Here is a 251,531-nt window from a genome sequence, read left to right as displayed (position 1 = left end):
AGGTAATAGTGCCAATACTGATTTCTTTATTGTGACAGATATACCATGGTATTATAAGATATTAATGGTAGGGGAAATTGGATGAAGGATGTGTGGGGACTCCATTTTTGCAAATTTTCTGTAAATGTAAAACAAAGTTTAACTTAAAAAAGCAATTATACCCTTACAGTCTATTATACTTTTATTTTAAGACAAAGTAGTAATTTAGTAGTGGTTTCTATCTAGTGTGAAATTTGTGGCTGAGATGACAGTATTTCTAAGTTTGATTTGAGATCAAACCCAATGAATTTAGCTGTATTCAAACCAAGGCTTTGAGCCTTAGGATATTCAGGAGAGACAATGTGGTAACAAATAGAAGAATTAAAAATTGGTTGGTAAATGAAGATTGGCTTAAGGATTTTATTTTATGTATTTATTTATTCAGAAACATTCTTGCTCTGTTGCCTAGCCTGGAGTGAAGTGGCATGATCTTGGCTCAGTGCAACCTCCACCTCCTAGGCTCAAGCGAGCCTCCTGCTAGGCGTGTGCCACCACTTGGCTAATTTTTTTTTAAGGTTTTTTTTTTCTTTTTCTTTTTGAAAGACAAGCCCTCACTATATTGCCCCCAGGCTGATCTCCTGTGCTCCTGGGCTCAAGTAATCCTCTTTTCTCAGCCTCCCAAAGTGCTAGGATTGCAGGTGCAAGCCACTGTGCCCAGCCTAAGGATTTTAAAGATACAATGCAAGGTGAACCTGTTAGAACTGATCAAATGATGACTAGGTAACATTTCAGTTCTGCTTTTGATACATGGAGTGAACAGTTCATTATAGAATATTTATTCTTCAACAGTGCTTTTCCCTGCACTATATCTTTTTTCCTTTTGTGGTTTAGTGCTGAAACTGGTAGTCATCAGAAAAATTTAACATAGAATGGCACATCTGTCATATGAATGCTGAGATGAATAGGAGAAAATATAGTGAGGAAATAACCTGTGGACTTATTTCCATCTTAAAACACTTAGGAAATCTAAACTTCCAGTGTATACTAGCAGCATGATACTTCTGCTGTAAAAATTGGTTTTGCTGCAGTAATAAAAGTATAGTGTATTGCAGTATGATGTAGTGTTAAAAAAGAGCATAGTGTCCAAAAGAGAGGAGATGGACGTTCCCTCCTATCTATATTAAAATATTCTTGTCAGTTATGAACATCTTGTTCAGTTGTTAAACATTTACTAGACTCCAGCAAATGTTTATTGAGCAGACATGGCCTTTGCCTCAAGACTTGAGAATATGAGTAACTTATAGTTAGTGCCGTTACAATGTTTTCCAAATCATTCAAAGTTCAAAGCAAAGAAATTAGTTCTTATTTTTCCCTATCCTCTATTTTCAGTATTTGATATATTTTTGTATCAAAATATTTTGTATCAACCAATGTATTAGTTATCGATTGCTGTATATCAAATTAGCCTAAAGCCTAGTAGCTTAAAAAAAATTAGCACTTACTATCTCAAATAGTTTTTGTTGGTCAGGAATCTAAGAGCAGCTTAACTGGCTCAGTGTCTCTTGTGAGGTTGCAGTCAGGATGTTGACTGGGGTTGCAGCCATCTGAAGGCTTGACTGGGGCTGGTGCGGCAGGATTCTCATTCACAGACCCAACAAGTTAATGCTCATTGTTGGCAGGAAGCCTCAATTCCTCAGCATGTGAATCTCTCCATAGGGCTGCTTGACTGTCCTCATGATTCTCATGACAGCTGGCTTTCCTCAGAATGAGTGACTCAAGACAGGAAGCTCCAGCACTTTTTATTATGGCCTACACACCATCACTTGTTAGAAGTTAGTTATGAATGCCAGCTCACATTCAAGGGGTGGGAAATTAGCCCATCTTGAGGGGAGTATAAAATTTTGTTGACATATTCTAAAAGTGTCACAGTCAGGATGGATGAAGTTGTGTTGCAGTTACAAAAGATCCAAAATCTCTGTGGCTTAAAACAACAGAGGTTTGTTTCTTGTCATGCTTATGTTCATGTTAGAGACCAGGCTAATGAGGCCTTCACCATTTGTAATGGTTGTAGGCAACTTAAAGGGAGAAGGGAAAATAGTCATTATGTTCTTAAAGGATTCCATTCTGATGTGACATATGTTACTTTGACTCATATTTATGGACTAAAGCAAGTTCCATGGCCACACCTAACTCCAAAAGCCTGGGGAAATGGAATCCTGCTGTGTGATTAGAAGGAAGATAATCAGAAGTATTTCAATATATTATTATAGCACTAATGATTTCTACAGTGGCCAAGTTACAACTGTTTACATTATTTTTATAGTTATCTTTTCTCTATTGTTACATTGTGTATTAGTCTGATCTCACATTGCTATAACGAACTACCTGAGACTGGGTAATCTGTAAAGAAAAGAAGTTTAATTGTCTCATGGTTCCACAGTCTGTACAGGAAGCATGGCTGGGGAGGCCTCAGGAAACATTCAGTCATGGCGGAAGGGGAAGCAGGCACATCCTACATGGGCAGAGAAGGAGGAAGAGAGAGCAGAGGGAGGTGCTACACGCTTTTAAATAACCAGATCTCGTGAAAACTCACTATCACAAGAACACCAAGGGGGAATCAATGATCCAATCACTTCCCACCAGGTCTCTCCTCCAGCACTGGGGATTACAGTTGGACATTGGGCAGGGACACAAATCCAAATCCAAACCATATCACACTGCTAATCTAAGATAATATGTCTGAGCTGTCTCCCTACATTTCTAATTCTCTCTTCCAATCAACTAAGTATATTAATGAAAGATTAAATTTCCAGAAATATTTTCTACATGTCAAGCACTTGTTATAGAAAGTGTAATGACTTTCCTACTGATTATCAGGTAAAATTCCTCATCCCAGGCCAACATACAATGTATGTTACACTTACCATGCTCATTCCTATTTTTGTTCATGCTATTTCATAGAATAGAATATTCTACCTATTCTTCCTACCCGTCCTTTAAGATGCATCTCAGTTCTTATTATTTTTTATAGTAATCTTTCTTTTAGAACATTAGAAAATATTGGTCTCATCTCATTTTTGCCATCCTTAATACTTATTCTTTGTACTGTACATTAAAAAAAAATTCTCATCACTAAATAGTGAGTTTCTACTATATGCCAGGTCCTGTCATAGATGCTGTGGCTAGAAAGAATGAACAAAATAGAATTTAAAAAAATTTCATGGAGCTTACATTTTAGTGGCAGAAAACAGATGCAAATAAGAGTATTAGAGTTCTATCAGAATCAGAACTACTAGGAAATACGTATGATTAAAATCATATATGTAGAATCTGACCTTACACAATTGTACAGTGGAGGGACCAAGGAAAATTGGCATCTACAAGAATGAGCTGTAATCCTTGAGAATGAACTAGAATCAGGACCAATCTCTTCCTGGTTTCAAGGGTTTAGCTTTGATGATGGAGGTGATCTGCAAGAGAAGCTGATGCCCTTTGTCACAGACTTAGGGATTGTTGAAGTTGAAACAGAAGATCTGGGATGACTGAAGAAGCTATAGATCTGGCTACTGCCCCACACTTACAAGATGGTTAGTAGATAAGTGATAACTTGCATGATCTGCAACATTGCCTCATGCCCCACACTGACCTTCCAAGTGTAAAAAGTGTATGCTGCTTTACTTTCATTTGCCAAGTCTCATACAAAATGTCTCTTGTGGTCTTTTTGAACCTGGAATTATTCAGGGAAGGGAAGGGAAATGTAGGACTAGCTTAGCTAAACTAAAGTAGAAGCCAATCACAATATGTAAATTATATGGTATGTTAAAGTCAATAAGTGCCATGGAGAAAAACAGAGCACAGAAGATGAGAAGTGTTTGGAAGTTAGGAATTATAATTTTAAAAAGGTGTTCAGGGGAAATGTCATTCAGAAAGTGACACAAGGTCAACAATTTGAAGAACATGAGGGAGGAAAACATGCAGACATTTGGAAGAGGAATATTCGAAGCAACCAATGCTTTCTCAGTGGGGCCATACTTGATACAGTAGGCAAAGTTCCCAGTGACCCCACCTCATGTTATTCCTTCCTTTATGTAATCTCTTGAATGGCAAAGTGGTGAAATGTGAGACCAGGTATAAAAACCTGACTTGTGTTTTGCTACCACTTCCTCTTGTGCCTTTCTGTATTGCTTGCTTTGATCTAGCAAGCTGCTATGTTGGAGAGGCCCATGTGGCAAGGAACAGAGAGTTGCCTCTGGCCAACATCCCACAAGGAACTGAGGCTATCAGACCAGTAGTCCATGAGGAATTGAATTCTGTCAACAACCATGTGAATGAGCTTGGAAGTGGATCCCTACCCAGTTGAGCCCTGAGATGACTATAGCCCCAGCTGTTGATGGCAGCCTGGGAGGGACACTGTAGCAGAAGATCCAGCTAAGCCACACATGGATTCTTGACCTACAGAAAGTGTGTGAGATAATAAATTCTGTTGTAAGCTACTACATTTTGGGATAATTTGTTATGAAAGAATAGACAACTCAGCTTGGCATGTTTGAAGAATAAAATTTGGACCAGTTTGGCTGGAATGAGGTAAGCAAGTAGGAAGTGAAGTTAGAAAGGTAATGATAGGCTACTTACGGCCTTATAGGTCATTATACGGTTTTTAGTTTTTTGGAATAAGTTGGATAGCCTTTGGAGAGTTTTGAGTAGAATGACATGATCTAACTTAGGATTTACATGTTCTCTCTCAAAGCTCTGTTTAAAAAAATTCTACGGTAGCGATGGAGATAGTGGTGGAGCAGGGAAAACAGTTAGGGTAGTGCAATAATAAGATGAGAGAATGGTGTTGGGTTAGTGGTAGCAGTGAAAGAAATAAATGATTCAATTCTGGAAATATTTTTATTGTAGAGCTGACAGTATTTGCTGACAGATTGGATATAGTAAAGTATATAAGATAAAGGGATTATAGGGTATGAGAAAAATGACTAAGGTTTTTGGTGATTTGCTGAGATGGAGACTGCAGGAAGAGCAGGTTTTCGGGGAGAAGTATTTAGGAGCACAGTTTTATATGTTATGTTTGAGATGCTTTTTAGGCATCCAAGTGGAAATGTTGAGTACAGAGTTCAATAAATGAATATGGAGGTCTGGGGAGAGGTTTAGGCTGAAGAAAGAAATATGTGAATTGTCAAACTATAGATGGTATGTAAAGCCATGAGATCAGATAATTGTACCAAGGAAGGAAGGATAGATAAAAAGTAGGATAAGAAGCCAGGTGCAGTGGCTCACACCTCTAATCCCATCACTTTAGGAGGTTGAGAGAGAAGACTCTTGAACCTATGAATTTGAGACCAGCTTGGGCAAATGGTGAACTCCGTCTCTACAAAAAATTTTTTTAAAAAATTAGCCAGGTGTGGTGGCACCCACCTGTAGTCCCAGCTACTCGGGAGGCTGAGGCAGGAGGATCGCTTGAGCCCACGAATTCGGGGCTGCAGTGAGCTATGCTCATGTCACTGCACTCCAGCCTGAGGATGAAACCGAGACCCCATCTCTTAAAACAAAAAAAAGAAAGAAAAAAAGAAAATAGGATAAGAAACTGAGCCTTGGAGCCTGTCAATATTAATCTACCAGGAAAAACAGTAGGAACCTGCAAAGGATGTTGAGAAGTAATTTAAGGAGAAAAGCCAGCAGAGTGTGATACCTTAAAAGTCAAAAAAGTTTTTCAAAAGAAAGTGGTCAATTGTTTATGATACAAGTAGGATGGAAGTTGAGAAATGACCGTTGGATTTAGCAATATGAGGGTCACTTGGGACCTTGTTAAGAGTAATTTCAGAGAGAACAGGAGAAGTATTGGAAATCATGGATTCGGAACAACTATTTTGAAGAGTTACACTGTAAAGAGGAAGAAAAATGCAGCAATATCTGGAAAGGGATGTGGGATCAAGAATGGGTCATTTTTAAAGGATAGGAGAACTTAAAGTATGTTTGTATTCTGATGGGAAAGATCCAGTAGAAATGGAAAAATTAATGATGCAGCAGAGATTTGATGAACTGCTTAGGAAATGAGATGGGATCTAGTGCACAAAAGTAGGGATTACCCTAAGATAATAGTTTAGGCAGTTCATCTATAGAAATAGGAGTACATGGATACAGGTGCTTGTGGATGAGTGGGTGGTGTGAACTTTGAATGTTCTCATCTACTAATGTTTTTTTCCGGGGTAATAGGAAACCAGGCCATCAACCGAGAGTGAGGATCGGGGAGAGAGTGTTGGAAACTTGAGGAGAGAGGAAAAAATATAATTAGGAGATAGCATCAATAGACTTGGAAAAGTAGTGGGTTTCCCCGGTCACATTAGGAGCTCACTTGAGTTCTTGTAATGAATTCAAAGTCAAAATCTCTAGCATGATTGTGTATTTTCTCTTCATCATGCTCAGCTGCATAGGTGCTGGTATGGAGCTGACAGGGAGTTGGAGTTAACCAAGTTGTAGTTTGCCAAGAGAGTGAGCAAAGTGATGGAAGGGAAAAGGAATGCATGCAAGGGACTGGTTGTATTGATTTACCATGGCATTTAAGTTAGACAAGAAGAGATGCTAATACTTGAGAACAGTGAGGGACATTGAAAATGTGGTTTAAGTTGGATCCATGAATGTTGAGGTGATGGTGATCCAAGAATTTTGGAGCTGGGATTTTAGAGTGTTTGCCATTGTGAAGCATTTATAATATAAATTTATTGAAAAGTTTGGCAAGCAACATGGTGAACCTTTTATGGTTTAGCCTGAAAAATTGGATTGCCTATGTGTTCTATGATCTCAAACTGGCCTCCAGCACTTTAAGAGTGAATGCCTGACTTGGTTGTAGAAGCTTGCACGTCAGTGAGATTCTGCACTTATTTTTCATTAAATATTTAACATCTCAAAAGCTTGACTTTTTCTTTCTTTCTTTCGAAGATGGCTTGTGGTCCTTGCTTTAGTCTATTTCCTAGTGAGGCTTTTTTTTTTTTTTTTTTTTTTTTTTTTGCTTACTTGCCTTTATGCAAAATAAGAGTGTTATTTATTTTAACATTTAATATGGCATATTAAAAAAGAAGATCTTGTTTTGGAGTATTTGTAAACTAACAATTTAAAAACATCTAATGCTTTCATCCCATATCTATTAAGATAATTTGAAAATTTAATGATCACTTGTTAAAATTCTCCTTTTTCTACACACAATATAGATTATAGATGTCTTAGGATGTCAAACATTTACTCTAGTACCCCAGCTCCAAATTACTTTGGCCCATTATCCATAAGCATTATAAATATCTGTATTAGTGGGAAGATAAACTTACGTTTATGTAAAACTTGATGGAATGAAACAAAATCACATGAAACAAGTTTTTATGTGGCCACTAGATGGCTCTGTTACACTATTATTTAGGTATATGTTTAAACCCCTTTGAATTTGTTACCTTATTATTTAGGTATGTGTTTAAAGCCCTTTGAATTAAATACATTTGTTCATTGTGCATGAATGTATTAATGTATATGTGGATAATAACCTGAAAATGTCAGCATATCTAGTATCTCTAAAAGCCTATCCTCTGGACTCTAGTTTTATATGATGAATGTCTACAGTGAATATTGAAAACTTCAGGTTCTACCAGAAAGGAACAATTTTCTCCAGATGCATATTCTAAACATACCATTGGAATACACCAGACCTTTTTAATATGTGAACTTGATATACAGATTTTTAACATACTGAATTAATCAATTAGAGATTTAATTCATTTCCTACTGTCTGAAGTAGTTAATACACTGTTAATGTGCTATATATCAAACTAGACAATGATTCTGTTGGAGAAATAAAATATTTCTGCCCAGTCTACTGGAGGGCAAGAATGTAGTCATATTCATCTTACCTGCAGTAGTACTTTGGAACATACTCAATGAAACGTTTGTTGAATGAGGAAGCCAGGATGATAAAAGTGAAAAAGAATTCTGGGAAATTATACATAATGTACAGAAGGAAAAATGAATGCAGGGTAGTACCTTTAAGCAAAACTGACAAACTTTTTTGAATGTAGCTTAGTATATTAAGGCAAAGTTGACTAACTCTTTTGGCCTCAGGCACATCTTACCTCTGTCTTTGCCAAAAGGTTTAAATTAAGTCTCCCCCCTGCAGTAGGACTATATTTCAAATTTTATAATGGAAATCATTTCAGAGAGAAAATTCTATGGCAAACTTTGAAACTAATTCCTATTAGTTAGTATTTATAACTGGAATAGGTCTTCACTGTCTCTACCAAAAAATACAAAAATTAGCCAGGCATGGTGGCAGGTGCCTGTAATCCCAGCTACTCAGGAGGCTGAGTCACAAGAATCACTTGAACCTGGGAGGTGGAGGTTGCAGTGAGCCGAGATTGTGCCATTGCACTGCAGCCTGGGTGACAGAGTGAGACTGCATCTCCAAAAAAATAAAAAATAAAAAACGTAAAATAAAAGACTTCCGATGCTATATAAGAATAAATCCAATTTAAGTTAAATGATAAGAGCACATGGACACATAGAGGGGAACGGTACACACTGGGCCTACCTGAGGGCGGAAGGTGGGAGGAGGCGGAGGGTGGGAGTAGGCTTAGTACCTGGGTGATGAAATAATCTGTACAACAAACTCCTATGAAACACGTTTACCTTTGTAACAAACCTGCACATCTTGCACATATACCCCTGAATTTAACATAAAAGTTTTTTTTAAAAAACATGCTATGGCTGATACATGCTATAGATGAAACTCAGAACCATGTCACTAAGTGAAAAGAGGCCAGACACAAAAGACTACATACTGTATGAATCTATTGATATGAAATGTTCAGAAAAGGCAAATTTATAGTGACAGAAAACAGATCAATGGTTGACTGGGGGTGGGTTGGGGGCAGGGCTTATCTTCAAATGGGCATGAGGAACCCCGTCTATCAGCCTTCTATCTGGGTGTCAGAGATCTTCTGACATCAGATCGCCATGATGGCTATTCAATTCCATTAATGACTCAGCAGTTATGAGATGTACACTTCACCTGGGTCAGTTTTACAGTAGCTAATCATACACCCTCAAAAGGTCTATTTAAAAAGTCATAAATGAATAGATTAATTTCTGCCTTCCTGGGACAGTGCTCAAGCAGCCTTTCCATATTCACTCTTTAAAGTTCACTCTGTCACCGTGTATTCTACCTGTAACCTGTTTCTGGATTCTGCATGCTAACATTGCGTTGAGAATTGTGCCTCTTTATTCAGGAATATGATTGGTCTATAGACTTGTTTTCTGCCATCTTTGTAAAGTTTCAAACAAAAAGTTTAAAATAAATGTCATACTTACACTATAGAGAGAAAAATAAATATATTTTAGCTCCAAATGAACAATCATTAAAAAAACCTTCAACTTAATATGTAAGACGTGTTAGTAGTTATTTCTTAATTATATAAGTAAAACTATAGAAAACTAAGTAGAATAGAACCAGATAAGTGACTTTTGTATTTCTCTAGTTTAAAACCCTTTTATCAGGATGATAATTTATGTAAATGGGCAGTATTTCTTAGAAAACAGAAGGTCCAGAAAGAAATCTCTGGAATTGAGGACTTAAATTTGATAAAAGCCATACGAATTTTGAAATACCCACCATTCTTTATAGCACTGAACAGAACTTACTGAAAAGGACTAAGAAGGTAAATTATATAAAATAACACAAAAGAGTTCTGAAAATAATTATTTACAGTATCTTTTTTTTTTTTTTGAGAAAGAGTCTTGTTCTGTCGCTCAGGCTGGAGTGCAGTGGCAGATTTCGGCTTACTGCAACCTCCGTCTCCAGGGTTCAAGTGATTCTCCTGCCTCAGCCTCCTGAGTAGCTGGGATTACAAGCGTACGCCACCATGCCTGGCTAATTTTTGTATTTTTAGTAGAGACGGGGTTTCGCCATGTTGGACAGGCTGGTCTCCAACTCCTGACTTCAGGTGATCTGCTCACCTCAGCCTCCCAAAGTGCTGAGATTACAGGTGTGAGCCACTGCACCTGACTACAATTATTTATAGTCTCTAAGGGAGATAGTAGTAATGGTGATAACTAATGTTTATTGAGTACTTACGTGCTCATTAACTCATTTAATCCTAACGATTGTATGAGCACTATACAATTATTGTCTCTAATTTACAGATGAATAGATTGAGGCACAGAGAAATAATGTAATTAACTTAAGGTTTCAAGTGGATTTGAATGTAATCTCACTGGCTCACAGCCCATGCTCTTAACTGGTGTTGTGTGTAAAGGGAGAAAAATGATACTAGGTATAAAATAAGTCTGGGCTTTGCTACTTGTGTGACCTTGGGAAAATTATCTATCCATTCCAAACCTGTTTCCTCATCTGTAGAAGGAAACCAGCAGTAACTTCCTTTTGGTATTATTGTTAGGATAACTTAATAAGAATTATCTGGTAATTATCATTTAAAAGTTAGAGGTTTTTTTTTGTCCTACATTTAATAATTATTTTGCTAATTTTAATTATTATTTAAAATCGAATTTTTTTGTTATTTAGAAGACAGTTTTAAGTCTTTGTATGATTGGGGAAATATATATTTTTATCAAATTTATTGATTTTTATGAAAAGTTATACTTTTTTCTAGCACTTAAATATAAGAACATATATATGTTAAAACTGTCATCTGCCTTTTCCAGTTACTTATTGTTAAATTAATTAATTCAACAAGTATTTATTGAGCACTTATTTCAGAGACTAGACCCATTGATGTGGGGATATATTGATGAAAGAAAACAAATAGTTTGCTTTCGAGAAGCTTATTCAAGTAGGAGAAGACAAAAGATCTAATAAAATTGGTAAATTATACAATTAGTTATAAGATTATAAGTGCTATGGTTCAAAAAAGGTTAGTTTGGAGTAATAGGAATCAGGAGTCAGGGTAGGGAGGAAGGGGTGAAATTTTATGTAAGGTCGTCAGGGTAGGCCTTGTTGAGAAAAATGACACCTGAGGAAAGACTGAACTAAAGCGTACAAGTTAGCCACATTGATATTTGCGGGCATGTTAACATAAATGTCTTAAATAAGATAGTCAGCAAGAGAGCCAGTGCAACTGCTGCAGAATGAGAGACTTTGAAAAAGAGGAGCTGCGGTTAGAAAGGTGATGGATACCAGATCACGTAAGGCCTTCCAGGCCACTATAAAGACCGTAGCATGAAAAGTAGAATTATTGCAAGAATTAAAGTGTTTTGATTTAATTTGTAAAAGGATTGTGTCTGGAATTGGTGGGTTCTTGGTCTCACTGACTTCAAGCACAAAGCCATGGACCCTCCCGGTGAGTGTTACAGTTCTTAAAGGCAGCATGTGCAGAGTTTGTTCCTTCTGATGTTCGCATGTGTTTGGAGTTTCTTCCTGGTCTCACAGCTTGTTTCTTCCTTCTGGTGAGTTGGTAGTCTTGCTGGCTTCAGGAGTGAAGCTCCAGACCTTCATGGTGAGTGTTACAGCTCATAAACACAGTGTGGACCCAAATAGTGAGCAGTAGCAAGATTAATTGCAAACAGCAAAAAAAAAAACAAAACAAAAAACCCTTCCACACCGCAGAACAGGACCCCAACGGGTTGCCACTGCTGGTTAGGGCAGCCTGCTTTTTATTCCCTTATCTGGCTCCCCCCCCCCCCCCCCCCCCCCCCCCCCCCCCGCCGCCTCCCCACTCACATCCTGCTGATTGGTCCATTTTACAGAGAGCTGATTGGTCTGTTTTTCAGAGAGCTGATTGGTCCGTTTTGACAGGGTGCTGATTGGTGCGTTTACAATCCCTTAGCTAGACATAAAGGTTCTCCAAGTCCCCACCAGATTAGCTAGATGCAGAGTGCCCACTGGTGCATTTACAAACCTTGAGCTAAACACAGGGTGCTGATTGGTGTGTTTACAAACCTTGAGCTAGACACAGGGCGCTGACTGGTGTATTTACAATCCCTTAGCTAGACATAAAGGTTCTCCAAGTCCCCACTAGACTCAGGAATCCAGCTGACTTCACCCAGTGGATACTTCACCCAGTGGATCCTGCACCTGGAGCGCAGGTGGAGCTGCCCGCCAGTCCCGGGCAGTGCGCCCGCACTCCTCAGCCCTTGGGCGGTCGATGGGACTGGGCGCGGTGGAGCAGGGGGCGGCGCTCGTTGGGGAGGCTCCCGCCGCGCAGGAGCCCAAGTCGGGGGAGGCGCAGGCATGGCGGGCTCTAGGTCCCGAGCCCTGCCCCGCGGAGAGGCAGCTAAGGCCCAGAAAGAAATCGAGCGCAGCGCCGGTGGGCCGGCACTGCTGGGGGACCTGGCGCACCCTCCGTAGCTGCTGGCCCGGGTGCTAAGCCCCTCACTGCCCCGGGCTGGCGGGGCCGGCTGGCTGGCCAGGCCGCCGCTCCGAGTGCGGTGCCTGCGGAGCCCACGCCCACCCGGAACTCGCGCTGGCGCGCAAGCGCCGCGCGCAGCCCCAGTTCCCGCCCGCGCCTCTCCCTCCACACCTCCCGGCAAGCTGAGGGAGCCGGCTCCGGCATCAGCCAGCCCAGAAAGGGGCTTCCACAGTGCAGCGGCAGGCTGAAGGGCTCCTCAGCGCGGCCAGAATGGGCGCTGAGGCCCACGGGCGCCGAGGCCGAGGAGGCGCCGAGAGCGAGTGAGGGCCGAGGGCTGCTAGCACGCTGTCACCTCTCAGGATTACCCTGGATGTTGGATTGATAGTGGATTGTAGTACAGATACCTGGAAGCAGGGAGGATAACCAGGATAAAGATTATGGCTTTTTTTTTTTTTTTTTGAGACACCGTTTTGCTCTGTCGCCATGTTGGAGTGCAGTGGCGCGATCTTGACTCACTACAACCTCCGCCTCCTGGGTTCAAGTGAGTCCCCTGCCTCAGCCTCCTGAGTAGCTAGGACTACAGATGCGTGTCACCACACTGGGCTAATTTTTTATCTTGAATTTTAGTAGAGACGGCCTTTCACCATGTTGGCTAGGATGGTCTCAATATCCTGACGTTGTGATCCACTCGCCTTGGCCTCCCAAAGAGCTGGGATTACAGGCGTGAGCCACCGCGCCCAGCTGATTATGGCATCTTAGAATGAGGTGGCAGCCCTGGATTTGATGAGAAGTGGTTGGTTTTGGATAGAAGTGAAGATTGAGCCAACAGGATTTCTTGACAGATCAAATGTGGGGTTTGCTAACCAAGGGATTCACTATCCTATGGTATTCACAGTTCATGCCTACACTCAAGGAGATAGGATCATATAAAGGCATCATCACTCTTAGAGTGTGTCTACCACAAGAATGGAATAGGTTTTTTGGAGGAAGATCATAATCCACAGATGTGCCTCACCTGCAGACTCAACCCTAACTACATCACTGTGCGTACACTGGATCATCTTAACTGAGGCAGAGCCTATCACTAGCCTCAAACGCTAGCTGAGTGCTCTTTTTCCCTGAGTATCCATTGTTGCTAATTGGACCTGAAATGTAATGGTTATGTAGTGCGTAAAAATTCCATAATTCACAACCTGTCCAAAATAGAGCTTTCTTTAGTTTTTAATAATTGTCCCCTTCAAGATATGATTTTTAAATATCTTTTAGGAAAAGCCAGTCAAATTCAAGATTCTTCTCTCCATTTCTTCCAAAGGTGGTCATGGCAGTGGACATGAAGTGGTAGGGTAACATCTGTTCTCAGCCATCATCTCTCCTCTGCTGGCATTGGATGAACCTCAACAGGTTCAGTCTTTGTAAAGTGATCTCTAGATTCCACGGTCTAGGCTCCTTTCATGGCCCGTAGTCATCAATCTGTGCAGGTTATTAAATGCCATCTTTGTCCCAGCTGCCAGGTCCCTTTGGATTTAAAAGGCTGTTGTTGGTGATTCCTGCAGCTTATCTGGAGAAATGGAACTTTTATGTGTTCTCCTGTGCCACTGTGGAGCTTGTGCAAACCTAGGTATTTCTACCTAGGATACCACGAGCTATCTCTACCACTTGGAGGGAGGGCCTTTACCATTGGTGGGCAGAGTACATGGAAGAGGTTGCTGCTTTGCAGAGTTTTAAATGGAAAGTAGGGCACAGCTTTCTCTACTGTTTGATCCTCAGACATAAAGATCTCTCATCCGCCATTTTTAGGGCTCAGCTTGGTGTCAAGGAGGAAGGCAGGGGGAGAAGAAACCCAAACTGGTATTTACCTCTCTTTTCCTCTTTGCAGTATTCCTTCATCTCTAGCCAGGCAACTCCATTCTGGGAGTAGAATGGGAAGGTGGTGGAGGGGAGGTGTAGTCTGGTTTCCCACTTATTTTCTTTCTAGCCTATTATTGATGGTGTAAATCTTGGCTTTAGGTACTTAAATTACTTCCAACTCCCATGCCAATGGCTCTCATGTTTTTTAGTCTGGGGATCCTTTTACATTCTTAAACATTGTTGAGAACCCCAAAGGGCTTTTGTTTATAAAACAAAAGCGTTATATTTATCAATATTATAAATTTATCAATGTTATAGATAACTGTATATAGGTAATATAGAGTTATAGTTTTTAATATTTAATCTATTAGACATTAAAATGGAGAAATTAAAAAACATTAAAAAATAACAAGAACAAACCCATAATAAAGCTATAGTTTTAAAGAAAAAATAGCTATGTTTCCCAAAACAAAAGAAAATGAGAAGAGTGGCATTGTGTTACATTTTGGTAAATTTCTTTAATGTTTGGCTTAATAGAGATTGGATTCTCATATCTATTTCTGCATTCAATTTATTTTGATAGGTTGTTTTGTTGAAGTGTATGAAGAAAATCTGGCCTCATACCCATATGTGTATGGGAAAGGAAAGTATATATTTATATACCCATATGTGGGAAAAGAAAGTATATATTTATAGCCTTTTCAGATAATTGTGGATATTTTTCTTTGATACTACATTCAAAATTGACAAGTGCTATTGTCTTAAAGGATATTTTTGCAATGTGGAATCTGAAATAGATCAATGAACTGTTCATACTGTGCTACATTAAAATCTACAGGTTTATCTTACTCTGAGAATAGACCTTTCACTATTATAACGATTATGCTATGTATATGTATACTGTGTATACTATGTATATGTGTTTTGTGACCTCATGCATTGCTTTTTTGGAAAATGGTTTACTGAGTTATGCTGATCTTTCAAACATTGACACCTTTCATTATATAATGTTAGAAAATTACGTTTTTTAATATCACCACCAATCTCATCAGAAAGATCTTTAAATATGAGTATGCTGTGAAGCTCATGGTGGCAATACAAGTTCTACAAAATTCTAATTTTTACTTGAAAGCTGAAATTTTATAATTGGCAAGAAATACTGTCAATTGTTTTTTGTTGAAGTGAGAGGCTCACTTCGTTCAGTTTTAAGAAAACATTTGCCAATTGCTCAAGTCTAAATAACCATAATTCTCTGTCATTCTTTCAGGTAAAAAGGATGTTCTATGAATAAAGTGGCTAGTTCCACTTGCAGCTCAAACAGCTGCTCAAGGGCTTTTTTTTCAAGACAACCACCTACTTCACATGCTTCAGGCACACTTCACATTTTGTCACACGGAAGATTAAAAAGCATATACTGTAGTGTGGAAATGTAATAATATTAATAATTTTACTGCTTTGTCGAGTCATAAGTGACACTGTTTTAAAAAATGAGTGTGTGATGGTGATGAATACAATAGTACAGATTAATTGTACTGGTTTGATTTATGCTAAAGCACCAGCAGTTTTACCCATTATTGTTATCGCACCGTTAGTATCAATATGAACACAATGACGAAGGCATATAATGAATTCACATTATTATAAAAATCGTTTTGACCTTGCAGACCCCCTAAAGAGGACTGAGGTCTGCTCAAGGTCCACAGGATATATTTTAAAACTATTGTACTGTAGTGCTGACACTCTATACCATGGCAGAGGTCCTGTTTATTAGTTAATCTCTTGTATAATATCCAGTATCTAATGCTGCTTGGATTTCTTGCTTCTGTGGTCCTCCTTCTGGACACAGTTTGTCCTGAATATTTACAGTCTTGATCTTTAAAATGACAAATTATTGTTGTTATACAAGTACAGCAATTAATGCATTTGGAAATAAAAATTTAAATACTTTTCCCTGGTCCTGCACTCTAGTCCCACTTATCAAAGGCAACTTGCTTTTACCATTTGTTTAAGCTCTGCTGATTATCTTCATAATTCCAATTACGTTTTTACCTTTATTAATTTGTCAACTTTAAGCAGTATCTGTTGGCTCCCCACAAGAGGGGGAGACATTTAGCTCATTTACATTACTGTTTCTCACATTCTTGCTTATCTTCCTAATTTTTGAGCATGTATTTATGTTTTTATTTTTGTTTTTAGCTCTTCTTTTGGTTTTGTTTGTGGCTTTAAATAAACGTCAGTGTCTGCTAAACTTAACACAGGCCAAGAGGACCAGGGTGGCTGATCTTTGCAGGTAGATCCCAAAGAGAAGTGAGGGAGATAGGTTGAGCTATTCAAGCGGAATTTCTGCTTCCAGTTTTACCACTTAGATAATTCATTGGTTCCTCCTCTGTGGGAGAGTAGATCAGAGACAGAGTCACATGTTACAATAATTGATCTACTGGCACATGGTAAACAAAGCAGGGAGAAAAGCATTCCCCCTCCTTACCAATGATCACATGTGACTTCCATTGACAGATGTGTAAATTGAGATCAGAAAAGTCACCTACCCCATGTTACTTAGTAAAGAACAGATGTTCAATTATAGTCCAATCTATCTTTTTTGCTATTCTGATTGCACTGAGGACATCCCTGTAAGTAACTGGGAATGAAAACAATGTGGTTTTCTCAGGATGATCACAAGTGGGAGGGAGAATTTATCAATATTATCTTTTCATAGCTTTTTATTGTTTTTAAAATTATAATCTTTAAATTATGAAAAATTTGTCAATTTATTCATTTATATGTGAAGCAAGCTTTATTTTTGATAGTATATTTGTTTTGTGGGCTTTTAAAAGTTTTGTTTGCTTTGAAGGATTTACAGTAAGTTCTGAAACGATACACTAAAGCACTAGGAGTATATAGCATGTTGAGCTTCCATTTCTGTTTAATGTGGTTGAAACTGAAAAAAATTTAGATTCAGAATATTATTTATCAAATAGAGAAGGCTCATCTTCTTTGGTCCAACTGTATAAATTATGTATAATATTTAAGAGCAAGGTCTGGTTTCCATTTCAGTTATTGATTTGAAATAGAGCATTTTGGCATCAGAAATGTAGACAGCAGGCATTTCCTACACTTAATGTATTCCCTCAAAACCAAGAAGCAGCTTGATGTAGACAGTTTCACGTAAGATTTGTCACAGATTCTGGGTGCTTTCGAACTATGTCACATTTTATTCAGTGTAATTCACTTTTCTGTATGGTAAAATGTGGGCAAATAACATTCTTTCTAACAATATCTTGGAGACTTTATGCTGTGAGCATTTAATTTGTAAAATTTGCTTTGACTTCCTTGAAAGGGATTGCTTAGTAAATGTGATGACTAATTTTATGTGTCAACTTTGACTGGGTCACAGGGTACCTAGATAGCTGGTGAAACATTATTTCTGGGTGTGGCTATGATGGTGTTTCTGGATGAGATTAACATTTCAATTGGTAGACTGAGTTAAGCAGATTACCCTCCCCAGTGTTGTTGGGCATCATGTGATCCATTAAGGGCATGAATAGAATGAGAAGGTAGAGGAAGGTCTAGTTAACTCTGCCTGGCTACTTGAGCTGAACATTGAACTTCTTCTGTCCTCAGTGCTCCTGGGTTTTAGGCCTTCAAACCCAGAGTGCAACACTATTGGCTCTCTGGCTCTTAAGCTTTTGAACTACACCTCTGGCTTTCCTGGGTCTCCAACTTGCAGATGACAGATCATGGGCCTTAAAATCATTTAAAAAGCCAATACCTTATGAGTCTTTATATATGTATGTATGTGTGTGTATGTGTGTATATATATATATATGCTTATATGTGTATATATATATGCTTATATGTGTGTGTGTGTATATATATGTGTGTGTGTATATATATATATATATATATATGTATCTGCCCCTAGTTCTATTTCTCTGGAGAGCTCTGACTATAGTATAGTAAAAGAGATATTTGACTTGACTCTGGCAAGTGAATGTCTTTTTTAACTTATTGATACTATTCATGATTCCTCTTTCTCTAAGAGATGCTCCAAAGGAAATGGTGAGCATGTAACTAATTCCAACTTCAGTGATTTATTAATTTTTGTATTTATAACTTTTGGAAATAGACTGAGAAGTGATAAAGATGAGGATAGTTACAGGATTAATGGAAGGAGGTTCAACTTATTTATTAGTTTCAGTACTAACAAATAAATGAATAAATTTTACTCTGTAACATTTCTTAAGAGCACTGAGTCTATAGAGAACTCTTATAGACAACCAATTAGGGACAATAAATGGCAAGAACTGGTAGCAGCACTGGTTTGGGGAGAAGTGGCCCTCAAATTTTGTTAGATATCCTTGGCCACAGGTGAAAGGCTTACTCAAAGTAGATTGCAGATTTTTGGGGGGATAGAATCAGAGTGAAACTGTGTGTCTTAGAGTTCTCAAAAAAAGTCGAATTAATAAGGCTGAGAAGTCTCATAATCTGCTGTGCAAGTTGGAGACTGGGTGGTTAACGGTGTAATCCAATCTGAGACTGAAAGCCTGAGGAACAGGGAAGCCAATGCTGTAAATCACAGTCTGAAGGCAGAAGATGAGATGAGATGTCCCAGCTCAATCAGTGAGCTGTGTGTGTGGGAGGCAAGCCTGTGGGGAATTCAGCTGGTGCCCTGAGATAGGGTGGGCTGCAACATGTGAAAAGCTGATGTCTAGAAAAGAAAGGGATTGGAAGAGAGAAAAGAAAATTTGTGGAGAATGAAGATAAATGGCTAACTTTACACTCCCCAAATCCCCCCTCCCTCCTTTTCTTGCAGAGATTGTTTTGCCAGATTTTTAGAAAAGAGAGATGAACACCTTTTAAACTCTGAAGAAAGAAATGGGCTCATTGGTATGGAGCAGAACAGAATACTGGGAGTAAGAAATGCTATAATCATTCCTATTCTGAAGTCCGTTTAGTAACAGCTGTGTGATTCCCTTATTCTCTTATTCTAGAGTCCCATAAATGACCTAGAAACTGCATTATATTTATTAGAACTAAAAAAAAAATCACTACAAGTAACATATAAATTTAGGAGGAGAAGGATCTGTGAAAGGTTTTATAAATATAGGATAGATGTATATCCTACTTGAAAATTTTCTATCTCTTCATTTTGAATTATGTTAGTAGTATCTATGTTCCGTAACCACCTCCTACTCACCCCCAGGCCAAAACAATAAAATACCTACTGATTACCTAAAATCACCAGGTCCAAACTCTTCATTTTCCTATCAGTTTATTGTTGTACATATGAGGTACCATGCTACTATCAGAATTATATCCAGGTTTTTTATTTTAAAAAACTCAGAGAAAAAGATGTTTCCAGTAATTTTCATTCAATGTGAATGAGAAGAATATTACAGCTATAAACATTGAAATAACCATTTCATTTCTTCCTGAGGAAGTTTCATATTTTAAACAATGAAAAAGGGAATTCTATACAAAGCTAGTTTTAAATCAGATTATCTCTTATTATTCTCTCATATGTATTTATGTTACTTTCAGATTAGCATATTAACCAGTTGGAGTATATAATGTGGAAAGTATGCATGTCCTCCAGAATTTAATGCTGTCTTCAAGACACATTGAGTGGTCAAAAATCCTTTCACAGGTTTGCTGCTCTAGCTAGCGTAATACATGTACTTGTGAATGAATAAATTTTGGCAAGATCTCTTCGTTTTTCTCCTGTCTTTATACAAACACGGAGTATGTATTTGACATCTATTTAAAAGGATGAGGTGTTCAGTCAACTGGATTTACCTAAACAAAATATGCCATTAGCAGCTTTGCTTAGCAGTTCAAATGTATATCTTACCATTAAAGCATAAATGTATCAGTTTTTCTTTTCTTTTTTTTTTATTAGAATAAATGTTGTTGCCAAATGAAAACATGACACCGTATATAACTGCTGGGGCCTATTCTCATTATGTTTAACTTTCCTAAGCCAGTTTTGTTAAGTTGGTGGAGATGGAAGACTATAGTAATTTTCCTAGCATGTCTGGCATGTGCTGCTGTAAAAGACAGCAGTAAGCATGAAGACTGTGTTTCCCATATTTGTCCAAATGACTTTGATTTTGCTTTTAGAGTCAAGAGTCTTAAAAATTGGTGATTTTTCCAATTTTTTCTGCTAATAGTATATTTAAAAATTAGCATATTCTTTAAGTACATGACACTTTTAAAAAGTAATTATAATGTACATTTAAAATTTTATAGTAAGTGGATCTCACAATTTGTTTTCTAATTAGTAATTGATAGTTTTACCCATTAAAATGACAATGAAAATATTTTTACTATAGGTTTTCCTCTCTTTTTTTCTAATCATACCTTTGATAATATTTTATAAAAGCTTGTAATCATAGCAGGGAATTAATTTACTACTTAAATTTTATGTATATGTACAGTACATTTAAAAATTAAGTAGTCCGGGCATGGTGGCTCACGCTTGTAATCTCAGCACTTTGAGAGGCCGAGCTGGGTGGATCATGAGGTCAGGAGTTCAAGATTAGCCTAGCCAACATGGTGAAACCCTGTCGCTACTAAAAATACAAAAATTACCCGGGTGTGGTGGTGCATGGTTGTAATCCCAGCTACTCAGGAGGCTGAGGCAGGAGAATCACTTGAACCCAGGAGGCAGAGGTTGCAGTGAGCTGAGATCACACCATTGCATTCCAGCCTGGGTGACATAGTGAGACTCTGTCCCCCCCTCAAAAAAAAATTAAGTAAATATTAACAGGAAAATAAGTATGATGTATTCTTTTCTTTTCTGGAAACTTTATTAACCATATATATTATTTACAATTTAAATGTAAATATATTTCAAGAGCATGACTTGCTCATCTTTGTACTTCCTGCATTTAATATAGTAGCTAATCCTTAATTGTACCTATGATCTGTTATCTTCCACCAGAGTGATGGGTGAAATATTTTCAAAAATGGGCCTCTGCTCTGCTTATGTTTCTTTGCCTTATATCAAAAGTATTGCAAACATTAGATTACAAATAATATATTAATTTGTTTTTTGTTATAAATCTCTACTACATTACATAATTTTAATTCGAACTATCTGGGAAAATGCAATTTTTTAATAACCTAAATGTAAATAGCCTAACCACATCATCTAGGGAAACTGTTTTTAGTTTTAGTTTAATAGGTTTTGTTTTGGGGAGCATTAAAGAAAAGCTATTCACATTTAAAAGTCAACCTGTTTCTGGAGATGACACATACCTCAGACTCTAGGCATGCATTTCTGTAGAACTAGTGAGGACTACTGGGATAGATTCACAGCTTACAGCAAGTGGACACAGAATTCTCGATGATACGTTTTTAGACCCCTACAATTTCTCCCCTTTGGAGGATTCAGTCAGTACACTTTACATTGTTGTTTACTGTTTCGGTGTACTCGGTGTGTTTCTATTTACCATCCAACAGCTTTACAGTATATATTTCAGTATAACAATTACGTTGTGATGGAAGAGTTAGTAATTTTTACATATATTCACTAGACTATGTATATGAAAAAATCACTTTTGCTATAGCACTTATTTTTTTTTGGTGCAGATAACGCTCATATATAACCTTTCCACTCTGATCTAGCACAAATTATAATTTACAATTATTTCTAAATACTTAAGTGGATTTAAATTTTGTCAAGCATTTTTCATGGGTGCTATGCTTTTGACATTTTATGCTACATTGTGATGTTTATTTTGCTTCTTGTTTCATAGGACACTTTATAGAATAAAATAATAAGAAAACATCATACAGGCAAACAGTGGTCTAAAAACCTACAGAGACACAATCTTAGTTGATACATAAAAGTGTAAATATTACTATGAAATGGAACAGTTCTGCATTTGTGTTTGATATTTATGTTGGTTGCAATTGACTTCCACATGAGTGCACAGTAGTCTACAATAATCCCACAGGCTCAGATATGGGTTAAGAGAAAGGCCACAGGCCTCAAGGCTTGTAACACATACTTTTTCTTTTTTTCTAATCATCCATATGCCAGCACATGGAAGAAACTGTTCTTTTTTCTCATTTGAAGAGGTATATTTTTCAACTGCCTTTTGGTAGCTTCTGGAAGCTTTGGAAAAGATGTGTTCTACATGGACGATGAAGTCTCAAGTTTTCGCTCAGTGCTATCTTACTTTCTGCAGCTCCTGTCTCAGCCAGGATGGAAGAGGCTGACCTAGTTTGTGCAGCAGCTTTGAGAGTTCCACATTGTGATCTCGATAGTAGCTTGACAGAAATGTCCTGCTCTAAGTGGAGAGGAGGAAAAGTCCATTTTATTTTGTTTATTACATTTCATACACTTTGACTACACTACATTTCATACACTTTGAAATAAGTATCAAGTATACCAGATCTGGATTAAAATTTCTATTAAGCATGTGGACTATTTATTTAGCACATGCTATGATATTTTACTGACGGTTTTGGGTACTGGCATTTTTCTTACTAGGAAGAGGCAAATGGCGTGGTGACAGTACTGCCCACTCTAATCCCTCCTACACATTTGTATTTTCATTACCTCTGTGAAGACCTCTTTACTCTTACCTGCTTTGTGGACATTATTTTCACAAAATCAGCCACGCCATTAAATAAACCCAATATGGATTACTCAGTAACCTTGTTGAGAAGAAAGCATATCCTGAAAAGTTGTGTTTTTCTTATCTTTCTCTACCACCAAATTTAAAAAGGTCTGTGTTAGACCAGAGTAAAATAAAATGCTAAGAAAGATATTCTGCAGTGTCTCTTAAATATTTTAGCTTTAATAAATTTACAGGGAAATAGCTTTGACATAAATGCATACGATATATTTTATATTACTTTCTTGAAATACTATAGAAATTGTATGTCAATTTCTTTTGGGAAAAGAAGGGTTGTTTTCAAAGTGCTCATAATCAGCCAAAGAAAATTGGAGTTCTGAAAATGCAGTTTGTTTATCAAAACAACAGAAACTCTCTCTCTCTTCTGTATGTGATTTAATTATGAGTTTATTGAGGACAGACCCTGCATCCATCAGGCAAGGCACAAAAAATAGTCCTCAAGCTTTTGTTAAAGTATTCAAATAAGTTTAGCCCACCTTAGGATCCTCAGACCATCTTAGGGTTCTCAGTTAATGTAATGTATTGTGGGGGAAAAATCCCAAATCATATTTTAATTTCTGAGAGCTAAAAAAAATTTACAAATCAAAATCTACTTGCATGCTTATATTGAAGCTACTAACTAGACTAATAATAAATAAAAATATTATTAGCAAATCTTAATATATGTCAAGTAAGCATTAAAGTAAAAATGTGGGGTATAGAAATGGAGAAAACTGTAGCATTAAGTGATCACCATGTCGCCATTCTGAATAGAATAAACAGAAAGTGCTGAATATATACTGCAAAGTGTGTGTCTACATTCCCCAAAGCCTAAATTATCTGCTAGTATGTTAGATGTTGGGAAATACATTGCTTCTTTCATTTTATTAGCATATTAACAGCTAAAAACTTAGTATATTATATCAGTAACTTATATTACTGCCCAGGGCACACTTACTACAACAGAATGACTCAGGCAGTGAAAAAAATAGAATTTTTTTTTTTTGAGTTGGAGTTTCACTCTTGCTGCCCAGGCTAGAGTGCAATGGTGCAATCTGGGCTCATTGTGACCTCTGCCTCTTGTGTTCAAGCGATCCTCCTGCCTCAGCCTCCTGAGTAGTTGAGATTACAGGTGCCTGCCACCATGCCCAGCTAATTTTTTTTTGTATTTTTAGTAGAGATGGGGTTTTATAATGTTGGCCAGGCTGGTCTCGAACTCCTGACCTCAAGTGATCCATCCACCCACCTCGGCCTTCCAAAATGCTGGGATTACAGGCATGAGCCGCCACACTCGGCCAAAAATAGAAATCTTGGTCCTATTTTCACTTTCCAATGGATATATTTCCTGTCTTGGTTTCAGTTAACATTTATACTAAAATTTTTCTGCAGGTATCATTCTTTTTGGAATAAGATATTATCTCTTTGTTCTTATTCAGAACGTCGAATTCTGTTGTTTTCCTTTATTCTCGCATGACAGATAATAATATATTGTGGGTAAAATCAAAACAAGCAACCTACCTGTACTGAAATTGAAATGGCACTTTTAATTTTTAGAAAGGCTGAATTTTGACTTTAACTAGTTTTTTAAGAAAATAGATGATATTATTGGTTACCATTTTGCTGATTTAGTTTGTATTTTTAAGCTCTATGCTTACATCAGAATCCATTGGAGGGTATTTTCTTCCTTTGCTCTTTCCAAGGCATTTTGTTTTACCTTCTTCCAGTAACTGACACCAGAAACCTTTATGAGAGTCAAACCTAAAAAAATAAAAAATACACACAAAAAACCCAGAATATCATTTTCCAACCAATTTATATGATATGGTGACCAATACATATGATATAGTGACCAATACATAAATATTATATTTGGATAACAATCTATAACCAGAGAAACTGAATTATTTTTTACTATATTCCTTTGCATAAAGTCTTTTGGCATACTTCTAAATTCTGAGTTCATCTGTCATATTTGTGAGTTTGCCAGGTTCCTAACAGAAAAATTGTCAGCACATCTCCTATTAATAGAAATTAATAAGGCTACTTCCTTCGTCTGGAAGGAAAAAAATGCATAAATATTCAAATTTTTTTTAGGGTTTAAAAACAAGTCATTCTTTTTCTTTGTAGGGTTTAAAAACAAGTCAGTCTTCTTCCATGTCTATGGATTTAGATGCTGCTTGTATCATACAACTAGAAGGTAATAGAAGAGAAAAGGTTTCAGTGTATCATGGAGTGATTATTTTTAGGATTCTCTAGCTATAATCCATTTAATTTTCTTCAGAGCTACTTTCTTCTTTTGGTATGAGCTCTGTATTAAAGTAATAGCACCTATAAATGAATTTTTTTCTTTTTTTTTTTTTGAGAAGGAGTCTCGGTCTTGTTGCCCAGGCTGGAGTGCAATGGCACAATCTCAGCTCGCCACAACCTCCACCTCCCGGGTTCAAGTGATTCTCCTGCCTCAGCTTCCCAAGTAGCTAGAATTACAGGCATGTGCCACCACGCCCAGCTAATTTTTGTATTTTTAGTAGAGATGGAGTTTCTCCATGTTGGTCAGGCTGGTCTCAAACTCCTGACCTCAGGTGATCTGCCTGTCTCAGCCTCCCAAAGTGCTGGGATTACAGGCGTGAGCCACTGTGCCCAGCCTAAATGAACTTTTTATGCCATAATTATAATAAATAATAATAGCACATTAAAATGTACATTTTATCTTACCAAAATATTTCATATAACTCTTTCTCATTTGAGGTTTCATTTTAACACTAAAGGATATGGTGTGAAGGATTCTTCCCATTTTATAGCATTTAGCATGCTGTTTGGCTTTTGTGAACATTTGCCAAGTATTAGTTGAACACAAAATGAGAAGGGAGAAAATGTTTGTCAAGGTTTATTTACCTTGTACTATACACTTCTTCAATATTCAAGTCATGACTCAAGTCTAGGCCTGCTGATTTTAGGTTCAGGGCCTTTTCTTTTTTACTGGTCTCCAAGTAGGTTTTATATTATTATTCACTGTAAATAAAGCACTAATTTGTATGCTCAGATATAAAAGTGAATGTAATAGCAATGATAATTCCTTTACATAGCTTTTGTTATTCAATAATTATATTGCCATTTTTCTTCTCAATTAGAATTATTTCAGATAACGTTTTTCTTTTGCCTTTAATCTGTTCTACTTCTAGGAATGCTACTTCCAACATTTTGCTTAAAATTATAATGCGAAAACCTGAAATATCTAGGGTGACAGTTTACAAAAAATATGTGCAATGGCTGCACACTTAAGACTACAAAACTTTGTTAAGATAAGTTTTAGAAAAAAAGGGAGCTATACCATGCTCATAAATCAGAAGACTAGATACTTTTAAAATACCAAGTCTCTCCAAATTTATCTATAGATTCAGGATGATTCCTATCAAAACTCCAGTGGACTATATTTTAAGTAGAAACAGAAGATTATTCTAAAGTACATTTAAAAATGTAAAGGAAGTAGACAAGCTAAAACAATTTGAAAACAAAGAGCAAAGTTGGAGATCTCATACTATTTAATTTCAAGATTTACTCTAATTCTACAGTAATGAAGATTGTATGGTGTTGGCATCAGTGGACTGATGGATCAGTGGAACAAAATGAAGAGTTCAGAAATAAATCTTCACATCTACAGTCAACTGATTTTCAAAAAATAGCTGCCAAGGTAAGTCAATGGGAAAGGACTAGTCCTTTAAATTTCACAAGAAAAATTGGGTATCTATATGAAAAAGCTGAACATTGACCCTTACCTCATGTTGTATATAAAAATTAACTTGAAATGTATTATTGAGCTAAACTTAAACTATAAAAATTTAAGCTAAAAACTTAAAAATTTGTAACTAAAATTATAAGGCCGAGGCGGGCAGATCATGAGGTCAGGAGATCAAGACCTTCCTGGCTAACACAGTGAAATCCCATCTCTACTAAAAATACAAAAAATTAGCCAGGCGTGGTGGCAGGTGCCTGTAGTCCCAGCTACTTGGGAAGCTGAGGCAGGAGAATGGCGTGAACCCAGGTGGCGGAGCTTGCAGTGAGCCGAGATTGTGCCACTGCACTCCAGCCTGGGCGACAAAACAAGACTCTGTCTCAAAAAAATAAAATAAAATAAATAAAATAAAGTAAATAAATAAAAAATTTATAGCTAAAATTATAAAAATTCTGAAAGAAAACATAGGGAAAAAACCCAGAAAATTTTGCAAACTTGGGTTAGGCAAAGATTTCTTAGGATGAACCATAAGGGAAAAATAATGATAATTTTGAATTTATCAAAATTTAAAATTTTGCTGTCATAAAGACACTTAAGAAAATGAAAGACTGGGAGAAAACATTTGTAAAAAATACATCTAATACAGAACTTGTATTTGGAATATATAACTCACTATGAAAGATAAAAATATCAATAAAAACTGCATAAAAGATTGGAACAGGCTGGATGCAATGGCTCACGCCTATAATCTCAGCACTTTGGGAGGCTGAGGTGGGCGGATCAGCTGAGGTCGGAAGTTCAAGACCAGCCTGACCAACATGGAGAAACCCTGTCTCTACTAAAGATACAAAATTAGCTGGGCATGGGTGGTGCATGCCTGTAATCCCAGCTACTTAGGAGGCTGAGGCAGGAGAATCACTTGAACCTGGGAGGTGGAGGTTGCGGTGAGCCGAGTTTGTGCCATTGCACTCCAGCCTGGGCAACAAGAGTGAAACTCCATCTCAAAAAAAAAAAAAAAAAGATTGGAACAGACACTTCACCAAAGAACACATATGAATGAATGGTCAATGAACAAATGAAAATTTGCTGAACATCATTCATCCTTAAGGAAATACAAATTAAAATTACAAATGAAATAGCACTGTACACTCAGTAGAATGACTGATTTTAAAAATATCCTGTGTTGGCAAAGACGTGGAACAAATAGAATTGTTGGCAGAAATTAAAAATATTACAGACTCTTTGTAAAGTTTCTTAGAAATTAAAATACATAACTACTATATGACCCACCAACCCCATTTCTAGGTTTTTACTTGAAGGCAATGCAAATGTATGTCCACACAACTGTTCACAGTAGCTTTGTTCCTGATAGCCAAAAAATACAAATTACTCATGTCCATCAACCGGTGAAAGGATAAACAAATTGTGGTACATCCATAAAATGGAGTAATATATAACAATAAAAAAGAATTGACTCCTGATAGATGTAGCAACATAGAGGAAACTCAAAATCATTATGCTAAGTGAAAGAAAGTAGCTTGATGATTCCCAGGGGTCAAGGTGAGTAGAAAGTGTTGACTACAGTGGAGCATGATTAAACTTTTTGGATTATACCTTTTTGTTCTATATCTTGATTCTAGTGGTATATACAACTGTATACATTTGTATTCATTGAACTGCACAATGACAATGGGTGATTATATGTAAATTATATATTAACAAAGCACTTAAAATGGTAGTGTGATCTAATGTGTGTGTGTGTGTGTACGTGAGGCTGTAGTCTATATGTAGTTAATCTTGTAGAATTTATAACTCTAGCCCTAAGAAAAGAATGCAAACCTAGATTTCTGCCTCTGTATGACTTTGTGTATTAGAGAGAATAATCACATTCCATTTATGTAAAGCCTGGTTTCTCATCATTATTAGAACAATTGTGTCAGATCAGGACACAACACTTTATGTTTTCATGCTGTTTATATTCTTGTTTGAATCAGTAAGGCAACTGAATAAATTAGTGCTATATTCAGAATTACAAAGAGATCATTAATAAAGACTGTATTATTTAAATAATCTGTACATGAAAGCCTTTGGGAAACTCTAATGCAACATTTCTGGAAGTCTGTGATTGATGTAATATTTTTCATTAACATTTTGCTATCAGCAATTTTCCAAAATTGAATTCTGACTCATTTTAAGTATTCAAGTGATCAAAATTCAGAATCCAGAGCAGCTATTACTTTTTGCTAATATACCTTTCTGTAGATAACGTAACTGGAACATACATATGCTGTGTATTAAAATGAGTAGTCTTCTGAGAGAAAGTTTTTCTAAGAAACACTGAACTCCACACATGCTAAAATTAATAATCAAAAGAAAAATAGGTTTTTCTTTTATGTCAGTGAATTAATTAGATCTTATGCAGCAGGTGTCATGCTGGGCTTCACTGAGAAAAAAAAATTGTGTGTGTAGCTGGCACCTAGCCTAGGCATCTGTATGCATACCCTCATAGGCAATGGTATAAGTGTGTCAGGATGAAAATGAGAAGGAGAAGCTAGAAGGGAAAGCATGTTTATTTACCCAATGGCCTGAGGGACTGGGTCTGGTCCTTCATAGAGAACCATCATACATGAAGGGACTGCTGTTCATTGAAGGTCTTATGAGTTTGGGACACAAGTAATACTATTTCAGACCCCAAATGAAGAAGTCTAATAGAAGATGGAGAAAATCTCCCCACATCTATTCGAAAGCAGCAGTGTTTCTCTGAAGTCTGGTGGAACATCAAGGAAACTATCTTTTTATGTAAGCACTGGCAACCATTTGTCATGGCTGGGGCCCCCCTTTCGAGGCCTTCAGGTAGGGAACATTTTGGAGGAAGTGTTCATATATTGTTTAGTGTCCACTTCTAGGGCTACCCTAACCTGGAAGTGGGGATACTTTGTTCATCGTTGTGTCTCCAGAGTCATGCACATAATAGTTATTCAATAAAATTTTGTTGATTTAAAGAGTAAAACAAGAATGGGTAAGAATGGTTCTTAAGCTTGTATGGCATATCATCTGGGATGTTTAGAAATAACTGTAAAAGACTTGTGGGCAGGGGCACCAAGATTCTCCAATAATTCAACCTCTAAACAGTGACTTTTTTTTTTCTTTTTTTCGAGATAGAGTTTTGCTCTTTCACCCAGGCTGGAGTGAAGTGGTGTGATCTTGGCTCACTGCAACCTCAACCTGCTGGGTTCAAGCAATTCTCCTGCCTCAGCCTCCCGAGTTGCTGGGGTTACAGGTGTGCGCCACCACGCCCGGCCAATTTTTGTATTTTTAGTAGAGATGGGGTTCCACCATATTGGTTAGGCTGGTCTTGAACTCCTGACCTCAGGTGATCCACCTGCCTCGACCTCTTAAAGTGTTAGGATTACAGGCGTGAGCCACAGTGCCTGGCTGACATTTTTATATTAATGAAAAAATGACTTTATTTCTACCCTCGTGCGGGTTAATCATACAAAACATTCAGATTACACTTAGAAGACTAAAGTATGTCTGAAATGCCTTTACATCGAAAAACCATTTCTATGGGTGAATACTGAAATGAAAATAGCAATTCAGTAAATTTCAAAATCAAAATACCATCATTTAGATATTACTAATATAGGATAGGCATAGCAGTTTTTTAAAATCAGTTCTCTTCTGGCAAACACGTTTATGATTTAAGGAATCATTTTACTGATATGCATTTTATTTTAACAACTTTTTTTAGGTATTATTTACATATTGTTAAATATACAATTCAGCACTATTTAGCGAGTTTATATAGTTGTACAATTATCACCACAATCCGGTTTTAGAACATTTCCACTATCCTTCCAAAACCCCTATTTTTGCAGCCCATTGCAGTCAATCCCTGCTGTCATACCTAGTTCCAGATAAAGTCTTTCTTTCTTTATTTCTTTCATTTTTTTTTAGACAGAGTTTCACTCTTGTCACCCAGGCTGGATTGCAGTGGCGCAATCTTGGCTCACTGCAACCTCCACCTCCTGGGTTCAAGCAATTCTCCTGCCTCAGCCTCCGGAGTAGCTGGGATTAAAAGCGTGCGCCACCACGCCCAGCTAATTTTAGTATTTTTAGTAGAACTGGGGTTTCACCACGTTGGCCAAGCTGGTCTCGAACTCCTGACCTCAGGTGATCTGCCTTCCTCGGCCTCCCAAAGTGCTGGGATTACAGCAATGAGTCACCATGCCCGGCCAGATAAACCTTTTCTAACTCTGCATTTGTGTTTTCTGGACATTCCTTTTTTTTTTTTTTTTTTAACCCCCCTGGTGTGTGGATATAACAAATCCATTCACCAGTTGACGGACATTTGTATTGTTTCTAGTTTTTAGCTATTATGAATAATGCTATCATTCCCTTACTAGCTTTTATGGACTTAGGTTTTCATTTATTCTGGGGTAGATTCCTAGAAGTGAAATTGGATTGTTGAGTGAGATTCTGTTTAGTTTTTAAGAAACTGCAAAATTGCTTTCCAAAGTGGCCATATATTATGCATTACCATTAGCAGTATATGAGGATTCTAGTTTCTCCACATATTTGCCAACATTTGTGATATGGTTTGGCTCTGTATCTGCACCCAAATCTCACCTTGGATTGTAATAATCCCCACGTGTCAAGGGCGGGACCAGGTGGAGGTAACTGAATCATTGGGGCAGTTTCTCTTGTGATAGTGAATAAGTTCTCATAAGATCTGATGGTTTTATAAGCATCTGGCATTTCCGCTGCTGGCACTCATTCTCTCTTCTGCCTCCTTGTGAAGAGTTGGTTTCTGCCATAACTGTAAGTTTCCTGAGGCCTTCCCAGCCATGTAAAACTGTGAGTCAATTAAACTTCTTTTCTTTTTCTTTTTTCTCTCTCTCTTTTTTTTTTTTTTTTTTTTTATGGAGTTTTGCTCTTGTTGCCCAGGTTGGAGTGCAATGGCACAATCTTGGCTCACTGCAACCTCCACCTCCCAGGTTCAAGTGATTCTCCTGCCTCAGCCTCCCAAGTAGCTGGGACTACAGGTGCCTGCCACCATGCCCGGCTAATTTTTTGAGTTTTTAGTAGAGACGAGTTTCTCCATGTTGACCAGGCTGGTCTTGAACTCCTGACCTCAGGTGACCCATCTGCCACGGCCTCGCAAAGTGCTGGGATTACAGGTGTCAGCCACCCCACCCAACCTAAATCTCGTTTCTTTATAAATTACCTAGTCTCGGGCATTTCTTCATAGCAGCGTGAGAATGGACTAATACAGTAAGTTGGTATTGTCTTTTGGATTATAGCCATTTTAATGGGTATGTAGTGGTATTTCAATGTTATTTTAATTTGCATATCTTTATGATTACATATTTATGAAGAAAAGGGACATCCAGTGCACCTGGAAATGGATTTTATTCATAATAAAATCTGAAACAACTTCCATAGCTCATTTTAAGGTTCTAGTTCTTTTTAAGGAAGCACTTCCTGTTAATATGCTATTCACTATTAAAAATTCACAGTGTTGTTTTTCTGTGGTTCTAACATCCTGTGCCAATATGAAGAGCTTAACAGGTTGGCAGTGTAGGTTCCAGAGAAAAATGATTGAGTTTCAGTCCTGCCTCCTCAACTTACTTGCTGAGTGACCTTTGGCTTAACTTTCCTGTGCCCCAGTTTTTTTTTAATCTGAAAAGATGGAGCTAATTGTATGTATCACACTGTGTTTTTATGAAGAGAGAGATATGTATAGGATATATAAATGTATATTTATTTTGAACTGTTACAACCACTTAAAAATTTATAATAAGAAATTAGAATAGACTATTTTTTTCTTTTCTCTACTCAGCGTTTCTAGGTGTTCTTTCATGCCATCCAGAGAACCAGCAGATTTTAGTTACTATGGCTACTATAATTTGCTAATAAGAAAGTTTTAATGTAGTACATTTGTACCAAAATTTATCTACAGTGGGTAGGAAAACAATTCCTGGGCAATATAAATTTGGTTGCCAAGGAAGTTATATTAAAAGGCTATTGAAGTCCTTCTGAATTTTGAAGCAGCTTCAGTCCTTCATGACTTAGCTAACCTTTATCCACAAAACAAACAAACAACTATACTCAACTCTCGGCTTTCAACTTCTCATTGCCCATTTATTGACGTTTTCAAAGTAAATTAGTACTAAAAATTCATATAACATAGTCTGGTTTCATTCATCTTGACAAATAGGTTAACTGACTGAGACATAAAGATGCCAGGTTCAGGTATTTAGCTAACTAGTATTTCTAAACATGAAGACATCTGTCATTGGCATTGATGGCTAGGTATTATTGTGAATAGATGTATTCATGGCAAAACTAAAAGTTCATATTTTTCATTTTAGTGTATACAAATTAGTACAATTCCATGCTAAGCGTTGTTTTTCCTGTCTTATTTCAAATGATTGCTTCAAAACACTATATAACATGTAACACAAAAACTAAAGTAATGTTAATATATTAATCCCATTTAGGATTAAGGGTATGTGGAACAAGAGTTGTAAATTATAATTTACTTGATTGAATGAGAAAGTTCTTATTTATATTTTTAAAGCTTATTTTGCTTATTTCATTCACACAATCACTGAGAAAATCAGATTATTTAACATTAAATATGTCATTTAACACCCATTATAACAGTACTAAGTCATTTTAAGACATCACTGATTCTTCAGTGACTTTGTATATCTTTAGGAGTCTTGAACGCTTTATTTAGCACTGTGGAAAAGAATAAACAAGAATCTTGACATTGGGGACTTATTGTGATTCTTCTTGAAAATAGTTTTGATGCTGAAATTTGCTATATGGAAGATAATAAGTTTAGAGATCTCTTAAATTGGAGTACTCTTTCATGCCAAGATTGCATACTAAAACATTTGTATAGACCTTGCTTCATTCATTTATTCTACTACATGCAAAGCACTAGATTTATGTAGTTAGTTGAGAATTCATATTGGTTTACAGTTTACTATATCCTTAGAGGACTTCCAATGAGAAAAAAAAAATTTTTAAGCACCAATGAGATAGTCGTCATTATCACCAGCAGGAAAACAAGAAGAAAAAATAAGAAGCAATACCAAAGTGTACAAAGTATACAAACTGGTATAAATGGCATTTCTGATGATATATATTTTGTACCTGTAGTCATCCTCAGTATTTCCAAAGCACTACAGAAACAGCTATCAGTATAGTTACTCTAACAGGAGTAGCTAAATTGTGAAGACAGCTTTCAGATAAACAACTACAAAGGGCATAGGGTGAAGGATGATCAATTTAGACCCAAGACAATGACATGAAACTTCCAAATATTCTATAACTAGTGCACTGCCAGGTTTTACAAGGTGTGTCAGGCCAATTGATGATTGACAAGAAAATATAAAAATAAATGGAATGGAAACACAGTATCTCCACCTGCAGGGTGAGAGCCTGGGTGGCACTGCTGGAACAGAAACTGTGGTTTCAGGGACTACACATATCTTATCTTGCTATTTCACCCACTGAGCCCCCAACCAGGTTAGAGAATCATATAATCAGTAATTTTAGCTAGACACAGCCCAGGTGCAAACGGACTACAGTTCTTTGTATATAGTATGTTGCTTTGATATTCTCTTAAGTTCACACTGCCTTTTCTCAGCAGTGAAGATGAATAAAAAGCTTGCTGCTGAGCTGGCTGCAGAGGGGACAAATACACAGCATGCAGGTCAAGGACCATCCCATAAGAAAAAGCAACTCTGTCTTTATGGAATACTGTACTTCTTTTTTTCTGAAATACAATGCTTTGCTACATACTCCATAAAAAAGACCCACAGATAACCTAACTTGAAATAGAAAACTGTTTAGAAAATAAAAGCTTTCTTTTCTAAGAGATGCTTAAAAAGATACAGAACAGAAAATGGTCTTGAATTTTTAAGTGCAAACTGAAATCACTCAGCTTTCTTTAAGGTCAAGTTGAATGTTAAATACCTAAGGCCAGTGTCTGTGTTAGTACTTGAACGAAGCTCTACAAAACTCTGACAGTACTCATAGTATAGAAAACACAGAGGTCAGAAGGTTAATAATAACAGCAAAGTATAAATGACTCTTAGGAAGGAAGCTCAAAACTGCAGAGTTCCACCTACTCCTTTGTCCTCTACACCAAAATGCCTCCCTTACGTGTCTCTATATTTGATTTGTAGGAGATATAAGCAGTATTTGATGTTTTTCTGCTAATCTTTTTTTTTTCCTGCAAAGTTTGTTGAAACGTAAAGGAAACCTGCCTCTCACTTTCTAAATTGATATTAAAGAGTACAAAAAAAAAAAAAAAGGGAAAACTACTTGATCTGTGGAACTACGTTTTATACTGAAAAACACAATGGAAAAATTTCATGATAGTCTTTTTCAGTTTTTTTAAGGCTCAGTCCATGTAATAAAAAAAAAAACAAACCCAACTTATGGTACAAGTCAGGTCCATGACCCAATCCAACTCAGTATCTTCCAGTTGCTCTACACGTGTGGTAGGAACAAATATAATTCTCCTAAATCTGATTGCCAACTATTCTAAATGGACACAGTAAGGTAGAGGTCTTCTTCAAAAATGCTAAGTGAAGTCCGGAGTCAGCACTAGGGTGATGTAAGAGAGGCACCTAGGACACAGCACTGAGTCTCAGGCATGGGCACACCTCCGAGAGTGACTGCCTTCTTCAGCCCTAGTTCCTTACTGGTCCCTGGTCATGGACCTTACAGAGTCAGTTACCTAAGAAAATCAGAGGAAACCAGCAAAAAACCATACAAACAAACAGAAAAATCAAACCAGTGCTTTAACTGCTGAGGACTCTGAAGGAGAGATGACAGGGTCAAATAGTGGATAAAGACAAAGATGCAAAAAATAAAAAATAAAAAAGGATGTTTGTTTAGGTGTGATAATAGTACATCTCTCTCTGCTTATTCAATCACCTATGGACTATTTTTTGCTGTATGACATTGTTTCTGAAAATTACACAAATGAGAGAAGAGTCAGTTCCTAAACTACATAGTTACTCACCTGTTCATACTTCCAAGAGGCCCCATATTGCCTGTTAAATAGGCTCAGGCTTTACGAACTTATTTCAGATAACTTCTTTTAAGGTTTGTGGTTTGTTTTTAAGATTTACCACTGTTTTATTTCTCTACTTTCTTTTCAGGGAAATCTTTGTACAATTAGGAATGAACACAGGATTTAGGACATTTCTGTGTTACACTGTTGAAATGGTTTTTTTTTTTTTTTTTTTTTTTTTTTTTTTTTTTTGGTGGTTAATGTCAAATTGAAAAATAACCAGTATATAAGGAACAAGTAACCTGACAGTTGTATGACCAAACTGCAATTTCTTTGAAATCAATTCTCTGCTGAAATGTCAATAAACTAATTAGAATATAAACTTACGTTAAAGCTTCTGAGTAATTATAATGAGGCAAGACTCCTAGAAACTTCTGTACTTCATCCATCACTGTAGCAGGATCAGTTCTTAGTTGTTGCCCATCAATAATTAGCAACTAAATTATCAAATAAAAAAATGCACATTGAAAAAAGACATGTAAACTGTATAATGAAAAATTTCTGCACTCTGAACTCATTCAGTGAGAGACACTGTCCTGAGTAGAATTGCATGCACTGATGTTACATAGAATCCAGGTCATCCTCATTAATGACCTGGAATAAGAAATAAATCACACCAATTAAGTACACTCAGGTTTGCAGTCTAAGAAGTCACACTATGAAAACAAAAAAGGCAGTTGAAAGACCAAGAGAGCTTAGAAAAGTGACGAGAAAATCACAAATGGAAACCAACTTTCAAAACAGACAAAGCAATGATCCTGTCATTCAAGCTGGAAAGTACAATAGAAAAGAAGAAAGGTTATAATAAACTCAGATGTAATCTGACAGAGAACATGTCATTCCTCACAATTCCTTTCAGGAATAGCACTGTAAGGGCTGAAGAAGTATTTCGATAATCCATATGGAGAATAAGGTTAGACTCTCAGGAAACCTGAACATGGACAAAGTTCCTCAAGAAACTAAGGAGAAGAAGTTGCTTGTTATGCCAAGGAGGGTGGACCCAGCAAGATGAGAGGAGACCAGGATTAAAGGCCACAAAGCCTGCAAAGCAGGTCTTGTCTATCCATACCTCTTCTCTGATATTTCTGTTTAGCCTAGACCAGCACTGTTCAATAGAACTTTCTGTGATGATGAACATGTTCTATAGCTGCTGGGTCTAACATTTAGCTATTGAGCACTTAAAATGTGGCTAAGGCAACTAAGGAACTGAACTTTTCATTTTATTTGATTTTAATATAAATTAAAATTGCCATATGTGGTAGTGGCTGTCATACTGGACAGCATGGCTCTAGACTCACAGGTATATACCATGTCTGATGTGACTGGATTGCTTACATGATCCCATGAGGGGCTGATTTTGCAATCTAGGTTGATGCCAGGCAGAAGAAATTCAAGGGGCTGAGAAAAACATAGGACTTATCAAAAATTCAGCAAGGTGGTTCAAAAAGGAAATAATGGCACTTAATTAAGCAAAACATTATTTGTCTTATTTGGTTAAGAGGTTCTCTTTCAAACTTTATTCTCAGGATAAGAATCGGATCTAAAACTTTCGAAGCTTTTTACAATCAGGAAAGGTATGCACAGCAAATAGAGCAGGGAGAATTATCCTGAAATACTCTTAGAAAATTGAAGTTTTTCTACTTCTGCCTATTTCTCTTTGCCACAGCCTCATTATTTACAACTAAAGAGGAAAAACTAGTAATAGTTTACCAATTGAAAATTTTCTTAACCTTAAGGCAAAGTCATCAACTTAATGAGATTCTAACATGATGTAAATCCTTATTACTCCATACCTGAAATGGGGGGAAATAAACAAGCCATCTCTCGATGTGGCTGGCATACCACCCCGGGACCAAACATCTCTTCTGCAAGGCTCTGAGCTCTGAGGGTGCACGGGGCCCTGCTGAGATCACTTCGTAGAAGCTAAACTTCAGAGCTGCAGGGTCTTCATGTGATCTCTGATGCTATGATGAAAAGGTGGATAATTAAAGTAATCTGAAACATAGGCATAAATAATTAAAAACCAATCTTTGTGACAAGTCTCAAAGCTAAAGAAAGAAGTGCTTCACTGCTGGAGAGTTATCTATTTTGAAATTAGTAAAGGAAGAAAATGTTTGCTTGGAGCATCAGGATTTAAAGTTATGATACTTATGGGAGTAAATTTTTGAGAATTTATCTGGTAGAAGTTGAATTCTTATTGATAGGATTCCTTCACCAGCATTACTGAGTTGTTTCCTTAGTGTACGTATTTTATTGTGAAAGTAAACTTTTGAAAGCTGTGTTAATGCCCTCTTTCCAGCTCATAAGCAAACCATTTATAGTGTCCAGTGAATATCTATAATAGACAAGCACCCTACTATCTCTGCCAAATAGTTTTGCTCCATCTAGTAATGCAGTTTTAGATTAGAAAAGGCCTATCAGCTCTTTTAAATGAAGAAAGTACTAGAAAGTCTGACATGTACATTATCTGAAATCCACAGCTTTTGTCATACATTCCCTGGTATCTAAAAGCCAAGATTATTTTATCTAATGGTAACCTTTGCGGTGAATCAGAATCATTTATTGTGCAGAAAATGCAGAAAGCAGCAATCCAAATAGGAAAGTGTTTCATAATGGCTCAGGCTTAGGCCCATGGGTTTGAGGAAATCACCTTTTCTTTAAATTGGCCAATAAATATTCAGGCTTAGTGGTGAGTTTGTGGATGTTTACCTCATTTAGTTGAATAGCAAATTTTTGGCAATTGAGATTCAAATAACTGGACTACAAACTCTACTAGACTTTGTTAAGGCCTGCATTTTGCCACCGTGATTTATTTGTGATATTTAGGACATTTTGTTAGCTTGCAGCCTTAAAGCCTTCTTTTTTTGTAAATTCTCTATTTTTCAGGGACTAAATGGTTGCCAAGCTCCAACTTTCTTCTTTTTCTTGGAGTCAATTAAGGCTTATTCCTCTTTTCTCCAGATACTTGGTGGAAAAGGTAAAAGTTGCAAAATCAAATCAGGCAATTTGCAGTTTGCTGTATGTTTTGATTTAAAAGATGGCTTCAGGTTTGGCATGAATGATTAGTATAGAATTGTGGATTTTTATGGATCTTAGCTTTCCAGGATGTCTCCACTCGCTATTTTTCAGCTTATTATCAAAATGCCTATCTAAGATTTCATCTGCTTTTATGACCTTTCCCTACTATGTTCCTGCCACAAAACCTTTTCCAACAATCTGTTCTTCCTCTTGTGAACTTCAAAAACTGCTTTTGTTAAGTAGCAAAAGGACTCAGTAATGAGCAACTTTATTCTCTAATATTATGATTGTCAAGAACTTAGCTGTTTTAAATCAAATCAGTAAGAATGGAACATCCCACTCTTGTAGGGAGGATCTAAGCTATGTGGGTCACTTTAACACAGGGAAGCAGTCATATATCCAGCCTACTTGCAGATTTCAGATTAGAGGTTTTTGTACATAGAACGTCCCGCATTTGTCTTAACATTTTCGTTTCCAAGAAAATAGGACCCTCAGTCTGCTTTTCAGCACTGACCTGATGATAACTCCTTTACACAGCTCTGCTTTGCACCTATGATAACACTTCTTCATTTTAATTTTACCTAAATTTATCCCCTTACATATCTTTCCCTTATTTAAGAAAGTGCCCCATGGTTCTGGTATTTGGGCTTCTCTGCGACAGCCATGAATAAATCTATCCTTTCCCAGGTGGTCTTTGTCAGGTGGGCTTTGTCATTCCGAAGGAGTCTGTATGTCAATCGCTTATTACTTTCTAATTTATATGATTGTTTATACATATTTCTCCAATTAGGCTGAAAACAATTTCAAGTATAGCATCACATTTATTTTTCAAATCACACTTAGAACAAAACTTTGCACATGGTAGTCATTAAAATTACTTGATGAACAGATAAACACATGAACAATAGGAAAGCATTTTTTAAGTTACAAAACTGAGAAATGAGAACTAAGGGTCCTAGAGACTAAAGACATTGACTCTATTAATTTTACTATGTTCTTATGTTAATTTTGACTGCTTCATATGAAACCCTTCCAACTGGTGGTTAAACTGTCACCGAAACAAGTTTTAAAAGATTGTTTCCTATTTGCAATGATTTATTAAAAGTGTATTAGATATATATATATTATTACTAGAGTTTGTTAAATTATTTCGAAGTGATCGTTTCTGTGCAAGGTTCTAACCAACATCAGAAAACAATGGCAATGAGTATATAAGAAACATTTAGACATGTTAGGCTCTCAGGGATGTAGAATTTCTCTTTCTTTTTCTTTCTTTCTTTCTTTCTTTCTTTCTTTCTTTCTTTCTTTCTCTCTTTCTTTCTTTCTCTCTCTCTTTCTTTCTTTCTGTCTCTCTCTCTCTTTCTTTCTTTCGACAGAATCTCCCTCTGTCACCTAGGCTACAGTACATGGTGCAATCCCAGCTCACTGCAGCCCCAACCTCCCAGGCTCAGGCAATTCTCCCACTTTAGCCTTCCAAGTAGCTGGGACCACACGTGTGTGCCACCATGCCTGGCTAATTTTCTTTATTTGTAGAGACAGAGTCTCCCTATGTTGCCCAGGCTGGTCTTGAACTCCTGGGCTCAAACAATCTTCCAACCTGAACTCCTGGGCTCAAACAATCTTCCCACCTTCCAAAATGCTTGGATTACAGGCATGAGCCACCATGCCCAGCCTAAAGATTCTTATATATATTAGTTTTGCCACTAAGCTGTTTCTTTAGTACAAGCAGTTATTTAAGCTGTTTTAGAGCCAGGGTCAGCAATCTATGGCCTACTGCCTATTCAGTAAAGTTTTATTGGAACACAGGAATGCTTATGCATTTACATATTGTCTATGGCTACTTTTGAAATACAATGGTAGAGTTGCAATGGAGACTGTATAACCCTCAATGTCTGAAATTGTTGCTATCTGACTATAGAGTACACAAGTATTAGATGAAAAAATAATGATTTTAAATTATTACCTTTAAAATGCAGATATATAGAAGCAGAGATATAAAAAAGTACATAATATTTTGTTATATTTTAATTTAGTTTCTTTTATTGCATTAATACATTTTATTAACTTAATTAAGTTAATAAAATAAGAACAAAAACTTAGTGGAGGAAATTTCTCAATGGAAATCAAGAAAAACTTGTCCATTTTTCTGTAGATATCAAACAACTAGCAAATCTCTTTTGTGAAAACCTGAGGTAGTGGGTATTGCTAAAAACAATGCTCCATTGTCCATACTCCACTTCTCCCTGTTGGATTTTATTTGCATTTTCCTTACCTGGTACCAGGAGTATGCTCGGTCTGAAGGGTCAATGAGAATGGTGATAATCTTGGCTTTGGGAACCAGAGAAGCAGCTCTTTTAGGGGCTTCCTCTGAGTGGAAGTAATTGGCACTCTTCTCAAACAAAAAGTCGGTGGTGACATTAGATGGGACTGGGAAGAAATCCATATACCTAGAAAAGGAATATTTTTCTCAAAATAAGATTCTGGTTTATACTCATATTCTGGTGACCAAAGATGGTAAAAGTGTCCCACAAATTCACGTGTTTCCTAAATAAAAGCCTTTTTCTTTACAGCATTTGTCCTCTATAGTTAGCAAGAGAAAAATATCTAGAACACTAATAATGTGTTTGGAAGATGTTTTTCTAAGTACATTTTCTTTATGTTTTGCTTAATATCAGGAAAAAAAGATAAGCGATAACAAAAATGTAGACACAGAGTGATCAAACTGCAACAGTGATCGACCTAAGTATATCAAATGTGTCTCAATATAGAAACACTGTACAGAGAAAAATTCAAGTACTCAAAAAGAAAATTGTATTAAAACAGATGATATGTTCAGTTCAGACATTTTAAAAGGATTTAGAGAAAATATTTTTTACTTTATTGCAAGTGAAATAATTTCTTTTCCACAAATGTATTGTGCCGGTGTTATGTTTAATCACATAGTGTCAAAGACGCAGAGTATATCTGGTATAAATATTGCTAATTTGCTTAATTTTTCTCATATAGAGCCACTTATGTTCCTCTTTAGAATAATTGTAAGAGAAGTTTAAAAAGTATGTACATTCCAAATAGAAAACTCTAACAAATTTCCCAAGGTTATGTTCTATATCCTCATGGGTAGAGAGAATTCAAATTACCAGCAGGATGAACACAGGGATATCTATAGGTTCAAGCACTGAAATGTAGGATTTCATTTAGTGTTCCACCTGAATAAAAGTTGTCAAATATAACTAATTCAGCATATGATAAGAAATATTTCTGAAGCACTAAGGAACATTCTGTAGAAGAAAAGGGATTTTTTAAAGTGACTAAAAATATAGCTTCTAGGGATTCTCAGCCTCCATTGCTACCCCCTTCAATTCATAAGCCATTATCACACTGGGCTACCAAGACAAGGTAGTTCAATAATTACTGAATAAAAAAGTCATTAATATTCATGCAGTGACCTGTTTTTTTTTACAGTGTCTTGTTTTCTTTTGACCAAAAGATCACATGAGATGTTCATAGATTTTTGACTGAGATCATATCCTCAAACATGATAAAGCTTCTGGTAGGATTCCAGTTGTTAACATATTGCAAAGCTTAGCTGGTGCAACACAGTGATATCTTGAGATTCAGAGCAGTAAAGAAATCCTTTTATGTTGTCTGGAATTGGCTTGTTGGTGACATGTAATTCTGGCACCCTTTTAGGGAGAAAGAGATATACAAAAATTTCTGGAAGGTTTGATGTGCTATTTGTTCTGGTGTACATTCTATTTACAGAGAGTGCCAACTTTCAGGATGCTTCTTATGTAGAAGCTCACACTGGTTCCAGGAGTGCTAAGATTATTTCAAGTGTCTAGTGGTATCTTATTTGGTCCAAGCTTGACTCAAACTTGCTTGTTCTGAAAAAGGCTTCAAAAATCACACAAAAGAGCAGAAATTTTAGCTTCTTAAACCTGCCCTACCTTCCTAGAAGTCTTTTGTATCTGGAACAGTTTAGGCTTTGAAAACCTCCTCAAGCAAGTCTGGGTCTTGGACCTATAATGTATTGATTTTGCCAGGCCCCAGGGGCTCATGGAGAGGGCAGGGTACAGCTCTAGTTTGCCTATATGTCCGCATTTTTCTAGTGTAGTGACTGGCACTTACAGGCACTTGAAAGATGTTCGATGAATAGAGAAGTAAATAAAAGTTCATATTTTTAGTATGGGACCTTGAAGCTCCACAAATAGGCTCACATTTAGAGAATGTAAATTCAGGTTATTCAAAGAATTAGTTAACAAACTGGAGTGTTTTAACAATTCAGGGGTTAAAAGCAAATGCCTGCCTCCCTTAAGTTTTTCTACTTCTATAAAACATAAAACTTCAGCATTTTCTTTTACCTGAAAAATGGGATTTTTTTGCAATACTCCACATTTATTTGTTATTTGGGTCAACCCTGAGTCAGTCCTTCTTTCCTTCCTTCCTTCCTTCCTTTTTTTTCTTTTTTTTTTGATGGAGTCTCCTTCTGTCACCCAGGCTGGAGTACAATGGCACGATCTTGACTCATTGCAACCTCTGCCTCCTAGGTTCAAGTGATTCTGCTGCCTCATCCTCCTGAGTAGCTGGAATTACAGGCACCTGCCAACATGCCCAGCTAATTTTTGTATTTTTAGTAGAGACGGGGTTTTGCCATGTTGGCCAGGCTGGTCTGGAACTCCTGACCTTAGGTGATCTGCCCGCCTCAGCCTCCCAAAGTGCTGGTATTACAGGTGTGAGCCAGTGTGCCCAGCCAGACTTTTTGTTCCTATTAGAGTACCTAGCCACATGATGATCAAAATGTATTTTTGAAAAATTTATGGTAAAAAATTAAGAATAACTGTTGCAATAATTTTTTACCATAAATTTTTCAAAAATATGTTTTTCGAAAAAAAAACCTAGGGAATCCAATTATTGACAGGAATGTAATACTAATACATTCCTGTCCACCTCCAAAGCAGTTTTTATTCAGTCCTTTTAGTCCTGATGTTAACATCATTTTATTCTATAATTATATACTGGCATGTATATTTGAGTCAGTGATCAAATACAGCTGAAGTAGTCGATGGTTTCTTTTCTTTTTTTGAAGCAGGGTCTCACTCTGTCGTTCAGGCTGGAGTGCAGTGGTGCAATCACAGCTCATTGCAGCCTCAGCCTCCATGGGCTCAGGTTATCCTCCCATCTCAGCCTCCCAAATTAGCTGAGACCACAGGTGCACACCACCATGCCTGGCTAATTCTTATATTTTTGGTAGAGATGGGGTCTTGCTATGTTGCCCAGGCTAGTCTTAAACTCTTGACTTCAAGTGATCCACCCACTTTAGCCTCCCAAAATGCTGGGATTACACATGTGAGCCACTGTGCCTGGCCACTGTTGATGGTTTCTTGATTTTCCAGCTGTTATGTAACACCACACAATTAATCAATATGAAACCCTGAACTGAAAAATTGGCAGTGAAATATATAACAATTAGAATATACGTAAATCCTAGTAGGTGCTCAAATTATACTCAATCCATTTCTTTTCCTTTCCATTTGGACTTCTCATAAGCAGCTCCTCAGGGGACTGATAATTATAAAATTGAGATCATGCAATTTGACAACAGAGATATATATGACTATGCTAAAATACACGCAAAATATATTTATGCTGCAGAATTATTATAATTCACTCCTTTATACCACCCTCTGTCCAGCATTATACCTTCATAGCAAGACCTTTAGATACATTTAATGATTAACATGTTAGTTTGTACCATCTATCTCTACTACATGACTGTATTTTGTGTATTCTGACATTTTTAGTTTTTAAATGTTTTCTTCAGATGGTTGATATATTTCTAATTTTGATTCAAAGGCAAGAATTAAATTCTGTATATTGTTGATAGTTTTTTATAGCTTTGATTACTCATGTAATATACAAACATTTCTAGTTTTATTTATTTATTTTTCCTTTTATGTGCCAAAGAAAATAGAAAATTACATTTGTTGGCTATAGCATCACTTCATAAAAAGTGCACAAGAAGAAAAATATATGAAAATTTTTTTTCCTTACGAGTAGAAAGGAATTAAATTTCTGAATATTATGCTATTCTTCTGACTTAATGTCTATAATTACCATCAAAGAAAATTAATGCCAATTGAAATTACATGTGATCCTCTTGGGGAAACAAGTCTCTTTATAAACTGAGAAGAGTTTGTTCTGAAAAATTTCTGAGCCCCTTTATGATATTCAATGAATTTCCAAGTCACAGAGGTTAACTTTTATTTGTGACTACAAACTTAGATGTTTCTAAATATTAGTGCTAAGTTTATACTGTGCACAGTACATATACTTTTAGATTTATACTAATAACCCATCTTACCAATCAATCCCCCTGTGGTAGTTATTTCTATTAAAGAACTGTACCTCCTCAAAGGTTTTTGGGCTGGGGGAGTTACTAAGGATGGAAGGATGCATAACCAGGAACAAATACAAAGCAGTGGTACCTGGAAAGACAATAGAGGTTCAGGAATTAATTAAATGAAAACACAATTTCCTATGATTAACACTTTAAAGTCATTAATAAATATTACAATGATCCAAACAGATTTGTTACAACTACTCCTGGAAATAAATTGAATAGATAATCGGCAGTTTAATAGAAGCAGGTTCTAAAAAATGGAGATAGTGTGGTGTGAAAAGAGGCCTGTTGCAGGGGTTGAGAGAACTGGCTTTCAATCTCAGCTCAATGACTGATTTGTCTGTGACTTTGTCTTTTAGCTTCTGTTTGTCTCAGTTTTCTTTTTATCTTTTCTCTCTTTCTTTCTTTCTCTCTTTCTTCTCTGTCTTTCCTTCTCTCTCTTTCTTTCCTTTCTTTCCTTCCTTCCTTCCCTCCCTCCCTCCCTCCTTTCTTTCTCTCTCTTTCTTTCTTTCTTCCTTTCTTTCTCTCTTTCTTTTCTTTCTTTCTTTCCTTCTTTCTTTCTTTCCTTCTTTTTTCTTTTTCAGCATCTTACTATATTGCCCAGGCTGGATCTGGTGGTGCAATCATGGCTCACTACAACCTCGACACCAGGCTCATGGGATCCTCCTGTCTCAGCCTCCCAAGTAGCTGTGACTACAGAGATGTACCACTGTGCCAGGCTAATTTTTAATTTTTTTTTAATTTTTAGTAGAAATGAGGTCTCACTGTGTTGCTCAGGCTGGTCTTGAACACTTGAGCTCATGCAATCCTTCCACCTCGGCCTCCTAAAGTGCTGGGATTACAGGAGTGAGTCACCTCTCTTGGCCTGTCTCAGCTTTCTTAATGGAAAATCACCTGCCTACTTATTTAATAGATTTTCTCTGAGAATGAAAGGACATGTACTTGAAGACATTTTGACGGTAATAAGGCACTATATAAATGAAATATATTATTATTTAACATATTACATTACCAAAATCAATACTTGGGTTCTCATATTAAGTTCTTCCTGAGGCCTATGAAAGCTAATTAAACTCAAGACAGAATTTAATCTTTCCACAAGTTTGCTTAAGCTTAAATGTACTTAGTAGTGTCAAAAATTGTTTAAATTGCTAAATTTGAAAAAAAAAATGGTGCCCTTTCTTAGCGACATAACTTACAGAATTTGCATTTACTAGGGAAGAGAATGGTGTATCACAGGTACGCATATATATTTGTGACTATTGAGGAGCAAGGGTGTGATTTTTCAAAAAGTGAGCAATGTCATAAACTGTACAATTAGGGTTTTATAAGACTAAATGAGGAGATAAAGGGTGCAGCTTAGTCAGATTGGTACAAGAGAAAGTAACGCAGTTTGGGTTCAGTTTTTCAAAGATTTAGCCATGTATTTAATACTTGTAACTGTGACTGTGTTTAAAAGATCATAATATAAAGATATTTCTATATATTGGCTACTCCTAAAAGAGAAATATACTATTATTTACACTGTTATACAATCTGTGGAGCAGGACTTGATAATTATATTCCAGGTCAATAGCTAGCAATAGTAATAAGACATGGCCTTGTAATATTTCTCTCACTTGGAGAAATTACTCTAATTTTGCTTAGTAATTATGTCATGTTGCCATTTGTACAAAACTTCGAATTTTCTTATTTTTCAGATAAGCTTTATTTAGTATTTATTTACTTAAATGGTATTAATATGCTATTAATAGTACTAATTAAATAGTAGTATAAACAGTATTAATATGATAGTATAGTATTTACTTAAATAGCATTAATGTGCTAGTATTTACTTAAATATTATTATTATTATTATTATTATTTTTTTGAGATGGAGTCTTGCTCTGTTGCCCAGGCTGGAGTGCAGTGGCACAATCTGGGCTCACTGCAACCTCTGCCTCCTGGGCTCAAGCAATTCTCATGCCTCAGCCTCACAAGCAGCTGGGATTACAGGCGCCTGCCACCATGCCCAGCTAATTTTTGTATTTTTAGTAGAGACGGGGTTTCACCATGTTGGCCAGGCTGGTCTCGAACTCCTAACCTCAGGTGATCCGCCCACCTCGGCCTCCCAAAGTGCTGGGATCACAGGCATGAGCCACTACGCCCAGCCCTTAAATAGTATGAATATGGAAGTAAGGTAGTATTTTAGTGTTTATTTACTTAAATGGTACAAATATGGCAATATTTCAGTAAATAAATACTATTTAAGTATTTATAAATTAAGCTTTCTTTAATATTTATTTACTTAAATCTACCATATCTATACAATAGAAAAATTGTTAAAATAACTCTGTCAACAGCAATATTGTCTTAAAAAATGAATTGAAAGAGGTAGTCTTCTTAAATTATATCTGAGCCAAACAATGAACAGTTTGTCTGTAATCATAAATCATTATAGGGAATAAAACAGTAATCTGTGATATACAGAGTAAAAATGTGCTTCACAAGCTTGCCTTAAAACAGTGGTCCTCTAACTAGCATGTATCAGATTCATCTGGGGGGCTTGTTAAAACACAGATAGCACAGTGCTATCCCAGTATCTCTGATTGTTATAACCCAAGAATTTGCACTTCTTTTTTTTTTTTTTTTTTTTTTTTTTTTGAGACGGAGTCTCGCTCTGTCGCCCAGGCTGGAATGCAGTGGCGTGATCTCAGCTCACTGCAAGCTCCGCCTCCTGAGTTCACACCATTCTCCTGCTTCAGCCTCTGGAGTAGCTGGGACTACAGGCACCCACCACCACACCCAGCTAAATTTTTGTATTTTTAGTGGAGACGGGATTTCACCGTGTTAGCCAGGATGGTCTCGATCTCCTGACCTCGTGATCTGCCCGCCTTGGCCTCCCAAAGTGCTGGGATTATAGGCGTGAGCCACAGTGCCTGGCCTGCACTTCTAATAAGTTTTCTGGTAATGCTTATGCTGCTGCTCTGGCAACCACCCTTGAGAATCACTGACTTAGAATAACTATGAAGCAATATCTAAAATTTATTGGAGGAAAAAAGCTCCATTACATGAAATCCATAGTAAAGTAGAAAGAGCATGTTCTTTGAAGTCAGGTAAATTCTGGGATCAAGATTTTTATTCTTGTACTTAGCAGCTGTGTGAATTTGAACAAAAATTATTTAACCTCTCTTAAGTCTTAGTTTTTCTACCTGTGTAGTGGGGAAGAAAATACTTAGCTATCAGTGTTTTATGAGGATTAGCGAGGTAACCTAGGTGAAATCACCTAAAGAGTGCCATATCTGAATATTTAAAAGGCATTTTTCCAGATAAAAACTTTATTGAGATGTAACTTAGAATTATAATAAATAAATACATTAAATACATTTAAATCTCAATTATATATATGAGATATAATCCAGAAAAATGCATGAGGCATTTTTAAAATTAAAAATATCTTTTTGGAAATAAGTATTGCCATTATAATGTGAAAAAAAAAGCAGAGAGATTAATTCCTTTCTTAGATCAAGTGAAAACATTCTTTTCTGAATCTTATTTTTAAGAATTGTATTAAATACATTTGTTCACTTTTAATAGCCTTTCATGACCAGCATTAATTAGACAAACAGAAAAAATGGATGTAATCTAATTATTTTGCATAGTCAGTAAAAGGCATAATGTAATTTATCAGTGTTAAAAAATTGTTAAGTTGTGGTTTCTGAATTCTGTCTTTACCTGTACATATTCTTGGGTCTGAATAAACGGTCCTGCATATATATTTTATCAGTGGTAACTCAACTACATAATCATAGACACACATTTAAATAACCATCTATAAATCTTCAGTTTTATATTTTTGTCAGCCTCAACACTGAAAAATATTTGAATATCCAGGTAACTAGAAATCTGTGCAAAATTATCCAGAAAAATACTTTTTATTTTTTGGGAGGGAGTCTCGCTCTGTTGTCCAGGCTGGAGTGCACTGATGCGATCTTGGCTCACTGCAACATCTGCCTCCCAGGTTCAAGCAATTCTCCTGTCTCAGCCTCCTGAGTACCTGGGACTACAGGTGCACACCACCACGCCTGGCTAGTTTTTGTATTTTTAGTAGTGACAGGGTTTCACCATATTGGTCAGGGTGGTGTCGAACTCCTGACCTCAGGTGATCCACCCGCCTTGGCCTCCCAAAGTGCTGGGATTACAGGCATGAGCCGCCGCGCCTGGCCCAGAAAAATACTTTTGACAAAAGTACAGTTAAAAATGAAGCTATTTAATTCTCATGTAACTGATATGAGAAAATACTTTAATTAAAAAATCAATTTCACAAAACATGGATATATACAGCAACATGAATCTCAAAAGTATTATGCTAAATGAAAGATGTCAGTTACAAAAGACTACACACTATATGCTTCCATTTATGTGAATTTCTAAAAAAGGCAAAACTGTAGTGGTATAAAGTAGTTGCTTGTGGCTGGGGATGTGGTGGGGATCGGGGGGATAGACTGCAAAGCAACAGGGAGAAATTTTTTTAGGCTAACAACTGTTCTGTATTTTGAACGTGGTGCTGGACATAACTGTGCAATGTTCAAAATTCAGCTAATTGTACATTTAAAATGGGTGGATTTTATTGCATGTAAATTATATTCAACAAAACTGGGAAGAATCAATTTCTATAAAAAAGAATCAATTTCTATAAAAGGTCTTTTCCAACGACAAATGCCATATCCAAATTGTAACAAGCATTTGGAAACCCAATTGAGTTTAAGAGGACAAGTAATAATTCTACCATCTAACCATGATATCAAAATGTCTGCATATCCAGCACAACACGAGAGGAAGTGAATCCTGCAGGACTTTCTAAAGCAAAATGCTACCAAGCCTTCAGGATGTTATCAGTTTTGACAAGGTTATGTGATGACTGGGAGTTCACTGAAGAGATTTTAGTTTAAATGTTTTCCTAGTTGCCTTTTGACTTTAGATAGATAAGGACAAGTGAAATAAATAAGGACAAGAAAAATGTAAGTATTTGTCATGTTTATTATTGTTTTCAGATTGATATCTGCAAATGACATTAAGGAAAAAAATGAACATGCTAAACTCCCTGTGTACCTTGCACAGAATTTTCCTCAGTTATTTCTGGATCAATGAGGAGAGGGAATGTATTCTCCTTAGCAAGCAATATGATTGTAAAGGCTGTTTTCTGTGAAGCCGGTAACCAAGGGCCCCAAATAATTTATCACGCAGGATATAGCATGAATGTCTGGTAGTTTAAAGCTTCCATGAGGCTTGATTTTAATACTGATTCTTAGAAACAATAAGTTTATAGGCAGGGTGCGGTGGCTCACTCCTGTAATCCCAGCACTTTGGGAGGCCGAGGCAGGCGGATCACGAGGTCAGGAGATCGAGACCATCCTGGCTAACACAGTGAAACCCCGTCTCTACTAAAATACAAAAAAATTAGCCGGGCGTGGTGGCGGGTGCCTGTAGCCCCAGCTACTTAGGAGGCTGAGGCAGGAGAGTGGCGTGAACCTGGGAGGCGGAGCTTGCAGTGAGCTGAGATCACGCCACTGCATTCCAGCCTGGGTGACAAAGCGAGACTCCGTCTCAAAAAAAAAAAAAAAAAAAAAGTTTATGGTGAAAAAAATTGCACATCAACTTAAGAAAAGGTGCAAAAGATTTCTCCTGGGTATGAATAAACACCTTTCTTAGCACAAAGTTTTGTGTATGTCTAGGAATTCTGCTTGTGAAACATCTTTCAGACTTTTAAAAAATAGTCATCTCTGCAAGAAATAGTTTACAAATAAACAATATTAGGAAAGTGGCAGCCTAAGGGACCATTTTTCTAGAAGGGATTTATTATAAAGAGTTATAGGTACTTATCTGTGTCCCTCTTGACTTTTGGTACAATCCTGCCAGTGATTAGCTTTGATTTTGTAAGTGTTAATTACAATACTTTTCAATTAAAACATGTAGGAAAAAAAAAGAAACAACAACATGTGCCACCAAATTGACTGCTGGATATTTGAACAGTGTGACATCTGTTTTATTCCCTTCACTTAAAAAACACTTTGATAAACATTTAGGTATATTACTGAGCTAAATGAAAATCATGTCAGAGAAAAACATGTTATTCATTCATTAGCAGTTATGGGAAGTTTACGAACTTATTGTGACAAGAACTCATTGTCTAGTCATCAGAAATTTTACACTCGTTAATCATAACATAAAAAGTTCTCACCAGTTTTCTGGGGTCCTATTACCAAGAATTTTGGTAAGCGATCACAAGTTTTTTCTTTAGACCAAATGTCTCTATGGCGTTTGTCATCGCAAGGATTCTAAATGGGAGAAGAACATAGAGATGTATTTTTTTCATGAATGTGTCCATTGTGTGCCAGCTTTTCCAACTTGTGTTCTTTAAAAGTATACCAGGAAACGCTGGGATAAAAAATAGGCTCTTTTAAAAAAATGAAAGCCCTGAAGTGGCATCATGGAAGTTCTGAATAACTCCCTTCTATCTTGAGGTTGAGAGTCTACAGAGGAGGCTGGAGAGGGGCAATATTTCCACTTTGAGTAAACAGTCTCATAGCATGAAGAGTTTAATTGGCTACTAGCAGTTCTATTTTTTTTTTAATAGTTAGCTTACTGGGCAGAGATTATGCTTCCTGCTAACCTAAAAGATGATACACTCAGTATTCAATACATAACTGAAATATAAGTTGTCAGATGTTTATTCTAAGTAACTTTGAGCTTTCCAGCTGTGCTTCAAAGGGATAGGGATCTGGCCAAAATACTACTATCTAAAGAGACAGCAGATACCTCTCAGCTGCCGTCAAAGGTTGATAAATGTATATCTAAAAATGTAACTTTATAGACTATGGTGCTAGAAAGTCCTAAGTTTTAGCAAAAGGGAATAATGAGGGTGAATTACTACCTTAGGGATTCTGCTTTTGGTGTATAATATTTAACACCGACATCCACCGCACCAGTCCTATTTAGAACACCTTTCATTTTAAGAACAAAGTATATCTTATGTAGAAAAGGAGGAAGAATTCCAGTACCCTTTAATATTATTTCAGGAATGGGCAAACAGTACCACTTTTTTATTTCTAGTCAATTAATACCATAGGTATGTGAAGTTAAATAAGACTTCTGCTTATTTTTAATGAGCAACAGATGTTAAGACTAAAGTGAGAGTATTCTTTTTGGCTGTTCTTCTGGAAAAAAAAAAACAGTTTAAAAATTGTCACCTGAAATAATGATTTCAGTTTAAAAGTAAGGTTAAATTAGCAGGAAAATTGCATGTCTTTCCATTGGCTAACATTTGGTGATGTTTCGTGGTGGTTAAAATGAAAAGATGCTTGTTAAAACAACGGAAAAGTAATATGCAGTCATAAGTCCACAACCACCAACTTTAACCTGCTAAATGTGCAGTTATGTCTCTTCTTGGAGTTATCTGTGTGTGCTGAGGAGGTAATTAACTTACGGTTGGAAGATGAATGCATTGACTATAAAGTTCAGAGTTACGACTTCAATCTGTGGTAAAAATTTACTGAGTTCTACTTCTGATGATTGTTATTGTTTTACCATCAGCTCTGTCTGTAACTCTAGTAGTGTTTAGAACAGTGATTAATAAGTACAACTTTTGGAACCAGATGGCCTACAACTGATTCCTGCTCTGCAAAACACTAGCTGTGTGACCTTGCTTAATTGACTCAGCCTTTCTGTGCTTCAGTTTCTTCATCTGTAAAATGCAAATCATAACTGTACCTACCACTTAAGGTAGTTGTGAGGATTAAATGAGTTAACACATGTCAAGTGCCCAGTCTGACATATAATAAGCAATATGTAATTATTTACCAAGATTATTATTTTTCATAGATCATGGAGTGGACAATTTAAATTCAAAGTTGTTCCTGCAATTCTATGATGCATAAGAGTTTATGCTTTGAAATCTAGATTACCCCCAGAGTCATCTGAATATGCTATATTCATGTGGTATTTTATCTTAAGAAGCTCAGTGATTTTCCCATGAAATGCTTTCCCCCATATTAATCCCCAATTAATACTTTTGAAAGCTGTCCACATTTGGTGGCTGTTGGCTGTTGGTGTACTTCGTGGTTCAGAAGGCAGATGTCAGTTCTGAACTCTTCTCAGAGATCCTTTAATATGGTGTAGTCGTTAGAGATATGGGGATGTGTTCAAAGGCTACCTGCCTAACAAACGACCTGTTTACCATCTTCTACTCTTCCAGCCTATTGCAACCTGTAGATTTCTCTCTCACTCCTGATTAAAGACATTATATTCATTGAATCTGTCACTGAACTTTCCGAATCCCATAATTTCCAATGCGTAAGGAAACAGGGAATTGGGTGCAATATGTAGCAATGATACAAGACTACAGTTTAGGAAGGAGTAGTTTCTGAAATTTACTAACATTTCCAAAATGCAGGTTTTTTCAGGTGCCTTCACTTTTCAAATTTGGGATATCTCACAGAATTACGTTCCTGGAATTAACTGGTTATATCAATTATTTAATTAATTTTACCTGCCAGAGAGGGTCTTTCTGATCAGGAAACAGCTCAAAATACTTGTGGGCCAGTTGTACTGGAGGCAGAGTCTGAAGTCGCAGGTTGGTCCAGCTCTTCACAAAGTTGGCCAGATTAACAAATGTATATAATCCCAGTCGGTCATTCCCATAGTTGGACAAATGGGTCATGAAAATGCTGATCTGAAAAAAGCAAATGAACTTCAGTGTAAATAACATTTATTTTGACACTAGAGGGCAGTATAATCACAGACATGCTAGTTTTTTTGCTTAAGTAGTCTGCACAGGGTTTCAATTGATGGCGTGTTTTTGGATTTGGGACATTGTCCCTCAAACCCTCATTATATTAATACATACTGGAGGATGTGTTATCAGCAAGACTTGAGCATTTTTTCCCTGAAATTTTCTTATATTTCATAACAAAAAAATACATTCAACATCAATAGCTGCCGTATACCCATGTTGGTGCAATGAGACTGATGCTGAATAACAACCTGTATATTTCTCAAGCCCTTTTTCACATTCTTTAGTTCCATTATTCCCAATATAAACATCTCCTTTAAGAAAAATCTTTAATGCTTGGCTAGATAAAATTGACTCTTCCTATGGAAGCAGCTGACCTAGATTGAATCCATGCATTGAAAGACAATCACAGCAAGTGCGGGAAACTTTTTATAATAAAATAAATTTGAACTCTGCAGGTTAGACTGCATTGGTCTGGGATGTAGATGTAGAATGGGTATTTGTAAAGCTATTGCTTTAAGTGAATGCGATAATTTTTGCTGGTTAGTGTTGACAAATGAATTCTGCATGAGATTTTTAATGGCAAAGAAAACCATTGTGGCATTTATGCTGCTATAAAAAAGATCATAAAATAATTCATGTGATAATAGTACTTTCCTAAAGTATATAATGTCATGTGAATGAATAGTAGCAGTGGTTTGCTATAATCATAATAATGAATTTAATAGGTCATTCATTAGGAGGCTGAAAGAAATATTCAAAAAAATTCATTGAGGTAATGTGACAGAGATGAGAGAAAAAGTTATATTAAGATTTAACACAATAAATAAGAAAAATGTAATTACTTAACAACTATGAATAAGAGGAAGTAGTAATATCCTATGGAACAAATCCTGCAGGCTTTTACATAAAAAGCTTCATTGTGATCAAGAATATTTGCATTTCTATTCACTCTGCCTTAACATATATTAAATCTTTGAACTTTTGCAAACAAAATATTTTGTGAGTGATTTAAAATAGCTGTCTCTACCAGCAGACCAATGCAGTCATGGAATTGGGAACTAAGCCTTTTACCATTTTGAGTCTTTCTTAAAAAATGAGACTTTAAAAATTAAACCTTCTGGTTATTTTTTAATAGCAACTTCAATTCTGTGACTTAAATTTCCTCTTTTTCTCCTGTAAAATTTATCAGAACATTAGGTGATTGAGAAACTTATGAAAATCATTCTTAAATTTGGAAGTTTTTTTCTAATGTCTGTTGCAGGTGGTCTTTACTCATTTGTTTTACATGCCACATTTTTCAGTGTAGCTTAATAAGGTAGAAAAATGATACTTCTGGTCACCTTTCTCCTAAAAATTTTTTTAAATACAATTTTAAAAATGTATATTTTTAACTTGGTTAGTAAGTTCAAATTTCTTGCTTTATTTTTATGAAAGATTTGTCAGTAAGTCTATATGTGTCATATTTCACTTGAATAATATCTGCATGGGACAGAAAATGGGAAACAGAGATACTAATAACCTCATGATACTAATACATTTGAAATCCCTTTGAATTCACTTTTTAACCTCAGAAAACATTTTATTCTGACAATTAAAGCAAAGAGCTACTCTCTACTTGCATGACTATGGAAAGTAAAAAAATGCTACTCTTTCTGATAAAGACAGATGGAACCCAAAATGAGTTATGAGCTAGTAAAGAACATTGCTTTTCATGAAACTGAACCTGATTTGTAAGAATTAAGGTGATACTTATAAGGTGTTGAACTTACTCCTGTAAAAGAAAACCTACTTAGCCTCCAAGCATGGAACTTTTCCCAAATGTTCAATTCTATTTTTATATTCCCACTTTAATATAATGCAAGGTGCACCATAAGCTAAAGGACAGTTTAATGTTTTTGTAATGCATGTCACCTTATGACCCTTTTAGACTCTGTACTCAAGCCTAAGATTTGTTTTGTGCCCCTAAAGGCCATAAGGGAATATAATTTGTCAGGACATAATACATCTCAATTTCTTTTTGAACTTTTTTTTTCATGAATCACAATATTTTCTATAGACATGGAATATTGCATGTCTTTTGCTGAACATGTAACCTCTCTTTCTTTGTTACTTTTTTGTTAGGAAGGTATGCACATTAAGCAACAGAATCGACAAAAACAGATATATAACAAGAATGTTTTGGTTAAAAAGTTAGCTTGCTTTCTAGACAGCCTTTCTTCCTTGCCTATGTACTGACCTATGACATTTATAATGTCATTTCACTTCTTGGGAATTCCTCACCTGACAACAATTTCTGTACAGCATAGAAAGAAACAAAGAAAAAGCTTGAAAAGGCTGCTAGTTCAGGAGAAGCAGATATTAGTCTTTTCCTAAAGATGATACTTTTACAATTTTAAGAGTACTTCAGGACTGAGGTTTTATTTTTATTTTATTTAAGATGGAATTGATCAAAATAAATTATTTTTATTATACTTGTAGATTCCAATGAGATGGAAAGTGTCAATAGAAGTGACAATTGCATTTATAAAACAATTTTTGCTATAAACACACTATGAGTAATTAGTTGTCACCAAAAGAACTAATTAGCTGCTTAAAACTCACATCATTTGAAACTGCCAAAGGCATAATATTTATTTGATTAACAACTGAAAAAATTCTTTTTAGTCTGTGAGATATAGATGTGTATAGCAAGATGGTTATCTGTGAATTTGTTTTTGTAAAAAGGGAAAAGGTAAATGTCAAATACCACATACATTAGTATTTATGAGAGAGGAAACAGATACTGTTTGTCAAAGTGTAACTAAGAGAAAAGTGTGGGAAGCTTTATCTATACTTCCTAGCAACAACCCTGTGAATCTACTAAGCTCTAGGTATGGAGGATACATGGCTCTCACTACCAAGAATAAAAAGCAAAACATAGGTCCTGGTGCAAACACTGTTGACAATGCAGTAAGCATTCTCTTTCTTTAGAGAAGGCTGGGAAGAGGAGAGGAAAGGTGCATGTGAAAAAAAGTATGTTATTTATTATAAACTATGCCTTTCATGACCACACTGCTCAGTTTAAATCCACAAATATTTTTCTGATTATTCTGCTATTTGCCAGATGCTCTGCTTCATTCTCAGGGTGCAAATATAAATATGCTGCTCATTCTTTTAAGTTTTGTTCATGAAAAGAGTCAGAATTCAGAAGGTAGAAGAGAGTTTACAGCAAACTCTTTCTCTCAGCCAACCAGTTTTGTTTTGCTTTAGTACGCTTCTGGGTGACCATAGATTCAAAAGGTTTATGATATATACAAATCAACTGGGAAGTTTTAAAACATTCTGATCACCAGTCTTTATACTCAGAAATTCTGATTTTTAGGTCTGGAGGAGGCCCTGGTACCTGCATTTTAATAATCCCTACTGGTCTTGATGCAGGGATCATTGGAATACAGTTTGAGAAAGCCTGGCTAGACCCAGTTCTCCCAGAGGAACTTTTATTTTCCATAGAAATATATACTTTATTCATATAGGAAAGATCTAACTCAGGTTATCAAACCCATTGGTTGCTTTGTAGTAGTCCTTTTCAAACACATTTTAAAAGCAAGCATGTTTTATTAAGTCCATAATATATTTCAATGTCCTACACTTAGAGTTGTCTTTAGTACAAAAAACAGCTTGGTAAGTGCCCTTGGCCATGACTTTTGAGGGCTTCTGTACTGCTGACAGATGTGTGGTGATGTTCAGAAGATTGCTAAAAAGAGAACTGGTTCATACAGACATGTGAATTTGGCTCGTAATTCCCTTCAATCCTGTTTATTTTATTTTTTTAATTTTACTTTAAGTTCCGGGATACAAGTGCAGAACGTGTAGGTTTGTTACCTAGGTATATGTTTGCCATGGTGGTTTGCTGCCTATCAACCTGTTATCTAGGTTTTAAGCCCCATATACATTAGCTATTTGCCCTAATGCTCTCCCTCCCCTAGCCACCCATCCCCTAACTGGCCTCGGTGTGTGTTGTTCCCCTCCCTGTGTCCATGTGTTCTCATTGTTCAACTCCCTCTTATGAGTGAGAACATGCAGTGTTTGGTTTTCTCTTCCTGTGTTAGTTTGCTGAAGATGATGGCTTCCAGCTTCATGTCCTTGCAAAGGACATGATCTCATTCCTTTTTATGGCTGTATAGTATTCCATGGTTTATATGTACCACATTTTCTTTATCTAGTCTATCATTGATGGGCATTTGGGTTGGTTCCATGTCTCTGCTATTTTAAATAGTGCTGCAGTAAACATACGTGTTCATTTGTCTTTATAGTAGAATGATTTATATCCCTTTGGGTATATACCCAGCAATCCCATTGGTATTTCTGGTTCTAGATCCTTGAGGAATTGCCACACTGTCTTCCACAATGGTTGAACTAATATACATTCCTATCAACAGCATAAAAGTGTTCCTATTTCTCCAGAACCTCAACAGTGTGAATGGTATCTCATTATGGTTTTGATTTGCATTTCTCTAATGATCAGTGATGTTGAGCTTTTTTTGTATGTTCATTGGCCACATAAAAGTTTTCTTTTGAGAAGTGTCTGTTCATATCCTTTGCCCATTTTTTGATGATGTTGTTTGTTTTTTTCTTGTAAATTTGTTTAAATTCCTTGTAGATGGAGTTACTGCAAAAATTTTCTTGCATTCTGTAGGTTGCCGGTTCACTCTGATGATAGTTTCTTTTGCTGTGCAGAAGCTCTCTAGTTTAATTATAATCCCATTTGTCAATTTTGGCTTTTGTTGCCATTGCTTTTGGTGGTTTAGTCATGAAATCTTTGCTCATGCCTATGTCCTGAGTGGTATTGCCTAGGTTTTCTTCTAGAGTTTTTATGGTTTTGGATTTTACACTTAAGTCTTTAATCCATCTTGAGTTTTGTATAAGGTATAAGGAAGGAGTCCAGTGTCTGTTTTCTGCATATGGCTAGCCAGTTTTTCCAGTACCATTTATTAAATAGAGAACCTTTCCCCATTGCTTGTTTTTGTCAGTTGTGTTGATAATCAGATGGTTGTAGATGTGTGGTATTATTTCTGAGGTCTCTGTTCTGTTCCATTGGTCTATATGTCTGTTTTGGTACTAGTATCATGCTGTTTTGTTACTGTGGCCTTGTAATATAGTTTGCAGTCAGGTAGCATGATGCCTCCAGCATTGTTCTTTTTGCTTAGGATTGCCTTGGCTATATGGGCTCTTTTTTGGTTCCATATGAAATTTTAATTCTTTTTTTTTCTAATTCTGTGAAGAATATCAATAGTAGTTTGAAGGGAATAGCATTGAATCTATAAATTACTTTGGGCAGCATGGCCATTTTAATGATATTGATTCTTCCTATCCATGAGGATGGAATGTTTTTCCATTTGCTTGTGTCCCCTCTGATTTCCTTGAGCAGTGGTTTGTAGTTCTCCTTGAAGAGGTCCTTCACATCCATTGTAAGTTGTATTCCTAGGTATTTTATTCTCTTTGTAGCAATTGTGAATGGGAGTTCATTCATGATTTGGCTCTCTGCTTGTCTATTGTTGATGTGTAGGATTGCTTCTGATTTTTTTGCACATTGATTTTGTATCCTGAGACTTTGCTGAAGTTACTTATCAGCTTAATGAGTTTGGGGCTGAGATGATGGGGTTTTCTAAGTATAGAATCATGCCGTCTGCAAACAGAGACAATTTGACTTCCTCTCTTCCTATCTGAATACTCTTTATTTCTTTCTATTGGCTGATTGCCCTGGCCAGAACTTCCAATACTATGTTGAATAGCAGTGGTGAAAGAGGGCATCCTTGTCTAGAGCCAGTTTTCAAGGGACTGCTTCTAGCTTTTGCCCATTCAGTATGATATTGGCTGTGGGTTTGTCATAAATAGCTCTCATTATTTTGAGGTATATTCCATAAATACCTCATTTATTGAGAGTTTTTAACATGTTGAAATTTTATTGAATTTTATCAAATTTTAATGTTGAATTTTATTGAAGGCCTTTTCTGCATCTATTGAGATAATCATGTAGTTTTTGTCATTGGTTCTGTTTATGTGATGGATTACATTTATTGATTTGCATATGTTGAACCAGCCTCGAATCCCAGGGATGAAGCTGACTTGATTGTGGTGGGTAAGCTTTTTGATGTGCTGCTGGATGTGGTTTGTCAGTATTTTACTGAGGATTTTCACGTTGATGTTCATCAGGGATATTGGCTTGAAGTTTTCTTTTTTTGTTGTGTCTCTGCCAAGTTTTGGTATCAGCATGATGCTGATCTTATAAAATGAGTTAGGGAGGAGTCCCTTCTTTTCAATTGTTTGGAATAGTTTCAGAAGGAAAGATACCAGCTCCTCTTTTTACCTCTGGTAGAATTCGGCTGTGAATTATTCTGGTCTTGGGCTTTTTTTTGGTTGGTAGGCTATTAATTACTGCCTCAATTTCAGAACTTGTTATTGGTCTATTCAGGGATTCGTCTTCTTCCTGGTTTAGTCTTGGGAGGGTGTATGTGTCCAGGAATTTATCCATTTCTTGTAGATTTTCTAGTTTATTTGTGTAGAGGTGTTTGTAGTATTCTCTGATGATAGTTTTTATTTCTGTGGGGTCAGTGGTGATATCCCCTTTATCATTTTTTTATTGTGTCTATTTGTCAATCCTGTTTTTACCAAAGCAAAATTTTTCATTTCTCCATGTACCTCTCAGATGCATGTTAACTTATGAGTTCTCTATTTAAAAGGCTGCCTTTCACATTCACTTTTGCTTTATTTCATGGCATTTTAAGGGCTATGTGGCAAAGGAAGAGTATACTGTAATTTACTTCATGTTCTTCTTTCTCCTTGACTTAGATCCCTAGACCAGAAACACTCTTTATAGAAAAAGTAAGGAAACCAGTTTATTTTTATATAGGGCAATGAACAAACTCCAGAAGTTTCATTTTTATCATCGTGGAAAATGTGTGAGTTCCATCCCTGTCAAGATTGTACTCCATCACATGAGCACGTCTCATTCTGAAAAAAAAGTATAAAATTCTGAGCAGAAAGGATATTCTAATGATGCTCTGGGCCTGAACTTCCTATACTATAATTCCCTGGCTCAGGCCCTCTCATAGTGCCTCATTAGCTTTTGAGTTGAATAAAGTTCAGTGTGTCAACCTAAGGCACTACATGGTCCCAGTTTATCTTTCCAGTCTTCCCTTCTGTACCCCTTCTGTGCTCAGGGCAAACCAGCCAACTTGCCTTGCTTGTTGATCTACAATATTCCTTGGACTTGCCTCTCCACGGCTTCGTTTATACAGTTTCTTCTCTCTGTAAATACGCTGCCTCACTTTGCTACTTAGCTCAATTTTATGTATTCAAGAGTGTCATGTCCACTGTTTCATATCTCTCAAGGCAAATGCAATGTTTTTAAAAATGCAAGCCCTAGAGCCCCTAGTTTGGTCTTTCTGACATTTTCTTATCCTGGCTTGTTTTGTGCTTTTTAAACATACTTGTTTTATTCATCTCTAGATGGTAAGTTCCTTGGGGGCTGGCATGGGCCTTTCAACTTTATTCTCTGAACTGTCTGTAATGTATTGTATGTGCTTTGAGCTGGCTCCAATAATCTTATTTGTAAAGTTGAAAAAGTCTAGGGTCAGTTATTTTTTCAATGCCACTCATTCTGGTAATCTTTTAGCACCATTAAAATTGTGGGCCTCCTCAATGATTTATTCTTGTCTCCTCTAACTTTATCTCCATTCACTGTGTACTCTTCTTTCTGAACTCTGCCTCTCTAGTCTCCACTTATTTTCTTACTATCCATTTCCCTCTGTTTTCTGTGAAACCTTACTCCTTTTTAAATAAACTATATCTTCATGTCTTTGCCTTTGGCCTGTACGGTGATTAAGAAAGAGGGCTCCGCCACCTACTGGCTGTACAGTCTTAGCAAGTTATTTAAACTCTCAGTACTTTAATTTACTTGTTTAAAAGAAAACAAAAAGGATATAATAATAGTAATTACCTCACAGGGTTGTCATTACAATTAAATGTAAAGTTAAAAAAATTTTAATACACTGCCTGCCACATAGTAATTGCTTAATAACAAAGAGCTATTTATTATTGTTGATATATTATTGTTATTTTGGAGAAACATCATTTCTTATTTACAATTTCTTTCTAGCAGCTCACCAGCCTTATCAGGACAGCCTTCCAACCTCTTAACCCTCTTATTTTTTTCCTGCGTCAATCACAGTGCTTCTGATCACTTCTTCTACCAGGCAAGATTCTATCTGCAATGATTTGAACTTCTCTGCTACCACTACCCTCAGATTCCCAAATCATCTTTCTGCTTTCAATGCTCTGCAAATATGAGACTTTGGGCCAGTTCTTCCATTTAATTAGTTCACTTCCACATATGGACTCTTCAGCACAGCTAGAGAACAAACACACAATAGGAGCTATTCATAGCACATAAGCATATGGTCCCCAATCTCAATGGAATCCTTAGTACTACTGGATATTCTTCTTATTTATTCATTGTCACCTTGCTCTTCTGTTCCCTTCAGCAGCTATTTTAAACTTTCTTCCCTCTCTGGAGGCCTTCTGTTCAGTTTCCACTCTCCCTACTTTCCCTAATCATCCCCTAATTAACAGGGAGTGCTGGTCATCAGGCAGGAACTCTTTCAAGTCCTTCTTTCTACACATTTGTCTTTTAAAAATTCCTCCTGACACTTGGAGTGTCAAGCAAAGGTGTTCCATTTTGTACTGAAGACTAATATATCCCCCAGTGCTTTTCATCCCATCTGCTTTCAACTCCCATGTGATCTTAGTCTATCACATATTCCTCTGTTTTCCTCTATTTTCAGTCCTCTCCACTGGTCCTTCCCTCATACCCGAAAACATATTTCAATCTCTCTCATCTTAGGCTCTCTCTTGAGATTTTATCTTTTCTAGCCACTGTCCTACCCAGCCAAGTTCTTCAAAGGAACAGTACTCAGGTGCTGACTTTAATCCTCACCTCCATTCACGTTTCAGTCATTTGTGACTTGGGTTTTGTCCCCACCATCCCATGGAAAATGCCTTCTGAAAGGTAAGCAATAGCCTTGTAGCTACATATGGATACTTGGTAGTCATTGAGTTAACCAATCTACCCCATTGAACATGGTTGACCACACTTAAAATTTTATTCTTCCTTGGCTTTTTTGACACTGTTTTCTCCCAGTTCTCCTATATCTATATTTTTCACTGATTCTTCCTTCTCCACATTACCTTTAGATAGCTAGTGTTTTTCAGGGTTTTATTCTTTACATGCTGCCCGTAGGTGGAATCACCACAGTGATCCCCAAATCTCAAACTACCATTCCTATCTTTCTCCTGAATTTTATACTTAAATGTCTAGTTGACATTTTTATCTGAATGTGCCGTAGCCATCTCACTTTAAGCATGGCTAAATTGAGCTCATTATGTGCTTGTAATAGAGTGTAAGTAAGCTCCAGGAGAGCAGGGACCTCATCTGCTTCATCATTGCTAGTTTCCCAGCACCTAACCAGCTAAATAATAACTAGCACATAGTAGATGCTCAATAAATAATATTTGAATGACTGTATCTTTACAGACAGATCTGGTCTTCCTTTTATATTCCTTATTTTCCCTGAGGTTACTACTGTTCCTATGGTTATCAAGCCAGAAAACTGAGGGCATTCCAGACACTTACCAGATCCTCATTTCTTATTGAACTGGACTTGTTTTGTCAATGCACACTCTTTTATAACCCCAACTGATCCTCTTTATCCCTATTTGCACTTGCCTGGTTTAATCTCTCATTGAATCTTACCTGGGTTCTTTAAAAGCTTTCTAACTGGTCTTCCTCCTTCCAGAACTGTGTTCCTCTAATCTATCCTCTAGAACAATGCTGTCTAATAGATACATACTGTGAGTCATGTGTATAATTTAAAATATACTTTTAGTAGCCACATTATGAAAAATAAAAATAATTGAATAAAATTAATTTAAATAATATACTTAATTTAACCCAATGTACACAAAAATGTCATTTCAGCATGTAATCAACATAAAAATTATTAATGAGTTATTTCTCATTTTTAAATACGAAGTCTTCAAAATCTGGTGTGGTATTTTATATTTACAGTACATCTCAATTAGGATTAGCCACATTTCAAGAATTCAATTCACATGTGGCTGGTGCAGCTGTAGAGTCTGTGCCTTAATGCTTCAAGAGTCCATCATGATAATGCCCCTACCTTCTTCTTCATCTTCATATTATCCCACTTACTTGCTTTTACTTTCCATTCCAGTGTGCATGACTACATACATTGGTAGATGTTTTTTATTCCACCTGGAATACCTTCCTGTCTCTTTACCTACCATGGCTTTTCCAGTTTGAGGTGACTACTTCCTCTTTGTACCTCCACTTCTCTCTCATAACAACTATTAGGATTAGTTGTTTTGACTTGTTATACGTTCCTCTTGCTAAACTGTGAGCTCAAGAGCAGGGACCAGGTTGTACTCTTTATTATATCTACAGTCATGTGTATGGTTCATTAAAGAAATGTTTGTTAAACTTAATTTAATTACATAATAGCCTACTGAAAAGTATTTGTTGAAGTCTATATCATAAGTGATCTTTTTGCTTTTAAAAATTATACAGTCGAGGTAAAAAACAGAAAATGTCAAAAAAAGAGAAAAAAATTCTGAATTGTTTTCATATATAAAAATCTTATATATAGGATTTATATTAAAAAGTATATATTATAAATTATGTATAAATTATTTGTATATAAAATTTTGTATGTGTATGTTAATGTATGGTATAACTTGATACATAGTGTTTGCTGCTTAGCAATATATCTTTAGCATTTTAATACATTGTTAAAAATAGTTTAAAATGTGTATATATATATTTAATGACTAAATAGTAATTTATCTTATTAATTATCACAATATCCTTAGTCAGTTTTCTACTCTTGGTCCTTTAGTTTGCTTATAATTTTTATTGTTGTAAACAACACTGGATTGGTCATCATCATTGATACATCTTAGTTTGTGTCTGACTATATTCCTGGGAAAAATTTTTAGAAGTGGATGAAATTGCAGGTTCCAACCGAATGCATATTTTAAAGGCTAGTATCTTATGTGCCACCTGTCTTGGGTTCAGCACACTGGCTCAGTGCCCTGGGCTTTATTCCTATTCACCTGGGGCATGAATAAGAACAAATCATAAAGGAAGAGCAGTCTACTGGAGTTCATGAATGGTGACAATTTATGTTCGAGCTGTGAGAAAAATTATCCTCTTCATGTCAAATCACTGCTTTACATTTTGCATGATTCTTGCTGGCTGGGAAGCATTATTTGGAAATTGTGTTAGCTTTGACGATTTAGCTTCCAATCAATAATGAACTGCAGATGAAAAAGAAACCAAATGTGAAGAGACTAATAAGGAAGGTAGAAAAATAGTCTTTCATCAGATTATAGGGGAGCAAATGTTAGCTTTAACAGCTCCAGATGAATTACATGTGAGGATTCAATGAGATAATACATGCTAAAAGTTCAATATAGTGTCTAACAACATAGTAAGTACCCAAGAAATCCATGTTACCTGAGATTGGGTAAAATATGATATTTTGACTTGTCTTGAAATTCTTGCACCCAAGGCTAACCTGTTATAATTATTTGATCTATTCTGAGGAAGGCATGTGAGTATACTTATACTTTGGAGCTCATTTGGTTCTTTCCTCTTGTATAGAAAAAATAAGTCAGCCATTCAGAAAACCCTTCATCCTTTTTTAAAAAATGTCCAAATCAGGTAGACTTTAAAGGTGTAGGATTGTTCTGCTGCAAATGGTCATAGCATACTGTTGATGCTATGTTGTATGATATTATCAAACATTATATTGGGTATAATAATTTCTTATTTATTTATAAAAGAATGAATGAAAAACAAGGCCTTGCTTTGTCACCCAGGCTGGAGTGCAACGGCTCCATCACAGCTCACTGCAGCCTCAACCTCCTGGGCTCAATTTACCAATCCATCTTAGCCTCACCAGTAGCTGGGACCACAGGTGCATACCGCCATGCCTGGCTAATTATTGTATTTTTCTGTAGAAATGGGGTTTCGCCATGTTGCTCAGGCTGGTCTCAAACTTCTGGGCTGCTCAAGCTCTCTGCCCACCTTGCCCCCACTAAGTAATGGGATTACAGGCATGAGGCCTGGCCTTTCTCTACTTTTAATCCAGACTGTAGCTGCCTCTATCTGCTGTATTTATAAAAAACAATTAATAAAATGCACATTGTGGCATGTTTTTTCATCAGGTCATCATACAAATTCCAAATGCTTTATTTGCATTGTGAACCCAACTAACTGTATCCCTCTTCTAATTAGATCCAAAAAGATGCCTGCTGCTATTCCAACCCTACCTGTCCTAAGGGGATGTTTGATACAAGGGAAAGTGGAATGGAAAGAAACAGTGGTCCCAAACAAGCTGTGGAAGGGGTCCATAAAAGTGAGGGACTTTGAGTCATTGCCTTCTGAAGTTTCTCACTAAGCCCTATTCTGGGATGTGGGCAAGCCTGAGGGAAGAGAAGGAGTTCCTCAAGGGGACTCCTTGACACAGGCACATTGTACACTTTACTTGCAGTGTATTATTGTACATGGCAGTTTATGAGAGCCTAGTTACACAGATTTACGGATTGTACTTTCTAGCTTTAATTAGCCTAACCATCACAAAAAGCCTAATTGTCTTAAAAAGATTACTAAGAAACCATGGTTCATAGTGAATGCTATTAATAATAATGAAAGCGCAAGTGAAGGAAAGGAAAGTGCCAGAGCCAACCCCTGTGCTCCTTCTAGTCTGAACCCTTGTCAGCCCCTAATGCAATGAAAACAGTGATGATATAATCACATTTAACAATAGTAGGCTCCCAAATTTCAAAAGTTTGAAGAAGATTATTTGAAATATGGATTTACATCTGTTAATCATATGAGGCTATTATGATTAGCAAGACATTTAAAAATCTTTTTATTTCATTCTTAGAAATTTTATACTTCTATGTATATTCATGGTATAAAAATCTGAATATAAAATGAATGAAATAATCTTAAAAATAATTATGTAGCTCATATGTTAAATAATTAGGATTCATGGGATATAATTACTAAAGCAATGTTACTTCTTTTTCCCACTGTCCCCTTAAAATTTGTTCAGTATGGGTAGTTTTCCCTTGCAGAATGGCCTCCCTAATCTCTTAGGTGACAGAAAGTTGCCATATAGCTTTAAGTCTTGATTTAGTAGTTTAAATCTTTTGGTTCAAAAAACAATAACAATTCCAAACTTGCAATATTAAATCTGCTCCTCTCATCCTCCTGGAACCTGGTGCAGGAGAGAATTTGCAAGAGAGGCTGGGAAGAAAGTCTGATCAATGCTCTGTTCTCCAGTGGGTGACTTTACTCTACTTGCTTACTGAGGTTTCTGATCCCTTAGTATCTGGGACATGGAGATGAAGGAGTGAAAAGGATGCAGGGAATTATTACTCAACTGATACTGTCATATGCGTATGTTTAAAATCATCTGAGATCTTTGGAGTCATCACTTCTGGGCCCCATCAGTACAACTTCCTTTGGTAGCCAGTGCCTCCCCTGGTCTTTTATCAGGAACCCTCTTGAGCAGGGTCCCCCCGCTTTTTTTTTTTTTTGAGATGGAGTCTCACTTTGTCACCAGGCTGGAGTGCAGTCGTGCAATCTAGGCTCACTGCAACCTCTGCCTCCCGGGTTCAAGTGATTCTCCTACCTCAGCCTGCTGAGTAGCTGGGACTACAGGCACGTGCCACCACACCCAGCTAATTTTTGTATTTTTAGTAGAGACGGGGTTTCACCATGTTGGCCAGGATGGTCTCAATCTCTTGACCTCGTGATCCGCCTGCCTTGGCCTCCTAAAGTGCTGAGATTACAGGTGTGAAACACTGTGCCCGGCCAAGCAGGGTCCCTTTTAAAAGGATCCTAGGCTAATATTCCTTTTAAGAGTTGCACATTTGGGCCCTGGGATTTGGGAGCCTTTGATCTGTCTTTGGAAAAAAGGGCACATAATTCTCATATGTGGTTCTTTCTTCTTCTGATACCACTTTAGCCAATCTCTCTCTCATACTTTGGATTTATTAGTTGTAAGGCAGACACCAACCCACTGTGTCCCCCTCCTGCAGGGAATACCTCTCAAGCTCTCTGATGGTCTCAGTGACCCTCAAGCCAGAGCTCAGCTGAGCAGCAGAGCAGGCAGTGACCCCTCTGTTCTCCTGTGGGTAGAGGGTGGTGGGATCATGCTCAACACACAGCACAACTCTTTCCAAAAATCCTCCCCACAAATCCTCCTTAATTTCCAGGAACTTGACATTTTTATTCTGGGTGTGGGTAGGTGTTAGAAATTTTGGCATGTTTGTACCTCTCACAGCTCATTTTGGTGTCTATTATTTTTCATGTTTTTGTGTAATTACAATGGTCCTATGCTAAAAATTACTTTCACTTTATCATCTTCTCCAGGGGGAGACAAAAGATGTCACCTTAATTTCTAAGGTTTAAATTCATTGAGTACTGTTTTTCTACCTGGCTCGTGCCTTAATCATCACTTAAGAATCTCAAAGGAAAGCTCAATTGCAGAATACTTTGGCAAAAGGTTCTTAACATTTAGAATTTGGGATCTGATAGGCTTTAAAGGAAAGTTGGAAGGGTGAATCAATTGCTCTCAATTAGGGACAGGTTTCAAAGGTACAGTGATGAGGTCAATGTAATTTAAAGCAATTTAGCTTGGAGCAGTTTGTCTTTTTTATAACATTTATGTCTCTCACATAATTTTTCTGGCTATACTTTCAGAACTGCAAGTTCAGCCCTTTTATTACGAGCTAAAGATTGATGATCAATTAACATTTCTGTTAGGTGTCAAAAGTAATTCTATTGGTTTAATGCATTGCTATTACTTTAGCTGCTGAACAAATATTTACATGTCATGAGAACATCTCCAGTTCTCAGATCACCAATTTTCGATTAATTTTGAATTGTGTATCTTGCTCATGCTGTTCTAATGTTCTTTCTGTATTATTCTGAAAGACCCCATTGCAGTTAGAGGCCAGACAACAGCTGTTCTTGTTCCTTTAGTGTTAGAAAGTGACAGAATAATGAATACAGTTACTTCTTATGATATATTTAAAATGATTAATTAATAGAAATCCTTTTTTAAGCAGCAGCATAGCACAAAGGTTATATTAATTTTGCAATGAAAACGTCTTTATTTTCCAGCAGGAAGCATTTTGCTTCTTTGTTTTAAATCACTACCTCCACAATATAATAGATATAGGAAGAGCATTAAATTAAACACCTCTAAATATGTTTAATTTAACTTCAAAAACTTTTGAGAAAATCGACCTACATGAAAATTTGATTTTGGCTCATATGTGAATGAATTAAATTTAGGTAATCACAAAGATCAGCTTCACTACTAGGAGGTTTCAATTAATTGTATTTGTTCATAAGGCTGAATTCACTCTGGGGGGAGAGGGTTATCAAAATACCAAACAAATATATTTATTTTGTGATTTAAAAAATGCTGGGTTTGAAAAAGCTAGTGATTAATTGTTGTTAAGTTTCTAAATATTCAAACATTTACAGTTTTAAAAAATTTATTTATTTTAAGACAGTCCCTCTAATGAAGGGGTTTGTGAAGTGTTTACAAATTTTGAGGTACTAATTTTGTTCAGAAACCCAGTTCTTTAAGTAGAGAGTAAAGACTCAAAGGACAAAAAGAACAATGCTAAAGAATTAACACTTGCTAGGTATTAACAAAGTCACCCATGAACTGTTCCTTTATTAGAGAAAAAATACTAGGGCTTGACTGGGCCTATGCAAGCCACATCTGTTTTGATTGAAATAAGACATTTTAAGAAGTAAAGTATGGCACAAAGATAACCTAAGTGAAGTAGTTCTCCCAGGGCTTTGCAGGGATGAGAAGACTGACCCAGATACAAGAGTCAGCTAAGGTACTGTATAAAGACTTAATTAAAAGCAAAATACCTAGAAAGGCATCTCTGCAGACATGGGGGAAAGACCAGAAATATAAAAAATTTCAAACCTTTATGAGTCAGCACTAGAGGACACCTACTGTCAAAGCTGCTGGCATCTGGAGGGCTGTTTCAGCTGCAGTGAGAATAATACCCTGATGGAAGTTTCTAACTCTGGGGATAAAAGGTGAGAAGTGCATAAAAGACTGTAACTAAACCAGATATCTATTAAAAATTTTGCAGTGGTAGACTCACATTTGGTTTATTATTTGTTATTCTTGCTTTAAATTATAACTCCTTTAAATATTGATAGATAAATCAATCTATAAGTTAATATTGTTATGTCGTAAAGGGTTATACTTTCTGAAAGTAAATTATCTTAGGAACTAGCTAAATCAGCTTGTTAAAAAGAACTAGGGTTTATAAATGTTTCCTTTCTAAAAATGTCAACCCTTCTACATAATAGTAAGTACCCAGAACTGCACATAAGAGGCACAAGGAGACTTAATGAGGTTATGAAATCTGAACCATAGATTCAATCTTGACTAAATGTCAAAATTTCATACTGACTTAAAGAAAATTTTCTAAAAATCTTTGCATGAATATTATTATCAGAATCAGGCAAGACTCGGATATGTTAGAATTTTGAAAGAATTACATGGATTTTAATAAATGGTTTCATTAAACACTAATGTCTAGGGAACATTTCCTGCTGAATAAGAAAATTCACCTTGTTAGGGAAGGTACATGGGTAACTGGTGAGGGAGGAAGAGGGCACTTCCAGCTGTGAAGGCAATTTTTTATACTTGTCTAAATGTCTATGCCATTGGAGCTTTAGATAAATCTTTGAAAGAAGTTTTTTGTTTTTACTGTGTCATCACTTGTGTGACTTTGGGTGAAACAATAAATCTCCAAGCATTTTGGTGCCTGTTTGGCAAAATTGGGATGACAATTATATTCTACAAACATGATTTCTTAAATTTTCTTTCTGCTCAAAGCATGCAAATCTACACTCATCTGCTTCATGCTATAACATGGCATAATACTATTCAATATTAGGCTTTCTACAAATTTCTGTTCTTCTAAGTCCATATTCTTCCTTTATAAAATTTCCCCCACTGTCAACTTCTAATAAGTTATCTCTCCGATATTATAGGTACCACTTTGACTTTAGGCCTTATTTCTTTTAATATTTATTTTGGATTCAACAAGAAGCCACCGATATAATGTGTGTGTGTGTGTGTGTGTGTGTATTATTCCAGAATTTTTTTTTTATTTTTAAAACACGGATGGAAGCAAATGGTACACAATTTTATACATTAATTTTTAAAAATTTAATACATCTTAGAGATTGTTTTAATCAGTACATAAGGGACTTCCCCATTCTTGTTATATATATATGCTGTAATTCTGTTACTATGAATGTGCTGTAAGTTATTCAAGTTCTTATTAAGGTTTTATGCTATTATGATTAACTTTGTATATGCATCACTTCACTCATTCGAAAATATATCTGAGGATAAATTGTTAGAAGTGGAATGGCTAAGGAAAATGGTATGTGTATTTGTAATGTTGGTAGAGATTGCCAAGTTGCCTGTCATAGAGATTGTACTGACTTACATTACCACTAGTAATGTGTGAGAGTTAGGCTTTGTTACTTTTTGCTTGAACCACTCTAATGACTTTCTAAATGACCGCCTCACTTTTGTTTCTCCCAGCACTAATATATCCCAAATGCTAACACCAGAGAAATCCTCCTAAAACAAAAGTCCTTTGCTTAGGAAATATCAGTAACTCCTATTTTCCATCAAATTAAACTTCTTAACCTGGTGCTCAGAATCCTTGACAAAACAGGCCTATATTCATTCTTGAGTTTTATCTTCTACCACACACACCCTATATTTCAGATAAATTGAATCATTCCTTGTTCTATGCTGTGCTTTAGGCCTGAAACAGTTTCCTCTGTACAGAATGCTGCTCTACATATGTCTTTCAGTCTAAATCCTATCAACTTTCAAGGACCATCTCAAATATTACCTACCTAAAGGTCCAAATAGATTAGCCTTTAGGCTTATGTTCTTTGTTTTGCTAATTAATAGTGTACACTCAGAATAAATAAATACTTCTATTATAATAATTGGGTTTTGGTTTAGATGTAATTCAAATCTTCTTGGTTATGTAGTTGCCCAGTTCACAGATGACAGGAAGGAAAGGATGAGAAGGGGATGAATGTGGGTGGGTGTTGGGTGGTGTGGGTGTTGTAGAGGGTAGTGGCAAGAGACACATATCTATTGAAAGCCCAACTTTGGGAGGCCGAGGTGGGTGGATCACGAGGTCAGGAAATCGAGACCATCCTGGCTAACACGGTGAAACCCTGTCTATACTAAAAATACAAAAAATTAGCTGGGCATCATGGCGGACGCCTGTAGTCCCAGCTACTTGGGAGGCTGAGGTGGGAGAAGGGTGTGAACCTGGGAGGCGGAGCTTGCAGTGAGCCGAGATCGGGGCACTGCACTCCAGCCTGGGCAACAGAGCGAGACTCCGTCTCAAAAAAAAAAAAAAAAAAAACTCAATAGGTGGCCAGTACTGTATATTTGTACTGTCATCACCTATAAGAAGAAACCTTATGGAGGTGGATATTATCATCTCCACTTTACAGTCAGACAAGCCATATAACTAGTAAACAGTTGATCAGGATTTAAACCCAGGTCTATCTGGATGCAAAGCCTAGACTCTCACATTGTACTACATTGACTTATCTGGCAGAGAATAGCAGCAAGAAATGACTAATATCTTGAACTCTATCTCTAAAGTTGAAGAAATAAACATCTATGAAAAGCTGAACAAGAACATTAGCATCACTAACTGGAACCATCTAATGTAGATACAACTGTCCTATACTCTGTGAGTGTCAATGTATTAGAGCACAAGGAGATAAGCAAATTATGGGTGGAATATCCTGATATAGAGGGCAGGGAAAGGTTTACTGTATATAGGAAGATTTCCATTCTATTTTTTAAGTGATATATAAATAGATAAACTCAATGTGTCTAGCATATGAACTCAATGGCAATGTCTATCATTCTGTAAATAGATGATAAATTAGTATGCATATTGTGTATATTCTTGTGTATTTCTCTGTTGTTCTCTTTGAGTATCTATTTGTCTATCTCAAGCCCATCTGCATAAATGAAAATCTTCCCCACTCACAAATGAATTTACTGTCACTATAAAGTGGAAGATAAGGCCTGCTCAACTCTAGAGAAATGTTAAGCACATAGAAAATAGAAGCAATGATAACATTAACAATATTATTATTAAAATGAAAAGAAATTGAACAACATTTAAAAACTCCAGAATTAACAGTTTTTTAGAGTTAACATAAAATGAAGTAAAAAGCAACTTTAATATAATAAGCCAATTACTTGTACACAGGTATGGAGTGAGTGAATACTAAGAAAATCACGGTTTTGTTGACTCTGAGTTCACACTGAATATGATAAACAACTATATTCATCTTAGAATTACCTCTGTTAACTTTCTCTGCTTTCTAAACTAATCAAATTCATTGTTTTTTATCTCCAAATATTATTTAATAACCACTTTATTAGAAGTGCCAATATCTTAGAGAATATATATAGATAGATTTATATTTATATTCACAAAGACACATATGTATATACACATATGCACATGTAATATTGTTAAATCAAGTTTATCCTAAAGTTGCTTCCTTACATACTTCAAGTTTGGCCTAAAGATTTCTCTGTACATAGTGAACAGTAACCTCACTGGAAGTTTAAATAGACAGTAAGCTACTCTTGTGCCAGTCACCAAGTTTTGGCCAGTCAAAGGCAGCCAACTGTTCAACCATGTTCAAATAAGGCAAATGTTGAGCTGTAACCAATCTGGCTGTTTGTGTACCTCACTTCCATTTTCTGTATGTCACTTTCCTTTTTGTGACCATAAATCTTCCACCACGTGGCTGCACTGGAGTCTCTCTGAGCTTACTCTGGCTAAGGAGGCTGCCAGATGCCAGATTCACAAATCATTCTTTGCTCAGTTAAACTCTGTTAAGTTTAATTTGTTTAAGGCTTTTTTTTTTTAACAGATGGTGTCAGAAGTGGGATCCGAATTAGAGCTTCCAGTGACCCCCAGGAGCATCAAGTGACTAAGCGAGGTACCTGCAGGGCCCATTGTGTCCATTGCTCTTTCACAGCAACTGGGGATGATGGTAAGTTCTCTCTCAGAATTCAAAGCTCCACATATTTGTGTTTTGAGCTTTCTGAGTTTGAGCAAATTTCTGATCGAAATTAGGTTTGGAAGTCACAAAAAAACTGAACTGGGTCCGGAATCTGATTGGATCTGATAATTAACTGGCTTGGATCTAGTTACAGGCCTCTTATGTCTGAATGGTTCAGACAGAAACCAGTAGAAAATGGCAATATTTCCAGGGATGCAAACTTTGGTTTTGGAAATTTATAGGGATTTTTGTGTTCTACCTCCTTTGTTTTTCTTGTGTGCTGAGGTAGGAAAAAATTATTGGCTAAGTTGATTAAGAGGATCTGAGAATTAAAGCTAAGATTCAAGATAAAAATGGGATCCTTATTTTCTTAAGAACTGAGTAATCTACCTGCTGACTATGCCCACACTTACATGTGTAAGTATTAGGTTCTGGAAACAGCAAACACTTTTAGAAATAGCAAAATCTTACTAAAGGTAATTAAAATTACAATGGAACATTCCAAAGAAACAACACTACACTTGAAGAAGTGCAGTTGAAAATGAGGGCTCACAACTCTATGCACACAAATTAGAAAATCTAGAGGAAGTGGGTAAATTCCTGGAAGGACACAATCTTCCGAGACTGAATCAGGAAGAGATTGGAAACCTGAATAGACCACTCTCAACTTCTGAAATTGAATCAGTAATTAAGAACCTACTAACCAAAAAAATCCCTGGCTCAGATGGATTCACATCTGAATTCTACCAGACATACAAAGAACTGATACCAATCCTACTGAAATTATTCAAAAAATCAAAGAGGAGGGGTTCCTTTCTAACACATTCTATGAAGCCAGCATCAGTCTGGTACTCAAATCTGGCAGAGACACAATTAAAAAAGGAAACTTTAGACCAATATCTCTCATGAATATAGACATGAAAATCCTCAACAAAATACTGGAAAATCAAATCCAGCAGCATATTGAAAAGTTAATAAAACATGATCAAGTAAGCTTTATTCCTGGAATGCAAGGCTGGTCCAACATATGCAAATGAATAAATGTGATTCACTACATAAGCAGAATCAAAAGCAAAAATGAAATGATCTTCTCAATAGATGCAGAAAAAGCTTTTGATGAAATCCAACATCCCTTCATGTTAAAAACCCTCAACAGACTAGGCAATGAAGGAACATACTTCAAAATAATAAGAGCCATCTATGACAAACCCACAGCCAACATCATACTAAGTGGACAATAGCTTGAAGTATTCCCTTTGAGAATTGGAACAGAACCAAGATGCACACTCTCACCACTCATGTTCAACACAGTACTGGAAGTCATAGCTGGAACAATCATGCAAGAGAAAGAAATAAAAGGCATCCAAATAGGAAAAGAAGTCAAACTGTCCCTGTTTGCTGATGACGTAATTCTATACCTAGAAAATCCTAAAGACTTTGCCAATAGTCTCCTAGAATTGATAAACACCTTTAGTAAAGTTTCAGGTACAAAATCATTGTATAAAATCAGGAGCATTTTCTATATGCCAACAAAGTCCAGGCTGAGAGTGAAATCAAGAACATAATCCCACTTACAATAGCCAAAAGAAAATGAAATACCTAGGAATACAGCTAGCCAAGGAGGTGAAAGATCTCTACAAAGAGAACTACAAAATACTGCAGAAGGAGATCAGTGATGACATAAATGGGGAAACATTCCATGCTGATGAATTGGAAGAATCAGTTTTGTAAAAATGGCCATACTGTCCAAAGCAATTTAAAGATTCAACACTATTCCTATCAAACTACCAAAGCCATTTTTCACAGAATAAATGATTCTAAAATAAATATGGAACTGAAAAAGAGCCCCAATAGCCAAAGCTATCCTAAGCAAAAGAATGAAGCCAGAGGTATCATATTACCCAACTTCAAGGCTACACTATATAAGGCTACACTACTACTCCTCCTCCTACTACACTACTACTATAAGGCTACACTAACCAAAACAACTTAGTACTGGTACAGAAACAGACCAAGACAAATGGAAGAGAATAGAAAACTCAGAAATAAAGATGCACACCTACCACAATCTGATCTTCAACAAGGCTGACAAAAACAAGCCATGGGGAAAGCACTTCCCATTCAATAAATGTTGCTGAGATTACTAGTTAGCCGTATGCAGAAGAGTGAAACCAGACCTCCACCTTTTACCGTATATAAAAATTAACTCAAAATGGATTAAGATTTCAGTGAAGGTCCTCAAACTGTAAAGATCCGGGAAGACAACCTGGGAAATACTTATCTCAAAGTCAGCCTTGGTAAAGAATTTTTGGCTAAGTATGAAAAGCCATTGCAACAACAACAGCAACAAAAAGACAAAAAGGATCTAATTAAGCTAAAAAGCTTCTGCACAAAAAAGAAACTATGAACAAAGCAAACAGACAATCTGCAGAATGAGAGATGATATCTGCAAACTATGCATCCAACAATGACCTAGTATCCAGAATCTATAGGGAGCTTGAACAAATCAACAGGCAAAACACCAAATAACTTCATTAAAAAATGGGCAAAGGACATGAACACATACTTCTCAAAAGAAGACATACAAGTCACCAACAAACATGAAAAAATGCTCAGCATCACTAATCATCAGAGAAATGCAAATCAAACTGACAGTGAGATAAAATCTCACACCAGTCAGAATGGCTATTACTAAAAATCCAAAAAACAACAGATGCTGGTGAAGATGTGGAGAAAAGTGGACACTTATACACTGTTAGTGGGAATTTAAATTAGTTTAGCCACTGTGGAAAGCTATCTGGAGATTTCTCAAAGAACCTAAAACAGGGCTACCATTCATCTCAGCAATACCCTTACTAGGTTTACACCCAAAAGAAAATAAATCATTCTACCAAAAAGACATATGCACTGTCTGTTCATTATTGCACTATTCACAGTAGTAAAGACATGGGATCAACCTAGCTGCCCATCAGTGGTGGATTGAATAAAGAAAATGCGGTACATACACACCATGGAATAGTACGCAGTTATAAAAAAATGAAATCATGGCCTTTGCAGCAACATGGATGGAGCTGGAGGCCATAATCCTCAGCAAATAAATGCAGAAACAGAAAATTCAAAACTGCATGTTCTTCCTTATAACTGGGAGCTAAGCATTGAGAACACATGGACATAAATATTGGAACGACAGACACTGTGGACTACTCGATGTTGGGAGTGGGTGGGTTGAAAAACTACCTATTGAGTACTATATTATGCTTACTACCAGGGTGAGGGAACCTGTACTCCAAACTTCAGCATCATACAATATTCCTATGTAGCAAATCTGCACATGTACCCTGTATTTAAAATAAAAGTTGAAATTTAAAAAAAAAAGAAAAGAAAATGAAGCTTTCCAAATTACTCTCATCTATGGATGCCTACTGATAATGCAGAAGCTTCTAAAGTATTTCAGTATTTTAAATTAAAGACTCCTTATAAAAGGCAAATAAAAATCTTAAATGACTAATAAGAAAAATTAAATCTGCTTACCTTTTTGCTTAGTTACTATACCACCCCAAAGACAAAAAAGAAAGCTATCCTGGATAAAAAGTTTATAAAAGGTAGGCCCTACAGGTGGGTAGAAAACCAAGTAGGCTCTCACGGTACCTGATTTCAGGACTTGGCTTTTAGATGGCATTTCTGGACTTGTCTTAGGCCAGAAGGGAGCTCACTGCTCTAAAGGGTGAGTCCCAGGCCAGGCAGCATTCACCACAAGCTGACTAAAGAGCCCTTGAGCCTTAAGGAAACATGGTGGTAGTCTGGCAGTACTCCCCATGGGCCTGAGGTGGTGGTGGCCATGGGGTGAGGCTCGCTGCATTTGGAAAGGGGAGGGAAGCGTGGGAAGGGCTGCATCTTGTGGTTTGAGTGCCAGCTTAGCCACAGTACAGTAGAACACCAGGTAGACTTCTAAGATTTTTGACTCTAGTTTCTGGCTCCTGAATGGCACCTCTGGACCCTCCTGGGGCTTGGGCTTGGAGAAACTCATCACCCTCAAGGGAAGAACATAGGCCTGGCTGGCTTTGTCACCAGCTAATTGCAGATCCTCAGGGCCTTGAATGAACATAGCCAGTAGCCAGAGAGTGGTTACAGCAGGGCTTGGGCAAGACCCAGTGCTCTGCTGGTTTCAGGTCTGACCCAGCACAGTTCTAGGGGTGGTGGCTACAGGGGTGCTTATGTCATTCCACCTCTAGCTCCGGGTGGCTCAGCAGAGAGAGAGACTGGGACAAAGTAAAGGAAGAGAACCAGAGTATTCAGTAATCCAGATAATTCTTCTGGATCTTACCCAAGACTATCAAGGCAGTACCTCTATGAGTCTGCAAGAATCATAGTGTTACTGGTCTTGGGGTCCTCTCTAAAGCAGATATAGCTTAGATTATAACACCCAAGTCCTTCTGAATATCTGGAAAGCCTTCCCAGGAAGAATGGGTATAAAGAGCCCAGACTGCAAAGACTACAATAAATACCTAACTCTTCAATGGCCAGACACAAATGATCACCTACAGGTATCCAGACGATCCAGGAAAACATGACTTCAATGAATAAACTAAATAAGGCACCAGAAACCAAGCCTGGAGAAACAGGGATATGTGACCTTTCAGACAGAGAACTCAAAATAGCTGTTTGAGGAAACCCAAAGAAATTCAAGATAACACAGAGAAGAAATTCAGGATTCTATCAGATGAATTTGACAAAGAGATGAAAATAATTAAAAAGGATCAGGCAGAAATTCTGGAGTTGAAAAATGCAGCTGGCATACTGAAGAAATCATCAGAGTCGTTCAATAGCAGAGTTGATCAAGCAGAAAAAAGAATCAGCAAGCTTGAAAACAGGCTATTTGAAAATACAGTCAGAGGAGACAAAAGAAAAAAGAATAAAAAACCATGAAGCATGCCTACAGGATCTAGAAAATAGCCTCAAAAGGGCAAATCTAAGTTATTGTCTTTAAAGAGTATGTACAGAAAAAGATATGCATAGAAAGTTTATTCAAAGGGATAATAACAGAGAGCTTCCTAAACCTAGAGAAAGATATCAGTATCCAAGTACAAGAAGGTTACAGAACACCAAGCAGATTTAATGCAAAGAAGACTAACTCAAGGCATCTAGTAATTCAACTCGCAAAGGTCAAGGATAAAAAAAGTTTCCAAAAAGCGGCAAGAGAAAAGAAACAAATAATGGAGCTGCAACACATCTAGTGGCAGCCTTTTCAGTGGAAACCTTACAGGCCAAGAGAGAGTGGAATGACATATTTAAAGTGCTGAAGGGAAGAGAACTTTTATGCTAGAATAGTATATCTGATGAAAATATCCTTCAAGCATGAAGAAAAAATAAAGACTCCTAGACAAACAAAAGTTGAGGGATTTCATCAACATCAGACTTTTCTTTACAAGAAATGCTAAAGGGAGTACTTTAATAAGAAAGAAAAGGACATTAATGAGCAATAAATAATCACTTGAAGGTACAAAATTCACTAGTAATAGTAAGTTTGCAGTAAAACAGAATATTGTAGCCCTGTAAATGTGGTGTGTAAACTACTGTTATTTAAGGAGAAAGACTAAATGACTTACCAATCAAACATAGTAACTACAACAACTTTTCAAGACATATTACAATAAGATATAAATAGTAACAAAAACTTAAAGCAGGGGCACAAAGTTAATGCATGAAGTCTTTGTAAATTTTCTTTTTGTTTGTTTATGCAAACTGTTATTATCAGCTTAAAATAATGGGTTATAATGTAGTATTTGCAAGCTTCATGATACCCTCAAATCAAAAAACATACAATGGAGACACAAAAAATAAAAAGCAACTAACTAAATCATATCACCAATGAAGATTACCTTCACAAAAAGAAAGACATGAAGGAAAGAAAGAAGGAAGAGAAGACCACAAAACAGCCAGAAAACAAATCACAAAATGGCAGGGGTAAGTCCTTACTTATCTATAAATTGAATGTAAATGGACACAGTTCTTCAAAGGACACAGTTCTTCAAAGGACATAGAGTAGCTGAAGGGATAAAAAAACAATGAGGCCAGGTGCGGTTGCTCACGCCTGTAATCCCAGCACTTTGGGAGGCTGAGGCAGGCATATCACTTGGTCAAGGGATCAAGACCATCCTGGCCAACATGGTGAAACCCTGTCTGTACCAAAAATACAAAAATTAGCTGGGCGTGGTGGTGCATGTCTGTAGTCTCAGCTACTCAGGAGGCTGAGGCAGGAGAATTGCTTGAATCCAGGAGGCGGAGGTTGCAGCAAGCCGAGATCATGCCACTGTACTCCAGCCTGGTGACAGAGTGAGACTCCATCTCAAAAAAAAAAAAAACAAAACACAACAAGAAAACCCCCGAAAAACCGAGACCCAATGATCTGTTGCCCACAAGAAACAGACTTCACCTATAAAGCACACATGGAAAATAAAGGGATGGAAAAAGATATTCCAAGTCCATGGAAACCAAAAAAGAGCAGAAGCAGCTATATTCGTATCAGACAAAATAGATTTCAAGACAAAAACTGTAAGAACAGACAAAGAAGGTCACTATATAATGATAACAGGTTCAATTCAGCAAGAGGATGTAACGATTTTAAATATATATGCACTGAATGCTGGAGCACCTAGATGTATAAAGAAAATATTATTAGAGCTAAAGAGAAAAGTAGACCCCAATATAATAATAGCTGGAGATTTCAACATCCCACTTTCAACACTGCATCAATCTTCTACACAGAAAATCAACAAAGAAACATCAGACTTAATCTACACTATAGACCAAATGGATCTAATAGATAGTTACAGAACATTTCCTTCAAAGACTGCAGAATACACATTCTTTTCCCCAGCATATAGATTATTCTGAAGGACAGATCATATGTTAGGTCACAAAACAAGTCTTAAAACATTCAAAAAAATGTTAATCATATCAAGCACACTCTCTGACCACAATGGAATAAAACTAGAAATCAATAACAAGAGGAATTTTGAAAACTATACAAACACATGGAAAGTAAACAATATGCCCCTGAACGACCAGTGGGTAAATGAAGAAATTAAGATGGAAATTGAAAAATTTCTTGGAAAAAATGATAGTGGAAACACAATGTACCATTTTGTTGTATGGAATACAGCAAAAGCAGTACTAATAGGGAAGCTTATAGCTATAAGTGCCTACATTAAAAAAAAAAAACTTCAAATAAACAACCTAATGATGCACCTCAAAGAAGTAGAAAAGGAAGAGCAAACCAAATCCAAAATTAGTAGAAGAAAAGGAATAATAAAGATCAGAGCAGAAGTAAATGAAATTGAAATGAAGAAGACAATACAAAAGATCAATGAATCAAAAAGTTTTTTTAAAGATAAAGAAAATTGACAAACTTTTAGCTTGCCGAAGAAAAAAAAAGAAGATCCAAATATATAAAATCAGAGATGAAAAAGGAGATATTATAACTGATAATGCAGAAATTCATATGAAAATTTCTGGCTACTGTGAGCAACTGTATGCCAAAAAATTGGAAAATCTAGAAGAAATGGGCAAATTCCTAGATGCATACAACCTACCAAGATTGAACCATGAAGAAATCCAAAACTTGAACAGACCAATAACAAGTAACATGATTGAAGTTGTAATTAAAAATCTCCCTGTAAATAAAAGCCCAGGACCCAATGACTTCAATACTGAATTATGCTAAACATTTAAAAAAGAACTAATAGCAATCCTACTGAAACAATTCTGAAAAAATAGAGGAGGAGGGAATACTTCCCAGCACATACTATGAAGCCAGTATTACTCTGATACCAAAACCAGACATGGACACATCAAAAAAAGAAAACTACAGGCCAGTATCTCTGATGAATCTTGATGCAAAAGGCCTCAACAAGGTATTAGCAAACCAAATTCACTAATATGGTAAAAAAGGTCATTCATCATGACCAAGTGGGATTTATCTCTGGCTTGCAAGGATGTTCCAACATACACAAATCAATCAATGTGATTCATCATATCAATAGAATGATGGACAAACCCGTATGATCATGTCAGTGGATGTTGAAAAAGCATTTGATACAATTCAACATCCCTTCATGAAAAACCCTAAAAAAACTGCACATAGAAGGAACATACCTTAACATAATTAAAACCATATGTGACAGACCCATAGCTAAAACCATACTGAATGGGGAAAACCTGAAAACCTTCCTTCTCCCATCTGGAACATGACAAGGATGCCCACTTTCACCACTGTTATTCAACGTAGTACTAGAAGTCCTAGCTACAGCAATCAGACAAGAGGAAGAAATAAAGGGCATTCAACTGGAAAGGAAGAAGTCACGTTATCCTTGTTTGCAGATGGTATCTTATATTTGGGAAAACCCAAAGATGCCACCAAAAAACTATTAGAACTGATAAATTTTGTAAAGTTGCAGGATACAAAATCAACATACAAAAATCAGTAGCATTTGTATATGCTAATAGTGAACAATCTGAAAAAGAAATCAAGAAAGTAATCCTAATTATAATAGCCACAAATAAAATTAGATATGTACCATATTAGTCTGTTCTCATGCAGCTAATAAAGTCATACCCCAGACTGGGTAAATTATAAAGGAAAAAGGTTTAATGGACTTACAGTTCCACAAGGCTGGGAAGGCCTCACAATCATGGCAGAAGGCAAAGAAGAAGCAAAGGCATGTCTTACATGGTGGCAGGCAAGAGAGCTTGTGCAGGGGAACTCCCATTTATAAAACTGTCAGATCCCATGAGACTTACTCACTACCATGAGAACAGTGTGGGGGAACTGCCCCCATTATACAATTATCTCCACCTGGCCCCACCCTTGACAAGTGGAGACTATTACAATTCAACGTGAGATTTGGGTAGGGACACAGCCAAACCATATCACCTAGGATTTAACCAAAGAAATGATCTCTACAATGAAAACTATAAAACACTGATAAAAGAGATTGAAGAGGACACCAAAAAAGAGAAAGATATTCCATGTTCATGGATGGGAAGAATCAGTTTTGTTAAAATGTCAATATCACCCAAAGCAATCTATGTATTCATTGCAATCCCTTTCAAAACACTAATGACATTCTTCACAGAAATATTAATAATAAAAAACTATCCTAAAATTTACATGGTACAACAAAAGACCCAGAATAGTCAAAGCTATCCTGAGCAAAAAGAACAAAACTGGAGAGAATCACATTACCTGACTTCAAATTATACTACAGACTGGCAGAGGTGCTCCAGCCTCCATGTGGTCCGCAGTCAGCACCACAGCACCTGGCCTCCCACACACCCTGAAGGTAGCGCCCCTGCCCTTGGCCCAGAGTATGCTGGTGCCGGTGCCAGCTCCCAGAAAGGGTGCGCTGCATGGAGATGACAGTTGAGGAGATGAAGGAGACCAAGAGTGGGACACAGTCGGCGCCTCTGCCCATGGAGGGAGTGGACATTAGCCCAAACAGGAGGAAGGCATGCTGAAGGTCATCGAGAGAGGGCACAGGTACAGAGATGCCCATGATTGGGGACCGAATCTTTGTCCACTACACTGGCTGGCTGTTAGATGGCACAAACTTTGACCCCAGTCTGGATCACAAGGACAAATTCTCCTTTGACCTGGGGAAAGGGGAGGTCATCAAGGCTTGGGACATTGCTATAGCAGCCATGAAGGCAGGGGAGGTGTGCCATATCACCTGCAAACCAGAATATGCCTTTGGTGCAGCAGGCAGTCCTCCAAAGATCTCCCCAATGCCACACTCATGTTTGAGGTGGAGTTGTTTGAGTTTAAGGGAGAAGATCTGACGGAAGAAGAAGATGACGGAATCATCTACAGAATACAGACTTGTGGTGAAGGCTATCCCAGGCCCAATGAGGGTGCTGTCATGGAGATTGCACTGGAAGGGTGCTACAAGGACTAGCTCTTTAAACATCAGGAGAACCTGGATCTGCCTTATGGTCTGGAGAGGGCCATTCAGTGCATGTAGAAAGGAGAACATTCCCTTGTGTACCTCAAACCCAGCTATGCTTTTGGTAGTGTTGGGAAGGAAGAGTTCCAAATCCCACCAAATGCCTAGCTGAAATATGAATTACACCTCAAGAGTTTTGAAAAGACCAAGGAGTCTTGGGAGATGAATTCAGAAGAGAAGCTGGAACAGAGCACCACAGTGAAAGAGTGGGACACTGTGTACTTCAAGGAAGGCAAATACAAGCAAGCTTTACTATAATATAAGGGGATTGTGTCCTGGCTAAAATATGAGTCTAGTTTTTCCAATGAGGAAACACAGAAGGCACAGTCCCTTCAACTGGCCTCTTACCTCAACCTGGCCATGTGTAATCTGAAACTACAGGCCTTCTCTGCTGCCACTGAAAGCTGTAACAAGGCCCTGGAACTGGACAGCAACAACGAGAAGGGCCTCTTCCATTGGGGAGAGGCCCATCTGGCTGTGAATGACTTTGAACTGGCACAGGCTGACTTCCAGAAGGTCTTGCAGTTCTACCCCAACAAAGAAGCCTCCAAGGCCCAGCTGGCTGTGTGCCAGCAGCAGATCTGCAGGCAGCTTGCCTGGGAGAAGATGCTCTATGCCAACACGTTTGAGAGGCTGGCTGAGGAAGAGAACAAGGCCAAGGCAGAGGCTTCCTCAGGAGACAATCCCACTGACACTGAGATGAAGGAGGAGAAGAAGAGCAACACCACAGAGAGCCAGTCTCAAGTGGAGACAGAAGCATAGCCCGTCTCCACCAGCCCTACTCCTGTGGCTGCCTGCCCCCCCATCTCCCTACTCTGCCCTGTTAGTTTTGTAAAAACTGAAGAATTTTGAGTGAATTAGACCTTTATTTTTCTATCTGGTTGGATGGTGGCTTTAGGGGTAAGGGGGAAAGGAGTAGGCTGGGAGATTGAGGTGGGGAATCATTTTAGGTGGTGTCACCCCCTCTACCCTTCCCCCATTGCACATGAACATATGTCCGTCCATACATGCTCATTAGAATGTTAATTTATTTTGCTGCTTCTGTTTGTTAGGTCCATTTTCCAGGGGTAGAAGACGCAAGTGGTAGGGATGGGGTCTGATATGAATCCAGGGTGGAGAAGGAGACTCCTGGGCAGCTGTTTTCCTCATCCTTTCCCTCTCCCAGTCCATTTCCAAATGTGGCCTCCATGTGGGTGCTAGGGACATGGGAAGAAACACCATTTCTTCTCTGTTCCCTTCCTCACCCCAGATGGCATGGCTGATGCTGTCTTCTGATGTCATGGTGACCAGCCCCGTCCCCTGTTCTGGTACTTCCCCTGTCAGTTTTCCCTCTCAGCCAGGCTGTGTCCCCAAACCCCCTCAGCCTCTTCTTTGCATGTTGATGAAGGTCCAGGCTTGCCTCAAGTTCCATGCTAGAGCAATAAAGTGGAAACAATAAAAACAAAACAAAAAAACCCACAAAAACCAAATTATACTACAGACCTATAGTAACCAGAACAGCATGTTGTTGGCATTAAAACAGACAGATACATCAATGAAACAGAATAGAGAACCCAGAAACAAATTCATACACCTACAGTAAACTCATTTTTGACAAAGGTGTCAAGAACATACACTGGGGAAAAGACGATCTCTTCAATAAATGGTGCTGGAAAAACTGGATATCCATAAGCAGAAGAATGAAACTAGATGCCTATCTCTCACCACATACAAAAATCAAATCAAAATGGATTAAAAACTTAAACCTGAGACCTCATACTATGAAACTACTACAAGAAAACATTGAGGAACTCTCTAAGACATTGATCTGGGCAACATTTCTTGAGTAATACCCCACAAGCACAGGCAACCAACCAAAAATAGACAAATGGGATCACATCAAGCTAAAAAGCTTCTGCACAGTGAAGGAAACAATCAACAAAGTGAAGAGACTACCCACAGAATGAGAGAAAATATTTGTAAACTCCCCATCTGACAAGGGATTAATAAGCAGAATGTATAAGTAGCTCAAACAGCACTGTAGGAAAAAATATAATAATTTGATAAAAATGGGCAAAGGATTTGAAAAGACAATTCTCAAAGGAAGGTATAGAAACAGCAAATAGGCATATGAAAAAGTGCTCAACATCATTGATCATCAGAGAAGTACAAATCAAAACTACAGTGAGTTATTATCTGACACTAGTTAAAATGGCTTATATCCGAAAGACAGTCAATAATAAATGCTGGTGAGGAATTGGAGAAAAGAGAACCCTCATACATTATTGGTGGGAATGTAAATTAGTACAACTACTGTGGAGAACAGTTTGGAGAGTCCTCAGTAAACTTAAAATAGAGCTTACCATATGATTCAGCAATCCTACTGCTGAGTATATACCCAGAGAAAGATAATCAGTATAACAAAGAGATATCTGGACTGCTGTGTTTGTGGCAGCACTGTTCACAATAGCCAAGATTTGGAGGCAACCTAAGTGTCCATCAAAGATGAATGGATAAAGAAAATGTGGGACTTATACACAATGGTGTACTATTCAGCCATAAAAAAGACTGAAATTCAGTCATTTTTAACAGCATGGATAGAACTGGAGGTCATTATTTTTTGTGAAATAAGCCAGACACAGAATGACAAACATCATATGTTCTCACTTAGTTGTGGTATCCAAAACTCAAAGCAATTGAACCCATGCAGATAAAGAGTAGAAGGATGGTTACCAGAGCCTGGGGAGAGTATTGGGGGGTTCTGCGGGGTGGTGGGGATGGTTAATGTGTACAAAAAATATTTAGAATTAATGAATAAGACCTAGTATTTGATAGTACAACAAGGTGACAATAGTCAATAATATTTTAATTGTACATTTTAAAATTACTATAAGAGCATAATTGAATTGTTTTTTACACAAATGCTTGAGGGGATGCAATTCCCATTTTCCATTAAGTAATTATTACACATTGCATTCCTGTTTCAATACATCTCATGTACCCCATTACACCTACTATATACCCACAAAAATTAAGTAGGCCCTTGGGAAAAGTAGGCTTGCTTCTTTTTCAGACCCATCCATGCTGAGTCCAGGCCTAGAGAATGCTTTCTTTGCTCTATTCCTTAATGGACTCCATCCTGAACTCAGTAATTATAGCTAAGAAACAATAGCTAAGTTTGAAAGATCACCACCTATCAAACTGGAATACACCTTTCTGGAATTTAACTGGCTTTCCTGAAACCCTTTTGTAAAAGAAATTAGCACCTATAAAGGAAATCTCCATTTGTAAGATGTCTGCCTATGTACATTAGAAACTCTTCCCGTTGTTTTAAATTTACACAAGTCATATTTCTGTTTAAGGTGCTTTTCTGGCCGTCCTATCTAACTTAACTTTTACTTTCACCACTTTCCCCTTGGTTTGAGCAAATGATACTGTATTTAGGTCTAAAGTGTTAGCTCTGTGCTTTTGAAATAGAAATTTTCTTGTTTCACCTAAGAGTTTTCCCTTTAGAAATGCAAATTTGTTGCCTAGTTAACAATTGCTTAGGGTGACAAAATAGGTAATTGGAAGATCGATAGGCTGAATGGGGAAAAGAAAAACTCTTTAAAAACTGGCAAATGAGAATCCTTTAAGAAAGCTATAAAATCTGCTTCTGTCTGTGTGTTTGTAGGTCTATATGTATTATGCATATGTGATAATATTTGATAAATAAAACTTGTTTTAAAATTGTTGGTAAAATAGGGATGACTTCAAAATACAATTGAATATAATTTGATGCTTGCTTGATTTGACTGTGGAGCTTATGTTTTGGTTCAGAGCCTCTGGGTTTCGGGGTCTGCATAGGTGGCCATGGTGAGGTCTGGAGACATGTTTTCAGTGCCTAGACCAGCAACCATGCAGCAAAGTCAAACTCAATATGGCCCTTTCTTTCCTGCCCCAGCTTTGCCTCCTGGTTATTTCGGGAGTGGTTAGATTCTCCAGGTATAGTCTTCACAGCTCTGTCTTCTGTCCTGACCTCTATACCTGGTATGCAAATTCAGGACTCAGACAGGCCCTACCCTTCATAGTCCTCCTGGGTGCCACATGGCTACTTGGGACCCAAGATGACTGGGGAAGACATTAGGGAGGGTACCTGTGTCATAGTTTCAAAATTTATTTCAGTCATTTCAAATCTTAAAGTCATGCTATACTACATTAATTAATACATAGACATAAAATATCTGAATCATTTGTAAGTTAAAAACTGAAATATTACTTATTAAACATGAGTTTAATTCTATATACCTTGACTTTTGTTTATGTTGTACAGAAAAGCTAAATATATTTAGGTCTGTTAAAAAACAATAACTTGAAGAACCATCTTTTGAAAAAAATTATAAAATGGTTTTTATTTGTAAATACTGATATAAAACAGTTCAAAATTACTTTCAGAGTTTTCACTATAAATTAGGGTTCTAATAGTTAAATTAGAGTTTATATATAATTATATTACTACTACTAGATATGAAACAATTCTGTATACAGAGTGTATAAACAAAAGCAAGATATGCTTTTGATGAGGAAAGTAATAAAGACATAAAATGTGTATTTTAAATTTTTTTTATCTAGTTTGAAGTTATTTAAACATTTCAAATTGAAGGACTAAAAAATAGGCAAAATTACATAAACCTAGGAAGTTGGGGAAAAATGTGAAACATAAAAGATCTATGGAAATCTTGTGTGGTCGAAAGATGGCAAATTTCATAGATTTAGTTATAAAGTTTTATTACAATTAGCCTTAGCATTGCTAATACACTAATCTAAAAATAAAGTTTGGTTTTCTCTTTTGAGGAAAATTTCAGTGGAGTATTAATAAATGACAGTAAAATATCTTTGTTCGCCTTTGAGTAAACTATAAAAAATACAAGAGAGGAGAGACATTCTGTCCCATGCTATCTTTCTTAGGTCATTTGGTTGGAAAACTGAGTCTCCTCTATCAAAGAGTAAAGGTTTTGGTTTTTAAAAATCTTTTATTTATTACATTGGCTAAATAAATGACTATTATTTTACGGTTACTTGTAATCATGTTTGCGTTAAGTATTTTAAACCTTTGACATATTTGACAGGCTTCCCCAAATCAAATTTCAGCTTCAGTATTGTCTTTTTTGACCTTCAATTTTGGGATGCTACAGAGGGCTCCTGAAACATCCAAAAAAGACATAAATAGGATTATTTGACATGTTGAATTACATGGGAAGCACTGACAAATAAAAAATGTTTAACTTTCTTCAAGTTATTGGCTGGGTACTGTGGCTCATGCCTGTAATCCCAGCACTTTGAGAGGCTGAGGCAGGCAGAGCACCTAAGCTCAGGAGTTCAAGACCAGCCTGGGCAACATGGGCAAACCCCATCTCTACTAAAAATACAAAAAACAGCCAGGCATGATGGCGTGTACCTGTGGTCCCAGCTACTTGGGAAGCTGGGGTGGGAGGGTCACTTGAGCCTGGGATGCAGGGGTTGCAGTGAGCCAAGATTGTGCCACTGCACTCTAGCCTGGGTAACAGAGTGAGACTTATCTCAAAAAGAAGTTTAATGAATATATTATTAATATATGTTCTAAAATTATATCAGATTTCTAAAATTCTAATATATCTCAGTATATGCTACACAGTTATGGTTATTATGTGAAGTTATTTTATAGGTCAAAGAAATAACCAAATTTCCTTGTCAATTGTCTTTAACTATAACCATTTAAAGTCATTTCTACAGTTAATTGCTTAATTCTGATGCAGTTTTTGAAAACTTCACAAGCACATAAAATCTTAGGGTACTGTGTCTTTAAGGAGGTTCATGAAAGGATTAAAAGCACCTTGGTAAGCACTCTTGGATACAGGTTTCTGATAACTTTAGGATCATATTATGAAGCCTGGATAAGAATTCCCAGAAATCTAATGAGAAACTGACCGGTTTTTAAAACTGCTAACCCAAGCAAGACAAAAATTAATTGAATATCAAGAAAATACTTTATCAGATTTTCATGCTAAATCAGCCACTACCGATGTTTAGATATGCAATTTGAATAAACTCCATGGTGCAAGTCAAATTATCTGCGATAGCCCGTTAGTTATCAGTGCTCTGCACCTAAATCGGAGAAACAACTGGATTTAAGAGGACATAAGTCCAATGTTAAATGTGGACTCAGGGAGAACTTAGATGGCTGCTTTGTCCTTTCTGAGTCTTTAAAGTTTTCATTATTAAAAGCTGTACAATCCATGATTCATCATGGAAATGATAAAGGGATCCAAATTAATATATAAATAATATATTAACAATATATAAATAATATATTATTAATATATTATATATTAACAATATATAATAAATATATCATATATTAATGATATATAGGTGGTGTAACTGTCCTAAATTGCTAAAATAGTTTATGATCAATGTTTGCTTTGTTAAACCCATATTCCTAGGAAGATAATCTAAACTTCAGGTACATTTCTGCTACCTGATGGGCCATTTAAACATTTATAGGGGGATTTCATTCAATTTTCATTTTCAATGTATGTTTTCTGGTTGTATAAAAGCTTTCCTAGGCAAGAGGGCTGATGTTGTAACAGTAGCTCATTAGGCCAAAGTATATTTTCACCAGTTAAAGAAAGCTTTTTGTGGTCCACTGACTGAGGGCAATCAACCCCTTAATAATCTAGAATATGAAGACTGGGTCTTCTGGGAGCAACATCAGAGAAAGATTGCTCTTGCCATCCACACTGCAGCAAAACTTTGGGAACTTGAGTCTTGGCTTCATAATCTCACAACTGAGAAGGGTCCTTCCACAGTCTTGGAACTGTATGCCCATTGGAACTCTTAAGGTAAAGCTAACCAGGGAAGTTTCTCCCCAAGAAGATGGCATCATTGATGTGGATGGCTTTTTCCCAAGATCATGGGTCAAGAATTGTCTGCTGTTATGAGACTTTTATCTCTCATTTTTTCTTGCTTATGTCTCTATCAACAATAGAGCTGAAAAGGGGGTCTCTTGTATGCACTCTTGGGGTATACTTTTATTTGTGGGAGATTTCGCAGCCAAACTTCCACATGGACAACCTTATTCCTTGAGAGATGAAAGATGAAGGACCAATACGAACAAGAAATGTTAGCCTTGTTCCTTCATAGTCAATCAAAAACAGAACATTGGTCCACTCCTCTTAAGGTACATCATGGGTTAAAGAAGACCTTTACAGGAGATCTTCTCTCTTCTGGATGGGTATCATTTTTTAGATCTCTCTTTCCATGGTTGGGAGTAAATGAGGCAATGATTAGAAATTTATCCCTCATGATAGGCTCTGTAGCAGATTCTACTGCAAAAGCTCTGGCTACACAACAGACTTAAAATTCTCTTGTGAAAGTTATGCTAAATAATTGAATTGCTCTAGATTACTTACTGGCTAAACAGAAGTATCTGTATGGTTGCTGGTACTTCTAGTTGTACATGAAGGAATACATTGGGTATTATAGAGATTCATTTATAGGGGATTAATGAACAGGCTACCTTGTTGAAATGAGCAGACTCTTTGGCTAATTCTTTGATCTATTTAATTGTAGTTGGATTGGTTCATGGGGACCCTGGCTAAAAACCATACTTCAAACTCTTGGTATTATCCTCCTCCTCATGGTCATAATAGTGGTCTCCCTCATGTGCTGTTTTCTTCGAAAAGTTTTGAATGTTTGCATGCAGCCATCTCAAGAATGTCAAATGATCTCTCCTGAACTGTAATGACAAAAGCTTAAAGAAATGTGTGATCATGAGGACATGATGACTTATGAATGATGTGCTGAAACTAGAAACCCAAAATGATGGTAACTGAAGTGGCACTAAGGCCCTAAGTTTTGTCACACTGTTACCTAAGTGAGAATGTGATGGTTAATACTGAGTGTCAACTTGACTGGATTGAAGGATGCAAAGTATTGATCCTGGGTGTGTCTGTGAAGGTGTTGCCAAAGGAGATTAACATTTAAGTCAGTGGGCTGGGAAAGGCAGACCCACTTTAATCTGAGTGGGCACAATCTTATCAGCTGCCAATGTGATCTGAATAAAAGCAGGCAGAAGAACGTGGAGAGATCAGACTGGCTTAGCCTCTCAGCCTACATCTTTTTTCTGTACTGGATGCCTCCTGTCCTCGAACATCGGACTCCAAGTCCTTCAGCTTTGGAACTCAAACTGGCTTCCTTGCTCCTTGGCTTGCAGACGGCCTATTGTGAGACCTTGTGATCATGTGCATTAATAATGCTTAATAAACTCCCCTTTTTATATACATCTATCTTATTAGTTCTGTCCCTCTAGAGAACTCTAATACAGAGAAGTTAATCAAAATGGAGGAATTTTTTTAAAGAAAATTATGGGAGCCATTGTTTTAGACTGAGTTTGTACAGTAGGCCCCAACAGACCAGACCAAACAAATGGAGTCACTCATGCTAAATATGACACAATCAAACTGAAACTTTAAGGAAGCAGATAGGTCCTAAAACAGACCAGATTTTGTTTTTCTCCTGTAAGCAGAAGATTCCAAAACAAGGAGGTACCCTCTCCTCTGACCCTTACCCAAAAAATAACCTGAAGTGCTTGTTTCTACTTTACAAAATCCACTGTTTTTCCACGGGGTTTCAAGACCAAATAAGTAAAATTATGATGCTAATAGTGACATCAATGACTAAAGTTTTGGTCATCCTCTTAATTTTAGAGGGGAATTGTTAAGTTTAGCATAAAGCATATGCCTCCTTACATACTTTAAGTGCAGCCTAAAGGTTTCTCTGTACATAGTGAACTATAACCTAAATGGAGATGTAAATAAATAAACCCATTCTTGTGTCAATCACTGAGTTTTGGCCAATGAAAGGTAGCCAACTATTCAAGCCATGTCCAAATTAGGCAAATGCTGAACTGTAACCAACCAATCTGGCTGTTTCTGTACCCCACTTCCATGTTCTGTACATCACTTTCCTTTTTCTGTCCATAAATCTTCAACCATGTGGCTGCACTGGAATCTCTCTGAATGTACCCTGGCTCAAGAGGCTGCCTGATTTGCAAATTGTTCTTTGCTCAATTAAACTGTTAAATTTAATTTGTCTGAGGTTTTTCTTTTAATGATATCTACATGTAGCATATGTATGTCATAAAATTAACATATAATTTATAATAAATGTATAATATACATATTATTAGATTACCACTTTATCTTATACTTATTGGCTTTAATTTACAAGCATTTATCATCACAAATTATATTACACCAGTGCATTTGATTTCTTGTTAAAGTGAACTAAATTTGGTAAGCTTCCCTTATGTTCATAAATAATTTAAATGCATAGATAATTAAAAATGTGTTTAGTTTGTATATACACACAACATGAAGTAAAATGCTTTCTTCCATATTAAATAATTAATGGTAACATATGTCAAATATTTCTTTGAAATTCAATAGACATTTAAAAAATATACAGTAGCATATGTACCCATCATATTTCAATTATATTTTAATATTCTTTGATGTTATTAAACAGCTATTCCCTGTTACATGTCTCTTTAGCATTGGTGTCTCTTAACGAAATATAAGAAACTAATAGGATATGTTGTACAAAAATTCAGTGACTCATATTTATTATCCTTAAATTAAAGTAGAAAGTCTTATTCATTTGTGCCTCAATTTATTTGCCAGTTGAGTAGGAATGCAGAAATAAAAGGTAAGTAATAAAGAAAAAGCCACTTCATGGAAAATGGAAAGGCCTGGAGATAGTTTGTAATTATGCAGCTTTCACAGTCAGAGGGCACATGTGAAAATGCAGACCACAAACATGCTTACAGCAGGTAAGTACATAGTACAGAGTATTCCTTTGATGCATAGAATGAAAGCACATTTCTAATAATAAATTATGTATACTTAATATTGCATATTGTTATACAATATTAAAAATGTCTTAGGGTTCTCTAGAGAAACAGAACCAACAGAGAGAGAGAATGTGTGTGTGTGTGTGTGTGTGTGTGTGTGTAGACAGAGAGAGATAGAGAGAGAGACAAAGGGAAACAGAGAGAAAATGAGAGACAGACAGACAGAGATTTATTTTGAGGAACTGGCTTGTGACTATAGAGACTTGGTAAGCCCCAAATTTGCAGGGCTGGAGACACAGAGAAGAGTTGCAGTTTGAGTCCAAGCACAATCTGCTGGGAGAATTTCCTCTTCTGGGGAGGTCAGTCTTTTTCTATTAAGGCTTTTAAGTATTTGGATGAGGCACACCCACATTATGGAGGGTAATCTGCTTTACTCATAGGCTACTGATTTAAATGTTATCTCATCTAAAGAAATACCTGCACAGAAACATCTAGAATAATATTTGAACAAATATCTGAGTACCATGGCCTTACCAAACTGACATGTAAGATTAACCATGGCAGAGGATGAATACTTTTTAAGGAAATGATTTCATTTTGTTCTTCAGTGCCACGTGCAACAAAATGATTCTTTAAACTGTTTTGTCAACTGCATTCTCCTTACATCTAGTTTTTTGACATTATTTTGCTAGGTAAGAAGAGGAGAGAGAAGTGAGACTCTGTAAAACTGAAATTGGAACAGGAGTTCTGTGAGTAAGGGGTGGCCTGAGCCACCCTTCTAGCACCGTGAGTAAGTGGTAGGAGTTTGCATTTGAGTGAGTGCCCCTGTGGTACATCTGTGCAGGCTACAGCCAAGATTTCTGGGATTCCAAACTTAGTCAAGGTGCCCTTTTCCCAGCCTGACACACATAGAAGCCACAGATCTGCTGGCCCTTCTGCAGTCATGCAGGCTTAGCCAATTTACAATTAGGAGGATGTAAATATGCAACATATGTAAATATGTTTTGGACTCAGTTTTCATCCGAGGCCAAAAGACAATAGCAATAATCCTAAATTCCAGAGTGAGATCCTGAACCACTTGTCTTGCAAGGGAGGTGGTAAAAAACCTTTGGTCATTCATTCACTTGAAGATTGTTATGTAATGGAGGATTTGATTAGTGTTTGTCTCTAGTTCTCAAGAGGAAAACTAGTTCTCTGAAATTTCCCAAATGATAGGAGTTCTTTGTTATTCATGGTGGATCCAGATAGCTTATACTAGTGAGATGATTCATGGTGGGGCCCTAGATAGCTTATACTAATGAAATGATTTGGGATGGGGATAGGCCCTGCCAGAAAGACCAACCATTTGATTAGACTGGTGGAGCTTTGAATCAAATGATATCACCAGTATCCTTGAATCCTCAGAAGGATGAGAAAGAAGAGAAGGGCTGGAAACCGAGCTCAGTTATGTGCCCAGTGATTTAGTCAATTATTCCTATAGTTCTGGTGCCCAATGTGGGGCAGCTGGGACACTTGAGTTGCTCCAGAGCCTGCAGATGAGATTCTGGAACAACAAATGAAAAGCCAGCAAAGAAATGGTAAACATTGTTTTCCAAGGACAGCCCTCCTGGATCTCTGCCCGTAGTGTCGTCTGGTGGAGAATAGAAGGTAAAATTTTCTCATCTCTTCTTTCCAAAATTCAGATTAGCAGGAGAAAATCATCCATATGTACGAGTTGCTGGGCGTAGTGAATCAGGTGATTTTTTTTTTGTTTGGTATGAGTAGTCTTATTTTCTGATCCTTTCCCTTGCAGAGATGCTGCCTTGTTTTCTGTTGTCTGTCTTTTGTATTGTTTATCATAAACAGCAGAATCACAGGGCAAGGAGCACAGGCATAGGCTCTCTAAGGTTGTTGCTCAAGCTGGCCTGACAGGCTGGTGGATTCATAGTTCTTACCAGACTTCTGTTTAGTTAAACTAACTTTGCTGTGGTAACTGAGTCAAAAACTGGATGAGATTCTCCTTTTGTCTTACATCCTGAGATTCTCTTTTGTTTTATATCCTGAGATCTTGGCTTTGTGACCATTGAAGACATTCTCTCTGTTCCATTTTAGGGAAGTGCAAAGTGTTGGCTTGTGTCAGGCAGCCAGCTGGATGGCCTGGAACCCAAAGGTTTTCTTTGATCATTTCAATTCTCAGGGGAATTTGTCTTATAAGAAGTCCTTGTCCTCATTGCTTGGTTAGTAAAGGGAAACTCCCATCCCAGTATTGTTTGCCTTTTGTCGCAGATTACTGTGTTTGTGACTGGAGGCATCCCAGAATTTTTGTGGGAGACTGGAGATACCATTTACATAAATACTGTCATTACTACCTGTGGCAATGAAAGTCTTTGCTGTCTTAGTCTGTGGAATTGAACTTTCCATAGTATTATTGGTTTGAGTCACTATACGAAAAATGTTTGAATTGTGGCTTTTGGTCTTGGGGTACCAATTTATTACTAATCCTTCCCTCCCATGAACAGCTTTTGTTTTCCTGTTTGTTTCAATTTGTGTCCTGAGAACTTGGCTTGGCTTCCTGCCTGTCAGGGCATGCATTTTATTGGGCCTGCTTCCATGATGAACCAACTGAAAAGTTGTCTGGCACCCAAAATATGGCCAGACAAAAATGTGGCTTGAACCCCATATGTAGCTAGCATACCTACTATTGCCAGCTCTGAAAGCATTGTCTGAATCTTTTTCTCTTTTGGCTGTCTTTGGGAAGTGGCTCTGGACCTTGAGAGGGCTGCATTTTTGCACCTGTGCAGAGATGACTTGTGAATCCTTGGTTAAATCATAAACGGCTTATTAATTTTGGTCTTGAGTCACCTATTAGGTATACCTTTGGTTTAAAATTTTGGTTTATTTTATTTATTGAATCTCTTAAATGAGTTTCAAATTGGCTTATAGATAAATGGACACTCATATTAAATAAATATACCTAAACCTGCTGAAAATATAGTAACAAACCCAAATGTTTTTCACTTTCATGTGACTTAGGTGAATCTCTGGTAAGTAAGATTAGTTCAATATTGTTGGCTTATGGGAGAAAATAGAGCCAAGAATATTTGCTGTTTGTCCCAGCTGATATCTGATAATTTTTGAAAAGATATTTAAAAGAGCTCTATGGTCAGAAGTGAGCTTACTTGGAAGTTGATATTCAGGCTATAATTTATTTAAGGCCTCTCTGGTCTCTGTACTGGATCTTGCTTCTCCCATGGGAGCTTCTCAGTCAATTGAAGCTTCTCAAACCCATGCTAACTAAATGCTCAGCCCTTCTGTTTGCTTCATTTCTTGTCGGCATGATTTTTGCTGAAGATAATGTGGAACTTCACTGGCTTTTTTGGGAAACAAGATCTCAAGCTGGCTCCTCTCAGATCTGTTCTTTCCATTTCCTGCTCCTCCTTTTTCTTTTTTACCATCGTTTATCTTCCATCCAGTTTCCTTGCATTCTTGATACGTTTCTCTTCTAGCCCCTACCTCCTTCATTTGGTGGTCAGGAGATGGGAAATTACTAAGAGGAAATAGAGTTCTCGTGGCTACATGAAGAGACCTAAAGGAGACTTCTGGTGACTCTGATACCCTTTGAGGAACACAGGGAAGGTGCCACTGATTTCTTTTTTGGAGTACTCTGTCTTCCTCATGGAGCCCTGAGAATCGTGAGTAGGTTCCCCTCAAGTCTGAAGCTTTGCTCTCCTTTACATTGAGATATCTGATTTCTTTGGCATTTTGGGTACCAAGGATTAGTTTGTGCTATGAGGTGGCGCTTTGCCTGATGAGTCACTGGCAAGAGCTATAGTTTTAAAGGTAACTGACAGTGGTTACAGTAAATGGTTATTACTGCAGGGGACACAAACTCTGGCTTTTGGAATTCACAGGTATTTCATTTCCTCTTTTTCCTGTGTGGTTAGGTGAGGGCACTTAGGAGATATTAGAGTGTTCATCACTGAAAAATAAGATGACTATAAAAGTATAAGCTGGTCAAGAAATGGGCTACTTGACCTTAGGTCACCCACCAGCCTCTAGAAAATGTCTGTACAACTAGGTACACTGTAGATGCACTACATGACCCAATCCTGTGGCGCTTTCTTCTTAGGCTTTTATCTAGGCTCTGAGAAGACTCAAGATTAAACCGAAGCTAAATTGAAAAGTCACCTATGTAACCAAACTTGTCTCCAAACTGTTACTTTCTGGCATTTAGCGGGTTATTTTGAAGAGTCTACTGAATTATCTCCTAAGTCGATCTGTGTACTTCTTTGTACCACTCAAAGAGGGACACCATAGAATATTACATAGCCATGAAAAGCAATGAAATCATATCCTTTGCAGCAACATAGATGCAGCTGGAGGCTATTATCCTACATGAATTAATGCAGGAACAGAAAACCAAATACCACATATTCTCACTTATAAGTGGAAGCTAAACGTTGGATACTCATGGTCATAAAGATGGCAGCAGTAGACACTGGGGACTGCTAGAGAGGGGAGGAAGGGAGAGAGGCAAGAGTTGAAAAACTAGCTGTTGGGTCCTATTGTCAGTACCTGGTTGATGGGATCATTTGAACCCCAAACTTCAGCATCAGGAAATACACCCAGTTAACAAACTTGTACATATATCCCCTGAATCTAAAATAAAGCTTAAAAAAAAAAACCCTATTTCTTTGGCTGTAACCTCTCCTCTTCCTCCACTCCCCTTCTCTTTTGACTCTAGATGTGTTAAGAACCATGTTAACTGGAGGCGTAAGGTAGGAAATAGAGACAAAGTCTATCACCCTCATTTTCCCATTGAAGGGTCTTCCTTGTAGTAAAGTAGAGCTGTAGGATGAGGGCAGGAGTTAAAAGTTTCAACCTTAAATTACATTTAGTACTTTGATTATTATATAATATTGGATACATTACTTACTAAATTGAGACTTATTCATAACTAAAGTGACTGGAGAACTTTTAATATCTGAGAATAACCAAAAAATGTTGAGACTTACTTGAGATTTTTTTCTGGGGAGATGGGAGGAACTAGCCCTATAGATTGGCTTACAGGGATGGGCACAGGAAAAACAATGAGGCTGTTTCTGGATTTTATTAGTCTTGCTCATTTAAGCCAAGGATACATATATATTAAACACAATAATAGGTTTAAGACTACAGGATATTACTTCATTTTCCAGACACTAAAACTTTTCTAGTTTTTAAAAAAGTTTAATTGGGAGTGGACCTCCACCTTCCCTCCCTTACCACTTCCAAATTCTCACCATTGATCAAATAACTGAAGTTAGATTTCTAGTAATTATGGCAGAATGAGGGCTTGGATTATGACATAATTTAATAAAAAAACTAATTTTTGCAAACCTCAATTTATAGATTACTATTCATATCTGATTTATAGGAATAAATGTTTTCTTATGTAGTACTAATGTTAAAAATATGTGAAGTTATTCATTATGGCACGCTTTCAATGGGTCTCTCATTTAGGTAAATCTTACAAGCAAATATACTGACTGCCTTTTTTTCCCTGGACTATCTTTTTAAGGATATTTGTAAAGTAAACAGCCTTGGAAGACAGAAATAGTGTCTCCCCCCCAGGGCAAAGGTCAGGTTTGTCTATTGTCCACCATAATAAAAATCATGACTCTTTGTAGGGCAAAAGTCAGACAGGTTTATTGCCTATTATGTGAGATTTGAGTTCTCCAAAGTTGGAGTTCCTCTTAGGTAATATATCTGATATTCTGGCTATTGCTATTGCTCTCCTTTATATTTAACCTCATGCCTTCTTCCAGCATCCATGAATTGTAGCTGGCCAACTTTTAGCTTGCAAGTAGGATAAATCACAATATTTGATAATACTAAAATAATCTCAAACTTAATAGGATAGCTACTATCAAAGCAACAGGAAATAATGTGTTGGCAAGGTTGTGGGAAAGTTGGAATCCCTGTGCACTGATGGTGGGAATGTATAATGGTATAGCTGCTATGGAAAACAGTATAATGATTCTTCAAAAAATTGAAGATAGAATTACCATATGATCCCGCAATTCTGCTTCTGAGTATATACCTAAAACAACTGAAAACAGGGTCTTGAAGAGATGTTTGTACACTCATGTTCACTGCAGCTTTTATTCACAATGGCCACAAGGTGGAAGCAATGTAAATGTCCATCAATGAATGAATGAATACACCAAATGTGATATATACATACAATGGAATATTACTCAGTCTTAAAAAGGAAGAAAATTCTGACACATGCAATAATATCAATGAACCTTGCGGATATTATGCTAAGTGAAATAAGCCAGTAACAATAAGAAAAATACTGTTTGGTTCCACTTACGTGAGGTACCTGGAATAGTCAAGTTTATAGAGACATAAAACAGAATGGTAGTTGCTAAGGATTCAGGGCAGGAGGAATACGGAATTGTTGTTTGATGGATATAGAGTTGCAGATTTGCAATATGAAAATGTTTTGGAGATCTGTGTCACAACAATGTGAATGTGCTTAACACTACTGAGTTCTGTACTTAAAAATAATTAAGATGATAAATTTTACATTATGTGTATTTTATCACAATTAAAAATATTAAAATAACACATCCAGATTCTAATTTCAGTCTTGTTATATGGATGTCATAGATATAATACAATTTTTAAAAGGACTTACGCTTTTTTTTTTCTGTGGGTCCTTGAGACCCACAGAATATGCTTAAGAAATTAAAATAGGTTGTGTGTGGTGACTGAATTAGTTACTTATTTAACTTAACTGTAACTATCCAACTTTATTTCTCATTGTTCTCCAGTATTAGATTTCCATTTCAGTAAAGCCCCTCCTGGATTTTCTAAACATTCCAGGATTATTCTTCCTGCAGATTGTTGCCTTCTCCACTCCTTCACCTAACTGAATCATGATCGTCCAGGAAAACTCATTCAAATCTTCCATTCTTCACTGAGACTTCAAGACTCATAAGAATGTTTCCCTTTAAAAAACCCCAGCAGCACTTGTGTTGCAGCCTTGATATACTTTGTAATCATGATCCAGAATTACCCCTATTCTGAAATATTTATCATGATCTGAAACCCAGAACTTAAATGATAACTCAAAAGGCAAACTCCATTCATGTTCTTTTGTTGTTGAAATATGTCTGGCTCCATTGTTCTTAATAGTTGTGGTGGAAAAATCTACAGGGTCATGATGTTTTCCTGTAATCTTAAACCAAATTAAAAGAGGCTGACATTGGTTGAGGGTATTCAAATTGGGATAAAAGAGCATTTTAAATATTATCCAAATGAAAACTGATAAAAGCAGTGAACCCAGTGATTTCATCAAAGACAAGAAAAAACTCGGTAGAAGGATGCTTTTGCATTTGATTTGGTGATTAAACTTCTAGAAATAATTCATGCTCTACAGCATAGAGGATGCTGAATAATCTGCATGCCATTTTAACGAGAAAGAGGCAAATGGCAAAATCCTTCCTAAGCTGTCTTTTTCCTAAGAATCCTATCCTATTTACCAGGAGCCCTTACTGTCTCTATATTTCCCAGTACCTTCACATACATTATCTTCACAAACTTGTTCTTTGCCACAACCCTATGAGACTGGCATTTTCCCTATTTTTTTAATAGTTAAGAAATTTGATATTTGGATTATTTAAAAGATTTGCTTGTGACTCTTGGTTCTATCACCTGATTTGCTTATTACTGTCTTATGGCTTTCCTCTTCCTTGTCCTGAATGCCTCCTCACTTCCTCACAATTCATAGTCTATTTTCAATTTTCATTTAAATCTAAATTAAGATTTCAACTTAAATCTACCTTCTCCTTGAAGACCTCTATTATTGATGAAGTTCACATAGTTTTTTTTACTTTCAAATTTCAAGTTGATGCTGCATAATTCAATTTCAAATTCCATTGATTATTTTCCAGATCTTTCATTAGATTATTTCATATCTCATAAAGTAAAATGTAAATTCTTTAAGAGAAAGGGTTATGGCTTACAAAGCTTTTTTGTTCTATCAATTAATGTAGTGGGTGTCTCATATTAGAAGTTTAATAAATATTTCTTAATGTAGCCTTTCTTAACCAGTTTTTGAGAACATTCCACATTCTCTATATTATTATTTCTCTATATTATTATGGAGAAAATAATTCAATTGCCTATTTTCATAATTCTCACAACAAGGGTACAAAGCTAGAGAAGTGAACTCATCATGTGCAATGGATTCATAAGAGCATTAGGGCTTAATTCTCCCAGGTTGAGAAGAACAATTTAATGAGCTGACCATCATCAACACCAAGATGAAAGGTTAGATAATAAATGACCTTTGGTCATAATAATATGCAACTTTCTATCTGCATATAATGTTATGAAGGCATAGTGCAAAGTAATTGAAGAAGAAACAGTTAAAAGAATTTATAATGTTAAATGTATGGATGAAGTATGAGAAAATATGTAGGGGAGGTTTGCTTGCAGGTTTTTTTTAAATTTTAAGTTCTGGGGTACGTGTGCAAGATGTGCAGGTTTGTTACGTAGGTAAATGTTTGCAGGTTTTTTAAAATTTTAAGTTCTGAGGTACATGTGCAAGATGTGCAGGTTTGTTACATAGGTAAATGTTTGCTTGTAGGGTTTTTTTTAAGACTTAAATTCAAGAAAGGTAACTAGAATAATTATATAATTATTTTAATCGAAATAATTAGATATTCGAGGAGCACAAAAAATTGCCAAAAATTTTAACCTTTAATATGGCAAACTTTTTACTAAACCTAATAAAGCATAATGATACACATTTGCATTTTTTGCCACTTTGGAGGTAAGAATGTGCAATGTGTTGGCTAAAGTGGAGTGAGGATAGCACAGACCAGCTAATCAGTCTCCAGTCACCTGAAATTTGGCACAGAGAAAAAGACACACAAACAATTGTAAACACGGAAGAACAATTCTACACTGAGAACACACATTTACATAAAGTCTCTTCTCCAGAGGCTTTCTAATTCACAGTGGAAATGCCTGTTTTAGTGGGCGTCAAGCTCTTTTCCAGCACAGGTCCAGGCTGAGAGAGAAGTTCCTTATGTCTACATGCCCTCAGGAACAGGCAGAAGCAAACCACACAATTGAGGTTTTTATCAGTTGCCACAAGGATATGGTTTAGCTTCACCACTATCAAGGAGGGCCCATGGTGTGTGCCTCCCAGTGTGCGAGATAAGAGAGGGTAGGTGTAATTGTTACCTAGAAGAGTCATTTTAATCTTTTTGTGATAAGGTAGGGGGAGAAAAGATACTATTCCAAAGTGTTGTCTAGGAAGGAAAAGAACATAGATAAGACAGCAACTTTAAGTCAGAGAAGTTAGTAAATGTGGGCACTACTTAGTGACGGATGACTAATTATTATTAATATATGATACTAATCTGATTTTAGAGAAAATAATGGTAATAAAAGGAACTGAGATTAAGAAGACACCTAAGTTACTAAAGGAATGAAAATAAGTAAAAACTAGATAAGACAAAGGTGGGAAAGAGAAAAGAAGAAATCAGAAGAAAAAATTAATGGCTTTACAGTTAAAGGGAGTTTACTTGGGAATACTGGCATAGATAGGCTATTAAGTGAAAAAGGCAGAAAGATTCTGTTGGAAAAAATCTCTAGGTACCTCTGTGAGGCAAGAAACCAATGAAATCAAGGATAAACACTGGAGCATTGAATTGATGAGTTACACCAGAGGGTTTATAGTCAAGTCTGAGAGAGGGTTGCTGGTAAAATACGGGGTATTATCAAGGTAGCATGAAGTCCTCTGTAGACTGTATGTGGTCAGAGTTCTGGTCATGGATTTTGGCTGTTAATCTTATGAGGATTATAAAATGTGAAAGGAAGGGATGGCTTTTAGCATAGCAAGCTGGTTCAGAGCAAAAGAAATGACAAAATTATAGGTGACAGTGGAGAGGCAGGCAAGAAGGCAGTCACAGAATCCGACTTTAGTCACAGTCGGATTCTAAAATGAGCTACTGAAGATTAACTCAAGGACACTTGTACCTGGGTGAGCAACTACAGAGAAAATTCTTTCAAGGCTCAAAGAGTCAAGGAGAAGTAAAAAATTAAAATGAAACAGTGCCAAATGTTTTCTGAATGCTCATGAGTCTTCTTGTCTTGGAAATGGTGGTTGGGAGCACTTAGACACAAAAATTACATTAAACAAAAATGTTTAAGTTAGCAGCATGCTGTCAAAATATTCCATCACCTTTCACTTGGAAACATACATGCTTTAAGATCATGCTGGGCAGCACTGTTGAGATCTCTGTACAACGACAGTTAGTTCACAGTCCAGCCAGCTGTACAGAATTATAAATATATATTTCAGAATTTTGAACAAAATAATGCGTTACTTCCTATATAGTTCATCAGATCTGATTTCTCTTGTAAATATAAGTAGGGATCATTTGCAAAATAACAGAGTAGAATTTCCTGTGCAGACAGATGCTTTTTATATTTATAAAGCTTGAGCTCCTTTTTTATTTTTCTTTTTAATGTTCTGGGAAACTGGAAACTGATATGATTTTTCATATCAAGTTTAGTTTAACATATGGCAGTGAGCTCTCTAAGACTGTCTCCAAACTTTGCAGTTAACAGTTTCCAGCCTACACAGGAAACGAAGCTGTGCTTCTGACGCATTCCCATTATATGGGAAGACCGCAGAGAACAGCCTAAAGTTAAACCACAAAAATTATGTTTATACAAAGCGCAGCATTCAATTTAAACCACAGTTGCACAGAAATCTTTAGTTGATGCTTCAATTCCACTTTTAAGTTGTTCTAGTGAAATGTTTCAAAGCGTATCAATAACCAAGTCACTGCTTCATTTATTCTTCAGCTTTTAGTTAGGTAGATAAGCAAAAAGCAAGTTCTGACTCTGGATATTGCTTTCTCAGTTTAAGAATCAGCTTTTGTTTGTAGATCTTCTACTGGAATTGTATGTATTACAATAGCAAAGCAAGACAAACCAAAGAACAAAACCTCATCAAGCCAGAACCCTTAAAGGAAAGAGCGGCAATACCCATTGTCCAAAATAATTTTTATATATTACATTCCTCCTAATACGTATACATACTGTATACAGAATGTGTACATACAGAGTACATGGAAAATAAAGTACTGAATATGATGATTACCTCAGCATGACATAGAGTTGTATATTCTGTCATAAAATAGTTCCATACTGCTATATAGCTATGCTTTTTGAGTTCCTGGGCTGCTTTTTAATGGGGTTGAGTTTTGTTTTTGTTCTTTTGTTTTGGTGGTTTACTCTTTTGTCAGCTTTCATTCCCCATTGCTATTGCTCTAGCATTCTTTCTCTTCTTTCTGTCATGTTCTAATGTTTGTGTATACTACATCCCTTAGGATAAGAAACCAGACTAAGAAGTGCGACCAAATTCTGTTTAAAAATGAGGCTATCTAAGGCTATGAGCATGGGCCAGGGGTAGTCTATCAACAAAGCACAATGACAGTGGAAAGAATGTGGACTTGTTTCTTAGTTGTTTTCCTTTGGTCCAATTATGCAACTTCTTTGAACCTCAGTTTCTTCATCTATCAGAATTTTCAGTTTCTTCATCTAACAGAATTGCTGCTAGGGTGAAATAAGATGTGTATATATCTTATTTTATCATATATATATATACACACACACACACATATATGCCTTGTAGAGTTGTTGTGAGGATTAAATAAGGTCATTTATGAAAGCATGTAGCACATTGCCTGGCACAAAGTTGATTCCTTTTGTCTTTTCTCCCTTTATAAGGGGACTTTCTTATTTATTTCCTTGTTCTTGTCTGCAATCCATACAGTTGTTATGGCGAGAAGTACAATTGCTGATAGTTTACATATTATTATTAGTGTTTTACCTCTCACACTATGGACTTTTAGAAAGAGTTAATGTTTTGAAATGTGAAGAAAAAGATTCCTTATATACTCAAAAAGTATCATTTTAATGAACCTCTTAATATATTATCTTAAAATGAGTCATATAATGTTAGTATGATTCATATAAATGTTAATACATAATTAGATAGGAATAATCATTCTTTGCTAAGAACTCATCTTAGCACTTTTAATCAGTGCTTTATCCTTCTTGTTAGAAAAAGTGATATAAAATCATTAAAGAAAAATAAAAAAATACAGAAGAGCAGAAAGAAAAATATGCCCAATCCTCAACATTCAAAGATCCATATCTTTTCGTTATTTTAATGACATTTTGTTTTAAAACTTTGCCATTTATGTATAATTTTGTATTCTTTTTATACATATCTCTCATACCTCATGTTATTACCAAATTATTCATAAGCATAAATTTTTTAGTCTGTACAATCATCTACAAAGTGAATATGATTTATTTACACATTTTCCCTTCAGTTGGACATTCAGGTTGTTTCTATTTTCTGTCGCCATTACAATTTACACTTTTTCTCTATTTAGCACTCTTTCCTTAGGAGACATCCCTAGAAGTGGAATCATAACATTAAAGGATACCAAGATGTTTAAGGCTGTTGCCAAGTTGGAAAACAGCAATCTCAGAATCCCAATTTTACTACAAAAGACACCTGGCCAAGCCTCCCTGGCATTTGTCCTATTTACACCAAATGAATGCCTCAGCCTTTTATTTTACTATGGTTAGAGAATATCACCTTGACCATGTTCACTTTACTGATGCCAACTGCAATGAGCATTGAGATGGCCTGATAATACTTTTTGAAACCTTGATTTCTAATGTCTACTAAATAACCAATTTCTCATAAGAGAGATGTCTATTATTATTGTAGTGTTATTGACATTTTTACAGAAGGGGACATGGAAGCACAGAGTAGAAACAGCAAGACAACTGAGGCGTGTATGTTCCTCCTTTGTCATCTCAGGACACCCACATTGCTTACTGGCTCATATCTGACTGTGAGCTCCTGACATGCTACATTTACCAACAAGCCCTACTTAACCCTAGGTTTGCTAGTTTGCAAGAAAAGATGTGGCAAACCCACTCCTTTTGGAAAACAGAGGGCCCAATTATTCAATTATCTGTGTTACTAATACCTCCCTCGAAAGCAGTATTGTATGACCTTCAGAAGGACCGACAATTCCGCTGATATCCAAGACCAAAACATCAGGAGCAAATACACGCATATGCAAATAAAGCTTCTGTGAGGGCCTCCACTCAAGATAGGAAATTACTAACATCTGCAACAGGTCACCCCACACTCTAGGGCCACAGGGAAGTGAGGTCGCTCAGAACACAAAGCAGCATTAGCCTACACAACCAGACAAAAAAACCCCAGTGGATTAAACTCTGCAAAGTAAAATCTTAAGAACCTACTGAGTTATGATAGGAAATGCCTCAGCAATCTAAATCTCAGATATGATACAATATCATATGCCCTGGAGGTAAGATTGAAGCTGAGCATTAAGCATCCTAAGGGGGATATCAATTTAGTGAAACTCCCAATTTGAATGTAACTGGGACCTTTTTAAAAAAATTTCCTTGCCAGGATTGCCTCTCCTGGGCCAAATTTGTAGGCCTTTTTGGGGGTAGTGAGAAATGATTTGGCTTTGACTGAGTTCTTTTAGGGCCGAAGTTTCTACTACAAAGAAAGAAATGAGTAGGCAGGGACTTGAGGTCAAAATAGGAATTCTCTAAGAAGTGTACACAAAGGTTTAAGTAGAAGATATTTGAAACACCAATTAAAAGTAGGAAATTGTAAACAACTTGCTGTTTCTAAAACACCCCAAGCACACTCATGGGGGTTTTGTACTTGCTATTTCCTTTGTCTGGAGATGAAATCAGAGAGGTAAGCTTTGGGAATCACACATGATCTTGCAGGTCTTGGTAAGCAGCCTGCCTTCTACTCCGAAGAGAGAAGATTGGAGGGTTGTGAGCAGAAAAATAATGCTATCTGACCTATATTTTACTTTCTCTTCATTTAATTGAGAAAAATATCCTAAATCTATAGAAAAGGCAAATAATTAGTAGAGGGAACATCTGTATAACCTTTACCTATTCTCTGATTACTTACAGTTCACCACACTTAATTTTTCTTTGTTTCTTTTTTTGAGATGGGGTCTCACTCTGTCTCCCAGGCTGGAGTGCAGTGGTGCGATCTCGGCTCACTGCAACCTCCACCACCTGGGTTCAAGCGATTCTTCTGCCTCAGCCTCCCAAGTAGCTGGAACTGCAGGTGCACGCCACCAAACCTAGCTAATTTTTTGTATTTTTAGTAGAGATGGGGTTTCACCATATTGGCCAGCTGGTCTCGAACTCCTGACCTCGTGATCTGCCCACCTCTGTCTCCCAAAGTGCTGGGTCTGCCTCCCAAAGTGCTGGGATTACAGGTGTGAGCCACCGTGCCTGGTCTCTCTCTTTATTTTTTATTTTGCTGAATCATTTGAAAACAAGTTGCAGATATCAAGACACTACCATTAAATCTTTTGGCATGTATCATGTAAGAATAAGTACATTTTTTATATAACCGAATCTCATCATCACACCTAAGCAAACTGGTTATTAATTCAGTATCATCTATTATACAGTCCAGATTTAAATTTCTCCAATTGCCTCATTGTTGTCTGTGGTAAATTCTATTTTCCAAAAATGACTACCACAATTTCTCTTTCTTCCAGAATGTTGTCAGTCTCCTATAAAGAGAGATAATTTATTTCTTCTCTGTTTGAATGTGGGCAGGCTTTTGTGACAGCAAAAGCGATGCTGTGACTTCTGAATCCAAGGCAATTCTGCTTCTGCCTTACTTGCTGCAACACTTGATAGAGCCTTAAAGCTGTCTGATTGTTCTGGGAAGAGACCCAGATAAGCCCCCTAGTAAAGATCACATGGAAAAGCCCTGGGACTACATGAAGAGATGCCCACCAGCTCACAGATGCTCTAGTCACTGCCACCTGGTTTTCCAGCTCTAGTCACCATCTGACTGCAACCTCATGAGAAACCTGGAATCAGGATCACCCAGTTCAGCTCTCTCTCTCTTTTTTTTTTTTTTGAGATGGAGTCTTGCTCTGTCACCCAGGCTGGAGTGCAGTGGCCTGATCTCGGCTGACTGCAACCTCCGCCTCCTGGGTTCAAGAGATTCTTGTGCCTCAGCCTCCTGAGTAGCTGGGATTACAGGCACCAGCCACCATGCCAGGCTAATTCTTTTATTTTTAGTAAAGACGGGGTTTTGCCATGTTGGCCAGGCTAGTTTCAAACTCCTGACCTCAGGTGATCCGCCTGCCTCAGCCTCACAAAGTGCTAGGATTACAGGCGTGAGCCACTGTGCCCGGCCCAGTTCAGCTCTTTCTGATTTCTGACCTACAGAAATCATGAGAGATTGTAAAATGATTAATGTTTTTTTAAGCCTTTTTATTTTGGGGCTAAAAAATAACTTAAAAGTGACTTTTATAGATGTATATTTTTAAAAATTCCAGATGCAATGAAAGCTTAGGCTTATAAATTACATTACATTATTATGCCTTTTAGTTTCTTTTAAGCTAGAATAATCCTCTTTCTTCCTATTTTGAAAAAACACTATATTGTCCTTTTTAGAAAAGTCCAGACTATTTGTTTTATAGAATATATCAGTGTTTGCATTTGTCTGATTATTTCTTCATTAGATTAAGAATACAAAAAGATATTTTAAAAGTTCATTCTTTTTTTCTTTTTAAAAATTGTGGTAAAAAAATATAACAATATAACATGAAATTTACCCTCTTAAAAATTTAAATATATAGTACAGTATTGTTAGTTATAGGTGTGTATGTTGTACACTGGATCTCTAGAGGGTATTCATCTTGCATAATTGAAAATTTATATCCATTGAACCCTCTCCAAGCTCCTGGCAATCATAAATCTACTATCTGCTTTTATGAGTTCGACTGTTTCAGATATCTCATGTTAAGTGGAATCAAGCAGTATTTGTTCTTCTGTGACTGACTTATTTCACTTAGCATAATGTCCTCAATGTTGATCCATGTTGTCACACATAGCAGGATTTCCCTGTTCTTTTCAAGGCTGAATAACATTTCATTGTATGAATATACCACGTTTTTTACCTGTTTGCCGATTGATGGACATTTAGGTTGTTTCCTCATCTTGGCTATGTGAATAATACTGCAGTGGATATGAGAGTGCATGTGTCTCTTCAAGATCCCAATTTCAGTTTTTTTGGATGTATACCCGGAAGTCAAATTGTTGAATCATATGGTAGTTCTATTTTTAATTTTTTGAGGAACCTCCATAGTTTCCCATAGCAGCTGTACCATTTTACATTCTTACCAACTGTGTACAAGAGTTCTAATTTCTCCACATTCTCACTAGCACTTGTATGTATATGTGTATATATATAATATATGAGATTAGTGACTTTTATATGTATATAAATTTCTCTACATTCTCACTAGCACTTATATTTATATATATAAATTTATATAAAAATGGATGATTAGTGACTTTTTTAAACATCTATATTCATCAGGAGCATTGGCCCATAATTTCTTTTCATATGCCTGTTGGTCATGTCGTCTTTGGAGAAATGACTATTCAAGTTCTTTGTTTATTTTCTAATTGGATTATTTGTTTTTGTTTTTTGCTATTGAGTTGTAGCAGTTCCTTTTATATTTTGAATATTAACTCCTTATTAGACATACAATGTGAGGGTATTTTCTCCCATTCCATAGGTTGCATTTTGCCTCAGTTGGTTATTTTATTTTTTTTTTAATGTGCAGAAGCTTTTTAATTTGATGTAATTCCACCACTTGTCTATTTTTGCTTTTGTGGCATGTGCTTTTGGTGTCATATTCAAGAATCATTGCCAAGACTAATGTAATGAAGTTTTTCCTTTATGTTTTTATTGGAATGTTTTACAGTGTCAGGTCTTACTTTTAAGTCTTTAATCCATTTTAAATAGATTTTTGTGTATGGTGTATGATAAGGGCCCATTTTAATTTTTTATATGTGAATATTCAGTTTTCTCAACCCAATTTGTGGAAGAGACTATCTTTTCCTCATTGTGTATTCTTGATGCCCTTGTCAAAGATCACTTGACAACATATGCATAGATTTATTTCTGGTCTCTGTATTCTGTTTCATTGGTCTATGTGTCTATCTTTGTACCATCACCATACTGCTTTAATTACTATATCTTTGTAATATATTTTTCAAATCAGGAAGTAGGATGCCTCCAGCTTTGTTCTCCTGTCTCAAAATTGTTTTGGCTTTTTGGGGCCCTTTGTGGTTCCATGTGAATTTTAGGATTGTTTTTTCTATTTCGGTAAAAAATGCCACTGGGATTTTGATAGGGTTTGCATTTAATCTGTAGATTACTTTGAGTAGTATGGACATTTTAATAATATTAACCTTCCAATCTATGACCACGGAGTATCTTTCCATTTATTTGTATCTTCTTTAATTTCTTTTGGGCATATTTTGCAGTTTTCAGTGTACAAGTTGCCTACTGACTTGGGACAGTTTATTTCTATGTATTTTATTCTTTTTTATGCTATTATAAATGGGATTGTTTTCTTAATTTTCTTTTTGGATAGTTTGTGGTTAGTGAAACATAACTCATTTTTGTATGTTGATTTTGTATCCTGGAACTGTTAATTATAACAGTTGTTTTTGTGTGTGTGCATGCATGTGTGCCTGTGTGTGTATATGTTTGTGTGTGAAATCTGTAAGGTTTTCTAAATATAAGATCATGTCATTTCCAAACAGAGATAATTTTACTCTTTTATTTACAATTTGGATGTCTTTTTTTTTTCTTGCCTAACTGCTATGGCTAGTACTTCCAGTACAATGTTGAATAGAAATGATCAGAGTGGGAGTCCTTGCCTTGTTCCTCAGGCAAGTTTTCAGGTTTTTACCACGAAGAATGAGGTTACTTGTGGGGTTTTTCATATATGGCTTTTATTATGTTGAGGTAATTTCCTTTTATTCCTACTTCGTTGCAAGTTTTTATCATGAAATCGTATTGCTTTTTGTCAAACAATTTTTCTGTATCTATTGGGATGATCATAACATTTTTATCCTTAATTATGTTATTTTGGTATATTACATTAACTGATTTTTGTATGTGGAACCATCCTTGCATCCCAAGAATCAATGCCAGTTAGTCATGGTGTATAACCGTTTAATGTGCTGTTGAATTTAGTTTGCACCATTTTTTTGAGGATTTTTGTATCTATGTTCATCAAGAATATTGTCCTGTAGTTTCTCTTCTCATAGTATATTTGTCTGGCTTTGGTATCAGGCTATTGCTGACCACATAGACTGAGTTTGGAAGTGTTCCCTTCTATTCCATTTTTTTGGAGAGTTTGATAAGGATTGGCATTAGTTCTTTAAATGTTTGGTATAGTTCACCAGTAAAGACATCTGTTCCTGGAAGTTTCTTTGTTGGAAGGCTTTTGGTTAGTGACTCAGTCTCCTTACTAGTTACAAGCCTGCTCAGATTTTCTATTTCTTCAAGATTAAGTCTTGGGGGTTGTATGTGTTTAGAAATATATCCATTTTTTCTAGGTTATTCCAATTTATCAGTGTATAATTGTACATTATAGACTATTATGATCATCTTTATTCCTGTGATCAGTTGTAATGTCTTCTCTTTCATTTCCAATTTTATTTATTTCAGTCTTCTTCCTTTTTTCTTAGTAACTAAAGGTTTGCCAATGATGTTAATCATTTCAAAAAACCAATTTCATTGATTTTTTCTCTTATTTTTATATTTTCTATTTCATTTATTTTTGCTCTAATCTTTATTATTTCCTTTCTACTAATTTTGAGTTTAGTTTGCTCTTTTTTTTCTAGTTTCTTGAGTTTCTCTGAGGTAGAATTAAATTGTTTATTTTAAGTCTTTCTTTTTTTAAAAATGTAGACATTTATCACTATAAACTTCCCTCATAGTACTGCTTTTGTTGCATTCCATAAGTTTTGGTAGGTGTTTTGTTTTTACTTATATCAAGGTATTTTTAAATTTCTCTTTTGATTTTTTTCTTGTACCCAAATCGTTATTGAATAATGTTTTATTTAATTTCCACATATTTGTTAATTTCCCATTTTTCCTTCTGCTATTGATTTTTAGTTTCATTCCCTGTGGTAGGAATTGATACTTGGTATGATACCAATGTTCTGAAAAGAGACTTATTTTGTGATCCAACATGTAATCTATCCTAGAATGTATTTTGTGTGAGTTTGAGAAGCATGTGCATTCTGCTGCTGTTGAGTAAAATATTCTGTATCAGTTGGCCAGGTCAATTTGGTCTATAGTGTTGTTCAAGTATTGTTTTCTTATTGATTTTTGGTCTAAGTGTTCTATTGTTGAAAGTAGGATGCTATCTTCTACTATTATTGTGTTACTGTCTATTTCTCCCTTCAGTTATCTCAGTGATTATTACACATATTTGGGTGCTTTGAATTTGCATGCATTTATATTTATAATTGTTATATCTTCCTGGCTAATTGACTTTTTAATCAATAAATTATGTCCTTCTTTTTTTGTGACAGTTTTGGACTTAAAGTCCTTTTTTTCTGATATGAATATGGCTACTTTTGCTCTCTCTTGGTTAACATTTGGATGGAATAAATTTTCCATACTTTCACTTTCAGCCTGTGTGTGCCTTTAAATCTAAAGCTAGTGTTCTGTAGACAACATATAGCTGGATCTTGTTTTTGTTATCCGTTCAGCTACTGTATCCATTTTGATTGAGGAGCTTAATTTATTTACATTTAATGTAACTACTGATAGGTAAGCACTTACTGTTACCATTTTGTTAATTGTTTTGTCTTGTAGCTTTTCTGTCCATCTTTTCTTCTCTTGCTGTCTTCCTTTGTGTTTTGTTGATTTTTGTAGTGATAGGCTTTGATTTCTTTCTCATTTATTTGGTATGTTTTTAAAAAGTATTTTCTTTGTGGTACTGTGGGGCTTACATAAAACATCTTATAGTTATAACAAATATAAAGCTGATATTTTAAGCTGATAACAACTTTAACTTCAATTGGATATAAAACTCTATTGTTTTAGCTCCCTTGCCCTTTTTATTATTGTCATATAGTTATAGTGTTTTTTATACTTTTGCCTTTTAACTTGAGTATCAGAATTAAAGGTGATTTATACACAGCCATTAAAATATTACAGTATTATCTATTTTTCTGTATATTTACCTTTACCAGTGAGCTTTATGGTCTCATAATAATTTCTGCTGCTGCCTAGGGTGTTTTCATTTCAACTTGAAGGACTCCTTTTAGCATTTCTTGTAAAGGCGATATAGTGGTAATAAACTCCCTTAGTATTTGCTTATCTAGGTCTTTATTTCTTCTAACTTTTAATTTTAGATTCAGGATTACACGTGCAGCTTTCTTATATAGGTAATCTCGTGTCATAGCGGTTAGATGTATAGATTATTTCATCACCCACGTACCCAAGACTGGTACCCAAGAGTTACTTTTTCTGTTCTTCTCCCTCCTCCCATCCTCAACCCTGTGGTCAAACCCAGTGTCTGTTGTTCCCCTCTTTGTGTCCATGTGTTCTCATCATTTAGTTCCCACTTATAAGTGAGAACATGTGGTATTTGGTTTTCTGTTCCTGTGGTAGCTTGCTAAGGATAATGGCCTCTAGCTCCATCCATGTTCTTGCAAAGGATGTGATTTTGTTCTTTCTATGGCTGCATTGTATTCCATGGTGTATATGTACCACATTTTCTTTATCCAGTCCACCACTGATGGGCATTTAGGCTGGTTCCATGTCTTTGCTATTGTGAATAGTGCTGCAACAAACATGCATGTGTGTTTACAATAGAACAATTTGTATTCCTTTGGGTATGTATCCAGTAGTGGGATTGCTGGATCAAATGGTAGTTCTGTTTTTAGCTGTTTGAGGAATTGCCAAACTGCTTTCCACAATGGTTGAACTAATTTACATTCCCACCAACAGTGTACAAGCATTCCCTTTTTTCTGCAACCTCACCAGCATCTGTTATTTTTTGACTTTTTAGTAATAGCCATTCTGACTGGTATGTATCTCACTGTGGTTTTGATTTACATTTTTCTAATGATCAGTGACGCTGAGCTTTTTTAATATGCTTATTGGCCACACGTATGTCTTCTTTTGAAAAGTGTCTGTTCATGTCCCTTGCTCACTTTTTAAATAAAGTTGTTTGTTTTTTTTTTCTTGTAAATTTGTTTAAGTTCCTTATAGATGCTGGATATTGGACCTTTGTCAGATGTATAGTTTGCAAATATTTTCTCCCATTTTGTAGGCTATTTACTCTGTTGATAGTTTTGTTGTTGTGGTTGTTGTTGTGCAGAAGCTCCTCCTTCATTATTGAAGGACATTTTTGCAGGCTATAGTATTCTCAGTTGGCAATTTTTTTTTCTTTCAGCATTTTGAATATATCTCCCTTCTCCATTTTGTTCTGAAAGGTTTCTGCTAGATATCTCCTCATAGTGTTATGGAGGCTCCCTTTTATGTGATGAATCAGTTTTCTTTTTCTGCTTTTAACATCCTTTGAATTTTGACATTTTTATTATAACCTTTTTTGGTGTGGTTATCTTTGGGTTCTTCCTAGTTGGAGTTTGTCGGCCTTCTTGAACTTGGATCTCTACTTCCTTTTCCGTATTTGGGAAGTTTTGGCCATTATTTCTTCAAATAAGCTTTCTGCATTGTTCTCTCTTTCTTCTCTTTTTGAGACTCCCATAATACAAATATTTGCAAACTTGATGGTGTTTCCTAAGTCCCTTAGACTTTCTTCACTCTTTATTTTGTTTATTTTATTTTGTTCTCTGGGCAATTTCAAATGACCTGTCTTCAAGTTCCCTGATTCTTTCTTCAGCTTAATCATGTTTGCTATTAAAACTAGGTAGTGATTTCTTTCACTTCAGTTATTTTATTCTTCAGGTCTGAGATTTCTATTTGATTCCATTTTTAATATTTTCTATTTCTTTGTTGAAATTCTCACTTTGTTCATCCATTTTTCTCCTGAGTTTATTGAACATCTTTATGATGATTATTTTGAATTCTCATCAGGTAATTTAATCTCTCCATTTCATTAAGTTGGTTTCTGGAGACTTATTTTGTTCCTTGGATTGGTCTATATTTTCCTTTTTCTTAATGTGCCTTGTTACCTTTTGTTGTGGTCTGTGCATTTCAAAAAATAGCTTCCTCTCTCACTTTGTAAAAAACAGGCTTTGTATAGGAACAAACCTTCACCAATCAGCCAGGTAACAGATTCTGAGGTCCTCTCACCTCTAGTCTGTGGATACATCTGCAATAGACTTGTGTGTGTAAATTCTCAATTAGAAGGATTTACTGGTTGATTTTCTTCCAAGACCTTGTAATCTATTACTCCTGGTATTCTCTGGAGCTGCTATAAGCTGCCAAGCTGTCTTTTGTTGTCAGCAGCCCCTGGCTTCTAGAATATGTTGGGTCCTGTCAGCACTTGGAGACAGATAAGATAAAAACTAGTTTCTCGGGCAACCATCCACCTACGCTTCTGCCCCTCTGTCCCCTGCCAAAAGCCTAAATGTTCAATGTACAAAAATGTACAAGCCAAGTCTTTCCCTCCTATGGGACTGTGGGAGAAGCTAGAAGCTGGGAGTTTTCTTCCAGTTGCTCTCTGCTGAGTCAGTGAAAGGGACTATGGCAAGTGAGTGTTGTGAATTTTTTTACTGGCCTCTATGCAGCTGGTTTTGTGCTTGCCTGGGGTCCAGCAGTGTCTTAATTTGTTTCTGGATTTTTCACAAAGGGAATTAATTCATGTATTGTTGTTCAGTTGATGACTCTATGGAAGGAAGGAGGATATGGGACTTTCTATTTCATCATTTTGCTGATGTCACCCTACTTTATTTTGTATTGAATCACAGTAGGAGGTGCATAATATCAGCTTATCTTATTAAGTTACTGCACCTTTGGTGATGTTAAGTCTGATCACTTGGGCACAGTAAGAAACTGTCAGATTTCTCTATTTTAAAGAATGATTTTTCTCTTTGTAATTAATAAGTAATCTATGGAATTAAACCTTAAGGCTGTCTAATCTTTCACCCAAAAGTTTCAGCAACTATTGATGTTTCTTTTTTTCAATCAATTGTTTTCATTGGTGTCTGTAAAATGATGATCTTTGAATTCCATCATTCTACCTGAATTCATTAGTTGGCACTGGCGTTCTTCGCTACAGAAGAACTCTCCTTCTTTTTTCATACTTTGAGTATGTCTATAACCTCCATTTTTTTGATGCTAAAATTATCTCATATCAAGAGCACTTTTAGCTGATTTCTGTCCTGTTTAATACAAGCTTGTTAGTCTTTGAGTGAGTGTTTCCCTTTTTTCTGGTACAAGGTGTTCCAGACTCAATTTGTACTTTCCATGTATCTGACTTGAATTTAGCCTTTTCTCCAAAAAGCCCACTTACTTTTGGGGAGAAATAGTATTTAGAAATTAAAATTTGAGCACTAGCTGGGCTCTTTGCTACTAAGTGTCATTGATTCTAGATAGAGGTAGGAAACCTTAAGTTCTTATTAGTCTCCTCATTTCAAATTTAAATACTCTAATTCTCTCTTATTATCCTCCTTTCCATATTTTTATTCTTTGTTTTACAGCAAAAACTCAGTTCCCAACAGCATCAATATATTCATTTATTTTTTTCTATCTGACAATACATGAGAAATGTTTCATAATTCAACAAAAATTTATTAATAAAGTTTATATTTTCCATGCAGACTTTTGTCCTATATTTCACTAAATGTATGCAGTTAGAATACTGAACTCAAAATTATTTTAATTAACTATTTTGTGTAATATATTACATACACATCCATGTTAGGTTTATTTGTTCATTTGTCTTCAATTTTCAGGTTTGCTTATCATCCTTTTCATTTATTATTTTGACTGTATGTAAAACATTTCATGGTTCAAAATCAAAGCTATAGGCTGGGCTAGGTGGCTCATGCCTGCAATCCCAGCACTTTAGGAGGTTGAGGTGGGCGGATCACGAGGTCAGGAGATAGAGACCATTCTGGCTAACACAGTGAGACCCTGTCTCTACTAAAAATACAAAAAATTAGCTAGGCATGGTGGCACCTACCTGTAGTCGTAACTACTCGGGAAGCTGAGGCAGGAGAATCGCTGGAACCTGGGAGGCGGAGGCAGTGAGCTGAGATCACGCCACTGCACTCCAGCCTTGGTAACAGAGCGAGACTCTGTCTCAAAAAAAAAAACAAAAACAAAACTATGTAAAAAATTTACTTAGTGAAGTGTTTCTCCCACTCACCCCCTTACTTTTCCGCTCTCATCCCACCATCCCCCCTATTTTAATTGTAATTTTATTTTTATTAACAGTTTAAAATTTTAAAATTTCTATTAATAATTAACAAAACCCTTTTATTATTTTTGGTGTGTTTTTCCTGTATTTCTTTTTGTACAAGTAGGTAAATATCAATATGTATTCAAATTGCCCACTTTTTCTTCCCTTAATATATGTGGAAATCACAGCACATCAAAATCTTCTTAATTTTATTTGTATAGTAGTCTCTTGTATGGCTATACCACAGATTTTTAAACTAGTTTCTTATGGATGGATGTTTAGGTTGTTCCCACTATTTGATGTACAAATAATCCAGTAATGAATAACTGAAAAAATGGTTTGCACTCAGCTTGCTCATTAAAAAATTGACTTTGTGGTAATTCCTTCTTTAAGGTAGAGTCCTAAAGGTAGAATTTCTGCAGCAAAGAGCAAGTGCTGTGTAGATTTGTTAGATGTTGTTAAATTTCTTCCATTAGGGTTGCACTATTTGCTCATGCACTAGGATGTATGAGAGTACCTGTTTTCCCACAGACTTGCTAACAGAATATCTTAGCAATCATTTGAATTTTTTTTAAGCTGGTAGGTAAGAAATAGTATCTCAATATAATCTTACTTTGCATTTTTCTTATTATGAGTGAAACTGAGCATCTTCTCATAAACTCAATGACTTCAATACGATGCCATGTTGGGAGACAATAAAAACCCAGTTAATCAAACGCTCTGTAATCAAGTGAATTCTGTGGTGAGGTACTTCCAAGGCAACCAAATTTTCTTTCAAATTCCAAAGATAGTATGTATGTAGTCATGGGAAGTCATGGGAAACACATTGTCTTTTATTTAGAACCTACTATGTGCCAAAACTTTTGCAGTGTACTGTGAATGTAAAATAGAATAAGGCATGATGTCTTCCATCAAGGAAGTCAAAAATTACTGGAAGGTAAAGATAATTGATTATAGGACTGTAGGCAAATTATAATTGGGTTATGCCTGAGTGCTATGAGAACACAGAGGAGAAACATTAGAAATCAAGCTGGAGGGTTGGGGATGTCTTCTTTAAAAAAATGATGTATGAGGTCAAATTTGCAGGAGGGCATTCCTGCTTGAGGTGATAGCACTTTAAGACATAGAGTGAGATAGTACAAAGTTTTGTTCAAGGTACTGTGAATTATTCTGTATGGGTGGAGTGAAAGGTGCATATAAGAAATTATTGAAAAAAAGGATGAGAAAAGTGGACACGAGCCAGATTTGATTTATTTTTTTCAAGTGAAAAAATTTTCTGTCTATCCTGAATGCTAGAAATAGTATTTAGGAATTAAAATCTGAGCACTTTGTATTTAGTATTTAGGAATTAAAATCTTTGCTACTGAGTGTCATTGATTGCTATGGGAAACTATCAAACGATTAAACAAAGAATAACAGAATATTCATTTCTCCAACTTAATATCTATTTTCTTACATTTTAAGATAATATCCATTCCAAAAACTTGAAAGTTTTTCATGCTCCTATTTTTCTTAACTATGCAGGTCAAAAAAAAAAAGCACGACTTAATCATGCTTTCTTGTGGTTTTCTTAATCTCACAGTGACAAGTAATTACAGTAAGTTCTCACTTAATGTTATTGGTAGGTTCTTGGAAACTGAAACTTTAAACAAAATGACATATAACAAAACCAATTTTACCATTGGTTAAATAATCTAAACAAGAGTTAATTTCCTATGACATATTTCTGGCCCCCAAAACATCACCCAGCTTCTAAATAGGAACCAAAGAACTTTAATATTAAATATTAAAATAAATGTGAGCTCTACATATATTTAGGAAAGATTAATAAAAACTAGTAAGATAATCATTTACCCAGTTATTCCAGTTTAGGATTGCTTGGGGGCCAGGGCCTGTCCTGGCAGTTCAGAGCACAAGGCAAGAACCAACCCTGGACAATATGCTATTCCATCACAATTTATACAGGACAATTAACCTGATGTGCACATCTTTGGGTTGTAGGAAGAAACCAGAGTATCAGGAGAAAACCCACACAGACATGGGGTGAATGTGCAAACTACACACAGATTGGCCCTGGATGGGAACTGATTTTTGCCTTATCAACATTATAACTAAATGATATTAAATGATACAACATTATTTAAGGACCTGCTGTATATAACACCACAGTTAGTGATGAAGAACATTAATAATAGAAAAATAGGGCTAATATGGAGGATAGCAAAAAAATGAAATAAAATGTTTTGGCTTTATAAATTTAAAAGTCTTACCATTTTATAAGTAACATCAATACAATGTATTGGTTTAAGATGAAGAGAACATAGTTCTTTATTCGTAGTTCTTTAAAAGTACATTAGACATTTTTCCCTAACTGCAAGTGCTTATTACAGCTTTTCTCAAAAGCACTAATTTTTTGCTTTTTAACCCTACATGGAGATGGTTTGCTTTTTCTTAGACAATAGCCTGACATGTTAAACCACTCACAGATTTTCCCAGTACCAGGTCACTGACTTATATTAAGAAGGAATGTGCATCACGTCAAGACCAATTTAGCCAGGAGTGCAGAAACAGTGTGTTGTAGGGGGTGAAGCGGTGAACTAAGAGTCAGGAAGAACAGAGTTCTAGTCGGAATACTATAGAAGTGACCTGCAGCAAACTAAATAATCTTTTTGGAATTCTAGTTCTCCATCAAAAATTAGAAGATTGATAGATAACCTTCCTGATCTTTTCCAGTTGAATAGTCCTTTGTTCTGTGTCAGGTAAATTTCATCATCACTTATGAAAACCTGCTAAAGATTTAGGGCCATTCAAACATTTTCTGAAGTCTAAATTTCATTTACTTGCAAGCAGAGACTCTGCCAAACGTAGTTTTATTAAAACTAGGCTTGCTATTCACATTTGGATATACCTTAAAGCAAGTCATGCCCCTGAAATATAACTCTTCATGCATTTAGTCAATCATTAAAATACATTTAGCAACTTCTTATTAGATTCAAACATTGATCTAGACACAATGGAAAGCACAAAGATGAAACACACACAGATTATCTCTGTAATAAGAATGCCCCATTATACAGTAGAAAAGATGCACACACAAATAATCACACTGTGGGGCAGGTGTTAGGCAACATATGAGACTTACAGATACAGAACAATTGGAACTGAGTAAATAGAAATTCTATTCCTGATATGCCAACAACACAAAATAATTCCATTTTATGTACATCACTATTAGGTGATTATTATTATTTTTAATGTAGCATTTATTGTGTAACTCTATGTGTGTTGTGTCTCTGTGTGTGTACATGTGTATGAAGTTTCTGGTTATAACACTAATAGGTGTTCACTATAGATATTTTATAAAAATTAGAGGAAGATAATGGAAATCATCTTCAACTGTTGATCTAGGATAACTACTGCTAACAATCTGCTGAGTTCTTTCTAGTTTATTTCCATACTCATATCTCATTTTCTTGTAATTTACTTTTCCCATTGAGAAGATCGTGAATATTTCACATCATTAAAATTATTATTATTATTATTTTAGACAGAGTCTCTCTCTGTTGCCCAGGCTGGAGTGCAGTGGTGCGATCTCAGCTCACTGCAACCTCTGCCTCCCGGGTTCAAGCAATTCTCCTGCCTCAGCCTCCCAAGTAGCTGGGATTACAGGCATGCACCACCAGGCCTGGCTAATTTTTGTATTTTTAGTAGAGACTGGGTTTCACTGTGTTGGCCAGGCTGGTCAGGGAACTCCTGACCTCAGGTGATCCACCCGCTTTGGCATCCCAAAGTGCTGGGATTACAGGCATGAGCCACCACACCCGGTCAAAATTATTACACAACATGTTTTAAATGCCTGAATGTACATTATTATATAGAGTATTTTATTACATAATGTATTTTATTACATAAGGGTGAACATAATTTATTTTGCTACTGGTCACTCCCCCTCTCCCTTTTGGACATTTAAGTTCATTCATTCATTTATAAAATATTTTTTAAGCACCTTATAATGCCAGAACTCTTCCTAGTGTTGAGGTTTAGAGTAAACAAAACACAAGATATAAATGCCTATTGGAACTTGCATTCCAAGTGGGTATGGAGCAATATATATAATAAAATGATAAAATTAGCTGGTCCCATCTAAGAGAGCTACTTATTCTACTTAGACTTTACAAGCTTCAAAATGAATCTTTTGAGCCTCTCCAAAGAGGTTCAGTTTACTCCCAAGTCTGTGGGATTGGCTAGAAACCATAATGACTGTTCTCACAGGATTCAGATCAAGCTAGATAGCTGCCATAGCACCTGCCCTTGCAAGCCTTTGCTGGAAGGATGGTTCTCAGGCAGCCATTGCTCAGTCATAGTTTAGAAGTGGGGGGCATGTGGGGATATGAACCAAGAATGGACATTTCACAGAAGGCCAGGACTGATATGGGCTGACTCAGAAAGGTGAGCTGAAGCAAGTGGATTCCCTTGCTTGGAAATTCGACCTGAGAATCCAGCGGATGAGGCAGTCAGCAGTTAGAACTGGAATCCTGATATGGAGAATATCTGATGCATTCATATTGGGCCATTTGTAAGATTAATTAACTACTGCAGAAACCATAAACAAGCAGCACTTTTTTTAAAGGAATATATAATGTAGTCAAGAGTACAGAAAGGAAAGTTAGACATGTGAAAAGCATCTGTTGGGTTCAAAATAAAGCACTAAGGCAAGATTAATATTAGCATTTCTTATTTTTTTCTTTACCTTGTTTAAAGTTTTATTTCTATTGTAAGTAAAGCGACCTCATCAGAAAAATATTTACAGTAGGCCCCTTTTCCAGGGTTTTGGTTACCAATTGTCAACTGTGGTCCAGAAAAATTAAATGAAAAATTTCAATAATAAACAATTCATAAGTTTTAAAGCAATTCTCATTTTTATGGACCTTACAGCTACCTTGGACTCAGAACGCCCTCTAGGTCCTATGATTCCTGAATGTGTAGCTTTCTGGAGTCCCACATTACTTGAAGTAATATTATTTTCTGGAGTCCCATTACCTGAGGTAACTTGAATGAGCCTCTAGTCTTTAAACTATATGAACTCAACACAAATGAGTCTCTATACAGGAAGACAAATGCATGTGTAAAGAACAGAACACAGCGATACATAATCAGCCCCATTGAATTCAGGAAACAGGTTTTCCTTATGCTTTTGACTTGAGAATTTTCTTACTGGGACTCGGATTTCCTTTTATGAATAGATTCATTTTTATTTTTAAATCAGGTCATTAGAAAAGTTAATTTCTCTTCCTTAACAAATATATGCAAAATAAAAAACTAGGTACAAGGTATTATGTTTAGACACTGGGATAGTTTTGGAAATGAAAGACACATTCTCTACAACCACAAGCGTACAGGCTAATACAACCCACAATTATGATGCACGATAATAAGTACTTTGAAAGAGTCTGCAGAGGATGCTATAGAAATGCAAGGAGGGGCCTCTAAATCAGAGTAGAAAAGGTTTCCTGAGGAAGGTGACCCCTACACTAAGTTTTTAGGATGAACAGCAGTAAACACTATTTTAAAATCCAGTTTAAGGTAGAGTTCTCTGGTCACTTAGGAAAACATTAATTCTTACTGTTTTTTAAAGTTCTATTGCAGATTTGGAGTCATTTTCCATTCTGAAACCTTGATTCTAGGTCTACAATTTCTATAACAGTTTTTGGTAATCTTTGATTACCAAAATTACTTCTCCGTTTTCTTCCTCGGCAATATTTCTCTATTTGCCTGATCCTAAGATTCACCTAAAGCACATGGTGAGTATGCAGAGCCCCCAGGTCAACCCTAGAGATTCCGATGCATTAAGTCTGGATTTCTAAAATTCAAGCCTCAGGCAGTACTCATATTAGGCATGTTCAGGGTTTACTTTTCTAGGTCTAAAGTTATTATCATTTATTTATTTTTCAGCAAAGGGTTTCCTGTTATTAGAATGTGTTCCAGAACTAGCAAACAAAAAAAGAAACATAAAACTTCCCATTAGGACAATATATTATTTCCTTTCAGATGAATTTTATAGAAAAGCATATACACATATAAAATTACAGTTTTTTTTTCAATTTTTTTTCAATTTTCAATTTCAATTTATACACATATAAAATTACAATTTTTTTTTCAATAAAAAGGTTAATTTCTTTTTATAAAGGCTTCCTTCTTGAGTCAATTCTGTTTTTTTTTTATTTTAGTTGTAATCAATCTATGTGTTAATCCTAGTTTAAGATATTCACTCTATTCACATCCATGTTTATAATAAGAGAAACACAATTTAGATTTAACTTTTAGGGATTTGAGCAGGAGGGTATGTAGGGTATGGTGGAAGTATGCTATATCAAATTGAGAAACAGAGACAAAAAGCATTTAATAAAATGTGTGCATACAGGGGTTAGCTAATGGTTCTGTGGGATGGTTAATGGTTTAATGAAGGAGGCATAATATTGTTACATGGTCAGGGATTTGCTTCACCTGAATTCCAAGCAAGTGTAGTATCGGCGTGCATTTTTTTTGAGACAGAGTCTCGCTCTGTCGCCAAGGCTGGAGTGCAGTGGCGTAATCTCGGCTAACTGCAACCTCTGCCTCCTGGGTTCAAGTGATTCTCCTACCTCAGCCTCCTGAGTAGCTGGGACCACAGGCACCTGCCACCAAGCCTGGCTAATTTTTTGTATTTTTAGTAGAGACAGGGTTTCACTGTGTTAGCCAGGATGGTCTCGATCTCCTGACCTCATGATCTGCCCACCTTGGCCTTCCAAAGTGCTGGGATTACAGGCGTGAGCCACTGCGCCTGGCCCATCAGCATGAATCTTGCGGCAATCCACAGCTGCTTTTTTGGATTAGTAGGTAAGCACTGACTTTATTATCAAGCGTGTTGAAGGGAGGCAAAGTGTTCTATATCTATAGTTGTTAATGACTCAATTCCTGGAGTCTATTTATTCAACAAGTGCATAAGCAAAGACTCATAACATCTTGTGATTAGAAATAAGAACACTGAAGCAAAAAAGTGACATTTTTGTTTAGTGCATTTGAGATGATAATATGGCTCCCACAAGAAGTACAAACCTGTCTAAGCCAGAACTTTTCCAATCAGCATATTAATTAACTATTATTGCATCTTCCTAAGATAGGTGGAACTGGAAACTTGTTAAAATGAACACTATAGTCTTACTAGTTCCTTTGGTCTAAGTATATATGTCATATATTATATAGAGTTTTATTTATTGAGGGCAGATGCAGTCATTGCCAATTAATCCTTTTTGTTATCTTCATAAGTTTCAGTTCTTAGTACCCTTCTACATATTGTTTTATTTAAGTATCTAAAGTAAATAGAATCTCACAATTTTTGAAAATATATATGAGTACTCTGTATAATTGTAAATTGATCAAGAATGTTTGTATCTGGGTATATTACATGTTTGTGTAGAAATCTCATGCCTGTGTGTTGCTAGCAGTGACTCTGGGGTTCTTCCAGTGGCTCTCTCCCGTGGTATATCATGAGGTAACTCTCATTACCATCCTGAATCAACGAACACTTTGAGGTCTGTTTGTGACTGACAGGCTCCAAAACCTGATTCAGCACACTTGCAGAGAGAGTCAGTTTTTTTCTGGGGCAGAATCAAATTAGCAAAAGTTCATGAAACCAATAAATAAAAGCAGGATACCATCTATTAGTTTAAAATGGGTAATTGTAAATTAGAGAGGAACTGAAATACTCTACAATTACTGTCTATACAATTAGAGGGCTCTTTCCAGGTAGTTCAGTTACATGGGAAGTATTGATCAATTAAAATAAAACTTATAAAATTATATTGCAAATTATTGTCCCAGAGAGTACAAGTTCCTATGATTAACATATTCTTTTCCTATAGTGGGATCTACGTGGGAAAGTAAACCATAATGAGGAAGTCATCAGTTGGGATCAGGAAAAGTAGAATTAGAAAAATTGAAATCTCAATGGTTCCAGGCTCAGATAACCTGCTAGGTCCACCTCCCTCAAATGGATCTGCACCTCAAAGTCTATTAATCAAAACCCCTGCATCCAACTTACGTGAGAGGTGTCCACGCCTGTGACATTGGAAAAGCTCATTTAGAGATGACCAAAGTTTTCTCTCCCCCAGACAGTGCTAACATTTGTCTTTGTAATTCTCTATTTTGTTAAATTCACTTGATTGATACTTCTTTCTTTTACATGACAAATATTTTGGTAACATTAGAACATTTCAGGCCAGAGAGTTATTCTGTTTAACCGTTTTTTCACCTTTGCTGTGATCTTTCCAGTTTAACTCTGAGGGGCACCTTTTTGTAACCCTTTCTCACCCCAATACTGGTAAGTTATTATAGCACCTTGATATTGTGTTGACATATGGGAAAAACTTAAAACCCTCATTAATTAAAGTCCTGTTTATATTTTCGTTTTCAGCTCAAATGTATGTGAATGTATTTAAGTGCCATGTTTCCAATACACATCCTTTTGTAGTAAACCATAACCTCACTTGGCATTCTCAGAAAATGGCACTTCTAATTGAGGCCTGGGGTATTACTTAAACTTACAATGGCTATCTTTTAAATCTACTATAATTGAAATTCATGACTTTCCTGCAGCTAATGTATACTTTGATTCCATCAAGGTTTTCTCATTTCCATCCTGGCCTAATAAAAAATGTCATCTGCTAAATAACTGGCATGCCTTACTGCATCTGGATCTTCCTTAGTTTCAATACAAACTTTGTCCAAGCACTTAATTTCAGGATGGAGAATTCATGGGAAACATGCCACTACTCCTTACTCTGTTCTCCAAGACACACATCACTAACAAATGATAGTAGTCCAGCCTCCAGCTAGACGTGGGCTGAATCCAGATGTGGGCTTCTTAACCTCTTGTTTCCAGGTGAGTAGAATTGCTTCCAATATTAGAGTTGGTATGCCAGATAACGTTAGCTTTGGATTCCTTGTCTATCTTGTGGCATCTGACAAGATTTGTTATTTATTTTGAGTCTAGGAATTTTTTTCTGAAAGTAATTGTCTACTGTAAGTTTTCTGAATCAGGAAAGAACAAGTTTTGTGCAGCTCCCCCAACCTGCCACCTTTATTCTTATGAATCTCCTCCTCAAGACATAAAATTGCCAAATATCATTCATAAAGGCCTGAAAAATAGTGAGGTTTGTTAAAGAATTTGCTCAGTTAGTCCAATTAGTGTCCAAGATTAACATAAACTTTACTGTAAGGTTTTTAAAAACAAAGACAATAGTTTGGTTTTTAAATTAATAAAAAATGTAATATTTCTTATCACAAAATGGATGAAATTCTTAGTATAAATCCATTATACATGAATGATTTAACTTTGAATTTCTTCCACACTAAATGAAACTCATTTGGTTTAGAAATTCGGAGATAAAATCCTACTGTGAACTTTTAAGAAGTTCATGATTATTTGTTAATACTCCTGTTGCTCTATGATGAAAGTAAATGTGAAACATCAGACTTTTACAGATGATAGATTAAAGTGCTTAAAATTATTAGTGAAAATGTTAGCATTTTAAGAGTGTTTTAACTGCTTCTTCAGTTCATAACCAGGCATTGGTTTAACTCTTTTTGACTGTATATTACTGTACTGGCTGAATTGGGAAAAAAGAGAAGAAAGCTGTATAAGGAGACTCAAAATACTTCCATTTGTGAAAATAGGTAAGTTAGAAGAGTTATTATATTTCTGATGTTCAAACCAGACTTATCTGTATTTTTGGGATCTGAAGGTTGATAAACTTTCAAAAGTCCAAATATCACACTCCTCCAAACTATCCCCATTTTTGAATACACGAGCAGGGTTTGTCCAAAGATGAGTTACTCTTTCTTCTATCTCATTTTCTAGGAGTTAAAACATAGGTATAGTGATGAATACAAGCAGAATTGAGCACAGTAAATCTCCTTGAATACAAGTAGATGGTGAACCCTATCTGCAATTTTATTTGCAGGGACTATAAAACTAAGGTCAAGAGAGGGGTTTTGCAAATTTTATTCAATGTATCCCTATCTTATCCAACTTTTTTCACTGATAATTTTTTTTTTACATTTGGAAATAATAATTTTTTTTTCCATCTTGAATATTGCCAATGCCAGGGGCAAACCCATACATCTTCTGATAAATAAACTTAGCTTTACTTTTTATGATAGTGATTTTCAAAAGGGAAATAAAATCCCTTCTTTTCCTTATACAGCTTACTTCCACTTGTTCTTTCTCTACACAACTTTCTAATACTTGCCTCAAGCAGAAATATATGCAAATGGTTCATTGTGGAACTGACACATAAGTAGGAAGAAGTAAAAGAGTAGCCCGGCCAGGTGCGGTGGCTCACGCCTGTAATCCCAGCACTTTGGGAGGCCGAGGCAGGCAGATCACAAGGTCAGGAGATCAAGACCATCCTGGCTAACACAGTGAAGCCCCGTCTCCACTAAAAATACAAAAAATTAGCTGGGTGTGGTGGTGGGCGCCTGTGGTCCCAGCTACTCGGGAGGCTGAGGCAGGAGAATGGTGTGAACCCGGGAGGTGGAGCTTGCAGTGAGCCGAGATCGCGCCACTGCACTCGAGCCTGGGCGACAGAGTGAGACTCCATCTCAAAAAAAAAAAAAAAAAAAAAGAGTAGCCCATTAAATAGGCCTGCTCTGCTTCAGCCTATGACCTAGCAGGACGAATCTAACACGAAGTAGAAAATATGACTATATTTGCTTACCTAATTCCTCTACTATTTTGCTTCTACGTTAACTTTAAATAGTAAAATAATAATAGAGGTAACTGTTGTCTAAATGGAAAAAAAAATGGTTCCCTGTGGAAACAGCAGAGTTTTACAGGTGAAAAATTTTATTCTCTATGAAAGCTTCTGATCACTTTGCAATGCAAAGGAGGATCTGCTGGAGCACTTCCCTGGTTCTGCCATGAGTTCCTCATGTTACTGCTACTTGTAGAATTGGTTTGTCCCCATTTCTAGATGTGGTTCCATTTAGTTTTTACTACTGTTTCAGAGCTAAAACTTCATATTGGCTTGGCTGATGACTGCCCAATCCCTAGGCTCTTTGCCAGGGTAATTTTTGCCAGCCCTACCATTTTTCACTATTTATTTGGAGAATAGAGTACTTACAGGGTTGAGGACGACAGTGAAGAAAAGTTCTCCTCCTTGGATACTCTTATCCAGCTCTTTAGGACCCCCTGGATATTCTTTGTAGAAAATGGTGTGAGTGAAAAGCCCACAGGTTTGTCTTGGGAGAACCTGAAGGAAAAATGAAAAAAGTAAGGAAAAGCTTTTTTTTTTTTAATCAATTTGTTGAAACTTAGCTTTTTGCTCACGCAAGATGATGCACAAGCTAGTGAATTATTCAGGTCTAACTAGGGCCTGGACAATCTATCATACTCTAGGCAAGAGAAGGTGATGTTAATATGGAAGGAACAGTGAAGAAAGTTGAAGAAGTATTTTAAAACTAAAATAGGTGTTGTGTTATTTTAGCTACTTGTCTGTTTTAAATATCAAAGTGAGTACTTCTTTTATGAAGCCTAGTAGGTTCTAGCATCTTAAGAGATTAAAAAAAAAGAAGTAAAAATGAGACTTTAAAAAAAGTATTGAATTGTCTATGCTATACTGTAATCCTAATAGGCAATAATTTTAAGAAAATATTTTCTGCCAAATTCTGCCATGCATTAGAAAATGAAGTCAATTATCAACTCAATGTGCTTCTTAGGGAATGACTAAGAACGAATATTTGAGACACAAATCACAGTATCTGTTCTCATCTGAAAGGACTACTGCAGGCTATAGTAATTACCTCAGATTCCAAGTGTGAAGCCTGCCAGTTCCTATAGTAAGAAAGAGATTATCCACTTGGTTTGTTACTTTTAGAAAGTGTAACAACAAAATGATAAAAGGTCATTTAGTAAGAGATCTTCTCTTCATCCTTTGTATATATATTATCTGCTTCAATTATATACACTCGTGATAAGTTTTTTCAAATTTTTATAGCCTTTTGCAATTATAAAAGAAGGTGTGAATTAAAGCTGTGCAAGACGGTAAAGCCTTAAGCAGAATATTTTACAATGACTTCATAGTGACCTGTATTCGTCACTATACATTTGAAGTAGCAGAACATTAATGAGTATACTTCAGAGAGCTACAAATGTTACAAAATCATATAGGGGCAGGTCTTCTGCTTATTGTCCTAAGTAAATCAATCTTCATGTTTTATGTCTTGAGTCTTAAAGCACATTTGGTTCAGTAAATGCTTTCAAAATATTACCTGTCCAGGACTTCCCATGTTTTGCAACCCTGTAGTAATATACTAGTGTTTTTTTTAATTTTATTTTTATTTTTTTTTAGTTTGAATGTGTATTAAAATAAATTTTCATCTAGCCCTTGGACAGTATTATATAATATATAATATATTATACAATATACTACTATATAATATAATGTATAATATACTATATATTATATAATATAATACTATATAATATTGGTTATATAATACAATCTATTGTATAATCTAGTCCTTGGACAGACAGCTCAATCAGTATATCTGCATAAATAAAAACTCTATATATCCTATTTATTTTGGTAAGTTGGTAGAAGTTATATCCTTAGAAGCTATTTTATCTTAATAAAATAGTTAAAAAACTTCTGTTTAAGTATAAAATATTAGCTCTGATGATGTCTATGTTTAAAAGCATTATGCATCTTCGTGATCCTATCCATGCACAAAAATAATAACAAAAAACAACTAAATGCAAATGCATTCTAATGGAATTAAATATATTTCCTAACAACTATTATAAATGTAATATTTGGAAATTAGAAATGAAATTTTGAATTTGGAAAGCATTTGGAATAAATACTTTATATAGTATTTATTCATTTATTTAACAAATATTTATTCTAAACTCTATGCTAGCCCACAGAATAGATTTAGTTAAGTGCTAGTGGACCTAGCTATGTACTCTATGTTAATATGTTGCATGGAGTTAGTTTTATGCTAGAATACTAGATCCATATGCTAGTTCCATGCCAGCCCATGTGAGAGAACAGAAAGATATATGTTTTCTACTCTTGAAGGATTTAAGCTATATCGGGGTAATGAGAAAGACCCAAAAGCTAAATAATAAAATGCTCACATGTGTTAAATGGCATTTAACATTTTAAAAGTGTATGACTATGACTGAATCACTTCTAGGGTTCAGTTTGAATATTTTGCTTGGAAAATTATAGGATATATACAGAGCCATCTTTGGGACTTGATTGCCTAGCTGATTCTGTGCAAAACGAAGAGAGAAGCAAAAAGATATTTGAATTTTGTCTGTTTCTCAAATTATTTGAATTTCAATGCAGTGAAGAGGAAGTGGCAGGCTTTACCCTGCAACTGCAGGAGTACTACTCCTGCTGAGGGTATGAACCCCATAGAGAGCCTTAGGGGAGTCAGTGGACCACTACAGGAGGCTAAGGAGATGATCAGGAGTGTGATAAGGGTCATATTCCACTGCCTTGCTCCATAAATGCAGTGGCATCGAATGATGAGCATGTTCCTTGAAACAGCTTTCTTATGCTACGGAAAGGATGAGAAACATTTTTAGGCATTCTGCTATGGACTGCCCCCTAGAATTGGTTCTGGGAATGTAACAGTATCAAAGTCAAACTTTGAGATGCCGATGAACCCCTGGGAACCCTATTGCCGCTGAAAATAGCTGGGAGTTTATTATGAAAGCCATGATCAACAAGAATCTTGGCCAATGGGGACTGAAGCCAATATCCTGTACCTAAGGCTCAATCAGGAGCAACTGCCAACAAATACTTCTGGGGGGATACCAATAAAGACCACTTAGAGGGTTTACATCAGGATTCATGATAGTCTCTACCAATGGGCATTTCCATTAAAAACAGTAAGTAGATAGGATGTGTAGTCTAATTTCTTAGAGGTCTCTGGCTGATATGGTTAGGGTTTGTGTCCTCACTCAAATCTCATCTTAAATTGTAATCCCCATAATACTCATATGTCAAGGGAGAGACCAGGTGGAGGTAACTGAATCATGGGGACAGTTTCCCACATGCTGTTCTTGTGATAGCGAGTGAGTTCTCACAAGACCTGATGATTTTATAAGGGGCTCTTCCCCATTTGCTCTGCACTTCTCCTTCCTGCTGCCTTGTGAAGAAGGTGCTTTGCTTCCCCTTTGCCTTCCACCATGATTGTAAGTTTCTTGAGGTCTCCCAAGCCATGCTGAACTGTGAGTCCATTAAACCTCTTTCCTTTATAAATTACCCAGTCTTGGGTATTTACTCATAGCAATGTGAGAATGGACTAATATACTGGTTCTTTCCAGAGAGTCATATTCAACAACCAGGGATTAGAGTAGAGAGTGCTGGTTTCCATCAGGTCTTGGCTGAAGGAAAATGACTCAGTTGAAAATGCAATAAAACTAGGGGTCCAGAGACTTTGGTTAGGGCTCAAACAGCTTAAAGTGTAATTGGTGTTTATGTTCCTGATGAAAATACAAAATGATGTGTTGTAGGAATTCAGAGGAGAATAAGATCCCTGTAGGTATGAGTTAGGTATTGAGTTGCTATATACTAAGGTGCTTTGTTTTCAATTATTTAAGATATGGGACTTGATATTGAAGAATAAGGGGAATAGAAATAGGTAGATAGTGGCCAGAAAGTCTCTCAAGGTGGAAAGAATGACAGTAACAGCAATACTATTATGGGGTTTGGTTGGAGTGAGTGTGCTTCAGCCATAGGGAAATAGGAAATAGAAAGGTAGACAGTCCAGATGGTTTTCAGGTACCTGAAGGGCACATCAGGGGATATGGAAGCAACTGGAACTAATCAAGGTTAGGAAGGCCAGGATGAAGGCAGCATTTTAGAAAGATTAAAAGGTTGGCACTGTCTATGGGTTAGACTGCAGTGAGGTGATGGATGGAACCTGTAAATAGATAAAGTAGGAAGCAGCACCAGAGTTCACACAAGAAAGTCAAGGAAGTAAATTAAGATGGTGGCAGTGGGAAAGGAAATAAAAAAGATATAAAGGAATTATTGATGAAATATAGACACTGATTGGAAGTGGTGGTGGGGGCATAGAATGATGTTTGAATTACAGAACTGAATTAAGGGTAATAGCACAATCAATAGTCGGTTTGAGGGAAGATAATGAGACCTTTTGAGTTGGATTTGGGAATGGATCATCAGAAAAAAGTTGCTCTCATATAGCAAAATAAGAGTGTGACCTTAAGTTCACTCCTCAGTTCCCTATTTCTAGACGCATTCTCTCCCTAGGAGGGCATATTGGCTCCTGTGGTCTCTACTTGCTTCTCTATTTGGATGGCTCCTAGTCCTATTTTCTCTTGCTTATTGTGTAATCAACTGTCTGCTGAACATTTCCCACTTGGAAACTCTCATCCAAGAGCCCACAAGCCAAATATAGAAGGTTTCCACAGATTGCTGCAAAAGCGGACCCACAGGGACAGTTCCATCAAAACAGGAAATCTGTTAGAGCCTTGATTACCTGCATGATTCATGCATTTATAATACAGAAAAAATGTGTTTTCAGGAGAAATGAAAAAATATAACCCAGGTCTTCTAAACTCCCTCTGGTCAGAATGCTGGCAGCTTGAGCCACAGTAAGTTCATTTTCAGTACAGAGGAAGGGCAGATTGGGATAAAATGTGGCCATTATGTCCCCGTCTAGCATTTACAACAGTTTTTATTGAGGGAAAAGTCAAGATGGGAGATGATCTAAGCTATATGTCTATCCACTCTGTAATTTTTGCAGACATTGAAAAACTGTCTGAAAAGAAGTCAGTTATAACCTAATTCTAAAGGGTAGACATCTCTTCAGACATATCAGTTCGACAGAGTGTTACGGTGGCTCATCACATAGTGTTCTTCTGTGGTGTTTCTTCCCAGTGGGTGATTCTAAATTAGGAGGCCCATTCCTAGCTTTACCAGGACTTTCTTAGGATTTTCTGATTTGGGAATAAATTAGGATTTAATTGCTTACTTTGGGAGGTAGTAGCATATTTTGACAATATACATTTGCCAAAATTGTAAAAAACAAAACAGAGAAGCCCAGGATAGAATTAGATCATGTATGCAAATGATTTAATTAACATCACCTGTCATTTTTACTCTATATTATTATATGTTAATGATTATGCAGGGCTTCACATGTGGCTTCTGGCTGCAAATGGTTGAGTTCCTTTTTAGCCTGGCATGGTAAATAGAAGAACACAGTTTGACTGGCTTGTCAAAGAGCAGCATGGTTAATATAGACAGAGTTGGTGTTAGTTTTTCATACTGAATAACATTTTGAAGAAGTGATGTCTACTAAAAATTATCTGCAAGTTAAATGTAATTTTTTTTAGTATTTTAACATCAGTGCCTGCTTACCAGTGGTAATGTCAGTAACAAAACCTTTTTCAGTTATATTTGAAGAATTGAAAATAAGTGATTTTAATTAAACATCTTCTGCTTAGATATGACAAATATGCTTCCTGCAGCATGGAGCTTTTCCTACATTTATGCTTCTAACATTTTTTTTTTTCTTTCTTCAAGTGAGGAATGTAAATCTCGCAAAATTAGTTGTACCCTATGCATACTGGAGGAAGCTCACCATGATGTTTTTGTGGATAAAACCCCTCCGGTATCTAGCTGGCTTCAGATGTGGATATTCTTCAGTGCTGGTGATTTTAATATTCCAGACCTTCTTCCAGGCCTCGTAAAGCTGAACATGTACAGGGTAGACGCCCGAATGGTGAGGGGCCACAGCGTAGCCCATGTCCGTCGGAATGCCGTGCTCCTAAGACCAAGCAAATGTTAATTGGAGCGTGTAAAGATTTATCTTGATCCTATTTTTACAGTAAGATTTTCAAATGTACTGTAAATATATATATTTAAATGCATCATTACTTGTGTGGTAAAATTAAAGTGATAAGTATTAACACCTCTAGACGTCATGAAGCCTGTTAGCCATTTCACCAGTCTTTATGTTGATGCATCTGTGTTTGAGGGGTGGTGAGACAGAACTAGTGATTTTAATGAATAATTTGAAAGAGCCTCTATTTTGCACATCCTTGTCGTAGCCACCTGTTTTCCTATTGCCCATATGTCAACAAGTTAAATGTTAGACACTTATTACAAACAAAACTAAGCACTTCCCACAAAATAAAACCAATATTTATTAGAGGAACAGAACACATTCCAGGTTCATTAGGCTGCTGCTAAGATTTTATTTTGTCTGCCCTACAGTTTCTACCAAGTTTGCCACATTTCTGTTGTCCCCTCAGCATGTGGGCCAGCAGTAACAACGTTCCCTGCCTTAGGAGAAGCACACACTTTTGATTGGATAATGTGGTAAAATTCAACAGAGTAATTTTTTTTGAAGTAGAAGCCCTTATAGTGAAAGTTGAAGGTACTGAAACAGCCAAATATTCTGGGAACTTAGTTGATTTGAAGTCAAGCTCTTGTACATAAAACGACTCCAGTTAAAAAAAAAAAAGGCATAGAGGAAAATTACACAGGAATACAAAATGAAACATGTCTTTTAGAAATAGAACAACCATGGCTTCAGTAGTTGACAGGTATTTTTTTCTCCAAAATTATTTTTTATTTTTCTGTTTATATTTTTCAATTGCTTGGAAAAAATCTTCAAAAATTCCACTCAAATAGGTTCTTTAAATTAATGACTGTCTTCATGCCAAATAACAACTTCACATACACAGAATCATAGTATCAAGCTGCTAAATGGTTTAAATTGCAGAAATATGCAGCCAACTGATATGGAAAAAGTTAGAGGTATGGTTAGCTTTGTTTTTAAACCTAAATAATAACAGGAGGGGAAGAAAGTATATGAAGTGCCTGAATGCAGAAAGAAAACAGCTTGCCAATGGTTTGCCATTACCTAAATACTTGTTCAAATTCCTTGATATGGCATAAAAGGCCCTCAGAACTTGGTCCCAACCTACCTATATAGCCTCATCTTCTATCAGCACTCATCACCCCAATTTCTGATGATTTCCTTCATGTCATTGCTGTATACTGTACACACTGTCTTCCTCAATTGGAATGCCCTTTTCTTATCTTGTAAACTCTGTTTATTGTTCAAAACTCAGTTCCGTCAGCTGTAGTTGAGGATGTCAAAAATGGGAGCCACTATCTTGCTACTGTGAGAAAGAGGATGGGTGGTATTGGAGGTTGAGTGGACCATTCCTGTGTTTCTGAAGGGTGAGGGGTAAAGTTTCATATTCTTCATTTTATTTGCATCATTTGCAGAAATTACCATAACTACATAACCATCATATTTAGAACTCCACTAAAAATTGAATTGAAGTATCTCATTGCTTTTTTCTTACTGGTTTTTAAAAACTCAAACTAAAGTAATTTTTTCCCACTAGACATCCCTTATCAACACATAATTTGTGTTCAACTGAAGTGGTTGAAGGCTAGGGGTATGGTGATAAAGACCAGATGAAGAAAAATGAATTCATATCACAAACATTGAAAAATGAATTATAGGTTAACAACTTTTAAAAATGTGCTGAAGTAACTTTATTATTTCTGTAGTGGTTGTTAAATAGTATTCTTTTATTTTAAATTTCAATTTTTAGATACAGGGGGTGCATGTGCAGGTTTGTTACATGGAAATGTTGTGTGGTGCTGAGGAGGTTAACAACTTTTTGAAGAGTATGGAAAGAAATACACAATGACAGGAGCTATGTTATAAAATTCAAGTATCTGCAAATTTGTAAGAAATTATGCTGTTCAAAAGCTCAAGGTAGTTTTCAATACCGGCGAGTAGTCAGCTGTGTCTTCAGAACCCACATGGCATGAAAGGATGGCCCAGCATAGCAGAGACATTTTCCTTATTTTGGATTTAAAAATATTTGGCAACCAATGTATATACAGTTTTTACTTTTTTTTTCTAGCTTTAACACTAAAAACTACTGCGATTTTTAATTAATTAATTTATTTATTGAGACGGGATCTCACTCTATTTCCCAGGCTGGTGTACAGTGGTGGTGATCATAGCTTACTGCAGCCTCGACTTCCTGGGCTCAAGCAATCCTCCCACAGTAGTTAGGACTACAGATGCACAGCAGCACACCTGACTAAATGGGTTTTTTAGTTTCATCTTTTATTTGTGTGCTGGTGCAGTGTGGCATAGTAGCAGAAAACATCGCTTCTGGAATCAGACATATCTGGCTGTTCATGCTCTCATTCACCAACTGCAGGGCTTTTGGCAAATGACCTATGAGCTCTAAGCCTTGTTTCCTGTTCTCTAAAGTGCTAGTCATAAGGGCATTACCTCAAAGGGGTTCAGAGGTAATTTTGGAAGACAGTATAGTTCTGGAAACATGATATGCATTTAATGAATTTTTAAATTATTGTTGTCATTACTACCCTGCCTCTATTGTTTTTAGATGCTATGATCCTACCACTCAAGTACAATGTGGAAATTATGAAACTACTGGGCCACTTATTTTCCACTAAAAGAGACAGACTGTATTTTCTACTTTCACTGTAGATTTTGGGATTCTTTCTCATGAGACTTCTGTGGTGAACTCTGACTTCTACCCCACTACCCCTTCCTAAGCCTGTTTCTCTTCTGATTCCTCCAAATATGCTCAGCCACTGCCAAGTGGTTCCAGTTTGTGAGTCATTCAGTTAGTAGGGGGCCACTTTTAAATTCATTTTAGAAGAAGGCAACATAAATTTGCTCCCAAATTTGCATTCATCACCAGAGAGAACACCTGAAACATTATTGTATAGAAAAGTTTAGGCTAAGATTGTAGGTAGTGTGATCCGGAAGGCAGACTATCAGGTTTTAAAAGCTTTAGCCATCATGCTAAATTTTTGGCTGACTACTCTCCTCTGGATTGTTCAGTTTGAGATTAAGCGCATATTATTTTTTAATCTGCAGCAAAAAGTCTACCTTAAAAGTTAATTCTAATTAGTCTTTTCATTGATCCTTGATTGAAAGTAGCATCTTAGATCTAGGAACTCTGAAATCTATGTTAAGATTTTTCTAGTGGAGGACATGGTTCAAAAACACTGAGGAATATGGCTATGTAACTATAAAATGTAAATGAATTATTTGGAACACAAGTGGAGTTAATAGTCTCAATAGTTGAACTCATGATTTCCACATCTCAGCCCTACCAGATATTCTCTTTCTGCAGGGTTTCTCCATGTCATTAAATGACACCATCAACCAACAAGTTGCTGTGTTGAAAGATAGATAGTTTTGACACCTCCTCTTTCCTCTTTTCTAAATCTAGTCCACTGTCATGTCCTATCAGTACTATCTCTGGTATATATCTTAAATTTAGCTACTTTTCTTCAATTCTGTCATTATCATCACCCTAGTCGAATCTACCATCTTATCCCATTGCCTTTTGGTATAGAATCCCATTCCCTCTCTTGTTTCCTTCCAATACATTCCCTGCAAAGTAATATTTAAAAGATACAAATATCATTATGTGACTGTCTACTCAAAATCTTTCCCTGATTTCCCTTTCCACTTAAATTACAAAATTCTTAGCATGATCGCAAGCACTGCATATGATCCTTGCTTCTCTGTCTAGCCTTATCTTGCACCACCCTCCATCCTTCACTGAATTTTAGTCACATGAAACTTTCCCTGAAACTTACCAAGCACTTTTCTACCTCAGCATCTTCCTATATATGGTTTCTTCCCCTGAAATGTTTCTATTCCAAATCTTCACCTGGATAAATCTGAAGGTAATTTATTCTGTCATATCTTCGGAGAAGACTTTACTGACAAGTCTCAATCTAAATGAAGTCGACATTAAAACTTCTCTTAGTAACTTTCCTTGGTTTTTCATAGTACACAGCACAGTTTGTAAGCATGTATTTTTTTGCCTAGAAAGACATTTATGTAATATCTCTTTTTCATTAAACAATAAGCTTCATGAAATTTAGGTTCCATTTTATCCACTGCGATATGCTCAGTGTCTTGCCAATGGCAAGTACTCAACAAATGCTAGTGAAAAAGTATGATCTGATTCTGACTACCTCCTTCTCATTCCAATTTTCACTTTCTCAATTATCTTCATTACAGTGCCTGTTCGTCTGAAGAATAAACATATGATAACTATCAGGGAAATTTTAATATCTATGTAAATAATACTTGAAAACATTTTTGAGACTGCAGTTAAAAATTATGAGGGCAGAGCAAAATGGCAGAATAGAACCCTACACCATTTGTACCCCCTGCAGGAAGACCAAATTTTAACAACTATCTGCATACAGAAAAGCACCATCAGAAAAACAAAAAATCAGGTAAGCAATCGCAGTAGCTCGTTTTATCTTCATAAAAGTTAATGAAAATGGCATTGAGGAGGGTTGGAGAGACAGTCTTGAATCGCCAGTGCCACCTTTCCCCTATCTCCCGGCAGTGGCCATGCAGTGCAGAGGGTCTATGTATGCGGGGGAGGGAGAGCACAGTGACTAGGGGACTTTACATTGAACTCAGTACTACCCTGTCATAGCAGAGAGCAAATCCATGCTCTGCTCAGCCTTTGCTCACACATGGAGGGAGCATTTGGACCAGACTTAGCCAAGGGGAAGTTACGCATGTTATCAGTTAGAGCTCGAGTTTCTTGTCAAGTCTTGCCACCATGGGCCAACATGCTCTAAGGTCCTTGGTAAACTTGAAAGACAGTCTAGCACACAAGGACTTCAATTCCTAGGCAACTCCTAGTGCTGGGTTGGGATTAGAGCCAGTAGACTAGGGTGGCATGTGACCTAGGGAGACACTAGCCAGAGCAGCTAAAGGTTTGCTTGTGCCACTCCTCCCCCAATCCCAGGAAGTGCAACTCACAGCAATGAAAGTGTGTCCTTCCTTCTATTTAAGGTGAGGAGAGCAAAGAGTAAAGAGGACGTTGTCTTGCCTATTGGATACCGGCTCAGCCACAGTAGGAGAGGGCACCAGGCAGAGTCATGAGGCCCCCATTCCAGGCCCTAGCTCCTGGAGAGAACATTTCTTGACATACTCTAGGACAAAAGGGAACCCATTGTCTTGAAGAGAAAGATCCAGTCTTGGAAGGATTTATCACCTGCTGATTAAACAGCCCTCGGGCCTTGAATAACCATCAGTGATAGCCAGGGAGTATGCTGTGAGCCTTGGGCACTTGGGACGCGCTTACTACATGTGTGACCCAGCACATTCCCAGCAGTGGTGACTATGGTGAAAGACTCCTGCTTGAGAAAAGCATAGGGAAAAGTAAAGGGGACTTTGTTTTGCACCTTATGTACCAGCTTGGCCACAGTGGGGTAGAGCAACAAGCAGGCTTTTGGGGTCTCTGAGTCCAGGCCTAGGCTCTTGAACAGCATTTCTGGACCTTCTCTGGGTCAGAGGGGAACCCACTGTGCAGAGGGCGAATCCCAGGCCAGGCAGCATTCACCACAAGCTGACAGAATAACCCTTGGGCTTAAGTGAAAATTGCCGGTGGCCTGACAGAACCCTGCCAAGGGCTGCTGGTGGTGGTGCTCAGAGGGAGAGGCTCTTCTCCCTGTGGAAAGGGGACGGAAGAGCAGGAAGTACTTTATAGTATGGTTTTAGTACTAGCTTAGCCATAGTAGAACAGAATGTCAGGCAAATTTCTAATGTTTTTCACTCTAATCCTTGGCTCCCAGACAGCATCTCTGGACCTGCCTGGGGCCTGGAGGAACTTGCCGCTCTGAAGGGAAGGACACAAACTTGGCTGGCTTTGCCACCTGCTGATTGTAGTGGCCTAGGGCCTTGAATGAACATAGGTGGTAGCCAGGTAGTGGTTATAGTGGGCCTTGGACAAGACTCAGTGCTGTGCTGACTGAGTCTTTAGGCCTGACCCAGTGCAGTCCCAGTTATAGTGGCCATAGGGGTGTTTGCATCATCATAATCCCAGTTCCAGGCAGCTCAGCACAGAGAAAGAGACTCTGTTTGTTTGGGAGAAACTAGAGGAAATGAACAAGAATCTCTGCCTATTAATCCAGAGCCTTCTTCTAGATCTTCTCCAAGACCACCAAGATGGTACCTCTATGAGTCTGCAAGGACCACAGTGATATTGGGCTTGGGAACCAAGCAGCTTCAAATATCTGAAAAGCCTTCTCAAGGACAAGCACAAACAAGCCCAGACTGCAAAGGCTATAGTAAATACCTAACTATTCTATGCCCAGACACAGATGAACATCTACAAGCATCAAGATGATCCAGGAAAATGACCTCACCAAATGAACTAAATAAGGCACCAGGGACCAATAGTGGAGAAATAAGGATGTGTGACCTTTCAGACAGAGAATTCAAAATGGCAATTTTGAGGAAACTCAAAGAAATTCAAGATTAACACAGATAAGGAATTCAGAATTCTATCAGATTAATTTTACAAAGAGATTGAAATAATGAGAAAGAATCAAGCAGAAATTCTAGAGTTGAAAAATGCAATTGACATACTGAAGAATGCATCAGAGTCACTTAATAGCAGAATTGATCAAGCAGAAGAAAGAATCAGTGAACTTGAAGACAGCCTATTTGAAAATACACGAACATAAGAGACAAAAGAAAAACAAACCAAAACAACATAGCACACCTATAAGATCTAGAAAATAGCCTCCAAAGGGCAAATCTCAGAGATTTGGTTTTAAAGAAGAAGTAGAGAAACAGATAAGGGTAAAAAGTTTATTCAAAGGAATAATAACAGAAAACCTCCCAAACCTGGAGAAAGAGATAAACATTCGAGTACAAGAAGGTTATGGAGCACCAAGCAGATTAACTCAAAGAAGACTAACTCAAGGCATCTAATAATCAAACTCCCAAGAGTCAAAGACAAAGGCAGAATCCTAAATGCAGCAAGAGAAAAGTAAAAAATAACATTCAATGGAGCTCCAATACATCTGAAAGCAGACTTTTCAGTGGAAGCCTGACAGGCCAGGAGAGGGTGGCAAGACATATTTAAAGTGCTGAAGGAAAAGAACTTTTATGCTAGAATAGTATATCTGGTGGAAATATTCTTCAAGCATGAAGGAGAAATAAAGACTTTCCCAGACAAACAAAAGCTGAGGAATTTCATCAACACCAGATGTGTCTTATAAGAAATGCTAAAGAGAGTTTTTCAATCTGAAAGAAAATGATATTAATGAGCAAGAAGAAATTGTCTGAAGGTAAAAATACTGGTACACTGGTAATAGTAGGCACACAGAGAAACACAGACTATGATAACATTGTAATGGTGGCGTGTAAACTACTCTTATCTTAAGTAGAAAGACTAAATGATGAACCAATCAAAAGTAATAACTACAAAGACTTTTCAAGATATAAACAGTACAACAAGACATAAGGAACAACAAAAAATTAAAAAGTGAGTTGATGAAATTAAAGTGTAGAGTTTTCTTTCTGTGTTTGTTTATGCAATCAGTGTTAAGTTGTCTTCAGTTTAAAATAATGAGTTACAAGACAGTATTTACTAGTCTCATGATAACCTCAAATCAAAAAACACAACAGAAACAAGCAAGAAGTTAAAGCACAAGAGAAAATTATCTTCAGTGAAAGGAGGACAGGAAGGAAGAAAAGAAGAGAGAGAAAACCCCAAAACAACCGGAAAACAAATAATGAAGTGACAGGAGTAAGTTTCTACAAGTAAATAATAACATTAAATATAAGTGAACTAAACTCTGATCAAAAGACACAAAGTGGCCAAATGGATGAAAATACAAGACTGTATGATCTGTTGCCCACAAGAAACACACTTCACTTATAAAGATACACATAGACTGAAAATAAAGGGATGTAAAAAGATATTCCATGCCAATTGAAACAAAAAATGAACAGGAGTAGTTATCCTTATATCAAACAAAATAGATTTGAAAACAAACACTGTGAGAAGAGACAAAGAAGGTCACTATATAATGATAAAGGAGTCAACGCAGTAATAGTATATAACAATTTAAAATATATGCACCCAACTCTGGAGCACACAGCTATATAAAAAAATATTATTAGAACTAAAGAGAGAGATAGACCCCAGTACAATAATAGCTGGAGATTTCAACACTCCACTTTCGACATTGGACAGATGTCCCAGACAGGAACTCAACAAAAAATATTGGACTTAATCAGCACTATACAACAAATGAATCTAATATATATTTATAGAATATTTCAACCAAAGGCTACAGAATACACATTCTTTTTCTCAGCACATGGATCATTTTCAAGGATAGACCATATGTTAGGTCATAAAACAAGTATTAAAACACTTACAAAAGTCTAAACAATATCAAGCGTCTTCTCTGACAACAATGGAATAAAACTAGAAATCAACAAGAGGAATTTTGCAAACTATACAAACTCAATGGAAATTAAACAATATGCTCTTGAATGATCAGTGGGTCAATGAAAAAATTAAGATGGAAATTGAAAAACTTTTTGGAAAAGAAATGATAATGGAAACATAACATACCAAAACCTATGGGATACAGCAAAAACAGCACTAAGAGGAAAGTTTATAGCTGTAAGTGCCTACATCAAAAAAGAAGAAAACCTTCAAATAAATAACGTAACAATGCATCTTAAAGAACTAGAAAAGCAAGTGCAAACTGAACCCAAAATAATAGTAGAAAAGAAATAATAAAGATCAAAGCAGAAGTAAACGAAATTGAAATGAAGAAAACAATACAAAAAAGTCAATGAAACAAAAAGGATTTTTCTAAGATAAACAAAATCAGCAAAACATTAGCCAGATTAACAAAGATAAAAAAGGGTGAGGACCCAAATAAATAAAGTCAGATGTGAAAAAGGAAACACTACAACTGATACTGCAGAAATTCAAAGGATCAGTAGTGGCTACTATCAGCAACTATATGTCAATAAATTGGAAAATTTACAGGAAATGAATAAATTCCTTGGCACATACAACCTACCAAAATTGAACCATGAAGAAATCCAAAACTTGAAAAGACCAATAATAAGTAATAAGATTGAAGACATAATAAAATGTCTCCCAGTAAAGAAACATCTAGGACTTGATGGCTACACTGCTGATTTCTACCAAACATTTAAAGAAGAACTAACAGCAATCCTACTGAAACTATTCCAAAAAATAGAGGAGGAGGGAATACTTCTAAGCTCATTCTATGAGGCCAGTATTATCCTGATACCAAAACCAGATAAAGACACATGAAAAAAAGAAAACTACAGGCCAATATCTGTGATGAATCCTGATGCAAAAATTCTCAATAAAATTTTAACAATCCAAATCCAACAATACATTAAAAAGATCATTTATCATGACCAAGTGAGACTTGTCCTTGGGATGTGAGGATGGTTCAATATACACAATTCAATCAATGTGATACATCATATCAACAGAATGAAGGACAAAAATCATACAATCATTTCAATTCATGCTGAAAAAGCATTCGATAAAATTGAACATCGCTTCATGATAAAAATCCCTCAACAAACTTGGTATAGAAGGTACATACCTCACCATAATAAAATCCATCTATGACAGACCCAAAGCTGGTATCATACTGAATTGGGAAAAACTGAAAGGCTTTCCTCTAAGATCTGGAAGACAACAAGGATGCCCACTGTCATCATTGTTATTCAACATAGCACTGGAAGTCCTAGCTAGAGCAATCAGAAAAGAGAAAGAAATGAAGGGCATTCAAGCTGGAAAAGAAACAGTTAAATTATCCTTGTTTCCAAATGACATAATCTTATATTTGGAAAAACCTAAAGACTCCACCAAAAAATTATTAGAACTCATAAACAAATTCAGTAAAATTCAAGATACAAGATCAACATAAAAAACCAGTAGCATTTCTATATGCCAATGGTGAACAATGTAAAAAACAAGTCAAAATGTAATCTCATTTATAGTAGCCACAAATAAAATTAACTACCTAGGAATTAACCAAAAAGTGAAAGATCTCTACAATGAAAACTATAAAACACTGATGAAAGAAATTAAAGAGTACACCAAAAAAAAAAAGATATTCTATGTTCATGGATGAGAAGAATCAATATTGTTAAAATGTCTATACTAAACAAAGCAATCTACAGATTCAATGAAACCTTTATCAAAATGCCAATGATATTTTTCACAAAGTATACAATATAATCCAAAAATTTATATGGAACCACAGAAGATCCAGAATAGCCAAAGCTATCCTGAACAAAAAGAACAAAATTGGAAGAATCACATTACCTGATTTCACGTTATATTAAGGAGTTATAGTAACCAAAACAGCATGCTACTGGCATATAAGCAGATACATAGACCAATGGAATAGAACAAAGAACCCAGCAACAAATTAACACACCTACAGTGAACTCATTTTTGACAAAGGTGCCAAGAACATACATTGGGGAAAGGACAATCTCTTCAACAAATGGTGCTTGAAAAACTAGATTTCCATACGCAGAAAATTAAGCTGAACCCCTGTCTATCACCATATACAAAAATCAAATCAATATATTAAAGACTTAAACATAAGACCTCAAACTATGAAACTACTATAAGAAAACATGGGGGAAACTCTCCAAGACATTGATCTTGGCAAAAATTTCTTGGGTAATACCCCACAAGCACAGGCAACCAACAAAAAATGGACAGATGGGATCACATCAAGTTAAAATTCTTCTACACAGCAAACGAAACAATCAACAAAGTGAAGAGACAACCCACAGAATAGGAGAAAATATTTGCAAACTTCACATCTGACAAGAAATTAATAACCAGAATATATAAGAAACTCAAACAACTCTATAGTAAAAAATATCATAATCTGAATAACTAATGGACAGAGGGCTTGAATAGACATTTCTCGAAAGAATACATACAAATGGCAAACAGGCATATGAAAAGGTGCTCAACATCATTGATCATCAGAGAAATGCAAATCAAAACTATAATGAGATGTCATCTCACCCCAGTTAAAATGGCTTTTCTCGAAAAAGACAGGCAACAACAAATGCTGGAGAGATGTGGAGAAAAGAAAACCCTTATATGCTGTTGGTGGGAATGCAAATTAATACAACCACTATGGAGAACAGTTTGGAGGTTTCTCAAAAAACTAAAATTAGAACTACCATATGATCCAGCAATCCCACTGCTGAGTATATACCCAAAAGAAAGGAAATCAGTGTATCAAAGAGATATCTGCACTCTCATGTTCGTTGCAGCACTGTTTACAATAGCCAAGATTTGGAAGCAACCGGTGTTTATTAACAGATGAATAGATAAAGAAAGTGAGGTATATTATGAGGTATAAATATATATATCTATATCTATATACACACACACAGTATAATAGTACACAATGGTGTACTATTCATCCATAAAAAAGAATGGGATCCAGTTACCTGCAACAATATAGATGGAACTGGAGGTCATTATGTTAAGTGAAATAACCAAGACACAGAAAGACAAACATCACATGTTCTCACTTATTTGTGGTATATAAAACTCGAAACAATTGAACACATGGAGATAGAGAGTAGAAGGATGGCTTCCAGAAATTGAGTAGATGTTGCAGGGGAGGTTGGCATGATTAATTAGTACAAAATATAATGAGAAAGATGAATAATATGTACTATTTGATAGCACAACAGGATGATTATAGTCAAAATTATATAATTATTTGAATTTGTGAAGCATTTTCAAGCTTCTAATGATGATTTGTTTTCCTAAGGTGATACCGATGGGCTACACCACAATTCAGCTTATAAGAACCTGTGGAACCTCTGGCACCTGCGGAAGGAGTCCTGTAGTAGCCGCAATCATTGGAAGAAAGTAAGAAATGGTATGGCTGTTGGCAAAGTGGCCCAATATGTGTAAAGTTGCTATTCAAAGGAAGCTGACTGTCTTCTTAGCCTACAACAAAATAAGGCAAGTCAGGATCATTAGATTAGGGAATTTAGATTTGGCACTACATGTAAAGATTATTAAATATTAGACTATGTTCCTGTGATAAATGATAATATTTCTGGTATGGTTTGTAATGAAAAATCTTGAAAGAATTAATTACCTTAAGTACAGGAATCTGATTTTTCATTTTCTAAAAAATTGTAAAATAAAAGGGTTGTACAAGTAGTCACTAAAGTCCAGGTTTATAATTCTGTGTCTCTTTGACATAATCTTTGTGGTTTTAGAAATGATTTTATATTCAGATGCTAAATATGAATGTACTATTTTTAATCCATGAACAAATTTAAACTCCCATGTACAATTTTCTTTCTACATACTTAAGGATGGAATAATCTCCTAAAATATGATAGACACAGTTACATAAATTTGGTTAATATTTATAGATTTGACCACTAACTATTTCTCTAGTTTTCTTACATGGTGGTCCTTGATTTATAATATAAATTTTGGTTTGCTGGGTGGTATGTGAAAAAATTTCTGTGATGACAATGTTGTTTTTAGTAGATTTGTTTTAAGGGTTCAAGAATCATCCCCTGTTGGCAGCTATTGTATTAATAAAGAATTTGTCTGGTCTTCCTTATCCCTGATTCCTGGGAGATAACTCCTAACTCTGTGGAATTTCCTGAGTGATAGAAATGTCTTTGTTATTTACAGTGAGATCCTGAAATTATATTTGAGTTTATGCTAACAAGATGACTCAGGATGAAGGTTAGTCATGCCAGGAAGTCCCACCATGTAATTAGAGAGTGAGAGCTTTGAGCCAGGTGATATCAGCCTGATCTTAGGGTAGGCGAGAGGAGTTGGAAATTGAGTTCAATCACGTGGCCAATAATACAATCAAACATGCCTATATAATGAAACCCTCATAAAAAAATCTGGAACTTGAGGTTTAGGTGAGTCTCTCTGGGTAGTGATATTCCTATGGATCCAGAAACCCCAGGAAGGAGATATTCTTTGTCTCACAAAATAGCAAAAAATATGGCTATAAAATAAAAGTAACAAAAGTCTTTGGATAAAAGTGTTAAAGGTGTTAATAATGAGATCTTGTAAAATAGAATGGCATTATAGCAGCTTATAAAACAGAAGTGTCACCTTATCACTCTGGAGTTACTCATCTCCGGAAAAGAGATGAGTGTATGGTGTTTAATTTAGTATACAGTGAGAAAAGAGTCTTATTCTTTCAATATCTCAAAATAGCCAAACCCATGACAATGAAATTATCCTTGTACCAGAAATCCTAGGGATAGAGAGTAGGATAGTATCGTGAAGAGAGTACAGATTTAGGAGAGCACAGATTTGAGTCCTGGGCTCAATCTCAGTGCTTATCTTCATTGGTCCCAGGACCCAGGCAGGTTATGCAAATTCACCATGCCTCAATTCCCTCATTTGCCAAGTAAGGGTAATAAAACTAATGATCTCACAGAGTTGTCCAGCATGAAGGATATAAACAAAGTTATTGGTCAAATGCCATTTCATTTTCTTTTATTTAGTTAACAGTATTCTTTATTTGGGGGAAACAAAAACAAGCAAAACAAAAAAAAACAAGGTAAACTAAGACTCCTCTCACCATTACTTCCATTCTCAAACAATTCAGAGTGCTTATTTCAGAGCAGACATTCCTCAAAGAAGATACATTGTCATTATCAATCATGTCTAAAAACAAAGTCTTACTAAACAGTATACATTTCTTCTATTATACATACTAGATATTACATATAAAGTGGAAGGGAAGGAATACCTCTGGTGTACCATAAATTTGATAGAGCTGTAGAAATAACATAAGCAAAAACCCCTTCTTAACACCACATATTCCTCTTTAAGTATTATCCCAAGTTAGCAGCTAAATTATTTCAAGAAATGGAATGACATTTTGTAAGCCAAACGTAGTAAGAAATTCCAGTAACAAAAGTTAAGCTAAAAATGTAGTACCAATACTGAAAAAGGGCTACAAAAGGTAGCATACTTGGCTTTAATTTTCATTTTCACTTGTAACCTTTAAGAAAAGAACTATTTGGGGGAGAGTGACAGATTTTCTCCCAGTCTTCCCTAACAATTATAACGTTTATTTCAAGTACATTTTCATTTAACTGAGCATGTTGTTTTCCTCTCTTAGAGTTCCCTCCAGAATTTTTGAAGTGTTGTCATATCTTTGTTGAGTGTCTCATAAGTAAACATAGCACTAAAGATGTGCTTTTGTGAGAATACTCAAAAGAATCATGTAAACACTTGTACTTTGCACAGCCCAGGTTGGTATTTTTGAATTGCTGGGGTGTATTCAAGTAAACACAAGAAAAGGTTTATAGAAATGTAAAAAAAATGAATTTTTATGCTGTAGCAAAATAACTGAAAAGAAAATTATCTGGATTCATAATAGAGGAATTGAAAGTTTGGTTTAATTCAGCTTTCTCAGAGTTTGAAGTTTATGTGGACCTTTGGGGTCTTTGAGGTAAGAAAGCTATAAATAATCCAGGACAGCCTCAAATTCTCAGAGTACTTGCACACACATTTAATCTCTCTGAAAATATGCAAGGTTGATTAGGAATCTTGAAGTCTACATAGTACTAATTTTAAGTGAAGTTTAACATTTCTGAAAGAATAAAAAGTTGATATCGATTTTTGTTATAACCACCGTATACTCTCTGGTATTTATAAAAGCCACCAGGACAGTAATGCTTGCAGCACTGAGATCGCAAACACAGGAAACTACATAAATCCTATAGACAGCTCTTTAGGAGAAAAACATTGTAAAAAGTCAGATTGTATTCTGAATTTGTGTAAAAATATAATTCCTTAAAGAAGTAATAACATTTTGATTATGAGATCTGTGTAACAGCAATAACAGTATCAATGGCATGGCTACTTGTTAATTTTACAAACCATGGTTGTTACATGGGCTTTGGAATTTGACAGACCTGGGATAAAACCCTTTCTCCAGCTTTCACTGGAAAATTTATATAAGCTCTCTAAGCCTTGCTTTCTTCACTTTCAATACGAGACTAAGCAACCTTACAGGTGGTTGGGAGAATTAACTGAGGATGTATGGAAAGCCCTAGGCACAATGTCTAGTAAATATTTTGGAACTCAACAATTTCTCTTCCTACATTTCCTTAAGAGAGTCAAGAATCTTTCTCACTGAACCGTAAGGTTCTGTTTCATGCAGCGGAAACAGAATCACAGAATTTCAAGTTTCACGTTTCCTGATCTGAGCAAAAATTAAAGGAAAAAAACGGGAAATCGGGGAGACTAGTTTGGAGGCTGCTGCAATAATCTAGGTGTGGGCTGAAAATTTGGAAGTGAAGTAGGGATGGAAAATTTTGAAAAGGAGCAGGAGCTGACAAAAGAAAAAAAATACTGAAAGAAATTGTTAAATGCGTGGGAACATGGAGTGGGAGACACAAAAATGCCAAAGCGGAGCCAAGGTTAGTACTCATGTGAAATTGACTCTTACTTCTTCTTCTGCCATCACTTCCATCTCTGCCATGTTTATAACCACCTCTCAGAATGCAAGTGCCCCCTCCATCTTAAGTAAATGAAAGGCGTAAAAGGAAAGAACAGTGAAAATTCGGGAGCAGCAGGCATGGATCTGGAAATAGACCTCCCCCACCCTCATACCCACATCTGACTCCAGCCCACTAGTATGAGTTTCTAGGAGAATTCATAAAGGCTGTTAGTTCATTTTGTGTCCACATAAATTTGGACAGTAAGGCACTATTTTCATGCAGTACATGTGCTAAATTTATCTTTCTTTTTATGAAATCGTTTAAGTTACCAGATAAATGTGCTGAAGATGAAATCTAGTATTTCTGTTGGAGGAAAAAGGGAAAGGAATTGAGGAATTCTTTCTACAATGTCTATCTTGTTAGAGAGTATGGAGTCTTCCCATAGGATGGAAAAGAAGGTAATCTGGACAGGAATTTACAAAGAAAAGAATTCCAATCAAAACCACTTTCAAAAGTTCAATGATATATCCAAATGAGAATACATTTTGCACCACTGTAGATATGGGTAAGAGGGAGTATCCTCATGTAGGTGAAATACAGAACTTCTAAAGAAAAAGCAGCAGTTCACATTTGCAAAAAGTTTAAAGAAATACACACAGATAGAAAAGTGGGAGGCTTAAACCCTGATGTTATTTTTACCTGTTATTCTCTTTTGCTCCCTCATCATCCATCTGATTAAAAACCTTATTGAATCTATGTCAGAAATACTTTTCACATCTCACTTCTTTATGATCCCACTTCCACTGGTTTAGTTAAAGCTGGGTTTTATTTCCTATTCTTTGGTTAGTTTATTAGTAATCCAGTATGTCTACTTACATCCAATTTTCCCCTGCTTGTCTTCATCCTAAACACTCCTTCTCTAATGTTCTGTGATTCTACCACCTATGTGGAGGTGCTGGAACTTAGGAGTAGGTGACAGTGTTATCTTGGAGCTCAACGTCCTTAAAATATGTAATTCTAAAAATAATTAGATATGATGTTTCAATTTAGAAAAACAGATTTTAAACTATTCTGGTGAAAAACTAGATGTGAAACAATTGCTAGAAATATACCAAGGGAACACAGCTAAAGGATATGTATTGCTCTACCACAAATCTCTAACCATATTAATATGTTCAACAATACCAATAACTTGAAGATGCAAAAGTCATACTTGTAAAATATAGGGATTACACAAAGCTAGGAAAGATATAAAGCATGTTAAATAACAGAGTCAGTCTTTAGCAGGAGGTTGATATACTAAAACACTGAACATATAACAAATATGGAATATTAAAGGGACAATTGTAATTCCAAGGCTAGCATTTAGTTTAAAAAATCAACTGGATAAAAATAAACACTTGAAGGTTTAATAAACGGCTCATGGACAGAGGGTCGGGCAGACACAGGTGTGATATGATGGTGTAAAAATGTAATGCGATCTTTGGCTACATTAATAGAAGTAAAGTGCACATAAAAGAAAAAATATTTTACCATTTTCTGCTTCGATAACACCACATCAGTGGACAATAATGTTCAGATTGGGGCATATATTGGGAAGAAGAATGACAAATTAGAAATTGTATGAATATGTCAGCTGGGATGATGAGGGGCTTTGAAAACCTGTGGAATTGCTTCAAGATACATAACTGGGAGAAAGCATCATGCCTCTTTATTTTCTGTATTTCTGATGCTTTGATATCTGGGCCTTGCTGACCCTGGAGAGATTGCTGTTATCAGGCTAGTCAATTCCAAGAGATAGCAAACACCACCCTGAGAGCACTCTCAAATGTAAATCAAGCAGTTCAGAGCTCCTACCCTCCTCTGCTTCCTTTATCAGACTCTCATATGTTGAGCAACTATCTCTTTGATCTAATCACCCCAGAGCCAAGTATTAGATGACTAAAGACAGCTCTTACACCTCAGAGCATACTGAAATTATTCAAAGTAGCTAATCCTGAGCTTGCTTACCCTGTCTTGCCTTACCTTTCCTGCAGAAACCACAGCACAGGCTCTTGCCCACAGTTCCCCGCTGCTCCCTCTGCCTCCTGAGCAACCCTGGTGCTTCCCCTTGTGGCCCTGCATCCATGGCACATTCCCTCTCCTGGTAACTGTGAATAACAAACTAATCTTTTCAATGGCAGTCATCTCCAGATCTACTGGACTCATCATACCTGAATAATAATAAAACCTACATTTTAATACAGTAATGATAGAATCTTAAGAGCTAGAAGAAATGTTTACTTTTATTTTTCTTTAGCAAACATTTACTACCTACTAGATGTCAAGCACCATTCTCTATACATAACTTATCTAGATTAGAAGAACTCTACTTCTTAAATCTATATGACTTCCATACCTTTCCTTATAAATATAGTGATTCTAGTCTCTTCTAAATCTTAAGACTGACTGATTATCTTCTGGAATGATAATGAAAAATATCTACCAACCAGCTTGCCATGCCACTGACCAATCAGAACTGCTGCCAGCTGGACAGCTGGAGATCGGTGCTGGAGACTCTTTCTGGGCCAGGCCCCTTTAGTTTCTGAGTAATGGGGGAGATTTGGGACACCTTGGGGAAGAATCTGATGTGGTAGCAGGATAGGGGTAAAGTATTGTCACATTTCAATATTGTAATAACTGGCATGGCCATACCAGTACTCTTAGTTGAATAGTGGCCCTGATAATATATCCCTTAGTCTTCTCTTTTATCTCTTGCCTTCCTGAATTTCCTTCAGCTATTCATTTTATGAAGTAAATTATAGACTTCATCATATTGGTCATTTTGCTCTGAACAATGGCCAATGTCTTTCTTAAACTGTGCTGCTTGGATTACTCTAAAGTGGCCTACCAGCTGAGTGGACTCTTTGCAACCTGACTGGAATTCTCTATTAGGATGCCTAGAATTATACTTTGTGTTCACTGTCAATAAAAGGAAAATCTCATATGCCTTTTTATAAAGTGCATCACTGAAATAAAAGTGGTAGTATTCATTCATTCTCTAGCTGGCAAGCAAACTAATTAAAAGATCATCATATATTCCTTAAGCCAGCAAGTCTTTCAATATAGTTTAAATTACATTTTGATACTATAATCTTTATTTCCATATTGGAAAAGTTAACATGCTCTCTAATCTAAAAAGTTTTATAATTGACAATAGACATTCCAGCTAATGTAAATTAACAGGTTCTGCTGCACTTGGAAAAGAGAGGCAAAAAGGACACCATTTAAAAAATGATGATGATACAATTAGAAGTTCAATCTTCAGTAAGATTTTATGTTATCAGGAACATTGTTCTACTACTGCTACTTTTAATAGTATTGTCTATAAAAGCATTAAATATCATCTGATATTGGCAAAGAGTTCTATGATAGAAATATCTATTAACTAATTTATCATTAAAAATTTAACCACCACCATTTTCCAAAATTCAGATACAGTTCTTCAATTGAGAGTATATACTATTGAAGACTTTTTTGATGTTTAAATAGAATACTATTTTACCTTTCTAATGATATGTTATTCTATTTTAAAAACTGTACAGTCGATATTTTAAATTTTGTGGTAGGTCATTATTAATGATACATTTAATCTTTGTCTCAGAATTTGTACCTTTCAAAAAAAAAATCCCCTGTTGAAATTGCAGCTTAACCCCTGAGTTATCCTATATTTGGTAACTAAAAATTTTTTCCATTCAACCTCTAAAGCTGCATTTCCTGATGGGTGTAATCATCAAATGCAAGTTTGCTTAAATGATTTACTTGACCTTTCATAATAAACTGTTAGAGCTTTCAAAGCCAAATTAAAATAGACATCAAATTTGTTTGTGAGTCAGATGTGTCCACATTGTGCAAAAGTATAATAGATAAGATGTATTTGTTAAAACTCGATGAAAATAGCAGGTATGTGGCTGTAAATAATGATAGCAAAGGCCGAAACCCAAGTTTTAGATCAGAGTCTCAGAAATTCTCTTAGCTGGAAGGGTACTTTAAATGTCCTCTAACCCAATTACCCATTTGAGTATTGCATCCATGACCTCCATTCTTGTTTGAACACCTATTTGCTCCCAAGACAGCCCACTGCTTCTTTGCATGTTCTTTCGTTTTCTTCATTGGGAAATACCCACACTCATTTTAAAATCAAGAGCCTCCAAACTGGTGGAGAAGAGCAGGATATAATCCAATTTAGAAATGCCATATTAGCACAGGTTAAACATTTGCTTGTTCCATCTAGTGAGTTGAAGTGGAATTTTCTCCAGAGTACTTTTCATTGAATTAAAGTGGATTCTGTAACTATACATGATAAGTGATATTTGGTCAAGTGGAAATTTCCTCAGATTTAGTTTTTTGTCTCCCCTACCCCTTTGACCCCCCTCCAACATTTTAGAGACTCTGCCTATATTAGGGAACTTCAGGGAATCCGAGGGAAAAGTTGTCCTGTGAGTTCCCCATCAAGTTCTCCATTTCCTTTATATTACCAGCATAACCAGATATTCCCTTGGATTACCAGCAGAAAAGAAATCTTGATTCACACCTGTGAATTGGGTTGGGAGGCTAAGGAGGAAGCCTGGGGGGGCACACTTTATGCCACATTAGAAGACTTAACACTGCAATTTTTGCAGCATTAAGATTTCTGGTCTTAATTATACTGCTAGTGAGTTTTATAATCATGAATAAGTCACTGCATTTCTCTGATTTTCAGTTGCTTCATCTATATTGGGAAAATAAATAGACCTACAATTCCAGGTTAATTTGAGAATTAAAAGAAATAATAAAAATATGTTAAAATTGGAAACCTTTGATCTTTTCTTATTATAGCTTTAAAGTCAGCAACAATGCAGTTTTGTAACTCTAATGCTTAATGGAAAGTAAAAGAGTTAACACATATTTAGAAATTGGGTAAAATTCACATTAAACAAATGCCATCCCAATACAAAGTAAACTTTTAGACTTAAGGATTTTTGTCCCTCTTACCTGTCAGTCCAAACACCTCAGGAGCCTAGGCAAAAATTAAAGATGGCAATTTTATGATACTAGATATAATGATAAAAACAGAAGCTGCCATCTATTGAGTGTTATATGCTAATTGCTGTTCCCAAATGCCTTATATATATGTGCTCTTTCATATTGTTATGGCTGGGGAGGGACTGGTTCTGGATTCAGTCTTTTTTCATATCTATCCTCTTGCAACAAAATAAATTCTACTCGTCCTGGATTTGATTAAACACTAAATAATATATTTGGTCTTATTTCTGAAGATCTATTACAACTACTCTCTTCTGCTTCAAAAACAATAATTTGAATTGCCAACATGTAGTTAGGAATGACGCTTCTAAGAAATCTGCTCTGCTTGACACTTAGGTGATTAAGAATGACCAGATATTGTTTTTGAGTTATTCTTTTACTCATGATACTTTTTAGTTGGGAATTCTAAAAAATGCATATAACTCCTGTGCATGCCTGTTCTAGCATATGTATTAAGTATATTCTTTTTTTTTTTTCTTTTTTTGAGAGGGAGTCTGGCTGTGTCGCCCAGGCTGGAGTGCAGTGGTGCAATCTCGGCTCACTGCAGGCTCCACCTCCTGGGTTCACACCATTCTCCTGCCTCAGCTTCCTGAGTAGCTGGGACTACAGGTGCCTGCCACCACACCCAGCTAATTGTATTTTTTAGTAGAGACAGGGTTTCACCATATTAGCCAGGATGGTCTCGATCTCCTGACCTCGTGATCCGCCCACCTCGGCCTCCTAAAGTGCTGGGATTACAGGCATGAGCCACTGCACCCAGCCTACGTATATTCTTAGGATATGTACTTCCAAACATCTGCAAATGTTTTAAACATAAACATAATATTGGTATTCATTGATTCGTTCAAGTAATAATAGAACACCTATTGTTCTAGATACTATTCTAGTTTCAGCAGATATAACAGTGAATGACATGTCTTTTATCAAAGCTGCTTTGGTACATTATTTTTGGAAAGCTATCAAAACAACAACCACAACAACAACGATAATTTCACTCCTCACTTCTCAGTATCTTATCTTTTACTGGTGCTTTACTTTACTGTATTTACGTATTTTCTTCTCTCACAAATCCCTTTCTCTTTTTCTCAACAGATTTAGAAATAAACCACAAAGTAATTTTTTCCTCACATAATTTATTACTGATTAACATTGTCAATATCAACAGTCTAGATTTCTGAAAATGACAGAATTAATGTCTCCTGTTTTGAGGTATGAGTTTTAGCACTTTCTGTTACAAATTCTGGGGCTGTTTTACCAATTTTACATGCTGTTTATTGTTTGTTTTTTTTTTAGGAAAAAAGATGACTCTCCTTCTCACAGCAGTTTGCATATACCATCAAAACATTTTCACAATATCAGCATGTAGGAGCACTATTCTTGCTTTCTTGACAAAATATCAATATGTGGCAAAGGTGTACCTGAAGCTATTTGTTTATTTGGGGGAGTAGATTGAAGCTAAAAGACAAATATGGGCCCCTGATGCCACCATAAAGTATTTGGTCTTGTATATCCTTAAGAAAAAAAATATAGTGTATACATTCCAACCTTGTCTTGTATATGTTTGAGTTAGGTACTGTGAGAACCAACTAAAACTTCTTAGCCCTAACAGTTGGTGTAGAAAACCATTCCATGTAAGTGTACCTCGGTACTCTCTCTGATCACAAGCACATTTTTCTTCATAAGGTGCTTATTTAAACTTTTACTATAAATTTCCCTGTCCCGAATGTAAACCCTTCAGTATTACATGGTGTACCTTGCTTCAGCCAAACAAATGTTCCATCCATACAACATATATGTTTGCAATGCTTTTAACTGTTTAGATTGAGTCTTTATTACCTCATACAGTCATTATGGTCTCCTACCTGCTCTTTTCCCTCAGCCTCATTTCAATTAATCCTCATCCCCAAGATTTATTCTTATTTCAGGATGTATCTGAAATCTCATTTTCAGAAGAACCCATCTTGGGCTACTCCCAGTGATACTTATTTCTTTGAACTGTGGGTTTTGTGTCTGTAAGGTTTGTCATTAGGTCTTGAAAAAGTATTTCATTTTGTTGGGGAATTGTTTAACGTGCGTATTTCTGCCTTCTCAGTGCAGCAGGAAACTCCTTCTGAACAGGAGCCATGTCTTAGGCCCTCTGACCATAATGTCATAATAAATCTTGTATCTTGTGAAGTCTCTCTCAAATTAGATCCTTCAAAACATTAAGCATAGTGGTGAGCACTCAATACAAACTCAAGAGCCACATACTGAAAGGCGGCAATACCAAAATCTTCTAAATGATCACATGGAAAAGCCACTTAAAAGCGCCACTATGCCACAATATAAGAACCTTTTCATTTCTCCAATCAGTGTACACTACTTCAATGCAACAGTCAAAGTGAGTTACTTACTAAGGCAAATTTTTTGTTGAGAATCATCTGCTCCACCAAAGATGACTCATTGTGGAAGAGGTGGGGCTGCATATGGCTCCACATGTGAGGAAACCACCAGAACTCATCCACAGACCCCAACAGACAGTCATCTCCTTCGTCTTCCTCTTCAGTTCCTTTGTGGGGGGAAAGATTATCCAATTAATTCCAGTTACACTGATCTATGATCAATCAATCAATCTACCTATCTATTTAATCTATTCTCATATATGTATTTAGAAGACATCATTTATTCTGTTTTACATATAAGGTTTTAAACCCAAATGTATCAAAGGAAAATCTGTTAATCTGGAAATAATCAGAGACCATGTAAAACTCTTAAATGTTATTAAACATGAGACAGGATATGAAATCACTGCAGGATGGAAATATATAACCATTCCCAAGGATATTAGAACTCTTAACTTTTAGCATTTTTGTGCAAGTTGTAGTCTGGAGAGAATGGGGGATAAGTAGGAAATGTAATTGAGGAAATATGAGCAAGGAATATGTGTCACAGCCTCAGTAGTAGTAGGTCATTGTGACATGGGCTGTGTATACAACAAAATAATTCTTTTATTCGGGTTCCTTCTTAGGTCTGGGAAGAAGCTACTCAGTATTTGGTGAAAACTGACACATAAGAAAGAGAAAAGAAGGAAATGTGGAAATTGTTGTTGGGAAAATTAGAGAAAACTGAAGGATAAAAAAGAAGAAAGGGTGAAGGTGATGGACAGAAGTTGCGAAGTGGTGAAATCATGGTCATCACTATCAAAACAATCCAAGCTGCTCCTTGGTGGTACACTCATGTTCCTTTCTCTCAAGTTGTTGGAAGAAGATTTTCCGTCATGAAACTCTTTTTTCCTTAAGGGTCAGCCCTGTTTTTGTTTCTCGGAGGTTTCATACTTGAACTCATTTTATTTCCTCCCATTTTCCTTGGCCTGCAGTTCAGTTGACTGTGCGAAATTTCACTATTCTTTTAACTTATTTGAAGGGGCTGAGAGTCCTTTTTATACTTCCCTAGGCCTATCTTCTTTACTATAGCATAAAATAAGAGCAGTATAAGGTGCTCACTACTGTCCTGGAATATCATAAGATAATACTAGTCATTACAAAATTATGCAGCCACACTTGAATTTTAGCCACAACATTGAATCTAATAAGCTCCCTGAGTAGTGGGTTCTTCCTATGATGTCCTTTCTGTGTGGAGAAAAATCTCCTCCCATATTTTCAGTGGCAGCTCTGATGTGATTGGTTTTATTAGAGCCCTATAGGCTAAAGATGGAGAATGGACTGCTACCCTGGACCAGTCAACTAAACCCAGTTCCTGTTAACATTGTTCATTCAATTTCCCAAGAGAAGGGAGGCAGAGCCTATTGGCAGGAAAAGAATCAGGTCCTGTGATTTGGTGGGCACTGAAAACCTTTACTAGAGATAAAGGCATACTATGAGGTTTCATAGTCATTCAAATGTATGCAGAAGAAACAAAGATTAAGTGCTATAGAGTGAGTGGAATAGCGTAATCCTTCAACACGGGCAGTCTTCAGTTTCACTTTCATATGCTCAAGTACTCTACTGATATGAAGGAACTTCCTCTCCACTACGTACAAAGATTACATCTTTAAATCTAATGTTTTGTTTTCTTTATTTTTTCTTCTTCATATACACTTATGTTACCATTGTATAGTAGAACAAGTATAGCCTTTGGAGTCAGAAGGTTTTAGTTTATTTGTAGGTTCCAACACATTTGAGTTGTGTGGCTAAGTCACATGACCTCTTTAATGTCTGTATTCATGTAGGTAAACAGATGGACAGCAGTACCTATTTTATTTTTGGGGGGAGGTAGTGTCTACATAATTCTGGCAATATTGGGTAACTTATAATACCCCTTTCTTTTCCTCCTGTATTTCCTACTTCTGTTCTTCTTGTGTTTCCTTGCATGTCTCCTTGAGTTTTTTTTTTTTACTCATTATAATAATACATGAAAGGAGAAGGTAGTTTTCACAGGTGCTATGTGGCAGAGGTGACATTATGTTCAAGAACTGACCAAGTCATTATATTAACTCATTGGCCTGATAAATGAATGAGTCACCAGCATTCTTGGCGCTTCTGAGTGGTTATCTTATGGCTCAGGGAAGCTTCATAGCGAGAAAGGCAAGAAAAATAGGAAGATGGATTCAGGGGTTTAGAAACTCTGATGATCCCAACCATAGCAGGTTCTTGGGTCCTTCTAAATTTGAGGTGATAAATAAGGTGACATTTGTAAAGAAGCATTTTGTAGGTGTGACTGGTGATCTTAAACACATGTTTTGCTTGACATAAAAATGATGTCATTTAGTTTCCCTGCATTAAACATCTCTGCTTCTAACCAAGATACTCCCCTGTTGCTTAACATTTTGTAGTCTCCAGGACACTGTATTAGTGTCAGTTATTTGTTGCCATTTTATTTTCTCACATTGAGAGCAGGCAGAGTCTCTTGGAGTTTCCCAGAAATCAATTCATTCCTGATTTCCACATACCCTGCAATGTGAGTGAGCTGAGATTCCCTAGTTTATGAGAAGTCTCCTCTCCCACTGCTTTTAAGCTCTATTCCCTGTTGCCTATAATTCTTATCTTTCCTTGCAACTTTCCTGTCATCTTCCCTTTATTCATGCTTTTTTAGTTGGCCTCTGCTCAAATATTATTTATCAGAACAGAGCAGTAGATCTCAGGGTTCTTTCAAAAGATAGCTCAGGCATTTGTTGTCCTTTCTTGAATATCATGGTGAAATCTGTGACTAAAATATTCATATATTTGAATCATGCAAGAGTTAGACAAATGATATCTGCCTTCTGACATATTTATCTCAGTTCATATTAGGCACAATTTTATGTCTTCTCTTTATAGATTTGTCTTATCTGATTTCTTTTAATCCTACTTTGAGAATGTTTTACATTAGAATTACATTGAAAACAAATGTCTATTGCTTATTACTTTAAAAATTATGGGCTGGGCGTGGTGGCTCATGCCTGTAATCCCAGCACTTTGGGAGGCTGAGGCGGGCAGATCAAGGGGTCAGGAGATCGAGACCATTCTGGCTAAAAAGATAGCTCAGGCATTTGTTGTCCTTTCCTGAATATCATGGTGAAATCTGTGACTAAAATATTCATATATTTGAATCATGCAAGAGTTAGACAAATGATATCTGCCTTCTGACATATTTATCTCAGTTCAGATGGGATGGTGAAATCCCATCTCTACTAAAAATACAAAAAAAAATGTAGCCAGGCGTGGTGGTGGGCACCTGTAGTCCCAGCTACTCAGGAGGCTGAGGCAGGAGAATGGCATTAACCCGTGAGGCAGAGCTTGCAGTGAGCTGAGATGGCATCGCTACACTCCAGCCTGGGCGACAGAGCGAGACTCCGTCTCAAAAAAAAAAAAAAAAATTATGATTAAAAATCAGTTGAAGTGTAATTAACTATGGGTTAATTACATTTGGTTGGACTGTCGTGGCCTCTTGCCAACTCTTTGCTTCCCCACTTTGCCTACCTTTGTCAGAACTGGAGGAAGAGAGAAGAACAAGAAGTCAAATTCCTCAATTTTAAGTGCCATTTCCTTTTTCTGGGAAGATGCATATTATATGTATTTTATTTTATTTTATTTTCAACTTTTATTTTAGATTCGGGGGGACATGCAGGTTTGTTACCTGGGCATATTGCATGATGCTGAGGTTTGGGATATGAAAGATCCTATCACTCAGATAGTGAGCATAGTACACAACAGGTAGTTTTTCAGCCTTTACTCTTCTCCTTCCCTCTCTGCCATTAGTCCCCAGTGTCTACTGTTGCCATCTCTATGACTATGAGTACCCGAAGTTTAGTTCTCACTTATAAATGAGAATATGTGGTATTTGGTTTCCTGCTCTTGCATTGATTTGCTTAGGATAATGGCCTCCAGCTGCATCCATGTTGCTGCAAAGGACATGATTTCATTCCTTTTTTCATGGCTGTGTAGTGTTCCATGGAGCATATGTATCAGATTTTGTTCATCCAATCCACCATTGATGGACACCTAGGTTTATCCATGTCTTTGCTACTGTGAATAGTGCTGTAGTGAACATGTGAGTACATGTGTCTTTTTGGTATAATGATTTTCTTTCTTTGGATATATAATAATATCCAATAATGGCATTGCAGGGTTGAATGTTAGTTCTGTTTTAAGTTCTTTGAGAAATTTCCAAACTCCTTTCTACAGTGTTAAGTGCCATTTCTTAACTTATCACAAAACTGTGCTGAAGTCTTATAAAGTTATTGCAAACTATAATTTATTTCTTAATATATTTATTTAAATAACTTGTCTCTACACTATTTTATCTGTAGTATTTGCTATTCTGATATTATATTTAAAATCATCATTGATTGAGAGTTTATGTTGTGTTGTTGTGTCAAGCACTGTGTTGAGTACTTTACAAACATCATTTCACTTATTTCTCAAAACAACCTCATGAGGTGAGTGCCGCTGCTAACTTCATTTTACAGATAAGGGAATTGACATTTGGAGAGGTGAAGTAACTTGTTCCATCTCACTGAGAGGTTTGAGACAGAGCCTGAATTGAAATTCTGAGTTCTAACTCAGATTGAGCAACTCCAAATTCAGGGCCCTTAACTATCATTCACTGGCCAAATGTTGAGTCTAGAAATAAGATCAGCATTTATTCATTCAATATAACATTGCTCTTCCCATTGTTAATTTATTCTATAATATAATTAGAATGTACAGGTACTACTGGATCTCAGTGATTTGGGGAAACATAAAAAGCTAACAAATCTATAAATAAGGAGAATCTTTTGCCATTCAGCTTCCCTAGTCAAGGATGGGTTAAGACTATTTTTTGACACTTCACAAGCTATGTGACCTTGGGCCTCTTTAAGTTTCTATGTTCTTATATAGAAAACAAGTTAATACATTCTTTAACTTCTAGGATTCAGTGAAAAAGTACATGAAAAGTGTTTAACAAAGCACTAAAAGGGAACTATGATTTTTATGTTTTACCCCTTTATTTCTCATATAAATGCACATACCCTTCAAAATTTAAAATAAATCAAACAAGATAAAGCTGTCTTCTGACATAAAGTATTACTATTATGACAATGCCACTTTTCTTTTTTCCTTCAAGACTGAGTAAAATGGGTAGAATTTTTTTATAGAAAAAGGAATAGCAGTTTCTTCATTTAGAAAAGAGGACAATATAATTCAATTACTTTTTATCCCATCTAATTTTTGAAAGATCAAATATTAAATTTTGTATCTTTTCTCTCTAAAAAATGATTTAACTGGTCTTAGACAACCCTGGCTAAGTTTTGTGGAAACTCTCATATTATACACAGATAACAAGACCCTTTCAAACCTTGGCTTCTGTTTCCATCTGTGTTGTACTTTCTCTCATGTAGGGAGAGGATACTCTTATTATGAGCTGTGGGAAGTGCTCAAGTAAAGAAAGAGGACAAACCTTGCAGAGATGAGAAGGAATGACATGAATTGGCTAGCATCATTCCCCAGTATTCACCGATGGGCAAAAAAATAATGGAGTTGCCAGGAGTGTTTTCTTGTATTTCTTGAGCAAATCTGGGCTGTCCTGGTTTTGCTGTGATGTCTCTTCCTACTAGCTCCCTCTCCCCCTAAACATACCACATATTTCACCCTAATTTTGCCATGGTGGTTTTTTTATCCATATGATAATTTTCCTTTATTCAATGGATGTCAAAGAATCTAAGATAATCATCCTGAAGTTAGGATGTCCTAACTCAGAAGTTTAGGAAGAGGTTATGGGCAGTCTTCTGTTTCCTTAAGCTCTTGGGGCTTTCCATTGTGAAAGTTAGTGACGCTATGAGTCTAATTTCGCTAGAAAGATGAACTAAACTTCTGCACATAAAGAGAAAGTTCTCACTTCACATATCTATTGCCAAGGTAGAAGAACTTTCCTGTAAGAAAAAGATTTAAAATAGATGTCTAATTATGTTTTTATTTTTGAGGTTACAATAAGAACCAACTCACTGAATCATAAAACAAAGTCAAACATAATCATGAGGTTCCCAGTTGTTAATATTTAAAATAATCACAGAAAATGTGTATTTTATATATTGATCTAAGAAATTCAGGGGAATAAAAGCTTCAGAGCTTCTTATGTTAAAGTTATTCTTAAAACCTACACAATTTTCAAATTGGTAGGTGAAAGTTATACGTAGTTGTATGATTATACATATTGTATTCATTACACAAGTTTACAATAGGAAAATACTATAGTCAAGTCTCATGGCTCTCTAACTTCCATGGAAACAAATGGAAATTGACTTACTCTAGAAATACAGTATACTTCTTTCTAAAAATAAAATTACTATTTATGTTGTTTATGTGCATATGGAGATTATATTGATGTTAGTAGTATATAGATAAAATTCTCAGCAGGATATGTTTATTAAACCCTTGAAGGTACTCATCAAATACATACAAAGTAACTCTTGCTCATATTATCAAATGAAAAATTTGAAAAGCATTTTCAATTGTAGAAAACTGACAACCTTGCTTAAATATGATATCACTTTAAAAAATTACTTATGTGTTTATTAATTTAGATCTAACACACATATACGTTATAAAATGCAAAGGCTCAGAAAAAATTTAGTAAAAAGTAACTCTTCTTTTCATCTCTCTTGTTTGATTCTCATATTCTCTTCTTCACTGATATGGTTTGGCTCTGTGTCCCCACCCAAATCTCACCTTGAGTTGTAATAATCCCCATGTGTTAAGGGTGGAGCTGGTTGGAGATAATTGAATCATGGGGGAGGTTTCCCCCCTACTGTTCTCATGATAGTGAATGAGAAGTCTCACGAGATTTTCTGGTTTTATAAATGGGAGTTACCTTGCATTAAGTTACCAAGCCCTCTTGCATGCTGCCATGTAAGACACCCATTTGCTCTTCCTTCATCTTCCGCCATGATTGTGAGGCCTCTCCAGCCATGTGGAACTGTGAGTCCTCTAAACCTCTTTCCTTTATAAATTACCCAGTGTCAGGTACGTGTTTATTAGCAGCATGAAAACTGACTAATACATTCATGGTTACCCATTCCTATCAGTTTATTATGAATTCTTCCACAGATATCCTATACTTGTATTAATAGCTCTTATATAAAAAATACTTAATTTTAGCGTTGTTCAGTTTATGATTTTTTTCTTTAATGGTCAGCCTTTTCTATCTTATTTAAGACATCTTGCATAGCACAAGTTACTTAACTACTTGGTAACTGAGTTTTCTAAGCTATAAGACTTCTATACATGGAGTTGTACAGATTTCACCTCCTCTTTTATTTTTATACAAATGGGAACATATTCTAATCACTGTACTATACCTTGATTTTTGTATAGCTTTTATCTTCTTTATTTTTATACAAATGGGAGCATGTTCTAATCACTGTACTGTACACTGATTTTTCAGTGTTTCTTGAGAGCTTTTTCTATATGGTTTACATTTAAAATTATTTCTTTCTAATGACTGCGGAGTATTCCATTATATGAGTATACCAATACATGTAATCAGTTTTTTTAACTTCTAAAAATACAGATCAATGCTTTCAATCAAGAAATTGTGTTCATCTATCCTGAGGCAAGTCAAAATATCTTTACTCATTTTAATTATGATTGTGAGAAAACTTTTTAATTATTCTCAATATTTAGAGTGATTTCTTTTCACATTTAATAGGGAAATCCAGAATGAGAGTCCACAGTTACATGGCCATATAATTTATAATAATGACACTATGAAGCAGAGGGAAAGGATGGTCTTTTCAATACTGGGTGCTAATTAGATTCTTCTTCTTCTTCTTCTTCTTCTTCTTCTTCTTCTTCTTCTGATTATTATTATTATTTTGAGATGGAGTCTCGCTCTGTAGCCTAGGCTGGAGTGCAGTGGCGCAATCTCGGCTCACTGCAAGCTCCGCCTCCTGGGTTCACGCCATTCTCCTGCCTCAGCCTCCCTAGTAGCTGGGACTACAGGCACCTGCCACCATGCCTGGCTAATTTTTTGTATTTTTAGTAGAGACGGGTTTTCACTGTGTTAGCCAGGATGATCTCGATCTCCTGACCTCGCGATCCGCCCGCCTCGGCCTCCCAAAGTGCTGGGATTACAGGCATGAGCCACCACACCCGGCCAATTAGCTTTTTTTTTTTTAAGAGACAGATTCTTGCTCTGTTGCTTAAACTGGAGTGCAGTGGCATGAACATAGTTCATTGCAGCCTAGACCTCCTGAGCTGAAGTTATCCTCTCATCTCAGTCTCCCGAGTAGCTGGGACTATAGGCACATGTCACCATGTCTGGCTAACCAATTAGATATTTTTATGAAAAAAAGACCCCTATCTGATATATACACAAAAATCAATTCCAGATGTGTCACAGATATATACATTGCCAGCCTAGGCAACATAGTGAGACCCCTTCTCTACAAGAAAAATTCGCCAGTCATGGTGGCATGGGCCTGTAGTCCCAGCTACTCAAAAGGCTAAGGTAGGAGGATTTTTTAAGCCTAGGGGGTTGAGGCTGCAGTGAGTTGTGTTTGTACCACTGCACTCTATCCTGGGCAACAGAGCAAGACCCTGTCTCAAAAAGAAAAAAAATTCATGTTCTTGTAGTATGCAAAGATTTCTTAAACAAGATAGAAAAGGCTGACCATTAAAGAAAAAAATGATAAATTGAATGACCTAAAATTAAGTATTTTTGTTCATTAAAAATGCCATAAGGAAAATTAAAAGACAGCCAGACAGCAGGAGAAAGTACTTGGAACACATGGAACTGTAAACTTCAAGGAAAGAATTTCTACAAATCATTAAGTAAAAGCAGAAAACCCAGATACTCCTCAAGAGATGATATCCAAATAGCCAGTCAACATATGAACAAAGATCATTTACTGCTCTTCAGAGAAATGTACATTAAGACTCTAATATGATATCTCTACATGTTCACCAGAAAAGCTAAAATTGAAAAGACAAACAATATCAAATACTGGCAAGCATACAGAGCAACAGGAACACCCATATTGTTGGGAATATAAACAGGTACAACCATTTTGAAAAACTGGCATTTTCTACTAAAGCTAATTATAAGTGTGCCACATAACTAGCAATTCCATTCCTAGTTGATGATTAACAAAAGAATACTCAAGTCCTCTGAAGGACAGGTATAAAAATGTTCATAACAGGAAGTTATGAACATTTCTATTCAGAAAAACTCAGTCTGGAAACACCCAACCATCTACAGCTGAATGGAATAGACAAGTAAATTTTGTATGTTCAAACAATGGAATACTGTACAGCAAGGAAAAGGAAAGAATTATAACCTATAGACAATAATATCTCTGAAACAAAAATAACATTGTACAAAATGAGCTGGATACAGATGAATCTTTACTGTGTTATTCCTTTTACATACCACTCAAAGCCAAGCAAAACTAATTCATGATATTAGAAGTCAGGATACTACTTTTCTTTGAGAGAAGCTAGTTATTGTGAGGGGCACAAGAAGTGGAGATTTTGGAAGTGTTCTCTTTCTTGATCTGCCTGTTGTTTACACAGCTGTGTACACTTTGAAAATTCACTGAATATCACATTTACTATTTATGTACTTTTATATATGTAAATTATAATTCAATAAAAATGAAAGGCCATCAGATAGTTCCATAAACTTTCAAACCATTAATATTTTACAAAAATTAAAAAGTAGCATGGTAAATGGAATTGAATGATAAAATGCTGGGGAGGAACATAGGGAATGTAGGAAGGTGTGGGCAGGAAAAGTGTGCAATTTTAAATAGAGTGATCAGAGAAGCCTTAATGACAACAGTTAATCCCTTTTTCTTACCTGTATGGTAAAATTTCCCTGAAAATCCCAGGTTGAATGTAAAATTTGTGATTTGTGCACGCAAAAGATTCTGAGTATCAAGCAGGGCCTGAAATATATAATTTAAAAAATATATCAGGTAAAGAATGGCATTAAAAAGTTTCCAAAGATATATTCTTTTTGCATTCAGAGGATAAAACCAGTTCCTTATACATGTGAGAATTAAATGGTGGAAAATAGTTTCTTTGTCACTTTAAAACTGGAGAGATACTTTTGAGTTTACACATACATACATTTATTTATCCTTTACACATACATTTATTTATCCTTTAGCTTGCAATAAATCAGCAAAAAGTGTCAGTTGGAAAAAGGAAGTTAAATGAAAAGAGTTTATTCTGTATGTATCAAAGGAACTACAATCTAGTACATAAAATATATCCAATTTACCCTTCAGGCATATAGATCACCAATTGCCAAAAGAAGGGCACTCATTTTTAGTGAAGATATGCAAGAACGTATGTTGAAAGAAACAGATTATTTCTCAGACAAGTCTTTGGTTTTCAAAATCAAAATCTGAGATTCCCAAAAGATAATGATTGTTATTCAAAATGAGATATCATAGTAAAGTAGATCTCCAATTTGCCCTTTCATTAAAAAACAGACTAATAAAATATCCTCCTTCTGATAAGTAAAGCTATTTTGAATTAGAGTTTTGTTATATCCTATAAAATATTTACCATGCTGAGTATTTAATGTACTTTTCTTTCTTCTTTTTTCTTTCTCAGTCTTAAAGTCTGATTCTTATATTCCCTCTCTCTGTCTCCTTCTCTGTCTCTGTCTCTCTGTCATACACACATACACACACACACGGTAGTTGAGTGTTCACTTCAACTAGGCAGAAAGTAATGCTGTTAGATTTGTAAATGATCTTTCATAGATGAAATTAGTGGTAGATCCTAGCTTAAGGATATAGATCCAAATTAGGCACTCCTTTTACTCTATCACACCTTATCTTCTTTCTCCCTTTCCTTAATACAGTTGGGCCCATAACTAATTTTCTTAATCATAAAGCTGACATCTGGAAGGTCTGCCTCATCATGTTTATGGTCCCAACTTTTTTGGAGCATAAGCAGATAGAGTTTTTTATTCATTGACTACCCCATGATTGTATGCTTTATCTGAATGCAAGAGATTCTTCCTGATTTTGAAAGCAGAGGTAGAGAACTTCTGGGTTCAAATTTAGACTCATCTAGCCAATAGTAAGTTTTTGAAATTTAGCTATCTAATTCTTTTGGTATCACTACTCTCTTAACATAAGCAAGCTTTTTGGTGTGCACAACTGAACCATGTAATATGTGCGTCCTGATGAACTCAGAAATAGAAGACAGGCCTGTTGGTGGATCTCTATACCTAACTATGGGAGCAAAAGAATGAACTGACAGCAGTGTCATCAGGGACAGGTTAGGTCCTTACAAGGTGGGGCATGGTTTGGATGGGGGAGGAGGAATCCAACCAGCTGGACATGATGAAGTTACAAGTGGGACTTCTAGGTCAGATGCTGGACGCTGGTGTGGGGAAGGATGTGCTTAGGTGTGAGATATATAGTATACATATACAAGTGTCTGTATATGTGTACCGCTGACAATTATAATACACACACATTTTGTGTATAAATATATATATATTATATGCTGACAATTATAATATCTTCCCTTTCTTTCTTCTCCCCTTCTTCCTCTCTCAATTCTTTTGTTCCCTAGTTGAACATTCTAGCCCACCCTTCCTATCTTTCCTTCCACTTAGATCATATCTTTCTTCTTTTTCCATTTTACTCACTTCATTTCAGTCTTTTATTTTTTTTCTTTCAGTGGTTAAAATATAGATTCTAAATCTATTTGAACATATTTTTTGTGTGTTCAATGCTTTAAGTCTTACAATTTGGTAAAATGAACATTCTTTTTGCCTTTCTTTTTGTTCAAACTTAATTTGAATTTGAACTTTGCTTTGTGATCTTTGATTGCATTTTTAATGTACATTTACAAAACCTGATAAGAAAAACTATATATAAGAAACCCGTCTTGTTCTTAGGCCTTAGAAGCTAAATATAGTTCCTGTGAACTAACCTCTTAGTCAACTAGAATACAATGATTTAAATTACTAAATTAGATTTAAGTTACTAAATTAGCCCTGAATTTGCAGATTTGAGTTGCCATTTTACCTATTTATTTGACATTCTAGAAACAAACACTAAACACATAAAAGATACATTGAAACAGATGGCAGATACTAATTATGCCTATATATGGTAAAGAGGGGAAATTTATTTCTAAATGATATTTTATATACTTAAGATAAGAAGTGATATTTGTCATCTTTTATGTTGTTTTTATAAACCAGATTTTGCAGATGTTTATGAGAACAATATTATACATTTATCCATTATTCCCACCTTTTAAAAATATATTTGTTACTGGCCTAACCCTTGTAAAAAGCTTAAGCACCCAGCAATATTCTTAGGTCATATCCTTTTCACTAAACCCTTCATTACTAGAATGATTTTATTCAGCATTATTCTATTTTAAACTGAAGTAGTCTACTCATTACTATGAACAAAATATAAAAATGATATAAAATTATACTTTATTCTATATATGCAACATGTCTAAAATGGTGTGATCATATCTAAAATTCTAATTATAATAAATTAAGTCAGTGCTCCACCACCACAGACAGAAAACCACATGTATTCTGGGCAAGCAAAACCCATCTGATAGAGTACTGTGGTCATGGAGGAGGTACGGAATCACGACTGTCTGAAGAGGCACAATTTAGTGGTCTCCTCAAATGCCATTCCAGGAACCCTAAGAACATAGACGTCTACCTTCAAAAGTGGCTTGATTATTGAAAAATGGGACTTTTGTTTTTAGTTTTTCCAAAATACTGTACTATATATAGGAAGGCAATTTACAACTCCATGTATCAATTATTATTTTTAAAATAACATTTTTTCTAATTAAAAGTAATTAAATCACTAATAAAGTATTATGATGTGTTTTCTTTCCATTTTTCTCAATAAATAAACCTATATAATGATATTTGCAGGCATATAGATATATAGGTAAATTAGTGCCATAAAATAAAAATTAAAGCTATACCAATCAGGATTAAAAATATAGAGTTTTGAATTTTTCATTTGACAGTATATCATGGGCTTTCTCCTATCACATGAATCTTCCAAAACCAAATTTTCTAATGAATGCAGAATATTGCATCAAATGAGTATACTATAATTTATTTACCCATTTTATCCTATTGTTGTACATTTAAGTTGTTTACTTTTTTGACTAATATAAATACTGCTCTGTGTATCAACACACATTTATGTAGTTATGAATCTCATAATGATGTTTCAGTCAACAATGTAGCACGTATATTTTGGTGGTCCTAGGTGTGTAGTAGGCTATACCATCCAGGTTTGTGTAAGTATACTCTGTGATGTTTGCACAACAACGAAATTGGCTAACAACACATTTTTTAGAACACATCTCCATCATTAAGCCACTCATGGCTATAGCAATGAAGCAACCATTTCTGCAGCAGAAAATAATTGTTTATCCTTTAGCAAACAAAACATTTGAAAACGCTTATCAGAGTGTTAGAAGGGAACATAATGTTCAATTTAATTATACAATAATTGCATTTCAAATACAATTTAACAGAAAAATTTCAAAATTATCTTTCCAAATTTTAATCTGTATGCTACCCCACTAACTTTTTTTTTTTTCAAGTCTTCATTCTGCAAAGCTAAGAAAGTTTGCAGGCATTAAAATATCTAGTTGAAGACAAAAAAGAACTAATTTAAAGAATCTGAGTTCTGAGAACTGAGCAAAATGATAGCCTTTGAATTTTCTCTTAACTTTTGTTAGCAGAATAAATCAAATAGATGAAGAAGTAGAAATTGAAATTAAAAGTAATTGCAAAGAAGTTATACATGAATATTTATGTTAGTGTTCATGACACGTGTGGCATTCTTGGTGGAAAGTCTTGATAATTTTTTTGTTTCTTATTTGTGCTTCTTAGATTATATTTTGGCCTATTTTAGCAGATAAAAATATTTTTGTTTGAGCACAGTACTTTTAGAGTTAATATTTTATAGTCAATCATATACTATTTAGAAATATAAATGTCTATATTTGCTAGAGTAAATGAAATCAATTAAGCAGCAAATAAGCTCCTATGCCTATGTGTCTATCTACACACACACACGTACACACACTCATACCTCCTCCAGGCATCAGACATACTTAGTATACTAGAGATTATTATTCCCATTTCAGAAGTGGTAGACATGATTTACATAGTTTAAGTGGCTTTCCCTTGGTCACAAAGCTATTTAAGAGCTAAAGAAGTGACTTAGCAAGAATTTTGGATTTCAAAGCTCACTGCTTCTGTTGTCCATGGAAACAACAAGAATACAACATGAACCCTGTTATCACTGGCATACAGAACTGTGGTGACATAATCTTCCAGAAACGAAGACAAGGATGCTTTTTTTTCCACTTTCAATATTTAACTGTCACTTTTAGTTTTCAAAGCCTAAAGGTATGAGGGGAATGGGAAGACTAGATTGGTCAGTGAATAGTCAGCTATATTATCCAGGATTTTCCAGACATAGGACCGATAGGAAATAGATATGGATATAGATATAGGAGGCCATTTATTACAGGATTTGGCTCATGTGGTTGTGGAGGCAAGCTGGAGAACTAAGAAAGCTGGTGATATAATTCAGTTTGCATCTGAAGGCCTGAGAAATTGGTGGTGGTGGTGGGTGATGGTGTAAGTGGCAGTTTGAAAGCCTGAAGCCAGGAGCGCCTATGTCTGAGGCAGGTAAAGATGGATGCCTCAGCTCAAGCAGAGAGAGTGAATTTGCCCTTCCTCCACCTCTTGGTTCTATTCAATCCCTCAGTAAATTGGATGATGCCCCCTACATTGGGGAGGGCCATCTGCTTTACTCAGCTCACCAATTCAAAAGCTTATCTCTTCCAGAAACACTCCCACGGACACACCTCAAATCACATTGTAGCAGCTATATGGGCATCCCTTAGCTTAGTTACGTTCACACATAAGATTAGCCACCACACCAGCCAAACTAGTAATGTTTACCCACTGGCATCCAGATTAAAGAACACTTACTCATTGTACCATCTGCAGAGTTGGACTGCAGGACACTGGAGCACCATGAAGTGCTCCAATGACCACCTTAATCTCTCTCTGACCAGGTTTAGAACTGGAAAGACTATACAAGACTTGTGCTTAGACAAGAAAAACATTGAAATACACTGAAAACAGTTAATTAGGTTAATATTAGAGTAGGGCCTCATGCACAATTACAGGAAAGATACCCTTAGAGGAAAATAATAAATAATAAGGCCAGGATCAACTTTACTATTTGACCTACCTACACAATTGACATTCAGCAGGGAAATAAGAAAGAATGCAGGAAAGATGGGTAAGCTAGTGGGAAGCATAATACCTGGTCAGTTTTTGCAACAGTATTTAAACTCCCTTGACAAGAAATCTATAGACATAGCACTGCATTATCTAACTTAGTAACACTCCTAATGGCAAAACAATCACTCAGCTCTCAGTTGCCCATATTCTAAATGTGAAGTCTGTATATAAAAATGTAGAAACTGTATTTATCCTGCCAGATTAAAATAAAGACCAAAGGCTGGACTGTGTTTTCTATGAGCTTTCACCTAGGAATTTGCTAAGTACAGTGAGGAGTCTTAGAGATTATCTTTGCTCTTGTTAAATTGCCTTAGGCCAAGGCCACCATCTGCTGAATGCCCAGTTCTTGTGCTTGGCCTCACCAACATGACCATGACAGAAAAGCAGCAGATTGAAATCCGAGTGACTTAGGACTCTGGCTCTGCTACTTGATTACTACGCAGTAATAATACGAAGCTTGGACAAGTTACTGAACCTTTCCAAATCACAGTTCCCCCTTGGAAAACAAGAATAACAATATGTAACTCCCAGGTTTTGTATGAAGATCAAATGAGAAATGGATATATGGTCTTAAATCCTTTCCTAATACACAGAAGTTGAGTTTTAGCTTTGTGAATGACATCTTTTGTAATTCTGCCAACTTTAAAAGGTCCTTATTGTCCTGTCAGAAAATTCCATGTTCTATTACTTTCTGTTACTCACATGAAAACATCAGGCCTATGCCTAAAATTTTAAACTATATTTTTAAATTGAGCCTTAACACTTTTGGGGTTGTCTAATCAGCACTGAACGGGAAGATAATCCAAGTAGCTGTATTACAGTAACTTCACAGGGCTTTATATCGCTTGGTATTTTTTCTAAATGACATTAGTGAATTTTCATTCTTCACCTGAATGCTTATGTATTTTATTGTTTCTATTGTAGTAACAGAGTAAGGACAAAGGTTTGTGTGAAAGCAGAGAAAAGAGTTATAGAGCAATCTTGAGTTACTTCTGTTACATACTTTAACTGGTCTTGAGCATACATTATATATAACCTCTAAATTACAGCGGTGAATAATGATTTTCCCAGAAGATTTCTTGAGCTGAAATTGGCAAATAATGATAGGTTAGTGGGGAAAAGAGAAAACTATTAAGTAAGTGCTACCATCACTACGTATTCACTTGAAATTGTTATGCATATGCTATTTAGCTTATGGTTGACATGCTTAGTCAAAATTACTAATGTACTTTTTAAAAGAAAATAAGTGTTAAAAATAGTTCATTATTTTTTACTATATATTGTCTCTAGGAAACTATTAGTTAAATCTCATTCATTCAATTGTGCAGAAAATGGATGTTTATATATTACTATAAACATAATTTTAATACCTAAATTTAAAATACTTGCTTTTAACAGGAAAGCAGAAAAGGAAGCAGAGCTGTAAGATTTCACATGAGGGGACTGAGATGTCTCAATCCACTTACTGTTATTGCAGAACAAATTAGATTTCCTTTTAGTTGCAGAGGTATGAAACTCCTTAAGTAGTGCATCTGTTCTGCTCAAGACATGAAAATGCTAAATACTTAAAAAAAAATCACCACAATAATTAAATGTTCAGCAACCCACCCCCTTCCAAAAAAAGGTTTGTGTTATGTGTTAAAAACAAAATGTGAGATTAAAGCTGGACTATAAACTCCATGAGCAATGTCTATCCTATTCACTGCTGCATTCCCAAAACCCAGCATGATGTCAAGAACAGAAGGGAAAGTAAGTATTTATTGAGTGGGAACATGAATGAATTTCGATTGATCTAATAAGGCAATAAACTCATAAAGATTTGAAAATAGCCATTGTAGAACATTTATTTACTATTTTATTTTCATAAACTGTTTTGAATCTTGGTGAAGAATTTCAACATAATTCAAATTGGAAAAAGTAATTAGAAAACATTTGATTTCAAATTATTTTGAAAATTGCTAAAATAAAAGCATTTCCTATCAGTGCTTCTCAAACTTCTATGTACATAAAGATTATCTGGGAAACTTAACAAAATGTAGACTTCCGGGTCCTAACCCAGAGATTCAGAGCAATCATCGTGAACAAGGGCAATATACCCTGGGTGATTTTGATATAGGGGACATTATACCACACTGTTAAGAATCACTGTTCTATTCCTTGATTTCAAATAGTTCAAGGTAGTTTCTAATTTATTTATTTATGACTTGTTTTTCCTTTTGAGTATGAAATCTTTGATGTTCACTTCTTGGTACAGTTACTGCTACACAGTAAGGAAATAATTCAGCTAATCAATGATTTTATAAGCCTCATAATTAATAGATACTGTGGATTCTCCAATAAGAAATACTCTAGACAACATGGGATATATAAGGGCCATCTGAATTCAGTTGAGGTCCTAAAAATTGTGCTGGCTCAAAAGTACTCTGTGAGGGTTAACATTACATGAGAACTTGAATGAGCTATGGGGTGCCCAGATAATTGGTCAAACATTATTATGGGTGTGTCTGTGAGGATGTTTTTGATGAGACTAACATTCAGTTAGTAGACTGAATAAAGCAGATTGCCTTCTCTAAAGACGGTGGCCCTCATCCAATCACATGAAGTCTTAAGTAGAACAAAAAGACTGACTATTTTGCAAGTAAGAGGGAGCTCCTTCTGCCTGACTGCCTTGAGCTGGAACATTGATCTTTTCCTGTCTTTAGACTTAAACTGAAACATTGACTCTTGAGTATCGAACCTGTCAGATTTTAGACTGGAATGCACACTGTCAGTTCTCCTGGTTCTCAGATTTTCAAACCTGGACAGGAACTACACACTTGGCTCTGCTGGATCTCCAGCTTGCTGCCTGCATATCTTGAGACTTCTCAACCTCCATAACCACATAAGCCAATTCCTTATAATACATCTGCCTATCTATCTACCTATCTATCTATCTATCTATCTACTCTAGCCATAATGGAGTATGTATTGGGGTTCTCTAGTGAAACAGAATCAGTAGAAGATTATCTGTCTATCCATCTATCTTTTATATATATCATGACTAGTTTGGGTTAGAAATTATACAACAGAATTTTAGCTTCTAAAGTTTAGCTTTATATTTTTATTAATTTTATTTTTCTTAGTTTTTCTAATTAAAGTCCATTTCAGCTGGTTTGGGAGAACCAGCTAATCAGGTTATCAGTTTTGGCAAAGTATGATAACTCAGTATAAACAGCTCCAATCTAGGGAAGATAAGGTATGAGGAAGCAAGAGCTTGCAGAGAACAGACAAGCCCTGATTTATGATGGTTCAAGTAAAGATTTTTCAGCTTTATGATGGTATAAAAGTGATATGCATTCAATACATGAGAATGTAATCTCATTGTATGTCAAGGAGCATCTGTATATAGAGGTTGTTTAAGAATCAGAGTGCTGTGGGACTGTAATGTGGTTCAGCCCCTTTGGAAAACATTTTGGTGAGTACTCAAAAAGTTAAACATAGAATTACCATATGATCTAGCAATTCTACTTCTAGGTATGTACCACAAGAACAAAACACAGTGTTCAGACAAATACTTCTACATACATGTTCATGGTTGTACTATTCATGATAGCTAAAAAGTAGAAACAATTGAAATGTCCATCTGTGGATGAATGGAGAAACAAATTTGGCTATGTATATACAATGAAATATTATTCAACTATAAAAAGAAATTATGTAGTGATACATGTTATAACATAGATGAACTTCAAAAACATTATGCTAAGTTAAAGAAGCCAGATATATATGGCCACATATTGTATGCTTCTATTTACAAGAAATATCTAGAGTACGTACAGCCATAGATAGAGAGAGTAGATTGGTGGTTGCCAGTGTAGGGGAAAATTGGGTGCAACTGATTAATGAGGATGGGTTCCTTTTGGGGTGATGAAAATGTTTTGGATTAGACAGAGGTTGTAGTTGCACAATACTGTGAATATACTAAATGCTACTGAATTGTTTACTTTAAAATAGTTAATTTTTCATAAGTGAATTTCACTTGCATCAACAACCACAAAAAAAACCCAGAATGTACAACTGTGAGTACTGTTGTCTCCATGTTTTCTCCTGAATTTTATTAAAATGGTATCATGCAAGTTACCCTACCAAAATTATTTGCAATACATGTTCTATGCTCTTTACACTGACTTTAAGAAAACTGTCCAGAAGTAGCACCAAGTTGAACACACAATGAACTATTGGGGAGTAGTGACAACTGATGTTCAAAAATCCCTACATTACTTGGTCCTTGCCTTAGGCCTTATATTCTATCATTTCCTTTCCTACTCACTATGCTCTAGACATACTTGCCTTTATGCTACTCCTAGAACATATCAAGTTTGTTCACACCTCAAGGTTTTAGTCTTTCTGTTTCCTCTTAAGGATATGCTCTCCCCAAATACTCATGTGGTTTACTTCCTTACTCTTTCAGGTCTCCACTTACACATAACCTCTTTGGTGAGGCTTTCCTTGACCACTATTTTTTCTTTTTTTTTTTTTTTTAATTTTCACCCAGCTCTGTAAGGTATAATTGACAAATGAAAATTGCATATATTTATAGTGTACAAGGTGATGTTTTAATAAATGTACTTGTGAAATGGTGAAATTAATCTAATTAACATGTCCATCACTTCACATGCTTATATATTTTTTGTGACCACCCTCTTTTAAACAAATGCTCAGCCTATCACGCTGTACCTGGATTCTCTGCTTTATTTTTTTCATAGAATTTATCGCTATTACTATTGGTGTACATTTATTTATAGCCATCTATTTAGCTCTTACCCTTAGAGCTATTCATTTAGCTAACAGAATAAAGGTAACCTCTTCCTTTACAATGCTAAATCTGCAGTGCCCAGAGCAGTGCTTGGCATGTAGTAGGCTCCCAATAGAGTCTTGCTGAAAGAATGAAAGAATAAATGAATTACTGGTAATGCCAAAAAATTCTTAGTCAGAAGAGGAAAGAATAATATTTGACTGAAAATTTGTATAGGGTAACTAAAGGGTAAATAGAGATAATGACGTCTATGGAAAGGATGCATTAAGTGTACCCCAAAACAAGAGGCACATTTACAATCACGTTGCACCAAGTGGGCAGATCATCAGTATTGGATGGGAACCCTTGCTTCAGTGAGGAAAAAGAAGGGCTCAGACAAACCTGTAAGCTGTGGATACTTCTGGTATATGAGATCAGTTTGGTGTGATGAATAACCTCTTAATGTGGCTTTAGATTATACCATAGATTCTATGTTTGATGGGATGAAATGCTTTATAATTTTCTTTGGATGCAAGTTGGGGGAAAGGCACAATTGTATACTGTGCCTAACAACTTTAATCCACTAGAATTACATTGCAGATGCAAAAATAAGCAAAATGCCTATGAGATCAGAACAGCTGTTAGGAAGCAAGTAGTAAAGTTATTGAATTTTGCTATGGTCTGAATGTGTTCCCCACAATACATATGTTGAAACTTAATTGCCAGTGTGGTAGTATTAAGAAGTGAGGCCTTCAGGAGGTGATTAAATCATGAGAGTGCAGCAACAAGGTTCCATCTTGGAAGCAGAGAGACTTAACCCTTACTAGACACTGAACCTGCTGGTGCCTTGACCTTGGAATTTCCAGCTCCCAGAACTAAATTTCTATTATTTATAAATTACCCAGTCTGTGGCATTTTGTTGTAGCAGTACAAATGAACTAAGGCAAATTTATTCTTTAAGAAAGGGTTTCATGCGTCACTTAAAAGTCACTTTATTTTACATACATATAGGTCTAACAGGCCTGTGATCTGGTTTCCAAGAATATAGCAGATTAGATATGATAAGTTAGGAATATACATAAACTGATTGCAAAGAAAGATGTTAAAGAACTTAATGGAAGAGTTAGGCAGAAAAAGTGTAAATCACCACAAAAATTAGATACATATATAAGTTAGGGTGCAGGCAAATGGCTGGATAAATCTTTATAGCCTCTGAAGCTTCACTGAATTATAGTCCCATAACTGATGTTCAATAATAATGAACATGGTAAAGGTGAAAAATTAGAAATTGTGCCACAGAATTAATACATCAACTAATTAATTCCATATACATTTATTGAGTGCTTACTATGCATCATGTCTTGTGTCAGTTGCTGGGATAATCAAATGAAATTAGACCCATCATTCAGTGACAGCATGTTTTGAGGAGAAAAGGAGATAATATCTGGGAAAAGCCTTTTTTATTCTGTGAAGCACTAAACACATGTATAAAAAATTAATATAATCTAAAATAAATTTTCTGGAAAATGGCTCATATTTTAGAAGTCAAATGCCATTCTTGAATGAATTATAGATGAGTCAAGCAATTTTAGGAATCCATTCATTCTCACTCAGTTCCAGCACACAGCCCTTCTCATTGTTAGGGAAACACAAGATTATTCCAGTTTCTGGGCCTTTGCTCATGCTGTTCTTTTTCTCTGCCCCTAAGTCTCTTCCTCAGAGCATCACTTTTAAATTCACATTTCTTTTATGTCTCTGCTCAAATATTACCTTATCAGACAGGCTTTTCCTGGACATCCTTATAAACTTAACAACAACACTCCTCTATTTTCTGAGGCTCAGACTTCTCTATTTCCTTTGCCCTACATTATTTTCTCCACAACACCTGCCAGTGTCTGATATGTTATACTATATACTTACTTGTTTAGTGTTATCTATTCCTATTGAACATAAGAAACATGAGAGCAGGGAGCATGTCTGTTCCATTCACTACAGTTTGCCCAGTGCTATGTAGTAGGCACTCATAAATATTTATTGAATGAATAAACAAATTAATTAATGCTTCTGACCTGAAGTTTAGAGTAGTTTAGACTTGAAGCTGAGGTGCATTTCTGGGGCCAAAAAAGGAACTAAAATTGTGGAAAGATATTTCCAGAGTAGGTGGACTGGAAGTTTGGAGGGTCAGTGAAGGGACAGTAGAAAAAGCAAAAAGATAATGACAAAAGAAGGAAAGAGAAAAGGCCAGCTGACTTGAGGAATCAGAATCAGAAACGGCCTGCTATCTGACAAAGATTTCATGCCTAATCAAGTACCAAAATAACTTATTGTGACTTTCTGATAATATTCTAATTGGAAGGTTCTTGAGAAAGATAATTAGTACTATGGTTTTTGGAGGGAAGTTTCCTGGGCTTGAATCCCAGCTCTAACGACACTGAGTAACTTTTCCCCTTGGCAAGTGCCTTTCCCGAGTCTTAGTTTCCTTGCTCTAAAAAAAAAAAAATAATGAAAATACCTACGTTGGGGATAGCATTAGGAGATACAGCTAATGTAAATGACGAGTTAATGGGTGCAGCACACCAACATGGCACATGTATACATATGTGACAAACCTGCACGTTGTGCACATGTATCCTAGAACTTAAAGTATAGTAATAATAAATAAATAATAAGTAAATAAATAAAAAAGAAAATACCTACCTCACAGAGTTATAAGTTTTGGACTACATAATGTTTAAAGCCTCATAGCTGGAAACATAATCATTACAATAAAATTTTAATGCTATATCCCAATTCTATAAAAAGGATTTAAAGTAATCATAAGTATGTATAACAATAAATATGATAGACATTGCATATAAGTGATTAAGAAAAAGAAAAAATATAGTAGAGATATAAAATGAAGTCAATTATAATACAAATATAAAAAATACACAACAATACTTTGGGCACTAATATTAGGTCTATATGGGCTCTACTTCAGTAGATGTGGTGGTGATAGCGGGGCACAAACATATTACTACTGTAACAGGAAAGGGTAGAGATCCCAGGAGTTCCTTCAAAGAAATACTCTTCCATTCCCTCAGTGAGTGAAAGCAGGAGAGGTTTGGCCACCAGAACCTGAGTAGAGAATCCTCTGCTTGGGGTCAGAGTAAGGATGCATCACATTACTCATGATTATCACAAAGAAGGATTTACAGCTGGAAGATACCTTCGAGACTGCCATGCTCAATTTCTCAAACTGTTTCAGGGAAGCTTCTCTCACTAAACAGGAGGATGAACATATTACTTACTGCCTACCCCTCATACTCCTGAGACCCTGCTGTATAGACTGACGTGGTTTCTACAAAGAAAAATATTTTTGAGGGATCTTATGCTTTATCTGCAAAATCCTAGCAGATTTTGCAATGATCTGCTAATGATCCCTAAATTTTTTTTCCAACTTTTATTTTAGGTCCATGTGTAGGTTTGTACATGGGTAAATTGTGTGCTGTGGGGGTATAGGGTACAAATTATTTCATCACCCAGGTAATGAGCATGGTACCCAATAGGTAGTTTTTCATCCTCACACTACTCCCACTCTTCACCCTCAAGTATCTATATCTGGTGTCTATATCTACCGTTCTCTTCTTTGTGTCCATGTTCTAACAGCATTTTTTTTTTTTTTTTTGAGATGGAGTCTGTCTCTGCCACCTAGGCTGGGGTGCAGTAGCACGATCTCAACTAACAGTATATTTTTAAATGTTCACCAGTTAAGGCATAAAACCAAAAAAGCAAAACAAGAAAAAAAGTTTTTGTTTAATTTGTAAAATATAATTATAACTATGTACATATTTTATCTCTTTATATCTCATCCAATCAGACCCTTTCATAAAACTCTTCTATGTTATAAAGGCTCTAGAATTTTTGTCTGAAATGCTGCTAGACTAAAGACGCCTCTTTTAATACTGAGACCAGCTCACGAGACATTTGAAAAGTGCTTATGTCTGACATATATATCCAAGGAGAAATAGCTCCTTTTTTTCCTGATGTTTTTTCTTCCTTCTGAGTGAAGAAAGATGAAAAATTACAGGTTCAAAATAAGTAATGAGATCAATATCAGTATGCAGATTTCAACATCATGTTTTGTATTTATTTGTTAGTGAAAAAATAACATCTTGTTATGATTGTTATCCCGACTTGTACCATTTCAAGCCTCTGTTGTAAATAGAAAGAAAGTTCATTAATTCATATTTTGTTTAATTAAAGGTCAAAGAACTCCTAGCCAATTAACACAGAATTAAAAAACTCCCATTGCTGACTTCATATTCATCTCAGGGGCATTGATAGGATGGGGCAATCTGTCACTGCTGACTTCATATTCATCTCAGGGGCATTGATAGGATGGGGCAATCCATTCCAGTTTAGAATGAGCCTTTCAACTGTTTATAAATGCCTCCTAAACAGATTTCCCAAAGCAGAACCAAATTTTAAATTATATTTGCTCTCAAACTTTAACTTGCTGTTTAAAATATTTGATATTCACCTCTTTGTGAAAAAAGTGGGACCAAATGCAGAACTGCTCAATGCCCTCCAAGCTCTGTCAGCAGGAATGTGCTAGTTATATAGGTGTAGGTATAGGTGGTTTTAACGGCTTCTTATTCCTAATGGGGATGTAAGGAATGCTTTAAGACAATGTCATGAGGATCAGATGGTCCTTTGCCATGGTTGCCCCATGGACTAGGGATATATATTTGTTTTATTCATTTGTAGTAAGTGGCAGGTGGTCTTTTTCTATTGGCACTCTAACCCTTTGTGCCTTTTCCTCTTAGGAGTGCTCTTTGAGCAAAAGCAGGGCTGACATTTATCTCCATGATGGAGTAAGCTTGACATGGTCTTCTTCTTTGACAAGATATTCTTTTATAGTTATCACCTCTGCTTTCACCTTGTTCTCAAAGTTTATGTCTTACTTTTCATCTGCTCAGGATGAATAATGTGCTCCTCCTTACATAAAGCCCTTCTCACTCTAAATATATCACCTTTTATAAAATACTTTTTCATAGGTCTTTCATTTGGGAAGATGTTGGGAATACACTCCAGATCTTATGTATAATTGGTGTGGGGCATTCAAATATACACAGGTGAAGCATAAAACATAAACTTTAATGTTTTAGTCTTTGAAATAATTAAAACAATATCTAAGATCATGTTTGTTTATGTTGTAACCTCAGACCAATCTCAGTATTTCTTCTAATAATAACTTGTAGGTTTGATTTAAATTTTGAGTTATAATTGGTCAGATGACTCTTAAACTGGGAAAGATGCCACGATTTTACCTATTTAGGCCACCACACAGTCATTTGCTTTCAGTGGCCCAGTTCAGATGTAAATCAATGACCTTTTAGTGACACCAGAAGTCCAGGATAACATGTATTCTTTAATGGGAAAAGTATTTTTTCTTTACAAAGATAACTTCAAAAAATGTAGTAAATGATAAAATTGTCTAGGTAACTATGTAAACTCCTTAAGTTCTATATTACTGTCTGCATACCACTGGAGAACATAATAGATGTTCTATTACTAAGGAAGAGAGGATTTAAAAATCCACTTATTTTGTTTCCAAACAGATTATATCTTAATTTAAAATTCCAAATTTATATCTTTAGGAGTTCATTTTGTCCATGTCTGTGTTTACTATAGAACAATGATTAAGAGAAAAACTGGTTAAGAAACTTTCAAAATACTTTAGAACATGTTCCTTTTCCACAAATGTTTCCAATATCACAAATTCCAGATAGGAGTTAAATTGGTCATTTCCTGAAACCATGAAACTCAATTGCTTTAATTGAGTAGACCTAGAACCTATAGTTTTCTTTTGTCTGTCTTAAGGGGACTCTAATGATAGTATCATAATAGAGGCAATTAACTATCAGAGAGCCAGCAACGCTCTAGACATGGAAGCTGTGAGTTAATACCTAAACTTCTCAACCAAGGCACAACTGAGTGTCAAGAAAGTTACTATCCATCTTGTTCTTAATTTTTCTGGTTGAAAATATGGATGAAAATATGCACACTGGCTTAGAAAGTGTATTTTAGAAAGACCCTTCATGAAAACGAGTCTTATTGGTAATTTGAACACAAACATTTTAGAGTTACCCCAAATTGACAAAAACTAAATTGCGGTTTCTTTGTTTCACAAGCTTGCTACTATGGGTTATGTAAAAGCTAACGTCATTCCAAGAAAAATTCTAAAGGCGCTGACTAGACTAGGAGTGAAGTGTTGTTTCTTCAGGTATCCTGGTACTGTGAGAAGGTATAATGGCAGCCGATATTACCTTGGCTACTCATTATTTTGAGTCAGCTGAGAAAACAAAGTGCATTTGGTTGATGTAATTTTGAGTTTCATATTATTTGTATTCTGTAATTCTTTCCATCCACAATAAATACCTCTAGATCAGCCTAGGAAAATACACATTTTCTATTTTGACCAAAGTTTTAGTCACAGAAAAGTATTTGAACACGAGTAACTGAAGATAACCCTAAAATTTTACTTTCATCAAATTCTGAATAGTGATTATTTTAAGAGGGTATCCTTTAAAATTTGATTTAAAGTTCTCTAATTGCTATTATTTTTATTCACAGTACATATTTTTAAAAATGGATACTACTGGGGCTTACTTACATGTCTGTCATTCCTGTTACTTGACTGGCATTTCACAAAAAATTCAAGTTAGTGGCTAAGGTTTTGTTGCCAACTGTTCCACTTATTTTCAGCTTCATCTGAATAAAGGTGGAAATTGAAACCAAAGAAAGAAAAAAATGATACAACATTATAACTCTCCTCTAACATCCCTCATATGGTGAGTTTCCTTGTTATGAGAGATAGTCTCCAATTGAATCTAACTACATTCCACAGCTTCTACACGGAGAAACCTATCCCAGTCAAGAACTGGTAAGGTCAACCTCCTGTTCATTAAAACCTAGACTTCTGAGCTTGGAACTGTCTCTCCTCGGGAGAAGTGTCATAAGTCTGTACTGGCCTTAAGTGTGTACTTTAATTTTCTGTGTGCTGTCCTTTGTAACAGAGAGAAAACCTTGTATGCAAGGTTTGACTTATGCGTTTTAGAGACACACATTCTCATCCTCCCTCCCCCTGCCCAGTCATACATGTCAAGTATGACTAGAGCATGGGAGAAGCTCTAGGCCGGCAGCCAAAATTTCAATTCTAGTAGACAGTGATGATTTGTGCCAGGCCCAAATTTCTAGGATAATCTGGAACCGATTACAGATATTCACAGCTGAGAGAAATGTGTGTCTGAGAAACACAATGGTACTTTCTTTGAGGTTCCATGAATCTGTGAATGTATAGGTGGAGGTGCTGATGGGAAGGGAAAGGATATGGAATACAGGGGATTTTCCAGGATTCTTTTTATCAGCTAGAAAGAGTTAAGACTTTCCCTGCCTTCCTAGTGATCTTGCAAAAACAGTAGCCAACTCAAATGAGATGATATGTAAAAGCTTTTTGAGAATTATAAGCAATTAGACAAACATAAAAGTTACATTGTGCTTTTACATATCATCTATGTGATCTTTAAAACAACTCGAGAGAGAAGGCATGCACGATTTCACCACTTTACATTTAAGGAAACCGAAGCTCAGATATGTTAAGAGATTTGCTTAAACCCACACAGTAAATAAGAGGTTAAATGGGAGATTTAAGCCCATATTTCCATATGGTCTAAGCTGTCTTGTCTAGAAACAAAAAAAAAACTAAAAATATCCTGACCAATATTTCTAGTTATAACAATTTATCTAGGCAAATCTTTCAATTCATTTTTCTTAGACCATAAAACCACCTTTCCTGCCATAAGCGCTGCTTTTTAAATAACTTTCCGCATGAATATTTTTGTATTAGCATGGAAAGATAATGTGTTTTGCTAATATTATGTTTATTTCTTAGTCCACATTCTCTCCCTTAATATATGTATGATCTTTCCTGAATATGAATTAGCCTTTCATTTTCAACTACAAAAAGCATTTAAAATGGTTTTAGGATTATTAGGCCAAGAAGCTTATCCAAACCGATGAAAGCATAGCATTTATGAGTTCCCTCATTTGTAGTATAGACTGTAGATTAAGGCCTGATGTCCTGCGAGTTAAGGTCCTAAAGTGCTCTATTGTGATTTTCCAACAAGCAAGAATGACTTTTACTTTGACACTAAATGTGATTTTTTGTCCTTAGGCCAAGATGGTTGGCAGATTGCTTTTATGTAATTCCTGTGAAGCTGGCAGGAGGTGACTCATATACATAAATGCCTCTTTCAATCAGGAAGAAGGTGTCAGAGGGCGGGTGGGTGGTGTCTGAATGACTAAGTTTTAAGATGTTAGGGGTACTGAAAAAAATGGATTAAATTGAAGGTTTCTAGGGTGATGCACACAAGAGGATCTGGATCAGATCAATAAATGAAAGACAAACTTTGAAAAGATTTTACTACATTGCTTGAGTTTTAGTCTACATTTTATAACTCAATGCAAAGAAAAATTTCCAAAACGATTCATAAATTAAAAACAGCCCAAAGTTTAAACAAGGTCCAGGAATCAGACTGGATTGCAAGATGCTAAAATTGAAATATAAGTAAGTACATTGCGTGAAAGGGACAGAAGATTTATGGGTTTGAAAAAGCTATGAGAAAGTCACCTAATTTTCAGGTACAGCTACAGGGGGGGAGTATGTTCCTGAAAAAATAAAGACCTACTCACTGCCGCAATCAAGTAAAATAACAAAGCTTTCTCACAATGGTAGTCATATGGAACAGAATAAAAATGTCTGTTGAGAGAATAGAGGATTCCAGATAAGTGCGAAGTAACGACATGACCACGTAGCTACGCAGCAGCCCGTAATGGCTGATGTTCTCAGTAAATGCTCAGTGGAACACATAAAAGCCCATACGGTGATTGAACTCCCAGGGAAAGCTAAACAGGTTGACAGAGTGAAATTCTTCATTTCATGGATTTGTGTTCTTGTTTTCTCATGAGACCATGTTATGTATCTGTTGTGTTTTTTTCCTCTAAAAATTTTAAAGAGGGCAAAGCAAACAAAAAACAAACAACAACAATCCACTACCTAACCCAAAGAGAAGCATATATAAAATTGTTACCCAAAACGAGAGTGTTCAACTTGAACAAGGGTTGGAGTTTGGATTCAGCAATGTTATCAACAAAAGGTTGCAGCATTTTTTTCACCACTTATCATTCTTCATATTGTGTTCATTGATTGGCTTGCCCAATATTATAACATCAATCTACTATTTTCAGGAACTGTGTGATTATACTTGCAGTTACAAACCAGAACAATTTCTATGAGTACTTTTTTTCTCTTAATATCTGTGTAAAGATTATAGAGGAATTCTGAATATCTTCAGGCAGTTTTGGGACTGTTGTCTGAATTCTTCTACTAGGCATTTATTTTATTTTATTTTATTTTAAAAGTTTCTTGATGTGGAGCATTTTTGAGAGAGCTAGAAGCATTATTTCAGAAGACTTTTGATATGGTCTGCTACTGTCAATAAAGATTTTAGGAGATACAAAACTTAATTCCGCATACTTGATTCTAATGTTAAGATTATTTCCCTATATTGGTTTTCATTCCAGTTTTTGTTGTTGTTGTTGTTTTTATGGAGTCTCGCTCTGTCACCCAGACTGGAGTGCAATAGCGTGATGTCAGCTCATTGCAACCTCTGCCTCCCGGGTTCAAGCAATTCCATGCCTCAGCCTCCGGAGTACCTGGGACTACAGGCGCCTGCCACCATGCCTGGCTAATTTTGTTTTTGTATTTTTAGTAGAGACAGGGTTTCACCGTGTTAGCCAGGATGGTCTCGATTTCGTGACCTCATGATCCACCCACCTCGGCCTCCCAAAGTGCTGGGATTACAGGCGTGAGCCACCGCTCTTGGCCCATTCCAGTTGTTTTTAAATAATGTTTAATTGGCTTTCAGGCAGAGTTGGTAAGAAACAAAATTCCTTTGGAACTAAGTTAAAAAGGCATGTTTTTAACCTTTATTTGTTTGTGTTAGTGTAATAGTAAGAGTCTATCTCTAAAAGTAAAACACAAGTTCTTTCATTTTCCTGAATGAGGATTTTGTTATTATTGCAGGCTTATTATCATTTCATATTTTCTGTTTAATGTAATGCCCCTTGTAAAACCAACATACAACAGAACAGAGGTCATGCTTGCATTTCTCAAAGATGTCACCCTGTCGTTAAAGTTCCTGAGAGAGATTTCAGAAACACTAAACTAGGAATCAGATACTTTCAAAAAGAGTGAGAAAAACATGTTGACTGAGCCTATGGATCCAGAAATAGGCTTTGGTACAAAAAGGGGCATTTGGGTCATAAGTTGCTCGGGCCTAACACATCGTGGATACTATTTTTTTAAAAATAAATTTTATCGTGTATAATTAAGATAAACAAAATGATGTTATGGGATACATATAGATAGCAAAATGATTATTATAGTGAAGCAAATAACATATCAATCATCTCACATAGTTACCTATTTTTTTTTTTGTTTTTATAGCAAGAGTAGCTAAAACCTACTCATTTAGCACGAATCCCAAATACAGTACAATTTTATTAGCTATAGTTCTCATGTGGTACATCAGATCTTTAGACTTGTTCATGCTACATATCTACTACTTTGTATCCTCTGACCTACATCTTGTCATTTCCTCAAAAAAGGTCAAAAATGAAGAGATGGATATCATTTTTAGAAGAATACAGGTGGAGGCATAATCTCTCTTTCCACTGTGAACCTATTGTTCTCACTGGCAATGGAGTCTACAGAGTAGAGAGGATTTTTTGTCACAAAGGCATAGTCAGTCCCAAAAGATAGAAATATTGTTCAGGAAAATAAGACTGAATGGTTAAAAATTGTAAAGGCACAGAGTCAGACTAGAGTGAGACAGGGTTTGACTCCTGCTTTTCCATTACAAATGGTGTGACCTTCAGTAATGTCTGAATCTCAGTCCACTCATCTAAAAAATTATGCATTCTTTATGAGAATGCTGTTAAGAAGGAATGAAATAATACATGAAAGCACTAGGTCACATAGTCAACTAAAAACACATAATAAGTCTTCAAGAATATTACTTCCTTGTATCTCTACCCTTTCCTGATGAATGCCTCTATACCAACAAAAGGGAAACCAGCACTCCCAAGGTACATTTGGAAGTGGGCTCAATGGTGGTGGTTTAGTGAAGGGGGTATTTTAAGTACCTCTCATCAAAGTGTACTTACAGTTAATTCTAATTAAAACTAACATTTATGGAGAAATGAACACTTAATGAATACCAGGCTCTGTGCTAAGCATTCTACATGGACTATCTCATTTAATCTACTCAATAATAAATCGAATTAAGTATTATATTTATTTCATTATACAGGTGAGGAAATTGAGTTACACATCGATTAAGTAAATTTACTAAAAATTAATTTCCATTTAGTTTAAGAAAGGATTTTAGGGTATTCTTTGCAAGAAGACTGTGATTTTGGGATTACGTATTCAAGTTACTAAGTCCATATTAACTGTAAAAACTCATGTATGGAAAACACTATTAAATTGTAATACACATTCATGAAGAAAAAGCATCAGTGGTGTTTTAAAATAATTCATGGTACTTGATATGTTTTGGATTTGTGTCCCCGCCCAAATCTCATGTTGAATTATAATTCCCAGTGTTGGAGGAGGGTCCTGGTGGGAGGTGTCTGAATCATGTGGGGTGGATTTCCCGCTTGCTGTTCTGGTGATTGTGGGTGAGTTCTCATGAGATCTAGTTGTTTAAAAGTGTGTAGCACCTCCCCCTTACCTCTCTCTTCCTCCTTCTCTAGCCATGTAAGATGTGCCTACTTCCCGTTTGCCTTCTGCCATAATTAGAAGCTCCCTGAGGCCTCTTCCTGTACAGCCCGTGGAACTGTGAGTCAATTCAGCCTCTTTTCTTTATAAACTACCCAGTATGAGGTAGTTCTTCATAGCAATGTGAGAACAGACTAATACAGTACTCTTACATTTATGCATGTCTTGTGGGCAGAGACACTTAGTGGCTTTGCTCTGTACTGTTGTTTCGAGGACATCTGTAAAATCAGCCTTGGAAGACAGAGATAGTGTCTTTCTTTGTAGTAAAGAACAATTTTTGTTTATTTTGCAGCATAAAAAGACAATATTTACTTCTGTGGCAAAGGTCACTCAGGCTTACTGTCCATTATAAAATATTTGGTTTCCCTAAGCTTAGAGTTCGTCTCCTATAATGCAACCCACTGTATGTGCAGGTATCATCTGGCACTCTTCACATCACCCTGTGGGAATTAGAACTTGGAGAATCAGTTCAAATGCTGCTACTCTGGCTAATGCTAATGCTGTAAGTAATAAAGTCCTTTTCTCTTTGATCTAAGAGTGTTGCACCTTCTGGCAGCAACCATGAAACTATGTCAGGGTGACTTGTTAGTTTGCAAGTGAAATCTCAAGACTCTTCACTGCTCTTGACAAGTGGCAAAGGGAAACTTATAAGTATCCATGGACAGCAAAAGATACAGTTTATTTAAGGTACTATCTGAAGCATTGGCACGAGGATGTAAAAATACTCGGGAAAAATAATCAACCCCAAAGGCTGTGTTTTAGGATGTACCAGAGATACTTTGTGATAGGAATTTGTGTGTGTGCTTGCAAGGAAAAGGAGAGGGTAAAGAAAACATATTGCTTGAAACCATGGAAAACTAATAAATATACATGGCTGTAAACAGCTTTCTAAAGGCAGGTACATTGTGCTGAACATGATTTATGTGTTTGCTCCTGGTTTGAAAATGAGCATTGGTACTAGATTCATCAAAGCTGTTAAATTCTTCTGAGGCTCAATGCTGCAGGAAATTGTTCCATATCTATTTTCTCAGGAAGCCAATTGGCTGGCTTGTAACTTTATGCAACTTTTTTATCTGACAAACTGAGTGGAGAAAGAAGGGTTAATTTACTGGGAGGTATAATTCACAGCTAATAAATTGTAACAAGCATCAGGAAGTAAAGAGACAGTAGCATAATGGGGACACAGCAAAGAGGCATTTTTTTCCCTTTAAATGTACTTAATAAGCACAGTTCATCCTCTGGGGGGCAGGAAATAATGAGACCATAACAGCCTTTGCCTCTGGATGCTGCTAAGTCTGTTTAAAAGCAGCAAATTACTACAGTGTAAGAAATCCCTCCTGTTACATATGAAGGATCTTGTCACACATATATTTTCATTAAGAAAGAAGTAAATTTATGTGTGTAAAACTGAGTACATTTTTTATACTGCGATGTTCTTTTGTATCAACAGATCTCTCTCTTTCTCACACACACACACACACAAAATCACTTGCATTGTCTGCATCATTTAAAAAATAAACTGAGTTTTATATGCACATAATTGTAAGCTGTGTCCTGAGCATAATGAATTCATAAGTGCAAAAACCTTGCATAAAAATGTAGTACATTTTTTAGGAGAGATAAGGAAACTAATCTGTGAGTATCCAATTTATGCCATAAAAGATATGGGTTCTCGAACTTTAGGGTTCTTCTCCTATAATGCCACACATTGCATGTGCATGCATCACCTGACCTTCTTGACATCACAAAACTCATTTAGACCTTTTCAAACTCCGTGAGGTAGGTATTATTATCATTCCTATTTTAAAGATGAGATGGGTTCACATGAGTAAGTAAATTGTTCCGGCTTCAAAACTTATATAGATGGGAGATTTGAACGCAGGTTTGCCTAAGTCTAAAGCTGCATTATCTTTTCACTTTACATCCCTTCCTTGTGCAGTAGAAAAAGATAGGTTTTAGGAAGATAAGTTTATTTATGAGCCTAGATTCATCTTTGGTTTTCCACAGGGTTCACATTTTCTCCCTAATAAAATGAGTTCAGTTTATCTTCTTCCTTAGAGCAAAATAATTCATGTCCTCAGTAGCTAATCCTTCATATGGTGCCATGGAAAAGACAGATTATTCATCATAATTTCTTTAAATAATTATCCCAACAGACATTTATTGCGGGAGCCTATGTGTATTGCTCTGTGCTAGGAACAGTGAAGGACATTAAGAAAATATGGCACATAACATCACCATGAGGGACCTATAATCTGTTGGGAGAACATATGGGTGAAATGTAAAATGGAGGGCAGTTTGTGATCCAGAACTTCAAATGAGACTTTCATGAATTAATTTAGGAATAGGATGTTCCCTAAAAATAAAGAGTGAAATAAAGAATTCATTCAGACTCTCAAGTCATTTCTGTGACATCTAAGTATATGTGGCCATGACCTTCATAGTGACATACCCCAGGGATGATCCTCTTTTACTCTCTTCTCTACTGTCTTTTCCTAGATGATTTTATCCAGTGGCAGGAATTTAAATACTATCAATATGCTATTGAGTTCCTGATTTATATCTTTCCTCCCGACATCTCTCGAACTCTAGACTTGAATACCCTACTGCCTGCACATCTCTACTTGGACATCTAAAAGGCATCATAGACGTAGCAACTGTAGAAGAGAATTCTTGCTCCCACCCTCCCCATCCCCTTAATAATAACTAACACCAGGTACTGTTTTAAGTACTTTACATGTGTTTATTAATTTAATCCATAAGGCACATCTAAGTAATAAGTGCTGCTATGATGCTAATTTTACCAAAAAGAAAACTGATACAGAGGATCAGGTGATGAAGAGGGGATGCAAACTTAGTGTTTGTCCACCGTGCATGTCTCACAACTACTGCAGCACAGTCTCTTCTCTAGGGCTCCCCAACTGGAGGAACACACTGCTGTCAGGCCAAAATCCTAGGAGGTATCCTTGATTCTATTCTTTCCTAGTGCTTCCCACATACCATCTATGAGCAAGTTCCTTTAGCTACATTTTCCATGTGTCTCAAGCCCATTAACTTCTCACCATCTTTATTACCACCGCTATCACTTGTTGGGTCTAATTCAGTAGCCACCTGACTGGACTCTCACCTTCCATTATTTTTCTACAGTCCATTCTCCATATGACAACCAGTATAATTTTAAAAAAACCTAAATCAGACCTTATTATTCCCTTGCCAAAGATATCCAATGGCTGCTCCCTGAAATCAGAATAGAATCCAAATTCCTCTCCATGGCCCACCAGACCCCACATAATCTGGTTCCTGTCTGTCTTTCTGAATTCATGTCATCCCAGGCTCCCTCACATTCACTGTGCTCCACGCACACTGACCTTTCTTCTCTCTCTCTGATTACACCAGGCTTGTTTCATAATAGGGCCTGTTTCTTTTGCATAGAACTCTCTTACCTTAGGTATTTGTGTTTATTGTAGGCTATTCTCCTCTTTCATGTCTCAGCTCACATGTTATACCAGAGAAGATTTCCCTTTCAGCTTCTCTAAATCAGCATTCCCCTTGTGCTCAACCTGCCTGGCATATTCCACCACTCTGCATCCCACCGACCTTGTTTCATTTTCTTCGTAGCTCTCTTATTCCTATAAGATTATTTTATTTGCTCAGGTGCGTATGTGTTTCTTGTCTTTTCCTCTCATTAGAGGTAAGATATAAGTAAGCAGCAGACTTGTCCATTTTGGCTACCACTACACCACCAGCTCCTAGAACAATGCCTGGCACATAGTAGACACCAATTAATATTTTTTGAGTGAATGGCCAAAAATGGTCTAGTTTTCTTGTAGCTGACTTTATACTTCTGAAGCATTTATAAGAATTAATTTTACTCATTTTAGTATTCCTTCCAAAATGCTGCTCAAATATATTCTCCCAGTACATGTTATGTTCACCGTAAAAAAAATAGTGTAAATATTGAGGGCCAACTGATATTAGGCATTTGACATAGAGTGTCATTCTCACATTCATGCTATGAAGTAAGTGTGATTCTTATTTTAAAGATATGGAAACTGATGGTGAAGTGGGTTAAACACTTGCCTAGAGTTACTTAAATAGAAAGGGGCAGACTTGAGATTTGGACCCACACTGATTTTTTTTTTTTTTTTTTTTCAGAGTCTGGCCCTGTTGCCCAGGCTGGAGTGCAATGGTACAATCTTGGCTCACTGCAACCCCCGCCTCTCAGGTTCAAATGATTCTCCTGCCTCAGCTTCCCGAGTAGCTGGGATTACAGGCATCCGCCACCACACCCAGCTAATTTTTGTATTTAGTAGAGACAGGGTTTCACCATGTTGGCCAGGCTGGTCTCGAACTCCTGACCTCGTGATCCACCCACCTCGGCCTTCCATAGTGCTAGGATTACAGGCGTGAGCTACCGTGCCCGGCCACTGATCTTAACTTTCAAGCTATTTTCAGCAGGAATATTATATTCACCTATGCAACTGGCTAGAAAATGTAAATAATCAGAAAGATGAAATGATGAGAAGCCTTTCAGTCTATAAAAATGTGGAAGTTGGGGAGTTTGGGTCAATGTGGCAGACTAGAAGCAGTTAACGTGTGTCATTTTCACTGACTAGTGAACACTGACCCTACAAGCCGATCACCTAAAAAACCACATTGGGATCCATCAAGGCAGCAGGGAGACATAGAGAGCAGAGAAGAGTGAAGCTGGGCACCAGCCTTTCTGCGCTGAGTGCAGAGGCCAGAAGAACCTCTCCAAAATGGGAAAAGGCAAGTGAGTGAGAGCCCCGTGGGGTCCTGTGCAAGACTGGGAATGAAAAAATCCCGTGGCTCTCCTCCATGCCCACTCCATCCCCCACACTTCTAAACTGAGGCACAGAGCCACCCAGAAGTTTACAGGGGCAATTCTTGAGTCCAAGGGGAGTGATCTTCTGTTGTCCTGAAAATCACCTGGACAGAAGGGCAGGCAACCCCACACACTCCCGCCACTGGTAGCCAGGTGGGCCATGCCTGCTAGAGCTTACAGCCCAGCAGACTGCTTCTACGTGAACTCGGCAGGCAAGCACAACCCCATGTTCCCTGGAAGTTCTTGGATAGCAGATTAGGTGGGCTCCACCCACTCCTGCTGCTCCTAGCCAAGTGAGACTTGCTGGCTTGGGTGGTGCCCAAGCAGGGAGGAGCCTTCACTCTTGGATCACTGAGAGAGATGAGATACCACAGGCCAGTGGAGGCATGGGGTGTACCTCCCTCTGAAGGGCCAGCTGGGCAAGGATATTACCTGTCTGCCAAATGTGGTCCCTGCCTGAGGGACCTCTCTGGACCAGAATACTCAAGAAAAGAAATGCAGGCATAAAGCCAGTGATTGGAGGGGGCTCCTTCAAGACCCAGGAGCAGATTAGGTGAGGGTGTCATCTCTCTCCCCTGCTACCACAGAGCACAAAGAGCCATGCAGCCAAGAGTCTATCTGCTAACACTCTAAAGCGCCATCTACTGGACCACAGCCCAAAATACAACACTAAAATATTTTGCCAGTATGTAGTATCTGTGAAAACTAAGGCAGAGGTTTTTGCTGGCACCCCACCCCAGCTGACACATGTGCACCCCAATGCACCAATGCAGCTGCTGGCACATGTCAGTGAGTATGCATCCTGTTGCCATTGCCCCAGTGAAGCACTTTGGCTGGCACCTCCCCATCAGAGTGTGGCCAGTGGACTAAGAACACATTGACCCCTCCTGCGCAGCAGGTTCCTTACCTCAAGAGGCCAGATAACAAAGCCAAGGGCCTTTACCAGTTCCTCAGAGTTAGAGCATGTAGCCCAAGAGTGCTGAACTGAGCCTTGGCCCCCTGAAATCTTTCAGAATTGAAGCCAGTCAATTGAACCAACCTTATACCACAATCAAACCTCAATGGGTATCAAAGAAGACAAAAGCAAAAACCCCATCAGCAACATCAAAGATTAAATGATCATCAGCTCACACAGATGAGAAAGAACGAGTGCACAAACTGATAACTCAAAAAACCAGTGGCCTCTTACCTCAAAACGACTGAAGTAGTTTTCCAGAAATCGTTCTTAACCAGGCTGAAATAGCTGAAATAACAGGCATAGAATTCAGAATATGAATAGGAATGAAGATCATTGAGATTCAAAAGAAAGTAGAAACTGAATCCAAAAACTCTAAGGAATACAACAAAACAATACAGGATCCAAAAGATAAAACAGCCGTTTTAAGAAAGAACCAAACTGATCTGATAGAGCTGAAAAACTCGCTGCAAGAATTTCATAATATAGTTGAAAGTATTAACAGCAGAATAGACCAATCTGTGAAGAGAATCTCAAAGCTCAAAGACTGGTTCTCCTAATTAACTCAGTCAGATAAAATTAAAGGAAAAATAATAAAAATAATGAACAAAATCTCTGAGAAATATGGGATTATGTAAAGAGACCACATCTATGACTCACTGGCATTCCTGAAACAGAGAGAGAGAAAGCGAGCAACTTAGAAATCATATTTGAGGATATCATCCACAAAAATTTCCCCAAACTTGTGAGAAAGGCCAACATTAAAATTCAGGGAATTCAGAGAACCCCTGTGAGATACTATACAAGATGACCATTCCTAAGACACATAGTCATCATATTCTCCAAAGTCGACATGAAAGAAAAAATATTAAAGGCAGCTAGAGAGAACAGCAGGTCACCCACAAAGGGAAACCTATCAGGCTAACAGCAGACCTTTCAGAAGAAACCCTCCAAGCCAGAAAAGATTGGGGGCCAATTTCAGTATTCTTAAAGAAAAGAAAATCCAACCAATAACTCATATCCAGCCAAACTAAGCATCATAAGCAAAAGAGAAATAAGATCCCTTGCAAACAAACAAATACTAAGGGAATTTGTTACCACCAGACCTGCCTTAAAAGAAGTCCTTAACTTCATGACTAAAACACAAAAAGCAATGGCAACAAAAGCCAAAATATACTAATGGGATCTAATTAAACTAAAGAGCTTCTGCACAGCAAAAGAAACTACCATCAGAGTGAACAGGCAACCTACAGAATGGGAGAAAATTTTTGCAATCTACCCATCTGACAAAGGGCTAATATCCAGAATCTACAAAGAACTTTAACAAATTTACAAGAAAAAAATCAAACAGCCCCATCAAAAAGTGGGCAAAGGATATGAACAGACACTTTTCAAAAGAAGACATTTATGCAACCAACAGACACATGAAAAAATGCTCATCATCACTGGTCATCAGAGAAATGCAAATCAAAACCACAATGAGATACCATCTCACACCACTTAGAATGGCAATCATTACAAAGTCAGGAAACAACAGGTGCTGGAAAGGATGTGGAGAAATAAGAACACTTTTACACTGTTTGTGGGACTGTAAACTAGTTCAACCATTGTGGTAGACAGTGTGGCGATTCCTCAAGGATCTAGAACTAGAAATATCATTTGACCCAGCCATCCCATTAGTGGGCATATACCCATAGGATTATAAATTATGCTACTATAAAGACACTGCACATGCATGTTTATTGTGGCACTATTCACAATAGCAAAGACTTGGAACCAATCCATATGTCCATCAATGATAGACTGGATTAAGAAATTGTGGCACATATACACCATGGAATACTATGCCATAAAAAATGATGAGTTCATGTCCTTTGTAGTGACATGGATGAAGCTAGAAACCATCATTCTCAGCAAACTATTGCAAGGACAGAAAACCAAACACCGCATGTTCTCACTCATAGGTAGGAACTGAACAATGAGAACACTTGGACACAGGGCGGGGAGCATCACACATCAGGGCCTGTCATGGGGTGGGGGGATGGGGAAGGGATAGCATTAAGAGAAATACCTAATGTAAATGATGAGTTAATGGGTGCAGCAAACCAACATGGCACAGGTATACATATGTAACTAAACTGCACGTGGTGTACATGTACCCTAGAACTTAAAGTATAATAATAATAAAAAAAGTCCTTAAAGGAGTGCTAAATATGGAAATGAAATTCTTTTGCTGGCCACCACAAAAACACATGTAAATATACTAAATAGCAACTACACAATCATGTATGCATAATATCCCACCAAAAACACAATGAGAGGATCAAATTTGTACATATCAGTATTAACCTTGAATATAAATGGGCTAAATTCCCCAATTAAAAGGCACAGAATGGCAAGTGGGATAAAGAAGCAAGACCCAACAGTATGCTGTCTTCAAGGACACATCTCACATGCAGTGACACCCATAGCCTCAAAGTAGGGGATGGAGAAAGATCTGTGAAGCAAACAGAAAACAAGAAAAGCAGGAGTTGTTATTCTTATTTCAGACAAAACAGCCTTTAAACCAACAATGATCAAAAATGACAAAGAAGGGCATTACATAATGATAAAAGGTTCAATTCAAGAGGAGTTAACTATCCTAAATATATTTGCATCTAACAGTAGAGCACCCAGATTCACAAAATGAGTTCTTAGAGATCTATGAAGGGACCTAGATAACCACATAGTAATAATGGGAGACTTCATTGAGGCAGAAAACTAACAAAGATGTTCGGTACCTAAACTTGACACTTGACCAAATGGACCTAATAGATATCTACAGAACTTTCCACACAAAACCAACAGAATGTCATGTTTCACATTTGCACATGGCATATAGTCTAAAATCAACCATGCAATTGGCCATAAAACAATTCTCAGCAAATTTAAAAAAACTGAAATCATACCAACCAAACTGTCAGACCACAGTGCAATAAAAATAGAAATCAATACTAAGAAGATCATTCAAAACCATACAATTACATGAAAATTAAGCAACCTACTCCTGAATGACTTCTTGGTAAACAATGAAATTAAGTCAGAAATTACGAAACTATTTGAAAATAATGAGAACAAAGATACAACCTACCAGAATCTCTGGGATACAGCTAAAGCAGTGTTAAGAGGAAAGTTTTTAGCACTAAATGCTCACATAAAAAGTTAGAAATATCTTAAATGTAATATCACATACAAAATTAGAAATATCTTAAATGTAACATCACACCTAGATGAACTGGAAAAACAATAGCAAACCAACTGCAAAAGTAGCAGAAGACAAGAAATAACCAATATTGTAACTTAACTGAATGAAACTGAGATGTGAAAAAATGAACTGAATAAAATTGAGACATAAAAAAGCATGTAAAAGATCAACAAAACCAAAAGTTAGTTTTTTGAAAAAATAAATAAGATCAATAGCTAACTAGACAAATAAAGAGAAAAAGAGAGAAGATCCGAATAAGCAGAATCAGAAATCACAAAGTGGATAATACTACTGACTCCACAGAAATACAAAAAACCCTCAGAGACTATTATGAACACCCCTATCCACAAAAACTAGAATACCTACAAGAAATGGACAAACTTCTGGAAACATGCAACTTCCCAAAATTCAACCAGGAAGAAATTGAAACCCTGAATAGACCAATAATGAGTTCTGAAATTGGATCTGTAATAAAAAGCCTACCAACCAGGAAAAGCCCAGGACCAGATGGATTCACAGCTGAATTCTACCAGACATAGAAAGAAGAACTGGTACCATTCCTACTGAAAGTATTCCAAAAAATTGAGGAGGGACTCCTCCTTAACTTATCTTATGAGACCAGCATCATTTTGATACCAAAACCTGGCAGAGATACAGTAAAAAAGAAAACTTCAGGCCAATATCCTGGATGAACACAGAAGCAAAAATCCTCTGCAAAATATTAGCAAATCAAATACAGCAGCACATCAAAAAGCTAATCCATCACAATCGAGTAGGTTTTATCCCTGGGATGTAAGGTTGGTTCAATATATGCAAATCAATAAATGTGTTTTATCACATAAACAGAATTAAAAACCACATGATTATCTCAATTAATGCAGAAAAGCTTTCGATAAAATTCAACTTCCTTCATGTTAAAAACCGTCAACAGACTAGGCATTGAAGGAACATACCTCAGAATAATAAGGGATATCTATGACAAACCCACAGCCAATATCATACTGAACAGGCAAAAGCTGGAAGCATACCCTTTGACAACTGGAAAAAAACAAGGATGCCCATTGTCACTACTCCTATTCAACATATTCTCTGGAAATCCTATCCAGAGAAATCAGGCGAGATAAAGAAACAAAAGGCATCCAAATACGAAGAGAGAAAGTCAAACTATTTCTGTTTGCAGATGATATAATTTTGTATATAGAAAAACCCAGTATCTGCCTAAAAACTCCTAGATCTAATGAACAATTTCAGTAAAGTTTCAAGATACAAAGTCAATGTACAAAAATCAGTAGCATTTCTGTACACCAACAACATCAAAGCTGAGTGCCAAATCAAGAACACAATCCCATTCACAATAGCCATTCACAAACCAAAATACCTAGGAGTACAGCTAACTAGGGAGGTCAAAGATTTCTACAAGGAGAATTGTACAACACTGTTGAAAGAAACCAAAGACAACACAAAGAAAGGAATAGCATTCCATGCTCATGAATAGGAAGAATCAATATTGTTAAAATGGCCATACTGCCCAAAGTAATTTACAGATTCAGTGCTATTTCTATCAAACTATCAATGACATTCTTTACAGAATTAGAAAAAAAACTCTAAAAATCATATGAAACAAAAAAAAGTGCCCGAATAGCCAAAGCAATCCTAAGCAAAAAGAACAAAGCTGGAGGTATCACATTACCTGACTTCAAACAATACTAAAAGGCTATAGCAACCCAAACAGCATGGTACTGGTACTAAAACAGACATATAAACCAATGGAACAGGTTAGAGCACCCAGAAATAAAGCCTCACACTTACAGCCATCTGATCTTCATATAAAAATTGTTCAACATCCCTAATCATTAGAGAAATGCAAATGAAAACCACAATGAGATACCATCTCACACCAGTCAGAATGGCTATTCTTAAAAAGTCAACAAATAAAAGATGCTGGTGAGGTTGTAGAGAAAAGATGACATACAGTGCTAGTGGGAATGTGAATTAGTTCAGCCACTGTGGAAAGCAGTTTGGCAATTTCTCGAATAGCTTAAAATAGAACTACCATTGCAACCGTATTATTGGACATATACTCAAAGGAATGTAAATTGTTCTACCTTAAAGACACATGCATATGCATGTTCATGGCAGCACTATTCACAATAGTAAAGACATGGAATCAACCTAGATTCCCATGAGTAGTAGACTGGATAAAGAAAATGTGGTGAATATACCCCATGGAATATCATACAGCCATGAAAAAAAACTAGGTCATGTCCTTTGTAGAACACCCCAATGGATGGAGCTGGAGGCCATTATCCTAGGCAAACTAATGCAGGAAGAGAAAGCCAAATACTGCATGTTCTCACTTATTAATGGGAGCTAAACAATGAGTACATATGAAAGCAAAGAAGAGGACAACAGCACCTACTTGAGGGTGGAGGGTAGGAGGAGGGTGAGGATCAAAAAACTAACTATTGGGTATTATGCTTATTTCCTGAGTGGTGAAATAATCTGTACACCAAACCCCTGTGACATGCAGTATACCATATAACAAACTTGCACATGTACCCTTGAAGCTGAAATAAAAGTTATAAGAAAATATGAAAGTCAAGATAAGAATGGTTGGGTCAACGATTATAAATCATGCTGCTATAAAGACACATGCACACGTATGTTTATTGCGGCACTATTCACAATAGAAAGACTTGGAACCAACCCAAATGTCCATCAATGATAGACTGGATTAAGAAAATGTGGCACATATACACCATGGAATACTATGCAGCCATAAAAAAGGATAAGTTCATGTCCTTTGTAGGAACATGAATGAAGCTGGAAACCATCATTCTCAGCAAACTATCGCAAGGACAAAAAAACAAACACCTTATATTCTTACTCATAGGTGGGAATTGAACAATGCGAACACTTGGACACAGGAAGGGGAACATCACACACCGGGGCCTGTCATGAGGTGGGGGGAGTGGGGAGGGATAGCATTAGGAGATATACCTAATGTAAATGACAAGTTAATGGCTGCAGCACACCATCATGGCACATGTCATGTATACATATGTAACAAACCTGCACATTGTGCACATGTACCCTAGAACTTAAAGTATACAAAAAAAAAAAAAGAATGTTTGAGGTATACAGAATTGATGGTTGAACACACTGATGACAGATTTGTTAAGAACCACAGGCTGGGAAATTTGTTTCAAATTAAAAGTAAGTTTATGGACTGTATCAAAATAATAGATGGTAGGGAGTAATCATATGAATACCTACAGAATATTTTAAACAAGTTATATACCAGATGGATAATGTTATTCAGGGAAACCAGAGAATCTTGGAATTCTCTGCCTCACCAGAAGTCAGGGAGGCCAACCAGCCTTCTCACACATGCATTCACTGGGGCTGTTATGTAAAGCATACCATGTGGAGGAAGGATGGGAATCCTAATTCTGAGAAGCAGTGTTCTGTTCACCCTATTTCACCATATACTTACTCTGCTCAAGTCAATTGGTGCTGGGTTTTCCTTAGTAATGTTTTAAAGAATTTCACAGAGTTAGAACTGGTCGAGACCTTAGCAATGATTAAATCTAATTGTCTAATCCCAGGAAAAGAAACAAACCCAGATATAAAGATTTATGATTTGTAAAATGCTTTCACACTCATAGGTTCGCTGCATTCTTTTTTCATTGCCATCTTTGCAGGGGAGAAATGAGCTCTGAGAGTACACATTTCAGTAAGTTGCTCACTGCAGGAACACTGTGCCAGGTGCTACAGCCTGGTATCTTTTGAAAGAGGTTGTATCAGCCTTCCCCCTCTATGATATTAATAAAACCTTTTAAACTTAATTTGTAAGAATTAAAACTTTCTGGGAATATAAATACATGAAGGTTAAATAACAACAAAGGAACATGCTGTTCCATTTATGGAGTGTGAAATAAGAGGAAAAATAATAACTGATTGGTCAAAAACAAACACCCCAATGGAAAATGATTGACAAGAAACAATTCTCAAAAGGGAAATACAAATGGGCAATAAACATAAGTGACCATATTAACTCTTTCTTACAAATACAAATAACAATTAAAAAATGAATGAAATTAAAAATTTTACCTATTAGATTTGCAAACATTAAAGATTGACTAAATCTGGTGTGTAGAGAGACTGAGGAGAGAATTGCTTTTTGCTTTTTTCTTTGTACTTTTCTATATTTATTTTCATTACAAAGTGCATGGATTGTTTATATATTTAAAACAATAAAAATTTATTTTCATTTTGGATATTTGGACAAAAAACCCCAAACAGGGCTCACTCTAATTGTAGTTTCTCAAAGGCAAATGTTTAAAGCTTCCCAAGGTAAAATTTCTTCATTCAAAATTACTTCTCTTGCTAACATTTAAAAAAATCACCTAATGGGGTACTCTATCCCACCTATATAATTCAACCTCAGATCTCTTTTGTAATTTCTTTCATATTTCATTAGAAGCACATTCAATTAAACCCGAAGTATAATTAACCTCTCTCTCTTTGTTCCTTCCCCTTTAGGAAAACAATTCCCATTTCCCTATCCTAACTCTTACACCTCCTGATCATAACCTTCTCTGCTGGAATCTTTCTTCTGACTGAACTGATGTACAGGTTCCTGAAAGATCACAGAAGCAATGTACCTTTCATTACTTTGTCAAAATTATCCAGTGTCCTCTTACTAGGCAATACTAACAAGTCATCCACTTCCTGGAATTACTTTCTTCAATCTTCTGTTTCTTGTCCCTTCACGTAAAATCCACTCTATTGATCTCCATAGGCAGTTTCACATGTACACATATTTGCCAAAATATTATCACACTGTCTTGGTATATGGTTCAAAATAACTAAATGTAAGAACTCTTCCAGCATCAGATTAAACTCAGTCACAAAACTATTAATTCTATTGTGACCTCTTTCCATTATATGTATTTGCTTATATATGTAAAATTAAATATTTTTATACAACATGATTTTACCATACTTTCTACAGGGAAAAATAATAGGACCCAGGTCTTCATATTTTACAATAATATCAAATGTAGTCTATTTAAACCCATGTTTCCCCAAATCTGCATTTCTACTACCTGCATTAGAATCATCTAGGTGATCTGGGCCCCTCGCTTCCCTCTGATCTACCAAGACAAAAATCTTTGAGTGTGGAATTGGGGAATCTGCATTTTTAAGCAAACATTTAAAGTGATTTTTCTTGGCTTTTCCGTGGTTTGGAAACTCATGAAAATTGTCTTATATTGATAAGTGATTAAATGCATCTGAACATCACAGAGTAAAAGAATGATTAAGAGGAACCTAGTGATGAATTCTTGGACCATTTCTTTAAAAAAATACAGTAGGACTTTGCTTTCTGTTCATTTACAAGTTAACAGTAGATTCATCACTGGTGCCCAGTAATATCTGTGTTTTAGGGTCATCAACAATAAAAGTATAGGTATACTTGGGTGTGCTGGCATGGGCCTGTGGTTTTAACTACTTGGAAGGCTGAGCTTGAGCCCAGGAGTTCAAGTTCAGCCTGGGCAACATTGTGAGATTCTGCCTCAAAAAAAAAAAAAAAAAAAAAAAGATCAGGTATAAGCTGTTGACTATGTCATATGTAAGTGACCAGAAGGATTAGTTTTAATTAAGTAATAACTTTGCTCCTTAGAGACATTCAATTACAACAGAGAAACAATCTAAAATCTGCTGATGGCTTGAAAACAAAGATAATTAATTACTCTCGTAGACTTTCCTTGCTTTTGAGGATGTTGCATTGAAATTGTGTCCATTTCTTTTCTTTTTTTCTTTTTTCTTTTTACTTATTTATTTATTTACTTACTTTAAGTTCCAGGATACATGTGTAGAACGTGCAGGTTTGTTATATAGGTATACGTGTGCCATGGTGGTTTGCTGCACCTATCAATCTGTCACCTAGGTTTTAAGCCCAGCATGCATTAGCTATTTATTTGTCCTGATGCTCTTCCTCCCATCACCCCCGCCCCCCACACTGACATTGTGTCAATTTCTAAGTACGGAGCAGTGAACATAGGCCCTCCTAGGCCTCTTCAGAGGCTCTGAACTCTTCTGAAGTTTGATGAACAGCCTCTTGCCACTGGCATCCTTAAAGATAGATCCCACTTAGGCAAACATAACTTTTTTGAATACAATGAGCAGCTGTGTCTTCTTTGAGAATGGTGACTGAGTGCTAATTAGTTCCTGCAAAGTGCAAATGACAATGCTATTGGAGATATGCCTCTAGCAGGACAGTCCTAGCAAGAAGGAAAAATGTGTCTTTAGTTTTCCATTGTTCATTTGCCCCTCAGTTAGAGCAATGACAGTGTCCTGTATCACATAAGAAATGACATAGACTGGGAAAGTATTTTCTCCCTTTACTTCCTTTAAATAATTGCATTTCTAGAGCAGATTAGCAAATTATGTAGAGATCCATTGAATATTAACCTAACTTACTTTTTTAAAGCAATCACACTAGAGTTAAAATGGGTTTTAATTATAATGTCTTTTTCCTGAAAATATTGTCAAATAATTTTTGTTAAATGTTATACAAAATTTCCTAGAAGTATTTTTCAGCGTATCAGAAATCTGAGTTCGGCAGGATATAACTATTCATTACCCTATTGGCAGCAACTCTAATCTTCATTTTATTGTCAAAACCACTTGAATTCATTTATTCAAGAATATCAAGTAAGTTGTCTTTCTCTGTGAACTCAAATACCTTGTCTCTTAGGATTCTTAGATAAAAATGGCTCTGTTATATGTTGTTCTAGCACTATATATATATAATATATATATAAATATATATAATATATTATGTATAATATATTGTACATATAATATATAAAATATATGTAACATATATTATATATTATATATATAAAATATATATAATATATAATATATATTTTAATCCAAAAGATTAGTGAAGGGCTTATTATTATTATTTTTGAGGATAGATCTTTGTTCAATGCCTCAACAAGTTGGTCTAATTTCTACGTGCAATGTTTTTCTTTCCCAGAAATCTGATTCTACTCAGTTTATATAGTCAGAGAAAAGAATAGAGACAAGTAGTTACATAAAATAAAGATGTATGTATGAAGGGGGAAAAAAAGGTACATTACTGCACCAGGCACCAGGATATCAAAGCAGGGGAGATAAAGACAGAAGGGATGAACAGATAAAACACCATTGTTGTTTTTAGGTTGGGGTAGTTAGAATAGAAATTCCAAAGGGGGAAAGGCCAATACAATAAGGGCACTGAAACTGAGGTAGATGCAGAAATATAAATAAAAGAGAACAAAATAGAAAAATAAAAGTATAATGAAATGGTAACAATGAAAATGGTAAACTGTGCTTAGGTGACTATGTGGTAGTCCTAATCAACTGGCTTTCAAAACAGTCTCTAGCCTCATAATTGATGCACTTCTAGAAACATGATATTAGAAACTCCTAAAGTAGTGAATTGATGATAGTCACACATCTGCTCCAACCAAGCAATCTTTGGAGAGGTACATTTCCTAAGATACCTAAGTGAAGGAAGGGTTACTTGCTCCCCCATGTTAACCTCCTGTGTGTAAGGGATATGAAGCATTTAATAGCACAATAATTTAATTTTCCCTAGTTAACTACTGTCGACTCAGAGATCTAGAGTAATTGTTTAAGCATGTATATGCCATCAAGATTTCATTTCCCAGTGAGGAAAACAGTAGTAATGTAGTAGAGTTTCTTGCGGGAGTTGAGTCGTTGTAAGAATTGTAGCATGATTACCTGAAGAGCATAGCTTGTGGTACACAGAATAATATCTCCTTTACCTCCCCTGCCAAGAAATCCATGTCCTAATCCCTGGAACCTGTGAATGTGAACATTACATGGCAAAAGAGATTTTGCAGATGTGATTAAGTTAAGGACTTTGATATGGGGAGATTATTCTGGATTATCCAGGTGGGCCATATGGGTCCTTAAGAGCAGAGAACCTTTTCCAGTTTGAGAGACATGTAGCTATGAAATAAGGCAAGGAGAGTATTTCTGGCTTTAATGATGAAGGACGGGAACATAAGCCAAGGAATGTGTGCAGAATCTAGAAGATGGAAAAAACAAGGTGATGGGTTCTCCCCTAGAGCCTCCGGAAAGGAACATAGCCCTGTGGACAACTTGAACTTAGCTCAGTAAGACCCATGTTGGATGTCTGACCTTCAGAAATGCAAAATGACAGATATGGGTTGTTTTAAGACATTAAGTTGGTGGTAATTTGCTTTGGCATTAATAGAAAACCATACATAGCTATTTTAGTAATTGGTGTAACTAATAACTATTAATAATCATGTATAATCATTATAACTATTAATATTAAAATGAGAAAGCATATAATCTTTTAAGATAAAATTCTAATATGTATTTTATAGGTAAATTTTAATTTTAATTTTAAAAATTTCAGTTTATCTAGAAGTTTAATAAGTTGGCTATATTTCTTTGGTTATAAACAGTTTATAAATTATGTCAAGTAGATCTCATGATTTATTTTATATTAACATCATGATTTTAAGATCCATTCTGTATTTCAGTCTCCAGTTTCATTATTCATGGAAACCTATAAAAGTTAAGAATAAAAAAGTGCTTTAGTTACTAATTCATGTTTCCCAGAGACTAAATGACAATATGTCAGAATTTCCTTGACTTTTTCTATTTTGTTTGTGTGCTTTAAAAAAATGTTAGGAATGCCTTCATAAAGCACTTTACAACATCACACAGACTTTAAAATCTGAGTACATATAGATAGAAAAAGTGAAATTATCAGAATTATGGGCAATTTTGGTTCTTTAACTGATTGAGTGCCAGAAGGGCCTGTCAGTATGCTGTCACTATGCCACTCTAATTCATCCAAAACTTATTTCAGCCCAAGACATTTCAAGAAGTGACTAATACTAATTTTTGTTCCAGACTTATCAGTAAATCTAGGGCAAAGCTTCAGATACAACCCATCAAACTATAACAGAATCTGATAGGATGTAATTTACCGTAAAGTAGAGCTTGGTAGGAAGAAATTTTTATGGACACCACCTAACACCAGTTGTGTTAAGCTCACAACTGTGAAGCACATGAGGTGGAAAAGCTCAGATTTTGGAGCCAGGTAGATCTGCATTTTGTATTCTAGGAATGCTACTTACTAGTTGTAAGATCTTGGGCAAGTTAGTCATAATCTATCAGCCTCAGTTTCTTTATGTAAAATGATGCTGCTTATAATCTTTGTTTTATAGGATTTCTATGATAATTAAATGATGAAGCAAAGCACTTAAAACAACGTATGTACTCAGTAAGTGTTACCTATTTTGAGAGTAACTTACTGCAGTTTGTACAAGTTTAAACCACCAGCATAGAGATACAAAAATGATTTTTTACATGCTGATTTATTTTCTAGAAACATGGAATGTTAAAAGAAATAAATTCTCTTAACCAAGAGAAGGACATAATCCAGTAACTGGCAAATAGTACAATTTTCTCCAAGGTTTTTGATTTCCTTTATCAAAAATGTGTTTCATTATTCATCAGCATATCCTTTGAAATCTTATGACATTATTTTAACAAAGTAAATGTGTGTAATTTTCTTAATATCTCTAGAACCTAAATCTCTGTTCTGAATTTGCCTCCTGTATTCTTCTGCTACTACAGTGTGTAGAACTCATCATTGTCTGGTTGAGCTTTGGTACCATCTATGACAGCCTTCTTGTATCATGCATGAGCTGGATTCATTGCACCAGACCTTTTTTTTTTTTTTTTTTTAAACGGAGTTTCGCTCTTGTTGCCGGGGCTGGAGTGCAATGGTGAGATCTCAGCTCACTGCAACCTCCACCTCCCGGGTTCAAGCTATTTTCCTGCCTCAGCCTCTGGAGTAGCTGGGACTGCAGGAGTGTGCCACCACTCCTGGCTAATTTTGTATTTTTAGTAGAGATGGGGTTTCTCCATGTTGGTCAAGCTGGTCTTGAACTCCCGACCTCAGGTGATCTGAACACCTCGGCCTCCCAAAGTGCTGGGGTTACAGGCATGAGCCACTGTGCCCAGACTGCATCAGACCTTTAAAAAATGTAATCAGTCACCAAATATCCTGTTTACATATTCATGTGTTCAGTAACAGCATTTTGCTTTCTTTAAATAATTTATAACTCATTCTTTTAGAATGTCATTGCATAACAAATCACTCCTTAATAGTAGAGAAGCATTCCATTTCACAATGTAACAACAAATTTAATACAATATATTAAAAGTAGATTATGAATATGAAATGGTTTTTCCCTTTGCTAATCTATTTTATGATTTTCCCCATGTTAAATTATAAAATTATTTCCTTAAAATAACTGTATAGTTGTATAGTTGCTAGCACACTGTGGCTATTTGAATGTGATAATAATATTGACAGTAATTTATTTTCCTGTGTATTTTTAATATGATCGCATTATATCAAATGTAGAAATAAGTATTCCACCAAACAGAGAGAGAGTGAGGGAGAGGGAGGGAGAGAAGAATGGTCTCAAATTGCCTAATATTGTGACAATCATAAAACTATTAGGGACCAGTGGAACTGGACATTCTATTACCAAAAATGTTTAGGTGACTTCCAGGGAGGATCAGTCTTCCCAGCGTGAGCAGCAATGGATATATATGAGGGAACTGTTAACTAGGCATTGTGAACTCAACCAAACTATCTTTTAAGGATGAGGGAAAATAAAGACATTTACAATGCATAAAATCTGAGATGGTTTACCATGAATAGATTCTCACTGAAGGAAGTCTTTAAAATAAAGTTTAGTCTAAAGCTGCCTCCTTACATAATTTCAGTTCAGCCTAAAGGTTTTTCTGTACATCGTGAGCTATAACAAGTGGAGGTGTAAACAGACCGTAGTCTACACTTGTGCCAATCACTGTGTTTTGGCCAGTCAGTTGTGTTCAAATTATGTTCAAATAAGGCAAACACTAACCTGTAACCAATCCAGCTGTTTCTGTCCTCACTTCTGTTTTCTGTATGTCACTTTCCTTTTTCTGTCCATAAATCTTCCTAACCATGTGGCTGCGCTGGAGTCTCTGAACCTACTCTGGCTCGGGAGGCTGCCTGATTCATGAATTGTTCATTGCTCAGTTAACCTCCTTTAAATTTAATTCAGCTGATGTTTTTCTTTTATCATGTCTAAAGGATATACTTCAGAAAGAATAAAATTCATTCATTCAACAAATATATACTGAGCCAGGCACATTTCTCTGTGCTGGAGATACATCAGTGAACAAAATAGATGAAAAAAATCTTGCCCTAATAAAGCTTACATTTTAATAGTCCAAATAACAAAGTAGTGGCAAAAACCACAATTATTTTTGCACCAACCTAATAAATTAGTAAAGTACATGGTATGTCTGGTAGCATGCTGTGAAGCCTTTAACAACTGGGTCTCTGTGAATAAAAAGCCCAGATTTGTTGCATTTGTCCATTTTTATGGTGTAAATACGCCTTCCATAAAGCTAGGAAGAGATGCACAAAATTGACCTTATAAGCCAATGTGAGCCAGTTTTAGCACATCATTGGTGATCATAAGTGCCGGAACAAAACACCCTCAGGGAAAGATGGGAGATTTAGAGGTTGCAACTTCAAAGAGAATGGTCAGAGAAGACTTCACTGAGAAAGTAACATTTGAGTAAAGACCTAAAGGAAGCAAAGAAGAGAGCCATGCACCAATCTGGGGGAAGGACACTTTAGGGAGAAAGAACAGCAAGTGCAAAATTCTGAAACAGGAGTGAGGAACAGCAAGGATACTAGAGAGGCTGCAGTAGAGTGAGTGAGGGAAAAGGAGCTGGGCGTATAGCAGAGATAAAGACACTGGAAGTTGCTGGAGGGTTTTGAGGAGAGGGGGTCATGATCAAAATTATGTGTCAATGGCATGACTCTGTCTGCTCTTTACAAAAAGGGGTAAGGTTTAGAAGCTGAGAATCACATCAGATGAGAAAAGGTGAACGGTTGGCAAAGATAACAGTAGAAATCTGGCAAATCTAATAAAATTTTGATGGTAGTAAAAACAACAGTGCCTAATATCTGGGGTTAAACAACAACATTAACGTCTAGTACAAGAATAACCCAACTGCCAAAGGAGAGAGAGCATTATTGGAGATAAAGAACTTTGTACCTTTTGACTGAGGTATGAAGATATTGGCATTTGTTTAGTGCATATGTTTAAATTTTTGGAGAAACTACTAAAAAAAAAAGAGATAAAATACATTCATTTAAACCAGAAATGGATAGAAAAAAGAAAAAAACTGACAATTCAAATGAAGGTAAAAAGGAAGAGAGAGAAAGAAGAAAAGAAATATAACAAGTGGGGCAAATATAAAGCACAAAATAAAGTAGCTGAAATAAATCCATATACATGGATAATCCAATTAACTATATGTAGATTGATCTTGTTAATTAAAAGACAAATTGACAGAGTAGACAAAAAGCAAAGTTCACCTAGGAGCTGTTTTCAAAGCTAATTTACAGTGCAAAGGCAGGAGAGAGATTAAAAATATATAAAAAAGGGGTAAGATATATTTCTCAAATAGTAATCAAAAGAAAGCTGGTATAGCTATATTAGCATTAAGCAAAACAAAGGCAAAACAACATTAATAAAGTTAAAAGATAACATAGAATGAAAAAACATTATATTAAAATACAATTTCAAAATATGTGCACTTAACATAGCTTCAAAATATACAAGGCAATAATTTTCAGAACAAGGAAATATTTACAGTCAACCATCAGAGTTGGAAAATTAAACATAACTCTTTTAATAGCATCAGGGATACCATTCCATTCCCTCACCCCCCAAAAAGAATACAGTAAGAGGACAGATTTGAAAAATGTAGTTAACAAGGTTGTGTTGATATACCTTGATTAGAGAATATATGTTCCTGTCAAGTACATGAAGCATACTGTATCCAGTTATAATGTAAATCTAGCAAATTTGAAGTATTGGTATCAAGCAGATACATGCTTCTATGGCATAATACAATTAAATGAATATCAGTAAATAAGAGATAAGAAACATCAGATATAATGGAAAGGAACTCAAGAAATGAGTTTAGGAGAAAAATGACAAAACATTAATACTATGTACAGTGTACAGATCTTGACGTTCATACAGAGCACATGAATAGTGAACTGTCTGGAGAAATTTTTGCTACCCTTTTATGTGTACTTATGACAGAATAATTGATTTCAGTTGTATTTTCCTCCTCCTCCCAATATTTGGTATGTTGTTATTTTTTAGTGATTTTATGAAGCCTCTGGCTTCCCCTTAGCTGGGGTGGTGAATATTAGTGGTGAAGTCAAGCAGCACAAAGCGCACTTTTACATTCCAATTAGAGCTTCCCACAGTCAGCCCCAAGCAAGGCTGAAAAGTCAGCCGAGTTTGTCTTCTGAGCTTGATACCTCTTATTTTTCAGTTTTCTGGCTTCCCAATTCTATTTTCAGCACTTTCTTTTCTCTAGGTACTCTTGGATCTTCCATTACAGAGGAAAATAATGATATAGCCACTCATGACATTGTATTAAAAATTTAAGAACTTCCCTTTCTTCTGGGGCCACTTAAAAAATGTAGATTTTTAAAGGGCTAATCCACAAATAGACAAGTTATGGTATATTGAAATGTAAGAAAATAGTGAGAAAGGTCTGGGGTAGTTAAAAAAGGAAAGTGGCTGTTGAGTACCTCCAGAAAGAAGTACAAGGTGCTCCAGGAGGAGCCACAGTTACCTCTTCAGTAAGCTCAGATGTGACTGGGTGGGTTCTTCATTTTCTGAAGAATGTTAGGAATTTTCTCAAAGTTCGAAAGGAATGTGTATCTATTACGGAAATAGAAGAGAGAGAGGAAGGGAGAGATGCAGGAGGGAGTGATATGTAACCTCTTTCATGCATTGAGGGTATTCAATTGCAAGGAGTTCAGTAAAACCCTGAAAGACCACCTTTTCCAGAATCTTCTCATTCGACTTCTCAGATGTCTTGGGAGATAAATGTTATATGAAATGGTAGGTCTAAAGGTATAATGGATCTTACAACAGGAGTGAGTTAATGCGCCTAAAAGATCATATGGGTTGTTAGTGTTCACTGGGTCATGAAGTGCTTTCATGTAAACTAAAATGCTTTAATGGTAGAAGCTTTTTTTAATTGTAGAAACATCACTTTCTCTCTCCCAAAACCCTTAGTCGGGAAGTTTGAGGGTAGGTTGTAGATCACAAGAAACTTGAAATTTTGAACATCACTAAAACTCATCCAATAGTCCAATGGAACACGTTTGCATGCATACGTGCACACACACACACATACACACACACACACACCTTTTCCTGACTTCAATTTCACTGAAATTTGTCCTGCCTTTTTAAAGGAATATTTGAATTATCTAAACAATTTTCTTCTTTGGTTCTTTACAGGCTATGGCTTGTAGCTTGCATATTCCTAGACAAATGAAGACCCCAACTTAGGTCTGTTTCTTTTTTTTTGTCTTTTTGTGGCACAAAGAATGAAACACTTTGTGCCATGTTGCAGTTTCTTCTGTGGCTTTGAGGCTCTTTAAAATATACTCATATTATTCAACATCTAGGTGGGTAAAGCTGATATTGCATTGCTATTCAAATCTTCCCATTAAATAAGGAAGCACATTTTCTGTTCCACATAAGAAAAAAAAATAACATCCATGCAGTGATTAGTTTGCTAGTTAAAATTTATGTCTTGCACTCTCCTTCCAATTTTGTACATAACAGTTTATGTAACTTTTGATTTTCTCACATTCTTTTAAATTTTCCCAATACTTCAAATAGGGAAAATATAATATTTGCTCATAAGTGGTAATAATTAAATAAAATAATTGATTTAAACATTTATACTAATTATATACTCTTAATCACAAAATTTATGATTTTTTTTAGACCTCATGATTTTTGATTGTTTCTTCCTTTATCTGATTTAGTTAGGTCACCCTATATAACTCTTGGACTCTACGTTTTAGCAACAAGTACTCTCAGTCCTGGACAAACCAGGACAGTTGGTCTTCCTAGAACCAGTCTACCCTCTAGCTACTGTATAATTTCTCTTTTTTCCTTCATACAAAAATTTCTCCACTGAGTGCTCTACACTCTCTTTCTTCACATCTTGACCCCCTTAGTTAACTCCTGACTCCAACTCACTGCAAATGGGCTTCGGTCTCTATCATTCCATTCACATAGATTATGCAAGAGTCCCCAGTGATCTTTGTCTTTTCCCAAAGGAGACTCTCCAGTCCTTACCCCAGTGGACCCTGTGATTGGGTTTTATACTGCTGATCGCACTTTTTCTGAAGCTATAGCATCTCAGCTTCCTGTCTCTGACTGTTCTTTTAAACTCTTATTCAAGGGATATTTCCCTCTACTTGTCTTCTAAATGATGATTTTCCTCAATATTCTACATTCGATCATCTTCTCTTATCACTCTATAAATTTTTTCCCTGGCTGAGCTCACACACTTTCATGCGGTGAATGATTCCCTATAGGATGATGAATTTGAAATCTATATTTCCTACCCTTTTCCTGTGAGGCAACTACCTGTGAAATGCCTCTGCGTCCCACATGCACTTTAATAAAACTGAAATTTTTATTATGACCTTTATTGATCTTCACTATGATCCTCTTACTTATTATTGTTGACATCATCAACAATTATCCACCTACACTAAAAATCCTAATGTCATCCTTATATTCTCTTTCATGATGAATTCTAATGTCATGATTATATTCTCTTTTATCTCCATTCAGCCAATTACTAAGTTGTTCAATTTTACTTCCTAAATAGATCTTAATTTGGTCCTTCCTTCTCCATTCTTACTCCAATTTCCTGATTTCAAGAAATTGCTGTCTTTGTCTGAATTACTGCTACATCTTTCCAAATCATCACATCAATCTAGTCTTGCCTTCGAACTCTGTCCTACATACTTAATAGTTACAGGTACACAGCACACACTGTAGTGTTTCCCACAACATAATTTATATGAAACTCTGTGGATATGTTTGCTATTGTGCTTACCATGTTGCAAGCTATTTACCTATTTATCGCCCCCACTTTATCTTTGTATCCCTAAAGCTTGCCTCTATGCCTGGAATGGGATATAGCCATATGAAGAACTGAACGGATAGATGCTCAGCACAATGTGCTTTCCTATGACTCTACTCTCCCCTGCCCCTCTTCTATGGAATGGACTACAGTTCAAGATTCTATCTGTAAGTTCCAAAAAGTGCTTCACATGTAGTACACACTTAATAACTAGTTACAGAATGAATACATGAATGACTGCTTATACTCTCAGGGCAACTGACTGCAGTAAATTAGTGTTTTGAGACACAATCACAGATGCAATTTAGAAGTAATTTAAAAACCCAGATTATTCGAAACATATTTTTTAAAAAAGCATTTAGGTAGTTTAGAAAATATATTTCTATCTAAATATGAGCAGTTCATAAAGTGGACTTGCCAAATTTTTCTTTAATGTATTCAATAAGCCTCTAATTTTTCATACCCCTGAAAACTGGCTTAACTTCTGGAGCACAAACGGCATTTTGTATTTTGTATAATATTAGGGGAAATGGGGGGCTACATACAAAACTCAGGGATTTATTTACCATATTTTAAAATTCCAGAACAATATATATTTGACAGTTTCAAACAATTTCACTTCAGAAATATATTCATATTGAAAACACTTCTCACCAAAATCATTTGAAATGGAAAAAAATGGAAGAATCATGTATTGCTTGTAACCTTCAAACACCTAATAAATGCTTAAATTACCAGCTTGGTTTTAATTTAGCTATATTTTCAAAAGTAAGTACAAAGACTTAATGGAAACTTAAATACAGCTTCTTTATTAATTAATTTCTGTTTAGCTAAAAGGAAGAGACTAAAATAGTGCCAAGAATATGGAAGTTATTTATCTTTTCAGTCTTCACACTCTCTTACAGTAACATTTAATGGTCCTTCTGGTATTTCTTAGCCCACTTAACTAGTGTGATGAACATTACTATTATTTGCCAGATGCTTAGTGACTAGAGAAAAGAACAAAGTTTTCAAGATGTATTTTTTGCTATCTGATTTGGTTCTAGATATTCTACCAAAAGGTCAAAGCTGTAGAATAAAAACTATGTATCAAAAGTCTCACTTTTATGAGAAATCAATATGTAGTATAACAGAGATAGAATCCTATGACATTTCGAATGGGAAACTAAGACAAATGTAGATAACTTTAATTTTAAAATTTTTTAATAGTGAACAATCAGCTGTTTATATAACACAATCAACTCATAATAATGACAAACTATTTCAAATAATTGTTTTTTTGTTTAAGGGCAGCAGTTTTACACAATAAGAAATGTAATACAATTTAAATTCAGCATGATTGGCTTCATATATGTGTCAGAAGTGTTCACTGAAATCAAGTTAAATCCTCATGTTTATATGTGAATAAATATGCTTGTACAGTCATTGATCTTCATATTTAGTAGTACTGATTTTCAGTTTCAGAAACATATAAGAGAAAATGCACTGCATATTTGACTTCCAAAAGTATCTGAACTTGCTACCATGAGATCTATAATTCTTGAAATTTGTGGAAATATTTATTATCATTAAGACAAATTCACTTTAATTTCATATTTAAATGAGCTAAGTCTGAGATTAGTAATAGTTTTTTTAGAGGTAGATAGTTTCTGGAAAGTAATTAAACAAAATGACTTCTACTCTAGTTGTAAATACATGTAGAAAACCATTTCAGGATCCTGCCACACTCAATCTTTTAGTAAAATCTTTATTTTTCTTGATTCAGATAGAAATATATAATCTTCTTAGTTGATTTAGGGTGAGTGATAATCCTAGATTGCCCAGACTTTCCCAATAAATCCCATGTCCTGGGTAACCCAGTTGTAGTACAAACTGGGATGGTTGTATCCCTGCTGGGAGATGAACTGAACTTTGAAACTTGAGAAAATAGAGCCTTACCTTTACATCATTGGTGTTCATTCTTGTTCCCTCTTTTCCCACAAATATATCATCAATATCCACAAGAATGTACCTGTCCAAGGACAATGTCAGCCTCTTCCCTGATAAGAAGGAGATGGCATCTATGAAGATGAGCTTGTGCAGCCAAAAGTTCAAGTTGTTGCCAAACAGAACCCTTTGAATTCCATCATGAAGCCCCAGGTCATGTATGATAGTGGCATAAAAAGCACCTTTAGAGATGGAAGGAGAAAGGTTTTCTGGGGTCTTTACTTTGGCAAATATTACTGGTTGATAGGCTGAATGATTAATCTGAAAAACTGTCCAGTCAGTTCCAGGTAAAGAACCTTTTTCAAGCTTGGAAGATTTGGTCACACGAAGCAATGGAGAATGAGGATTAATACAACAATCTTTTACTGCAAGATTTCCATATATGGAAAAAGGGAAACCTTTTAACTGAAAGCTCTGTACATTCTTCTCACTAGTTTTGTGGAATCCAATGACACCCACACCGTATTCTACACAGTATTTATCTAGAAGGCTTCGATTCCAGGAGTCCATATTTATATACTTTAAAATATTCTCATAAATAATGAGAATGTATTTGCCTTTCATTTTGTCTATAAGCGCTGGGAGGTCTCCCTTTCCAGGGGCAATTTCAATGTGATACTGGAATCTACTTGATTCTAGAATCATAATGATGTCTTGACCAAGAGATGAGTACTGGCTCTCTACAAATACTAGGACTGTGGGGTCTGTCCTTGAGGCATCAAAAAGCTTCATTGCTTTCACTTCCATTAGCCGATATGGTAGGTGTTGGAGGTCGCCACAGTCAACTTCTGAAGCCGTCTCAGAGAGTTCATTTTCCTGTTTGTAGCCACTGTACAGGTAGTAAGCAGAAATGATAATGCTCACCATACAAAAAGTGGCAAGCAGAATGACTGTTCTTTGAAAGTGTCTGTGAAGCTTCATGATAAAACTCATGTTGTAGGTACTTTCCCCAACTATGCCAATAGAAGCACCATAAAAAGTTAAAAGAAAAGATGGTGTTCCAGCTACTTTTCCAATCTCAGTCAAGAGTTTATGTCACCATTGCAGCTCATTTGTATCACTTGATCAGGACTCACAGAAAATAGTCTGAAAAATAGAAAAGAATATAAAACAGTCAGTTTGCAGCATTAAAATAAGCAAGTTTTTATCTTGTTGACTAGCGTAAGTGGCAGAGTATTTGGCAGATGAACTGGTGTATAGTAAATTCGAAGCCCTCCCTTTTCTTCTCCCAGATCCGTGTGAGGACATGGGACTGATAGAAAGAGGAAAAGGGGTCCATTGAGCCCTTTATCCCTAGTACAAAAAAGACTTTGGGCTAACAGAAAATTTCATGATATTCACTGTGCTTTGCATCAAACTCTATAGATACTATATAACAAAGACCACAGAGAGGTCACCTAAGTCATACACTGCCATTTCTTGCCATCTGGCTATACATTATGTAACACATACTCAAGCTGTTTGTTTTTAATTACAGGTACTGAATGTTTATGCCATAATTAAAACATGTTTTTTTCTTTTCTGCAAAGTCGATGGCATAGTCAATTTTATCATTGTATACACATTTTATATTCATTAGAGAAACAACCTTATGATAATTGCTCTCATTAAAATAACCCTTTCAAAATGCATATATGGTCCCACAATGCAATTAATTATTTTAGAACTGCATATTTTCATAGTTGCATTTTCCAAAAATCAAAACAGTCATGTGGTAAGATGAACATGAGGAATAAAATACTTCCCAGGGTTTCTGCAAATCTGGTATGAGACCATTGGGAATCATATACTCTTGGAGAAGAGCAAATTTACCTACTGATTCACTTTCTATACCATTCTATTTCCACTTTTTGAGAAGGAGTTTAGTAATTATGTGAAAAACTACTCCAAAAATGTTTTTAAAAATGTAATGAAAACAACTGAGACTTCATGAAACACTTTCTTGTGCAATAATTTGAAATCCCTTTTAAGTCTTAGTAACCTTTGAAAATTTGGTAACTTTGAAAAATAATAAGAAAGAAACATGAGTGCTTCTTTTTTATTTGGGTGTTCTACATTTATTAGGATTACACTTCCTCTGGTATCACAGCACACTGATACAGATTTACTGTTAAGAGTATTTTGAGTGCATGAAGGTTAAGCAAACTATGTATATATCTGTCCACTGAACAATATTTTTTCTCAGATAGTTGAACTAATGGGAAACAAACACATATTTCCTGGCTAGTCAAATCCAAAATAATGTATAGCCATGCTTGGATTTACCTGGGCACCTAAGGAATTCTTTTCCTTTTAAAAAAATTCAACTGTTATTTTAGAGGGTACACATGCAGGTTTACTACCTGGGGATACTGTGGGATGCTGACATTTACGGTATGGATCCCGTCACCCAGGCAGTAAGCACAGTACCCAATAGGTAGTTTTTCCACCATGTATGTCCCCTTTCCTTCTTCCTCCCTCTAATAGTCCACAGTGTCTATTGTTCTTGTGTATATGTCCATGTGTGCTCAGTGTTTAGCTCCCACTTATAAGTGAGAACATGTGGTATTTAGTTGTCTGTTCCTGAGTTAATTCGTTTAGGATTATGTCCTCCAGTTGTATCCATGTTACTACAAAAGACATGACTTCATTCTTTTTTATGGCCACATAGTATTCCATGGTGTATTTGTACCACATTTTCTTTATCCAATTCACTCTTGATTGGCATCTAGTTTGATTGTTTATCTTACTATTTTGAATAGTCCTGTGATAAACATACAAGTGTATGCATCTTTTTAGTAGAATGATTTATTTTCCTTTGGGTATATACCCAGTAACGGAATCTGTGGTCAAGTGATAGCTCTGTTTTAAGTTCTTTCAGAAATCTCCAAACTTCTTTCCATAGTGGCTGAATTTGTTTACATTCGCACCAACAGTGTATAAGCATTCCCTTTTCTATGCAGCTTCACCAGCATCTGTTATCTTTTAACTTCTTACTAATTGCCATTCTGACTGGTGTAGATGATATCTCACTGTGGTGTTGATTTGCATTTCTCTGATGATTAGTGATGATTAACATTTTTTCATGTTTGTTGGCTACTTGTATGTCTTCTTTTAATAAAGAGACTATTTTGGCAGGATATTTAGCATTTTCTAGGTATAGAATCATATCATCAGCAAAGAGAGATAATTTGACTTCTTTTTCTATTTAGATGCCTTATTTCTTTCTCTTGCCTGATTGCTTCTTTGAAGAAACATCTGCTCATGTCCTTTGCCTGTTTTTAAAGGGGGTTGGTTGTTTCTTTCTTATTGATTTAAGTTTCTTGTAGACTCTGGATATTAGACCTTTGTTGGATGCGTACTTTGTGAATATTTTCTCCTGTTCTGTAGGTTGTCTGTTTACTCTGCTGATAGTTTCTTCTGCTGTTCAGAAGCTCTTTAGTTTAATTAGGTCCTACTAGTCAACTTTTGTTTTCATTGCAATTGCTTTTGGGGACTTAGCCAAAAATTCTTTGCCAAGGCTGATATCATAAACAGTATTTCTAAGATTTACTTCTAAAATTTTTATAGTTTGATGTCCTGCATTTGAATTAACTTGCTTACTTAATTTGCTTAGGATTTCAGCCTAGGCAAATTACCTTGAGTTAATTTTTGTACATGGTAAAAGGTAAGGGTCCAGTTTCATTCTTCTGCATATGGCTAGCCATTTATCCCAGCACCATTTACTGAATAGGGAGTGCTTTACTTATGCTTGCTTTTGTTTGCCTTGCCAAAGATCAGATGATTGTAGGTGTGTGGCTTTATTTCTGAGTTTTCTATTGTGTTCCACTGGTCTGTGTGTCTGCTTTTGTACCAGTACCACGCTGTTTGGGTTACTGTAGCTTTGTAGTATAGTTTGAAGTCAGGTAGTCTGATGCTTCTGGCTTTGTTCTTTTTGCTTAGAATTGCTTTGGCTATTCGGGCTCTTTTTTGGTTCCATGTGAATTTTAGAACAGTTTTTTGTATTTATTTAAAAATAGCATTTGTAATATGATAGGAGTAGTGTTGAATCTGTAAATTGCTTTAAGCAGCATGGCCATTTTAATGATACTGATTCTTCTAATCCATGAGCATGAAAAGTATTTTCATTTATTTGTATTGTCTTTGATTTATTTCATCAGTGTTTTTTAGTTCTCCTTGTACAGATCTTTTACCTCCTTGGCTAGCTGTATTGTTAGATATTTCATTTTATTTGTGGCTATTGTACATGGGATTGTATTCTTCATTGGACTCTCAGCTTTAACATTATTGATATATGTATAGGGACACTACTGATTTTTGTATATTGATTTTGTATCCTGAAACTTTCCTGAAGTCATTTATCAGTTCTAGGGACCTTTTGGCAGAATCTTTAGCATTTTCTAGGTATAGAATCATATCACCAGCAAAGAGAGATAGTTTGACTTCTTTTTCTATTTGGATGCTTTATTTCTTTCTCTTGTCTGATTGCTCTGGCTAGGACTTCCAGTGTTATAGGAGTGGTGAGGGTGGGCATCCTCATCTGATTCCAGTTCTCAAGAGTAGTGGTTCCAGCTTTTGCTTGTTCAGTATGACATTGGCTGTGAGTTTGTCATAGATGTCTCTTATTATTTTAAGATATGTTCCTTTAACGCCTAGACTGCATGAAGGTATGTTGGATTTTATTGAAAGCTTTTCTGCATCTATTGAGATGATCATATGGTTTTGCTTTTAATTCTGTTTATGTGGTAAATGACATTTACTGACTTGCATATGTTGAAACAGCCTTGCATCCTAGAAATAAAGCTGACCTGACTGTGGCAATATTAAATTTTTGATATGCTGCTGGATTTGGTTTGCTAGTATTTTGTTGAGAATTTCTGCATCTATGTTCATCAGAGATATTGGCCCGAGTTTTTTTTCTTCATCATGTCTCTGCCAGATTTTGGTATCAGGCTGATGCTTGCTTCACAGAATGAGTGAGGAAGAAGCCCTTTCTCCTCAATTTTTTGGAATAATTTCAGTAGGATTGGTACCAGTTCATTTTAGTATGTCTGGTACAATTCGGCTGTGAATCCATCTGCTCCAGTGCTTTATCTGGTGGGTAGGGTTTTTTTTTTTTTTTAATTACTGATTCAATTTCAGAGCTCGATATTGGTCTTTTCAGAGTTTCAATCTCTTAATGATTCAGTTTTGGGAGATTGTGTTTCCTGGAATTTACCCATTTCCTCTAGATTTTCTAATTCATGTGAGTAGAGATATTTGTAGTATCTTTAAGGATATTTCTATTTCTGTGGGATTAGTTGTAATGTTATCTTTGTCATTTTTGGTTGTTCTTTTTTGGATATTCTCTTTATTTTTCTGTTATTCTAGCTAGTGGTCTATCAGTCTTGTTTATTTTTTTCTAAGAACCAACTCTTGGTTTCATTGGTCTTTTATATGGATTTTGGCATCTCAATTTCATTTAATTCTTCTTTAATATTAGTTATTTATTTTTTTCTGCCAGCTGTGGGGGTATGTTTATTCCTTTATTTTAGTTCCTTTAGGTACAAAGGTAGATTGTTAATTTGAGATCTTTCTAACTTCTTGATGAAGGCATTTAATGCTATGATCTTTCTTCTTTACACTAACTTAGCTGCATCCCAGAGATTTTGCTAAGTTGTGTCCCTGCCTTCATTAATTTCAAAGAATTTTTTGATTTCTGCCTAAATTTTGATATTCACCAAGGTGTTATTCAGGAGCAAGTTGTTTAATTTCCATATAATTGTGTAGTTTTGAGAGACCTTCTTGATATTGATTTTTTTAATTGCACTGAGGTTGGTGAATGTTCTTGGTATGATTTCAGTTTTTTAAAATTTATTGAGACTTGCTTCATGAACAAACATGTGGTCAATCTTAGAATATGTTTTATGTGCAGATGAAAAATATGTGTATTTTGTGGTTGTTGGGTGGACTAGTTCTGTAGATATCTATTAGATCTGGTTGGTCAGGTGTCAAGTTTAAGTCCGGAGTTTATTAGTTTTCTGCCTTGAGTATCTGTCTAACATTGTGAGTGGGGTGTTGACATCTCCCATTATTATTGTATAGTTGTCTAAGTTTTGTTGTAGGTGAAGAAGAACTTGTTTCATGAATCTAGATGCTCCAATGTTGGGTGTATATATACTTAGGATAGTTAAGTCTTGTTGTCGGATTGTATTCTTTATTATTATGTATTGCCCTTCTTTGTCTTTTTAAATTTTTATTGGTTTGAAGTTTGTTTTATCTAATATAAGAATAGCCACTCCTGATCTTTGTATATTTTCCATTTGTATGGTAGATCTTTCTCCATCCTTTTACTTTGCACCTGTGGGTACTATTACATGTGAAATTGGTCTCATGAAGACAGCAGATGGTTGGGTCTTGTCTTTTCATCTAGCTTGCCACTCTGTGTCTTTTAAGTGGGGCATTTAGCTCATTTACATTCAGGATTAGTATGGATCTGTGAGATTTTGGTCCTGTCATCATGTTGTTAGCTGGTTGTTATGAAGACTTGATTGTCTAGGTGGATTACTGTGCCTGCAGGCTATGTGCTTAAGTGTGTTTTTGGGATAGCAGGTGTTGCTTTTCAATTCCATGTTCAGCACTCCCTAAGAACCTCTTGTAAGGCTGGTCTAGTTGAAATGAATTCATTCAGCATTTGCTTGCCTGAGAAGGATTTTATATCTGTTTCTCCTAAGAAGCTTAGTTCGGTGCCATATGAAGTTCTTGGTTGGAATTTTTGTTTTTAAAAATGCTAAAAATAGGCTCCCAATCTCTTCTGGTTGTAATGTTTCTGCTGAAAGGTGTGCTGCTAGCTTAATGGGGTTCCCTCTGTACATGACTTGACCCTTCTTCTCTCTAGCTGCCTTTAAGATTTTTTCTTTTGCATTGACCTTGGTGAATCTGATGACTGTGTGCCTCAAGGATGGTCATCTCATATAGTATGCAGCCTAGGTTTTCTGTATTTCTTGAATTTGCAACTCAACCTCTCTGGTGTGATTAGGGAAATATGCTCAAATATATTTTCCCAGTTACTTATTCTGTCTCCTTCTCTCTCAAGAATGCCAATGAATCATAAATTTGGTGTCTTTACATAACCCATATTTCTCAGAGGTTTTGTTCATTTTTAACAATTATTTTTCTTTAGTTTTGTCTGACTGAGTTGGCCTGAAGAGCCAGTCTTCAAGCTCTGAAGTTCTTTTCCCAGTTTGGTCTACTCTGCTGTTAATATTTCTAATTGTATTATGAAATTCTTATACTGAATTTTTCAGCTCTAGTAGTTCAGTTTAGTTCATTTTTAAAATGTATATTTCATATTTCATCTCTTGGATAGTATAAATAAATTCCTTGAATTGGGTTTCAATTTTCTTCTGAATCTCAAACTTTCTTGCCATCCAGATTCTAAATAATATGTCTGTCCTTTCAGTCATTTCACACTGGTTGAGAACCACTGCTGGGGAGCTAGTGGATTCATTTGGAGATGAGGAGACACTCTGACTTTTTACATTGCCAGAGTTCTTACCATGATTCTTTCGCATCTAAGAAGTCCAGTGTTTCTTTAACAATGATGTAATTTGAGTACTTCAGTTGGATTTGTTTCTGGATGTTTTCACATGCCCAAGCCTCTCTATAGGGCTTTTATTTGTGGCTGAATTCTTGCCCTTGGTTTCACAGGGGTGTATAGTAGCAAAATATTTTTGGCGTTTTAGTTTGGGCTGGGATCCAGTAGATGATGCTGAAGAGTAATGGGCAGTAGATAGCCTCTTATCTAGCTGCATGGCTCCTCTGTATTTCTCACATTTGCAGCCGTGCTCTGCAGTGGGCAGGGAGAGAGGTGACCTCCTCACCATGTCCACTCTTGGACCTTGGGGGAGCCCCTCTGATCACTGACAGTGTGTCTGCATTTCTTTTGTTAGGTGGTATGGGCTGCAGGGCTCCCTGGCCCAAAGTTGCAGCAGGTAGATGGGAGACAACCTTTCGTGGCGAGTCCTGTGGAGGGAGGCATGCCCCCCTACTCCAGCCCATGAATGGGCATCTCACCTCTCTCAGTGCTTTGAGAGTGTGAGCTCCTCTCCTAATTGAGTGCCAGCCACAGAACTTGGCTTGGCATTCCTGAGCTGGCTGCTGCAGCCCTCGGGCACTTGGATGGGATTGGGGCTCCATCCTTCAGGCACTTGGAATTGGATTCTGGGTGCTCTGAGGAATCCAAAGTGCTCCCAAGCCACGAGGAACATAATCAGGTGGAGCAAGGCACCCAGGCTGGGCAGCAGAGGCTGTACTGTGCACATGTTCCTGGAGGGCTGCTAGGGTGTGGCCCTGAGAGGGGCTGGCAGGCTGGAAGGCCTGCAGAACAGACATGATCCAGTTCCACAGGGAAGTCAGCTCTACTTTCTTCTGGCCCAGTGGTCAGCTGTGGCTAGAGCTTTTTGGAGGGAGATGGGGAGACCTGGGTTATGGACGCCTATTACCATGTTCTGCCAGAGCTGCACCATGTACAAAGGCTCCTGTTCCATTCTGGATGAAGCTCTGTCTTTGTCTACTCTCCAATCAGATCCCCTTGTCAGATCAAGTGTCCATGGGGGATGCGGGGCCCTCTAAGCCAGGATCCCATAGGCCCATGGTGAGGGTGGGCAGTCCCACAGTGCCATCATGAACCTATTCCCCCGGAGCTGTTCAGGGCCAGGGACTAGTCCCCGCATTCCAGTACCCTGTGCCTGCCTTCTCCCTTCTCAGCCTCAGCATCTGCATTGCATCTCCATCTACTTTAAGCATTTTCTCTCTAGAGATCTGTTCAAATTATGTTGATTTACTCAAACCCTTGGTTTTTCTCTGTGGGAGTAGCACTTCTTTGCTGCATCTAGTTGGCCATCTTGCCTTTCCCCTCTGGAATTCCTGGGTGCTTCTTAGAGCAAAACCTTATTAGAGTTTTATGGTCCTGGAACTTTGCAAGAAATTATAATGGAACATAAAAAAATTAAGACAGGTCTTGGGATTGTACATAAGGCAGGCTAAAAGCTAGCTGGTACAACAACAAGCACAGGTGAAAAATACTGTATTTAGTGTTTGTCATAAGATTAGAGTCTATCGCACATCTGCACATCTGCTTCTTATTTATTGTGTCATTTGGGCCCCTGTACCAACTAAAATGATGAAGTTAGAATAAATGATCATGAAACATTCTGCTTCCAAAATTCTATGACATAAACAATGAACAATATTTTGAACAATATGTTTATCTTTACAAATAATATAATATTCTAGAATAGAATTGCAGGATATTTATAGGATATTCTATTTATAGGATAAATGTGTTATTTATCTTTTAAATTATATATTGTAGTTCATTCATTAAAATATTTAGGGTATATATGTCATGCATTCAAATATTTATGGGGTAGCTCTCATGCTATTTAAAATATAAATGTTCAGCAGACTGAATTTATTTAAAACGTTCTAAATTATAAAGCAGAGATAGTGACAAGAATGATAATAATGTGAGGGTTGAGGATTACAGACAATGACTGTAACAGGATGAGAGAAGAAAGAGACCATGGCAAGTGGGGGATTCTGTGGAATGCTCCAGGGGGTGGTGAGGCTGTACTGTGGAGTAGGATTTGGGTAGAGCCTTGAAGGATGGGAGTAATTTGAAGAGACATTTGAGATAGAGGGAATGTTACAGAGGCAGGAATGAGCACAATACTGGGTAAGGATTGTGAATAACGAGTGGGAGGAAAGAGTGAGAAATACTTGAAAAATAAATTTGACTATCTATGGGTAACCCAGATTATGGTAAGACTTGAGAGTACAGAGGTTGTGAAAGATTGCAGGGAGATCTTATGGTTTGTATGTGTCTCCCAAAGTTTGTGTGCTGGAAATTTAATTTCCAATGCAACAGCATTGGGAGGTGGGGCCTAAGAAGAAGTGAGTAGGTCATGAGGGGTCTGCCTTCATGAATAGATAAATGTCATTATCTTGGGAGCAGGTTACTTATCTCAAGCGTGTCATAAAAGCAAGTTTGGCTGGCTCTTGTTCTCTTGCCCCTTTGTGCATGCTGTCTTGCCCTTCAACCTTCCACCATGAGATGACACAGTAAGAAGGCCCTCACCAGATGCCAGCACCATGCTCTCAGACTTCCAAATCTCCAGAACTGTGAGCCATATAAATTGTTAATGTTTATAAATTATCCAGTCTGTGATATTCTGTTAGAGACACACAACTTTCTTAATTGGGGGATAACATAACAGATTTTTCTGGGACAAGAATTAATAACATGGAGAATATCATAGAGCAATCTTACAGAGTTGATCTGGCAGGCCAGTGCAGTCTCATTTCTCACAATGCAGTCATAAACTGTAAATCATCATAGGTGAGGGAGAATTGTAGGGAAGGGACAAATCTCACAAACACTGCAGAGAAAGGGGGACGAGAACTTGGCATGCCATGTGACGTCTCTTTTAAATGCTCTGGTATAGATACAGATGATATTTAAAGAAATAAAAATTTACCTGGACAACAGAGTTTTCATTGTAATTATAGTTATTTCATTTTGATAAGTAATTGCACTTTTACAGTTATGTACGTGCTTATGATGATAATATTCTGGAGCATAACAGCAGAATAAAAAATCTCCTATCTTCCCATTTCTATGTTTCAATTTTACCTGTGAAGTGTTTTTGACTAGATATAAAATGTATTGCTACATTTTCCATTTTAGATAGCAGCATTTTACAATTTGTCCCCTTTGTCAAAAGTGAAAGGCATGTAACTTATACAATTCTTATCTGTGATGAGGCAGAGTGGTGAGGAGTATTTGCTCTCACTACTTAGGACCGATATTAGGAATCTATCAAAGTTACCTTCTCTGTAAGCCATTATAAAATGCTGAAGGACATTTCTTTTCCATTAAACTCTTCAAGTTTCCTTCTGAAGCTAAAGAAAAAATTCCAGTGCGTGTCCCTGAGGAACTGGTCTAACATATTTAAATGCATACATTAAAATTCTCCTGTTTTCTGCAAACCTTTTTCAATTGCACATCTCACTTTGCCATGCCAACTTCAGTCTCTGGTGCAGATTCTCAGAGCTTTCAATTCATACTACAAACTCATCCAAGGACAGCTACTTCCCATTCTCTTCCATGTTTCTGTTAGCTCTGAAAACTTCAGGATGGACTGACCTGTTGCTGTCACTCCTCCTGTGGAAGGTGGCACTGTAGCAGTAGGCAAAGGCAAAGGTACAGACTTCACCTGAGCCCTTCACTTGTGAGGCATCATGCAGATGGATGAATATGGAAAATTAAGCTCCTCGCCACAATTGACCTGTGGTGCCTTCTCTGACTTTCCAAACTTGGTAAGACCAGTGGGTATACATGGGCTTTGTGAAAAGAGCATCTCCTTTGTACTTATTGCCGTAATTAAAATTCTGTTTAAAGTCAGACTGTCTGTATGCCTGGAAGCTCCAAGAGGGTAGAGATAGTACCTTTCTTTTGCCTGTCATTGCACCACTTGTGCCAGGAGCAATGACTTTTTGTGGAATTAATGGAATACAATGGCATCTTATGCCTGTAGGTTAATTTGACACTTTTACTTTATTCTAATGCTTTGACTTATCTTTTGAAGTTACAAATAACTATTACATTCAATGTTAAGTTAATGTAATCACAGCATCCCAACATGGGATAAATTTAATATCATAATATCTATGGTAGATAAAACCTTCACCCACCAGAAACACTTATCATTATGCAATTAGTGATCAGGTATTTACTGAACACCTACTCTGGAATTAGTGCTATAGTAAATACTGTGGACACCACGGAAGTATGTTAGGATATTAGGAATAATCCTTTCCCCTGGATAATGGACTCTATTAAGGGAAATGAGACTTGTGAAACAGCAGCCAACAGTATGTTGTACATAATAAACAGTGATTTATGCAGTATAGACTATCTGTTACAGATTTCAGAAGAGAGAGAGAGACAGAGAGAGAGAGATTAGTGAAGCTTAGTAAAGTCAGTGGCAGTTTCTAAGAGACATGGTGCTTGAAAGTGACATGCCATGATGCACTGGGTTTGGATATGAGGATGGGGACAACATGTCAGGCAAAACTCCCTGGCAAGGTTGAAGAAATGAAATGGTTACAATGTGCTTAGCTCACAGTGAAATTAACTAAAATATAGGATATTATGTTTGGGGTTGAAAATGGAAATAATATTTGATTAAAAGATTGGTGCAGATTAATGAATGTCCTTGAAAGTGATTGTGAAGTACAAGGGTATGAACTTGAAAATAAAGAGCATTGGGTGCATTTGAACAGAGGGATTTGATAAAGACAGTGTTTACAGATGATTAGTGTAGTAGTGACACCCAGAATGATGAACAGCAGTAATATGAACAGAGAGAGAACATGCCACACTGTGCAGAGTGAAGAAGTAGGCAGAGTCAAGACAGTCCCAGCTAAGGGGCTGCTGCTGTAATCCATGTGTGAGGTGGTATAGGTCCAGACTAAGGTGGTTTTGAGAGAGAATGGAAATGAGAGATATTTGGGAAGAAAGAAGAAAAAAACATGCTTACTGTTAAATTATGGTTGGGGGAGGTAGCAGGCTTGGGGACTAGAAGATAAAGATGCCAGTATAATAGGAACATAAAACTAAGAGGGGAAATTGGCTTGACTCAGTGATGCACACTTCAGATTCAAATAGATAGATGGACTAAGTTATAGATGATTAGATAAGAAAATCACAATGTTATATAACATAGTTGGATGTAGACAAATAAAAACAGTCAAGAAAATCTTTGGAATTGACAGGTTACAGGCACGTCTGAATGTGCTACAAAAACCCAATTCCTCAGGAAAGCCTTTGCTGACCAACTCTATTCTTCCCCTTTAGACCAGGCTCCGTTTGGAGACTTTATCATAACTCTTATGAAATATTATTAACAATATTATTTGTCTAATGTCTGTCTTCCTTGTTAGACTGAAATTTCCAAGGGCATAGGGCTCATGTTTTTCCCCAGTAATTTTTCAAATTTTTCAAAAAGAAATGAGATGAAAACACTTTTAAAGGCCAACAAGATCAACATGTAAACATTTCAGTACAGTGATGAATATGTTCTTGAATGCTTTCACAAAATCACATAGAAAATTGAAGACTTTTGCATGGTCAGTAGGGTACTCTGAATAAGTACAGAACAAGCACACTAGCCTGCATGTCAGAGAGTTCCCACGGACACAACTGTCTTGATCAGCAGTACAGAACTGACAGTTGTGGTTGAATTCTGCTCCGTATTCAACCTATGATGAGGACTATGCTGAATGATCAAGGAACTGTATTTTAAATTTTGAAAATCAACAAATCACTTAGACAGGCATTCTGAAATAGTTAGGTTCAAGAAAGTTACAAGGTTGGATCAGTTATAAATGTCAACACATCATCAAGATTTCCTATGAGGCACCCTGAAGGAAATAATATGATATGGGAAGATATAGAATAACAATAGTAATGCAGCAAATATTAATAAACATTTACATATGTATTGAAATTGTGTTGGACCCTTTAGAGGTGAAGTAACCTGCCCATGATGTCACAGCTAGTAGAGGCAGAACTGAAATATGAACTCCAACAGCCTGCATCAAAGATACCATACACCTGGGAAGATAACTGCAACACGTTCCTTCCATGCTAGGAACAAGTAGGAAATGCATATTGGGCAGCTATTATCTTTAGATGCTGCAGTTTCCTTATAAGAAAATGGGCTACTATGATATCTCCTAAGGGGATTTTAATGAGGGTTAAGGCTCTTAGAGGCTGGGTGCAGTGGCTCACCCCTATAATCCTAGCATGAGGGGAGGCTGAGGTGGGCAGATCACTTGAGCTCAGGGGTAGAGACCAGCCTGGGCAACACAGCGAAACCCCATCTCTACAAAAAATATAAAAATTATTTTATATATATATATATACATACATATATATACACACACACATATATATAAAAATTAGTTGGACATGGTGGCAGATGGTCCCAGCTACTTGGGAGGCTGAAGTGGTTGGATCGCTTGAGCCTGGGAGGTGGAGGCTGCAGTGAGCCATGATCACACCACTGCCCTCCAGCCTGGGTGACAGAGTAAAATCCTGTCTCAAAAGCAAAAACAAAAACCAAACTCTTATAATAGTGTTTGGCACATACAATGAACAAACAAAATTTATCTGCTATGATGATGATAATAGAAATAACACAGGAAATGAGGGAAATATCCCGAAGATGACCAATGAAAGTACACTAAGGGTTCATAAAGGGATAGCTACGAGCATCTTAGCTTAAGCAGAGCTGTGGGAAGCACATAAGCCCACCCTTAGTGCAGAGATCTAAAGTCGGATGGATCTTAGAACAAAGAAAGAGGCTCAATCAGAGGCATAACCAGCACCATGTCCTTGGGCTTCTTTTCACCCCTCCCCCTTTCCTTAGATGAGCTCATATACTTCTTGGTTTTCATTACCATCTACACTCTAGTAAATTCTGAATGTTCATTCGTAACTCAGACCTCCTTCCTCTAAGCTCTAGAATTTTATATGGAACTATCAACTTGATACAATAGCAACAACAACTCACATCAACTGTGCCCTTTCTTATTATATTCCAGACACTATTTGGCTCCACCAGAATCATGTCACAAACAAACTTAACCTGTCTAAAACTGAATTTATGATCTTTCTGCTAAAACCATCCTCATGGTCCAACAATCACCTATATGCATCCTTAACACCTTCTTTTACTTGCAGCAACTAATCTTACCACAAATGTTCTTGGCTTCTTCTACCATTTTCTCAATGCAGCATCAAAGTGGAACTCTGTTACTTCTTTGCAGCTGAGATCCTGTCAATGATTACTTATTTTACTTGCTGGTTAAAATTCATATTCTTGTACATGTCCCACAAGACCCTGTGTGGTATGCTTCCCACTTTTATCTCTCAGGCCTGGTTAGATGATGCTCTCCCTTCTAAGTTCCAGGCAAGTGGGTCCTCTTTCAGTTCCCAAAAGAGATAATCTCTTTTCTGTCTCAGGGTCTTTCCACATGCTGTTACCTTTGTCTGAAAGTTTTTTCTCCACTTCCCCATCTGGTTTCATCTTCCAAATCCTATGGTTCTAAGTATAAATATCCCTGCCTCAGAAAAGTCATCCCTGATCCCCCTTATCTGTCAGGCCTCCCTGTTACACATTCTCACATCACTCTCTACTTTACCTCTGTAGTATGTTCCAAAGTTATAATTAGTTATGTGATTTTCTGTTATAATTAGTTATGCAATTTTTCTCCATAGCTTGGAAGCATCTGTAAGTACTTGTCCTGTTCACTTCTATATTTTTAATGTCTAATAGAGTGCTTGAAGTGAGAATAGCCCATTGAATATTTGCTGAATGAGTGAAAAAAGGCCTCTACTAAATTTTACAAATAGCAGCTGGTACTCACAAACTAGGGCAGTATTTAAGTCAAACCATCTTCCGTGAACGGCTATCTTCATCAGTCACACTGGCCTCAAACAGTCAAGGCGATAATATAAACATTGTGAATAGCAGTGACCACCTTGATCAGCACCATAAATCAGGCATATCCAGAATGTGCTTTTCACTGAAATTTACTCAACTACTTATTTTTTCCATTGAGATTTTTCAGAATTCAGCATGAATAGAGTTGCTTTGCAATGCATCTGTTTTTAAAAAGACTCCACCAAGCAAATATTAGCCATTAATTATTTACCATTAACAAAAGGCAGAGCAAGCAATTAGTTTTTGGAATCACAGACAAGTCCATAACATAGTGAAAGAACTCAGTATATACAAACATATATTTTGCAAAGTATTGCAATATCTGCAAGGGGAAGTGCCTGCTTGTCAATGTAACCTATCTTTTCTCTTCCACTAACACCCACCATCATCCCAAAGTAAAAATCAATTCTAAATGAAATAGAATCATGTTAAAGTTGGCAGTACAAGAAAAGTGAAAAAAAGATTACCATCTGGAAAATGAGTATTAATAACTAAAGAGCTTCAGGTTCTAACATAAATGAAAGATATTTAAAAGATCCTGACAATATTCCTTTTTCTGAAAAAGGAATGAACTATAAAACTATGTTTTATAATGTTGAAAAATACAGTGGGAGGCCTCAAATATGTTATATGGATTTGCTAAAAGTAATTTAGTAATAATATTAAAAATTGACAAGGGCAAGCTTTTCTTTGGGAGAGAATGTGTGAAATTGTGTCATGTTAATTAAACCCTGCTGTGGTAGGCAAGTAAGAAGCTGATTTACATGGAGTATGACCAAGAATACACTCTGTCTCTAGAACTGCAATTTTTAAAAGATGGATGGCAGAAAAGCTGCACTTGAGGGCATTAGCTTTGTTTGGTACATTAAATGGAAAATGACTTTCTATTATCATTCTCCCTCCATCTTTGTATTAGAAATTATGAAGAGAAGAATATGTTTTATTCACCTCCCTCAGTGTTATGCCATCCAGTGATGCAAGAGAAGAAAACTACCCCAATGCTGTTTGCTGTTTATTCTGCCCTATATGACTTAAGGGGGAAAATGTCTGCCTTTACCCTCTAAGATTGGACCAGAATGCATGCATCAAAATACGCTGACATATTCTGTCACACATGCTCACATATGACATATGTGAGTACTGACAATGCAGCTTTTAGGGTCTAATCCAAACCTTTTCTTTGTCCTTCATTAGACTCATGGGAACAAGAGAGTGTTAACCTGGCCTCTCATTGGTTGCCTGGACCGTTAGATGTAAAGTTACAGATCAGTGTTGGCTATGTTTTAGGGCAGGTTACATGAACCAGATAAGGAAAGACAAGATCAGTGTTGGCTATGTTTTAGGGCAGGTTACATGAACCAGATAAGGAAAGACAGCCAATCTGCAGAGAGAAGATGATGCAAAAAGAGTAGAAACAAATAATGAAAAAATTTGATATAGGGAGTCTTGAGGAGGTTGAAGGTTCTATTACTCTCTATTGTATGGACACATCAATAAAGGAGTCAGGTAAATTATTCTTCTGTTACCTTGGGCACATTTTAGAACAAGTGAGACTCCACCTAACAGCAGTAGCAAAAGAGGAGAAAGAAATCACCTGAACTAGACTGTATATACTTAGCTAGGGAAGGCGCCACATTTAATTGTCCACTTTGTGCCTGGCGCAAAAGTAGATGCTTAGTAAATACCTCCTGGGTGAATGAATGAGTATTTCATATGTAAGGGAAGTGGTGGAAATTGTTGGAGTGGTATATGGATTGCCTCTGTTCCATCAAGAGGCATATCAAGAACAAATATTTGAAACCTATAGAGAGACAATGTAGTATAATGGTTAAAGGAATGTGTGCTGGAGCCAGACTCAAACTGAATACCAGCTTCACCACTTGCCAGGGATGTGATCTTAGGCAGGTAGGTAACCTCTCAGTGCCTCAATTTCCTCATTTGTGAAACAGGAATACTATTTACCTTAAATAATCTTTGTGAAGATTATATAAGCTAAAAATTAATATGTAAAGTAGAATAGTGCCTGGTACAAGGTAACCATTCTATGAGTATAAACTGTAACATCTCTACTAGCAAAAATCTAGACAATAGTACTTATTACCAAGTTAAACTTTGTATTATTCACTGATGTTTTCTCATCTGTCTTCATCCTGTCCTCCAGATCAATTTCTAAAATGTTGAACAAACAGGATAAAAAAGGGTCTCTGGAATCCTCATTTTTCAGGTGAAGAAACCAAGCTCCAGAGCCAGCAAGGGAGCTGTTCAAGGCCACTCCTCTCTTGGCAGAGCCAGGCCTAGAATTTAGGTCTACTTTCATGTTATTTTCAAATATTTTAATGAAACAAAAACATTCAGCAATGAAATATATGTAAAATGGATAGCCATCATTGAGATGCTTAAAGGTTTTAGGATAGGACTGCAATAATTGATTTTTAGGCTCTTATTTGGCAACAGGTAATCAAGAATTATAGCCCTCAGTAATTTGTAGAAGATTTGGGGAAATAATTTATTATAGACATTAATTAATTGTAGTAGGTCCTGACTACCTTTTTTCTTGTCCTGTAACTTACATGAAATCGATGAAAATGTTTAGAGTAACATGAGAGAATAAATCACTCATTGTGATATCTAGGTATCTAAGAGTATAGTTTTTTAATATAAACAAACAAACAGACAAACCAAGAAATATTAAAATCACCCCTTTACTATTCTAAGAGAAACTTCAGTCATAAAATAGTTTTGAGCATTGTTCAGACTAATTATCTTTATAATGTAGGTCGTTACTTTTGTGGCCTGGCAGCATTCCTAATCTGGACAGGTGTTCAGAGTTCATGCATTTCAGTGTGAATGCTCATTTATAATAGACATAGCACAGGGAAAGTAAACTTCTACTGTTTTTCCTTACTGTCAGAACTGTTAAGCAATTAGAAATTCAAGGCATTCATTTAGTTGAGAATAGTGTTTTTATCCTTAATTCAATTTCCCTGATTTTATAGTGTATATAAATCACAAAGTATTTATATATAGTTTTAAAAAATATATTTTGTATCTTAACAAATGCACATTTAAGGCTCTAATCACCAAAAAGCAGCTGAAACTCAACCAGGTTTCAAGGAAGTCATATAATCAGAGTCCCAAGATTAAAAGAAAAAAAATTGTAATTTCTTTACAGTTTTAAAATTTTGAAATGACAGGTAGACAATTACATATTTACATTTTAGCTTATAATAACTTCTTTAGCAGAATATACGGTTTAGAAAAAGCATCTCCAATGCCTGATTATCTCTTTTACTATATATTTTTTAACAAACTTTTCAGTCACAACAAAAATTACTCTAATATTTGCTGCAATGTTCAGAAATAACGCTTTTCTCAAGAAAATTAATTTAAAAAGAGGGTATATATAACTCCACCAAACTAAACTATAACAAATATCTCCAGAAAGAGATAAAAGTTTTATTTTATCTAAAACATTTTAGTAATGTGAGAATTCTTCATTTTAAAGACTATGAAGAAAATTAACTCATGTGACAAGCTCAAAATTAACATTATTTACACAAAGAAACAAATCTTCTGTTTTACCATCAAGATGAAAAAGAAAAATGATAACAAAATTAGAAATGGTAGATACTTTGTTAACCAGAGAAAGAAAAAAAAAAGAGCTTATCTTAGGCAAGCCTCTTTATATGTTCAGTACTATTTTAAAAAGGAGCCTCCTTCAAATGTATATTTGAAATCTGCATCTTAAGTATAATATTGATAGGAAGCTATGGATGAAGAAAAAGGAAAAAAATTCCCTTCAGCTGAATATCGGATATTCTAGAGTTTCTCTGCCATATCATCCTGCTCTCTGGTGGTGAACAGCATTGCTCAGTAGTTGATAACATGATATTTTCTAAGGGCAAAAAAAAAAAAAAAAAAAGAGTGTGTCCCAGGTCAGTTGTTGCACACATCTCAATATTTGATTTGTATTTTAATTTAATACAAATGTATTAAGAATGTAGCTGTTTGCATTGTCTAGAAGTGTTTTCTTCTAAACTCTTCCAGATTACATATGTTGCTATATTTCAATGTTTATAAAGAATATAGATACTAATACATTTTCAACATTAAATAACTCTGATGCTTAGACAGTATCCAGCTATTAGAAAAGCTATTTGAAAAAGGATCTGAGTAAACCCCTTAAAGATGTAACTTTGCTTTTACCTGCCCCCACAAAATGGATATATTAAATAGAAGATATACCTATTTTCTTTAAATTCAAAATTTCCATATTTGATACCTAGATCGATTCTTTCCATTTCCATTTAATTTTATTAATTGTATAGTTTTAAATAATGTCTATAAACTGCATCAAATAGAAAGCCTTTTGAGGATCATTACTGTGTAGATAGGCAGGTAGCTTAAAGTCTCTGATATTCCTTACAAAATTCTGTCAGGGCAACAGACATGTGATCTGTTAAACAAATCTACTTCAGAATCATTATAAGTTGGTGAATATCTTAAACAATTACAAGAGGTCATTTCTTTAGTACCATAATCTTATGAAAGGGAAGCTTTAAAATCATCCCTGAGTGAGACGGTCCTTTGTTTCACTTAATTTAATCAAAATACTCTATATTTCTTCTTCAAGAATAAAATGAAGCACTTGTTCAATCTTGAAATTTTTACATTATTTGAAAGCAAAGTTATTATCTCTTAAAAGCCCCTACATTTATGAGTGAGGCATTAATGCACAGTATAAATAAATAAATACACTTACCTGGATTTAAATTTCAGAGCTGAAAATGCTTGAGAAAGTTGCAATAGATGGAAAAGAAATGGAAACAGTACCACTCGTTACCATCGGCTCAGGCTTTTTGACTTTACAAGTGGCAGCAACACCAGTCCTGGCCCAGTACTCTCATGTTATGTAACATCTTATTAATATTAGCCATCAAACTGCTACCAAGCTGGTGAGGCACTAGAGGGCAAGAGTGTCACATGCAAGACCTGTCGCCAAGGGACCGGCTTTGGTACCACTTCGGGGGAAGACAGATGCTAACTAAGCTGATGAATAACAGGATGCCCGAATACAACAGCAAACTTGTAACGTTCCTCAAAGAATATTTTATATGTCAATTTTCTGACTAGTGGAAGACTTAACAGGTTAATAAATATGCGCAAGCAAATAACCACACCATGAAAAACTTTTAGGATTATATTTACAAACCCACAGTCACTCAAGAGGCTGTTTGTTTTTTTCTTTCCATTGTCTAAATAAACTTATTTAAAACAGGAGAAAAAAAGCTGGTTAAATAAAACGAGTGTCGGTTTCAGGACTCCCTCATTCCAGGCCGCGAGAAACTTGTCTGGTCGAGGTGCCGCCTCTGGAGTCCGCATTCCAAGGCGCCCGGATCGGGTTTCTGGGCGAGGAGACCGGCCCCGTCCTCCATGGAGATTACCTGGGGCTGCAGCAGTCCGCGGGCTCCTCCTTCCCTCGGGTCTTCGGCCTCAGCCGCTCCCCAGGGCCCCGCGTCCGGGTGGCGCTCGGGTGCTACGCGGTGCCCGGCGTCCGGCGGGGGCGACAAGCGGGCGACCTCTCCCCTCCGCGCCTGGGATCTGCGCGGACACAGCTGGTGGCGACTTCGGCCGCTCAGGCTGCGGCTGCGGGGCGAGCGCAGCGGGTGCGCTGGGGACTCCTGCGCTGGAGAACCGCGGCCCTGGGACCCGCCCGGCCGCGCCTCCGCCGCCCTCGCCGCCGCCTCCCAGCTCCCGGCCCGCGCGCGCCCGCCCCGGGGAAGGGGAGGGAGCGAGAGCTGAGGACGGGAGCCGCCTCCATCGGCCGGGCTCCCGCCCGGACCGGCCCTGCGGATCTGGCTGCCCGGGCCTCGACAAGGAGACCCCGGGGGTTCCACCCCGGCCTGCCAGTTCCGACCGCCCCTCCCGGCGGGTTGGCGGTGGCCGCCAAGGATGAAACGTCTTGTGCGGCCAGGGAAAGGGGTGCGAGTCCCCGAGGCGACGCTGGAAGGGTGGGGCGCACCCACGCGGTCCCCTCCTGTCGCGCTCCTGCCATTGGCACTGGACCAGGGCGGCTGCGAGTCTGCAAGAGTTTCCTCTGTTCGCCAGTTTTTTTCAAATGCCATGTGTTCCAGCTCCTGAAGACAAGTGGAAGGCCAGCAACTGAAGAGATATTTTGTATTCAAGGTGTGAGGTTACCTTCTCCAGAACTATAGTTTGATTAGAAGTCTGAATCGAATAATATATATTTTTAAAAATTTCATTTGGTTCCACTAACATGTGAATTGTATTAAGTGGGGTCTACTAATGATACTTTGTATTGGCCATTTGTGGTTTTGCTTCCCAACACTCACTCTTGTTGAAACAGTACCCCTGTTCATTTTGGAAGATCCAACCACTTGATCTCACCCCGCAGCCCATTTGCTTTAGGTGATGTCAGCCGCTGCTCTGACTCGCTGGTAGACCCACAGCTCAGGTCTGGCCAGTGATAGCTTTATGTCCTGGTAGCATGGGTGGGTATGTAACCCAAGTCTGGCCAATCAGAGAGAAAAACAAATAAAAACCACCATTGTGGGACTTTTTTTTTCCTCCCTCTCTTAAGAAAGTGTACTCTCTTCTACTGGACTTTGCATAATGAAGATGTGAGCTTAGAGCTTCTCCTGTTTCCCTGAGAAGTCTGAAAATAAAGCTGATACTCAGGAAGGCAGAACTGAGAGTTGGAGAAAAGTGAAACCCAGATGGAGATTTTCGAGCTTGGAATCGAGCTATGGCTGAAATAAGTTCTATCTCTGGATTTTTCATTCATAAACAAATACATTCACTTTTTTTTTTTTGATTCGGAGTCTCGCTCTGTCGCCCAGGCTGGAGTGCAGTGGCGAGATCTCGGCTCACTGCAAGCTACGTCTCCCGGGTTCCCGCCATTCTCCTGCCTCAGCCTCCCGAGTAGCTGGGACTACAGGAGCCCGCCACCAGGCCCGGATAATTTTTTGTATTTTGGTGGAGACATTCACTGTGTTAGCCAGGATGGTCTTGATTTACTGACCTCGAGATCCGCCCGCCTCGGCCTCCCAAAGTGCTGGGATTACAGGCTTGAGCCACCGCGACTGGCCACATTCACTTTTGTCTTAAGGCAGCTTGGGCTGCATTTGCTGTTCATTGAAACTGAAAGAGACACAAACGATGATACAGAAATTAAATATTCTGGTTGTTTATTAACTTTATCAGGGTATTTGGATTCGTAGTGCAAGACCTTCGATTAGAACCCAATGTCCTGAAAGGGTTAGTTGGAATTGTGTTTTAAAAGTCAGAAAGTTATATATCCTTTTTGTTCTATGTGATAGAGGGGTTACAGATGTGACTGAACCAATTGCTCCTTCTGGAAGCCCACAAAAATGTCAGGATGCTAGAATTCTTTGGCCAAGTAATATGTATTAGATTGGTTTTATTTATTTTTTAGTTAGAGTGTCCCCTGGAAGTCTTGTGCCTTTTAAGAATTTTAAGAACCTACATTTATTTTTCTATGTACTCCTTACCCAAGAGAGAGCCTGCCCTGTCTTCTGAGCAGCCATGCATTCATCATTTTAATAATCAAAAAAATTATTGAACACCTACTAAATGGCTCTGGGTATACAATAATATTGAAAAAAGAAAAGCAGGACCACTCTCTGCCCTTCAGTCACTTATATTGATATAGCCAAAGGAGGTCAGGCTCTTCTACAAGATTTCAGAGAATAGACAAGATTCATGAATTCATAAATTCCTAAATGTTTCAGGGAATGTAGGCAGATTCAGAAATGATATTCACTTTTTCTTTTCTTTTTCTACCTCCTCTGCACAAAAACACAAAACCAGAAAAACTTCTTCTACAAAATAAGATACTTACTGTTCTTATGACTGTATTTTAGGGTTTTCTTCAGCTAAGTTGGATAGGAGACATAATCAAATTTTTCATTGCTTTTGGGAGAGTTGTTACCTTTACCAGCTACTGCTCCTTCCAACCATCCATCTGGAATTACAAACAGCTTAGGGTCATGCTGTCTTTTCCTATGAGATCCTCAAATCTTACACCTCTATTAGAGAAGTCCTCATCTGCACACATATGTCGTCTAAGCCAGTGTAATAGCAGATTGATATGTTGCCTAGATTTCCTTTCACTCCTGGGCTGCATGCCCAGCAGAGAGGTAAGAAGGGACAGGCATAGGGCCAACCATTGCCCCCTGTAGCCCTCCTTTCCAATCTTCTGTTCCTAACCCCGGGACATTAAGGCCAGCGAACAATTTTCCTCCAGAGAGGTATTCCCATTTAGTCTAACACTGTGGCAGTGCCCAAGTAGAGGTGGAGAAGGCCATCTGATTCAGGGCCAGACATTTGTGAAGCACTTCAAATAGAGTCATCTCCAAATGAACTTGTGCTATATATATATATATATATATATATATATATATACATATATAAATTTTTTTTTTTTTTTGAGATGGAGTCTTACTCTGTTGCCCAGGCTGGAGTGCAGTGATACGATCTTGGCTCACTGCAATGTCTGCCTCCCAGGTTCAAGCGATTCTCCTGTCTCAGCCTCCCAAATCCCAAGGGATTACAGGCACATGCCACCATGTCCAGCTAATTTTTTGTATTTTAGTAGAGACTGGGTTTCACAGTGTTGCCCAGCTTGAACTCTAACTCCTGAGCTCAGGTAATCCACCTGCATCAGCCTCCCAAAGTGCTAGGAATACAGGCATGAGCCACCGTGCCCAGACTGAACTTGTGCAATATTTTTTTAATAGGATAAATTGATTATGTTTAGTTTAATCTTTTGGGATATACTATAGTTTTTGTAACCACCTTTGGCATTTCTGTTATTGCTATTTATATAAATACTGAGAATCTCAAAAAATGGAAGAGGCTCAACTACTGCTAAACTCTGAGAAGCCTTGAAACAATATGAAGTATTTTTATTAGAATCCCAGCTTCAGACACAAAAGGAAATATCTGCTTGTAAATTAAATGCCTATAGAAATCATTAAAAAGGGGCGGGCATGGTGGCTCACGCCTGTAATCCTAGCACTTTGGGAGGCTGACGCGGGCGGATCACCTGAGGTAAGGAGTTCAAGACCAGTCTGGCCAACATAGTGAAACCCTGTCTCTACTAAAATACCAAAATCAGCCAGGCATGATGGCGGTGCCTGTAATCCCAGCTACTCGGGAGGCTGAGATGGGAGAATGGCTTGAACCCGGGAGGTGGTGGTTGCAGTGAGCCGAGATTGCGCCACTGCACTCCAGCCTGGGCAGCTGAGCTAGACTCCATCTCAAAAAGAAAAAAAAAAAGAAAAAAGAAGAAAAAAAAGAAATCATTAAAAAGAAGAAAAAAGAGTAAAACTTGTACTTTTAATATTGAAATCATCCTTGTATTTAGTCACTGAGGCCAAAGGCATTGAATAGCAACTCATGGTGATGTAGAGATTTAATAACTTATGCTTTATATAAGTTAAAAATTATTATATCTTTTGATGGTTTTTTGTCCTGTATCTAAATGCTTCTATGTGGAGGGTGCTGATTATAAAAGACTTTTGGGAAACTAATTTCAATTTCCAGAGGTCTCTTCTATTTTTCAATGTCTAGTTTAAAGCCATGTATTATTCTATTATGACAAATATTAAAAAGTACAAGTATTTATATAGGACATATTAGTATTTCTAACTTGAAACAGCTAATTTCTTTTCTTACAATTTCTTTAAAAATCTTCAGCCTGGACTTTATAGTAATTAATGACACTGTTAAGCTGCTTAAAGGTAATAGGGTGAAGATTTAATAGAAATCGTATTCTAGCTAGGAACTGCTAACTCAGCCCAAGGAAATGTACTCCAACTTTGATTGTCTCAAGAGGTGGCAAAGTGAAAACACATCAAAACCAAAAATCTCAGCAAAATGATTGGTTGGGAGGAATGAGGAAGGAGATGGTATGCCCCTTTCTGGCTGCCCTAAAGCCACAAAAAGATAAATTTCACCTGCTTCTAAGTGTCCTTGCAGACATTTCCTGTGAAAAGTAATGAAGGCTGAATTAGTAGTATTAAGGTCTCATCTTATTTTTATGAAACACCACTTTAAAGCTTAATGTACTAGATTAGAGCAGGGATTCTCAAACTTTAGTGTGCCTTAATATTACTATAGGGCTTATTAAATCACAGGTTGCTTGGCCTCACCCTCAGAGTTTCTGATTCAGTAGATCAGTAGGTAGGGCCTGAGAATCTGCATTTTAGCAATTTCCTAGGTGATGCAAATGGGGCTTGTCTGAGGCCATACTTTGAGAACCCCTGGACTAGAGCATTACTGAGAACCCGGTGTCTTTATGTGTGTTTATAAAAATGAATGTGTGTTACTAAATATGTTATTTGATTTTCAAAGCTAATTTTCTGCTTTTATAGTTATCATGGTAAATATACAGTAAATTCAGTATTCTAATTAGTTTTTTATATAATCAATTAGGCAAACTACCAAAGAAAATAAAATGACTTATTCAAAAATATACAGCGTTTGTCACGGTAAAAATAGCAAAATTTGGAAATGGGAGAATGAATGCTGGACTCTTACCTCCTTGAGTGCTGCCTCTGTTACCGATTCATTTTGTGTTTCCCCCTGCTCCAGGTGCACTGCCTTGCACATCAATGATCATTTAAAACACACTAAAAAAGAGAAAGATATTATTTTCTTAGTCGAATAGGTAGTGTTTTACACTGTCCCTGCCGAAGGAAATAACCTTATTTTATCCTGTCTTAATAAAAAAAAAAATTCTAAGCCAAAAATTACCTCTACACATTGTTTTCTGTTTAAATTCTGAATGCGTTTTCCTCAAGAATAGTTATTTTCCTTATGTGAGGCTATTTTAAACCCTTATGTGCTGATCATAGGTATGTAGTTAATTACAAGCTTTGGGTGATGACTCTTTGGTAGTTAAAAAGATATTCATATCTATAAGTTTAGAATAAACTATTGAAATTATTGTCATTTTGTTCCATCTTAATGGGGAAATAGAAGCAATCATCAGATTGTAGAACACTTTGAGTCTTCAAAGCTATCTTGTAATATTCAGGCAGGACCAAATATCATTAAGGTGTTTCTTTGATCTAGCTTGCAACATTAAAACATCATTTTATAGCTTGGCCTTATGCCATGTAGTTCAAGAGAGATTCATTGTGAGAATAAAATGGATGATTTCTCACTCATTTTGTCTGAAAACAGACTTCATAAACACTCCAGAATATTTTCTCTACCATATTACAATGATGTATTTCCATTATATCCCATCCTTGGATTTAAGGAGGTTGAAGAAAATAAATATTCAAGAAGTAGGGGTTGTATGAATTAACTTAGTTTAGCTCCTTTGAAAGTATGTTTTTGAAAAAGTGATATGATAAGTTGTTAGAAAAAAGAGAAGTAACAAAGAAAACTGAGATGCCCTGTACATTATGAATTGACAAATCCAGTATTGTTAGGCTTGAGGCTTTTTGACTGAATTCTCCACCAAACATTTGAATTAGAATTAGAGGGAGGAGCCAAGATGGCCGAATAGGAACAGCTCCGGTCAACAGCTCCCAGCACGAGCGACGCAGAAGACGGGTGATTTCTGCATTTCCATCTGAGGTACCGTGTTCATCTCACTAGGGAGTGCCAGACAGTGGGCGCAGGTCAGTGGGTGAGCGCACCGTGCGCCAGCCGAAGCAGGGGCGAGGCATTGCCTCACTCGGGAAGCGCAAGGGGTCAGGGAGTTCCCCTTCCGGGGGTGACAGACGGCACCTGGAAAATCGGGCCACTCCCACCCAAATACTGTGCTTTTCCGACGGGCTTAGGAAACAGTGCCCCAGGAGAGTATAGCCCGCACCTGGCTCAGAGGGTCCTACGCCCACGGAGTCTCGCTGATTGCTAGCACAGCAATCTGAGATCAAACAGCAAGTCCGCAGCGAAGCTGGGGGAGGGGCGCCCGCCATTGCCCAGGCTCGCTTAGGTAAACAAAGCAGCCTGGAAGCTTGAACTGGGTGGAGCTCACCACAGCTCAAGGAGGCCTGCCTGCCTCTGTAGGCTTCACCTCTGGGGGCAGGGCACAGACAAACAAAAAGACAGCAGTAACCTCTGCAGACTTAAATGTCCCTGTCTGACAGCTGTGAGGAGAGCAGTGGTTCTCCCAGCACGCAGCTGGAGATCTGAGAACGGGCTGACTGCCTCCTCAAGTGGGTCCCTGACCCCTGACCCCCGAGCAGCCTAACTGGGAGGCACCCCCCAGCAGGGGCAGACTGACACCTCACACGGCCGGCAGGTACTCCAACAGACCTGCAGCTGAGGATTCTGTCTGTTAGAAGGAAAACTAACAGAAAGGACATCCACACCAAAAACCCATCTGTACATCACCATCATCAAAAACCAAAAGTAGATAAAACCACAAAGATGGGGAAAAAACAGAGCAGAAAAACTGGAAACTCTAAAAACCAGAGTACCTCTCCTCCTCCAAAGGAACGCAGTTCCTCACCAGCAACGGAACAAAGCTGGACGGAGAATGACTTTGACGAGCTGAGAGAAGAAGGCTTCAGACGATCAAATTACTCCGAGCTACGGGAGGATATTCAAACCAAAGGCAAAGAAGTTGAAAACTTGAAAAAAATTTAGAAGAATGTATAACTAGAATAACCAATACAGAGAAGTGCTTAAAGGAGCTGATGGAGCTGAAAACCAAGGCTCGAGAACTACGTGAAGAATGCAGAAGCCTCAGGAGCCGATGCGATCAAATGGAAGAAAGGGTATCAGCCCTGGAAGATGAAATGAATGAAATGAAGCGAGAAGGGAAGTTTAGAGAGAAAAGAATAAAAAGAAACGAGCAAAGCCTCCAAGAAATGTGGGACTATGTGAAAAGACCAAATCTACGTCTGATTGGTGTACCTGAAAGTGACGGAGAGAATGGAAACAAGTTGGAAAACACTCTGCAGGATATTATCCAGGAGAACTTCCCCAATCTAGCAAGGCAGGCCAACATTCAGATTCAGGAAATACAGAGAACGCCACAAAGATACTCCTCGAGAAGAGCAACTCCAAGACACATAATTGTCAGATTCACCAAAGTTGAAATGAAGGAAAAAATGTTAAGGGCAGCCAGAGAGAAAGGTCGGGTTACCATCAAAGGGAAGCCCATCAGACTAACAGCGGATCTCTCGGCAGAAACCCTACAAGCCAGAAGAGAGTGGGGGCCAATATTCAACATTCTTACAGAAAAGAATTTTCAACCCAGAATTTCATATCCTGCTAAACTAAGCTTCATAAGTGAAGGAGAAATAAAATACTTTACAGACAAGCAAATGCTGAGAGATTTTGTCACCACCAGGCCTGCCCTAAAAGAGCTCCTGAAGGAAGCGCTAAACATGGAAAGGCACAACCGGTACCAGCCACTGCAAAATCATACCGAAATGTAAAGACCATCGAGACTAGGAAGAGACTGCATCAACTAACGAGCAAAATATCCAGCTAACATCATAATGACAGGATCAAATTCACACATAACAATATTAACTTTAAATGTAAATGGACTAAATGCTCCAATTAAAAGACACAGACTGGCAAATTGGATAAAGACTCAAGACCCATCAGTGTGCTGTATTCAGGAAACCCATCTCACGTGCAGAGACACACATAGGCTCAAAATAAAAGGATGGAGGAAGATCTACCAAGCAAATGGAAAACAAAAAAAGGCAGGGGTTGCAATCCTAGTCTCTGATAAAACAGACTTTAAACCAACAAAGATCAAAAGAGACAAAGAAGGCCATTACATAATGGTAAAGGGATTAATTCAACAAGAAGGGCTAACTATCCTAAATATATATGCACCCAATACAGGAGCACCCAGATTCATAAAGCAAGTCCTGAGTGACCTACAAAGAGACTTAGACTCCCACACATTAATAATGGGAGACTTTAACACTCCACTGTCAACATTAGACAGATCAACGAGACAGAAAGTCAACAAGGATACCCAGGAATTGAACTCAGCTCTGCACCAAGCAGACCTAATAGACATCTACAGAACTCTCCACCCCAAATCAACAGAATATACATTTTTTTCAGCACCACACCACACCTATTCCAAAATTGACCATATACTTGGAAGTAAAGCTCTCCTCAATAAATGTAAAAGAACAGAAATTGTAACAAACTGTCTCTCAGATCACAGTGCAATCAAGCTAGAACTCAGGATTAAGAATCTCACTCAAAACCGCTCAACTACGTGGAAACTGAACAACCTGCTCCTGAATGACTACTGGGTACATAACGAAATGAAGGCAGAAATAAAGATGTTCTTTGAAACCAACGAGAACCAAGACACAACATACCAGAATCTCTGGGATGCATTCAAAGCAGTGTGTAGAGGGAAATTTATAGCACTAAATGCCCACAAGAGAAAGCAGGAAAGATCCAAAATTGACACCCTAACATCACAATTAAAAGAACTAGAAAAGCAAGAGCAAACACATTCAAAAGCTAGCAGAAGGCAAGAAATAACTAAAATCAGAGCAGAACTGAAGGAAATAGAGACACAAAAAACCCTTCAAAAAATCAATGAATCCAGGAGCTGGTTTTTTGAAAGGATCAACAAAATTGATAGACTGCTAGCAAGATTAATAAAGAAAAAAAGGGAGAAGAATCAAATAGATGCAATAAAAAATGATAAAGGGGATATCACCACCGATCCCACAGAAATACAAACTACCATCAGAGAATATTACAAACACCTCTATGCAAATAAACTAGAAAATCTAGAAGAAATGGATAAATTCCTCAACACATACACCCTCCCAAGACTAAACCAGGAAGAAGTTGAATCTCTGAATAGGCCAATAACAGGAGCTGAAATTGTGGCAATAACCAATAGCTTACCAACCAAAAAAAGTCCAGGACCAGATGGGTTCACAGCCGAATTGTACCAGAGGTACAAGGAGGAGCTGGTACCATTCCTTCTGAAACTATTCCAATCAATAGAAAAAGAAGGAATCCTCCCTAACTCATTTTATGAGGCCAGCATCATCCTGATACCAAAGCCTGGCAGAGACACAACAAAAAAAGAGAATTTTAGACCAATATCCTTGATGAACATTGATGCAAAAATCCTCAATAAGATACTGGCAAACAGAATCCAGCAGCACATCAAAAAGCTTATCCACTATGATCAAGTGGGCTTCATCCCTGGGATGCAAGCCTGGTTCAATATACGCAAATCAATAAATGTAATCCAGCATATAAAGAGAATCAAAGACAAAAACCACATGATTATCTCAATAGATGCAGAAAAGGCCTTTGACAAAATTCAACAACCCTTCATGCTAAAAACTCTCAATAAATTAGGAATTGATGGGACGTATCTCAAAATAATAAGAGCTATCTATGACAAACCCACAGCCAATATCATACTGAATGGGCAAAAACTGGAAGCATTCCCTTTGAAAACTGGCACAAGACAGGGATGCCCTCTCTCACCACTTCTATTCAACATAGTGTTGGAAGTTCTGGCCAGGGCAATTAGGCAGGAGAAGGAAATCAAGGGTATTCAATTAGGAAAAGAGGAAGTCAAATTGTCCCTGTTTGCAGATGACATGATAGTATATCTAGAAAACCCCATTGTCTCAGCCCAAAATCTCCTTAAGCTGATAAGCAACTTCAGCAAAGTCTCAGGATACAAAATCAATGTGCAAAAATCACAAGCATTCTTATACATAAATAACAGACAGACAGAGAGCCAAATCATGAGTGAACTCCCATTCACAATTGCTTCAAAGAGAATAAAATACCTAGGAATCCAACTTACAAGGGATGTGAAAGACCTCTTCAAGGAGAACTACAAACCACTGCTCAAGGAAATAAAAGAGGATACAAACAAATGGAAGAACATTCCATGCTCATGGGTAGGAAGAATCAATATCATGAAAATGGCCATCCTTCCCAAGGTAATTTACAGATTCAATGCCATCCCCATCAAGCTACCGATGACTTTCTTCACAGAATTGGAAAAAACTACTTTAAAGTTCATATGGAACCAAAAAAGAGCCCGCATCGCCAAGTCAATCCTAAGCCAAAAGAACAAAGCTGGAGGCATCACACTACCTGACTTCAAACTATACTACAAGGCTACAGTAACCAAAACAGCATGGTACTGGTACCAAAACAGCATGGTACTGGTACCAAAACAGAGATATAGATCAATGGAACAGAACAGAGCCGTCAGAAATAATGCCACATATCTACAAGTATCTGATCTTTGACAAACCTGACAAAAACAAGAAATGGGGAAAGGATTCCCTATTTAATAAATGGTGCTGGGAAAACTGGCTAGCCATATGTAGAAAGCTGAAACTGGATCCCTTCCTTATACCTTATACAAAAATCAATTCAAGATGGATTAAAGACTTAAATGTTAGACCTAAAACCATAAAAACCCTAGAAGAAAACCTAGGCATTACCATTCAGGACATAGGCATGGGCAAGGACTTCATGTCTAAAACACCAAAAGCAATGGCAACAAAAGCCAAAACTGACAAATGGGATCTAATTAAACTAAAGAGCTTCTGCACAGCAAAAGAAACTACCATCAGAGTGAACAGGCAACCTACAAAATGGGAGAAAATTTTCACAACCTACTCATCTGACAAAGGGCCAGAATCTACAATGAACTCCAACAAATTTACAAGAAAAAACAAACAACCCCATCAAAAAGTGGGCGAAGGACATGAACAGACACTTCTCAAAAGAAGACATTTATGCAGCCAAAAAACACATGAAAAAATGCTCACCATCACTGGCCATCAGAGAAATGCAAATCAAAACCACAATGAGATACCATCTCACACCAGTTAGAATGGCAATCATTAAAAAGTCAGGAAACAACAGGTGCTGGAGAGGATGTGGAGAAATAGGAACACTTTTACACTGTTGGTGGGATTGTAGACTAGTTCAACCCTTGTGGAAGTCAGTGTGGCGATTCCTCAGGGATCTAGAACTAGAAATTCCATTCGACCCAGCCATCCCATTACTGGGTATATACCCAAAGGACTATAAATCATGCTGCTATAAAGACACATGCACACGTATGTTTATTGCCGCATTATTCACAATAGCAAAGACTTGGAACCAACCCAAATGTCCAACAATGATAGACTGGATTAAGAAAATGTGGCACATATACACCATGGAATACTATGCAGCCATAAAAAATGATGAGTTCATGTCCTTTGTAGGGACATGGATGAAATTGGAAATCATCATTCTCAGTAAACTATCGCAAGAACAAAAAACCAAACACCGCATATTCTCACTCATAGGTGGGAATTGAACAATGAGAACACATGGACACAGGAAGGGGAACATCACACTTCGGGGACTGTTGTGGGGTGGGGGGAGGGGGGGAGGGATAGCATTGAGAGATATACCTAATGCTAGATGACGAGTTGGTGGGTGCAGCGCACCAGCATGGCACATGTATATATATGTAACTTACCTGCACATTGCGCACATGTACCATAAAATCTAAAGTATAATAATAATAATAATAATAAAACAAAAAAAAAACAAAAAAACAAACAAACAAAAAAAAACAAAAAAAAGAATTAGAGTACTGTGAGTATAAAACAGGAAAATTTAATTGGAAAATAGAACAATCTGTGCATATGGTTTTTCTCCCTCAAACACACAAACAAGTACCCTTAGTAGTAACAGAATAAATAGACAATGGAGATGCTGTTCACACAGTGCTAAATTGAAGTGTTGCACCACATCTTTTGCATTCTGGAACATAAGAAAAACACACACTTGAGCTCAAGCACTCAACCACCTAAATGAAATGAAATTACAAGAACTAATGGTCAAGCACAAAATAATTTTCCACAAAGTCTCATTTTAATTACTGGGAACCATAATCATTTAATATTCCTTTCACAGGATACAGTTCAGCCCTCTGGAAAAGATAAAGGTAAATAATATTGACAGGCCAAATGAATTCAATGCTTAAAATTTTATTTTCCTTAAGCCCTTTAGGTAAAGTATATTTAAGAATTAATCTTTGAAAGATTCTACTAGTAATTTGTGCCTATGGTATTATATATAAGTTATGAATTTAGACTTTATTATATATAAGTTACAAATTTAGACTCTATTATTGATCAGGGCAGGGGTATAAGGTTAGCAGAGACTCTAGAGTTCTAAAACTTGTAATAGCTTTGTACTTACAGCAGAAGAAAACAAATTTAAACTGGGTTAAAGGATTTGGGGTGGTAATAGAATTATTTTTTATTTATACCTATCTATGCTAGGGGGGCAACAGTTTTTTTTTCTTTGGTTGGGGCTACATCAAGCACAGCAAGCAGAGAGAGAGATGAAATGGAAAGTCATCAATTATCTGGATATTGCCACGTTTCTGGAGTGTGACCAACATCAAATATTTGTCCAAATGCTTAATATATTCACATTTTTATTCTTCAATGAAATCAATTTTTCGACAACATAGTTTAGTGGAATCTATGTAGAGCTACATGACCTGGGACCCAGCTCTGGCTATGTCACTTGCCAGTTACTTAACTTTGGGCTGATTGCTTCACCTCACCTAGTAAATGAGAACAATGGACCCTTCAGAGGAATGGATTGAGAATAAAACATGTGAGAAAATGCTA

General features: G+C 36.6%; 1 protein-coding gene and 1 pseudogene across 3 annotated transcripts; one reads left to right on the top strand and one right to left on the bottom strand.

The window, feature by feature from the left end:
• Positions 1–13,792: 13,792 nt before the first annotated feature.
• On the bottom strand, positions 13,793–237,851 carry LOC129035728 (bifunctional heparan sulfate N-deacetylase/N-sulfotransferase 3). 3 transcript variants are annotated; one of them, XM_063664056.1, is made up of 14 exons: positions 237,608–237,851; positions 217,265–218,398; positions 168,006–168,093; positions 158,105–158,259; positions 134,889–135,074; positions 129,386–129,514; positions 53,571–53,753; positions 51,264–51,360; positions 45,005–45,128; positions 40,916–41,090; positions 37,419–37,589; positions 35,953–36,062; positions 24,451–24,553; positions 13,793–13,835 (listed from the first exon to the last, which is right to left on the bottom strand). In XM_063664056.1, exons 2-14 carry the CDS (start codon positions 218,243–218,245, stop codon positions 13,803–13,805), a joined length of 2,535 nt encoding a protein of 844 aa, XP_063520126.1. In that variant the 5' UTR covers positions 218,246–218,398; positions 237,608–237,851; the 3' UTR covers positions 13,793–13,802. The 3 variants fall into 3 exon arrangements, with proteins under 3 accessions (XP_063520126.1, XP_054342472.1, XP_063520125.1); XM_054486497.2 differs by lacking the exon at positions 13,793–13,835 and adding an exon at positions 19,474–22,465; XM_063664055.1 differs by lacking the exon at positions 13,793–13,835 and adding an exon at positions 19,474–22,460.
• On the top strand, positions 83,488–84,836 carry LOC129035730 (peptidyl-prolyl cis-trans isomerase FKBP4-like; annotated as a pseudogene).
• Positions 237,852–251,531: the final 13,680 nt, after the last annotated feature.

Source organism: Pongo pygmaeus, chromosome 3 (genome assembly GCF_028885625.2).
Source record: "Pongo pygmaeus isolate AG05252 chromosome 3, NHGRI_mPonPyg2-v2.0_pri, whole genome shotgun sequence".
NCBI classification, from domain to species: domain Eukaryota; kingdom Metazoa; phylum Chordata; class Mammalia; order Primates; family Hominidae; genus Pongo; species Pongo pygmaeus.
The sequence above is the reverse complement of the archived record's forward strand: the minus strand, read 5'-3'. Positions and strand labels throughout refer to the sequence as shown.

Excerpts from the sequence above, each read along its gene's own strand:
- LOC129035728 (XM_063664055.1), bottom strand. The coding sequence starts at position 218,245 with ATGAGTTTTATCATGAAGCTTCACAGACACTTTCAAAGAACAGTCATT. Across the intron at positions 129,515-134,888 it reads TTATCCACAAAAACATCATG|GTTCTCCCAAGACAAACCTG; the intron begins GTGAGCTTCCTC and ends TTTTTCCTTCAG. Across the intron at positions 24,554-35,952 it reads AATTACTCAGAAGCTTTAAC|GTTTGACTCTCATAAAGGTT; the intron begins GTAAGTTTATAT and ends TTATTTTTTTAG.